This window comes from Hippopotamus amphibius, chromosome 16 (assembly GCF_030028045.1).
Source record: "Hippopotamus amphibius kiboko isolate mHipAmp2 chromosome 16, mHipAmp2.hap2, whole genome shotgun sequence".
In the NCBI taxonomy this organism is placed as follows: domain Eukaryota; kingdom Metazoa; phylum Chordata; class Mammalia; order Artiodactyla; family Hippopotamidae; genus Hippopotamus; species Hippopotamus amphibius.
The window spans coordinates 47122054-47391397 of NC_080201.1; the positions used below are offsets into that span (position 1 = coordinate 47122054).

Below are 269344 nucleotides of genomic sequence, written 5' to 3' on the forward strand. Positions count from 1 at the left end.
ATTTGCTCCTCTTTTTCCAGATATTGAAAGTGGAAGCTGACGTCATTAGAGATGGTTTGCTATAGATTGAATGTTTGTGTCTTCCCAAAATTCATGTTTGAAGCATAATCCCCAATGTAATGGTACTTAGATGTACAGCCTTTGGAATGTGATTACGCCATGAGGGCAGGTACAAATTATTGGATGCAAGATAGGCTTGAGGATGTATTGTATAACAGGGAATATAGCCAATATTTTGTAATAACTGTAAATGGAAAGTAACCTTTTGAATTGTTTAAAAAATTTTTTTTAATTTTTAAAAAGACCATATCCTTGATCATAAAACTAACTTTAACAAATTCAAAGAATTTAAGTCATATAAAGCAAACCATACAAAATCATATTATCTGACTGTGGTATGCAGAACTCTAATGTGCCCACCCACCCAACCACAAAAAAAATTCCTGCCCCTGGTGCACAATCCTATATAATATCTGAGACTGTGAACATGATGGGATATCACTCCTGTGATTATATGGTACAGTTGACCTTAAGAAAGGAAGATTATCTGGGTGGGCCTAACCTAACCTAAACACATGATGAGGCTTTTTTTTGGCTTTTTTTTTAATTTTATTTTTTTTGATGAGGCATTTAAATGTGGGTCTAGAGGTCAGAGACAGAGGAAGTCAGACACAAAGTATGAGAGTGATTTTGAGGGGGATTCTCTGTTCAGGGCTTTGAAGATGAACAGGACCACAGGGCAGGAATGCAGGTGTACTTTAGAAACTGAGACTAGATCCTGGCCGCTAGCCAGCAAGGAAGAGAATGGCCTCAGTCCTCAACCACAGGGAACTGAATTCCGCCCTGTGAGCCTGGAAGAGTATCCAGAGCTCCAGATGAGAACACATTTCCACAGACACTGATTTCAGCCTTGTGAGAACCTGAGCAGGGAACTCGCACACCTTTCCTGGATTTCTCACCCTCAGAGCTATGAGCCAACATATGGCTGTTGCTTTAAGCCACTAAGTGTATGTCGATTTGTCACAAAGAAGTAAAAAACTAATGTGCTGACCACAATAAAAGTAATCTAGAAATAAATAACAAAAAGATAACAGGAAAATCTCCAAACATTTGGGAAATAAGTCGTGGAAGTCAAAATAATTCATGAATCAAGGGAAATTAGAAAATGTTTTTAACTGATTAAAAATGAAGTACAGAACATATCATAAATATGTGGATGCAGCCAAAGCACTGCTTAAAGGAAACATACCACCTCAGACGCTTGTCTTATAAAATAAGACGTCTCAAATTAACAATCAAAGATAATGTAAATCTATCAAACATGTAGAACATAGGAGAAAATATTTCTGACAGTGGGTTAGGCAAAGCACGTCCCTAAAAGAAAAAGAAAAAAAAAATATACTCTATCAATATTAAAAACTTTTGCTCTGCAAATGTCAGAAAATAAAAAGATAAATGAAAGACCCAAACATATTAATGGCAAATCACATATCTGACCGAGGGCTAGTATCCGATACACATAAATAATCCTCTAAACTGCAGTAAAAATATCTCCCAGCACTGATCAATCACCTGAGAGATTGGGAAAGACCTGCACTCCTTTAGACCAATCAGCAGCCGGGCTAGTGTTGGCTTCCCCACCCCAACACGTAACTTCCAATCAGCCAATAGGAGAAGATACGGGATAAGAGGTGGGCCCTGCGTGGTCTCCATGGCAATCCCTGGCTGGTTGGCGTGTGCGAGAGGCTCCATGTAGCCAGATGCGGATGCCCTAATGGGGGTGTTTGAGGGGGCAGGGAGGGAATTTATGGGGGGACAGGGTGGGAGGAAGAGAGCTAGCATGGGCTGAAGGGAATGAGGGCACAAAAAGTGTTTCATGAGGGGAGGAGAGGGTGTTTTAGGTATTTAAATGGAGCACGGGTCTAGGAGGACAGGAAGGCTGCTGTCCTAGGTGTACAGGGAGTTCGCGGGGTCAGGAAGCTGATTTCAGAGGCAGAGAGAGCTGTTAGGAGGAACAGGGCGGGTCTTTATAAGGGGACGGGGAGAGGCTATGAGTGGACAAGGAGAGGACTTAGAGTTTATAGTTGCTCAAAGAAGGTCTTACAGGAGCCAAATGACAGGTTATGGGAGATGTGGATGGGGGGAGGATAGCAATAAGGGTAGCAGCAGAACCATGAAAGCTTCATAGAGACAAAGTGAGGAATATTATAAATGGGACAAGGAGAGAGCCACTAAGGTCATTAGAAGCTTTTATAAGTTGAGAATTTTACATGGGCACAATGAAGGCTTTACACAGGAAAAGTTAAAGTGTTGAGTGAGGGTTTTTTTGTTAGGCTGGTTAACAGGAACAAAGAGAAGGTTGCTTGGGGGATGATGAGGGTGTTCTAGGAGCCAAGTGCTATGGTGGTCAGCTGAGTTTTCAGGGAGGCCAAATGAGAGTCACCAGAGTCAGTAAATGATTTTGTGGGGACGGTGGCAGGGGCCACCTGAGACATGCTTAGGGATCTGAACGGCAATTAGAAGACATGAAGGAGCGTACAGGAGACAGGGAAAGGATTACAGAGAACCGAGAGGGATTACTAGGGCATGGGGGAGGAGTACGGGGCTGGGAGTTCTAGAGGACAGAGAGGTATTAAAGGGAATGGGGTTAGAGGGAACATGGTGGGAGTCGGTGAGAGTGATAGAGGTGTCAGTGTAGATTTTACAGGAGCCAGGGAAGGTGAAAGGGAAGAGGTCAGAGGGGATGTTAGAATCTGGAAGCCATACTGAGCCATAACCCACTTCCTACTCCCAGGCATTTGAAATTTTGCGTACCAAGCCCCCCAATGACCATATGTGCCTGTCCATTTTGGCCTTCATCCTGTGTTTCCCCATAGGCATTGTAGCACTGATCTTCTCTATCCAGGTAGGAGTCTGGGTCATGCCCATCCTTACCTCCCCTCACTCTCCATCCTGGCCTTAACGCTGACTCAAATTCTTCCTTGTTTCCTGCTTATGGGTTTAGGTCCCCACCCTGTGCTCATACAGTCCTATGGCTCACCCCTCCCCTCGTACAATAACCTTTTTAAGCCCGCCTGTTCCTGTTCTGTCTCTCCCCTCAAATCAGACAAGGCACAGCAACAAATGGAACAACCGAGCCATGGCAGCCGAGACCTCCCACCAAGTCTTCTACGTCGCAGTCCTGGGGGTGGTTATGGGAAGCGTCAGCATACTCATCGTCTTGCTTTTCTGCATGACGGACTTATTTTCTCGGTAACCTCCTCTCCAGTTCATGAAAAAACAATACACCAAATATATCTAAAACCGTCACTTACCTTGGTTCTAAGTATCCATTTGGACCAAATGAGACCCCTGCCACTCAATGTCTGGTGTGCCAAGTGTTACCAGCCTGAGCCAGCACCTGGAGGTGGTTGACGGGGGAAGGAAGGGATAGCTCAGTAAAGCCACTGGACCAGAGCTCAAGACCCACCCTGGGACTCTGCCAAGATGTGGACCATGGGAGACAGGGTAGGGCACTGATCCCCCAGGGCAGCCCCCCATTCTGTCCACATTCATGTGTCCATGCCATAAATCTGTTTATGTTGACCAAGAGCCTGGCATGTGCTGCCCGGCTCTGGGGACATAGCAGTCACCACTTAAGTGCCACTCCCACCCCCTGAGAGCTTATAAGCCAGGGTCTAAGACAGATGTATCTCCAGACAATGACAGAATAGAGTGGCCCAATCTCTAATGGGGGAAACCTAGGAAGGTAGGTTATAAGAAGCCAGACCTTATCTGGGGTATTGTAGTCTACCAGAAAAGTAAGGAGTCAGCAACTGTCAGTGAACTAGTTGGAATTTGGGATTTTGATTGTAGAGAGCTTCTATAACAGGTGTGGATTGCCTTCTCTCCCCTCTACCCACCAAGTTTGAGATTTCTTCATCATTCAACAAATTCTGAGCACTTATGAGGTACCAGGCAGTGCACTAGGAACTAGAATCACAACAGAGCAACATAAATAGGATCCCTTTCTGATAGACCTTACATCCAGTAAGCTTCCCCACACTCTAGCTGGGAGGAAAATCATAAACAAATAGACCTCTAAATAAATACGAAGGTGAGTCAAAAATTATCTGCACTCCGGTTATATTAAAATTTCTGTTGGCCACACAGCCAGAGGGCAGATAATTTTTGACTCACCCTCATAATTACAGAGAATGGTGAATATTCTTGGGAAAAAGAAAACAGAATAATAAGCTACAGCAGCGCTAGCACTGGTCTACCATTATTAACAGTCTGCAACAAGATAAGTGCAGAAACTGCCGGTAGGTGCTTTAAAACTTACCGCAATGTGACATTGCTAGGACATCCAAGTATTTGAAATAGACTTGTCTTGTCAAACAGGGTATAGACCAAAAGGATCCGTCCACAGCAGATCGGGAGACATCAAAAAACAGGTCCTACTACACAACCACAAATAGTTTGAGAGGCACTGGGCTAGAGAGCAAAAGTCTAGAAGGTGTATTGTTTAGGGTCATGCTAGTGGCTGAAACAAATAAACCCCACCATTTAGTAGTTCACAAAATAGGAGTTTATTTCTCACTCACAGAACCTGCCAATGTGGGCAAGAGATCCAGGCTCCTTCCACGTGGTGATTCCACCATCTCCTAACAAATCGAGATCCTTTGAGTCCAGGAAGACGATGAGAATGGAAAACCCCCACATATTTCTTAAAAGCCTTAACTTGAAAGTGAACACTTGTGCACTGCTGGTGGAATGTAAGTTTGTAGAGCCACTATGGAAAACAGGATGGAAACTCCTCAAAAGGTTAAAAATAGAACTACCATATGAATCAGAAATCTCACTGCTGGGTGTACATCCAAAGGAAATAAAATTACTGTGTAAAAGAGATATCTGGACTCCCGCATTCAATGCAGCGTTATTCATAATAGCCAAGATATGGAAACAACCTAAGTGTTCATAACAGATTAAGGGGTAAAGAGGATTTGGTATCTACATACAAAGGGATATTATGAAGCTGTGAGAAATATGAAATCCTGCCATTTGCAATAATGTGAATGAAACGATGGCATTATGCTAAGTGAAATAAGCCTGAGGAAAACAAGTACTGTATGATATCCCTTATTTGTGGAATCTAAAACAGCCAAACTCATAAGAACAGAAAGTGGAATGGTGGTTGCCAGGGACTGGGGGTGGGGGAGATAGGGACAGGCTGGTAAAAGGGTAAAAACTTTCAGTTATAAGATGAATAAGGTCTGAGGATCTAGTGTATAACATGGTGAGTGTGATTAACAATACTGTATTGTATACTTAAAATTTGCTAAGAGGCTAGATCTTAAGCATTCTCACCAAAAACAAAGACAAAAACAAAGGTGAGATGATGTTATTAACTTGACTGTGGTAATAATTTCCCCAGTGCTACATATACCAAATCACCATATTAGACACTTTAGAATACATTACAATTTTTTGTCAATTGTACCTCAATAAAGCAGGGTAAAAAAAAAATTTAATCAAGTTTTGGCCCTAAACTACTATCAAGTTTGCTCTCAGTCCATTGGACAGAACAAATCTCTCAGCAGCAACTGAATGCAGGGGCCTCTGGGAAACGTAGTCCCAGACTGGGCAGCCAGTGGACACCTTTCTAAGATGTTCCTTGAGCCGAGACACAGAAGCCAAAGTGTGAGAGCTGTTTCAAGAACTGGGAGAACAGAGTTCCCACAGAGTGGGAAGAGCAAGTGGAAAAGTCCATAAGCTGGAATGAGCTTGGCGATTCAAGGAACAAAAAGGAGGCCAAGGTGGCAATAGGTAATGTCACACATCTCCCACTCTCTAAAATAGGTGGGGTTCTCTCCTCCTGGTAAGAATTCTTGCAGCTGCTTATCAAAGATGTCCCCCATTTCCACCTCTCCTGAAGACGAAACTCAACACTGGTTCTCACAGATCTGCTCACAAGAATATTTTACAGACATACAGCTGCCCACCTGTAGGACCTCCCAACCCCCTCCACGCCTGGCTCTGTGTTGGGTGATGCTGGGGACACAGACAGACCCCATCCCGGCCCTCAGGAAATCCACAGTCCAGTGGGGAAGGCAGACTCACCACCAGACAGGGCTATTGTGCACCTATTGTTGTGCCAGGCACAGTGGGCATATTACTGAACAAAGCAAACCAAAAAAATCCTACCTCGTGGATCTCACATTCTGGTGGGGTGTGAAAGATAATTAACATAGTAAGTAGTAAAATATTAAGAGTCCTGTGGGAAGAAATCAAGCAGAATAAGAACGATTGGAAGTATCAGAGATGAGTAAGGGGCTGTAGTTTTTTTTGTTCCTTTCTGGGGTTTTTTAATAAATTTATTTATTTATTTATTGGCTGTGTTGGGCCTTCATTGCTGCGCACGGGCTTTCCCTAGTTGTGGTGAGCAGGGGCTACTCTTTATTGCAGTGCGCCCACTTCTCATTGTGGTGGCTTCTCTTGTTGCAGAGCACCGGCTTCAGTAGTTGCGGCACATGAGCTCAGTAGTTGTGGCTCGTGGGCTCTAGAGTGCATGCTCACTAGTTGTGGCAAATGGGCTTAGTTGTGCTGCTGCATGTGGGATCTTCCCAGGCCAGGGCTCAAACCTGTGTCTCCTGCTTTGGCAGGTGGATTCTTAACCACTGTGCCACCAGGGAAGCCCGCTGTAGTTTTAAATAGGAAGGTAGGCAATGCTCCAATGCAGACCTGACTTTTAATCTAAGTCTTGTAGGACTTAGGTGATGAAACTAGGCAAATATCTAGGTAAAGAGTGTCCCTGGCAGATGGAACCGCTAGTTCAAAGGCCTGGAGGGAGGAACATGTCTGATGTTTCTGAGATATAGTAAGGAAGTCACTGTAGCTGAAGTGCAGTAAGCAAGGCAAGGAATGGCTAGAGATGAAATCAGGGAGGTAATGGAAAGTAAGATAGAAGAGAGCTTACTTTACTCTGAGTGACATGAACAAACTTTGAACAGATGAGTGATATGAGATGACTCTGGTGTTAACTGGCTCTCTGTAACTCTGGAGGGGAGCAGACTGTGGAGAAAAGCGACAGCAGGGAGACTGCTGTGAAAGTCCAGTTGGGAGGTGATGGAATATCAGGCCAGAGTAGGGGAAGTGGAAAAGAAAAAGCCTTGATGAATTTTAAAGGTAGAGTAAACAGGAATTACTGATACATAATGTGAGTATAAGAGAAAAAGAGGGATTTGGGGCCTCAGGAGCTGGAAGGACAGAGCTGCCCTCGTCTGAGCTGGAGAAGGAGGTGAGAAACAAGTCTGGGAGGTATAGTGTAGTGGTCATTATAAATTTGGGAAGTCATATTCTGGCTCAGCGATTGGTTCAGCAGTGGGCATGTAACCCTGCCTGAGCCAATAAGACAAATAAATGGTTTATAGAGCTTATAGAAGCAGCCTGTCTCTTCCATGTTAGCCCCTAAAACCACATCTTTCTCTCTCGCCTCACAGGGGCAGGGTAAGCCATGCTACAACCGCATGAAAAAGCCTGAGGCTGCTAGGATGAAGGAGGGGCCAAGGAAGAAGCAAGTACTCGGAAGTGGAGGAGCAGGAAACCGGGTTCTGCTCATCAGGCTCATGGTCATCACTGTCATCCTCCTCCTCTTCCTCCTCCTCCTCCTCCTCCTCATAGCCACTGAGCAGTCCACTGTGTCAATCATGGTTCAAGGAGCTCGTCCTTATTATCTTATTTAAATCCCACAACAACACTGAAAAGGAGGTATTATTATTGTCCCCAATTCATAAATGAGGCAACTGAGGCCAGAAAGATTAAGACCTGCCCAAGATCACCCAGCCTGTAGGTGGTGGCATCAGGATTCAAACCCAGTCAGTCACACTGCAGAACCTTTGCTTATAACAACTGCCTTCTGGTGTTTGAGCTGCTGGATCACACCTCACCTGAATCAGGATGAGCCAGTACACATTTAAAAAGCATGTAAACCAAGATAGTTCTTGTTTGGGGGGCACCACTTTGAGTTGAGTTTTCAGACATTTGTCATCAAAAAGAGGCTTAGATGTGACAGTCCAGAGGAGGTTATCCAACCAACCAGTTGGGGGGTCAGGTGGGAGGTTAGAGAAGGCTTCCCTGGGAGGGCACATCTAAGTTAAAACCTAAGGACAGGGACTTTCCTGGTGATCCAGTGATAAAGAATCTGCCTTGCAATGCAGGGGACACTGGTTCATTCTCTAGTCAGGGAACTAAGATCCCACACACTGTGGGGCAACTAAGCCCTCACGCCACAACTAGAGAGAGAAATCCCACACACCACAATTAGAGAGAAGCCCGCATGCCGCCACTAAGACCCGATACAGCCAAAAATAAATAAATAAATAAATAAATAAATAAATAAATTGTTAAAAATGCAACTTCTTATTAAAAAAAAAAACCTAAGGATGAAGGAGAGGGGTCCAAGATAGAAGCATAGGAAGGCTCTGAACCCATCTCCTCCCTTGGACATACCAAACCCACACCTACGAATAGAGAAATTCCTCCTAAAGAAGACCTGAGGGCTGATTAAACAGCTTCTGCACATAGAAGGACCACATAGAAACAGATAGGAAAGACAGAGACATGGTATCCATGGGAACCCCACACCTGACATGGCAACTGGCAGTAAGGAGGGATATCACTGAAGGGCCTGAGTGCAGACTCACCCATCCTGGGACACAAAAGAAAAGAAAAGAGAAGAGAAGAAAAGAAAAGAACTGGCATTTAAAAGGGCACTTAAACCATGCAGGAAGGAAATCCAGTTACTAACCTTAGAGTATCTGCCAAATGGGTAAGGAACTGCTGGAACTCTCTCCAGGACTGAAGGTGCCAGCAAGTGCCACTGTTTGGTCCCCCAGGACTCCCCCCTCAGCCTGTGCCTGCTCCAGCTCCAGCTGTCCTGCCAAGGCTCCTACAGCATGACACACCCCAAGACTGCCCAGCCCATATGTGCTCCAGTTCCAGCTGTTCACCAAGGAGACCTTGGCACAACATGCTCCAGGGTTTCTTCTGGCCCACGCTAGCCTCTAGTTATCTGCCAAGGACACCAGAACAGAGGGCCCTGAGACTAAGCCCAGCCCATGCCCACTTCTGCTTCAGCAGGCCTGCCAAAACCACCTAGCACAGGCAGTCTACACAGGGGATGCTCCCCCACAAGGCCAGTCCTTCCAAACTGAGAGAGGAGCTGGTTCGTTTAATTCGTAGAAACAAACACAGAAAATCAAAGAAAATGAGGAGACAGAGGACTAGGTTCAAAAACAAAAAACAAACAAACAAAAAAAAAACAAGATAAAACCCCAGGGGAAAAAACCCTAATGAAATGGAGATAAGTAATTTAACCAATAAAGACTTAAAAGCAACAGTCATAAAGATGCTTACTGAACTCAGGAGAAGAATGGATGAACTCAGTGAGAACTTCAACAAAGAGTTAGAAAATATAAGAAAAAAATGGACTTCTCTGGTGGTCCAGTGGTTAAGACTCTGCGCTCCCAGTGCAGGGGGTCTGGGTTTGATCCCTGGCTAGCAAACTAGATGCCACATGCTGCAACTAAAAAGATTCCACACGCCACAACTAAAGATCCTGCACATCACAGTGAAGATCCCGCAGGCGGCAACAAAGAACCCACGTGCCACAACTAAGACCCGGCACAGCCAAATAAATAATTTTTAAAAAATCAGAGCTGAAAGATACAATAACTGAAATGAAAAATACACTAGAACAGGGGTCCCCAACCCCCAGTCCGCAGACCGCTATTGGTCTGCAGCCTGTTAGGAACCGGGCTGCACAGCAGGAGGTGAGCCATGGGAGAGCAAACTAATCTCCATCTGCCATTCCCCACTGCTTGCATTACCTCATGGACCATTGTCTTCCACAAAAACGGTCCCTGGTGCCAAAAAGGTTGGGGACCGCTGCACTAGAGGGAATCAACAGCAGATCAGATGATACAGAACAGATAAGTGATCTGGAAGATAGAATAGTGGAAATCACCCAATCAGAACAGCAAAAAGAAAAAAAAATTTTAATGAGGATATTTTAAGGACTTCTGGGACAATATCAAGCTTATTAACATTCATATTATAGGGGTCCCAGGAGGATAAGAGAGAGAGAGAAAGGGACAGAAAAGTTATTTGAAGAAATAAGAGCCAAAAATTATTTTAACCTGGGGAAGGAAACAGACATCCAAGTCCACGAATCATAGAGACTCCTAAACAAGATGAGCCCAATGAGAGCCACATCAAGACATAACTAAAATGGCAAAAGTTAAAGATAAAGAGAGACAATTTTTTTTTAAATGCCATTTAAAATCATATCGAAAGGGCTTCCCTGGTAGCACAGTGGTTAAGAATCCACCTACCAATGCAGGGGACACAGGTTTGATCCCTGGTCTGGGAAGATACCACATGCCTTGGAGCAACTAAGCCCATGCGCCACAACTACTGAGCCTGCGGTCTAGGGCCCACAAGCCACAACAAATGAGCCCATACTCCACAACTACTGAAGCCCGCGAACCTAGAGCCTGTGCTCCCCAACAAGAGAAGCCATCTCCATGAGAAGCTCGCGCACAGCAACGAAGAGTAGCCCCCACTCACCGCAACTGGAGAAAGCCCACATACAGCAACAAAGAGCCAACGCAGCCAGTAATAATTAATTAATTAATTAATTTTAAAAAATAAAAAAAACAGCATGGTACTGGCAGAATAAAACAGACTCATATCAATGGAACAAAATAGTCCAGAGATAAACCCATACTCACATGGTCAATTGATCTACAACAAAGTAGGCAAGAATATACAATGGGGAAAAGACAGTCTCTTCAATAATGGTGTTGGGGAAATTGGACAGCTACATGCAAAAAAATGAAACTGACCACTTTCTTATACCATATTTAAAAACAAACTCCAAATGGATTAAAGAATTAAATGTAAGACCTGAAATTATAAAACTCCTGGAAGAAAACATAGACAGTATGCTCTTGATATCAGTCTTAACAGTATTTTTTTTTGATCTGTCTCCCCAGGCAAGGGAAACAAAAGCAAAAATAAACAAATGGGACTACATCAAACTAAAAAGCTTGGCACAGCAAAGGAAACCATCAACAAAACAAAAAGGCCAACTACCAAATGAGAGAAGATATCTGCAAACGATGCATCCGATAAGGGGTCGATAATCAAAATATACAAATAACTCATACAACTCAACATTAAAAAAACAAACAACCCGGGCTTCCTAGGTGGCGCAGTGGTTAAGAATCTGCCTGCCAATGCAGGGGACACGGGTTCAATCCCTGCTCCAGGAAGATCCCACATTCCAAGGAGCAACTAAGCCCGTGTGCCACAACTATTGAGCCCATGTGCTGCAACTACTGAAGCCCATGAGCCTAGAACCCGTGCTCCACAACAAGAGAAGCCACAGAAATGAGGAGCCCGCGCACCACAACAAAGAGTAGCCCCCACTCACTGCAACTAAAAGAAAGCCCGCGCACAGCAAAAAAGACGCAACACAGCCAATTAAATAAATAAATAAATAAATTTATAAAAACAAACAAACAAACAACCCAATTTTTAAAATGTGTCAAGGACCTGAATAGACATTTTCCCAAAGACACACAGATCCAACAGGCACTCAAAGCAATGCTCAACATCAGGGAAATGCAAACCAAAACCACAATGAGATACCATCTCACACCTGCCAGAATGCCTATTATCAGAAAGACAACAAACAAGTGCTGGCAAGGATGTGGAAAAGGGAACCCTTGTGCACTGCTGATGCAAATATAAATGGGTAAAGCCACTAGGGAAAACAGTATGGAGGTTCCTCACAAATTTAAAAATACAACTACCATATGATCCAACAATTCCAGTTCCGGGTATTTATCTGAAGAAAATGAAAACACTAATTCAAAAAGATACACGTATCCCTATTTTCACTGAAGCACTATTTACAAATAGCCAGGATATGGAAGCAACCTACGTATCCATCCATAGAAAAACAAAGAAGATAAAGGAAATGTAATGCGCGCGCACACACACACACATACACACACACACACACACACACACACACACGAATACTACTCAGCTATAAGAAATGAATTCCTGGGGACTTCCCTGGTGGTACAGTAGTTAAGAATCCACCTGCCAATGCAAGGGACATGGGTTTGATCCCTGCTCTGGGAAGATCCCACATGTCACAGAGCAACTAAGCCCATGTGCCACAACTACTGAAGCCTGCGCACCTAGAACCCATGATCGGCAACAAGAGAAGCCACTGCAATGAGAAGTCCGTGCAAAGAAGAGTAGCCCCCACTCACCACAACTAGAGAAAGCCCGCGTTCAGCAACGAAGACCCAACACAGTCAAAAATAAATAATAAAAATAAATTAATTTTAAAAAAATGAATTTCTGCCATTGCAGCAACATAGATGAACCTGCAAGGTATTACGCTAAGTGAAAGAAATCAGACAGAGAAAAACAAATACTGTATGATTTCATTTATACGTGAAATTTTAAAAACAAATGAACAAACAAAACAAAACAGAAATAGATTCATAGATACAGAGAACAAAATGGTGGTCCCCAGTGGGAGGGGGGTTGGGGGATAAATGAAATATGTGAAGGTGATTAAGATATACTAACTTCCTGCTATAAAATAAATAAATGCTGGGGATGTAACGTGTCGCATGTGGTATCTGGCAAATAATATTGTAACAACTTTGTATGGTGAAAGACCGTAACTGGACTTACTGTGATGATCATTTCATAATGTATAAAAATATCAAATCATTATGTTGTATACCTGAAACTAACATAATAGTGTATGTTAATTATAATTCACGTTATACATAAATAAATAAAGGATGAGGAGAAAGTAGCTTTTGAAGATAAGAAAGAAGCGTAATTGAGTTGGGGGCACAGCAGGAATAAAAGCTCAGATGTGGGAGGGAAGGAGGGAGTCTTGACCGGTACTGTCCCAAAGAGAACCCTGCTTTCCTTTCTGGAAAGGTCTTAACCCAGGGCTGAGTTCCCTTCATTCAGCCTGATCATCACCCCCACCAACCCCCTGCAATGCTTCAGTCCTATCATCCCCTGCCCTGGTTCCATGCCCTGGCCTCAGTCTCCTCCTTGTATCAGGGTTCAATCAGAGAGGCTGAACCACTAGGGGAGATATACTAGATGATAGATGATAGATAGATAGATAGATAGATAGATAGATAGATAGATAGATAGATAGACAGATAGACAGACAGATAGATGATAGATGATGATGATGATGATAGATAGATGATAGATGATGATGATAGATAGATTGATGATAGATAGATAGATAGATAGATAGATAGATAGATAGATAGATAGATAGATGATAGGTAGATGATAGATAGATAGAGATAGATAGGTAGATAGATAGTAGATAGATAGATGATAGATGATTGATAGATAGATGATAGATAGATAGATAGATAGATAGATAGATAGATAGATAGATAGATAGATAAAAGAGATTTGACCTTATGCAATTGGTGGAGTCACTAAGCAGTCCTTAATACTGTTGTCTTAGTGTCTGATGCTGGCACTGGAAGTGCACAGGACAGGCGGTTGTTAGGAAGGGAAGACAGATGTAAAATGAGGGGAAGCTAGGACAAGTTGGAACAAGCTTGCCTCTGATCTTATTGGTATAAGCTTCCACAGGAGAAACTGGAGCTAAACACACACATGGCAAAGGAGTTGGAGAAGTTGAAGGAAGAGCCAGGAGAAGGTGAAACAATTGCTGGCCTGGCTGCTGCCCTGTGCAAACACGATGAGAACCAGGAGCCAGCCAGTGACAACCTGTGTGATCTACAAAATGGCAGCTGCTTCACTTCTGCCCTCCAAATCTTCCCCAAGAATCTCTCCTGGCCCATCCAAATTAGACAAAGACGGTAATTCTAGGATTTAGTTCATTCAGCCTAGTCAAGCTGACACATTACAAAGCCACCTCACAGAGAGGGAGGAGAGTGGGGAGAAGAGTGTTAGTGGTTGCTGGGGAGGTGGTCACATGACCAGCTCTGCTCTCTCTTAGGTATCTTGAAAGAACGTGTCTAATAATCCTAGGTGGCTGTTTTTAGAGTTGGAGGGGAAACCGCTGGTAGTTATCTTTTATTTGGCTTTAATTTTTTTTTCCAAAACATACACAACCCTTTTATATATAATTATGTAGCTTGAGTCAAGGTACATCTGATTAACTCATTAGGTTATGGTTATAGATATTCATTAAATAATATTCCAGCTGTCAGCCAATTCTTTTAATAGACTTTATTTTTTGTGAGCAGTTTTATGCTTAGAGAAAAACCAGGCAAAAAATAAAGTTCCCATCCACATCCCCTCCATCCACACACATTTTCCTCTATTATTATCATCTGGCAGGAGTATGGTACATTTGTTACAATTGATGATCAACAGTGAAACATTATTCCTAACTAGAATCCATACCTTACATTAGGGGTCACTCTGTGTTGTACAGCTCTATGGCTTTTTACAAATGCATAATATGATGTACCCACCATTACAGTATCATAAAAAATAGTTTCACTCACTTAAAAAAGCTCCCTCTGTGTTTCACCTTTTCATCCTTACCCCTCACATCATGACCCCCTGGCAACTACCGGCCTTTTTATTGATCTCTATAGTTTTGCCTTTTCCACTATGCCACATAGTTGTAATCATACAGTATATGGCCTTTTCAAAATGTCTTCCAAAGCGGCTTTATCATTTTGCATTCCCACCAGCAATGAATGAGATTTCCTATTGCTCCACATCCTCAACAGCATTTGGTATTGTCCTTGTTTTGGATTTTAGACATTCTATTAGGTATGTAGAGGTATCCCATTATTGTTTTAATTTGCAGCTCCCTGATGACTTATGAAGTTGAACAACTTTTCATATGCTTATTCGCATTTATCTGTATATCTTCTTTGGTGAGACATCTGTTCATAATTTTTGTCCATTTTTAAATTGGATTATTTATTTTTTTATGGTTGAGCTTTTTTTTCTTAATTTATTTATTTATTGGCTGTGTTGGGTCTTCATTGCTGTACGCGGGCTTTCTCTAGTTGTGGCGAGCGGGGGCTACTCTTCGTTGTGGTGCGCAGGCTCCTCATTACCGTGGCTTCTCTTGTTGTGGAGCACAGGCTCTAGGCACATGGGCTTCAGTAGTTGCAGCATATGGGCTCAATAGTTGTGGCTCACGGGCTTAGTTGTTCCGTGGCATGTGGCATCTTCCTGGAGCAGGGATCGAACCCATGTCCCCTGCATTGACAGGAGGATTCTTAACCACTGCGCCACCTAGGAAGTCCTATGGTTGAGCTTCAAGAGCTCTTTGTATATTTTGGGTTCGTGTCAATAATCAGATATGTTTGGCAAATATTTTCTCCCAGTCTGTGACTTTTTTCATTCCTTTCCCAGCCAATACTTTCTAATACCCCTTGAAAGTCTCAGAGACCCATGGCAAACATGCTGTCTAATTGATTTTTTTAATAGCAAACAACCTACAAAAGTTGGAAGGGTGGAGATGTTTGAGAGAAATGGAAACTTGAGAAATCAGGATCATGGAGTAGCAGTCACTAATCTTTCTTCCAGGAAGCCCATCTGGATTACATCAGCCCCTAGCACCCTCTTCTGCATCTCAGCCCTTATGAAGCATTTGAAGCTGAACCCAGCTTCTTCCTGAAATCTGTGATCTCAGTGGTGACCTCATGGTCCCCCTGTCCCTGGAGCAGAGACTCAGCTGACCCTTGGATGTCCCCCTGACTCCTCACACCCATAGAGTTCTACATTGGTATCAGCATCTCCCCTAAAGCTGCCCCTTCTCTCACCTCCCCATTTCAAGGTCTGTTTTACCTAATCCCCAGCCTAAAGCTCTGGATCTCACCCCTCCACAGCAGTCAACCTCGCATGACCCACCCACTCAGTCTCCTCTCCACTCCACAGCACTACAGTGGTCCAGCACTGTCCTCAACCCCCTCCTCCCTGTGGGTTCCCAGCTTTAGTCTCATCCCACCACCTTTCCCCTCATTTGTTTACTCAACTATTTAGAGAATCAGGCTTTGTACTGGACACTGAGGACAGTGATGAACAAGGCAATTGTGGAGACAACATCCACACGAACGAACCTGAATGTGAGTGGCACGGTGGAATTAAGAAAATTCACACAGGAGTATAGGAAAGCATGGGGTCAGGGGACTCAAGACCCAGTCAGTCAAGAGCCCCGAGCACTGATTCCCATAGCATATTTATTGAGAAAGATCAAAAGCATTCTAGCAGAGACCAAATTATAAAACAAAATAATGATTAACACAAGGCATAAGATTTTAGAAGAGCCAAAACAGAACGCCTTGTGTATATTATGACTGCTAGGGAGGATAGCTAAGCTTTAACCCGGAGCCGGCGCCACCAGGCTACGTGACTGCCTTATCTCAGTCGGTTTTCCTTTGAGATTGGTTCTGCTTTCAGAACACGTTTGCAGTCACGCAGCCGTCATGCGCCCTCCGCAGGTTTCTCCAAGTTACTGTCCTCTGCGTCCTCTCTGGTTCCCCACAGGCAATCATATTGAATGAAAGGTCCCTGAATGTTGCCATTTCTCAGGGCCATGTCTGAGGCTGAGTGGGCTCTCCACGACTCCCGCCCTAGTATCCAGTGCTTTCTGGAGCACTCCACAGACCTCGCACACTCCTTGTGTCCCAAATTGACCCACCCCTGCTGCTTATGTTCTACCATCCCTACCTGGTGATGCGTCTATGTCCCTCACTGAACTGTGAGCTCCAGCAGCAGGAGACTGGGGCTGTCTCAGCCACTGGAGTGTCCCCAGCACAGGGTCAGCTCACGAATGTTACGGAATGGTAAGGACGAACGAATACCTAGAAGAAAGCATGCCAGGGAGATAATATGGTCACGCCATCTGCCCTCTATCCCTCACTCAGAGCTGACAGCCTGTTTCTGAAAACAAACAGCAGTAAATTTGGCATCTCCTCGCCTGATTCTCATCCTCCTAGGATGAAAGCCCCATTTTGTCAAGAAAATGAAGGGAGGCATTGGGGACCTTTTGCCTCTTAGGGAACAGACAGTAGTAGGAAGGAGGACACAGAAGGCCAGCGGGCCCCACCGTTTCTCCACGCCCTTTTCCTTCCTCGCTCAAAGGGATCAAACCCTCAGGTATGAGCGATGTCGGCCGGCTCTGAGACCTTGCAGAGCCGGAAAGCCCTCGCCTGCCTGACGATCGATGGCGTCACTTCCGGCGCACTGGTGGCGTCAGAGGCGGGCGCGGCACTTGAAGAAGGGACGGGAGGCGGCGGCAGAGAAGCGGTCATGGAGTTAGCCCAGCAAGCGCGGGAACTGGGATGCTGGGCGGCGGAAGAGATGGAGGCGCCCGTGGCTGCCCGGGCCCCGGAGTCGACGCTGCGCAGGTGAGGGCCACTCTGGGAGTGAGGACTCCCCACCCTGGAGATAGAGTCTCCGGAAGTGAGAACCACATCTTCACCTAAGAGGCGCCATCCTCCCCTTCCCGCTCTGTCCCAGTGAGAATAGCCCTTGAGGGCGCCCCCGGCCCCCGAGTAGTAAATCCAGGTAGAGGATCCTGAATTGAGTGGGGACGTGCCGGCGGTGACTCCCACACTCCCACCCCTATCTTGTGAAGCTGCCCAGAGTGGGGTCCCTTGCACCAGTGGGGATCCTCTATGAGTTAGTAATACAGCCCCCTTCCGGGTGTGGAAATTAGATCTCCAGGGTAAAGCTGTCCCTGCAGCACTTCACCACCCACCTCCCAGCCCAGCCCAGCCAAGCAAGTGGGAACATTACGGAGTCAGCAAAGACCGCCCTATTGAAGGAGCGATGACCCACATTTGATAATGAGAGAGCCCTTCCTGGCAGTATAGCCCTCACGCCCACCTCTGGAAGTGACTGGAGATAACCCTCTCCCAGGAGAAGGGGAGCACTCCACCAAGGAATGAGAATACCCCAACACCCAGTGAGAAGCCCACCCTCTCAGTGACTGAGAACTCCCCAGAAGGGAGTACCTTACCCCCAAAAGTGTGGACCCTCCCTCCCCCCGAGAGGTGAGAATTCCCTGGTAATAGACCTTATCCCCCACCACCCTGCGAATGATGCTTCTCCACCCTGTGTGATGTCCCAAGCATCCCCTTACATGCTCTTCCCACAGGCTGTGTCTGGGCCAGGGGGCCGACATCTGGGCCTACATCTTGCGGCATGTGCACAGCCAGAGGTGAGCCTGGCTGCATGAGGGAAGCTGTGGCAGGGGCAGGGACCCAGGCGGGTCCCACAATAACTCCCCTTCCTCCTACCTCTCCACTATAGGAATGTTAAGAAGATCCGGGGAAATCTGCTCTGGTAACTGGTCCTCAAAGCTGTCCTTTCCTGTCTTCCCCAGCCCCATCCAGCCATGTCCCTGCCCACAGCCTCACACCTCCCATCTGCCCCTGGAAGTCCCTGTCATCCTCTAACTCTAGCCTCATTTCCTCAGGTATGGCCACCAGGACAGTCCAGAGGTGAGAAGCATGTGCTGCAAGATTTTATTTCATCCAAAAAGAGAACTTTTAGACCTTCTGCTGTAGCCCCAGCCTCATGCTGGGTGATGCTAGCATCACTGTGTCACAAGACAGCCCTGATCTCTGCACTCTCAGGGCTTACAGTCCAGGGGAGAGAAGGCATGAGCTGTGGTTGGGGGGACATGGATATGGGGCATCAGAGCTGGTGAGGTTGTGAGAGAAGAGACTGGTTTGGGAGAGATACTGAGGCCAGTATGAGGCCCAATGTGTGCATGGTGCCCAGGTGATATCTTGGGGGTAGGCTTACAGGAGACCTCCAGACTCCCAGGTGTGGGGCTCAGTGGGGAGATGGGGAATGGGACAGAGACAGAAAACAGGGTGGGAGGATAGGTGAGGCAATCCCAGGAGGAAGGGGGGCGGACAGGATAGTACCCTAGTGCTCTTCTGGCCCTAGAGGTGCAGGCACCAAAACTGCCTAGGGAAAACCCTCTGCCACCTACCTGGGCAAGTGAAAGACTGCTGCTCCACACAGGGCAGTCCGGCCAGGCCGAGCCCCAGCCAGACTATGCATCTGAACCTATACCTGATTCCACCAGGCCCGTCGGAAGTTGGAGCTGGAAGCCACTGTTGCCCGCCTGCGGGCCGAGATCCTGGAGTTAGACCAGAACCTGGAGCTGATGGAGCGAGAGACTGAGGCTCAGGGTGACCCATGGGGCTGGACAGATGGGCAGCAGAATGGGGTTAGGGAAAGTACTGATGGCCACCCCGTTTCTCTCACAGACATGGCCATGGAGCAGGCCCTACAGAGCATGCAAGACACCCAGCGTCGTGCTCTCCTCCTCCGGGCCCAAGCCGGGGCCATGCGAAGACAGCAGCGTGGGCTCCAAGATCCCATGCAGCGGCTGCAGAATCAGCTCAAGCGCTTGCAGGACATAGAAAGGTGGGCCTCAGATGTCCAGGGAGCAGCCCTCACCAGGCTGGGTGGACAGACATTCTTAAAGACCCAGTGCTCTGCCCTGAGCTCTTGGGTTCCAGAATTCTGAGCTCCACTCCTTAGGATTTAATGTCCATGAGGCCAGGAAGTTTTGTCACCTCAGCCACCTGTATTTCCAGTGCCTAGAATGATGCCAGCTGTATATCTAGAACACCAGCACTGAGGGAAAAACAGTAAACAAGGGACTGTCCTGCCTTCATGGAGCTCACGCTGTGATGCAGAGGAGACAGGTGGTAAACTAGAAAACAGACAAACCATCTAATCGTAGGTAGAGATGAGCACTGTGAAGAAAAGGTGATATGATAGAAAGGAAGAGGGAGATGTTACTCTAGGTATGATGGTCAGAGAAGGCCTCTCTGAGGTCTTTGAGATGGGGGAGGAATTTCCATGGAGAGAAACAGCAGGAGCAGAGCCCTGGGCTTGGCATGTGGGAAGAACAGCCAACAGGCCAGTTCAGCTTAAGTTTCGGAGGCAAGAGGGAGAGCAGGAGGAGGTGGGCTGGAGAGGTGGACAGAGTGCCATGGAGGCATTGGAATTTTATTCTCAGGCTGGGTCCATGCCCTGGCCTAACCGCTTACAGCTGTGTGACTTTGGGCAAAGTATTTAACTTCTTTGTGCCTCAGTTTCTAAGTTCTGTAGAATGGGGATAATATTAATACCTACTCTACAGGGTAGGTATGATAATTAAGTGAGTTAAATCATGCGGAGTGCTTAGAAGAGTTCTAATACCCATTGTTGTTATTCTGAGTGTGATGCGGACACATCACATTGTTTTCAAGGGTTTTGAGCAAAACAGTGACATGATCTGTCTGAGGTTTTAACAGGATCGACTGCTGGGTGGAGAGCAGACTGCAGGGAGCAAGAGCAGGGAGACCGATGAGGAGGTTAATGCAGTCATCCAGCCAGGAAATGACTGGTCTAAATGGGGGGTTGGCCTCTGGGATCCAGGCTCAGTGATCCCTGTGACTAGCTTTGCTGACAGCAAGAGGGGACACCGACATCTGTGCAGTCAGCTCCCTCCTCCCCAACTGCACTCCTCTCCAGGAAAGCCAATGTGGATATAAACTTTGGACCCTTGACATCAGCAGCCCTGGGACTGGAACCTGTGGTCCTGGTAAGAATCCTGGGCCATGGGGGAAAAGGTGGGGAGTCTGGGGTTAGATGGACCTCTGGGCCCTCCTCATGCTACACTCTCTTCTTCCCAGAGCGATGTCCGAACAGCCTGCAGCCTCCGGACCCAGTTCCTGCAGAAGCTCCTGATTCCTCAGGCCAAGGGAGGCAGCATTCCGTGAGTATCCCTCAACCCCCAGAGAACCTGGGTTTTGATGGTAGTTACCTGTTATATTTGGGCTTCTGGGCTCTGTTAGCCCAGGCCCTGCCCTGATAGGGCTCCCAGGCTGGGAAGAGAGGGAAACAGACCATCATAGACAGTAACAACCCAGCAGTTAGGGCTGTCAGAGGGTGGGGAGGCCCGAGAGGCTCTGGGTCCCCAAAGGAAACGCTTTACCCAGCGAAGGAGGCAGAGAGGACGGGTTCTCTGGCAAGGAGGATAAACGGTTGAGACGGTGTTCCAGGTAAACAGCACACGTGAAAGGGCCCAAGGCCAACAAGTTGTTATTAAGCGGGGAACTCAAGTCTAGCAGGCATAGAGGAACCTGGTTTCTGATCCTTAAAATGGGGACAATGACAGTCCCTACCGTATAGAGTGGTGGTGATCATTAGAGGGTGAATTGATGTGTCCTGTAACATTCTCTGTCCCCTTCCCCAACTCCACAGAACCTCTCAAGATGACTACTTTGGAACTTCCTACCAGCAGTGGCTTAGCTCAGTGGAGGTGAGGGGGACTCTGCCCCATGATGAAACCTCAGGGTGCCGGGACCTAACTCTTGATCCCTAGCCCTTCCCCATGGAGTCCCAGCTCGCAGCCCTGCCTCCATCCTGCCCTGACTTCACCCCTCTCCCCACCAGACACTGCTGACAAACCACCCTCCAGGCCACGTCCTGGCTGCCTTGGAGCATCTGGCTGCAGAGCGGGAGGCAGAGATCCAGTCCCTGTGCAGTCTGGATGGGCTCCAAGATACAGAGATAGTCAGGTGTGGTGTGGATGCTCCCACAGTCAGAGCAGGCTGGGTGGCTGGGTAAACTGGGACAGGTCAGGACCAAGCATGGTGACCTGCTGATCGGGGTGGAACTGAAACCCGGTAACCAATCTGGCAGGTAGGCTGACACTGGTTACCCCCAAGGGCCCGGGCAAGGGGACAGGGCTTCTCCCTCTGCAGCTTGGCCCCTATTCTCAGGTCCCAGGCACCAGACCAGTCCAACTCCGGCCAGGCCCTGCCGTCCATGGTGCATCTCATCCAGGTGACCCCCCAGGACCCTTCCCAGGCCTCCATCCCCTTCCCAACCTAAGACTCACTCGATCCCCTCCCCCCAGGGACCACGCCCACCCTGACTTTGTGCCTTGGTCTAGGAGGGCTGGCGGTCTGTGGGTGTGCTGGTCACTCAGCGGGGCCCCCTCCTGAAGGAGCATCAGATCCTGACCCAGCGCCTCCAGGGCCTGATGGAGGAGGTGGAGAGATGTACCCTGGGATCCAGCGAGAGGTGAGGGGTCTCCATGGGCAGAGGTCTCTAGGCCATCTCTCTCCCAGGGGTCTTGGGATATTGGACATTTTCTGCACCTGTGGCTCCTGTTTCTGCCTGCCTGCTTGCTCTCCTGGTTAGTCTCCCTGTGCTATGGCTCCTTGTGCATCCTTGCAGATCTGATCTCCCTTCTCCACCGTGAGTCTTAGTCACCTTCCTTCCCCTTTGCTCTTCTCTACTTGTGCTCCAGGCAGGCATTGGTGCTGGGGCTCCGGGGCTGTGCCCTGCTGGCAGAACTCAAGGCCCTGCGTGCCATGAGCCAGGAGCTGGAGGAGTCTGCTGGGCGGCGGCAGCTTCTGCTCCAGGAACTACAGGCCAAACAGCAACGAATTCTGCACTGGCGCCAATTGGTGGTGAGAGGTGGGACTCCAGGAGAAGTGGCAGGGCCTGGTGGAGGGCTAGAGTGAGGCTGAGACCCTTAAGATCCAGAACTGGGCCTTCTGGTGACGGGAGGGGGCCAGGGTGAGAATCCCAAGAGGAATCAGGGCCTGTGCAAAGGGGTGAGCAGGGGCAGAGGCTGGGAGGTGAGAAGGAAAAGCAGCCCATCTCCGTGGCCTCTTGGTTGCCTAGGAGGAGACACAGGAACAGGTCCGCCTGCTCATCAAGGGCAACTCAGCCAGCAAGACGCGCCTGTGCCAGAGCCCTGGGGAGGTGAGATGGGAGTTGGGGCAAATTCTGAATAGGGCTGCGCCTCCTAGGGAGGGGGCTAAGTAGCCTCACACTGCCCTTCCCATCCCCTTCCTTCCCCACAGGTGCTAGCTTTGGTTCAGCGAAAAGTGGTCCCCACATCTGAGGCAGTGGCACCACAGAGCCGGGAGCTGCTTCGGTGTCTGGAGGAGGAAGCCCAGCATCTGCCCCACCTCCTGCTGGGCACCCTGCTACGGCACAGCCCTGGAGGGTGAGACTGGGCAGTCACCACATCCCCTCCCACAGATGACGGTCACTCCCTGACCCACTCCAAGAAAACAATCCCAGTCCCCCCAGTGTTCCCACGCTGCCAGACTTCACCCTCAGGCCCTCAACCCCATTCTGAGATCCTAGTCCTCAGATTAGGGCCTCCAAGTTCCTGGGCCTCCTGAGCCCAGCTCTCAGTCCCCAGAGCCTCTGGAAGCCAAGCCTCTCTGTAAGTGCCCCACCCAACCTGGACTTTCCCCCGCAGGTTGCAGCCCCTCCCTACGGTCCTGCCTTCCATTCACCAGCTGCATCCTGCATCCCCACGAGGCCCCAGCCTCATAGCACTGAGCCACACGCTAGGGCTGCCCGCAGGGAAGGTGAGTGCCTGTCTTTTAGGACCTGTCTTCCCACCCCTACCCCTACCCCAGGTGACTGTCCTTTTCCCTTCCTCCAGGCTCCAGAGCTGCTCCTCCCAAAGGCTGCCTCTCTCCGCCAGGACCTCCTGTTCCTCCAGGACCAGCGAAGTCTCCGATGCTGGTATCTGCTCCACATGAAGACCAGCCTGCCGCCAGGACCATCCACCCAGGGTAGGCCTGCCTTGCTTCCTTATGCAGCATCCTAGCCCGTTCCCAGGACCATCAGCCTCCAGAAGAAATCACAAACACCCGCTGCTTACACAGGTGTGCTGAGTGCTTTGAGCTCGCTAGTTTCATCTGCACAGCAGCCAAGGGGTTCTCTCTGTTTTACAGAGGAGGGAACTGAGAAGCAGAGGGCTTGGTAACTGCCTAGACAGCCAAGCTGGGATTTGAATCCAGGCCGTCTCACATGGGTCTGTGTTGCTAACCACTAGGCGACACTACTCATCGAACTGCCAGATACTCTTCCATCACTAAACAGTAGAATACTTGAGTAGTTAAAACTGGAGTGTGTGGTTAAATTTCCTGGATTCTCTTCTCAGCCCCACCTCTTCCTCGCTGCATGATCTCCCTCTGCCTCAGTTTCCTCCTCAGTGAAATAAGCATAATCATCATACCTTACAGAGTTGCTGGGAAGACTCAGTCAGGTAACCCAAACAGGGTACTGAGCTGTGCCTGGCTGCAGTAAGCACTCTGTGTATCTGGTGTGATTGCAGTCACCGTTGTCTGCGCATGTGCAGTCTATTCCAGTCCTTACCAGTTTACAGAGAGGAAACTAAAACTCCGAGAAGTCATTTATTCCTGGATTCACTCAGCAAGCACTCGCTGGGTACGTGCCAAGTGCTGGCCCCGAGAGCTCAAGGCGGAGAGAGGCGAGAGCTGTCCAGCCCCAGGGTGTCCCAGTGGTAGAAGCAAAGAATCAAAAGAGAAATAGATGGAATAGGTGGCTTGATGAGAAGTGAATCAGGGTACCATCAGCAAAGCAGGAAGAGACCACTTTCAGGCCTTTGAGTTTTGGGCTCCTTGCCGCGCCCCCTCTCCATTGGGCAGGGAGCATTGTGAAGGAACAGCAGAAACAGCCCAGGACACAGCACAGCATCGTCCTGCCTCATGGGCATCACGAACCTTTAACACATCTATAACTGAAACTGAGTTCCCTCTAATATGAAAAGCAATTCCGTTTTTCTCCCTCCTGGTTTCCTTCCCTCAATCAATCACCCCACCATCCTCGTGCAGGTGCTAACGCAGGAGTCATCCTTAATTCTTCCCAGTCCTCTGAACCCCCACCTTCAGTCTGTCAGCAAGCCCTATGGGTCCCATCTCCAGAGTGCCCCCATCTGCCCCACTAGCCTGTGGCTCAGATGATTCCACCTGACCCCAGGAGTACGTGACCAAAGGGCAAGTGTCGTGCCTGAGGTCACAAGGCCAGGAAGAGATTCAGGCCCAAGGGGTCTGACCACACTGCTGATCTGCCCTTACTCTGGGCTGTGCCTGTTCTGGGTCCGTGGAGAGTAACTAGACCAGACAGAGTCTCCAGGGGAAAACACCGCTGGAGTGAAGAGCTGCAGCAGTCTGAGGAGGAAGCCTGGAGTGAGGCGTGCTCGGGAGGGCTTCCAGGAGAAACGATGGTGTCTCCAGTGGGCCTGGGGGATAGGTCAGGTTTGGCTGAGGGGTCGTGAGCAGAGGCCACATGATGCACCCCTCAAGTACTAGGCTGAGAGCTTGGGCTCTGTCTTGGGGCTCTAGGGAGCCTTGGAGGATTCCAAGCAAGAGAGGGAAAGGATCAGGTTTGGGCTGTGAGATCACTCTGGCTGCCATGTGAAGGATGGACCAGTAAGAGGCTGAGGTTTGGGCCCCAGGAGGGAGGCTGGGGAATGAGTAGGGAAGCAGAGAGGATACTGAGGAATGGGCCATGGAGATTGAAGGGCTATCAGGGGAACGGAGAAAGGCATTCAGAATGAGGCCTGGGGTATGGTGGGCTTGCACCTGATAAGAGGACCTGGTTTAGGAGAGATGCTGAGGTGAAGATTAGGTGATTGGAGACTTGGTGACCCACTGGTTGCTAGGCACCAGGGAGCCAGAGGATTCAGTGTTGTCCTCTGGGTTTCTAACCTGCAGAGCTGCTGCAGATCCGGGCATCCCAGGAAAAGGAGCAGAAGGAGAATGTGGGGCACGCTCTGAAGCGGCTGGAGAACCTACTGAAACAAGCACTGAAGCGAATCCCCGAGCTGCAGGGAGCTGTGGGGGACTGGTGAGAGGGAGGCATGAGGAGGTGGAGGCTGAACTGTGCAGAATAGGCAGAACTTAGACCAGGGCTGGGGTGGGGCTGATGACAAGCAGGCCGTGGTGTTGAGGGGAGGCCAGTGAAGGTCTGGAGGTCCAGGCCTTCCCTCTTACACCATCCCTTTCTCCAGGTGGGAGCAGCCGGGACAAGCCGCCCTCTCCGGGGAGCTCTGCCAAGGCCTGTCCCTGCCCCAGTGGCAGCTGCGCTGGGTCCAGGCCCAAGGCGCCCTGCAGCAGCTGTGCAGATGAAGAGGTGGCTCACAAAGAAGTCAAGAGCTTCGCGTTTGTTCACCCCACTTCACTTCCCTTAGTAAGACTTCTGGAAGAAAGCATTGCCTGGATGTGTCAGCCCATCGTCTCTACCCACACTTGCTGTCCCACTTCACAGGCTGTTCTGTTGTGCCTCTCAATTGCCTTGCCCCTTTCCTATCCCACTAAAGCCAAGAGAACAGGGTACTGTGGACCCCACCCTACCTGAAACTCATCATCACTTTTACCCTCAGCAAAAAGTAATCAAGCACCTGTTCTAAACACTGAGGATCCAGCACTGAAAAAAATGGACAGAAGTCCCAGCCTTCAGGGAGTTGTCGCTCTAGGACAGGAGAACAGACCGCTGACAAAATAAGTGAGCAAAATATTTAGTATGTGGAAGAACTGCTATGGAAAAAAAGGGGTTGTAGAGGTGCGATTTTTAAACAGAGGGCTACAAAGCAAAGGTGACGCTCTGTAAAGGTAGTGAGAAGGAAGCACACGGGTATTGGGAGGGCTTGCAGAGGGGAAGACTACAGCACGTGCAAAGGCCGTGTTGTGAGTTCAAATGTGTTGGTGTGAGGGCTGAGGAAGCAGTTAGCTGGTGGAAGAGGGGAACGTTTAAGAGATGAGATTGCCTTCTAGTTTTTATACAGTTTCTCTTATAAATGTAAAAGTTAAATCTCCGAGCCATTTGGAATTTATCCAAATCGATTCAGTTTTGTCTTATTTTAAATATATCTCACTAGCACTTACTAAAATTCTCATTCAGAGCTGTGGTTGCCTCTGAAGGAGGGGTGGGTGGCAGGGATCAACCAAGGAGAAGACAAAACTTTCTAGAGTTGGAAATATATTGGATATTGAAGGTGGTGGGGATTACACGGGTATATAGATTTGTCAGAACTAATCTAGCTTCACTGATTAGATCAATGCATTTCACTGTGAATTATCTTCAATTGATACAGTAAAACTTTACCTACCTAAACTTTATAAAGTAGTTTTAGGTGATTTGAGAGGCCACCTTTTCATACACTAAATTTCCATGGTTAACTGGGGTGTATGTGGGTTCTCTCCAAGCCCATTGCCTGACTCTTATGTGCCACCCCACAGTGTACAGTTATCAAGGCTGTGTAATTACGTCTTAGTACCTGAAAGGGCTGATTGCCATCTTGCTCTTATTTTTCAGTGTGCCCCTGTTCTTGCTGTGTTTTTCTCTCAAATGAAATGAACTTTATACCCACTTTGCCTGGCTACAGAAGAAATACAAACATAGATGGGAGTTTTATTGGGGTGGCAGTTAGGTCACAAGTTAGGGATACTTGACATCTTTGAGATTTTAAACCTGGTTTTCCACCTTCCTTCCCATAACTCCTCTCTTGGCCTCCACAGCGCCCTCACTCTCCCGATTCTCCTCCTATCCCTGGCGACTCTTTCCCAGTCTTTATGCGTTTGCCTTCCTATGTGTCTCCTTAATGTCCCCCCTGCTTTTCCTTCTCTTCATCTCAGCTCCCAGCCCCCTGCCTACTGAACATGGGCGTCCTTATCCCCATCCTTGCTTAATTTTTCTCCTAACACACATCTTCTAACATACACTGTTTTACTTTATCTTTTATTGCCCTCCTCAAACAAAATGTGAGCTCCATGAAGGTGAATTCCTCTATAAACTAGAGATTGAACAAACTTCCCTAAATATGATTTGAAATCCAGATGCATAAGGGGAAATACTGACCAAAAAAAAAAAGCTTTTACATGGTTAAAAAAAAAAAAAGGCACAGTAAGAAGAAATGACAAATTGGGGGGAGATATTTGCAGTTTATACCATAAAAGGGTGTGTGTGTAGTGTCACAGTGGAAAAGAAAAATTCCAAGTCCATAGAAAAATGGGCAAAATATATGAATGGGCGATTTCCAGAAAATATGCTCAAACTCAATAAGAGAAAAGCAAATTAATACCCCACTTTGATACATTTCCACCTATCATACTGGGAAAGAGGAAACCCATAATTTTGGCAGCTCCCCCTGGCGGCAAGGCTGTGGGAACAGCACTCTGATACATCAGTGGATGTGCAATATGGAACACCTGTGGGATAATCTCCAGCAAAACTCAGCATTTATTCCTTGCCCGAACAATGCTACTTATAGGAATCTACCCCACAGACATACTGGGTGAAATAAAAGTTGTGGGACCTTGCACAAAACAACTAAATCATATTCTTCAGAAGGTCAATGGGGGTACAGTAGGGACTATTTTAGATTAAAAGAGACATGACAACTAAATGCAGTGCAAAATCTTGATTGAATCACAGTTGGGGGGGCAGTTAAGTTTTTCTTAAGTGTTTGAGATTGAAAGTACATTTTTGAGTCAACTGGGGAAATTTGAATATGGGAAATCGGTATGGTTAGGTGGAAGAATGTTCTTAGAGAATGTGTGTTGAAGTATTACGGATGACGTCTGCAGCTTACTTTCAAATAGTCTTATTGTTCATAATAATACTGATTTTTTTTTTTTGTAAAATATATAGTTTAAAATTTTGAGACCCAACATCATATATTTTGAAATTATAAGACTAAAGCAAATAAGTAGCTATGCTAATGTTACTGGGGACTAAGTTTTTAATGCCAATGAAAAGAGATACAAATATAAGATCAAACAAGTAACACCCTGTAATCTTTCATTTGAACTAGAAATATCAGAATGAACTCATGGGGTTTTCCCTTTCTAAAAAAAAAATATATATATATAATATATATAAAATACATAATTATATATATACACACACATATATATATAATTTCCCTAGCTTAGTCCACAGAAAATCTCTTCATACGACAACCCAGTAACAATGAGCCACCCTAGTGCCCAGGTTGTAGTCTCTAAATACCATTTCTGACTCAAAGGAACCACGTATCCTTGGGGAAATAGCTGATTCTAGGTCTGGGGCAGGAAATGTGCAAAATGAGTATGAAGCATTTTGTGCCAGAGGACAAGGAAGTCCTCCAGAACTACTGGGATTGAGTCAAAAGGACTCAGGAGTCAGTATGAAGGACTTGCCACTGGCTAAAGATGGGACATTTTGAGCAGCAAGTAGAATGATTGCAGTGACTTAAAGCACATAAATATGTTTGAAAATGTAAGTTCATATTGATATTCATACACACATACTTCATTGGTCACCTTTGAAGGGTGCTAGTAACCAACTCATTTCTAACCCCCTCTCCCCCATAAAATAGGGAAAGAATCAAGCATTTTCTGTCTTCTTTTCTGTATGTGAACAAGTAACCCAATTCCTGATAAGGAGGAAGTTTATAAAAGTCACTAATAATTTCAGAGAGAATGAAAAAATTCAAAAACCAGTATCTTCCATATGTTAATGAAGTAATAGATACAGGTAATGATGATCAAGTGCTGCTAAAACTATTAATGGAAAGGTTGTCTGAGCTTTTTTAAATGGATGGAACAGGATGACACTGCTAATCAATCTTGGCATCACCAAAGGAGGACAACCAGATACCATGTGCTCCTGATGGGACACAGTAAGATTACCTCTTAAGTATTCTACCAAATTAAACCTAAATCTAATCAAGCTTCTGTCACTTCAATAAATAAGAAAGGGAGAGGGGGCAGTGAGGAACAAGTGAAACAACGTAATTAGTTAAACCCAAAATGTGAGACATACTATAGGACAATTGATCGGTTTCTTCAACAAATAGAAGGCAAAAAAAAAAAAGGGTGGGGGGAGGAAGAGAAAGGAAAGAGGGAAGGAGGAAGAAAAAGAAGAAATTTTCAGGTTAAAAAAAAAAGGCTTTGAAAAGATTTTAAAAGCTGGAACAATCTGAGCAACAAAATAACTCTTTAGTTTGAATAATAACTGAAAGCATAAGATATCCAAGTCCATACTGATACAAATGATTTAATAATGAAATAAAGGGGGTAGAGTAATCCCTTGTGCAGAAGAATTCCAAATAACTTATGTAGATATCCCACTCTCAAGGAGGTGGAGCTTAACTCCACCCCTTAAGTATGGGCTGTGCATAGTAACTTCCAAAGAGTGTGAAAAGTGAGTTTTTTTAAAGTAACTTTATAGTAAAGAAATCTGACAAGTGCTACCTCAGGAGATCAAAGTTAATAATAATTCATGTTGATAGTATGCACCCTTGATATACAGTGAAAACTGCACTTTACCTCTGTAGTCTTCCCCCCTCCAAAAAAAATAACCCCAGCCTAATGTTGAGAAAAACATCAAACAGATCCAAAATGAGGAACATTGTACAAAATACGTGACCAGTACTCCTCAAAACTATCAAAGTCATGAAAAAGAGAAATTGTCACTGGCAAGAAGAGCCTAAGGAAACATGACAACTAAATATGTGTTGTCCTGAATGGAATGCTTAAACAGAAAAGAGATTAGGTAAACACCAGGAAAACTGAATAAAGTATGGACTTGAGTTAATTTTTTAAGGCATCCTATTCTCTTCTTAAAACACCTCTAGCACAGAAGCAAACAAAGTATATTATCAAAGCACTCATTTATGCTGATTCAAACTGGAACTTTAAGAAACCAAGGCAAGCAATAAAATTAAGTTTTAACGGGGGCGGGCAGACCGACCAACCAACCAAATGAAATGTGTGGACCTTACCTGGATCCTGATTTTACAATAATACTATTGTATAAAGACATTATGAGGCAGGGAAAATTGAACGCAGCCTGGGTGTTAGAGAATACTAAGACATTTTCTTGGGTATGAAAACGCTGGTTTTGTTTTTTTTTTTTTTTTTCTTACAAATACTCCTTATCTGTTAGACATCATGAAGCAATTATGGGTGAATTGATATATGTCTGGAATTTGCTATAATGTAAGGCAAAAAAGTATATATGTAGACAAAACAAGAAGGGTTGAATATTAGTAATTGTTGAGAGGTACATAGATGTTCTTTATGTTATTCTCTCTACTGTTGTGTATTTTTGAAAATATTCATAAAACATTTTGAGGGACTAAAAAATCAAAGGAGAGATCAGCTGTGTCCCAAGAAAGCACACATACCAAAACTATACACGTGACCTTCTGAGTTGACCTATTTGACTGCTGTCTCTTGGCCTTTCCGTGAACTATTCCGCCTACCCAGAATCTCTCTCATTTTCATCTAGCAGAAGTCTTCAGGTTCACCTCCTCCAGGAAGCCTGGGTCAAGCGCCTCATCCGAGCTTCCCACATCACGTCCCTGGCTTTTCTGGGGCTCACTGTCTGGTAGCGTGTCGGTCTACCCCGGAGTGGGCGACCACGGCCCCCAGCTGTCTCCAGCCTCGCCCTGCCCTGGGGTGATTCGGATTTCAGTGTGTTTTAAAACTTCCGAAACGGGCCTCGCGGTGGCAGCGGAGGGACCTCCGAACTTTCCTGTGTCCTTAAAGGTCAAGTTTCCACTTTAGGGATGGGGCCAACTGACTTTACAGCACTCTTACAAGGCTGCGTTCCTCCGTGAAGGCGTGGCAGTCTCTCTCGGCTGCACTCTCAGAGACCCAGGTTCTTCCGTAGACTCGTTTTCCTGCACTCTGATTGGCCTATATTCCTCCTTGGGCGGGCCCCTCGGGTGTGGCCAGGTTCTCATTGGCCCTCGCTCCAAAGACGAGCCCCGTTGGCGCATGATGTCTAGTACCGGCGCCAGTCGCTTTCGCTGATACGTCATCCGCGGGCGCCCGCCCTGACGAAGCCAGGGAGTACACAGCGGAACCGGCGGAGACGGCTGAGCTGAGGCGGTAGTAGCGACAACAGCGACGGCAGCAGCGATGGCCGGGGCGGGGCCAGCCCCGGGACTCCCGGGTGCAGGAGGACCTGTGGTCCCGGGCCCTGGTGCCGGCATCCCGGGCAAGAGCGGCGAGGAGCGCTTGAAGGAGATGGAGGCGGAGATGGCCCTGTAAGGCCCGCGACAGGGCGCGATAAAGGCCGTCCCACAGCCAAAGCCGTCGAGCCCTGGAGCCTCCAGGCCACGATGGGCCTGACATATGGCTCTGTCTTGGGGGAAATGGGACTTTGGGGATTGTGGGGGCGAGAGTAAGAAGGAGAGGTTGGCAGGGGTGAAGGTGCGGTCGCAATATACCCAGTGTTCCAGAATTGGTGCAAAGTCCTGAGCTGTGGTGTCTGTCCTGCCCGCCCCCAGGTTTGAGCAGGAAGTTCTGGGGGCTCCGGTAACGGGAATCCCAACTGCTGTGCCTACGGTGCCCACCGTCCCCACGGTAGAAGCAATGCAAGTCCCAGCCGCTCCTGTGATCCGCCCAATTATCGCGACCAACACATACCAGCAGGTACGGCTGAACTAAGACATGTAATAGAGCACGATGCCTCGAACAGTGTTCGTATACAGAGAGCTATTGACATGTTGGTTTGTTGATTAATTCGTGTGACAAATATTTTAGGTGCCGGGCACTGAGGACACAGTAATGACTAAAACAAAAAATATTTCTGCCCTTGGGGAGCTTTTATTCTAGATGATGTTGGCCAGTAGAACTTTCTGCAATGATGGGAATGTTCTGTATTTATTTAAAATTCATATTAAAGTTACATAGTTCCTCAGTCTCATGAGTCACATTCAAGTGCTCCGCAGCTAACTATGTATGACTAGTGGAGAGAGAGACTACTAAAAAGAGAAAAAGTAAATGAAACTTACACATTCTCTCAACGAATAATTTTCAGCTGCCTTTTCTGCACTAGGCACTATTCTATACACTAGGCATATAGCAGAGAACAAAACAGAAAAACAGTCACTAGTTTTTTGAAATTTACATTTTACTACAGAGAGACAGGTCAGAGTAGAGTAAGAAGAGCAGAGGTCTCTCAGCACAGTCAGGGAAGGTCTTTCTGAGGAGGTGACATTTAAGCAAAGATATAAAGGGCTTGATGGGGGGAACCATGCAGATACCTGGGGGAAGAGTATTCCCAGCAGACAGAACTGCCAGTGCAAAGGCCATGAGGTAGGTGCATACCTGACATGTTCAGGGACCAGCAGGGAGAACAGTGGGGCTAGAATGGAGTGAGCAAGGGAAAGCATGGAAGGAGATGAGGACAGAGAGGTGATAGAGACAGATCTAGTAGGACCTTGTGGGTCACCATAAGGACCTTCGTTTTTACTCTGAGATGGGAAGCAGTTGAAGGATTTTGAGCAGTGGGGTGATATGTTCCAACTTAGATGTCACCAGGGTCACTCTGGATGTGTTCAGAAGACAGACCATAGGGGGCCAGGGCAGAATCAAGGAGTCTGAGGAAGAGGCTACTAAAATACTCTAGGCCAGAGATAATGGTGGCTTGGACCAGGGTAGTGGCACGAGAGACAAGGAGGACAAGCTGGACATAATTTCAGATAGTGCTAAGTGCTTTGGGGAAGGTGAAGCAGGATGATGAGAGAAGTTGCAACTGGGAGGGACTAAGGACACCTTCAGCTAGTGTGATCCTAAAAGCGTCTCTGAGAAGTGATGTTTTAGCTGAGACCTAAAGTTTGACAGATAACCACACAGTGTGAAGAATGAAACCCTTGGCCTCCCAGGTCAGCCTGCCAGGTCAGCTTGGAGGTACTGAATCAGGCCTCTCACCCCAACCTCCTCTCCAACAGGTCCAACAGACTCTGGAAGCCCGAGCAGCCGCTGCAGCCACCGTGGTTCCTCCCATGGTGGGTGGCCCACCTTTTGTGGGCCCAGGTAAGTAAGGAGTGGTGGAGTGAGAGAGGCAGGGTGGTGAAAAGGGATGCCTGGGATTCTCCTCCAACCATCCTCATCTCTCTCCTTCCAACAGTTGGCTTTGGCCCTGGTGATCGGAGTCACCTGGACAGTCCAGAGGCTCGAGAAGCCATGTTCCTGCGGCGAGCAGGTAGGTCTGGGGCCAGGAACTCCCACATTTCACCAAGCACTCTTCTTTTGACTATTTCACCCTCTCCATTTCATCCCCATGATGTTGTCATCTTTCTAAAGCATAAATCTGATCGTGTACTTCGTTAGTTTGGCCTTGGTAAGGCTTGATCGTTGCAAACTAACCCCCTTCCTGTCACTCCTAATCCCTGTCCTTTGCTGTGTTTCTTCATAGCATTCATGCTTTGTAACAGGTTGTACAATTTACGTATTTAGTATGGTTGTCGTCGTTTGTTTTCTCTAAGATGTAAGGTCCATGCTGCCTAGTAAGCATCACATGCTCTCTGTTGATGGCATGAATAAACCATCAAACAAGCACCTGTGCTCCTCATCTGGCAGTCAAGACCCTACATTACCTGGCCCCTTGCAGAGAGAGATCCCCATTTCATCCCCAGGAGCCCCAAACATTGCTGGGATGTACCAGCAAGGCTCTTGCTGAGGTCCTTTCTCGCCACTGCTCATTGTTGCCCACCTTTCATCTTCCAAAACCGATCAACTAAACAAAAATCAAGCTACCTAAAATCAACTAAAATCTGTCCTGTCCATAGGTCACTCATTCTTACTTTGTGTTGTTGAGGTGACCTTTATACACAGTCAATTTTTGTGACATTATTTCCTTGTGTGTATGAAAAGGATGTGTGTTCTGTGAAGTTCTGCTGTAATCTCCATTAGATCAAACTTGTTCATTGTGTTACTTAAATCTTGTTACACTTTTTTGATGGTTCTGATCAAAATGCAAATCTGACCTAGTCACCCTGCCTGGCCACACCCAACCCTGCTGTGGATCCCCGGTGCCCTCCAGAGGACATCCGCAGTTCAGCCAACAGGACTGCGCTTGGATGCCTTCTGACCTCTTGACCATTCACTTATGATGCTTTCCAACTCCTGACTTCCTCTGTTACAATTACACTAAACCTCAAAGTGAAAATGTTTTATTTATAAATGTTCTCCTAGACATTAATATTTCCACACTCAGCCTTTGCCTGACCAACTCTTCACTATCCTTTGGGTCTCAGCTCACAAGTCCCTTTCTCCAGGAAGCCTTCTCGAGTCCCCCTGGCATAGCTCTTCTGAGCTCCCACTGTTTCTTGGGCTCCCCACTCCCAGCCTGATCACCCTGCCTGGGCTTTCCCCCATCCCCGCCCTGGTCACTCTGATTTTGGGTCTATTCTCTCTTGCTCTGGACCAGGAACTCCCTAAGAGCCCTTGGTCTGTAGGTGTGTCCCTAGCATGGCCCAGGACAGGGCCAGGCCCAGAGAAGATCAACAGTGGTAAGTTTTTGCTGAATGAACAAATGAAAAGACCCCTGCATCTCCCAGAAGGCTCCCCAGGCTCTTCTCTAGGATTCCTTGGGTACTGAGAGTACCCACGTGCACAAACCTTGCCCCAAGTGCCCCAGGCCCTCTTGACACACACCCCCATCTCTCCCACAGCTGTGGCCCCCCAGAGGGCCCCTATTCTGCGTCCAGCCTTCGTCCCTCACGTGCTACAGAGAGCAGGTGAGGGGGTCAGGGTCATCATCCTTGCTCAAAACTGCTCCCCAAGCCCTCCAACACCCCCACTAACACCCTGACAGATTCTGTTCTTTCTTCTGCAGCAGCTGGTCCCCGCCCTATGGCCCTGCGGCCCCCTCACCAGGCCCTCGTGGGCCCCCCTCTGCCTGGGCCCCCTGGACCCCCTATGATGCTGCCACCAATGGCTCGGGCCCCAGGGCCCCCCTTGGGCTCCATGGCTGCTCTGAGACCTCCTCTGGTGAGTGTGGACAAGGAACCCGAGGGGTGCAGTGGGCAGGGAGACCCGCATCCTGGCCTGATGGCCTGTGTCTACCAAGTCTGCCTTTCCCTTGGCTTTTCTTGTCTCTGACTTCTCACTTTCTGACTTTGTCTCTGTCTCTGTCTTTCCATATATCTTTCTGTGGCTGTATCTTTATGCTTTTTTCTTTTTGTGAGGAAACTATAGAGAGGAAAGTTATAGGCGTATTTCTCTCTCTGTATCTCTGTTTTTCCTTTGATTGTCCCTCTCTGTTTTTCTGTTTTGATGTCTTTTTTTGTCCCTGTGTCTGTCTCTCTGCCGTGTTTCTCTATTCCTGTGTTTGTCTCTAACTAGAGCCTTCTTTCCCTGAGGGGGGCTCTCTGGCTCCCCAGGCCCTTGCTCTGTTGTACAGGATGGGGTGGGAATGAGGTCTGAGCCTGTGATCTGGCCCCCCTCATGCCCTCCTTTTGCCTACAGGAAGAGCCAGCAACACCCCGAGAGCTGGGCCTAGGCCTGGGGTTGGGCCTGAAAGAGAAGGAAGAGGCTGTGGTGGCGGCAGCGGCCGGGCTGGAGGAGGCCAGCGCAGCAGTGGCTGTGGGAGCAGGAGGCGCCCCAGCTGGCCCTGCAGTCATTGGGCCCAGCCTGCCGCTGGCCCTGGCCATGCCTCTGCCTGAGCCTGAGCCCCTGCCCCTGCCGCTGGAGGTTGTGCGAGGCCTGCTGCCCCCGCTGCGCATTCCTGAGCTTCTGTCCCTGCGTCCAAGACCCCGGCCCCCTCGGCCTGAACCACCCCCTGGCCTCATGGCTCTTGAGGTGAGCAGGGAGCAGAGCAGTGGGGGGACAGAAAGGGCTGGTTGGGCAGACAGGAGCCCATCGGCTTCCGCACACAGCACCTCATGTAATCTATCCGTGGAGGTAGGAGGGACCCAGGAAGTTGGAGGGGTTGGGAGGCATGGGGAAGGGGGAGGTAGACACACACCTGACACCCAGAAGCACAGACCAGGGGGCAAAGGAAAGTGGGAGAGCGTGAAGGGGGCAGATGGGTCCAGCAGATTCCAACATCAGGTCCTTTGCACCCCATCCCTTTCCTCTGAAGGTCCCAGAGCCTCTGAGTGAGGACAAGAAGAAAGGAAAGCCAGAGAAGCTGAAACGCTGCATTCGCACAGCAGCTGGGAGCAGCTGGGAGGACCCCAGCCTGCTGGAGTGGGATGCAGGTAAGTGGGCTCGAGTGTGGCATCTGTGCTGCTCAGCCAAGGGAAGGGGACCTGGGTAAGTCCACACCTCTCTGCAGGGCAGCACTGTTGTTAGCCCGCCTCATGGAGAGCCAGACTGTGGCTCTGGGGAGCAGGCCCTCATCTAGCCACTGAGCAGAACTTGGTGGAGGGGACTGGTGCCTAGGACCTTCTGGCCTCTGTTTCATTCGTGAGGGGCCTCGCTTGCTAAAGGTGCAAGAGCATTCTTTTTTCTCCTAACCTTTTATGAAAAATTTTAAATACTGATTGCACAGTTAGCAACTGTATGTCTCCCACCTGGATTCAGCAATGAACATTTTGCCGTATTCACTTTAACCCTCCATGTATATGCATGTTTTTTTGGGTTTTGCTCAGTCATTTGAAGTAAATTATAACTGAAATTCTCACTTCACTCCTAAATACCTCAGTATTCATCTCCTAAGAAAAGCAATATTTTCTTTCACATCATTACATGATTAACACATCTAAGAAAATTAACAATAATTCTGTGGTATCTCATATTCTGTTTATGTTCAGATTTTCCCAGTTGTACCCAAACTGTATTATAGCTGTTTTTCCCCTGAACCAGGATATATGCAGTTTTGTGTCACTTGATTATTATCTTTTAATGAGAATTGTCTCCCTCCCACTGCTTTGTCTTACGTATAATAGTTTTTTGAAGTGTTCAGACCAGTTGGTTTGTAGAAGGTCCCACCCTCTAAATTTGTCAGATTATTTCTGCCTGGGGAGACCTAACTTGTTCTCACAGAGTGTCCTCAGTCACCACGCCAGCTGTGGGGCAACCACAGTGGTAGCCAAGGAAAGGGGCCCAGCTCACACAGAAACTCATGTACTCTATTCCTGGCAGTAGGAGGGACCCAGGAAATTGGAGGGGTTGGGAGGACATGGGGAAGAGGGAGGCGCACACATACCTGACACTCAGGCCCAGCCAGGGTGTGGAGTGGCAGGAATGGCAGCTGAAGTTGGCCTTGGAGAAGAATCAGGCAGTGTGTTCAGGTTTCAGGGAGTCAAGGGGGGATTAGAGTGGGCTTCGTAGAGGAAGCAGAGCTGAGGAACGATGGAGTCTGTGGTACTGAGGTGCCATTATGGGAGCCAGTGGGTGTCCAGGGCCCAAGGAATGTCCATGGGGAGGTGTTCAGGAGACCAAAGGATGCTGGGGGCTCGGAGGACAGGCCAGGGCTGGGATGACGAAGCTAGGGGCTTCATCGTGGGAATGGGTGAGCTGGCCCTGGGGTGGGGCAGGGCAGTGCAGTTAGTTAAAAGGGAGGACTCTGGAGCGAGATGCCTGAGTTCTTGTCCCAGCTCTGCCGCTTCCTGATTAGCTTGGGGCAGGTGACTTGACCTCCCTGTGCCCTGGTTTAGAGGGTTGTTGAGAATGCCAGATGTGTTAAAACCTCATAGGTGCTTAGCAGAGAGCCTAGCACAGGGTAAATACTGTATAGGCATTGGCTGTTGTGACTATGAGGGCCCCAGGCAGTGACTGCGGGGATTCAGAGGAAGAGGGCTTGGGGGGATGCTTCCAGAGAAGGTAGGGTCATTTAAATAAGACAGACACTGGGCCAGACATCTGTATCCTCTTACCTCCTCTCTCCCAACCCTAGATGACTTCCGGATCTTCTGTGGGGATCTGGGCAATGAGGTGAACGATGACATCTTGGCACGAGCCTTCAGCCGCTTCCCATCCTTCCTTAAGGCTAAGGTGATCCGTGATAAGCGCACGGGCAAGACCAAGGGCTACGGCTTCGTCAGCTTTAAGGACCCAAGCGACTATGTGCGCGCCATGCGTGAGATGAATGGTGGGTGCAGCCTTCCCTAGGGTCAGGGGGCACGGCAGGCGTCTGGCCTGAGCCTGACCCCAGGCCTGACCATGAACCCTCCATTCCCACAGGGAAGTATGTGGGCTCACGCCCCATCAAGCTGCGCAAGAGCATGTGGAAGGACCGGAACCTGGACGTGGTGCGCAAGAAGCAGAAGGAGAAGAAGAAATTGGGCCTGAGATAGGGTCTGTGGCCAGGCACCCGCTCCCACCTGGCCGGGCGCTGGCTTCTCCCCACAGTTCTTTGGAAAACCCTCAACTATCCACCCACCCGTCCTCCCCAAAACCAGTTTCAATAAATTTACGTTCATTTCCATCCCTGGCTAGGCTTGGAAGCACTCTTTGGGGAGCAGGGCTTAGCATCTCCTACCCTGGGAATATAGTGGGGAGCCTTGAAAGTTTACGCAGACAAGCATGCAGATGGGTGTTTTTCAGTCCCTGCTACGTGCCCGTTACATCTTCTTGAAACCTATTAAGTGCATGTTGAGTGCAGCTCATTCCACAGAGGAGGAAGTAGAGGCTTAGGGCAAGGCCAAAGCCAAGTGGAAGCTCAAACCTGTGGTCTTCTGACTCTACCCTGTGTTCTCAGCACCAAGGTAGGGGTCTTCTGGGCCCTGTCCTTCTGGAGCTCACAGCCTTCCAGGCTTTCATCCATTCAGCAAACTCTCATCAAGGGCCTGGACAGTGCTGGGGACACAATGGTGACTTAAACAGTCCCAGGCCCTGTTCCCTGCAAGCTCATGGTCCCGTGGCAGAAGATAGGGCCATAGCCAGACAGTGACAGCCCAGAGTGAACAGGGTTGGGATGGGGAGCCATCCCTGGGAATCAGGGAGGGCTTCCTGAAGGCACTGGCCACCTCTGAGACTGTCTCGTTCTCTTCCTGTCGTTCTCTCTCCTAATCTCTGCGGTTGTCAACCTCTAGGTCTCTGAGACTGTTTTCCAGTTTCTTCACTATGCCAAAACCCAGCCGACCTCTGCTCTATTTCTTTGAGTGTTTCTCTGTGTCTCTTTCTGTTTCTCTGTGAGTGCCCCTCTGTTTCTTACCTCTTTCGAAATGTCTGTATCTCGGAGTCTCTCTTCTCTCTTTGCATCTATAAGTCTCTTCCCAACTCCTGTTTCCCAGCTCCACGCTTGTCAGAAGAAGTGTCCATGCAGGACCTTGAATGCCAAACTGAGAGCTTAGACTTTACCCTGAAAGCAGCAGCCGACTTTGAGAAGCTGAGACAACGTTCAAGCAGGGGACTAGCATCACAGATTTGCACTTTAGAAAAACCTGGGGTTATGGAAAGAGGTTGGAGCAGGGACCAGGCAAAGAAGAGAAATGGCATGGGAGGGGATGAGGGGGCACAGCCATCAGAACCCTGGACTGGGGGGGGGCGGGGGGGGGCGGGGAGAAACAATGCCAAGGCTTCTCAGGGAAGCCGCCCAGGAGAGGTGTCAAATTTCTTTGGTTCCTGTCTTCCTCCCTTACTGCCCCTTCTGACGTCACATTTTCCAGTCTGGTCAGAGGGGTGAGGGCCTCCCTTCAATGGCAGGAAGTGCCCTTCAGCCCCCTGCCACCTGGACTGGACCACCCAGCTCCAGAACCCTTAAACCCCTTCCCCACATCACTAACCCTCCCTACTCCTGACCCTCTTCTATTCACTGCAGGCAAGGGAGGAGATGGGAAGAGGAATGATTCCAGAGAGGAGGGGTTTTTTTTTGTTGTTTATGTGTATATATATTTTTTTTTATTTGGCTGCGCTGGGTCTTAGTTGTGGCATGTGGGATAGTTCCCTGACCAGGGACTGAACCCGGGCCTCCTGCATTGGGAGCCTGGAGTCTTAGCCACTGGACCACCAGGGAAGTCCCAAAAGGAGGGTTTTAAATGTGTGCATTTAAGTCAAGAGGGGAGAGAGAAAAAGATCAATGGGGTTGAGAGAGATAAACAGAGATGGAGGAGTTGTAGTGAGAAGAAACAGAGATGGGGTGGGAGACAGGAAGAGGAAGAGAACTGTGGGTCAGAGGCAGTATAATGAGAAGGCAGATGGGTAAAAAACCCAGAGAGGGAGAGATGGAAACAGACAGATGAGATAGGAACACTTAAAGACAGGTGGGGAGAGACTGAGACATTCGAAGAGACTTGGGGCCATTTCCTGGCGGTCCAGTGGTTAGGACTCCACGCTTTCACTGCTGAGGGTGCAGGTTCAATCCCCGGTCAGAGAACTAAGATCCCGCAAGCCATGAGGTGCGGCCAAAAGAGAAAAAAAAAAGGAGTTACTGGAGTCGGGCCTGGTACAACAGAGACCCAGAGTCAGGGACACCAACCCAGGGCAGAGAGACATGGAGAGACTGATACATACAGACAGGAGAGAGGCCAGCTTCAGGGAGAGGAGGCCCCAGGCCTGGTGGGGCACAGCAGGTGGAGACCCCTGGGTTAGATGGATGGAGGGACTGGTGATGCCTGAGGGCTCTGTGGTTCAACCAATGCTGGGTCCATTTCCAGGACCCCCGCAACCACCCACTGTGACTGAGTAAGTAGCTCTTCCTCTTGAGGCCCAGCTTTCCTTGTGTAACATAGAAGAACAGTGCCCCCCCAAACTCCTCCCACCCCCATAATGGCAAGTGGTTAATGATCGAACTGGTTGAATATTGGAAACAGCCCATATTAAAGAAGTTACTTTTAATGGTAAATATTTACTTCTCAGTGTTGCAGGATGGGTACGAGCACAGGCTCTGAAGCCAAGAGGGTTTGGGTTGCCAGATTTAGGAAATAAAAATACAGGGCAGCTAGTTAAATTTGAACTTAACAAATAATTTTTTAATATGTGTGTCCCAAATATTGCATGTGTGTATGTATATGTTGCGAGTATACACGGTTTGTTTTTTTTGCTGAATCATTGGAAACAAATTACAGACATAACACTCCACCCCTCAGTATCTCAGTGTTCCTTATAGAGAACGCTTTCATATCATAATACCATTATCACATCTACGAAAATGACTAATTCTATATCTCATATTCAGTTCATATTCAAATTTCCCCATTTGTCCTGAACTATTATAGCAGGGAAGGGCATGGATTCTGGAGATGAAGAAAAGTGGGAGGAATCCCTCCTCAATTTCCCCTTTCATAAAATCAGGATAATACTAGTACCAATCCTCATAGGAGGATTAGACAAAGGCCTACAGCACAGTTAGTGGCATGCAATGAGCCCCCAATAAATGTTAGCTATTATTATCACTGTCAATGTTTATATTGTTGTTACTATCCTGGGAAGCAGCCCCAGGACTCCTCCTCAAAGCCCTCAGAAGGGGAGAACGGCCTGGTGGAGGACCCCAGGTCAATCTACCCCCACCGTCTTCCTCCACAGGCCCCCTGCGGATTGTGACGTCTGTCCACCAGGGGTCTGGCCGGAAATCCCCCTTCCTGTTGCAGATAAGCCTGGCACAGCCCAGCTGACCCCAGGCCCTCCTCCCCCACCACCTCCCATGTCGCAGGATCAAGTCCCCAAGCCCCCGCCCCACCCCGGTCACCCCAGAAACACCCCTCTGCACCCCAGTCTCACCCAGCCCGCTGTTTCCCAAGCTCCTGTTCAAGTCCAAGCCGCCCCTGTAGCAGGACAGCCGTCCCTGGGGGCAGGGGAGAGTGGGGCAGGGGTGACACAGCTTGGCCCCGCCTCAGCCCCTGCAACTCGACCCCTGCTGCAACCCCCAGCTCTGACGTCTTGGAAAATTCCCCCCTGCCCAGGCCCCCAGGGGAGGGGGTGCATAGTATGAAATGGGGCTGAGACCCCCGGCTGGGGGCAGAGGGACCTGCCAGAGGTGAGCTCTGAACTGGGGACTGGAAGTCTGAGTGTGTGGGTGCCTGGGGGCCCTCACTCCTGGTCTGAGGGAAAAGGACACTGGAGGCCAAGAATCCAGGGTCCTGGGGAAGGAGGGAGCAGAGGCCTGGACTTCTCTGTCTGAAGGAAGCAAGGGATGGGGCCCAGACTCCAGGGTCCCTAAATGTCACCAGCTCACCCTGTGCCCTTTTTTTTTTCCTGACCCAGAACATTCACAAGGAGCACCCATGGATTTGTGGAACTGTGATGAAACATCACCACAGGAAGTGCCCCTGGGGAACAGGCTGTCAGGGCTGGGTAGGCTGCTGGGGCTGAGACAATGTGTGTGGGGAAGGGGGCTCAGGTGGGGGCTGCCACTGACCCTGACGGGGCTCTCACCTTATTGCCTGCAGACGGAGCTGAACTCGACTTCTATTTCCCTGAACTGGCACTCCAAGGGGACACGCTGACAGTGGAGACATGCTGGAAAGGTGGCTGCGGGCTGGGGCCCCTGGGTGCTGGGCAAGAAGGTGAGGGGCTGGGCTCCTAGGTCTGAAGGAGGAAGGGGGCGTGCCTGGACTCCTGGGGTTGAACCGGGAGAGGGGTGTGGGCTTGAACTCCAGAGGCTGAAGGAGGAGGGGGCCAGCAGCGTCCTGAGTCCTGGGTCTGAGTGAGTAGGGGCTGGGAGTCATAACGCTCAGTCCCTGACAAATAGAGACCACTGGGCTGAGTGGCTGAGGGGTCTCGAGGCACTGTGCACACCATTCCCTAAACCCTGCTACGGCTTTATCCCTCGCAGGGCTCCCACAGCCGGACTGGGGCTCCTCCTCACCGCTCCCAGACGCTCCATGGGGGGCCGGTGAGTGGGGGGGGGGGCGGGGGGAGGGACTGGGGTCCTCCACTGTGACTAGTGGTTTAGACTCCCCGATCTTTGAGGGGGAACGGGGCTAGGACGGGGGACGCCTGTGTCCTTAAGGTGCCATGGCCTAGATCCGGGAGTCTGGGGCCCCAGGAGCCAGGGCTGAGAGCTTCGACTCCTAGAACCCCCGAGGGGGCCGGGGATCGGGACACCTGGGCTCCTCTCACTTGGGGTCCGTTCGTCCTCACAGAACCCGCCCCTCAGGCCCTTGCGTGGTCGGGAGACTGGACAGACCCCCCGTGCACCGGCGCGGTCCCTTGGAGCCGCGTCCCTCAGACCCTGGGCGCCGCCCCCTGGGCTGGCTCTGATGGGGCAGCCGGCCAGAACTGCGCCCCCTCCGCGGGACGTGCCAGCTCGTGGTCGCACGCCCGGGTCGCCGCCGGCTCCGCCAGCTGGGACTATTCTGTTGGCCCCGACGGCGCCACCTGCTGGGGCAAGAGCCTCGGCGGGGGGCCGCGCGCCGACTCCGCTGTTTCGTGGGGCGGGCCTGCGGGCTCGGACTATACCACCTTCTGGGACTCGGGGCTGCACACGGATCGCACGACCTCGTCGAAGGCGTACCCGAGTTCAGATCTCACCACTTCCTCTGAACCGAGCCAGCAGTCGGACCGCGCAGCCTTGGCTCGTTGCCCCAAAACTAACCACCGAGGTGAGGTCCGCGAGACTTGGTCCCGACAGAGCCAGGCGCCAAAGGGGGCGGGACCCGGGAAACCGGCGGGGCTCCAGAGAGGAGGGGGTTAGGGTTAGGATTAGGGTCCCCAGGGAGGAGAGGACTAAGACACGGGTACTCTCCTAGGGAGCAAGGGACGAGGACCTAGGCTCCTGTATTAGGTAAGAGAAAAGAGATGAGGATCTGGAAGCCTGGGTCTCCGAGACGGGGCAGCCAAACTCCTACATCTCTGACATGGGGACTCCGGATGCCTGGGTCCCCAAGGCCAACTCTTAGGTCCCTTAGATGGAGGAATATGGACTCGTTGGTCCCCGAGGAGGAGGGGATCCGGACTCCTGGGTCATCGAAGAGACAGGATCTGGGGCCAGGAAACCTGGGTGTTCACTTGCCTCCACCCTGCAGGTCCCATTCAGCTGTGGCAGTTCCTCCTGGAGCTGCTCCACGACGGGGCGCGGAGCAGCTGCATCCGCTGGACGGGCAATAGCCGCGAGTTCCAACTGTGCGACCCCAAAGAGGTGGGGCAGCGTCTCAGCCTCGCCAAGTCCCGCCCGAGTCTCCCCGTGTTTAACTCAGCCCCACCAGTACTTTGCCTAGAGCTAGGCCCCGCCCCCAGCCTCTCTCCGCTTCTCAACCCTGCTCGGCCAGGCCTAACCCCTGTGCTGACAGACCAGAACCCCGCCCCCGCCCCACCCATCCATGGTCAAGCCCCTCCCTCTCCCGCCCTCTGCGGCCCTCTCAGACTAAGCCCGGCCTCCGCCCTAGGTGGCGCGGCTGTGGGGCGAGCGCAAGAGGAAGCCCGGCATGAATTACGAGAAGCTGAGCCGAGGTCTGCGCTACTACTACCGCCGCGACATCGTGCGCAAGAGCGGGGGGCGCAAGTACACCTACCGCTTCGGGGGCCGCGTGCCTGGCCTAACCTATCCCGACTGCATGGAGGGCGGACAGGGAGCAGCGACTCAATAAAAATATACGGTCAAGCATCGTTGTGCATCCTTCCCACGGATACTGACTACATCTGCTAGGGGGCCTGTGCGCACCCACCCCATCCACATCGCCCCCATAGCCCAGTGTGATCCCAAGACACGCCGTGACCAGAATAGACCCAGAGACTTAGGGGACCTACTGTGTGCTCACTGTGTGATGGGACATGCAGAGGAATCAAACAGTCCCCACTGGGCCTGCCTACTGTGTGCCTGCCCTGTGCTGGGACTTGCACAGCAATCAGACCTGATCACTAACTTTCGAGTTTACCTACCTTCCCCCTTTGAAAAGAGGACTCAGGCTCCAAAAAGGGCTTCCTGTGTGACCTCCCAGTGCTAGGGACCATCAAGGAATTAGACCTAGTGCTTGCCCCCAAAACCACCTATTCTCTTTCCCTACTCCAAGCTAGGGGCCATTGAACTCAGACCCCAAGGAGAGCCTACCCTGTTCTAGGAACCACTGAGCCCCTAAGGAGAGCCTACTGTGTGGCCCTCTTGTGGGCCATGCTGGGGACTCAGCAGTGACCAAGACAACCCTGGACCTAGCCCACAGAAAGCTCACAGTCCAGTGGGGAGACAGACCCATAACCAGCCAGGGACAGCCTAGAGTGGTCAAGGCTGGGATGGGGAAACTCTAGGGGATAGAGGGGGCCCAAAAAGAGGAACCCCGGCCCTAGGCTGAGGTGGGGGGTGGGGTGGTCAGGGAAAACTTCCTGGAGAAGAAAATAGCTGATTGGAAAAGTCAGGTAGGCAAAGAATGTTCCAGTCAGAAGAAACAGAGTAATCAAAGGCCTAGAGGTAGATCTCACAGCACTGTTCAATGAACTAAAACCTCAGCATGGCTGGAGAGGGGACCACGGCTCTGTTCACAAAGGTCCAGGAGGAACTGCCTTTGTGGGCCATAGTAAGGGGCCTGGACTTTATCCTGGGGGGATAGGGGGACCAGGAAGGGATTTAAGCAGGGAAGGGATTTGGGCTTTAGGAAGATCTCATTGAGGGGGGTGAATGCAGGCATGTAAACATGCAGTTCCACAAATAATTACAACGCTGATGAACACAGAATGCCTAAGAGGCCCCCAACCCAGTTAGGCCTGGACACTGCACCTAGCATAGTAGGTGAGAAGCTTTGGAGACCATTTCATAGCTTCTTCTTCCAGTCCCCAAAGCCCTCTTTACTCACACAAGAAATTCACTCATTCCACAAATATTTATAGAGTACCTATACTATGTGCCAGAAACTGTTTTAAGTGCTAGAGATACAATGGTGAATGAGACAAAAATTGCTCCTTTATGATGCTCCTACTATGTATTGAGGGAGACAAAAAAGAGATAAGTAATAAAAGGAAGGATATAGTATGTCAGAGGATAAGTGATTTGGAAAAATAAAGTAGGGAAGAAACTGACAAGATAACAGTTTTAAATATTTGGGCTGAGAAGGACTCAGTGATAAGGTGACATTTAACAAAGACCTGCAGCACATAATGGAGGGAGCCAGCTGCAGGAAGAGCACTCCAGGCCAAGGGGACAGTAAGTGCAAAGGCCCTTGGGGGAAGCCAGCCTGCATGTTTAAGGAACTGCTAAGAAGGCCATTGTGGCTGGAGCTGCAGCAGTTAGGAGAAGGAGATAAGGGTACAAAGGGGGCCAAACCGTGTAGGTCATTTGTAAGGACTTTGTCAGCGTAAGCATTCAATAAATAATTTTTGCACGAATAAGAGCATTTCCGCTAGGATATTTTTCCCAGGTCCACTCTCCAGCCAGCCCCAGGACACAGAACTCCTTTCCTCTGGTAAAGACAGGGAGGTGACCAGGTGGCGGCCGTAGCTCGGAACAGCCATAGATCCGAGGGGCTCCAAGTGCCACGGAAGCCCACGATTGGGCCGGGAGTGAGGATGCACAGGTATTCAGCCCAGTAGGAAGGTTGGAGTTCGCGCGCATGGGCGTGGCCTGAAAGGCTTCAGGGACGGCGCTCTAGCCGTGCGGAAGACTCCCCTGTGCTCTGCCTGAAACCCGCTTCCGGCCCGCCTTAATTCCGTTTCCGGTTCGACGCTGGCGTCTTTGCTGAGGGTCACATTGAGCTTCCAGCGGCTCCGGGGGCGTCTTTAGGTGAGTGTGGAGGGCTCGGGCGCCTGGAACCCCAGCCTGGGGAAATGAGGAGCTCGACCCTTGCTTCCCGGAGAACGAGATGAGGTTTCCGGCCGGCGGCGGCCGACCTCCCGGGGGGGCCCTGGGGTTCTGTTCAGTTAGTAATCGTAGCTGACGATTATGTAGTCCTTCCCCGATGCCAGGAACATCCCAAGCGATTCATATTGATTCATTTAATCCTCCCTCCAACCCTATGAGACAGGGCCTGTGCTTATCCCTTTTTGACTGGAAGGCAACTGAGGATTAGATATTATTCAGTTTAGCCACCGACTACGATTTGGACTAAGTAGTTTGGACTGCAGTGCTCTTAATCACCAGGCCGCAGGGGTCCCTCCCCGCATCACCCCCGATCCCCGAGGCTTGCCTAGGCCGCAGCCTGGCCCCTCCTCTCCCATGGACGTTGGAGGGGCTGCAGCGTCATCCCCAGCCCCCCCTTTCTCCCGAAAGCGGATGGAGATCGCTTCCAAAACAACTCTTCCGACCGCGTCTGTGTCTCAGCGACTGGTGTTCACATCCCCCCGCTCCCGGAAAAACTACTCCAGTGTCCCAGATCCTTACCACTACCTGGGTCGCATGAATTTATTACTGGTCTGCTTACTTCTGTGTAACCCCACGACTCCTCGAGTAATCTGGAATAGAGGCAGTTTCTTTCAGATTCCCTGATGAAAACAGTGTGTCACCTCATAAGAGAAATTATAGCACAGGTTTTTAATCCTGGGTCCACAGAAAGGATAGAATTCAAGGGATGCTAGTACCTGAATGGGGGGAAATTTACGTCTGTATTTTTGCTAGTTTCTAATTGATATGTAGCATTTCCTTCAGCTAGGAATGAAGGCAATAGCCGTAGCCGGCATCGTCTGTGACTTTGTCAGCAATCAAAATCACAGGTCATCTTATAGCCAATTATGGTTGCAGATTTCACAGCATATCATTTTCAGGCATGATTATTTTGAAATGGTGGTGGTTAATAAATCCTCAGCTACATGTAAGTGGTTTTCTTTGTGATCCGATGCAATTTTTAAATGCATTTAAACATATTCTGAGAAATGGTTCATTAGACCTCTGAGGAGTTCATGGCACCAATAGAGATTAAGAACCTCTGCAGTGACAGAAAGCAGACTGGTGGTTGCCAGGGACTAGAGGGAGGGGGAAGTAGAGAGTGAAGGCTTGTGTACAGGGTCTCCTGTAGAATGAAAATGTTTTGCAAGTAGATAGATGTGGTGGTTGTGCAACACTGTGAATGTACTAAATGTCTCTGAATTATTAACTTTAAAAGAGTTAATTTTCATGCCATATTTTGGGGCTGCTCTTGCTTTCTGAGATGGCCCACATTCTGTTTGTGAAGTGTGTTTCTCCCAGGGCTGCTGTCACTTTCCCAGATGACTCCATGCCCTGGGGCTGCTCTCACCTTTTGAGATAGACCACATTCTGTCTATGGAATGTATATCTCTCTAAATAAACTCACTTTCACTTTAAAATGAGATAAAAATAAAATGGTTAATTAAAAAAGAGAAAGAAAAAAGCACCTCTGCAGTGTCGATTGTTGGTGATGGAGTGCGGCTGCACCGCGTGTGTGGGATATGACCTTGGGAAGTCGCTTAAACACCCTGGCTCTTGTCTGTGAAGCAGTGATAGTAATAGTTCCTGCCTTTTACAGTGGCTGTAGGAATAAAGCTTCCTTGCCTATAGTAAGTACTCGGTGAATGTCAACCAGTGTTATTTTGGGACAAATAAGACTTGATTTTATCAAGGAGTTGACTCCCCCACACACCCTAATGTGACTTCCACACTTAATGTGTTCTTGCTCTGCCCTTCATCTCTGTATGTATGTTGAAACGGAGGGGGTGTTGGCTTGTTCACGCTCAGTCCATTCTTCTGTGTCAGACCTCCATTGGGCCTGGGTGGGCTGACAGCCCCATGCCCAGGCCCCCTAGAACTCCTGCCAGCATCCATTCCCTTTGCCTCCAGGAGTCAGCACTATGGCAGAAGACATTAAGACCAAAATCAAGAACTACCAGACTGCTCCTTTTGACAGCCGCTTCCCCAACCAGAACCAGACCAGGAACTGCTGGCAGAACTACCTGGGTAAGCAGGACATGGTGGGGGGGGCAATGTTGACCTTCCCCTGGTCCCACACCCCAAGTCGATTACCTCTTGCCTCCTCCCAGAAGACCTGTGCATCCCAGGCCTCTTCTCTTTCATTCTGAACATCCTACCTCGCAGGGCTCATGCCCCTCATTACCACCTTCATTCAAGATCTGGCCCAGGGTCACAAACTTTGCTTCCCACAACGATTTTTTTCCCCTCCAAGAGATGTCTGTGTGTGTGTGTGTGTATGTATGGAATGTAACATACATACAGGAAGTACCTAAAACATAATATACAGCTAAATGAATAATTCTAAAGTGAATCCCCCATGTAACTGTAATCTGGATAGAAAACTTGGTACTGCCAGCACTCTGAGCTCCCCTGCCTACTGCACGCCGTGCCTTGAAAACAACACTCTGCTCTCCCCGGTAGAGATGTAACCCCACAGACTTAGGGCAGTCACATTTTGGTTTTATTACCACTTTCAGGTTTGCCTCTGTGAACTTTTTTTTTTTAATTATTTCTTTATGGTTGCGTTGGCTCTTAGTTGCGGCACAGAGGATCTTTTGTTGTGGTGCGTGGGCTCTTTGTTGCAGCCCCCAGGCTTCTCTCTAGTTGTGGTACGGGGCTTCTCTCTAGTTGTGGTACGGGGCTTCTCCCTAGCTATGGCACGCAGACTTAGTTGCCCCGTGGAATGTGGGATCTTAGTTCCCTGGCCAGGGATCGAACCCGCGTCCCCTGCATTGGAAGGCGGATTCTCAACTACTGGACCACCAGGGAAGTCCCTCTTTGTCAACTTTATCATACTGTATGTGTGGACTCCTAGGTGGCACAGTAGGTAGGAATCCGCCTGCCAATGCAGGGGACACAGGTTCGATCCCTGCCCCAGAAAGATACCACATGCCGTGGAGCAACTGGGCCCGTGCACTGCAACTGTAGAGCCTGTGCTCTGGAGCCTGTGAGCCGCAACTGTTGAGCCCATGTGCCGCAACTATTGAAGCCTACACGCCTATGTGCTGCAGCTACTGAGGCCCATGCGCCTAGAGCCTGTGCTCTGCAACAAGAGAGGCCACCGCAATGAGAGGCCCATGCACCGCAACGGGGAGTAGCCCTCACTCGCTGCAACTAGAGAAAGCCTGTGTGCAGTAATGGAGACCCAACACAGCCAATTAAATAAATAAATACATACATTTATTTTAAAAAATTAAAAAATAATAAAGTAAAAAAAAAATATGTGTTGTCTTATGTTTGGATTTCTTCATTCAACAGTTTTGAAGATTCATTCATGCTGTAGCATGCATTTTGCTCCTTTTTATTGCTGAACAGTTTTCCACATTTTATTCATGGACACTTGTGATTTCCAGTTTGGGGCGCTTATGAATAATGCTGCCGTTATAAGTATAATTTGACGTCCGTGAGCATGCTTTTCTCTCTAGGGAGTGTGCCCAGGAGTGTAATACTTGCAGTAATTTTTCAATTAATTTCCTACTATTAAACACCAGATTATCATCTCCTGTCTTCCTCTCCAGGATGCCAGCATTTTAGCATCAAGACCATCTTCCCCTTCCCTTGCCCTGATTTTGGACTTCCATAATCCCCATACATGCCTCTCAGGTTGCCTTATCATTCCTGATCCCAGAATTTTCAAGTTGAACAGTTCTTTAGGGGTTGCAAAATCAGGCTAGTGAGGTGTGTCTAGCCCTTTTTAGTACTACACTTGTAAGGGTATGCTTTCTTTGTGAAACATGGGGGTTGGTGGGGTATTTGCGTAACTGGTTGTGAAGGAAAAAGTATTTCTGTGAGTTTTGATCAAAAATGTATTCCAGCCCTTTGTCTGGACTAACCCTGATCCCCTTTCTTCGCAGACTTCCACCGCTGTGAGAAGGCAATGACTGCTAAAGGGGGTGACGTCTCTGTGTGCGAATGGTACCGGCGTGTGTACAAGTCCCTCTGCCCCATATCCTGGGTATGTGCCTCCTCCTGGGATGCTGGGGTGGGGGTGGGGTCTTAGCAGAGAGGTGTGTGGTGACTTGGTGGGAGCTCATCTGTGAGAGGCAGAGGGAGGACAAGGCGTCACACTGGCCATGGTTGTGGCCTTTTCTTCATACCAGAATCGCCTCCCTTTCCTCCTTTAACCAGTATTCTGAACCAGCCAGGCTCTCAGCCAAGGCAACCAGATCCATCTCGCCCAGGCACTCTACAGATAAATGCCCTGTCCCTGTGGAGCTCACCATCTTTTGGAATCCTGTCGTTTTTTTCATATGAACATTTCCAGATATACAGTAAAGTAGAGAGAATAATTCAGTGACCCCCAAAATATACCCAACACCCAAACTGAATAGTTACAAGATTTTTCCACATTTCCTCTATCTGTCCCTTTTCTTTTCTTTCCTTTGCTGACATATTCTGAAGCAAATCCCAGACATGTCATTTCATCTCTACCTACTTCAGGATGCATCTCGAAAAAATAGGGATGCAATAAGGCAGTCCTTTTAGGCCTGATCTGACCAGACCTGTTGTTACTATTTTTAATATTCTCTGCCATGCCCTTTTTTTTTTTTGGCTGTGCCATGCAGCATATAAGATCTTAGTTCTCTGACCAGGGATCAAACCCGTGCCCCCTGAAGTGGAAGCACAGAGTCTTAACCACTGGACTGCCAGGGAGGTCTCCATATGCCCTTTTTTTCTTTTCTTTTTTGTTTTTAATAAAATATTACTCTATTTCATCAAGTCAAAGATCCCATTGACTACAAGAAACACTGAGAGATGTTTAAATCTTTTTTTTCTTTTCTTTTTTTTTTCCCTGAAAATGGATGCAGCAAGCATGCTGCTTTCAGAGATGTTAAAATGAAAATATCATGTGTCTTAAAGTCAGAATAGGATATTAAAAAACTAATAGTGCTCATTTTAAAAAACAAAACAAATGTGTGAGTAGTACAGTAAAATAAAAAGAAGTCCACTTGTGCTCCCCAGCCCCCCTCCGCTGAGGTAACTACTGTTAACCGATTCCTTTTTCTCTCTATACGTTTATCATACATAAGTCTGTGGAACTGTCTGTGTTTGGATGGGTCATACTCTGTACTCTGTTCTGTGACTTGCTTTGACTTCTCAGTGTGTCTTGGAACCTTTTTTTATGATGATGCATATAGATCCGCCTCATTTGTTTTAATAACTTACAAATGCTTTTATTTAACTGGTCCCCATTTGATGGAGATTATGTTCTAATTTTTCAGTATCCTAAACATTCTTGAAGTACGTCTTCGGGGCTTGTTTCTCGAGAGCAGCTTGCCTTAATGCACTCTTCCTCAGCTTGCCTGGTCTGCCTCCCACCTCTCTGGCCACACCCTCTCAAGTGTCTTTGGGTACCCTCTTTCCTCCCAGGATTTCTCCTTGTCCCCACGTGATCTTGGGTAACATGACATTGTGATCCCATAACATCCGCCCTACAGCCTCAGGGCCTGCTTTGGGTGTGTGCTGGACCAGGTGTTAAAAAGCGTACTTCCAGTCTCCGGGACCTGGGTCTGCTCTTACCTAGGGAGCATCAGATTGTGTGGTTCCTCCCGTTGGGTGCCTGCTGTGTCTGCCTCCTTAGGGCTGGATACGAACATACTCTCTATACCCAGCAGCCCTGGCTTCTTTATTTGCAGAAATTTGGTGAAGTAATACTAAGTGTTTTGTTGCTGTTGTTTGTTTTTATTTTTTTTTTATAAGCAGTATAACCACTTCACAGAAAGTTAAGAAATAGAGGAAGGGGGAAAAATTGTTCCTTATCCTCCTGACCTGGCTGATAATATTGTAACCTCTTCCAGGTGTTTCCTGTGTATTTTTAAAAATTAGCCTCTAATCCCAGTATGTATATTTGGTGAGTAGTGGGGTTGGGAGTCCAGTGCTTTTCCTATATGAGCATTTAAAACATTTTTTCCAATCTTTTATTTTCCAATTTTAAAAAATCTTCAGTTCCTCCATGAAAAATACGGTGGCTTTTTGTAAATCTTCAAAATGAGAGATTTTTTGTAATGTAGAAACTGAAAAACTCCTAAGTCACCCCCTTCTGAATCCAAAGGTAACTTTCCTTAGTAATTTGGTATAAATCTTCCACTTCTTTTTCTGTGTGCTAGTGTGTGTGTAGGTGTAGGTATATGTTTAATACTTTTTTAGTATTGCTGTGAATCATACTCTAGACACTCTTTACCCTTGGCTTTTTTATTTGCATTGTTTACCTGACGTGAAGTCAGTACAGCCTGCTCAATTATTGGGTAACCATTGTCTTTAAGAGTTAAAAAATACTCCCTTCCCCTTAGCTGGACTCCGTCTTTTTTCACTATTTTAAATAACACTGCAGTGTACATTTCCATTGGAGGAAGTGTTTTGCCTTCTATTTGAATGATTTCTTAAGTTTCCTTTCCATGAAGTGGGATTATTGGGCAAAGACTAATTTGCCAAAGGATCAGACCAGCCTGATCCTTTAATTTAAAAGGGGTGGGGAGTGGTAGATTGTTCTAAGTGTTGGTGGTTCTGTAGGTTGGTCCAGTCACTTTTAAGGTTAATCCTGAGACAGGATCTCTCAAAATGAAAAAAATCATACTCTAGATATGGCAGTTTCACGTCTACACATCCTGTAAAAATGTTTATGTACAAGGAGATCCACCGCAGAGTTGTTTGTAATGGGGAACATTCAGAAACGAGTTAAATAAGTGATGGTGTATCATCTTGATCTACGTGACAGAATACAGAAAGAGTTCTAAGACTGGTGGAAATAGCAAGTTGCAGGACAGTCTGTATAGCATGGCCCAGTTTAAGTACAAAGTATTTGTGATGGGCGGTGTATGTGTGTGTAAATAAAATAAGCAGTTACTATGGGCCAGCTACTTTGTAAGTGCTTTATATCATATAAGGGCAAGCATGCTGAAAAAAGAGATAGGTGCTATTATCGGTATCCTTATTTTATAGAACTGGAAACTGAGGCCCTGAGATGTTGGGTAATTAGCCTGAGGAAATTACAGCTAGGAAGTGATGGAGCAGGGATTGAGATTGTCTTCCTTATCCATGCGTTTATCCTCTGCCTCTAATATATAGCATATACATGTGACTGTGTGTCTGTGTAGAAAAATGAATGTGCTTCTGACGGCCTGAAGGAAGGTACACGAGTTGCAGAGTGTTACTTCTCAATAGTGTTAACAGCTTGATAGGGGCCTTTCCATCATTTTGTATATGCGTGCATCCATCTGTGAGCTGTAGTAGAATCACACTCAGTATCCAGTTTGGACCTTTATGCACTTGACTGTGTATCTTGGAGAGCCATTCCTGCTGGAGCATAGATAGCCTCATTTTTTTATTTCCACAGTTGCCTAGTATTCCTTCTTTCTTTTGTTCTGACAAACATTATTCAGTGTTGACTCTGGGGTTCCTGAAGCAGGGCCCAGCCACACTCTGGAAGCTCTGTACACACATCTCCCCATGGACAGCTCTGCAGCGAGTCTGCCTGATATTCCTCCTCCCCTCGTCCCCTCAGTGGGTCAGCTCATGTCAGCTCACTCAGGACAGTGATTCTTGTCCCTCTGGGTCACTACTGGTTCCCTGGCTCCTGGAACAGTTGCCAGTACTGGCACATAGCGGGTACTGGAGTTACTTGTTGACTGAACAGGTGGGCACAGTGAGGAAGACAAAGAAGTCCATCCATCTGGTTTCCCTGTGGAGGAAGGGAGTAACACTGGCTGTCTTTCCACAGGTGGCAGCCTGGGACGACCGCCGGGCAGAAGGCACGTTTCCTGGGAAGATCTGAACTGGCTTAACCCCACCTCCTCTGTCCTCCATCCTTCTCCCCAGGGTGGTGAAGGGGGACCTGGGTACATGGTGATCCCCACCCTGGGATCGTGAATCATGGCTTAAGTGATAATAAATACTCGTTGGAAAAGTGTAAGACTGTGTATGTGTCAAAGAGCTGGATGATGGGGCCAGAAGCTGAGGGACTGAATTTTTTTTTTCTTTTAGTAAACTTTGACCACCTCTTCTTTACCAGACAATAGTGAGCAATTATACAAAATAATCTCAAGTTCCTGTATGTGCTAAACTTTATCTGTACGTTCTTTATTATCTGTACAATTTTGAAAAACTTATCTTTTGAACCATATGAAAATAGGATAATAAAAACTCCTGTGCACCCATCACCTAGCTTAAACAATTATCAGCAAATGACTGGGGACTTCCCTGGCGGCGCAGTGGTTAAGAATCCGCCTGCCAATGCAGGGGACACGGGATCGAGCCCTGATCCAGGAAGATCCCACATGCCACAGAGCTAAGCCAGTGAGCCACAACTACTGAGCCCTAGAGCCTGCAAGCCACAGCTACTGAGCCCACATGCCACAATCATTGAAGCCTGTGTGCCTAGAGCCTGTGCTCCACAGCAAGAGAAGCCACCACAATGAGAAACCCTCACACCACAACAAAGAGTAGCCCCCACTCGCCGCAACTAGAGAAAGCCCAAGTGCAGCAACAAAGACCCAGTGCAGCCAAAAATAAATAAAATAAATAAAATTTAAAAAAACCAAAAAAAAACAAGTGACCAGTTTCATGTCTAACTGCTCCCCTCTACCTCTAGGTAGTTTTTTTGTTTTTTTTTTTAATTTAATTTAATTTTCTTTATTTCTGCCACACCATGTGGTTTGTGGGATCTTAGTTCCTCAGCCGAGGAGTGAACCTGCACCCTCTGCTTTGAAAGGTGAAGTCTGAGCCACTGGACCGCCAGGGAAGTTCCCCCACTCCCTAGGTAATTTTAAAGCAAATACTGGAGATCATATTTTATCCAGAAATATGTAAGTATGTGTATTTCTTCAAGATACAGGTTTATTTTTAACAATCATACCATAATTACATCTAAAAATTAAAACAGTTCTTTTTTTAACTTTTATTTATTTGTTGGCTGCGTTGGGTCTTCATTGATACATTCAGGCTTTCTTTAGTTGTGGTGAGCAGGGGCTACTCTTTATTGCAGTGCACGGGCTTATCATTGTGGTGGCTTCTCTTGTGGAGCACAGGCTCTAGGCTCACAGGCTTCAGTAGTTGTGGCTTGCGGGTTCAGTAGTTGTGGCGCACAGGCTTAGTTGCTCTGAGGCATGTGGGATCTTTCCAGATCAGGGATTGAACCCACGTCCCCTGCATTGGCAGGCAGATTCTTAACCACTGCACCACCAGGGAAGTCTCAACAATAAGTTCTTTTTTTTTTTTTAATTAATTAATTAATTTATTTTATTGGCTGTGTTGGGTCTTTCTTGCTGTGCATGGGCTCTCTTTTAGTTGCGGTGAGTGGGGACCACTCTTCGTTGTGGTGCGCGGGCTCCTCATCACCTTGGTTTCTCCTGCTGCGGAGCACAGTCTCTAGGCATGTGGGCTTCAGTAGTTGCAGCACATGGGCTCAATAGTTGTGGCTCACGGGCTCTAAAGCTCAGGCTCAATAGTTGTGGCACATGGGCTTAGTTGCTCCACGGCATGTGGGATCTTCCTGGAGCAGGGATCGAACCCGTGTCCCCTGCATTGGCAGGCGGATTCCTAACCACTGTGCCACCTCGGAAGCCCAACAATAAGTTCTTAATAGCAGCTAATAAAAAGTCTTCTGTGCAATATCTAATTTCTCCCTATTTTCTAGGCCTCCTCTTACCATGTTGATCATGGTGATGATTGGAAGTCATTTAAGTAGGCTACGTTAAGAAACGTTCTTTCTTGATGTCCCCAAAGGAATTGCCACACAAACACAGTACAAAATATCATCCGCTGCAAACCTGTCAACAGGGAACTCCTGACACTGACCAGCTGGAGCACCGTGTTGTGGCCAAATTGCTGTTTCCTCAAGACTGCTCACATGGTTGTGTGACAGACTTATCTGAAGTATGTTCAGAAGAGCAGAGAGAAGATTCTTGTATTGAGAAAGAATGGCCCTAGGGAGGGCTCTCCTGAAATGGCTGCCCTTGAGGAGGGGGCGCTGTAAACAGGAGCCTAGTGCATGCATAGGGACTTTGAGGGACTGTAGAAGCTTCTGGCATGTGTCAGGAATAGCAAAGAACTTAAACGTAGTGAAAATTTCAAATAAAACAGGAAGTTCAGTGAAAAATCAAGATGTAGGACTTCCTTTGACTCCAGTCACCCAGTTCTGCCCAGAGACTGCTACCATTAGCAGTTACGGAGATAGCCCATACATCTAGAAGCATTTCTAAATATCTGTTGTGTCCGTATTTCATTTGTTAAGGAATTGATAACAGTTCTTCCATTTCTTCTATGATCTCCCACGGTTCATTTGCTTTTGTAGTTCCTACGCCACTGGCCTCTTCATTGTGACGGGAGCCCTGTGAGCTAATGGGAAGGTCAACACACCAGGCTGGCTGCAACCTCAAGGCCTGTGCACCTGCTGCTTGCTCTGTCTGTAACGCTTAGCCACAGGGCTCACTCCCTCCTGCGTTCAGCTCTTCCCCAAATACAACGTAGTGAGCCCTTCCCTGGCCACTCAACCTACCAATTCAACTCCACACACAGGGAATTCCCTGGTGGTCCAGTGGTTAGGACTCCGTGCTTTCACTGCCAAAGGCACAGCCAAAAACCTAAACTCTACACATATTTTATCCCTTGATAATTATCTTCCCACCACTAGAATGTAATTTCCACGAGGGCAGGGATTTTTTAAAAATATATACAGTCCCTCTTTCAACATTTTTATTATGAAAATTTCCAAGCATACAGAAAGTGGACAAATAGTACAATAATTGCCCTTATACCCACCACCTAGTTTTAACAGTTTTAACATTATGTCGTATCTACTTTGTAAATGTGTACATTTAATTTTTTACTGAATTCATTTAAAAGCGCTTTCCAAATATCACTTCTAAGTACTTAAGCATGTATCTAAAAAATGACATTTCTTTATACCATCATCACTCCTAAGAAAAACTGACACGAATTCCCTGTCTCATATTCATATTTCCCAAGTTGTACCCCCAAAGGCTTTACTATTTAGTTAATTTTTATACCAGGATCCAATCAAGGTTCACCTTCTGCATTTGATTTTTCAGGTCTCTAGTTTTTAAATTCTAGAATAGCCCCATCCCCACTTCACCCACTCTTGTAAGAATGGAATTTCTTTTTAAATTTTTATTGGGGTATAGTGATTTACAGTGTTGTGTTAGTTTCAGGTGTACACAAAGTGATATACACATATATCTACTCTTAGATTCTTTTCCCACATAGGCCTTTACAGAGGGTTGAGTAGAGTTCCCTGTGCTATACAGTAGATCCTTATTCGTTATCTATTTTGTATATATTAGTGTGTATATGTTAGGAGAATGGAATTTTTTAAGAGGTCAAGCCAGCTGTCTTGTAGAATGTTCCCCACTCTGGATTTGCCTGGTTGTTTCCTCTTCCACTCTTCTACCATCTGTAGTTCTTATAAACTGGAAGTTAGCTCTCAAGGCTTGATTAGATGCAGACTAAGTATTTGTTGCAAGGATGCTTCCTGTCTGTATCTTCCTTATTGCTTCCCATCAGGAGGTACCTGATGCCAGATTGCCCCGTTAGTGGGGGCCACTAGCTGTCTCCTCTGGAAAGATCTGGCAGATGACCTGTGGGGTGATCTGTGGGGGACAGTTCCACCACAACAATCTTGCACATCTCCACGTGAGCCACGTAGGCAATACTTAACTGTGGTCTGACCCAAACCACAGCAGAAGCCCTGGTGATTCCTCCTGAAACAAAAGGAGATAAGCAGGCTTGCAAGGAGCTGCCATGGGGCGTTTTCTCACCTGCCTGCCTCACATACAGAGACTGCTACAAGGCCATTTTTCACCCAGCTCCCTTGTTTCAGTTGAGTACAGGACTTTCCATCTCACTCCTTAGGGTATAGCTGCAGGCTGTGAAACTCCTCTGAAGCTACCCCACTGGGCACCTTACCTGTCTTATGGCAGGCCTTCCAACAACTGAATAAGCCATGTATGATTATGCCCCCTACTTTACAAGTGAGGAAACTGACACTTCTATTCCCCTGCCAGTCCATGTGGCTGAGGTTTTGGTGCAGGGAACAGAAAGCTTTCAAGGCATACTAAGTAGGAAGGGATTTGATATGAGGAATTTGGTACAATAAAACTGTGTGATGATATGAATTTGGATATAGTGTCACACCCTCAGTGTGTTCAACTCAGCATAACTCCACATAGAAGGAGCATACCTCAACATAATAAAGGCCAAATGTGACAAGCCCATAGTGAACATCATACTGAATGGTGAAAGGTTGAAAGCTTTTCCTCTAAGATCAGAAACAAGACAAGGGTGCTCACTCTCACGGCTCCTGTTAACATAGTACTGGAAGTCCCAGCCAAAGCAATTAGTCAAGAAAAAGAAAAGCCATTCAAATCAGAAAGAAGTAAAATAGTCTGTCTTAGAGGCTTCAGTAGTTGTGCACAGGCTCAGTTGCTCTGTGGCACGTGGGATCCTCCCAGACCAGGGATCAAACCCTTGTCCCCTGCAATGGCAGGCAGATTCTTAACCACTGCACCACCAGGGAAGTCCTGACAGAAATATCTTGATCAGCACTGTATTCCCAGCATTGCCCCTCACAGGGCTGGGCGTGAGAAAATTCAGTATCTGCATCAGACTCTTAATGCCTAGTTCAGGCCTGATGGTACTTGGTGCTCAATAAATCTGAGAAAGAAATAAAAAGGCCTTTTGACAACGCCACCGTAGTGCTTTCCTCCTTGCTTCACCACCTCACACCACATGCTAGTCTTCCCTGACTTTTCTCTCTCCCCCTCCCTTCCTCTCTCCTCCTCAAGCCACATTTTACACTGGCCCCACCCAGCTCTGAAGCTTCCTTTTCTTGGGTGTGATGTCCACCTCTCACACCCCTACCTGTGAATTTCAGGCCCTCCCTTGCTCAGCTGACCCAAAGAAGCATCTGAGATTCCAGCCTTTCTTTATTACCTTGGCACCCAAACTTGAGGTTTCAGAGTGTTGCTAAGTCTGCATACCTCTGGAGCTGCCATTGATGGCATTTTTCTATATCCTCTTTGATAAAATGAATTCATTGGGAAAGGAAACATTAACCTATGATGTATTCTTGCAAAGAAATGGATGAAGTAGAGCCACATATGGGATGGATAAATCTCAAAAGGTGGAAAAAATCAATTGCGTGTACCATAAGATACAATTTATGTGAAGTTTACTAAAATATCTAAAACTATTCTATATGTTGTTGATGAATATATATGCATATATATTAAAAATATGAAAGTGCGCATAGGAGAAGAAAACCAAAATGCTAACAAATATTTGAAAAGATGCTCAAAATTATCAGCAATAAAAGAAGCGAGAATTGAAATAACAGCGGGTATCACTTTACACTGAATTACTCTTGTCAAAAACTAGAAAGCTGAGTCATATATCAAGTGTGGGTGCTGAGGAAAGGACACAAGAACCCTCAGAAATTGTTGGCTGGAGTGTGAAAGGAGACAACCATTGTGGAAAGCAAACTGCCACATACATATCCAGGACCCAGCAATTCTGCTCCCTAAGAAATAAACACAAATCTCTACCGGGCCAAGCATGAGGGTATTCATTGCAGCATTAAATTTACCAGCAGGAGTGGTGGGAGTGAGGGAGTAACTGGAAGTAGCCTGACTGCCCTCTCTGGGGAGGAGACAGTAAACTGTGGAGGATACAGACCAGAGGTGTCTCAAGCAACCATCTAAAGCCATGGACTCAATGTGCCCAGAGTAACATGGATGGAGCTTAGTAAAACTAGTGCTCAGCAAGAAAAGTAAGAATAGGATGAGCTATTTAACACAATCGTGGATATGTCAGTTAGAAAAGACATGTGCAGGAGACAATGGTACCCATTTTACAAGAACCCAGTCAACAAAAAAGATATATATGAACATATTAGAATGTTTGCCAGTCAGGAAGGGGGTGCCAAAAGAGACTGGGATACAGAGATATGAGGAAATATATTAAATTTAAATCAAGAGACATATGTGGGAGGGGAAGAACTATAAACTGAGGGTGTGGGATTAACGCAATCCAGGACACCTGTGATCTGAAAAGGAGGACAAGGGAAGGGATGTGGAGGAGGATGAGTCCCAAATTTAGTAGCGAAGTTGTCTCTGGGGCGGGATCAGGTGACTTCAAATGCCATCTGCAATGTATGCACCTTAAAAAAATAATCTGCAGTAAATACAGAAAATACTTAAATTTGACAAAGCTGGGAGGTAAGGATGTAGGTGTAGGTTACATTATCTCTACGTTTTCTTGTATACTTGAAATATTTTATAATAAAAAAGTTTGAGAAAACTTTCCTTTCACCACTGCCCATGGAAAACAAAACATCTTAACAATAAATACAATGAAAATATGTTACTATTAAAATCTAGTGTGGACTTCCCTGGTGGTGCAATGTTTAAGACTCTGCCCGCTGATGCAGGGACTTCAGTTCGATCCCTGGTCCAGGAAGATCCCACATGCCCAGGGGCAACTAAGCCCGTGTGCCACAACTACTGAGCCTGTGCTCTAGAGCCCGTGAGCCACAACTATTGAGCCCATGTGCCACAACTACTGAAGCCTGTGCGTAGACCCCGTGCTCTGCAACAAGAGAAGCCACCGCAATGAGAAGCCCATGCACCGCAAGGAAGAGTAGCCCCTGCTCACCGCAACTAGAGAAAGCCTGCACCCAGCAACAAGACCCAACACAGCCATAAATAAATAAATAAATTAAGTAAGTAAGTAAATGTGACTTTAAAAAAAAACACCACTTTTAACACATCGAATATGTTTCTTTTGAAAGTATCTACCCTCTTCAGAAGGCATTGGAATAAAAAAATACAGAAAAGCACATTTATCATGAAGGTACCTCTCGATAAATTTTCAGTCTGAACACCCTTGTGTAACCAGCATCCAAATCAAGAAAGAGAAGCCTCTTCTTGTTTCCCCCAGTCTGATGCTCCCAAAGGTAACCACTCCCTGACTTTTATCATTCTAGATTGGTCCTGCCTGTTCTAGAACATCCTATCTAGAATCATACAGTGGTAGTCTTTGTTTGGCTGCGTTGGGTCTTTGTTGCTGTGCGAGGGCTTTCTCTAGCTGCAGCCAGCGGGAGTTACTCTTGGTTGAGGTGCCCGCTTCTCATTGCGGTGACTTCTTTTGTTGCGGAACACGGGCTCTAGGCGCGTGGGCTTCAGTAGCTGCAGCACACGGGACCTAGAGCACTCAGGCTTCAGTAGTTGTGGCGAACGGGCTTAATTGCTCGGAGGCATGTGGGGTCTTCCTAGACCAGGGATTGAACCCGTGTCCCCTGCATTGACAGGCGGATTCTTAACCACTGTGCCACCTGGGAAGTTCAGTGGTAGTCTTTTGAGCATGGCTTTTTTCACTTAGTATAATGTTTTTGAGATTCATCCCTGTGGCTGCATGTATCCATAGTTCGTTCCCTTTTGTTGCTGATAGTATCCACTGTATGCATGGACTTATCCATCCTCCTGTTAAGGGGCACTTGGGTGGTTTCCAGGGTGGGGCTGCTATGAATACACTCACAGCATTTGGTAGATGGAAGTGGGGGAATTCCCAGGGACAAATGGCCAGATCATAGTGTAGGCGTTATGTCATCTTTAGGAGATCTTGGCATTGTAATTTTTATCATCAATCTTCTGAGCATCTGAGTAATTAGCACTTCACATTTTATTGTTTTGAAGACTAGCTGATATAACAGTAAGAAAGAATAGTGAAAATTCAAGTTTGACATCAAAATACACTGGGTTCTGGTTTCAGAACAAAATGAATCCCTTTTATGACAGGGGAAATATTAATGTCCCCATTGTTGATAACTTTTTGATTTTACTAGATATTTTATATAACTTCCAACTACTTATAGTTATCAATATTTTGAAAATAAAAATATTTGATATTATTAGCATGATCCTATTATTTTGCAAATTATTTTAGCTAAAACTTATAATGTATTTGACAGATTATATACATTATTATTTCAATGTTCTCATTAGTCCTTAATATTGATGTAAATCAACAGAGAAAATCTATTTTAAATGTATAGTGGATTGAATAAAAATCAAATTATCCATTTTAATCAGAAAACATCTCATGTGTCTTATTTTTTAAGAGATTTTTTTATTTTATTTTATTTATTTATTTATTATTCTTTGGGGGGTACACCAAGTTCAATCATCTGTTTTTATACACATATCCCCATATTCCCTCCCTCGTCATGTGTCTTATTACCAAACCAGTATCTTGACAATGGAATTTTAAGTTCCATTTGTTTGCCCATTTCTCACACACTGGGGGAGCCAAAGCCAAGAGAGAAAACCCAGCAAATGCCCTAGCTCTCAGGGTTGAGAAGTTCTGGCAACGCACGGGGCCCAGGTGACGATTTTCGCCTGCGGAATCAGCCTTTTGCCACTAGGGGGTGCCATCGGAGAGACCATGGGCCTCCCCGGAGCGCCTCTGGTGAGGCGCCCCCGCCCGCTGCACACCCGGCCGGAAGACACCCTCTGCAGACATCCCCACCCTCAGTTCCCACCGCTGCCCAGGAAAGTGGTCTGATGGTACCCATTCTACAGATGCGCAAATGCACACGCCAGGTGGCGCGGCACGGAGTAGGCGGAACTGGAATTTGAACCTAGGGCTCTTCGGTTCCCCAGACTGAAGACATTTCCACCCACGATTCCTCCTCGCTGTGACCCTGCTTTGTCCGCGCGTGTGTGGTGATGGGGGTTGGGGGGCTCCCACCAAGCCCATTCAGCGTGCCCCTCCCTTTTGCTTGCACACTCGTCGTCTCCCCGCTCGCTCGTTGAACACACATATCAAAATCCCGTCACACACGCATCTCCTTCCATCCTCCCCCTCAGCCCAGGGCCGGGCATCAGCGCCCTGAGCATCCCTTCCACTTGCCTCATCTCCTCCCACCTCCCTGCCTCGTCCAGCTGCCCTCGCCTGCTGGGCTCCCAGCCTTGGAGAGATGGAGCCGCCGGCAGAGGAGGCATTTCTGGGGTTCCGGACTCGCGTGTGGGTTTGACCTGGATCTCTCCCTCCTCCCGGGAAGGCCCTAGTCCTGAGGAGAGACATCAGATGGTGCACTGGCCCTCCCCAGCCCGCCCCCCCCCCCCACCACCATGACAGATTGGGAACCAGAGGCCGCTGCACATCACCCTGCCCACGTGGCCGGATATTAGCACGATCTGGAATTTCAGGTCTATAAGTCACTTGGGGGGTGGGGGGTGGAAGTGGGGGGAGGGGGCTCATAAAACTGCTCTCCCATACTGGTCTGCCCACTTGACCTCCTGTCCCCTCCTCCAGATACCCTCCCCCCTTCCAGGAAACTGGCCCAAGGAGGGGCCTGGGCAGATATAGGGAGCCACTGTGGGAGGGGCTTGCCAGAGAGGCTTCAGGCGGAGAAGGTAAGGAGGGGGCTCTGGGGCTCTGGTCCGGCAGGAGGAGCTGGGGAGGTCAGAGGCTCAGGGAGGGCCAGCCTTGCCCCACCCAAACCTTGGTTTCCTCTTTTTTTTTTTTTTTTTTTTGACCTCACTGCACTGCTTGCAGGATCTTGGTTCCCCAACCAGGGATCAAATCCATGTCCCCTGCAGTGGGAGCACAGAGTCCTAACATCCATGTCCCTGAACCTCCAGGGACTTCCCTCCTCTTCTGTAAAATAACCCACTGCTGGTGTTGCAGGAGGCTGGGCGCACTTGCTACCAGCTTGGGCCCAGCAGGGATCTGGGAGCAGCCCCTGGCAGCTGGGGTGTAGAATGGGGGCAATGGGTCTGGCAGGGCCCTCCCTCCTCTCCCAGCCGCTGCCTGACCTCATCCCCGCTCGCATGTCCCAGGCAGGACTATGGCTTCTGCAGCAGCAGCAGCAACGACAGAGAAGGGGTCTCCAGTCGTGGTGGGTCTGCTGGTCGTGGGCAACATCGTTATTCTGGTGAGACATTCCCTGGTGCTGGGAGCCCAGTGGGCGGGTGAGGAGGAGGGGGCCGTCCTGAACCTGAGAGTGGGGCGGCTGAGGGCCCAGCACTCACCTAGTGGCCAGTGCCGCCTGGCTCTCAAGTCAGAACAGCCCCAGTTCGAATCCCAGCTCTGCCTCTCCCCAGCTGTGTGACCTTGAGCGAGCCACTTTACTTCTTCTCTGTGCCTGTTTCCCCATCTATAGATTATGTCCTCACTGTGGGCCTTGTTGTGTGGATTAATCCATGTATGGCTCTCAGCCCAGAAAAAGTGCTTGACAAGTGCCAGCTATCATCATTAACATAATTATGGGCATAAAGTGCCTGCGTGGTGCACAGGAGTCCCATAGTAGCGAATAATGCATGTCCTTTAATTATGTGATACCTGTACATGACTCTGGAGCCAGACAGCCTGGGTTCAGATCCCAGCTCTGTCACTTTCTATGGTGGGATCTGGGGACAGTGAGGTAACCTCTCTGGGCCTCAGTGTTCTCATCTGTAAGACGGAAAGAAGGTAGGAAAGCTGAGGCAATAAAGTGAGTTACTGGATTTGAGCTTAGGCCAGAGTTTGCCACACGTGGTTGCTATCTGTATTGGCCATAATGGCGGTAGTGCAGGACAGCTGGTAACAACGATGATTATTACACAGAAAGCAGTTTCAAGGACCAGTGCACACAGTAAGTGCTCTGTGAACACTGGTTTGGCTGTTGGCAAAGGTATGCACTGAGCAGGGTCTTTCGCCTTGTTCCCCATCCCAGTAGGTAACCAGATTTTTATTTTCCCCAGTATTTCTTTAAGCAAATCCAAGCAAATAGGAACCTACATACCTATTTTCTCCCCTTTTTTGCCCCAAACATAGCTCATTCTACATCCTGCTCCGTGCCTCCCATTTCCTCCTGCTCACGATGTCTGTCCACATGAGTTCTCAGACAGCCTCCCTGCCCTTTCCCACAACTGCCCAGCCCTCCATTGTGTGGCATCCTGGCTGCTTTACCCGCGGTGCTGCAGGGAATAACCTTGGGGGTGGGTGATTTTCCTGCATGGGCAGGAGTATCTGGAGGATTGATTCCTGCAAGTGGAATTGCTGGACCAAAGGGTTGATGCATTTGTATTTGTTCTGGCCATGGCCAGACTCCCCTCCTCAGGGAATAGCAGCGGGCTCCAGGAGAGGCAGGCTGACCCAGCATCTCCTCCGTGCCAGCCATGAACCCCAGGCTTTTCATGTAACGTCTCCTTGTATCCTTGAAGCCACTGGCAGCTGTGGTGTGGGTGGGGTGCAGGGGCCTGGCTCAGTCCTCCTTTCCCTCACGGCCTCCTGCCCAGCTTCATCCCTGCTCAGGGAAGGTGACATCTTTGCCACTGTTATTGCTTTACCAAGAGGGTAGTGGAGGCTCAGAGTGGAGAAGGCACTTGCTCACGGAGACTCATGCAGCTGGGGCTGCCCCTGCGCAGGCCTTGCTAACTGGCTGCTCTGTCCAGCTGTCAGGCCTGGCCCTATTTGCCGAAACGGTATGGGTGACCGCCGACCAGTACCGTGTGTACCCACTGATGGGCGTCTCCGGCAAGGATGACGTCTTCGCCGGTGCCTGGATCGCCATCTTCTGCGGCTTCTCCTTCTTCGTGGTGGCCAGCTTTGGTGTGGGTGCAGCGCTCTGCCGCCGCCGGTCCATGATCCTCACGGTGAGGCCCCAGGAGGAAGGGATGGGGACAGCTGGGCACAAAGGTCATCCTCACAGAGTCATAATAACAACCACACAGTTGCACAGCCACTAGTGTTGCGTTCCACGTGGCACCACACTTGGGCCTCATGGCAAGCGTGCCATTTAATCTGCCCATAACCTAACAACCTAGGCTCAGCTCTCATCCTCATTTTACAGAGAAAACTGGGGCACAGGGGAGGCAGGGAAAGAAACTCTGTATGGGAGGGTGGCTCTTTTTTTTTTTTGAATAATTTTTTTTATTTATTTGTTTGTTTATTTATTGGCTGCATTGGGTCTTTGTTGCTACTCACGGGCTTTCTCTAGTTGCAGCGAGCAGGGGCTACTCTTTGTTGTGGTGCTTGGGCTTCTCACTGCAGCGGCTTCTCTTGTTGCAGAGCATGGGCTCTAGGCACATGGGCTTCAGTAGTTGCAGCACGCCAGCTCAGCAGTTGTGGCTCTCAGGCTCCAGATCTCAGGCTCAGTAGTTGTGGCTCACAGGCTTAGTTGCTCTGAGACATGTGGGATCCTCCCAGACCAGGGATCGAACCCATATCCCCCTGCGTTGGCAGGTGGATTCCTAACCACTGCGCAACCAGGGAGGTCCCCAGGAGGGTGGCTGTTGAGTAGCAGGACTGGGATTTGAACCTCAGCTGGTGCTCACTACATTCTACACACTTTACACAGATTAGTTCATTTGGTCCTCACAGCCCACCGTGAGGCACCATCAGCATCTTCATCATCAACATCATCACAAGCCCATTTGACAGAGTTGAAACTGAGGCTCAGAGAAGTGAATCCACTTATCCAGGGTGGTACAGCCAGTGAGGGACAGAGCCAGGATTTAAACCTGAGCACTTCAGTGCTTGAACCTAGGCTCTTAATCTCTGCCCAGAGCAGTAACCCACACTCCCCGAGTACCTCTCACATGCCTGACACTAGGTTAAACAGTTTAGAAAATGAGCTCCTTCAATCCTCCCAGAAGCCCTCTGAAGTTAGTGCTTCTCTACCCATTTACCAGATGAGGAAACTGATGTTCAAAGAGGCCCACAGCTCAGATGATAGGGAGAGCAGGGATTCCAATCCCAGCCCCACTGACACAGAGCCAACACTGGACTTCCCCCCCGAAGTTGAGGGCCTTTTGGGTTCCCAGGAGCAGCTACTTATCCAATCCACAAACGTTTATTGAGCAAGAACCATGTGCCAAACCCTGAGCTAGGCACTGTGCTATTTAGTGAACAGACCAGGAAAGCCCTTGCCGTGGGGGAGGATGCTCTGATGGGGGAGACAGTGACCTGCGAAGGGAGAGCTGGAGCTGGGGGAGGCAAAAGGGAGATCTTGCAGGCAGAGAAAGCGAAGATCCAGCGGGGGAGGGGGGGCACAGGACACACACGACATGTAAGGGAGTGAGCCGCATGTGTATCTGAGGAAGAACATTTCAGGTGGAAGAAACAGCAAGGGCAAAGGCTCTGAAGCCAAAGGGGACAGGAGTCCAGTGTGGCTGGAGCCAAGTGGGGGTGGGGGTGAGTGAGAGGAACCGAGGGCTGACGTGGGGGGGCCGGGGGATAACGGGAGGGGGCGGGGGGGATAACAGCAAGGGGTGGGCATGGCGATGAGGGGAGAGAGGGAAGGTGGGCCTGTGAGGTGGACCTGCGGGCCTTGGTAAGGACTTTGGCTTCAATATGAAAAACATGGAGGCATGGAAAGGTTCTTTTCCTTTTCTTTCCTTTCCTTCTTTTTTTCTTTCTTTCCTGCATTTAGTTCTCTGGCAGAACAATTTAACCAAAGTCCTAAAAGTTCACCCAGCTAGTAAAAGAAAAAATGTCTGTGTCTGTCTCCCCTATTAGTTTGTCATTAATTAAGACACAGGATTCTTTTTTAAATTATCATGGGAAATTTCAAACAGACTAGAGTGAATGGCATGATGAACCCTGTGTACCTATCACCTGGTTTCGACAATATCGCCCACACGTCCTCCCCTCTACCCCCACCCTCTGCCTGCCCACATTTTTCTTTCCTGGGGTATTTTGAAGCACATTCCAGACACCCAGTCACGTCCCTGTAAATACTTGTGTGCACATTTCTCTGAGCGATAAGGATGTGGTTTTAAAGCCGCCAGGCATGTTAGGCCACATCATCTCATCTGGGCAGTGGAGCTGGCACATCCACACCCTGCCTCCTGTTGCTTTAAGGAGGAGGGGAGGGGACAGCTGAGGATCAGAAAAATCATTTTCATTAAACACCAATCAAAGCGCTTTTTCAGGTGTTTGTTTGTTTGTTTTTTGCACAACCACCATACCGCAGGCACATCCTGCAAAATTCACCCCAGTCCTTTCCTATCTATCTTCCAATATCCAATCTGTGTTCAGATATCCCTGGTTGTCTCAGGAATGTCTTTATTTTTTTCTTTTCTACAGTAGACATTCATTTCACTGCACCAAGCCAACAGTTAACTTTCCGGAATACCTTAACATATTTTTGTTGATTTCATCTCCCTGTAACATTTTATTTTAAAAAATTTCAAACATACAGAAAGGGCGAAAGACTTGCACAGCGAACACCTGTATGTCCACCACGTGGATGTTTCCATTCACGCTGTCCTATACTTTTTTAAAAAATTGCATCTCTGGGAATTCCTCGGTGGTCCAGTGGTTAGGACTCAGCACTTTTGCTGCTGGGGCCCAGGGTCCATCCCTGGTCAGGGCGTGGCCAAAAAAAAAAAAAAGAAAGAAAGAAAAGGAGAGAATTGCATTTCTACCCATGGACCCATCCCTTGAGAGATGTGACCGCACAGGCTTTGTCCTAACAGGGCCGTCCCTCTGACCCTCCCTCCGTCTCTCCGCAGTACCTGGTGCTGATGCTCATCATCTACATCTTTGAGTGCGCCTCCTGCATCACGTCCTACACCCACCGGGACTATGTGAGCTGGGCAGAGGCCAGGGGAGGGGCATGACTTCCAGGGGGAGTTTGGTGCGGGTCTTGGGCCAGGAGTGGGGGGTCGAGCTCTCTCCCCACTCAGCCCCGCTGGACCCTGTTCTTCCCGGCCCTCCACAGATGGTGTCCAACCCATCCCTGATCACCAAGCAGATGCTGACCTTCTACAGCGCAAACTCGGACCAGGGCCGGGAACTGACCCGCCTCTGGGATCGCATCATGACTGAGGTAGGCGAGGGTAGGCAGGGTGGGTGGGGAAGGCTGGAAGGCCTGGGGCTCTGACCGCAGAGGTAGTTAGGGCTCCTATCATGCCCACTGGTAGACGGTATCCACTCACGTGGTTCTTATGAGGGAGGGGCTCTGGTCGTTGCCATTTTCCAGATGAAAACCAGCCCAAAAGAGGGGCAGTCACTTACCCAGGGTCATGTGGTTGGTAAGGGGCAGAGCTGGGATCCAAATCTGGCAGCCTAGATCCAGAGCCCCTGCTCTTAACCATCGCACATGCTGTCTTAATAATAACAACAGTAATAATAATAACAGGATGGTGGTGCAGTGGTTAGGACTCTGTGCTTCCACTGCAGGGGGCACAGGTTTGATCCCTGGTCGGGGAACTAAAGTGTGGCAGCGGCCAAAAAAAAAAAAAGAAGAAGAACAATAACAAACATTAAAGAGCACTATGTTTTGTGTAGCACTGTTCAAAGGACTTTCAAGCTTATTTAATCATTACAACTAGTCCATAAGGGAGATCAGCTCTTTAGCAATGAGAAAACCAAGGCAGGAGGCTGAGGGCTTGCAGAGGTAACACAGCTGGTAGGTCACAGAATCACAAGGACTCAAAGCCAGGCTGCCAGGTGGCAAAAGCCACATCCTTAATTAAACTCAACATGATACAGCAGTACAAGAGGACAATATCGAGGACCCAGGGGAAACTGAGGTCCCAGTTTGGTTCAAGTCATGCAGCTAGCCAGGATTAGAACCCATGTGTGAAGGAATCTATGTGTTCATCATTTGGGAGTCACACATTAAACACCCACAGGGGCCAGGAGAAGCCAGAAATCTGCCTTTTGGTGTCATTTACCTCAGGTTTTGTTGGCAGCTAATTTTTAAAAAAGGTGTTTTTTTTCCCCCAATGAGAATTTTTTTTTTCCAAAATATTTTAAAAATAAATCATGAGTGTGGCTTTGATCCAAATCCCCCATCAGCCTCAGGGTGCTGGAACAAGTATCTTCTGCTCCTTGCTCACACACAGACACTGGCACCCCTCTTCAAGGCCAAGGACCTAGCGAAGTTGGGCCTCAGCTGGGGCACGGGCCAACCTTGTCCTTCCTTGCTGTGTGACCTCAGGGGAGCAGCTGTCCTCTCTGAGCTGGAGCCCGCCTGATCCCTGCCTCTCTCTCCAGCAAGAGTGCTGTGGCACGTCGGGCCCCATGGACTGGGTGAACTTCACATCAGCCTTCCGGGCCACCACCCCAGAGGTGGTGTTCCCCTGGCCCCCGCTGTGCTGTCGACGGACTGGCAACTTCATCCCCCTCAATGAAGAAGGCTGCCGCCTGGGCGACTTGGACTACCTGTTCACCAAGGTAGTCCTACCTGTGTCTCCTCCCCGCTGCTGGGTCTGTTATAATTATCCCATTTTACAGATGACGAACCTCGCTAGTGAGGGATGGAGTTGGGATGTGATTTCAGGCAGTCAGGCCCCAACCAGGTGCTTTAACTCCTGCAAGGGGAGTGCAGAGGCAGAGAGAGAAACCAGAGGAGGAGATCTGGTCCCAGTGGGCCCCCTGGCTGCCCTTGGCTGCCTGGGGCCCCTTCAGCGGCATGTCTTAGATCAGGTGTCACGGAGAGGGGAGCCTGTATCCAAACCATCACCACCACCAGAGTCGAACAGCCATTCTTCGAGCCCCGGCTCTGTGCAGAGGGCTCACATGAATCCTCTCACAGAATCACCACAGCTGCTTCCAGAGGGCAGTGCTGTCAAGATGGCCATTTCACAGATGGCAAAACTGAGGCTCAGAGAGTCAGAATGATAGCTAGGCCCTGTAGCCAACAAACAGCAGAGCTGGCCCCCAACTCCATCCTGCCTGACTTCAGGGCACACACCTTGAGCCTTTGTTCTTGGCCACTTCCAAGATGGGCCAAGCAGGGGTCTCCATGAAGGCAACAGGGTGTGGGACCCTGGCCCCACTCAGCCTCACCTCCAAATGAGGAGGTGTCAGAACTCGACTGGTCCTAAAGGCATATTTCAAACCCTTGGAACTTGGGGGCAGCATGGAAAGTCGACCCCAAACAAAATCACCCTCAGACTGTCGTAGCCACCAGGGGGGCAGCACCTGCTTGTGCAGGGCCTGAGTTAGCGTCACATCCCTGGCTCCCAGAAACCACCCTGGGAGGGAGACACTGCCATGATCCCCGGGGTGAGAAACCCACTTCCTCGGTGGTCCCATGAGTAAGAAAACCAAGGCTCAAGGCAAGACGTGACCTTCCCAAGGGCGCACAGTGACTCTTGCTTTCAGCAGCCCCCCTGGGCATTTTCTCAGACCCCCATTTTCTCCCTGCCCAGGGCTGCTTCGAACACATCGGCCATGCCATCAACAGCTACACGTGGGGCATCTCATGGTTTGGATTTGCCATCCTGATGTGGACGGTGAGCGGCGGGAGCCTACGGGCTGGGCGGGATGTGGGTGTGGGGCTGGAGCACCCCTCACCTGACTGCCTCCTCTCCAGCTCCCTGTGATGCTGATGGCCATGTATTTCTACACCACGTTGTGAGGAACAAGAAGGGACGTCCACGTGCACACCTCGGCCTCCCCCCTTCCCGCTCCTGCTTCCTCTGGCTGAGATGGCCGCCTCACCTCTCCCGGTCCCGTCTCCCCCACCCTTCCCTCTCTCCACTCCAAAGATGTTTTGCCAGGTTTCTGAGCCCTGCTGGGAGTTGGAACGCCCTGAAACCCCTGGACATGTATGCACGGACACTTAGCCCTTAACCCCATTTCATTTGGCTGATTTCTGGCCCATCTTTCAGTGTCAACTTAAAGTCCTGTCCAGGGAGGCCCTTCCCTGATCTCACCACCCCATTCACGGATGCCTCTCTTGTAGCTCCCTGAACTCCTCCTTCATGGTGGATGTCATCATCCTCACTGAATAGTTTGTGACTGTCTATTTAAGCTCTAGTAGACTGGGCCTGCCATGAGGGGAGGGACGAGTTCTGTTATGGTGGCTTTAATATCCCCAGCATCGCCCGGCAGGAGCTGAACACGGATATTCAATAAATACTGCTTGAATTAGTTAATTTGTTTTCTTCTGAGGCCAAAGCGAATGAACAAGAACTCTTCCAATGGAAGTAGCAGAAACCCAACTGGCACTGACTGAAACGTAAAATGGAATGCATTGGCTCATGTAACTGAATCAGTAAGGCTGGCTTCAGGCATATCTGGATCCAGGGGTTCAATCTAGGAGGAAACCTGCTTCATGCTCAGGCAGGATTTTTCTGGCGACACCAGACTTACATCTTTATAGCCAGGTAACACAGCAGCGAGAAAGGGCCTCATTCCCAATAACTTTTGCCAGGATCAGGGATTAAATCTCACTGACTTGGTTTAGGTTCTAGACCCACCCTTCGACTGGGGATGGGCAGGCACTCTGGATTAACACTCCCGCTAAGGATGCATTCAGGGGTGGTTTTGGGAAAGGGGGTTGTTTATCAAAGGAAAATCAGAGTGCAGGGCTGCTGGGCCAGTACAGGTGACAGACATCCTCCTACTGGGGACTAAAGCTTCCAGCAAGCTCTCTAAGGGGTGCATGAGAGCAAACAGTTTAAGAATCTCATCATTGCTCTTTTGTCCTCAATGAAGCAGGCCCATGCTCTGGCCATTTGACAGCAATTAGGCCCTGAGAGGAGAGTTTGGCTTCCTTTCCCATCAAATGAGGTTTCTCAGGGTCCTCATTTACTCCACTGGTCTGCAGATGGCCTGCAAATGCTGAATTCTGATGTCAGCTTTTGAAAATATACTTTAAAAAAATCTGTAATGGTCAAATCTATCAGGGTGAAAAATTGGAAACAACCTAATGTCCATCAGCAGGGGATGGGTTGTACAACTCATGTTATATCCTTGGACTGGAATTCTCTGTGGCTTCAAAAAAAGGATAGATCTATGTGAGCTGATATAAAAAGATGTCATAATGGTACAAATAATTAGAAAGCAGACATAGTTGCTCATTACAGTAACCTAAATGAACATCAGTAGGGGACTGGTTAAGTTAGCTCTGCTATGTCTATACTCTAGAATACCACACACAGTAGTAAAAAATAATGTTTTAACATGAAAAAATCTCCAAGAAATGCAAGTAGAAACACTTGCAAACCACATACAGTACTTTTATCCTTGTAAATACATACGCAGGGTAGGTCTTTTCTTTTTAAAGAAATGGGCCAAGGTTTTTTAAATAATTTTTAAAAGAATAGGGAAAATATTTTAAAAAATCAAAAATCATTTGTAACTCTTCCACTTAAAAGGCTATAAAAATTTACAAATGGAAGTGTCTGTCCCATATTCCATGTCCCAGTAAACTTCCCCCCATATCTTGTCCAACCCTGTAGATAATTGCTATTAATACATAAGTGTCCTTTCTGGCTTTTCAAAAGTTTATATCGACATATCTATGTATACTTATATTAGCACACACACTCACACACATTCACTAGAATAATGCTGTAAATATTGCTTTACAACTTGTTTCCTTCACTTAACTGTATACTCTGGTCATCTTGCATGTCAGTATACGTGAATTCACCTCTGTTTTTTTTTAACTGTTGCAACGTATTCCAGAGTATAGATGTGTCATCAGTCATCATGCTCTGTTGTAAATAAACAAGGCAAGGAGCAGAACGATAGGCACAAGTGATTTCATTTTATAGAAATTATATACACATATTTCTCATGAAGGATTCCTTTGAGAAGGGGTATGGGATGGAAGGCCGAAAAGAAGAGGAATTTTCACACCATATATATCTTTTTAATGTCTGAAAAAATGTTTGTAAAGATAATCTATTACTTTTCAAAACCAAAAACTAATAAAGGGGTTTCTAAGATACTAAACAATGTACGGCTTTGCTTTTCAAGCCAGAATTTTTTAAAACACCATGTAGATGTTACACGTACTATATTTTAACACACAAGAGTCCCTTCAGGTTAACTGGCCTAACAGGCTTTTCTGCAGACCCTGGAATGAAACTTCTCCCCCATCCTTGAGCATATATTTGACCATGTTGTAAACATGTCAAGGAAAGGGGGGGATTTCGTCCCAATCTACTATTAAATTCAGGTATGTCTTCAGGAGCAAGTTCACAGTGACCTAGCCCATGACTCAGATTCTCTGAGAAAGGCAAACAGGCAGTACTGGTTTCTCACTACCCACCACCACACTCTGAGCCTCCATGTGCCTCTCTATAAAATGGGGTTCTAGCAGTTCCTACCTCATAGCATAGGGTCCAATACATTCTAAGCGTTCCGGAACCCTTTAGACCTCTTTATTATGAATCAGGAATTTTCTAAATCCTGTGTAATCAGAATCAAATGCAGAAATAAACTGCTGGATAAGGCTGCTACTGTGTCTGGTGAGCCCCAATTTCAAAGGTTTGAGGCTCCACCACCTCCGATGTACAGTAGCTGATACATCGAAGTTACTCACATATTTGTGCTTTAAAAAGTCAAAGCATACTTGAAAATGCCTGGTGCTTTTGCTGAGAGATGTTCAACCCATGGGCTCAGCATATGTTAGAGTTAATATAATGCTTTTTGCCTGAGGGTCCTTCAAGAATGTTTGTGGAGTTAGCGGAGATTGATATGCATAAAATCGATTTTTTTCCTTAAAAGTCACACTGCAAAAGAATATTTCATATCATGGAGAATAGCTGAAAAGTTATTAAGTGAAAAATGGAGAGTATGATTACTTTTCTGATAAAAATATAAATATATGTGTGTTTGCGTTAAAATTGTTAAACAGTCTCCCACAAGTTCACCTTGGTTATTACGGAAGAGGAGACACTTGAGGGGGATTTTCATTTTATTCCTTGGGCATTTGGGTATTTTCCAAATATTCTATAATGACTCTTGCTTTTGTCCTCCAACAAAAATAAATATTGAGAGCGCCTTTCTACTTACTAGACAGGATGCTCCCTAATTCATGGCTTGCTGAATAAAACCAATTAGATCTTCAAATTTACTCAGTTGATTTTTCTTAACACTCCTACTTAGAGCTACTCCAATCACACAACCACAGCCTCCTGCGGACAGATACTCCTCTCTGGCCAACTATCTCACATTGGCTATTGCAATTTAACAATGGAGCTCAAATTTGCCTGGTTGAATGGGATGTGATCCATTTCCAATAGACAGTTCCTGAAGCAAAAGAAGTGGGTGTCCCTCTGTAGGCCTTTCTGTTTCAAGTAAGATCCAGATAAGTGACTGGCAAAGAAAACTTAATGTCAGCTCACCACTGAGCAATCTCAGGGAGACCAGAGCTGGGAAAACCAGACACCAGCCCACCCCACCCCCAACCCCCACTGCAGAAAACAAGCTGTTCTTGTTGTTTCACTTCTGGTAGTAACCTGTATAAATAAAATAGATGAATGATAGATGGATGGATGGATGAACGGATAATGATTGATAATTTTTTTAAAGAAGAAAAAAAAGAAGGAAATATTAATAAAAACTTCATGAGATGTGTATTGAGAAAAGAATTACATTTGCAAACTTTACCTGAGCAGTTAAGACAGGTCAGGCCTTGTCAGATGCTGGGGTCTTGGAGTTAAGCTGGTCTCTGAGCAGCAGGTAGGAGACCTCCACCTCTGTCCCACATCTGCCACTCCCCTCTCTGGCTTCCTCTGGCCACGTATCTGCTCAGCCGGAATGGCAGCAATGTGGCCTGGCCAAGGCTGGCCTCAGCTGGCAGGACGAGTTTGTCTGCCCTAGCCCCTCCACTCAGAGGCCCACTCTTGTGCGTGAGAGAGGAGCAAAGAGTTGAGGGCCAGGTGAGGCTCCCAGGATCACCCAAGAGGGAGGCAGCCATTCTATGCCTATTCCCACTGCACCCCTATGGGACCATATCTGTCCAGAGCTGGATCCGGCCTCTAAACCTCCAGAGCTGGATCTGGCCTCTAACCCTCAATGGCTCCCCAGTGCCCTCAGCACAAAGTGAGGGCTCCTTGCTACTTCCCCAGGCTTATCTCTCCCTCCTGTCCACCCCTCCACCTTTTTTATTTTACATTTTTGGCTGTGCCACAGCTTGCAGGATCTTAGTTCCCCAACCAGGGATCAAACGTGTGCCCCCCGCAGTGGAAGCGCAGAGTCCGAACCACTGGACTGTCAAGGAATTCTCCCCTCCAGTTCCACTGAGCCAGACTCTCACCTCTGGAGATCATGGGGAGAATAAACTAATTTTATGTAGCAATCAAGCTGGCACACACCTCTGACTACATACACTGTTGCTCACACTCCTTCCATGAGAGCAAGTTGACTTATTTACTAAAATGTAAAACCCCTTTGACCCACCTGATTCCACCTCTGAGAATCTATCCTGTGTATACACTCCCAATTGTGTGCAAAGACCCACATACAAGGGAACAGAAAAGCATTAATTGAGAAACAGCCTAAATCACATCAGAACTATACAACTCATTTTTTCACGCCATAGAATGCTACGCAGCTAAGTTTAAAGGGAGCTACATTTATATTTGCTGATATGAAATCATCCTAGATTGAACATCATAGATTGTTCATTGAGAAAAATGCAAAGTGCAAAACTGAATATATGCTAAACGCAATGTGATATCTTAGATTGGATCCTGAAAAGACAGTGGAAAAATTAGTGCAATCCAAATAAAGTCCAGAGTTTAGTTAATAGTCCTATACTAGTGTTAATTCCTTGGCTTCGTAAAATGGTATCATGGCTATTCTAAATTCCAATGTGTATCATTTGGCACAAGTTTACACCTTGTCAGTAGAGGGCGCTGGAGGGACATGGCAGAAGTTAGAGGTTCTCCAGGTTCCAGTGCTTCCTTCTTGTTCCTACTGAGCTGTGACCAGCAGGTGGCTGTGGCTCTTCTCCACATCTTCCTCGCCACCTTCATGAACACAGCTTAGGGACGCACCACTTAACCCAAGTAAGAAACCTATTGAAAACACGAAATAGAATTATGATTTCTCATTGTCTTTTCAGATGGTCTGTAAATGGAAATAGAAAGATGCAAAACAGCAAAAATGGTCTTTTTGAAGAACATTTCCAGTCCTGCTGGAAAAAAATGATCAAAAGATCCTGGCACTTGATCCCTGGCATTAAAATTCATCTCATAAAAATGTATCCCTGGTGGCACAGTGGTTAAGAATCCGCCTGGTCCGGGAAGATCCCACATGCCTCTAAGCAACTAAGCCCATGTGCCACAACTACTGAGCCCGTGCACCACAACTACTAAGGCTGTGCTCTATAGCCCAGCGAGCCACAACTATTGAGCCCATGTGCCACAGCTACTGAAGCTCACATTCCTAGAGCCTGTGCTCTAGAAAAGAAGCCACCACAATAAGAAGCCCGTGCACCGCAACGAAGAATAGCCCATGCTCACCACAACTAGAGAAAACCCGCGCACAGCAACAAAGCCCCAATGCAGCCAAAAATTTAAAAATAAATAAATAATTTTTAAAAATATATTCCATAAAATTGAGGGATTGAGTGAACAAGTCTAGAAACTGAAGAGATTTTTCAACTTTCAAGATGTAGACCCAGAGCCAAAGCAAGTGATATTTGTTGCCTAGAAACCACTCTAGTCCAGGGTATATTGGTTAATTTTGTTAACCACACCAAAACACAGTGGCTTAAAATAATGATTATTTTTTAGCTCCTGATTCTATGGGACCATTTGGGCTGGATCAGTCAACCAGGCAGTTCTGTTTTTCTCGCTGGGCTTACCCATGCAGCTGTAGTCAGCTAATAGGGTGGCTAGGGGTTGATTGGTCTAAGGTGGCCTCCTTCACATGTATGGCTGGCTGGAATTTGGGATAGGTAGATGGGGTGAGAGCTCTGACTGGGCCATGTGTCTGAAGAAGGCCCGCCCAGGTGTATTCTCATGGTGGTGCTTGCAGTGTTCCCAAAGCAGCAAGAGAAGATGAGTCCCAAAGTGCGTAAGCAGTTTTCAAGTCTCTGCTTTTGCCACATGGGCTATTGTCCCATTGGGCAAAGCAAATCAACACAAAAGCCAAATTTAGTGTGGGAGGTATGCAGAAGGGAGGAGAATTATGGAAGCTATTTTAACAATCTACCAGCATGATAAAAGGGTGCCAGCAGTCCCCAGCAGGTGTATCAAATGCCTTTATTTGAGAGTATTCCACAGTTGTGATCTCCTCAAACAGCCTACAGTTCCCAGAGGAAGCTAATGGGAAATAGTTAATGCCAACAGTAGCCTGCACCTTGGACCATTCCTCCAGTAATCAAACAGTTGTCCTATGAATAAGTGCCTTTTTCTGAATTTCAGATGTCACAGAAGATTAAGGAGCCAATGTTTTGACTAAATTCATGTTTCAAAACCCAAGCAGGAGATTTATTAAAGACATCAAGTTTCCCTTAGGTATCTTTCAGATGACCTCCTCAGATGCCATGGGCACTGGAATGGAAATAAATAAAATATAAAAGGTAAAAAGCTGGGCATTCCCTGGTAGTTCAGTGGTTAGGACTCCTCGCTCTCACTGCCAAGGGCCCAGGTTCAATCCCTGGTTGGGGGACTAAGATTTCACAAGCCAGGCAGTGTGGGGGGGAAAAAAAGGTAAAAAGCTAAGAAAGTGGCCTTTTTGGAGTTCCATTTTGGTACAGTTGGACACATAATTAAAAGAAGGTCCCTAGTAGTCAAGTACCTCTTGCTGTACCTAAGATCAAGTTGTCAAGGATGTCTCATCTCACCATTCCTTTTCAATATGATACTGGAAGTCCTAGCTAATGGAATAAGACAAGAAAAGGAAATAAAAGGTACAGATTGAGAAGGAAGAAATAAAACTGTCTTTGTTTGCAGCTGACATAGTCTATGTAAAAAATCTAAAAGAATTGACCAAAAACACCTCCTGGAACTAATAAGCAATTATAGCAAAGTTGTAGGATACAAGGTTAATATACAAAAGATCAACTTGCTAGTCCAAGGATTACATCCTTTTTTTTTTTTTCCTTTTTAAGAAAGTTGTACATTTCTTTTCTTTCCTTTCTTTTTTTTTTAATTTGGCTGCATCATGTCTTAGTTGCTGCACATGGGATCCTTGTTGATGGCATGTGGGATCTTTCCTTGTGGCACTGGGGCTTCTCTCTAGTTGTGGCATGTGCTCCAGAGCGTGTGGGCTTCTCTAATTGTGGCTCATGGGCTCCAGAGCACGTGGGCTCAGTAGTTGCAGCACACAGGCTCTCTAGTTGTGGTGTGCGGGCTTAGTTGCCCTGCAGCATGTAGGATCTTAGTTCCCCGACCAGGGATCAAACCCGCATCCCCTGCATTGGAAGGCAGATTCTTAACCACTGAACCACCAAGGAAGTTCCAAGCATTACATCTATTGATCACATTCCTGCCTGATGGCAACTGAGATATCACCAAGAATTACAGAGGATTGGTCTAGAAATAACAGGTGCGATCACTGACACTTTTTGAAGATTTGCAATCATAAGCACAAGTGCTGTTCCTTATTAGACTTTCCTGAACGTCTTCAAGAAAGTGATTATCAATCAAATCAAAATAGGTGAGTTTATTGTACATTTCCATGCCATGGCACCAAACCTTTTATTCAGCAAAGGCAAATTTTCTGATCAGGAAGGAGTGAGGTTAACAGACACTGTGAATCATATCTTATGCCTTTTTACTTAACTATCAAGATATTTTGTGGGTAAAAGCCCTATTTTGATTATAGATACTTGTATTTAGGATGTTTACCATCCTCATCCTCAAGCCGAGTGAGTGATAAAACCCCAATCAATTTTAATCTTCTAAAAAATTTTCTTTAAAACACAGGCATGCCTCAGAGATATTGCAGGTTCAGTTCCGGACCACCACAATAAAGTGAATATTGCAGTAAATCATGTCACCAGAATTTTTTGGTTTCCTGGCATATATAAAAGTTATATTTACACTATACTGTCATCTATTCCGTGTACAATAGCATTATGGATAAAAATACAATGTATATACCTTAATTTACAAATACCTTATTGCAAAAAAATGCTAACCATCACTTGAGCCTTCAGCTAGATGTAATCATTTTGCTGATGGGAGGGAGTTGCCTTGTTGTTGATTGCTGCTGACTGATAGTTGCTGAAGGTTGGAATGACTGTGGCAATTTATTAAAATAAGACAATGACATTTGCTACATCAATTGACTCTTCCTTTCATGAACAATTTCTCTGTAGCATGCAATGCTGTTTAATAGCATTTTACCTACAGTAAAATTTCTTTCAAAATTGGAGTCAATCCTCTCAAACCTTGCTGCTGCTTTATCAACTAAGTTTATGTAATATTCTAAATCTTTCTCCTTTCAACAATCTTCGGAGTATCTTCACCAGAAGCAGATTCCATCTCAAGAAACACTTTATTTGCTCCTCCATAAGAATCAACTCCTCATCAGTGAAAAGGTTACCATGAGATTGTTGTGATTCCATCACCTTTTCAGGCTGCACTTCTAATTCTAGTTCTCTTGCTATTTCCACCACATCTGCAGTTACTTCCTCTACTGAAGTCTTGAATCTGTCAAAGTCACCCATAAGAGTTGGAATCAACTTCTTCCAAACTCCTGTTAACGTTGATATTTTGACCTCATCCCATGAATCACCATGTTCTTACTGGCATCTAGAACAGCAAATCCTTTCCGGAAGGTTTTCAATTTACTTAGCCCAGGTCTATCGGGAGAATCATATCTATAGAAGCATAGCCTTACAAAATATATTTTTTAAATAGTAATAGTTGAAAATCGAAATGTTCCTTGGTCCATGGGCTACAGAATGGATGTTGTGTTAGCAGGCATAAAAACGTTAATCTCATTGTACATCTCCATCAGAGCTCTTGGATGACCAGGTACATTGTCAATGAGCAGTAATATTTTGAAAGGAATCTTTTTTTCTGAAAGAGTAGGTCTCAACGGTGGGCTTAAAATATTCAGTAAACCATGTAAACAGATGTGCTGTCATCCAGGCTTTGTTGTTCCATTTCCAGAGCACAGGCTGAGTAGACTTAACATAATTGTTAAGGCATTTAGTGTTTTCAGAATGGTGAATGAGCATTGGCTTCAACTTAAAGTACCAGCTGCATTAGCCCCTAACAAGAGAGTCAGCCTGTCCTCTGAAATTTTGAAGCCGAACATTGACTTCTCCTCTCTAGCTATGAAAGTCCTAGATGGCATCTTCTTCCAATAGAAAGCTGTTTCATCTACATTGAAAATCTGTTTAGTGTAGCCACCTTCATTCATTATCTTAGCTAGATCTTCTGCATTACTTGCTGCTTCACCAGCACTTTTATATTATGAAGAGGGCTTCTTTCCTTAAACCTCATGAACCAATCTCTGCTAGCTTCAGACTTTCCTGCTGCAGCTTCCTCACCTCTCTCAGCTTTCATAGAACTGAAGAGAGTTAGGGATTTGCTCTGGTTTAGGTTTTGGCTGAAGGGAATGCTGTAGCTGGTTTGATCTTCTATCCAGACCACTAAAAATTTCTCCATATCAACCAAAAAGCTGTTTCACTTCCTTATCATTCATGTGTCCACTGGAGTAGTACTTTTAATTTCCTTTAAGAACTTTTCCTTTGCATCGACAACTTGGTTAACTATTTGGCACAAGAGGCCCAGCTTTTGGCCTGTCTCGGCTTTGAACATGCCTTTCTCACTAAGCTTAATCATTTCTAGCTTTTGATTTAAAATGTGTGATTCTTTCACTTGAACATTTAGAGGGCATTGTACGGTTGTTAATTGGCCTAATGTCAATATCGTTGTATTTCAGGGAATCAGGAGGTCCTAGGAAAGGGAGAGAGAAGAGAGAATGGCTGATTAGTGGAGAAGTTAGACCACATACAATATTTATTGATTTAGTTCGCTGTCTTGTATGGGCACAGTTTGGGGCACCCCAAAACAATTAAAATAGTAACATCAACTATCACTGATCACAGGACTTTGCTGGTGGTGCAGTGGTTAAGACTCTGCGCTTGCAATGCAGGGGGCCCGGGTTCGATTCCTGGTCAGGGAACTAGATCCCACATGCATGCCACAACTAAGAAGCCTGCCTGCTGCAACTAAGGAGCCCATGTGCCACAACTAAAGGAGCCTGCCTCCTGCAACTAAGACCCGGAGCAACCAAAATAAAATAAATAAATAAAATTCTTTAAAAATCACTGATCACAAATCACACAAAAATATAATAATGAAAAAGCTTGAAATATTGCAAGAATTACCCAAATATGATACAGAAACATGAAGTGAACAAATGCTGTTGGAAAAATGGTTCTAATAGACTTGCTCAATGCAGGGTTGCCTCAAACCTTCAATTTGTAAAAAATGCAGTGTTTGTGAAGCGCAATAAAACAAGGTACCATTAATGCTGTTAATGCTCTCCTTACTGTTAATGCTATTGATTGGTGCTAAAAAAAATTTTAAGGCATTTTCAAAGTATTTCACAAAGTGTGTCATTTAAAAAGCATACAGATGGTTTGCAAGGCAGAAATAGAGACACAGATGTAGAGAACAAACATAAGGACACCAAGGGGGGAAGGTGGGGGGGTTGGGGTGGGATGAATTGGGAGATTGGGATTGCCATATATACATTGCTAATAAGAAAAAAAAATCAAATTGTACACTTTAAATATATGTAGTTTACTGTATGTCAATTATATCTCAATGAAAGTCCTTTAAAAATTAAAAAAAAAGCATACAAATGGTTTGCAAGGCATAAATAGAGACACAGACGTAGAGAACAAACATATGGACACAAGGGGGGAAAGCAGGGGGATTGGGTGGGATGAACTGGGAGATTGGGAGTACCATATATACATTAATATGTATAAAACAGATGACTAATAAAAATATCAAATTGTACACTTTAAATATGTGCAGTTTATTGTATGTTAATTATATCTCAATAAAACTCTTTCAAAGAAAAAAATTAAAAGCATACATTATTACTACATAAAACCAACTATGTGTATACCTTTTCCCCCTAGTAAAGTGTGTTTGTATATTTCCCCTTCTCAAAAGATTTTTGTCTCAAAAGCTTTCATTAAGTAGACCTTGTTCACAGAGAAAAACATTTAAAAGAAAAAAAAACTAAAGGAGTATTGATGAAATAAGAAAGGCAAAATGTTGATAGCTATTGCATCTAGGTGATAAGCACATAGAAGTTCATCAAACTAGTCTCTGTTAAAAAATAGACCCTTCCTTCTGTGATCTTGCATGGCTCTTAGGAGAATGCCAGCACCCTTGATCATGGCCTGCTAAGCCAGGGTCTGCCAACCACACCAGGCCTCACTCTACCCTGCTTCCCCTGTGCCTCCTTGCTCTGCTCTCTCTGCTCCAGAGGCACTGGACCTCTGGGCCCCGTTTCCTCCCACCCCAGAGCTCTGGAACCTAGTTTCCTACTGCCTGGAAGCCTCTCCTCTCTCCCTAGTTTGGTTAGTGAGTACTCATCCTTCAGATCTGAGCACAAACATCTCTTCCTCCAGGAAGCCTTTCTTGAAAACACTGGCCAGATCAGAGTTTTACTTTCTTAATTTATCTTGTGGTTTTCCTTCAGAGCATTTAGCACAATTTTAATTTTACTTGTAATTCATAACAATTGCCCACATTTAATGAGCACTTATTCTTTGCCAGGGGCTGTCCTAAGGACTTCAAGGGTATCTGCTCATTTGATTCTCTCAAGGCACAGAGAGTGGAAGAAACTTGCTCAAGGTCACATAGTTGGTAAATGACAGAAGCAGGACCTAAACTGTCAGTCTGACTCCAGAGCTGACATCGTAAGCATTCTGCTCTGCTCCCTCCACATGAAGTTAATAATATGCACCTCCCCTCCCAGACCCTGTAATCCCTCTGTGGCAGATATTTAGTGTTATAGACTGAATTGTCTATATATTCAAACTTCCCAAATTCATGTGTTGAAGCCCTAACCCTCAATGTAACTGTATGTGAAGACAGGGCCTTTAAGGAGTGAATTAAGTCAAATGAGGTCCTAAGAGCAAGGACCTCATCCAATAGGACGAATGTCCTTCTGTCTTGGTCTGTTTGGGTTGCTATAACAGAAAACCATAGACTGAGTAGATTATAAACAGCAAAAACCTATTGCTCGCAGTTCTGGAGGCTGGGCAGTCCAAGAGAAGGCACTGGCAGATTTGGTAATCTGGTAAGGGCCTGCTTTCTGGTTTATAAATGGCTGTCTTCTCACTGTAAAATCACATGGTGGAAGGGGCAAGGGAGCTCTCTCTGAAGGCTTTTATAGGGGCATTAATCCCATTCATGAGGGCTCCACCCTTATGACCTAAATACCTCCAAAGGCCTTATCTCCAAATATCCTCACATTGAGGATTATATTTTAACATATGAATCTGATGGGGGGGGGAGGGGCAGGGGGGAGGGGGAGCAAAAACATTCAGTTTGTGGCACCTTATAAGAAAAGGAAGAGACACCAGTAGTGTTCATGCAGAGAGGAAAGGCCATGTGAGGACACAGTGAGAAGGCAGCTATCTGCAAGCCAAGGAAAGAGGCCTCAGGAGAAACCAATGCAGCTGGCACCTTGAGTTTGAACTTCCAATCTCCAGTTTGTATTGTTTAAGCCACCCAGCCTGTGGTATTTTGTTATGGCAGCCCTAGCAGACTAATACATTTGGTCTCTTCTTGTTTGCCGTTATATGCTTTGGACTAAGCACCATGCCTAGCACATAGAAGGTCCTCCAAAAATATGTACTTAGGTGTCACCATCTTCTCTGAAAAGTCTTCCCTCACCCTTCTCCCTCCCCCAGCCCTGGCTTAAGTGCCCCTTCTGGACTTCAGTTGCTACACTTTCCACTTGGTTCTGGAAGGATATGTTTTAAGGTCTAATTCCTTTCTATAAGGTTAAATCTTTTAAAGATTTTGAAGCGGCTAAGTCATCCCCGGGCTTGGCACAGATGGCATATGCTCTCGGAGTTTAATAAATATTTGAGTGAATGTAAGTCTCCTGACCCCTACACATGAGCCTGGTTCAAGACGACCTGAGTACTAAGCTTCATCTCTAAATCCCTGTGCTCGGACTCTGAGCCTCAAAAGTAATCACAGCCTTGGGTTTCTCCAGAAATCAAAGCTTGGGTAAAGTCCATTGTGCTCTGAAAAGTACAGGGTCGTTTTGATGCCCGTTATGAGCACTTGTGCAGTTGGGCTAAGCTCTTGCTGTACCTCAGACATACTAAGTTCACTCCTGTCTCAGGGCCTTTGCACTTGCTACCTCTTCAGGGAACACACTTCCCCCAGGCTTTCCCAGTACAAATATCCAGCCTTAATTTTCAGTGTCTACACCAGTCAAGGCAAGTGATGTTGATTGCAAGGAAATAACTCAGTTTCAGGACACTGGGGAAGAGAAGAGAAGCCACTGTTCTATTAGTTCATTTAAAATCCCCTTGACAGTCCTGGGAGGTATTTATTATCATTATCCCCACTTTACAGATGAGGAAATTGAGGTCAAGAGAGGTTAAGTAACCTGCCAAAAGTCTCACAACTAGCAAGTAGCAAGGCCAGGACATGAATCCACGTAGATTGGGTCCAGTGTCCAGCTTCTTAACCACAAGTCTCTCTGCTTCTCAACATATATTAAAGTGTAGTTAACATAGGACCTGGCATGGGGTAGTGTTCCATAAGCCATAGTTATTTCTCTACTCCTCTCTGACAGCTGACTCTTCAAATCTTATAATCCAAACTCCAGAATGAAGCCAACATCCCTTCCGACTCCATCTTGCCAGAACTCAGGGTCCCTCACTCCACCTTCTCGTGCCTACACACGCTAGGTAGCTGCAATCAAGGGCTTTCGTGTAAGGCTCTCTGGGTTCCAATCCAGGCTCCACCATTCACCAGCTCTGTAAACACAGAAATGTTACATCCCTCCCTGGGTCTCAGTTTCCTCACCTGTAAAATGGGGACAATAACAATTCCTATATCCTAGAATTATTATAAGGATTCAGTGAGATGATACATGCAGAATGCTTTCCACCTCACCTGGATCATAAAAAGTGTTCAATAAATTGTAGCAATCATGATTAAGGCTTCTCAGTGAGAAGCCCCCAAAGGTTCTGAGGCTGTGAAACACTCTCCCAACCACCTTTAGGGCCAAAGTTGGTACCAGATGACCTCATTGCTTGCAGACAAGGCTAGCTGGGTGAGAGAACTTCTCACCTGACCCAACACAGGATCTACCAGACACGTACTTCCTGGAGGCAATGTGGTTCAGGGAGTGATCTCTAGGGTCTGATTGACCTGAGTCTGAATTTTAGCTTTGATTTCTCCTCAGGGTCTCAGTTTCTTCATTTGTCAAATGGGAAGGGAGAAGTGTGAGGAGTGATTAAGAATGTGGGGTTTGGATTCAGAAGATTAGGTATCATTCATTCTATTCCTTGCTCAGCCATGGACCAGCTATGTGAGCTGGGTGTCTTCACCTCCATGAGCCTCTGCTGTCTGTTTTAATGGGTGTTGTCATCATTCCTTTTCCTTGAGTGGCTATGGGGATTCCCCAGTACCATGTGTGCCCACGCTCTGGACACTGTAGCTGTTAGGATGAGAGATAGTGTATACCAGCGGTTAGGAGCTTAGACTCTGGAGTCAAACTGCAACAGGCCTAATTCAAATTCTAGCTCTAACAATTATTCCTAGTGAGATCTTAGGGAAATCAAGTTCTTCTGTCAGCCTCTATGTTCTTATCTGTGAAGTGAGAAAAAGAACAGTAATTATCTGATAGAGCTTGTTATGAGGATTCAATCAGATGATGCACGTAAAAGAGTTAAAACTGGCCTAGCCCAGTGCCAATGGCCAAAAAGTGGCAAAGATATTGTGATGCTGATTTTTAAAATATCCTTTTCTAGAATGCAAATGCATTTGCTCCAAAGTCTGAGAAGCTGAAAATGTATGCTGAGTGCTGAGCCTTCAGGATGGGATTCAAGTCTTAAAACAAAACAAAACAAAACAAAACAAAACAAAACCTCATTTATAGATGAAGTAAACCAAGGTCAATGTGACCACATCTGACCCCATTTCACATCTACAAGATCAATCCTACTTAATCGTAGTGTAGCTCGGATGTTGGACTCTCACCAGAACAAGGTCCCAGCAATGCCCATAACTCACTGTGGAACCTGAGACAGGTGATTTCACCCCTGACCCTCAGCGTTTAACCCGGCTAATAATAGACTTCCTCATAGAGCTGTTTAGAAGGATTCAATGAGATGATGCACAAGGCGTGGTACCTGGAAAGACCTCAGTAAGCCGGAGCTGTAGTTACTACTACGACAGCGCCTGTCCTTCCCCTACTATTTGTAGAGGGAGCTCCCGCGTGCCCAGCACTTGCCTTAGGCGGTCTCGATTCCCACCGTCCCAAACTCCTCTGAGCCACGCCCTCCTCACCAGGGCCCCTTCCAGATCCTCCCCCAATCCTACTCCCCATCCCCATTTCCCCACTAGCCGTGGCGAAGGAGACGCCTGACAACGCCTGCCAGAACCCAGAAGCTGAACAGAAGCCAATCGACAGAATTCTAAACGCCGCCCGAAACCGTTGGGCGGGGCTCCCTCCTCCCGGCCCCCTGACCAATCAAAGGCGCAGAAGCAAGCCTCGCGACCAATCGGAAGTGGAAGCGGTGGAGCAATGCACGCCTCCTTAAAGCGCCCTCGCGCCTGATTGGATGTGTCCAGGCTAAGCCGCTTAGGAGTGGGGCCCGCAGATTGACCGTGCAATGGCAGCGGCGCTGGTGGAAGAGGAGAGGCACTCGGCCAGCCACAGATTGGCACGGTGTGTCAGCACCAAAGCCCTGCCTAGTCAGAAAGCCTGCCGGCCGGGTTCTAACCCCGGGCCAGTTAATGGCCGGGGCTGCGTAAGGGGCCATTCTCTTTACGGTGTGGTGGGGGCTGGTACACCAAGGACGCAGTTAATCCCGACTCGGTTGACAGTTGAGGCGTCAATGAGTATTTGAAGAGCGAGCATCTAGGCCAATGAGGGGGTCAAGGCACTGCCCTCTCTTGTGTCTTCTCTGTCCTCTGTCCGGGTGGGGCAGGGTGCGTTCCGCAGCCAATGAATCCGGGTGGGATAGGGTAAGAAGCGGGAAAAGGGAGCTGCCCGCTGGCACCCAAAGCCTGGCTGGCTTCCTATCCAATCACACTCCTCCACAGATTGTAAGAGGTTGAGAGAAAGGTGAAAGGATTTGCAACGAGAGCTACTCAGGATGGCAAGAAAGAAGCAAGAAAGCAGTGGTACCCCCTGCGCACTTGAGGAGGGAGCCTCCAAAGCTATGCGGGGGAAGGAGGTTCAGGATCCAGTCTCTTCATAGCGAGGGTGGGACAGAGCAATCTCCACAGCCAGAAAGCATTGAGGACCGGCTGGTGGATGAGACCTCAGCCTCAGAGGCCTGAAGCCTCAGTCCGCGGACCCATCAGACTTAAGGCCCTGTCCCTTCGCAGCGCCAGCCAGGTGGGCGAGCGAGCTCGGCTCCGCAGCCAATCAGCGGAGGCCTCGAGGCAGAAGCGGAGACCTGGTGGCAGGGGCCGGGGGAGGTGAGGGCGGCGGGGGGAGTGGAACTGTCCTAGGTGCCTCCCAGGCTGTTGAGACGGCTCAGCTGGCGGGAGCCAGGAAAGAGGGGGCGGCCAGCACTGAGGCTAATGGGCGCCTGCCTCGGGATCCGGGCACGACCAGCGAGCTGTGCACGCGACCGGGCCTCGAGCTGTCAGCCTCGCGCCGCTCCACTTTCCAACGGCCACTCGGGCTTGTACCTGCCTGAGTGTATGTGAGGCTGAGTGGTGAGAGGAACAGGGCTTGAGTCGGTGAGTGCCATGGGTTTTCTCACTTTTCTTCGGGCTTGGGCCTGGCCCGGGCAAAGCTGAGGTATGGGGGCTGGAGTGGTCGCGGTGAGGATGAGGATGGGGAAGGGAGGGCTGAGGGCTTTAGGCTCTGGATACTCCCTCTGCCCTGGAGAGACTGGAAATGGGCCTCCTGGGCACCGTTGGCCCACCTGGGCAGAGACCAGGCCAGCATGTCCTATGAATTGGTCCATGGTCCCTGAGACAGCCTGATTTTAAACTGTGTTGTGGGACAGTTGGAAGCACTTGGAGCTCTGTGTGGGGTCATTGGCCATGAGGTGTGGCCTCTGAACTGTGAGCGGTTGTTTGGGGTCTCTGGACTGAGCCTGGATCTGGTGGCTGGAGAGGTCTGTGACTCTCCAGAGGTTACTGGGGGTTGTTGGCCAAGAAATGAAACTAGTGAGCACTTGAGAGGTTTTCTGGAGTCTTTGGATCCAGGCTGGTCTGAGAGTGAGTGTTGATAAAGTCGAAAGCCCAACGGGAAGCTGTCAAGAGTCATTGCATCCAGGCTCTGTTGGGACTATGTGGCTGTAAGGCTTTGGCGGGGTGGTCTCTGGATTTCGGATTGGGGTGCTCATAGAAGATTTTCCAGTACTGGGTCCAGGTTGGACAATGTGGCCAGGAGGTTAGGCCCGTGGTCTTCTGGAGGTTCTGGAGGGTTGGGGGGGGGGGTTGTCTCTGAATCCCAGCGGGTTGTTTGCCCTTCATGAAGTGTTATTGCTTTGTGGTCATTCCAAACAGAATCAGGATTGAGTTGTGTCTGGAGCCTTTTAGTCCTTGTCCTCATTTGTTCCCCAAACTGTTTCTGGTCACTCCCAGCAGATAATCAGGCTCTAAATGTGGGGCAGGTGTTTGGGGAAGATGAATGTTGTACTGGAGCACAGGAGGAGGTGTGTAAGATATCTTGCTCTTTAGGAAATCACCCAGGTTGTGTTTACTGAAGATCTTTTTATACTTATGGGGCAGGATGTTGATATCTGATTTCATGCAGTTGTTCAAGCTCTACATGGTATTAAAGCTTTCAGGGTTCTTTCATGTACACTCAGAGTTCTGAAACCAAGGGTGGGGGTGCAAGGGGGTAGTCTCTGAGTGGATCACAAGGGTCTATGAGCTCCCGGAAATCATCAGAAAAACAGTATGTGTGTCATTGTTGGGGGTGGGGGCAAAGGCAGCCACAAGGATAAAGAGAGAAGCCTGTCCAGGAATGAGTTACAAAGCAATCTGTGACTCTCTTGTCATTCAAATGCAAAATGGTATGAGAATCTACAATTTTCTGATGTAAAGAGTTGATTCCATGACTTACAATTTTGAAAAGGATAGTGATGCCCCGAGAGGTCAAGAACCACTAGAGTAAAGCAGGCTCCCATATGATTTATGGGGCTTAGGCAAGACTAGAAATGGAGATTTCCCCCCTTCTCCCCGTATCTTGGTATTGGCGCACACTAGGTATCTCACATACTAGCCTGCATGTCCAAGCTTGGTCTACATGCCCCTCCCACCCAATCAGGGCCGCATAATTACATCAGTCACATAGCCCACTCTGAAGAGTATAGACCTGGGGCTCAGGCCTAAGTCCAGGAAGTAGGCCATTTGGGCCAGGAGGTCCAGGGTTCTGAGTTCCCAGAGCATGGTCTACAGTCGAGGGGCATAGGTTCCAGGTGGGTACTTCCTAGATACCCTTGGACTCCTCAGCCCACGGAGGTGGGAGAGGGGAGAACACAACTAGAGGTCAGAGTAGGGCCCTCTGTCTGGATTTGAGGTAATATGGATGTTCAATACTGATCTTAAAAATAGTCTCTGTGAAAAATTTGAGGGTCTCAGAAGAGTTAGCCCCATGTTAGGACTGAAGAAAAAGGCTGTCCACTGTGAGGATGCAGTGGAACCTAAGTTGTTTTTACTTCTTGTCTCATTCTTTTGCCACTTAATCCACAAAAGGTGTGCTATGATAGGGTCTCTATGACCTAGATTCAGCTCACCTGCCTATTACTGTATCCAGATCTTGGGTTATGTAGAACGTAGTTTTAAGGAAAGAAACTCATTTACTCTGTGGTGTCTCTTCTCTGGTATGTGTTGGATGTACTTAATTAAAAAGAGTAAACATTTGAAAGTTTAAGGTTTGAATAATTGGTTTTAATCTACGTAAAATGCTGTGGGGAGTTTAACCACCTTAATTTGTGGAAAGCAATGTATTCCTGGGAAGAGTGGAAAGTTCATAGAAATTTTCTAAATTGAATCTTGTTTAACCTGGCTTTGGGAGTACTCAATATTTAATATGTGAGACAAAGGGAGAATATTTTTCATAAAACAAATAATCATCCCTCTAATTGGCATATTCTGATGGTTTAGTTTTAATTATAATATTTACTATACTTATACTGCTGTGTTGACATTTTTACATCCAGCTGGATTGTGCCTGAAGGGGCTTATGGTCAAGTCTATCAGTAAGAATAAAAGATAACAGATTTCAAACTTCATTTAGTAACATGAGTATTAGAAAGGACCGAGAGGCAAAAATTATACCTCCTTTTCCCACGTACTTCTCTACCAATTATATCCAACCTAACCTCTCCCACCTACTTCACCCTCTCCCAGGATGCAGGCTTGTGTCCTCATAACCTGTGGTTTCCTGGCTCCACCCCAGAGAGACAACTGCAGGAGATTCCTGCTGAGTCAGCCTGGGAAGTGGAAGGTGGGCAAGGTTTCTGAGACTGGGGAGGAGAGTCCTTTCAAGAAGAGAAGCGCGGACTTTCCTGGTGGTCCACTGGTTAAGACTCTGTGCTTTCAATGCAGGGGGCATGGGTTCGATCCCTGGTTGGGGAAGTTCCACATGCCATGCAGCCCCCCCCCCCAAAAAAAAAAAAAGAGAGAGAGAGAGAAACAGTTAGCAGTGTCCCTCTTCCAAGTCAAAGTGCTATTTGCTTCCACTTCTGCTGTGCAGTTGAGAATGTCAAGAATGTAGGGAGGAAGAAGCACTGAGGTATAGACGGCCCTAGAGATATCTCTAAGGAGGCAGTCTCTAAAGGGATATCCTTAGGTGGAGGTAGACACCAAGTGGGTGGAAAGATGGGGTTTCCCAATCTTGGGGGCTTTTGTTCGCTGAATTGGGATCCCCTTGCCCCTTCCCCTCCCTTTTAGGTTTCTTGAAAGCCCATCGGCACTCCCTGTCAACTTCATTTGGATGAGAGGATGCTGCCCTTTAAGCACAGCCTCCAACTCTTTTGAACTTCAATGGGCAAACCAGCAGTGGGGGAGCTGAGTCACAGGCACATGATGTAGGCCTGGGAGGTGAGGGGACCCCACTCCACTGGCTGATGACGTAATCTTCCAGACCCCTATTACCTACACTTGTGGTTTCTCCTTCATGGCCTCCCCCAATTATTCCATATCCTCAGGGAGTGTGTATTTCTGTGTTGGAGGAAGGATGTTTCCCTCTGTGTGTGTATGTGTATATATATATATGTCAGGGGTTGGTGCTTTTCTGTGTCCAAGTCAAGTGTCTTTTATACGGGTATCTAATGAGTCCCTGGGTGTGGTGGTGTGAGGCGTTAGAAAGCTCAGAAATGGAAAATACTTAACGACCAGAGTAGCAAATGAATACAGCTTGCCCATTTGCATTTTCCCTTTCACTCTGACTCATCTTCCCCTCTCCCCACACTATTATTGCCCCTCCACTAGCCCCACCCATTGGCACACCCTGTCTGATCTAGGAAGGATTAACATCTGTTTGCAGCCAAGCTAGAAGGAGAGGTAGAGGGAAAGCATGTTAGGTCTGGAGAGAGAGTAGAAGGATGGTCTGAACATTTGGGGTCCTGGAGCCAAAAGGTGAAACAGGAGTTTTAGAGACATAATATTTTAGTCTGGGGGGGAGAGGGGGGACCAGAATCTAAGAGAGAAGCCTAGGGGGAAGCAGACTGTCTTGTCGCCAGAGCAGCCTAGCAGTGCCCGACTTGTTAATCTTCCAGTTATTTATCAGGCACACATGCCAGGCACTTATCATAAGCAATTTAGCAACACTTGTTCTAGGAATGAAATATTTGCCACGGGACAAGGAATAATGAAATAATAAGAAACAGAAAAAGAAATGTAACTCTCAGACCTCATCTTTTCCCCAGGTTAAGGAGTGCTAAAGTGTGAAAAGAGGGGAAATCTCTGAGGACCTTCACCCTCTGGGCAGGAAGTCAAAGAAACCTCGGAGTCCTGATTTCAGAGAAATGTCATTTGTCATCAACCCAAGAAAAGGAGTTTTTCTCTTCGAAGACCACCGCAGGTCCTTCCTGGGGTTGCCCCCATCAGAGCCTGATGGGAGGATCTGAGTCACTCACACACCCAGTCCCCAGTGCTGGCCCAGATGACAGGGGTCATTCCTACAGAGCAGTTGAGGCTTCCTGGTACCAAGTCAGAGAGAGGGAGGAGGAGGCATGCTTTTGGCCCTCCTTCCCTCTCTCCTTAGAATCCAGGTGTTTCAGTTCTTTTTACTTTTGAGGTAGTAGAAAGAGCTTCCAGCTGCTAGAGCTCTACTGACACCTCTACAGAACTATTTGAATGATGCTATGTACCGAGAAACGACTTTCACATACATCGTGTCATTTCATCTTCACCCCACCTCCAAATGAGGTAAGCAGAGGTTATCCCTATTTCATGGATGAGTTCACTGAGACTCAGAGAGGTGACTCAACTAGTAAATGGCAGAGATGAGACTCAAACGCAGGTCTGATTATCCCAAAGTTCTTATTGCTGCAGATGCACTTCTTTAACTCTAGAAGTTCACAAATGAAATGAGACAGGAGGTTAGAAGGCAGAATGCCTGGGTTCTGAAAGGAGAGGAGTGGTCTCTCCTGGAGGGGTGAAGCACAGCCAGGGGTATAAAACCACACCCCTTGGGGGACTATGGCAGACTTGATACTTGGGACACCCAATGGAAGACTGTGAGGTCAGGGGCGGGGCTAGCTCCAGGGTGGGGGGGCCCAGGAGCCCCAACAGCAGTTCAGAGCATGCGGTGTCCAGGAGGAAGCTACAACCGGTGAGTGGTTGCTTCCCCCGAGCTGAGACTTTCCTCCCATTACACCCCTCTTTCTGTCCACTTCCTGCCAGCCTGTAGCCCTCTCCATGAAGTGTCCAAGTAGTAATCTTCCCTCCTATGGGGTCCATACTCACGGTGAGCCCACACCTAGGAATATGCCTGGTGGGCACTGGGGCACTTAGGTCTGTCTCTTTGTATCTGGGTTCCCAGTTCTCTTCTTAAAAGCTAATGTGGTGGTTTTGATGTGTGGTAAACTTCTGCCTTGTTGGGTTCTGTCTTTCTATTCTTCACTCTTGGCTTATGAAAAACAAAATTGAACCATCTCCTTATTCCTAATCTTGAGAGGAAATAGCCTCTCCCTCTATAGTTCCCATTTCCCTTTCTCCCGCTTCCTCTGGGGTCAAAGCCTTCTCCAAAGTCTCTCCATCCCTGGGTGAGGAGCCTGCTCTCCTGCGGCTTCTAACCTGTTCTCTTATCTCACTGCATGGGAGTCTTTGGTCTCTTCCAGTTCCTTCTCTGAGGATGGATTCTAGAATTTTCGTCCTCAGGGAGATGATCAACTGATGCTTTAGAACCTGCCCTGCTGCAGTTACGACCCCTGTCTTGCTGCCCTTTCTTCCTCTCGGGACCCTCAGCTCCACACGATGGGCTTGCAGGGGGAGGACATGCTAGCGTTCTAAACTCTCCCATGAAGCTGTGTCCATACCTAACTTCCAGGGCTGTCTGGGTTTTGTGGTGATCTTCTTGTCTGGAATGAGGAGAGCCTGACCTACTCAGAGGTCTTTCCCTGCAGAGGAGCTTGGAGAAGCAGAAGTAGCAGTGTTTGCTATCCTTTAAGTCAGACATTGCCAACTGTCTGGTTGAATCCATCTATACTAATCTTAAGTCTGCTACTTGAGATAGTTCTTAATTGTCTGGTCCTTGCTCTTTAAGTCCTGAATTTGGTCTAGTTTCCATTTTCCCACACCCCCAACCCCACCCCGGCCCCTGCTATGATTCTGGATAAGCTCAGGTCCTCTCTTGGGTCAGTTTATCTGCTCCATTCAGGGCAGAGAGCTCTGATTCAGAACAAGCAACTCACTCTTTCTCCCCTCACCTCCACAGGCTTGAGAATATGCTGTTCCTCCCTCCCTTTTTCACCATGGACCCTACACTGTGGCCTTTCTCTAAGAACCTCTGAGATTGATACCCAGGCAAGGCACAATGCCCCTGTCCCCAGCAAGACTGCCTAGTCCCTATGGCTCTGACCGGCTGGTACGGCTAGCTGCCAGGCTCCGGCCAGCACTGTGTGATACCCTGATCACAGTAGGGAGCTGGGAGTTCCCTGCCCACAGCCTGGTGCTGGCAGGTGTGAGCCAGCAGCTGGGTCGCAGGGGGCGCTGGGCTCTGGTGAAAGGCATCAGCCCTTCCACCTTTGCCCAACTTCTGCACTTTGTTTATGGGGAGAGTCTAGAGCTGCAACCTGGAGAACTGGGGCCCCTTGAGGAAGCAGCCAGAGTGTTGGGGGTGCAGTCCCTGGAAGAGGCATGCATGAGGGCTCGAAGGGATAAGGCCAGAGAAGAGCTGGGTCCAAGGCGGAAGGAACAACAGAAAGAGCCAGAGAAACCCACAAGGGATTCTATGAGAGGAGTGGGGGGCTTTGGAGAGAAGCAGAGACCAGAGAAGTTTGTTAGAGCTGATGGGAAAGAACAGGAGACATTACACAGGCACAGGGCACCAAGAGAGAGCCCTGAGATGGCAGACGCAACTCTGGAGGGTCAAGGGGAGGAGATGAGACCAAAAGAGAAACTCAACCAATCCCTTGTTGGCCATCGGGGAGTAGATGGGAAGCAAGAAGTGATCATGTGGGTGAGGGACAGTCCAGGGGGCTCTGAGGAAAGTCTGCGGGAGTTCCCTGGCCCCCTTCCCCCACCAGGTTCCCTCCAAACCGGCATCACCACTAGGCCCTGGTGGGCTGAGGCCCCTTGGTTGGGGGAGGGCCAGCCTGCCCTGTGGAGCATCCTGCTGTTGCCGCCCAGATATGGCACTCCCTTCTCCCATAGCACCCCCATGGCTGGAGCCTGGCAGGAGGTCTGGCCTCAGGACCAGAGGTGAGTTGAAGGGCCTAAGGAAGACCTCCGGCTGGGAGGGAGTGGCTCAGGAAAGGCAGCAGTGATGGGTGGAAGGGCGCCACATCTCTTATCTCTACTATACATTTCCTGAGCTAGGACTAGGACAAGAAGCTCCCACCACAGGGAAAGCCAAAGCTCAGCCCCTGAGAAGGACTCATGACACCTCCCTCCCCAGAAAGGGATTGGCCAGGATCCCAGGTGTAGCCAAGGCTGTAACTCTTCCCTATCCCACTTGTAGGATCCCACTGTCCCTGAACCCCCACAAAGGCCTCTGGAGCCAGAACCAGTTGGCCTCCTCCAGTCCCACCTCAGGTAAGCCTCTCAGTGCCCTGCACGCACCCTGTAACATGGTCTCTCGGCTGGGGCTGAGGCTGGGGCTCCAAGAGTCCAGCCTGAGTGGGGCCCCTGTTTCACTTTGCTCCTCCAGGTTCCCTCCCCCAGGGCCCCACACAGCTCAGCCCTGGGGATATGGAAGAGTCTGATCAGAAGCACACAGGTGAGTAGGGTGGGAGCGCTTTTTGCCTCAGCCCCACTGTAGCCCCTGATGTCTTGCCTGCGTGTTCAGCGATACAGCTCTGGGATTCCCAGCCCCGCCCTCCTTTGCCTTTTCTCCCCACAGGTGAACTTGCAACCTGTGTGGGTCACGTGGGCACAACAAGCCACCCATCTCGCCAACACCTTCCTCCACCCCCTCCTGCCCGGTCTCGGCCCTATTCTTGTCCTGTCTGTGGAAAGAGGTTTTCACTCAAACATCAAATGGAGACGCACTACCGTGTCCACACAGGTATGGGCGTTCTGCCCTGTGTGAATTGCCTGCTTCCTTCCAAATTCCAGCGGCCCCGCTCCTAAGTCCCTCTCTGAGTGCCTGGCTCCAGCGCAACAACCTTGCCCAGCTGCCCCAATCTACCCCTAGGCCAGCCTTCGCTCCCTTCTTCTTTCCTTCATGGGCCTTCCCCTCCACTTGCCCTAGGAGAGAAGCCCTTTTCCTGTAGCCTCTGTCCCCAGCGCTCCCGGGACTTCTCAGCCATGACCAAGCACCTGCGGACGCACGGGGCCGCACCCTACCGCTGCCCTCTGTGCCAGGCCGGCTGCCCCAGCCTGGCCTCCATGCAGGCGCACATGCGCGGCCACTCGCCCAGCCAGCTCCCGCCGGGATGGACCATTCGCTCCACCTTCCTCTACTCCTCCTCCTCCTCGAGGCCGTCTCGGGCCTCGACCTCTCCCTGTAGGCCCCGTTCCTCCACCACTTGACGAGGTGTAGCTTCCTTGGCTTCAGCCAAGCGTACAATTAAAGAGTGAAAGCCGGCGGGCCGGCTAGGCTTCTGACCCCGCACCGCGGCTACGGCAGCCTAGCAAACTCGGCTCCAAGAAGCACCGCAGGAAGGGCGCCGAGAGCCCTCTCCCAGATGACCGCGGGCCACAGAAGCCTGGGCCAGCGAGCCCGTGTGGGGTGAGGGCAGTGTGGTTTGCACGAGTGAAGGTTAACTGCGCGGGGACTGGCGACTCATCACCAAAATAAAGTTTCCTGTGCCCTCCTCTGGGGACCAGACAGCCGAGTCCAGACTTCAGTTTGCGCGCGGGGGACAAGCCTTGCCCCTAGTCCTGTAGCGGCCCCTGGTGGTTCAGCTCCGCGGCCACCTCCTCCGTCTCCCGGGGCTCCCAGTCCTCCCACGGGGGCAGCGGGCCGCGAGGACTCGGTGTCCAGGCCGACTTAGCAGCAAGCCCTGTGGGGGAGGCTGCGAGAACCCGTTACTCGCCCCTTCCATAGGAAGCAACTGCGCGCGGAGTCTGAGTCTGGGCCCCCCGGCCCGGGGCTCGAGAAGAACGCGTGCTCCGCCCTGCTTTCGGCCACCCGCCTCCTTTCCTAGAGCACAAGAGCTGAAAGGCCGCGGCCTCGCCGGCATCTTCCTTCCAGGCTGTACGGAACTGCTGCCGGGTCGAGCTCCTAACTGAGAGTAATCTTTTGCAGCCGCCCCTTACCCAACCCACGCCTCCTGCAGTCGCGAACTTCATTTCCCAGGGTCTCTGGGGTTCCCAGGGCCAGAGGCCCACTGCACTCTGGGAGTGGTAGTTCATACGGGCCGCTGGCCTCGGCAAGAACAATAGGAGGAGTCTGGGGCAAGAACCACATCTCCCGGCTGCCCGGGAGGTGGCTGTCTGGATCGGGTCAGGACCCCATAGTCCCAGCTCTCGCGGCCCTAGCTGGCGGCGGAAGGAGCGTGGCGCTAGAACTACATTTCCCGGGGGCCCCTTCGCCTCACCCTCACCCGCCGCGTCGCGGGGTCTGTGCTCTTCAGGTGCGGTCTAAGGGTGACGGCCGGCGGGCCTCGGACTCCCGCTCCCGTGGTGCCCCGCGCGTGGCCGGCCCAGCCCCCGGCTCCCGCCGACCCCGCGGCGGCGCCGGTTGTTGTCGTGAGCCGCAGCCGCCCCGCCCCTCCTCTGCTCCCCTCCCCCCGGCCCTGCGTACGGGCCGCCCCTCCCCCCGCCTCCCCGGCCCCTCTCACGGTGCCAAGATGGCGGCGGCGGCGGGCGGCGGCAGTTGCCCCGGGCCTGGCTCCGCGCGGGGCCGCTTCCCGGGCCGGCCGCGGGGCTCCGGCGGGGGCGGGGGCCGCGGCGGACGGGGCAGCGGAGCCGAAAGAGTGCGGGTAGCTCTGCGGCGCGGCGGCGGCGCGGCGGGGCCGGGCGGAGCCGAGCCCGGGGAGGACACGGCCCTGCTCCGTTTGCTGGGGCTCCGCCGGGGCCTGCGCCGGCTCCGCCGCCTGTGGGCCGGCCCGCGCATTCAGCGGGGCCGGGGCCGGGGCCGGGGCCGGGGCTGGGGTCCGAGTCGGGGCTGCCTGCTGCGGGAGGAGAGCAGTGACGGGGAGTCCGACGATGAGGTGAGGCAGTCGGAGGCGTCCCCAGCGCCGGGCGGGGCGGAGGCCGGGGCTTCCAGGGGTCTGGGTCGCCCCGAGGGGTGGCGTGGGGGAAGCGGGGTCCTCAGGGCTTCTGAGGAGGGAAAGAGCCCTGGAGATAGGCATGGGAGGAGGTAGGCTGCACGGACCTGTCGGTGGAAAAGGCCTCTGAAAGTGGATAGAGAAGCCCGGGCTGCAGCTGGGCACTTGGGCCTGAGGCAGGTCCTGCTGAAGTGTCCTGGGCTGATCCTTCTTGATAGTTGGCAAAGCCAGGGCAGGAGAGGTTTGGGCTAGGAGACTGTGGGGACTGCATGCCCGACCAGTGGTGGTTGACAGCAGCAGCGTGGCTTGAGTGGACCCAGGCTAGGGCTCTCAGGGCTGCCCCGCCCGGCCTCATAATCTCCGACACATCCCTGATTTCACCAGTGCCCCAGTTCTTCTGATTTTACGTGGAGAGAGGGTAGAATGGTGAGGGGCTTCCTCTTGGGGACACAGGTTGAAGAGAAGTGGAGTGTAGGGTGAGACTGGACACTTTAGCAGGTCTGAGTTCAATTCAGGATTTATCACCAGTCTCTCAGAAAAGGCAGGACGGTGTGGGTTGTATTGCTTAGGACAGTTTGTAGCCGCCTGAGGACTCAAGGCAGATCATAATGTGATAAACCACTTGATACACACACAGACACCCGCAGCTTGGGTGCCCCAATTCCCATTTTCATTCAGAAAGAAACTACAGCCTGAGATGGTACAGAGGTTCCACTTTTTTCTGAGTTGGAGGATGAGGGAATCTGAGGGTAGTGCCTACTGCCTGACCTGAGAAGACCCTGTTCTGTTCCTTTTGGGCCAGTGAACCACTGATGGCTGTGCTGGTGTGGTCTAGAACTGGGGATGCAGGTTCAAAATACGCTCCGCCTCCATCCCTAGGAAGAGATTGTGTTTTCTTTTTCCCTTACTTTCCAGTCTTTTTAGTTCTTTTGTAAATAGAGATATGTTAAGGGGGAAGCTGGGGATATTCCTCAATACCTGAGTCTCAGGTGAAACGAGGGCTTTGGCACTGACTGCTGTTTCTCCCCTCCACCCCTGGTCCCCTAAATCAGGAGTTTCAGGGTTTTCATTCAGATGAAGATGTGGCCCCCAGTTCCCTGCGCTCTGCGCTCCGATCCCAGCGAGGTGAGTGATGGGGAAACTCTACCTCTGTAGCTTTACAGGAATGTTATTCTTACTTTTCGTGTCAGCTCTCCCTGCTCAACTAGTCTCCATCAGTTACCAAGTGTGTTCTGTGTTCAAAGCCCAAGCTAGGCTGGGCTGTGGGGGAAACAGACAAGTAAGACTTAGTCCCTGCCCTCCTGGAGTTTTCCTCAGTCTGCAGGGCTAGCTTGACCCATCTCCCCACACCTATTCTCCTTTTAGGTCGAGCCCCCCGAGGTCGGGGCCGCAAGCATAAGACGACCCCCCTTCCGCCTCCTCGCCTAGCAGATGTGGCTTCTACCCCCCCAAAGACTCCTGCCCGGAAACGGGGTGAGGAGGGCACAGAACGGATGGTGCAGGCACTGACTGAACTTCTCCGGCGGGCCCAGGCACCCCCAGCCCCCCGGAGCCGGGCATGTGAGTCCTCCACCCCCCGTCGGTCTCGGGGGCGGCCCCCAGGACGGCCAGCAGGCCCCTGCAGGAAGAAGCAACAAGCAGTAGTGGTGGCAGAAGCAGCTGTGACAATCCCCAAACCTGAGCCCCCACCTCCTGTTGTTCCAGTAAAACAGCGAACTGGCAGCTGGAAGTGCAAGGAGGGGCCCGGCCCAGGACCTGGTACCCCCAAGCGTGGAGGACAGTCTGGGCGAGGAGGCCGTGGCGGCCGAGGCCGAGGCCGCGGCGGGCTTCCCCTCGTGATCAAGTTTGTTTCAAAGGCCAAAAAAGTGAAGATGGAACAGTTGTCCTTGGGACTTGAATCAGGTCAGGGTCAAGGTCAACATGAGGAAAGCTGGCAGGATGCCCCTCAAGGAAGAGTTGGATCTGGACAGGGGGAGGGCCCCTGCTGGAGGAAGGAGCAGAAGCTGGAGGAGGAGGGAGAGGAGGAGAAAGAAGAGAAAGACGAAGAGGAAGAGAAGGAAGAGAAAGCTGTAGTCAAGGAAGAGATGGTGCTAGCCGAGGAAAAGGAAGAGGCAAAGCTGCCATCACCGCCCCTGACTCCTCCAGCCCCTCCACCTCCTCCTTCCCTCCCACCCCCCTCAGCGTCTCCTCCATCCCCACTTTGCCCTCCACCACCCCCAGTGTCTCCTCCACCCCCACCATCCCCTCCACCACCTCCTGCCCCAGAGGAGCAGGAGGAATCTCCTCCTCCCGTGGTCCCAGCTACGTGCTCCAGGAAGAGGGGCCGGCCCCCCCTAACTCCCAGCCAGCGGGCAGAGCGGGAAGCTGCTCGGGCAGGGCCAGAGAGCGCCTCGCCTCCCGCCCCGGCCCCCAGCGCCACCACAGGAGGCCCCCTGGAAGACAGCCCCACTGTGGCCCCCAAAAGTGCCACCTTTCTGAAGAACATCCGGCAGTTTATCATGCCTGTGGTGAGTGCCCGCTCCTCCCGTGTCATCAAGACACCCCGGCGATTCATGGATGAAGACCCCCCCAGGCCCCTGAAGTTGGAGGTCTCACCTACTCTACGGCCTCCCGTTGCCACCTCCCCACTCACCCCCCAGGAACCAGCACCAGCCCCCTCTCCACCGCGTGCCCCAACTCCTCCACCTACCCCAGCCCCACTCCCTGAGAAGAGACGCTCCATCCTAAGGGAACCCACGTTTCGCTGGACCTCATTGACCCGGGAACTGCCCCCTCCTCCCCCTGCTCCTCCGCCGGCCCCACCCCCACTTCCTGCCCCTGTCATTCCATCCCGGAGGCCCCTGCTCCTTCGGGCCCCTCAGTTTACCCCAAGTGAAGCCCACCTGAAGATCTACGAATCGGTGCTTACTACTCCTCCTCTTGGGGCCCCTGAAGCCCCTGAGCCAGAGCCTCCTCCCGCCGATGACTCTCCAGCTGAGCCTGAAACGCGGGCAGTGGGCCGCACAAACCACCTCAGCTTGCCTCGATTTGCCCCCGTGGTCGCCACTCCTGTTAAGGCCGAGGTGCCCCCTTCTGGAGCTCCAGCTCCGGTCAGTGGGCAGCAGCCTCAGGCTCAGCTGCAGCAGCCCCTGCAGGCCTTGCAGACCCAGCTGCTGCCCCCAGCACTACCACCACAGCAGTCCCAAGTACAGCCACAGTTGCAGCTGCAGCTGCCACCATCACCGCAGCAGCCGCCACCACTGGAAAAGGCCCGGATTGCAGGCCTGGGTTCCTTACCACTGTCCGGGGTGGAGGAAAAAATGTTCAGCCTCCTCAAGAGAGCCAAGGTGCAGCTAATCAAGATCGACCAGCAGCAGCAGCAGAAGGTGGCATCTCTGATGCCGGTGAGCACGATGCTTGGACCAGGCCCCTGCACCCAGTCACCCAGCCTCAATTCTCTGCAACCCCTTAACCTTCTTGCCTCCCTAGAAACCCTCCAGCATTGCAGGGAACCCTCAGAGCCAGTCCTTCCTCTGTCCCCCAGCTTCCCGTGTTCCTTCCCTGGCCCCATCCCTCCCCAGTGCTAGTCTTCTGGCCCCATTTTTCCTCACTCTCCAGCCTCTGATCCTGTTTATCCCCCCCTGCAGCCGAGCCCTGGAGGGCAGATGGAGGAGGTCGTGGGGACTGTCAAGCAGATCCCAGATAGAGGTTCTGTCAAGTCTGAAGATGAATCAGTGGAAACTAAGAGAGAGAGACCATCGGTACGGACTGGGAAGAAGCCCCTCTGAAGAAGGCTGGCTGCAGGGCACAAGGGGCAGCTTTCCACATATATTCCTGGTTTCTCCTCCCCCAGGGCCCCGAGTCCCCTGTGCAAGGCCCCCGCATCAAACACGTCTGCCGTCATGCTGCTGTGGCCTTGGGTCAGGCCCGGGCCATGGTGCCCGAAGATGTCCCCCGCCTCAGTGCTCTCCCTCTCCGAGATCGGCAGGACCTTGCCACGGAGGGTAGGGGCAGGGAAATTCAACAGCTGTGTCAAGTTTGGGGGCGAGGGAAGGTATCAAGAACCTGGGAAAATGGTAGTTGAGTCGAGTGCTTGGGGCCAGATGGCAGGTGGGTTGGAGTGCTAGGTCTTAGAGCTGATTTGGGAGCACCTGGAACCTGAGCACTGTGGGAAGGTGGGGACCAGAGGGCCTGTTGAGTGGGATCTAGGGGAGGTCAGGGAAATGAGGTAGGACTCCTGGTGGCTTTGTGGCTCCATCCCCACCTCTCCGCTGCACTAGATACGTCATCAGCATCTGAGACTGAGAGCGTCCCATCTCGGTCCCGGCGGGGAAAGGTGGAGTCAGCAGGGCCCGGGGGAGACTCAGAGCCTGCGGGGTCTGGAGGGACTCTAGCACATGCACCCCGGCGCTCACTGCCCTCCCATCATGGCAAGAAGATGAGGATGGCACGGTGTGGACACTGTCGGGGCTGTCTGCGTGTGCAGGACTGTGGGTCCTGTGTCAACTGCCTGGACAAGCCCAAGTTTGGGGGCCCCAACACCAAGAAGCAGTGCTGTGTGTGAGTAGCTGGGGTGCAGCCTCCATTCCCACCCATGGTTGTCAGTCACCCAGGCCTCCTGCCCCAGCAGAGCAGTGGGATTGGCATCCTTGTGGAGAGCTTCCTCTCTTCCCCCAGACCACCAGTCCCCTACCCTGGTGACGTGCTGCTCCCCTCCCCAGATACCGAAAGTGTGACAAGATAGAGGCTCGGAAGATGGAGCGGCTGGCCAAAAAAGGTAACAAGGTTTGAGGAGCATTTCTTTACACAGTCTTACTGAGATTTGTGGTATGAAGGAAACCATGTGTTCTTTGCTCTCCTCTCCTTCATCTTTGCAGTCCACCACCTTTGTCTTTTCCATCGTGTGCTTTTGTATCTCTCCTGTACTTGTCTTCTTCTGCCCCACATTTTTCTGGCTTTTCTCCATCCCAGTGTCCCATGTCCCTGGCTGAGCTCAGATCCTACTAAGTCCCCTGTTCCCACAGGCCGGACGATAGTGAAGACGCTGTTGCCCTGGGATTCCGATGAATCTCCTGAGGCCTCCCCTGGTCCTCCAGGCCCACGCCGGGGGGCGGGAGCTGGGGGGCCCCGGGAGGAGGTGGTGGCCCCCCAAGGGCCCGAGGAGCAGGACTCCCTCCTACTGCAGCGCAAGTCAGCCCGGCGCTGCGTCAAACAGCGACCCTCCTATGATATCTTCGAGGACTCGGATGACTCAGAGCCCGGGGCTCCCCCTGCTCCTCGGCGTCGGACCCCCCGAGAGAATGGTGTGAATTGTTTGTTACTTCTTCTGTCAGAAAGTCCTATGTCTTTTGTGTGGAAGGGTCAGGAGTCCCTGGTTTATCAGTCTTAGGGAAAGTGGCTGAGTGTAGAGAAGAGGGTGGTTTTAGTGGACAGGGAGAACAGGTACAGGAGGTTTTCAGTAGCATATTCAATAGGACCCAAGACATCCTAATGGACCTTGGTTAGTTAAAGAAGGCCCTGGGGATCCAGGTACATTTGGGGGTTGTAGAGGAGGGGGCGTGGGGCAGAGAAGAGGGGGAACCTCACTGCTCACGTGTCCTGCCTAGAGCTGCCAGTGCCAGAACCAGAGGAGCAGAGCCGGCCTCGCAAACCCACCCTGCAGCCTGTGTTGCAGCTCAAGGCCCGAAGGCGCCTGGACAAGGTCAGCATAGCCCCACACCAGGAACCCCGAGTCCTGTGGAAGGCATGGCTCCATCCCAAGGAGCTTCCTGGCAAGTCAGGGTAACAGGCTCACCTGAGTGCCGTGGTGTGTCTATGCCAGAGGACAAGCCCTGAGGGGGTTAAGCCGGCCTGTCCTTCTGGAAGGCCAAGTGGGGTCTGGGCAAAAGGCAGGATTGGGTAGTCTGGAGGAGAGGGCGGTGAGGAAAGAAGTTGGTAAAGGGTGGGGCTGGCAGCTCTCTGAGCACCACCATCCTCCCTAGGATGCTTTGGCTCCTGGCCCTTTTGCCTCTTTTCCCAATGGCTGGACTGGAAAACAAAAGTCCCCTGATGGCGTGCACCGGGTTCGTGTGGATTTTAAGGTATGGCATTGAGGGGGAGGGGGGTGGGTTCTGTGGTTGAAAGAAATGTGTTGATTATGAGTGAGAAACCAGGGCTTTAAGGTTGGATCTGGCTTGTGTTCCTGGCTACTCTCTGATCTCGTGTCTCCTCTTCTCTCAGGAGGATTGTGATCTGGAGAACGTGTGGCTGATGGGTGGCCTGAGCGTACTCACCTCCGTGCCTGGGGGACCACCGATGGTGTGCTTGCTGTGTGCCAGCAAAGGCCTGCATGAGGTTTGATGCCTGCCTTTTTCCTACAGGGCCCCCCCCCCCCCCCCTCAAGTTTCCATTAGCCCTTAGTGCCTGGTGTCTTGAGCCCTCTCAACAGGGTCACATTCCCTGGCCTTCTGGCCTCACACTCTGCCCATCATTCACTCTCCCCACCCGTAGCTGGTGTTCTGCCAAGTCTGCTGTGACCCTTTCCATCCATTCTGCCTGGAGGAGGCCGAGCGGCCCCTGCCCCAACATCATGACACTTGGTGCTGCCGCCGCTGCAAGTTCTGCCATGTCTGTGGGCGAAAAGGCCGGGGATCCAAGGTTTGGGCACAAGAGCCATGGCAGTGGAGGTGTGGAGGAGAAGGGGTGTCTCTGTGCCAGTATGTTCTGCCATTGTTGTCTTTCTTCAACATCCAACAGCACCTCCTGGAGTGTGAGCGCTGCCGCCATGCTTACCACCCAGCCTGCCTGGGGCCCAGCTACCCAACCCGGGCCACACGCAAACGGCGCCACTGGGTGAGAGATGAGGCTCCCACCCCTTACTTTGGAGTTCTAATTAATGGTGCACACCACCCCCAGACTTACTCTAGGCCAGGCCTCTCAGGAAGGGGGGCGGTCCTTTCGAAAGTTTGATAAACATCACGTGTCCTTTTCAAGAATTTCACAAACACAAGATTTATATGCAGAATTTGTATGTAATGGTTTTACGGACTGATGGGTTCCATAATGCCAGGCTCACAGTCCCCTGCTGTAGCCTAACTGCTTCCCATCTCACTCTTCCGATCTCCCCACTTCACCTGTCTCCTGCCTTGCTTCTTTTCATCTTCCTTCCTCCTCCTCTTCACCTCTCCTGCACACCTTTTCTCCTGTTACCCATCCTTCCTCATCTGTCTCCTGCTTTCTGTCCACTCCTTTGCCCATCCCCCCTTTGCACTGCTTCAGCCTGGTATCTGGCTCTCCCCCTAACGTTGCTCTGCTCCCCCAGATCTGCTCAGCCTGCGTGCGCTGTAAGAGCTGTGGGGCGACTCCAGGCAAGAACTGGGACGTCGAGTGGTCGGGAGATTACAGCCTCTGCCCCAGGTGCACCCAGCTCTATGAGAAAGGTGGGGATCTGGCAGCGGACCAGGGCCCTGGGGGCCACCGGGGAGTGGGCCAGGTTCTAGACAAGCAGTTGGAACAAATGTTCTTTCCTAGTGGCTTTCTACTCTCTTCTGACTATGGAACCTTTCCTTCCATTCAGACTATTTTTCCGTAGAAGGCCATCTAGTACATAAAAGAGAGGGACACAGCCCCTCTGGGGGCAGTGGGAGTGGAGGACCTGGAGCCCACCCTTGTGGTGGTCCCTGAGATACTTCCTGGATCCTCAAGTTTCCACTGACCTCTTTGAAGACCTGGGCTTCCTCATTTACTCAGGCAGCATGTTCAGCAAAGCTCTTTCCTTTGTGAGGCCTTGGGGCTGCAGAGTGAGACAAGCAACCTTATTCTCAGCCCGCTTTTGGGGATGGTAGGGACCCACAACAGGGCATGAGGGAGGCAGCTCGTGCAGCAGTCGAGGGATAGCTGGCGTCCAGACAGGGACTCTGAGGGGCAGCTGGTGGCACCAGCCGCTCTGACTTGCCTCTTTTTCCCTCTCGTTCCAGGAAACTACTGCCCAATCTGCACTCGCTGCTATGAGGACAACGACTACGAGAGCAAGATGATGCAGTGCGCACAGTGTGACCACTGGGTGCACGCCAAGTGCGAGGGGCTCTCGGGTGAGTGGGCGGAGTACCTGGGGTGTGGCCTCAGTCCTGTGGGGCTCCCTGATCTGCCCTCTACCACAGGCCCTCAGGGGACAGGGCGAAATGTTCTTGGTGACCTGGGGGCTGCTGAGAGCCCGCACATCCTCCTAAACCATTTTTTTCTTTCCTGTTCTGGCTGTTCTAGATGAAGACTATGAGATCCTCTCGGGGCTGCCAGACTCGGTGCTGTACACCTGTGGGCCGTGTGCTGGGGCCACGCACCCCCGCTGGCGAGAGGCCCTGAGTGGGGCCTTGCAGGGGGGCCTTCGCCAGGTGCTCCAGGGCCTGCTGAGCTCCAAGGTGGCAGGCCCCCTGCTGCTGTGCACCCAGGTCTGGGGGCCCAGGCAGCAGGACGGGGTGGGGCCAGGCCCAGCACCAGCCCTGCTGACTTCCCCTCTTTGCAGTGTGGGCAGGATGGAAAGCAGCTGCACCCAGGGCCCTGCGATCTGCACGCAGTGAGCCAGCGTTTTGAGGAAGGCCACTACAAGTCCGTGGTGAGTGGGATACTGAGAGGAACCGATGGGTGCCAGGAGGAGAGGACTGGGGTGGGGGCTCGGGTCCTAACAAACCCCCTTACAGCACAGCTTCATGGAGGACATGGTGGGCATCCTAATGAGGCACTCGGAAGAAGGAGAGATGCCGGAGCGCCGGGCTGGAGGCCAGACCAAGGGGCTCCTGCTGAAGGTGAGCTCTTTGGGGGATGCCTGGAGAGGGTCTCGCATGATGGTGGGGAGGAGAAAGTGGGTCCTTCAGACCCTGCCCTTGCCAGCTCTGCTGAGGAAGCCAGTTCTTCTCGTCTTCTTAACCCCTCCCCAGCTGCTAGAGTCTGCGTTCGGCTGGTTCGACGCCCATGACCCCAAGTACTGGCGACGGAGTACCCGGCTGCCCAAGTGAGCAAGGCTGGGTAGCAGGAGGGGAACCAGGGAGTGAGGGCAAAGGCCAGGGCACCTGGGAGTCCAGGGTCAAGCGGGACTGAGAGTAGATGAGGAGCAGGATTAGGGTCTGGAGGACGGGGGAGCCAGGCTGAGGGGCCCCGGTGGTTCCTGATGAGCGAAGGCTCAGACTGTAGGTAGCTCTTCCCTTGGCTCTGCTCTATGCAGGGTGGTGTTGGGGACAGCAGTGGGCAAGTTGGGGGGTTGGGCAGGCGCTGATGACCCAGAGAGGGCACTGATGGGGAGGGGCAGGGGCTGGGGGAGTCCAGAGGAGGCATGTGCCTAGGAGCTTAGGCCTGAGGCTTCCCAGAAAGATGACATCCGAGCTGAGAAGTGGAGGAAAAGTTTTCCAGGCATGAGGAACAGTATTTCATGTGCCAAAGGTGGTGTGAGAGGGCCTGGCTTGTTTGGGAGACTAAGAGTAATTCCATATAGAGGGAGGACAAAAGGGTGTCCTGGCGTGTTCAGGCTGATATTGTGGGTGGGCCCAGTGCAGCCGCCCCAGTAGAGGTGTCAGAGGCTGACCCTGCGTGTCCACAGCGGAGTCCTTCCCAATGCCGTGTTGCCCCCATCCCTGGACCATGTCTACGCTCAGTGGAGGCAGCAGGAACCAGAGACCCCAGAATCAGGGCAGCCTCCAGGGGATCCCTCAACAGGTACTGGGAAATCGGGGCTGGAAGCTAGATCCCCTAGTTGGCAGGCCAGGCTCCAGGTCTTCATTCTTGGACTTTCCTTCCCACACCCCTTCCAGCTCTCCAGGGCAAGGATGCAGCTGCTTTCTCACACCTGGAGGACCCCCGTCAGTGTGCGCTCTGCCTCAAATATGGGGATGCGGACTCCAAGGTGAGGGCCACTGCATGAAGCCCCAGGTTGTGGAGTTTGGTCTCTGGGGCCTCCCCTCATGCCACGTCTCCTCTGTCCTCAGGAGGCGGGGCGACTCCTGTACATCGGGCAGAATGAGTGGACACACGTCAACTGTGCCATCTGGTCAGCCGAAGTGTTTGAAGAAAACGACGGCTCCCTCAAGAACGTGCACGCTGCTGTGGCTCGAGGGAGGCAGATGGTGAGGGCAGGGGCCTGGAGAGATGGGCAGTCCTCGGGGTCCCGGGTGGGACTCCTCTCCAGTAGGAGACAGCTCTTGTGTCACAGCCTCTGCCATAGCTTGTCCTTTCACTGCTGGTCCTAGCCACCTTTTCTGGTTGTCCCAGGACTCTGGTGCTGCAGTAACAGCAACGCTTCCTATTTGTGCTCTCTGGCCTGGGACACTTTCTGTTGGTTAAACCTGTGCTGGATGCTTTCCATAAAGTGTGGCATTTAGCTCGTACTACATCCCTGTGAGGTGAGGTGTTGCCTGCATTAGAATCCCCCCGCACCAGTGTGGAACCTGAGCCAGATATTGTAGAATGTCTCCAGCTCACCCTCAGGAAGAAGGGTGATAGGCCTACCGCAGAGGGCAGATGTGAGGGTTAAATGAAATAAAACAGGTTTGGGTTAGAACAGGGGGAGGAAGCTGGTAAATGCAGCTCAGCCTTAGCTCTTGTTTTTCTTTCTACTGCAACTTTGTTTCAAAAAATCTGAACTAGTTTTGATGTGCACCTGGCCCTGAATGCTGCTAGGTGGTGTTTGGTGAGTCCCTTTGCTGTGTGAGGTGCTGGGCTAGGCAGGGCCCCAAACAGAGCCTCAAGGACAACAATGCTGAGTGTCAGACCCACGCCCCGGGCACTGGCTTCCCTCCTTAGCAGCCCCTTCCACCCACAGCGCTGTGAGCTCTGCCTGAAGCCTGGAGCCACGGTGGGCTGCTGCCTTTCCTCCTGCCTCAGCAACTTCCACTTCATGTGCGCCCGGGCCAGTTACTGCATCTTCCAGGATGACAAGAAAGTTTTCTGCCAGAAACACACAGACCTGCTGGATGGCAAGGTGGGCCGGCACCTTGGGGGAGACAGTTCCCCACTACTCTTTCTGCCTCTTCCACTCAGGGACCTCCATAGCCCCTCAGGCCTGGCCCCAGCTGCCTCTCAGTGTCTCTTCCTTGTTCCTTGACCCCCCCCCCCCACCCCCAGTCCTTTAGTCAAGCCCCTGACTGACCAGTCTCTGCCTCCAGAGCCTTCCCTTGCATCCCCCTCACCCCACACCCATCCAGCAACCACATTTGCCACCCACCTCACAGGAGATCGTGACCCCTGACGGTTTTGATGTTCTCCGCCGAGTCTACGTGGACTTTGAGGGCATCAACTTCAAGCGGAAGTTTTTGACAGGGCTTGAACCTGATGCCATCAATGTGCTCATTGGTAAGCAGCTTGTTCTCTACCCTGGTCTTCCGGACCCTGCTTGGGCCCACCCTTCTGACCTCTGCTCTGCACCACAGGCTCCATCCGAATTGACTCCTTGGGCACTCTCTCTGACCTCTCAGACTGCGAGGGACGGCTCTTCCCCGTTGGCTACCAGTGAGCAGCCCAGGGGCACCGGTGGGGCTGGGGGCCTCCAGGACTGGATCCTATTTCCCAAGCTGTCCTGACCCTCTTGTCCCACACGCCACCCCTCAGGTGCTCCCGTCTGTACTGGAGCACGGTAGATGCTCGGCGGCGCTGCTGGTATCGGTGCCGAATTCTGGAGTATCGGCCGTGGGGCCCAAGGGAAGAGCCGGTTCACCTGGAGGCGGCAGAGGAGAACCAGACCATTGTGCACAGCCCCGCCCCTTCCTCAGGTACAGCCTTGGCACTCCCTCCTTTTCTTCTCTGAGTGCTGCCTTCCGCAGACGGTTACTCACCAACCCTTGTTCTCCATGTGCCCTAAGGAAACCCCAGCATGCTTGCCATTGTTTCACTTGTAATGGCAGTGGAACCTCAGTGGCTGTGCAGTGTGCGGGGTGTGCTCAGCATTTCAAGGGACGTGAGGGGAGGGCACGATGCTAGCTGCTTGGAAGTGCAGGGGTGGCAACTTCTGGACAAATCTAGGGATCATTTATGGCCACCTGACTTGGGGCTACGTGCTCATGTAATGCTCCCCACAGTCCTTTGAGAAAGGTATAAGTTCCACTGTACAACTCAAAGAGGGCAGTCACTCTCCATGGTGACGTAGTGGTAGAGCCAGGGTTCAAACCTAGAACTCTACTCATTTCCCAGACTGGCACCCTCACATCCATGCTAGCACTGGGAGATGTAACTGAGGGCTGGATGGCACGAAACAGAAGGGGCTTGGAGATCGGTAGAGGAAGAGGTCCTTGTGGGTTGAATGGAGGGAGGAAGAGATTTGGGTGGTGCTTGTGGGTAAGGTGTTTGTTCTGGGTTGGAGCGTGACATGGAGTAGATAGGGGAAGAGGGTACAGCCATCCTGGCTGGAGACAAGGGAGTGTTGGGAGGAGGTGGCAGAGATCAGCTTGCACAGACTGGGGGGAGCTAGGTAATGGGGAGCCGCAAGCACCAGGATGAAGTGGATGCGTTTGATGTGGCGGGGTGTGCAGAGCAGGTAAGAAAGCGGTAGGACTAGCCGTGCTGGAGAGGGGGGCAGTGCCCTGCGTGGGGCCTGAATCGGAGAGAGCAGTAGGCAGCCAGGAAGTGGGGAGATGGCAAAGGGTGGCTGAGGAGGAGTCACAAAGGAATTCTGACCCAGGCGTGTGTGGAGGGTTTGCAGAAGCCACAGAGGGGTTTCGGACCTGGGTGATGACTGGGACTCATGTGCCTTGTGCCCAGGTCAGGGGCCAGGCAGAGAAGGTGCAGTTGGCTCAAAAGAACGTAGGGTGTGTGGGGGGAGGTTTTCACAGAGCTGCGGCCACGCGTGATGCCATTCTCTTGCCTCTTCAGCGCCCCCAGTTCATGTGGACCCCCCACCAGATGCAGATGCCCTTCTCCCTAGAGCTCCTGAGCACCACTCACCTGTTCAGAACCAGGACCCCCTACTTCGGCCGGATCCAAGCAGCGCCCCTCCTCTAGCCCCCCGCTCCTTCTCAGGGGCTCGAATCAAAGTGCCCAACTACTCACCATCCCGGAGGCCCTTGGGGGGTGTCTCCTTTGGACCCCTGCCCTCCCCTGGTGCGTACCTGGGAGTGTCTGGGAGAGGGGTGGGCCAGGGTGAGGCAGGAGCTCCTGGCTGACACTGACCCTTCCCCCTACAGGAAGTCCATCTTCTCTGACCCACCACATCCCTACGGTGGGAGACCTGGACTTCCCAGCTCCCCCCAGACGCTCCCGTCGTCCCAGCCCCTTGGCTTCCAGGCTGCCACCATCACGGCGGGCCTCTCCTCCTCTCAAAACCTCTCCTCAGCTCAGGGTGCCCCCTCCTACCTCAGTCATTAGAGCCCTCACACCTACCTCAGGGGAGCTGGCTCCCCCTGGCCGGGCCCCATCTCCTCCACCACCCCCTGAAGACCTGGGCCCAGACTTTGAGGACATGGAGGTGGTATCAGGACTGAGTGCTGCTGACCTGGACTTTGCGGCCAGCCTGCTGGGGACTGAGCCCTTCCAGGAAGAGATTGTGGCTGCAGGGGCAGTGGGGAGCAGCCACGGGGGCCCAGGGGACAGCTCAGAGGAGGAGGCCAGCCCCACCCCCCGCTACGTCCACTTCCCTGTGACTGTGGTATCTGGCCCTGCCCTGGCCCCTGGAGCCCTCCCTGGAGCCCCCCGCATTGAACAGCTGGACGGAGTGGATGATGGCACCGACAGCGAGGCCGAGGCCGTCCAGCAGCCTCGGGGCCAGGGGACTCCTCCTTCAGGGCCAGGAGCAGGCCGGGCTGGGGTCGTCGGGGCTGCAGGGGACAGGGCCCGACCTCCCGAGGACTTACCCTCAGAAATCGTGGATTTTGTGTTGAAGAACCTAGGGGGCCCTGGGGAGGGGGGTGCTGGGCCCAGAGAGGAGCCACTCCCCCCAGCACCTCCCCTGGCCAATGGCAGCCAGCCCCCTCAGGGCCTACCCCCTAGCCCAGCTGACCCCACCCGGACGTTTGCCTGGCTCCCCGGGGCCCCAGGGGTCCGGGTATTGAGCCTGGGCCCCGCCCCTGAGCCCCCCAAACCTGCCACATCCAAGATCATCCTTGTCAACAAGCTGGGGCAAGTGTTTGTAAAGATGGCGGGGGAGGGTGAACCTGTCTCACCCCCAGTGAAGCAACCACCTCTGCCCCCTCCCATCCCCCCCACGGCCCCCACTTCCTGGACTCTGCCCCCAGGACCCCTGCTGGGTGTGCTGCCTGTGGTAGGGGTGGTCCGTCCCGCCCCTCCCCCACCCCCCCCTCCATTGACGCTGGTGTTGAGCAGTGGGCCCCCCAGCCCGCCCCGCCAGGCCATCCGCGTGAAGAGGGTGTCTACCTTCTCTGGCCGTTCCCCACCCGCGCCTCCTCCAAGCAAGACTCCCCGGCTGGAGGAAGATGGAGAGTCCTTGGAGGATCCCCCCCCGGGTCCAGGACTTTGTGGCACTGGGTGAGTGCGCATGCCCAGACTGCGGAGTGGGAGAAAGGTGGGAAGGGGAAGGCAGCTCTGCCTTCTCACAGTCCACCCCCCACCAGGTTGAGCCGAGTGAGGATGAAAACGCCCACCGTGCGTGGAGTTCTTGACCTGGATGATCCTGGGGAGCCCACTGAGGGGGAAAGCCCAAGGTGAGTGGCCAGCCTCTTTTCTCCCTGGAGGCTCTGGGACCTCTGTCCCTTCCTCCTTCTGACAGGTGTCTCCTTACAGACTCCTCCAGGATCGGTCCCCTCTGCTGCCACTTCCAGAAGGCGGTCCTCCCCGGGCCCCCGATGGTCCCCCTGACCTGCTGCTTGAGTCCCAGTGGCACCACTACTCAGGTAGGGACCAGCCTTTCCTCTCACTGCCTCCTACCCTGTGCTTGCCTCAGCCCAGTAACTGACAGATAGAGAATTGGTCCACTTTTTAAAAAAAAACACACTGGGTGTTGCACATTGCACACCCACATAGGTACAAGCCTCAGGTTTGCTGCTGGAGTTACAGAGACACCCTGGGGAGCTTACAGCCTGTGGCGGAAACAGACACATACCTGTCCGGTGTGCCTAAGAGCCCAAGGGAGGGCTTCAGGGCCTAGTGTGCCAGGGTCAGATCCAGAGAGGTTGGAGGCCACATAGGACCCAGTGGAAGGGCAAGAACCATAGGAAGGAGATCAGAGGAGGGTGGTGTCCCAGAGGCTCAGGGAAGGGAATAGTCTAGAGTCCCAGCTGGCATGGGGGGTGTAGGATTGGTGTATTGTCTGGGCAGGTGGCACAGGGTAGGGAGGATGTTGTGTCAGAGTCCAGAACTGAAGACAGTGTTTGATGGGGAAGCCAGAGCAGCACCCAGATGCCTTGCAGAAAAGCCCAGTTAAGAGTCTGGGGAAGGGTGGGGCAGCAGCTTAGGGGGGTTTGGTATGAGGGCGAAGGGGACTCGTGGATGGAAATGGAGGTGGGAGGAGACATGGTGGTCAGGTTTGAATAAGAGACCTCTGAAAGGGAGAGAAGGACATGAGGAAGATGTACAGGCATACTTTGTTTTATTGCTCTTTGCTTTATCACATTTTTAACAAATTGAAGATTTGTGAAAACCCTATATGAAGCAAGTCTGTCAGCGTCATTTTTACAACAATATTTGCTCACTTCATGTCTGTGTGTCACACTTTGGTGATTTTTGTAATACTTAAAACTTTTTCATTATTTGTTACGGTGATCTGTGATCGGTGATCTTTGCTGTTACTATTGTAAAAAGATTACAACTCGGTGAAGGCTTATGTGATGTTTAGCATTTTTTTGGTAATGAAGTGTTTTTTAATTAAGGTATGTACATTCTTTTTTTAGACATATGCGGTTGTGTACTTAATAGATTACAGTATAGTATAAACATAACTTTTATATGTTTTGGGAAACCAAAAGATTTGTGTGACTTTATTGCAACATTCGCTCTGTTGCAGTGGTGTGGAATTGAACCTGCAGTATCTCCAAGTTATGCCTGTGCTTGTAGAGATACGAGACATCAGTATGCAGGATGAGGGCACTCGGAGCAGTTTTGGTTGATGGTCTTGGGAAGCTGGAAGGGCAGTGCTCTGTTGGTTGTGGAGGGCAGTGGGGGAGAGAGGAGGCTACAGCCAAGTAAGCTGCTCACTGAGCAGCCTGAGGCTCAGGATTTCTTGTGGCCCCCATCCCGTCCAAGGTGTGTGGATTTTCTCATGTAGAGCTCAGCTGCTGAGTGTGGAAGTGGAATGAAGTAGACTGAGACTGTTTAACTGAAACGCTACTTACCGGGGTCAGAGATGGCCTGAAAATATGGCAGTGACCATGACAGAGGATCCCTGCCCATAGGAACCAGACCACATTTTGCTAGAGGAAATAGATGCGTAATTAACAAGCACATTCTAGCTTAGAATGAGCACTTTGAGAAAGAAGACGTTGAGAGTGTGCCTGGGCGAGGCCTCTGTAAGTTGTGTTCAGGGAACAGAATGGAAGTGAGGATGGGGAAAGGCGGAAGAAGTCAGAGGTGGACCCTAGGGCACTGGGAGGCCTGGAGATGATATGGGTCACACAGCAAGGGTTAGGTTTAGAGTCTTGCTTAGGCCCCGGAAGGCATATGGACAGATTGGCCCAGAGAAGTTACCTGGAGAGAAAGAATGGCCGTGTGAGTCCTGCCCCTCCTAAAGTGTGCTCCACTCAAGTGTATGTCCCCCACCCCACTCAACCCAGGTACAGTGGGCAGGCCTCAGTCCACATCCTGCTTGAGCGAGTAGCAACATTTGGTGTGCTGATCCCTCCCTCCTTGAAGCATTTCCTTTCCTGGTTTCCAGAACCCCAGCCCTTTCCTCATCTCTCATTGTGCCTCCTCATTGCCTTAGCCTGTCAACTTTGGTGTGTCCTAGGGCCATGGCCTTGACTTCTCTATCTCCACTCCCTCCCAAGTGCTCTTGTCCTGGCTCTAAATCCCATCTCTAATTCTGATAGCCCCCAAATCGCTAGCCAGGCTCCTATCTCCTGCTGCCTGTTTGCCATCTCCACAAGCAAGTTGAAAGGGGAGGTTTTCTAAGAGGAATCTCAGGCTCGACATGTCCCAAACTGAGTTCTCAACCTTCACCCTAAGCTCATTTCTCCCTCACCTTCGCCATCTCCGTCAGTGGCAGTTTTATCCTTCCAATTGTTTAGGCTCCACACCTCAGAGTTGTCCTTGACCCCTCCTCTTTCTCTCGCATCCACATCACCTGTGTCAGCTAGTCCTGTCCTAGCTTTAAAATTTTTAGCCCCTGAGAAGTCACTCATAGTGTACATATACTTGATTCTATGAGTATGGGCCTTTTTTATAATGCATTGGTATTCTTTACAGAAATGTGCTACACATAAAAAAAAAAAAAAAAAACCATGCAAAACACAATAGTTCTGCAGTATTTTAAATTTTGTGTGAGATACAGAAGAATGATGGGTAGATGGGCATTTTTGGTAGACTGAGTTTGAGTGAGCCATGAGCATATCCTGCAGAAAAGGGACTCCAGGCCCTTTAGAAAAAATAATATCCATTCTGTAGGGTTCACTGAGCAAATACTGCAGGAGGAAGGCCATTAGAGCCAGTAAATGTGCTTATACCCAGGGAGGAAGGAAGGGCAGAGGGGAACCAGGGGCTCTTGAGTCCAGGAGGGGTGACCCTCACCAACTCTGATCTGCCCCTTGGGACTAGGTGAGGCTTCAAGCTCTGAGGAAGAGCCTCCATCCCCAGAGGACAAAGAGAACCAGGCCCCTAAACGAGCTGGCCCACATCTGCGTTTCGAGATCAGCAGTGAGGATGGGTTCAGCGTGGAGGCAGAGAGCTTGGAGGGTGAGTTTGGGAGTAGCACTGACAGGGAGGGAAGGTGTCCCATAGAACACCATCCTGACAGCTCTGGCCCTGCCCTCTCCCCAGGGGCGTGGAGAACTCTGATTGAGAAGGTGCAAGAGGCCCGAGGGCATGCCCGGCTCAGACATCTCTCTTTCAGTGGTAACTGAGGGGGTCCACAGGGATGCTGGGGGCTGGGATGACTCCCTGTTGACAGGATGGACCTCCAACATGACTTATGTGTCCTCACTTTTGACTTTCCCCAGGAATGAGTGGGGCAAGGCTCCTGGGCATCCACCACGATGCTGTCATCTTCCTGGCAGAGCAACTGCCTGGAGCTCAGCGCTGCCAGCACTATAAGTTCCGCTACCATCAGCAGGGAGAGGGCCAGGAGGAGCCACCCCTGAATCCCCATGGGGCAGCCCGTGCTGAGGTCTATCTCCGGTGAGAGGTCTGGGGTGTGATGCCTGGATCGGGGTAGCCCTATAGGAGTTCTCAAGGGTGGGAATTAAGTCTGTACAGATTAGAAACTGAGGTTTGAGGAGAAGACACTACGCCACTCCAAAAGTTATTTCTAGAGTTCACATCAGAAGAATGAACCTCATCTATTTCCCTTTTGCTGTGTCTTCAATAGTAGCAGTATTCTTCCTACCCTACCAGCAGCAGGCCGAGGCCAAAGAATAGATGGGTAGCATCTTCTTGAAAGAATGGCTGTGAACCTTCCCTTCTTTCCTCCCTCCCACCTGCAGGAAGTGCACCTTTGACATGTTCAATTTCCTGGCCTCCCAGCACCGGGTGCTCCCTGAGGGAGCCACCTGTGATGAGGAAGAGGATGAGGTGCAGCTCAGGTCAACCAGGTATGGAGGGCAGGCCAGGGTGCTGGGGGTGACCTGGAGGGGTCCAAAAAAAGACAGTCGGGAAGAGAGGTCATTCCTGGGTGCTAGTACTAGCCTGTGTGACACTGCCATCCCCCACCAGACGCGCCACCAGTCTGGAGCTGCCCATGGCCATGCGCTTTCGCCACCTCAAGAAGACATCCAAAGAGGCTGTGGGTGTCTACAGGTCAGTGGGGTTGGGGGGAGGATGCCCCTTGGGTGGACGGACAGGTGCCCTAGTGTGGGGCTGCCTTGGTTCTGTCCCCCTGCCCCCTGACCCCCCCTTTGCCCATCTGACCCTGCAGATCTGCCATCCATGGGCGGGGCCTGTTCTGTAAACGCAACATCGATGCTGGCGAGATGGTCATTGAGTACTCTGGTATTGTCATTCGCTCTGTGCTGACTGACAAGCGGGAGAAGTTCTATGATGGGAAGGTAGGCTCTGCCAAGCCATGGGAATGAGGTGGGTTAAACAGAGTGGTCCATGGGAACAGAGCCCTTCACTGCCCCACCCTATCCCTGTAGGGCATTGGGTGCTACATGTTCCGCATGGATGACTTTGACGTGGTGGATGCCACCATGCATGGCAATGCCGCCCGCTTCATCAACCACTCGTGTGAGCCCAATTGCTTCTCTCGAGTCATCCACGTGGAGGGTCAGAAGCACATCGTCATCTTTGCCCTGCGCCGCATCCTGCGTGGTGAGGAGCTCACCTATGACTACAAGTTCCCCATTGAGGATGCCAGCAACAAGCTGCCCTGCAACTGTGGCGCCAAGCGCTGCCGTCGGTTCCTTAACTGAAGCTGTGGCTGCCTGCCACGCCCCCACCGCCATCTTGCCCCTAGCTTGGGGGCTCCCTCATCCCTCCCAGAGCATTTCACCCTCACCCTCATGTTCAGGGTGGATGTGGGCATGCAGGTGGCAAGGGCCCTGCCTCCACGCCTCCAGCCCACCCAGCAATCGCCCCCTTCTTGCCCTGGGGGCTCAGGATGTAGATATTGTACAAAGGTTTCTAAATCCCTTCTTTTCTATGCACTTTTTTATTTAAGAGGGTGGGATCCCAGGTGGGAACCCCCCACAATAAAGTCTGTCAATGTTTGGAGAGATGGTCTTCCATTTGTATGGTGCTGGGGGCAGGTAGGTGCTTCTCTTTCTGTGTGCCCCACACTCATCCTGAGCCAGGGAAGCCCATCAGCCTGAACAGGTAGGTGAGAGGGCATTGTTCAGAATTAGAAGTAAATTGTGGGCATCTCTTGAGGATCAGAGCATAAATGTAATAACTATTCCAAGTTAGAACTCAGTTGGGTCCCTGTAGATGAACTCTCCCAGGGGTAGCAGGGCCATTTCTCAGAGGGAACCCTGTTGCCCGGAGGTAACCCACATCTGGTCTTGTGTGTGGTGGGATTGGCCCATTCCCTCGGTGGGGAGGGGAATGAGAGGATGTCTGTCGGGTTTTGGCCCAATTAAGACTATTTTTAAGAGGACCCGTAATGAGGCCCAGAGACAGCAGGCACTTATTTCAATGGAAACTTTATTGAGTATATGCCAGGCAAGCCCCAGATCAGCCAAGTTTGGACAGCACCCGCAGTGCATCTGCCCGTCCTATCTGGGCCAGGTGTGTGCCAAGCTGGCCCAGAGAAGCAGAGGGCTCCTTTGCCACCACCATCTCGATCAGCGCTCGCAGAGGTGAGCGACTGGGCCGCAGTGAGTAGGCAAACGTGGACCAGGCAGCAGGCAGTCCATATCTTGCAGCCAGGTGTCGAGTGCTGCCACGGGCTATCCCCCCACCTGGCCCAGGCTCAGGATCCAGCAGCACAATCAGCTCCTCCAGCACCTCCAGCTCATCCAGGAGGCGAGAAAGGGGCTGTGATTCCAGACTCAACAGCTCTGGGAGAAAAAGGGAGGCATGAGGGAGGAGGAAGCACAAGCTGCCAGCCTACCTCCCCCCTCCTTGGTGTATCCTCAACTAACCTCTTCCTAGGAGTAGAGGCAGAGAGACCTCCTTGCATGAGTCCCCTGCCTCTGAGGCCTCCAGGGAGCCTGGGGAGGATGAGTGCAAGGAGAAGAGGGTGTGGGCGTTGAGGTCGTTGCAAACCAAGCCAGGATAGGGGTGTTGGACCGCTTTCCCCTGGTGGTGGTGACAGCGGTGCCTTTGCAGGGCGAGCAGGAGGATTATTGCTGAGGTCACGAGCAGAACCAGCACCAGGGACAGGGTAAAATTCAAACTCGGCCAGGCCTGCTGAGGCACTTTGTGCTCAGATGTCCATGGGAGACTGAGAATCGGCGGTGTGCTGGGTTTCTGGGAGCTAAGGACGCTCAGTTTTCCAGGTGGCAGGGGGCAGGGCTCCTTGCTAGGCACCGGCTTCTGGAAATAGGGGATTGGAATAAGGTGGGATGCATGTCCTACTCCTGCTTCCCCAGCACAAACTTTCCATCCTTAAATCCCTCAATGGGGCCACATCCCTGCCTGATCCAGCTCTCCCACCCACCACCCCAACTCCTTTAACCCCTGATAACTACTATGCCCCATCCCTATCCTCTTCAGTTGGGTTACACCCCTTCCCTTCATACAGACCCCGCCCACCTGATCCCAAGCCACGCCTCCAGTCCCCGTCCCCGTCCCCGTCCGGCAAGCTGCACTTTGCCCCTCCGGAACCCAATCAGCACCTCTCTGCAGCGCTGCCGGGTTCCACCGCGGCTCCCCAAGGAAGTGGGGACCGTTGCTCCGCCGCCACAAGGGCTACATAACTCCGAGCTGTTGGGGTTGCACTGCCCTGAAGGACACTCTTTGAAGGGGTGCGTTACGTGATTGCCAGCATCATCAAGCCCGCAGTTTTCGGAAAACTCGTAGTCTGGTGGGAGACAGCATCTCACCTGAAACCACCAAGCCTGCCTCCTCTGCTGTAGCGACGTCCTTTCCCCTTTGTCCTATCCCCGCAGTCCCCGCCCCTTGCACTGTGCTCACCCAACCTATCAGCGGACATGCCCACCTCTCTATCCCCGCCCCTCCCCCCCCACTAGTCCTGCCAGTCTCCCAACCTTCTCTACACAGGCCCCGCCCCTTTCATTTCCCCGCCCACCTCTTCCTCACCATCCGGTTCCCGCTTAACGGGCCACACCCCTTCACCATGACCCTCTCAACCCACACTATCTTTACAGGCAGGCACAGCCACCCCATCCCCACCTTCTCTACGTAGAGCACAACATTCCTACCCCGAAGCAAGCCCCACGGGTCATACCCCACAGACCTCGCCCCTTCCCCACTCCCTATCACCCCTAACTCCGCCTGAACAGATGCAAACGCCCAGTCCCCGCTCCTTACCCGAACAGGGTGGCGGCCCGAAGCGCTGCAGACAGCTGCCGCAGCACAGGTTGTCAGGGTTCCAGTACTCGAGGCGGCTGCAGTGCTGAGAGGCCTCCCTCGGAGCCGCCTGGGCCAGGAGCAGCAAGGCAGTCAGGAGGAGGCGTAGGGGCCCCATCCGGGCGGAGCCTGCAGTCTGGGGGGCCATGACCACAGGACTTCCTGCCACAGCACCACTGCCGCACTTGCCAGGAAACCGGGGCAGAAGAAGGAAGCAGTGGATGTGGGGGCATAGGATCTGCAGTCCCCCTTCAGAAACCAGGAATCTACCCCCCAGCCCTCAGTCCAGCTCCTGGTCAGTTATCAGAGAGGCCACAAGGCCTCAAGATGGCTAGAGTGAGGACTCTGGAGCTGGACTGTGTAGATTTATATCCCACCTCTGCCATCTTCCTGCTCTCTCTTTCCCCATCTATAAAATGGGATAACATTAGTTCCTGTCTCATAGGGTTATTGTGGGGAAGTAAAACCATTTCTGGAAGTAAAGCATTTAGGACACCTAGCACCCAGCATAGAGTAAGCTTAAGTATTAGGTACTTCCTACTCCCATCTTAGAGGAGTGAGCAGGTAGGACGCAGCCCTTACCCACTGGAGACTCCCGTCCAACTCCCAGCAATCTTACCTTAGCTCCTAACCCCAATCTCCTCCAGACTGGGAATCTTCCAACCTGCCACAACCAAGCATCTCCCCCTTGAGAATCCTCAGACGGATATGAAGTTTCCAGCACAAAGGCAGCCCCACCCAACCAGTTCCACTTGGGGGTTTCTAGGACCCTGGGCATGCTGCTTTGCCACCTGTTGTTGGAAGTTCCTTGGCTGAGGTTGTGGCCAGAGCCCAGCCCTGCTTCCCCTTTTCATCAGCAGATGTGGGGGTGGAAGGAAACCAGCCCACAGCCAGGCTCAAGCTGACAACAAAGCTCTAAACCCTCAATACAGAACTTTATTAGGGGAGGGGCAGTAGAAGGTCCCTGTGTTGAAGGCATTACAACATGGAGACCCGGAGCCTGGAGAAGATGGCACTGGGGAATTAAGGGAGCTTTGAGGAGGGGTCCTGGCCAGGAACATCTGTGCCTGCCAGGGGTGGAGGACAAGGGGGTCAGGGTCTCAGAAACGGCCATGCCGGTGATCTGGGGACCGTCGTCGATTTCTTTCTCTGGGACGGTGGCCAGTATGGGACCTTGGGGGTGACCTGGGGACAGGAGACAGGAGGGTTAGAGCCATAGGGAAAGGTGTGCAGATCCCCCAGGTCTGCCTCTCTGCTCTGGGATAAGGCATGGCAGTTGATGAAGTATACAGAGTTCCTAGGAGTGGCCTCAGGATAGGTGCATAGGGGCTGATCTCAAGATTGGAGACCCAAGATGGACTTGGGTTTGGGGTTCAGGCTGGTTTGGGGGTTGGGACTTAGGTGCTGGTCTTCAGATGGGGCTGAGGGCTAGTCTTAGGGTACAAAAGATGTGAGACACTTATTGGGGCATAGAATCAGATTCATCTCAGGGTATAGGGGCCTTGGGATATGAGAAGTCTTGGCAGGCTGGTCCTGAGGTACCTGCGCCTGGGTCCCCGCCCATAGAGCTGCCGCCGGAGGTTGCGGGAGATGGGTCGCAGGTGCATGAAATTGCAGAAACCACCGCGGGTACATTCCCTGGGTAAAGGATGGATGGATGGATGGATAGGGCCATTGTCACTGACAGCCCCCTCAACACACACACAGAAGTCTGGGACTCCAGGTGCCCATCCCACCCCTGTGCCACCATACCCCATCTCATACTGCCGACAGCACGACTCCCGGAAGTCAGTGACTGGAGACAGCTCAGCATGCACAGCCTGCCCGTTGAACCAGCGGTTATTGAGTTCAGCCACTGCCCGTTCTGCATCCTCCTCGCGCCGAAACTGAGGGAAAGTCAGTCACGGTCAGCAATCAAACTCAGAAATCTTCAGGGGATTAGCTAGCAGCTGAGGGGCTGGACTGGATTTAGTGATGGACCTCAAGCTGGGAGGCTTCAGTGGTGGTCGCTAGGCATTGAAATGCCTCCACCTCTAGGTTCTAATGGGGGGACAGCAGGCACCTTGACATAAACATTGCCCACGAGGTGATCCCCCAGGTTGTCGCACACATTCATCTCTTCAATCTCCCCGTACTTTTCCTGCAGTTCCGTGAACACTTCCTGTGGAAGATCAGGAGAAACTCAGCTGAGCTCCTGGCCCACAGGAAACTCAACCCACCCCTGCCAACCCTCACCTCGAAGAAGTTATCATAGTGTTCTTGCACCTCCACGTCGCTCACGTGACCTGGAGGAGGGGGCAGGGTGGAATCAGTGGCTGGCCTGCTGGGGGCTGTCCGCCTTGCCCCCAAGACAGGTCCCTCACTCACAGTGCGATCCGTCTGCGGTTTGAGCGGTGTTCTGCGGATTCCGGTACAGGTTGAGCAGCACTATGGTCTGAACAGAATTTAAAAGGGGCCGGGCCTGAGCTCAGAGGGCGGGGCTACATGCAAAGGGGTGGGGTGTGAAGGCTGTGGGCGGAACCTGGCACTAGAGAAAAAGCAAAAGCATCGTGAGTGTACAAGCAACGCTTGCCCCTCAGAAAACCAGAAAAGGGGGGTACCTAGCAGTGAGGGACAGCCCAGGGGTGTGGTCTGTACGTACGGGGGCGGGGCCAAGTTCCTGGGAGAAGGGCCTGCAGGTTGGGGAAGGAACCTGGCAGCGCTCCAACAAGAAAAAAGCCGGGCGGTAGGGTTGGCCCTAGAAATCCGGAAAAGGTGGGACCTCGTGATGATGGACAACAGAAGGAGACAGGCCGGGAGGCGTTAACCCCACAGGCTCCGTGCCGGGTCTCACCTGGCTAAAAGTCGGTTTGTTGTGAAGCCGGGAGCACCGGTCCCCGTGCCGGCAGGCCCCGATCTTAAAGTAAAAAGAGCAGTTAACCCTGGAAGAGGTGCAAAGACAGAGGTGAACCGAGGGCCGGGGAGCCGGACAGCCCAGAAACACCGCCCCACGCCGCCCAGCCACCAGGGAACCAAGTGCCTCGTCCCCGGCCCCCCGAGGGGCCACTCCCTGCGCCCATTCTCACTTGTCCTTCTCAGTCCCGAATATAGAAGCTAAATATTCAGCCATTTTTACCCGAACCCTCCAACTCTGTCTGCTGTTTACGTCACTTCCGTTGCTTAAGAGCATTGGGAAGTGTAGTTCGTTGCCTCCGGACACTCAGGACCTCCCTAGTGCGCTTGCGTGCTGGAGGCTAAGCACACTCCCCACGGACTCACCGCGGCAGTTCCCTGAGAGCGCATGCGTGCAGCTTTGCCGCACCAAAAAAGACTACAAACTCCAGAGATGCTTGCGGCATCTCGCGCAAAAGTCCGTAGTTGAAAGTGACAAAGGGGTCCAAACCGGAGGAAGTAAGACTCCGCTGGTGAGTAGGAGGTCGTTTCCGCACCCCAATAAACATAAAGAGCGTCTCAACCCAGTTAGCTTGTTGGTGGGGGCAGGGGTGCCCTTCTTTCAGAAAACCCACCCTTCGATTTCTCTCCCTTTTGTCGTATAGGGGCGTGGTTGTTTGTGATCCTTCCATCTGTCACTTAGGGTCGGAGCTTGGGTCTTGCCCCGCAGACCCACGGAAGACCCGGCCCTAGCGCAACTATGAACTTGGAGCGGGTGTCCAACGAGGAGAAGTTGAACCTGTGCCGGAAGTACTACCTGGGTAAGGGCCTAGGGTCCCCGGAGAAGAGAGGGGACGGGACTATAGCGCCTGAGAGAAGAGGGTCTGGGGGCCTGGTTCTTGGGTCTAGAGGATGAAGTGGCTGGGGATGCCGACTCCTGGGTCCCAAGAGAGGAACCTGGGTCCTGAGAAAGGAAGAGACTGGGGCCTCAATTTCTGGGTCCCAAGAGAAGAGGGGAGTTGGGGGCCTGGGTTCCTGGTCCTGCCAAAAAGGGTCAGATTCCTGGATCCCAGGGAGGAGTCAAGATTCTTGAGTCCCTGATAGCAGAGATGTGCATTTGAATTTGGGTACAGGAGAGGAGCTTCCAAATTGGTCATCTAGGTGGTTGATGAGAGGATCCTCATTGCCTTAAATCTCAGTTTGTTTTTTACTCTTTAGGTGGGTTTGCTTTCCTGCCTTTTCTCTGGTTGGTCAATATCTTCTGGTTCTTCCGAGAGGCCTTCCTTGTCCCGGCATACACAGAGCAGAGCCAAATCAAAGGCTGTGAGTACAGGGCACAAATGAAGGGAGGCCATCAGGTATGGGGAGGGGGACTCGGGTAGCCTTGGTGGGAGGGAACGATGGAGGTTCCAGAATTCTGGGACTCTGTGGAAGAGAAGAGAGGGCCGGTCCTGGAGAGACCAGAGAGCAGGTGGAGGCCAACCTTCTCCCTCCTGTTCTCTCTTACAGATGTCTGGCGCTCAGCTGTGGGCTTCCTCTTCTGGGTGATTGTACTCACCACCTGGATCACTATCTTCCAGATCTACCGGCCACGTTGGGGCGCCCTTGGGGACTACCTTTCCTTCACCATACCTCTGGGTACCCCCTGACAGCTTCTTCTGCACAGGCCTGAGGACTAGGATGGGCTCCTCTACTCCAAGCCCACTCTCAAGCCCCTAAGTCTTGTTCCTATCTCCTATGTTCTCTGCTGACACGCCCCCAATAAAGGACCCTAATTCTCAACAATGACTTCCTGGAATCTTTTGGAGGTTGAAGCATAAAAAGATTATTAATTTCAGAAACATTTATTGATTGCTTACTTTGTGCTAGGCTTAGTGCTTTATACATGACATGCATTAGTTCACTGTATACTACTCATAACTGTCAAAAGCAGGAACTTTCTTGCTTGGGAACCCTATTTTACAGATTTGGAAACAAGAAAGGAATAATACTTCCATTACTAGGGACTGTTATCCTGTACTGGTAGTATGTGAATTTGAAAACATTACTTCCCCACTCGCCGTCACTGTTCTCATCCGAAGTGTGGATCACAATGCTACCCCCTATAATTTTTATCTGTGCCAAGGCACATGTGGTAAATGGAAGTTTCCCATTTTCTGAAGGAGGTTGTCTGCAGCGATAGAAATGTATTCAAGAGCTTTATTAGAGAAGGTTTCCTTCTTCTTCTACCATCTTATTTAAAATTTCAAGGACTTCCCTCGTGGTGCGGTGGTTAAGAATCCACCTGCCAATACAGGGGACACGGGTCTGATCTCTGGTCCAGAAAGATCCCACATGCCACGGAGCAACTAAGCCCATGTGCCATAACTCCTGAGCCTGCGCTCTAGAGCCACAACAATTGAGCCCACATACCACAACTACTGTAGCCCGCACACCTAAAGCCCATGTTCTGCAACAAGAGAAGCTGCCACAATGAGAAGCCCGCACACTGCAACCAAGAGTAGACCCCACTCACCACAACTAGAGAAAGCCCATGTGCAGCCACGAAGACCCAATGTAGCCAATAAATAAATATTTTAAAAAATAACAAAAAAAATAAAATAAAATTTCAATCCCCACCTTAGTACTCCCCATGTCTCTTTCAAGGCTTATCCTTTCTCCTATTACATTTCATTTAAAATGTTCTACTTGTTTATAGTTTATCTTCCATCCCCTAAACTACAAGCTCATCAGGGCAAGGATTTTTGTCCGTTTTGTTCACTGCGGTGTTCCCAGTACCTAGAAGAGTACCTGGCACAGGTACTTAATGTTTGCTAAGTGAATGAGGCTGCACCTGAGAAGAGATTAACAGGTTGCTGGCACCGAGTGAGTGCCTAGTAAGCGGGAACCCAGCCTAACCCCAGGCTTGGTTTCCCTCCCACGGTTAAATAACTCCCGTTCAATAGCTAAACTGGTGTTACCCAAAGTTTCTAATACTGTAAGTTCCAAGCAGCCTCGCGATGCTCTGATCCTTGGTCTCCCACTGTGCCTCGCGCGGCGCAGGCGCCGTTACTTCGGCTGAGTCTTGGGAGCTAGAACTACACCTCCCAGGAAGCGCCCTGGGATGTTGTTGGTTTGTTTCCGGAAACCGGGCCCCAGAAAGGTGGGACTTAGAGCTGGGAGCCGACAGCGGCAGCTGTCAATTGGCCAGGGTAAAAGATTGACGGTTGCATTGACTAATGGGAACAAGGGACTGCCGAAGGGGCACGCCCACATAAGGGGACCTGGAGGCGGTGGCGGCATCCGCGCCCGTCGCGGCCGGACACTGCCCAGGGCGGAGGACTGGCTACACACGAAGCTTACCTTTGACCTCTCCCCGTCTGCCTCCGGCCTTGACTTCTGACCCTAGGCTCTTTTGGGCTCCTCTGTCCCAGCTAGCCAGACCCCAGACCCCAACCATGTTCCCGGTGAAGGTGAAAGTGGAGAAATCAGGTGAGGACCCCGAGGTCGGGGGCCTGTAGGGGAGCACCGGACTGATCAGGGTGTGGGAGTCCCTATAGACAGAATTATCGCCATGAGGCGGACTACGCGGCTTCTCCCCGGAGCCCACCTGACTATCGCTGTCAGGCATCGAGCGGTTCCTGCCGCGCTGATACCCTCCCAGTCTGTGTTCAGGATAGCTTTGAGATTGAATGGTGGTGGCTCAGGCAGTGTGGTGCGATAAGACATGGGGATCCCGAGCCGTGTGACTCTAAGAAGGACTCTTTTCTTGGCTCTGCCTCTGTTTTGCCATCTCTCACAGTGGTCATGAGTCAAGCATTGTGCTGAGCGCCTGAAGTACAGGAAAGCTTTTAATTCTCGCAGTCACTGTACCCCAGTAATCCTAGGAAGTGGGAAATGGGGTAGATGGGGAAACTGAAGCTGAGAGAGAGGAAGTCATTTTGGGTTGGGCCCAAGCTTGATGGGAACCCAGGACTGGCATGTTAAGGGTGGTGGGAGAGGCGTGGAATCCAGACGAAAAAAATAATAGTAAAATGACATGAGATGTTAAATGTTATAAGTTAATAAAACAAAACAGAAGAAGGTAAGGATATCAGGAGTGAGGGAAGGTGAGGGAGAGAGCGATGAGGATAAGTGAGGGTGCAGTGGATCTGACAAAGGAAATAGCTTTGAAACAGCAGAGAGGTGAGAGTCTGGAGTGTTCAAGGGCCAGCAGGGAGGCCATTATGGCTGGAGCAAAGCGAGTGAGGTAGAGAGTGTGAGGAGATAGAGGGCAAAGAGGTATGAGGAGGAGGGCAGATCTTGTGGGCCCAGGTTATGACTTTGCCTTTTGCTCTGAGGGAGATGGGGAGCCAAGGGAGTGTTTTGAACCAAGGAGGGAGTTTTACAAGACGGCCCCACAAAATGCCAAAAAGTGCCCAGAAAATCGTGGGTGGAAAAGTGAAGGGAGTCTGAACCACAAAATGATGGTGGTGAGGAAGGAGTAGGCAGGGTCATGGAGGCCTGTGAACACCAGGCTGACGCGCTCAGACTCTGCCCCCTGGGGGGCACTGCAGAGTTCTAAGCAGGGAAGGATCAGGGTCAGGTTTAGTTTTACGAAGATTCCCCTGGCCACCTTATGGAGAGTGGATCAGATGGGGAGACCAAGGCTTGGAGCCCAGGGGGAGGAAGGGAAAAGGACCTGGGTGGGCAGACTAGGGAGGTGGGAGGGAGGGGAGACACTCAGGAGGGCCAATCGGACAGACCATAGAGTGGGTGGAGGAGGGAGAGAAATGACCGTGTTGAGGCCCAGGGAGGGACTGGGGGATGGCGGGGATACTCCTGAGATGGGGGTCCAGGAAAAGGGATAAATTTAGAGAGACACTGGGGCCAGTGTGGGACCCAGTAGGTGGAAGGAGCCTGGGGGATGTCCAGGGGGAAGTGTCCAGGAATCTGTGGGATCCCAAGATCTGAGGTTCAGGAGAGAAACAGGGACTAGAGAAAGAGATGTGGGCATGAGCGATACCTTGGCTTCTACCCAAGGCTCTTTGCTAGAATCTCAGCTGCCCCCGGCCCCCCATCCCCACCCCATCTCTCCTCTGAGTAACATCTCCTGGTTTCTTCAGGAAGTCTCAGGGCTGGCAAAGCATGTCCCCAAGTGTCCTTCTAGGCTCTGAGCACTGGGTCAGAGCTCCTGCTGGTTGGAAGAGAAAAGCAAACACTCCACAAGAGTGAGAGGAGAATATTCATAACATCATCGCCTCCTTAAGTTCCATGATTAAGAGAGGCAAACACACAGGCTGACAGAGCCAGGCAGGGGCTGCGGCAGGCAGGAAGTTGGGCCCACAAGTTAGGTCACACTTGAGCACGTGGGTCAGCCGTGGAAGCCGGAGCTCTTGCTTATACTTCAGTAGTCTCTGCCCGCTGTACCCTCCCAGCGTGCCTGGGCCCAGCCGAAGGATTGGATATGCATGCCCTTCTCTGGCCTGGTGGCTGCTCACCTGCCTTGGGCCTGGGAAGTGACTCCTGCTCGGTACCCTCTTCCTCAGAGTTGGAGATGGCCAAGGCCCGCAACCAACTGGATGCTGTTCTGCAGTGTCTGCTGGAGAAGAGTCACATGGACAGGTTGGGACCTGGCCCCGCATGAGGTCTTAGGGAGTTGGGGTCCTGGCAAGTTGGACCCTCTGGCCCTGGGTGGGACCTCCGAGGCTGGCTTAGGGAGGAAGGGGCCCAATGGATGAGGCCACTGGGTGCCTTCCCACCATGGACCCTTGGAACCCTGAGCCTCCAGTTCTCTTCTGCTACCAGGGAGCGTCTGGATGAGGAAGCTGGGAAGACCCCCTCAGATACCCACAACAAGTAAGTTTTATTGATGGGATCTGTGTCTGAGGGTTTGTGGTGGATAACTTCTTTCGTTATCCAAGCCCTGACCACCCTGCCCCAGGCTTTCTCCACCACAGTCCTAACCACTCTCCACGTACAAAGGCCCTTGGGCAGCAGCAGCTTAGGTGCCCTAATGATGCCACCTCAAGCCCCCGGGAGGGGGAGGGGGGGAGGACCCAAGGCCTAAGGGGTTGGTGGGGTCTATATAAAGTGCTATTTTTGTTTTATTTTTGACCGTGCCCTGCAGCATGCGGGATCCTAGTTCTCTAACCAGGGATCTAACCCGTGCCCCCTCCATTGGGAGCATGGAGTCTTAACCACAGGACCACCAGGGAAGTCCCAAGTGGGGTCTATATGAGCTTGATCACAGTACCCCCAGGGTGCCCTTTGGGGGGCTTTGAGCAGGTATTCGTTCAAGGGTAAGCCTGCTGACGCCCTGTCTCTCCCCACAGGGACTGCTCCATCACGGCCTCTGGCAAACGGTAAGGTGGCAGGGGCCCCAGCTGGCTGATGAGAGGTCACCAGTCCCTGCCCCGGTCCTGATGTTCTCCCTCCCCATACAGGCCATCCGCCCGATTCCCCCACCAGCGGAGGAAGAAGAGGAGGGAGATGGATGAGGGGCTGACAGAGGGAGGGCCACAGCGATCCAGTGAGTAGGCGATGGCCCTAGAGGGCAGGCAGTGGTGGGGGGCTGCGTGAGGAAATTCATACCCCTCCCACTCTCACCACCCTAGACACGTACGTGATCAAGCTGTTTGACCGGAGCGTGGACTTGGCTCAGTTCAGTGAGAACACACCGCTGTATCCGATCTGCCGAGCCTGGATGCGCAACAGCCCCACAGTGCGCGAGCGTGAACGCTCACCCAGCTCACCGCTGCCCCCACTGCCTGAGGATGAGGAGGTGGGATGGGTGGTGGGCCCCTGCCGAGCAGCCAGGGAGGGTAGTGGATAGACAGGCACAGGTCTCTGTGTCCCTCGAGTGACTCCTGGATCCCATGAGGCACACAGATAGGAACCCTTAGGCCGGGGGAATGGTTGGAGTGCCCTAGAGCAGACAGACATAGCTATCTGGTCTGGGATGGAGAGGGGACAGGGTTCCCCTGGTCAAATAGATGTGACCTCCAAGATCAGTGGTCCCAAGAGCTGGGTGACTGGGCAGGAGTCCTTAGTGCCAACAGGTATAGCCACCTGGCCTAGGTGAGCAGATGGGAAACCCTTGGACTGTGAGTGGAGGTCTCCATAGATGGAGGTCTCTGTGCTGGGCAGGAGTGGTTGAGGGTCCCTGGGTTGGACAGGAGAAAACAGGGATCCTTGGAACGGACAGATGTGACTCCTGAGTACAGGTCCCTGGTGAGACCCTTATGTCTTTTGTTACTGGAAAAGGCAGGAGGTGTGAAATGTGTGCCCCTGACCCTCTTCTCTGACTCTCTTGGGCCTGGTGTGGGGTCCTTGTATCCCCAGGGTTCAGAGGTCACCAACAGTAAGAGTCGTGACGTGTATAAGCTACCTCCACCCACAGCTCCCGGGCCACCTGGAGACACCTGCAGATCCCGAATTCCATCCCCACTGCAGCCTGAGACCCAAGGTACCCCCGATGATGAGGTGGGTATGCAAGGCTGGCCTGGGGCAATGGGGCAGGTGTTGTGGGGCTTGGGCACGGCCACCCAGCCTGGCCTCTCTGTCCACAGCCCTCTGAGCCTGAGCCCTCACCCTCCACACTCATCTACCGAAACATGCAGCGCTGGAAACGCATCCGCCAGAGGTGAGCATCCCCCAGCCTGCTTGTTCCCCATGGCCTCTGCTCCAGCTGCTGAGTTCTCCCTCTGCCTTCCCTCCACTCCCACCACAGGTGGAAGGAGGCATCCCATCGGAACCAGCTTCGTTACTCAGAAAGCATGAAGATCCTACGGGAGATGTATGAGCGACAGTGATGTTCCCCTGTCCCACCCCCACCCCAATAAACATTCCTCTCCTCCACACTGGCCTCTGCTTTCTCCAGCCCATCCTTCCTGGATCAGACATAAAACAGTTGGCACAGCTCTAGCACATTTATTGGGGGAGTCAGGGGATGGGGCATCAGGGAATTTGAGGAGGAAGATTGTGGGGAATCAAAGAAAGTGGCTGCTTGGTTGGGTCTTGGAGAATAAGGGGAGGGGTGTGGATGGTGGATTTGTGGTTGGAGACTTGGGGGTCAAGACAGAGTGACGGGTGGGGAGGTTCTGGTTAGACCTGGGGATTGGGGCCTAGGATGTCTGTGCAGAGTCTGGGGAGATAGGGTGTGTGTCTTTACAGTTTGAGGTTGAGGGTCTTGGTTGGTCTAGAATAGGTGTACAAGGGTGGGGGTCAGAAAAGGGGTTTAAGAGTCTGGGGGTGGCTGGCTGAGGTTTCAGGTTAGAAGATGGATTGAGGGGAGAGGGTGAGGAGAAGTGGACTATCTAGTTGGAATGAGGGGAAGGATCCAGAATCTTGGGGACCAGGCCAGGATGGTCCAGGGTGGGAGGTCTGTGCAGATTCTGGGACTTTTGAGGGGAAGAGGGGGTTATGTTTGAGTGGGCTAGGGTGGCAACAGGACTGTCTGCACCATAATCTTGGTGGGGGGGATTGAAACGGGGTGTGGAGATGTTTTCCTAGAGAAGTCAGAAGGTAATAGGGAGTTTGTGGAGTGGGGTTGTATGCCAAACGGGGTCAGCGGGAATGGGAGACCGAAGGCTGAGGGATTGTTCTTGTACAGTCTTATAGCTAGAGAGGTGTCCGGAGGTTTGAAAACAGGAGAGGACTGTGAGAGCGGAGGTGTCAGTGGAAAGGTCTAGGTTATCAGGGCTGAGTCTAGATTGGAAGGTTCAAGGCAGACCCGAGATTGGGTGGGCGGGTAGTCTTGGCGCGCTGTCGGGACATCTGGCTGGGCGGAGTCAGGTCGGCTTTAAAAGGAGGGGCCTGAGGCGGCTCCCAGGGTTCAGGCGTGCCCTGACCCCTACTTGGCCGCAGCCCCTGGCGGCGACGGCAGTGGGGCCTGGGCCGGCGCAGGTGCGGCCTGGATGGAAAGGACGCCCTCAGGGGACAGCGCGGACGTCACGGCCGCAGGGTCCACGCCAGGCGGCAAGCGGTAGCGACGGTGGAACTCGCGCGCGATGTATCCGTGCTCATCCTGCAGGGAGAGAGGCTTGAGCGGCTCTGCCTGTTTCTTGTGGATACCCCGCCCCTCCAGCCTGCGGATCCCGCCTACTTGTTCTGGCCCCGCCCTCGCCAGCGGGCTCACCGGGCGCTCCTCGTGGCGCGCATGCACCTCCACGTGGTCGCCAACCACCTTGACGGCGATTTCCTCCGGCGAGAAGTGCTTCACATCCAGCAGCACTGAGAAATGCCCGGGTTCGGTCGATACCTGCGCACATCCCTATGGTCATCGGGCCGGGCAAGGCTCCCAGGACCCAGCACGGCCCCTCCCCTCGGTTCCCTGTTGGTTCCGGTGCTGCAGCTGATCCTGGCCCCCGGAACTGGGACGTTCCCTTTCCTACTCGTAGCCGTAGCCACAGAGGACCTCTTCACCCAGAATAACTGGGATCATCCCTCCCTTTGTAGACACTAGGATACCCCTCTCATCCAGAGTGATGAGGCCCCCTGTCCTCTCCCGCAGTGTCAGCAACCCTTAAGTCAGCGTGTCCTTCTGGACACTGACTCGTCAGCCCCCTTCCCCTCAGAGCCCCTGGGGCCCTTACTGCTCCACCCCCGCCAGAAATCGCCAAGATGCCTCCTCCCCCAGTCTCCAGAGTCCTCTTTCTACCCTCCCACTCGAGTCACGGGATTGCTTGAGCCTTCAGCAGTTCTAGTACTCCTCCCCCACTTCTGAGTGCCAGAACCCCCTTTCTCAAGTCGCAGGACCCTCCCTCCCCTCTACCTCTCCGGGAGATATACAGTCATCACACACAGTCTCCAGACTGTCTGCTTCAAGAATAACAAAGCATCCCCTCCCTTCGGGAGGCACTTGGGAGCCCCACGCCCTTCAGAATGACTGGGCTCCCCCTTTTCCCCAGACTCACTGGGTCCCCAGCCTCCTTCAGAATTACCAAGACTCCCCTCAGAGTGGCCGCCCCTACCCTGTTAGTGACCCAGCCCTCATACTCCTCTCGGAGCTGAGACCCTCCTCAGACCGACGGAGACCTCCCACCCCTTTCAGTAATCTGACCTCCCAGAATCCCTACTGGGGAACTCCGGAAGCCCCTCTGAGTGGCTGGACTGGATGCCGGCCAAGGGACATTCCTTCACCCCTCTGAGGGTGACCGGGGACCCCAGCCTTGGAAGTAGTCGGTTACCGCCCCTCCCCCAGGCCTGGCACCTGGGCGGTAGGCAGCGCCACGCTGGGTGCGCGCAGGTAGTAGGGGGCCAGCGCGGCGGGGCAGAGCGCAGCCAGCTCGGCCTCCAGCAGCCCCTCGCCGAAGCGCTGGTCGAAGAGGCGCCCGGGAGCCGAAAGCCCGGGCAACGGGGCCGAGGCGCGGCGCAGCCAAGACGGCTGCACAGGCACCGGGATCTCCATCCTGCTCCGCCGCCGCCCGAGGCTCCGCAGTGCCCCAGCGGGCGCCGCCGCTGCTTTATAGTACGCCCTGTGTCCGCCCCTCGGCGGGCCGCCCGGGGACATTGGGACTGCGGCCAGAACCGGCCATTAATAGAGCCTTATTTAGACAGCCCAACAATGACTTGGCCATTTATTAAGCGCCTGCTGGATGCCAGGGAGGTATCATTCCCGAACTTTCCGAAAGGAAAACTAAAGCTAAGGAGGCGGGGCCCTGCCAGAATGGGGTGCAGGCGTGGCGTTTGGGACCCACGGCCTGAGAAACCCACCAAAGAATTCCCAGTCCCTTTAATCCACCCCCACCCCGGGGGCGCTCTGAGCATGACGCAGATGGCGTTTTAGGAGCAGATTCCTGCAGTAGCTGGGCCAGGCTGTCAGGAGGACACAGAACAGACCCTATTCCCATCTCAGCAGGGCCCTGGGCCCAGCCCCACAGCAAGCCGGGCCTAATTCTGTGCGTCTGACTCAGCCTCGGGTGCGCAGGGCAGCGGGGTCTGCCAGGTAAGGAGCGGCCAGGGGGCGCGGGCAAGAACAGTACAGGCTGGCCCCCCGGGGGCCGCGCGCCGGGGCCCGAAATAGCTCATTCTGATCCTGCCACCTCGGCCAGGAGCCCAGGCCTGGCACTTGGCGCAACCAGCTGCTCCTGGAGCAAGTCAGAAGTAGTTAGATGACCGGGAGGGACTGGTAAGCTGCTGGACTGATGGAGGGACGGCGGTTAAAGAGGGGATAGACTCTCTGACTGCCCCGCAACAGGAAAAAACCGTAGTTACACTGGAATCTGGATGAGACTTACGCAGCAAGGGGGGGAGTGGTTAGAATACACGACTGCAGGAAAGCGAGAGTACATTGGAACCCCTCCTAAACGCGAGCCCAGATTCACTTCCTTTCCATTGGTTCACGGGCTTGCCAATTACTGCAGCTCACTACGGTTCTCCAATCAAACATGCTCTCTCATTCACGTTACAGCCAATTGTGAGACACCTCCCTTTGACCACTGTCCAATTACTTTTATTTTCCTCTCTATCATTGGTCGCCTTGGAGGCCGCTCTCTTCCCGCGCCTGCAGTCCCAGAGAGGGGCGGGGCTGATAGGGCATTGCTAAGCTACAAAGATGCGCTCTGGGTGAGTCCGGTGACAGAGCAGAGCAGGCGGAATCGGCGAGGAGGCTGCGGGATAGACCGCAGGTGAGGCCGATCCCTCTTCCAGGGATCACAGGAGGCCTGGGAAGGACCAAGGGTGAGAGCAACACAGCCTAGGATCAGGTTTGCTAGGGTCTGGCGTCTCTAGTTCTCAACCGTACTGGAACTACAACTCCCAAGATGCTCCACAGCCTTAAGCGGCTCCTGCCTCGGACTTCACCATCCCGGGGGTTCCATCGCGTCTTATGTTCCGCTCTCTAAGGGCTTTTTTTCCTCTAAGGATGTCCAAAGTCATCTTGGGAATTAAGATTCTTAATTTTGAATTTGCCCCAAGACTCCTATGGGTGTTATTTTTTAACTTTCTTGCTTAGGCGGAGCCCAGTGACTATAGGGATTGTAATCCGCCTACCCCTCTCTTCTTAGTGTCCCGAGGACTTATGGGAAATGTACAGTGACAGGGTTTAGCCTTGGCTCTTAACCTGAGCTCCACTTCAAAGTCACCTGGGACACTGCCAAAAAGATGTATGTAGATGCCCAACCCCCTTCCAGATATTATGATTCTTTTGGTCTGGGTGAGGATCACGCATCTGTATTTTTAAAAGACTCCTCCTGGATTGGATCCACGGTTAAGAATCACCATCCAACAGTTCCTGGATTCTTCTCTTTTGAGACTGCTCCAAGAGCTGGTGAGAATCGTGCCTCCAAAGCATTATCTTGGATGTGCAGTGGTGCTTCATGGGAATTATAACCCATCTCTTCCAAGAATCCATGGGAATCGTAGTGTGGTTCTGTCCTCTTACCATTCTCCTATTCACCCCACCTCACCCTCCCGCCGCCCCCAGCAGGGCTGCAGTGACCATGCTCTGCCTGCCACCCCCCCCCCTTGCAGCTTGCCAGTTTTCTCCACCCAAGACTACTTTTGGGGACCCCCCGAGGTCGAAGCCACTACTGGCCATCCCGAAGCCAGACCTGGCTACCCCAAGGTGAGGACACCCCCCAGAGAGTGCTGTGTTCCAGCCCAGTAGCATGGGAGTGACGGCTAGAGGGAAGGAAGATGTGATGAGAGATGGGGGTAAGAGATTAAAAGACAGTCCCTTCTCTCTTCCCCATAGCCATGCCCTTATCCTGTCCTCTAGCACCTAAATTCCTCATCACAGCCCCAATCACTCTCAGTGGTTGCTATTGTGGGATGTGTTTCCTCCCCTCTGGACTTCATATGTGTCTTCGTTCCCCTACAGGGATGACCCCTTAGTCTCACTTTTTCTTCTCTTCACCTCCCCTATCTTAGACCCTGAGGCCATCCAGATCCCAGAGATCCAGGCTCCCAGAAGCTCCCAGGGCTCTGACCACAGATCCCAACTCCCCTGAGCTGTTTGAGGAGTCCTGGCCATTCAGCTCAGGGACACCTTCCCCACCCAGCACCACTGAGGGACAGATGGGAGCCTCCCCACCACCCACTATGACAGACAGCAGGGACTCTGTGGTGGCCAAGTAAGTATCAGTAGCCCTGGGGGAAAAGAAGGGTTTGGATCAGTGGGAGGGGGCAGACATCCTATAATAATCATCACAGCTAGAGCGACACTTTTAGAACTACACTTCATGCATGTTAGCAAGTGCTCTAGAGCTAGGTTCAAATCCAAGCTTTGTTACTAACTCTCTATATGATCCTGGCCTCAGTTTCTTCATCTGTAAATTGGGGGTACTAATAGCACATATGCTCTAGGACTGTTTTAAGTTTTCAATGAGTTACTGTCTGTACAGCATCTATAACAATGCCTGTCACATAATGGGCACTTGGATTTGTAGAATCCAAGTTCAGCTGCTACAACAAAGAGTGCCAAATTAATTGTGGCTTAAACAAGAGAGTACTTATTTCTCCCTCACCTAACAATCCAGGCAAAAGCAACCAGGGCTGATATGGCAGCCCCTAATTGAGATGTCAGAGACACAGTTTCCTTCTTTCTTGTCATTCTCCCTTCCCTAGGCTGTTACCCTTTCCTTTGTGGCCCATAATTGGCTCCCAGCCACCACTTTCCAGAATCACATCTCCTCATACCTATTGGTCAAGAACACAGTTACATGGCCATAAAGCTACAAGGGCACCTGGTAAATGTATTTATAGAAGAGTGGCTATGTGCCCAGGATTATGTCATCTTATATAATATTGCATTACTGGGGGACTTCCCTCGTGATCCAATGGTTAAGACTCCACACTCCCAATGCAGGGGGCATGGGTTCGATCCGTGGTTGGGGAACTAAGATCCCACATGCCACTCAGCATGGTCAAAAAAAAACCATTGCATTACTGTATAAGGGAAGAGAGCAGATGTTGAAGGACAACTGCCAGGTGCTGCTATGGTGCTAGGTAAACATTGGCTAGTGTGATTATTATTATTGTTAAATATTTGGCTTTCCTCAGCCCACCTACCTCCCAATTCTCTGATGCTCGCAGGTACATAAACCGGTTCCGACAGGCTCAGCCCACAAGCCGAGAGGAACGCCAGTCTGCAGGCCCAACCCCAGCTGACTTTTGGTGGCTGCAGCCTGAATCTCCAGACCCAAGCATTCAACTTGCAGCAGGTACCTACTTCAGTCTCATCTACTCCTGGCCTATAACCTCTCCTGAGCGATACCCCCAGCAGTCACTCCTCCTGGCCCCCTCTAAATCAATTGGGGCTTCTCAACAGGAGCCAGTGAACCAGAAGGAAGACACAGCACAGCAGTCCTGACTCATGCCAAGGCAGCCAGTGCATCACAGGCTAAGGCTGTGGCCCCACTTCAGGAAATAAAGCAGGTGACATCCCCATCTACTCCTCCCCCTATGTGCCTGAAATGATAGCACCAGCCCTGGGATAGAATTAGAGTCAACCCCCAATTCAAGGAAATGTAAACAAAAAAGAGAGGCTTTATTGGCTAATGAAATCAAGAAATCCAAAAGTATCTGCTTTCAGGCATAGCTGAATCTAGGTGTTTGAACCATATTGAGAGGAACTCGACTCTCATGGCTCTCTGTTCCTGTTTGTTTGGCTCAATCTCAGGTAGGCTTTCCCCTCAAAATAGCTAAAATGGCCCCATTAACTCTAATTCTAATGTACTTGATTACTCCACTGGAAACAGAAGGTTTTTCCAATAGCTCCATCCAAAGCCCCAGGGTTTATTCTCATTCGCTCATCTTTGAGTCAATCACTGTGAACCAGACGACGGAACACTGTGACTAGCCAGGCCTGATCAGGAAGGTAGGGTCAACTCTTCTTCTATAACAATGATTGCACTGAGGGATATGCATCCTCAGAGGAAAACCTGGTCTCTCTTCCCTAAGGGAGAGGAGCAGATTCTAAGCTAACGTGTGAGGGTACCAGGTGCAATATAGACCTGCATCTAGGCCCTCTGTCTAGAGCCCCTTACTGCATAGCCTTTGGGATGGAGGCTGGCCTCTGACCCCTCTCACCTCACAGAGCCTCAACACATGGAACTCATCCCTGCTGGACTTGGAGACACTGAGCTTGCAAAGCAGAGCTGCCAGGCTGCTCAAACGCAGGTGCCTCCCCCGCCCCTTCGTCCTCCCCACTCCTACCTCTCCAGGCCCAGGCCACTGTCTCTGAGACCTCCATTGCCTCACTTCTGCCTTCTCCCTACAGCAAGGCCTCCATCTCCTCCTCCTCCTCCCTCAGCCCCAGCGATGCCGGCAGCTCCTCATTCCCTGTCAGCTCTGATGGCCTCTCTCCCTTCTCCATGACCTTCACTCCTGACTCCAGCAAGGACTCTGACCCCAAGGCACAAGGTAAGTTCTGGGAGACAAGGATGAGGGCAGTCTGGGTACAAATCTTAGCCTTTCAACTTACTAGCTTTGTGACCTTGGGCTTCTGTGGACCTTGTTTCCTCAACTGTAAAACAAGGATAATAATTGTGCTCCTTTGCAGTGGGTGTTGTGAGGATTAAATGAGTTGTGACTACATGGAGCCCTTAGCACGGCTTTGTTAACATTAGCTGTCATGAGTATGCAGGTTCTCTCTCTGCATCCTGTCTGCAGCTCTGAACATGAGGCCCCAAAATCAGAAGGCTTTTTTTGCAAGTTTGGCACCACAGTTGATTTGCCAGCAAAATTTGACCTGAACTATATGCAGGATATTTTTAGGTCTATCTCATTTAGGGTGAATAGTCATACTTTTTTTTTTTTATTCATACTTTTTTAAATTGAGGTATGGTTGATTTACAATATTATGTTAGTTCAGGTGTACAACATAGTAATTCAAAAATTTAATAGATTATACTTCATTTAAAGTTATTATAAAATACTGGCTACATTCCCTGCACTCCACAATATATTTTTGTAGCTTATTTATTTTATACATGGTAGTTTGTACCTCTTATCCCCTATCCCTATCCTGCCCCCCTCCCCACTTCCCTCTCCCTGCTGGTAACCACTAGTTTGTTCCCTATATCTGTGAGTCAGTTTCTGTTTTGTTATAATCCTTCATTTGTTTTATTCTTTCAATTCTACGTATAAGTGATAACATATGGTATTCATCTTTGTCTGCCTGACTTATTTCACTATGCATAATACTTTCCAGGTCCATCCATGTTGTTGCAAATGGCAGAATTGCATTTATTTTAATGGATGAGTAGTATTCCATTGTGTATATACACCACATCTTCTTTATTCCTTCATCTGTTAATGGACATTTAGGTTGCTTCCATATGTTGACTATTGTAAATAATGCTGCTATGAACATTGGGGTGCATGTATCTTTTCCTATTACTGTTTTCATTTTCTTCAGATATATACCGAGGAGTGGAATTGGTAGATCATATGGTAGTTCTATTTTTAGTTTTTTGAGGAATCTTCTTACTGTTTTCCACAGTGACTGCACCAGTTTCCATTCACATAAACAGTGTACAAGGGTTCCTTTTTCTCCACATCTTTAGCAACTTTTTTTTTAGCATCTTTTAATGTGCTTGTTGGCCATCTGTATGTCGTCTTTGGAAAAAGGTCTATTCAGGTCTTCTGCCCATCTTTTTTTTTTTTTTTTATAGTTGTGGCACATGGGCTTAGTTGTTCCATGGCATGTGGAATCTTCCCATGGCAGGGCTTGAACCCGTATCCCCTGCATTGGCAGGCGGATTCTTTACCACTGCGCCACCTAGGAAGTCCTGCCCATCTTTTAATAGGGTTGCTTGGTGGGTTTTTTTTGATGTTGAGTTGTATGAGCTGTTAATATATTTTGGCTATTAATCCCTTATCAGTCATATTGTTTGCAAATATTTTCTCCCATTCAGTAAGTTATCTTTTTGTTTTGTTGATGGTTTCCTTTGCTGTACAAAACCTTTTAAGTTCAGTAAGGTCCCATTTATTTATTTTTGCTTTTGTTTCCTTCACTTTAGGAGACAGATCTACAAAAATATTGCTATGATTTATGTCAGAGTGTTCTATGCCTATGTTTTCTTCTAGGAGTTTTATGGCTTCAGGTGTTACATTTAGGTCTTTAATCCATTTTGAGTTTATTTTTGTATATAGTGGAAGAAAATGTCCTTTTCTTTCTTTCCTTCTTTCTTTCTTTCTGGCTGCACCAGGTCTTAGTTGCAGCACACAGGATCTTCACTGAGGCATGGAAGATCTCTTAGTTGCAGCATGTGGGCTTGTAGTTGAGACATGCCAGCTTCTTAGTTGCGGCATGCAGACTCTTAGTTGTCGCATGCATCTGGGATTTAGTTCCCTGACCAGGGATCAAACCCGGGCCTCTCGCATTGGGAGCGCAGAGTCTTACCCACTGGACCACCAGGGAAGCCCCAGGAGAAAATATGCTAATCTCATTCTTTTACATGTAGCTATCCAGTTTTCCCACCACCACTTATTGAAGAAACTGTCTTTTCCCCATTGTATATTCTTGCCTCCTTTGTTGTAGATTAATTGACCATAACTGTGTGGATTTATTTCTGGGCTCTCTGTTCTATTCCATCGATGTATGTTGTCTGTTTTTGTGCCAGTACCATACTGTTTTGATTACAGTAGCTTTGCAGTATAGTCTGAAGTCGAGGAGTAAATATTCATACTTCTTTCTATGGGTGTATAACATTGAACCATATGAAATTTTTGTCTTTGTAAGTGAGAAATGGTTGAATAATGGCAATTTCATATCATTAAACTAAATACCAATGTGTTTGAACCTGGTGTACTGATCCAGACCCCTGTCAACACTATACATACCATGCAACTTTGCTTAAACATGCAAACTGTTGAACTCTCAAATTTCTGCCACCAAGATTTCAGAAATTTGATTAAGGACCTGGGTTACTATTACTGTCATTATTGTTGTTACTATTTTTTTTTTAATGAGAAATTGTTCCTTTTTTATATATTTATTTCTTTTTTTTTGGCACACGGGCTTAGTTGCTCCACGGCATGTGGGATCTTCCTGGAGCTGGGATCGAACCCATGACCTCTGCATTGGTAGGCGGATTCTTAACCACTGCGCCACCTAGGAAGCCCTATATTTATTTCTTTATTTATTTGGTTGCACCAGATCTTAGTTGCAGCAGGCGGGCTCCTTAGTTGCGACATGTGAACTCTCAGCTGCGGCATGCATGTGGGATCTAGTTCCCCAACCAGGGATCAAATCGAGGCCCCCTGCATTGGGAACACAGATTCTTAACCACTGTGCTACCAGGGAAGTCCCTTTGTTGTTATTATTACTCTGTGCCCAGGTCCTGGGATGCAGTGGTGCACAGGACAGATGCTCTGTATGACTCATGGGACTCCCATGAGTGGAGACAGGCAAGAACAGAAAACAGAGTGGTGTTTTTCCATGCTGTGTGATCCTGCCCAAGTACGCCCCTTTCTGATTCTTTGTTCCTTCTAAGCTTCTTTTTTTAACTCACTTCTTTTTTTTTCAATTATTTATTTTAATTAATTAATTACTTAATTATTGGCTGCAATGGGTCTTTGTTGCTGTGCATGAGCTTTCTCTCGTTGCAGTGAGTGGGGGCTGCTCTTTGTTGCAGTGCGCAGGCTTCTCAGTGTGGTGGCTTCTCTTGCTGCAGAGCACGGGCTCTAGGCACTTGGGCTTTAGTAGTTGTGGCTCACAGGCTGTAGAGCGAAGACTCAGTAGTTATGGTGCACAGGGTTTAGTTGCTCCATGGCATGTGAGATCTTCCTGGCCCAGGGATTGAACCTGTGTTCCCTGCATTGGCAGGCAGATTCTTAACTGCTGCGCCACCAGGGAAGTCCCTCACTTCTCCTTGATCCTCAGTTTTCTCATCTGTAAAATGGGGATAAAACTACTACTTACTTCATGAGTTGTTTTGCAGATTAAATGTATTCTTCTTTAATGTAACAAACATTGAATATCTGTTGTGTATGAAGCCTGTGAGCAGAAATGGGGATTCCTTAGTGAACCAAACATACATGGTCCCACCTTCATGGTCCTCACAGGATAGTGAGTGTGGGGCAGAGAATAGCTACATAACTCCACAAACAAATGTGAAATATAAGCAGAAATGAGGGCCATGCAGGAGAGAATTGTGATGCTGGGGTGTCAGAGATGGCCTTCCTGGAAGAGGTGCTATCTAAGTGGAGACCTGAATGATGAAGTTGGGAGCAGCAGCTCTCTAGCCTGTACAAAGGACCTGAGGTGGGAGGGAACATGATACAGACAATGAACTAGAAAAGGCGAGAGCTAGAGATAAGAGCAGTGTGGGATAAGGTGGAAGAGATTGGCAGGTGTCAGATTACATGGGGCTGTGTAGGCATGTGAAGCATTTGGTCATGATCTACTGGGGAGCCACAGGAGGGTTCTGAGCAAGGAGGGGATGACATCGTTATTGGGTGTTGACAGACTCCCTGTGGCTGCTATCCACACCTACTGGGAGACAGACTCTGGTAGTTTGGCTTGGGCCAGAGCCTGAGGAGCAGAGTAGAGGGAAGAAGGGGCCAGGTTTGGAAGTAGAATCACAGGATATAGAAGGGAGGGGAGGAGAGGTCCCGGATGATGCCCCCACACCCTGCCCCTTCTCTGTGCAGTTTTGAATAGGGTAGCCACGGACAGCCTCACTAAAAAGGTGATGCTCGAGCAGATACCTGAACGACTTGGAGTGAACCCTGTGGATACATGAGCAAAGAGCCTTGTAGGCAGAGGGAATCGTAAATGCAAAGACTTTCGCTTTTTACCAGGAGTGAGGTGCAGCCTAGGGAAGATTCTAACCCAGGAGGGCCCTGATCTGACTCAGGTGTTCACAGGCTTCCTCTGGCTGGGGGGGGGGGGGGGGGGGCAGTTTGGGAGGATAGGAGAGAAGGAAAACTAAGGAGGAAGTTGCTGTGGGGTTGGCAGGTGAGGGCAGTAAAGTGGAGAGAAGTGGGCAGATTCTGGAGGATGTGCCTTGGTCAGGATCTGCTATAACCACCATGTCTAGAACAGTGCCTGGCACATAGTAAGAGCTCAATAAATATTTGTTGATGAATGAGGAATTGAATGACAGGTTGAGAAGCCTCTGAGGGCTCTCTTCTCTGATTCTGCCCCTTTCCCCACTTCCCAATCTGCTGGGGAGTTAGGACATTATCTGGAGAGCCTGTCTGAATAACCTTCTGGTACAGTCAAAGAGTGTGTGCTAGGCTGTTCTTGCTCATCACCCCAGGCCCGGCCTTACCCCTCTTCCCTCTGCTTACTCCACAGCAACCCCAGCACCTGCCCCCATCCCTACTCCAGCCCCAGTCTCCTCCCGGGCACCCCTGCGGCCAGAGGATGACATTCTATACCAGTGGCGTCAGCGACGGAAGCTTGAGCAGGCTCGAGGAAGCCAGGGTGATGGAACCTGGGTACTGCCTCAGACCCCTGCCCTCACCACTAAGGTGAGATGAGGGAGGGAGGAGACTGAGGGGGCTGGAGTGGGGATCCTAAGGGAAGTTGGAGGAAGGGGGAGGCTGAGAGGGACTGAGGACCCTCTACCCTTTCTCTCCCTCTCAGGCCTCTGTTCCCATCTGTCTACAGACCTCTCCTGCCCCTGCGGAGACCGTTGGTTCCCTGGGAATCCAGCCTAACTGCATCCCACTTTGGGGCAGTGTGGCTCCACCTGGTACCCTGGAAGCCTTCCGCTTGGAGAGGCCTCCTATTGCCCCAGGGTTCTCTCCACATATCTTTTGGGGCCCCAGTCCCCATGGATTCTTCTGGGCCCCGCAGCCTGGTCCCTGGGTATCTCTTGGGGCCACCCCTCCCACACTTCCGGCCTCCACCCCAGCGCCCCCAGCCTCCAGTCCTGCACCTCCAGCCTCAACTCCTGTGCCCCCTGCCTCCATTCCTGCGCCTCCAGCCTCAACCCCTGCGCCGGCTGCCTCCACTCCCACGCCCCCTGCCGTCCCCCAGGGCCCGCCCACCCCTGCACCAAACAGCCCAGCTGACCTCGAGAGGCAGAGCTGCAAGCCTCGGAGAAACAGAGCCCAATGCCGGGAGTCTGCAGGGCGAGTCAGGGCAGCGGACGAGGGCCCTGGCCCGCCGCTCAGAGGCGTGGTAGGCCAAGTAGTGACGGCCCGGCTGTTTCCAGACAGCCTGGAGGAAACGCCCCCTCGCCTTGAGGGCCCATCACCACCTGAGGCTGAACCTCAGAAAGTCAAGGCCACACAACCTCAAACCAAGACTCTGTCCCCTCGTTCAGATGTCACGGCCCGTCTATCTGAATCACCGTGTCCACAGGCAGAGACCCCCCCAGGTCGGTCTGAGGCTGAGTCTCGGAATGTCAAGGCCATGCTCCCCCTAGCGGGATCGGTGCCTAGGAAAGACAAAGACACTCCCTGGGCTGAAGTCAGGTGTAAGCAGCCCGAGGTCCGGCCCCCTCCAGCTGAGGAGGCGGCCACTTGTGTTAAGGCCCCGCCCCGTCTGTTCAAGGAGGGGTCTCTTGAGGTTGTGGCCACGCCTTCATCCGCTGATGGCCACGCCCCCTCAGAGGACCTGCTCTCCCAGGCTGCCAGACTTCTGCAGGCTGCGGAAGGTGAGCAGATGCGCATCGGTGCGCGTGGCTGCCCAGATCTGGATGGCAATCCAGTACGCTACGAATCTGGCCTCGTGAATCTCGCTCTTTTCCCCCCAGACTCCGACGGCAGCGAGTTCCAGGACGACCCTATACTGCAGGTGCTAAGGGTTCAAAGGGCGGAGCTGCAGCGGCAGAAAAGGTGACCATTGCCAGGATTTAAGACACCCGGCCTCTGAATCCTCTGAGACCGCCGTTTGGTGGCCACCTCTCTTGAGCCCCTTTCCCAGAAGATACACAGCCCCAGACCCCAATCCTGAGCAAATATCTCAGCCTCTACTCCCCTGTCCTTTTTCCAGGAAAGTGGATGCCCTAATATCCCTCCAGCTGGGCCACACTGATGACCGAGGGTCTTGGTCTCCTCCAGCCAGGTCGCCTCCTGGGTCCCCAACGATGTGGCTGAGGAGGGAAGGAGACTCTCTTGAGGCCAGACGACTTTGAATTGTACAGATTCTATTTTTCCTAATAAATTTTTTTTCAGGTTACTCGTCTCTGAGAAAGAAGTTGTTTTGGAAAGGCCAAGGGTCATGCTAATTTAGAGAAATAGCTCCCTGTGCCCCTCTTCCGCCACACACACCCTAGCTCTGCCCTGCCCCACCTCACCCTAGTTTCTGACCACTGATGCAAATTCTCTTCTGGTTTTGTCCTCCTTGAGGTCAGGAGAGGGGTTCTGGGCAAGACTGGAACTCACCTTATCTGACTCTCAATGCAGGAGTAGATCCTCCTGTCTCAAATGAGACCAAAGGAACTGACTTCTCAGTATGAAGCTTGTAGAGTCATCAGAGTGTTGGACAATGGTCAGGCCTCGGGCCACATCCTGCCTGACCCAGCAGCAGCATTTGGTGTGCTGATCTCCACCTGCTCCTTGAAGCATTTCCTTTCCTGGCTTCCAGAGCCCCGGCCCTCTCCTCACCTCTCTGGTTGTGCCTCCTCATTGTGCCCCACGCCTGTCACTTTGGTGTGTCCCAGGGCCCTGGCCTTGACTTTTCTATCTACAGTCAATCCCAGGTGCTGTCATCTGGCTTCATGGCTCTAAACCCATCTCTTTTCTGATAGTCCCCAGATTTCTATCTTCAGCCTAGAACCTCAGATTCCTGTACCTTGCTACTTGCTCATCATCCGCACAGAAAGGTCTAAGAGATGTCTCAAACTCCACAGGTCTTAATCTTCCCCCTAAACCTGCTCCTCCCTGGCTCTCAACTCCATCCTTCTACCTGCTCAGGTCAGAAGCCTCATAGCTGTCATTGACTCCTCTCGTTCCCTCACACCCACAGTCAGTTGAACAGCAAGTTCTGTCGTCGCTACCTTTAAAATCTCTCCAGAAGGGGTGGGATAGGGAGGGTGGGAGGGAGAATCAAGAGGGAAGGGATATGGGGATATATGTATACGTAGAGCTGATTCTCTTTGTTGTACAGCAGAAACTAACACATTGTAAAGCAGTTATACTCCAATAAAGATGTATTAAAATTTTTAATAAAATAGGCTCAAAATTTACTCAAGGTAAAACTGAGCACAAATGGTTAAAAACAAAACAAAACAAAACAGTCTCCAGAATCTAACCCCTCCTTTCTCTCCCTTCCACTGCCCCACCCAAGTCTAGGCTATCATCACCTGTCTGGACTATTGAAAACCCAACTGTTTTGTCTGTGAATTCTTTGACACATTTTCCATCAAAAATAGAGCTTATGTCCCTTCTCGAAACTGTGTAGAACTTTGTGACTGCCTCCACAAATAGATTGCAGAGGAGGCGATATTACTTTAACTTTCTAAATTGGATTAGAAAAAATGATATAATTGCCACCTGGTTTTCTCGCAATCTCTCTTCTCTCTCCTCTCTCTCTCTGTCTCTGTCTCTGTCTCTGTCTTTGTCTCTCTCTCTCTCTCCCCTTCCCTCTTTCTCTCTCCTTTTCAATTCCTGAGATGCCATATAAAAAATCCAGTTGCCATCCTGGGTAAGGACTTTATTACAAAGATGTATGCAGTTGTCAAAATTCAGTGAATTTGTGAATTTCATTGTATGTAAAAGTTACCTCAAAAGAAAAATAAATATTGAAGTCCAGTGAAAGATACACATGCTAACATATTTAAGGGACAATATACAATGTCTTTATTTTGAAATGCATCCAAAAATTAGGTTAACGGATGAATAGAGTAATAGGTAGATGTGAGATAAAGCAAATATATTAAAAAGTTAATAGTAGGATCTACGTGGTGGATGTATGGGTGTAAAACTGTTTGGCTTTGCTGTATGTTGGAAAATTTTTATAATGCTGAAGAATATATGATCGGGATTATTTTGATGTTTGTATTTACAAAAGGAGAAGGTAGATTTCTGTAAAAAGTAGCTTCTGTATGTCACAGACATGGTAAATATTTGTTTTCAGTCTTTTTGAACAAACCATACATTTAAATAAAATCAAAAGAAGGAAATAGCTGTTTAGATATAAGGAGAAAAAAGATGTTTATAGTAGCAGAATCTGATCTAGTTGGGGAGGGGTGAGTGGGACCTAGAAGTTTTCCTGAGGATGTTACATTTGAGCTGAGACAGGTAGGAATTAATAATTAACAAAGGGCCATCCTAATTACTATTTTTGGGTTACAAGCCACTCCCAAAACTTAGTGGCATAAAACAATCATTTTATGCTCATGGATTCTGTGAGTCAGAAATTTGGACAGGGCACAGTTGGGGACAGATTGTCTCTGCTCCATGATGTCTAAAGGTTCAGCTGGGAAGACAAATGTGGCTTGACAGCTGTGGGTGGACTCTCTGGAGCCTCTTCACTCCCAAGCCTGGCATCAGGGCTCAGGTGACTTTAAGCCAGAACTATGGACCGTAGTGCCTACACAAGGTCTCTCCATGTGGCTTAGGCTTCCTCAAAGCACGACTACCTGAGCAGAGTTGTGCTTCTCACATGATGCCTCAAGGCTCCAGAGCCAGTCATTCCAGTGGACAAGGAGGAAACTGTGTTGCCCTTTACTACATAGCCTTGGAAATCACTTAGTGTCAATTCCTATTCATTACTATTTTCAATTGGTTGAAGTTGTCACAATCCTGCCCAGATTCAAGGGGGAGGGAAGATAGACTCTACCTTTTCATGAGAGGAGTGGGAAAGAATTTGCAATTGTGCAAATTGGGGGCAGGGGGCGGGGAGGCAGAGTACTCCAAGCAGAGGGAACTTCATGTGGGAAATCCCTGTTATGGAAGTGAGGTCAGCAAGTTCAATAAATTGAAATAAGTAGCTATAAATTGACCCCTCCGTCAGCTCTCCCTTTCCCCAAACTCTGCTTAATCTTTATCCATAGAACGTATCTCTTTCTAATACTCTATATTTCAAAATACTTACTTTGTAAACTGTCTTTTCCCACTAGCTTTTGAGCTTCATGTGGGCAGGGTATATTTTCCCCTGTTTTGGTTACTGATATATCCACAAATTAAGTGATCAGAGTTTTTGAGTGAATGAATGGGTGAATCAAGGATGTACCTTCCAGGATCTTGTTGAGGGCATGACCAATGGCAAGTTCTCTTGGAAGGGGAGTTTGTTACAGAGTGTTTTCTGAGCCTCGGTCAACAGAGGGAACAATTGGAATTGGCTTTGTGGGAGGCGTGGTCATATTCTGGCATGCAGGCTAAATTTATTCTTAGGAAAAAGGAGTCAAGGTTGGAGGCCAGCCTGTAAGAAGCAGTAGAGAAGGAGGCAAGGAAAATGTCCAGTGGGTAGGGGGAGGCTAAGTCGCAGAGTGCCTAGGGTTATGTCCCAGGCAGGGCATCAAAGCCAGTTGACAAACATCCATGGGCCAGTGTTCTTAGTATTCCGTGGGCAGGGGCGGGGTCAGGACTGACAAAGTGGGCTCAGAGGATGGAAACTTTGAAGAGCTGTTTAGGGGATGGAGAAAAGCTTGAGGCCAATTAAGAGTGTCAGAGGAGCGGTCACTGACAGTGGACTAAGGGAAGGGTCCTCTGCTTGGTGTTAGAAATGTTAGAAGCAAAGAATAAGAACCTGGGGGTGTGTCTAGGAGGTGAATGACGGCCAATGAAAAGCAGGCATGGGCGTGGCGCTGTCAAACTTCGCGGGGCGGGACCGAAGAGACCAAGCCAGAAATGGGACCCCAGCCGAAGCCAATGAAAAGCCGCCAGGTGGGCGGGGCGTCGTCCTAAGGCCAAGGGTGGAGCCAATGAGAAGCTGTGCTGCGTCCCCCCCCCCCCTTGCCCCCGCCCCTGTGGAGCGCGCGCGCCGGAGCCACGGGCAGCCGTTAGGGGCGGGGCCTGCAGCCGCCCGCGCGCGGCTCGCGCCCTCCCCTTTGTGTCGCCATGGCGGCGGCATCGGCGACGAGAACGACGAGCGAGGGGTCCAGCGCGGCCGGCGCCTGAGGAGGCTACGCGACCATGGTGGTGAGGCGCCCACGCGGCCGTCAGTCTGTCGGCGAAATCAGTCTGTCGGCGCGCGGCCACGCCCCGCGCGCCCCGCCCCCGGCCCCGCCCGAGCCCGAGGCCTGCGCCGCCCCTCACCCCTCATCGCGGTCCCTCTGGTACCCTGGCCTGGTCTTGGACCCGAACCCTTACCTCGGCCCCGCCCCCTCAGCGCGCATCCCCCTTCCACGCCCTGGATGGGGTTGACAGTGGCCGAGACTTAGACTTGAGAGAAAAAAGGGCTGGTGCAGGGAAGGACCCCGCACCCTCCAAGTGGCCCCCGAAGGGCCCTGCTGAGGCTCTCTGGGTCCTTCACCACCCTGTATCCCAGAGCCATCCTGAGCGCCCTCATCCCAGCCTCCACCCCTCCCTGGCCTAGACCCCTCCTCCTACCGTCAGCCCCTTTCTTATTCTTGAGCCCCACCCCCACCCGGCTCCATCCTCAGCCTCACCCTTTTCTTCTCATCTTTCTCACCCCATCCCAGTCCCTCTCAACCAACCCACCCTTACCCCCCATCAGCCTGAACATTTACTTCAGCCTCTCCAGCTGCTCCCCTCCTCCTTACTCCACCCCAATGCCAAGTGTGCATTGTACCCCCATATGATCCTTGGGTCCTCTCCATCTTCTTGTCCTCATCCACCCTCCCCCACGGTCTCCCTCTCCCACCATACTGCTCCTGCTCATTCATCCATTCACTCCCTTATTCGCTCACTTAACATTCATTGAGACCTCTGTGTAGCCCCTTTGCTCCAGGCACAGTGAAACTGAGATCCCATCCTGCCTTGGCAAGCTGCATGGGCTGGAGGGGGACCGACCCAAGGGTGAGACCCAGAGGATGAAGTCGGGGTTGTAGGGATATGAAGGAGGGAGAGGCTAGAGCCCAGACTAAGGAATCCTCATCTGGCAGATGGTTAATTTATTCATCAGATTTTACCCAGCCCCTGCTGTGTGACTGAGCTGGCACTGGGCATTGGGACCCAGGGAGGAATCAGGCACAGCCCTACCTGTGAGGAATTCCGTGCCCAGCTCTGTGCTGAGCAACGCTGGGGGACTAGAGACTCAGCCCCAGTCCAATAGGGGAGATGGACTTGTCACCAGACAGGGACATCTCAAAGTGCTCAGGGCTGGAATGAGGGAAGCTCAGGCAACATCATCAAGCCTGGGATGAGGGAGGCTCAGGGGATGCAGGAGTCCAGAAGAGGGGCCTGACACAACCTGAAGGGTCAGGGAGAACTGAGAGGAGGGAACATGAGAGTTGAGACCTGAGGGATAAGTGAAAGCATGGGGAAAGGATGGAGAAGAGTGTTCCATGCAGTGGGAACAGCCTTTGCAAAGCCCTAGAGGGAAATGAGAAGATGGTGCTTTTGTTGGGCTCTTAGAAGTTTGAGAGCTCTGAGAGTGGATGCAATGGGAAGAGATGAGGCTGGAGAGGTAAACAGAGACCAGAGTATCTAGACTTTATCTTAAGGACAACAGGGAGCCATGCCCTGTGGAGAGACAGAGGCAGATTTGTGTTTCATGAAAGTTATACCGGCTCTTGCTGTCAAGAAGCTGGCAGGAAGGGAGAAGTGGAAGCAAGAAGACTGATAAGATGGGAGCTGTGATTGTCCCGACGTCGATGAAAGGCGTGGAGAGGCACATATGGGAGACGACTATACTCTGCTGGGGCTACAGGAGGGTTTTAAACAGGGAGAGATGGTACCAGTCTGCTCTGTCCCTGACTCACCCTTGGCCCCTGCTCTTCCAGCCCCCCACCCCAGACCACACACGAAGAAGCAGACCTACCCTCAGCCTGGCCTTCACCTCCCCTGACCTACCCCTCTACTCCACGCTCAGGGCAGTGTGTAGAGCAATTCGGGCCTGCAGGGCCAGGCTGACAGATAACAATGCTCCCGTTGTCTCTCTGCTCCCATCTCTGGGGGCCTCTGATTCTTCTTTCTGCTCTACAGGCTCGTAGCACTGACAGCCTGGATGGCCCAGGGGAAGGCTCAGTGCAGCCCCTGCCCCCGGCTGGGGGGCCCAGTGTGAAGGGGAAGGCTGGGAAGAGGTGAGAGGTGAGGGAGAGGCTCAACTTAGGAGGGGAGCCAAGCACAGGAGCCGCTAGTGATCTGTCACCTGTCCCCCAGGCTCTCGGCTCCTCGAGGTCCCTTTCCCCGGCTGGCTGACTGTGCCCATTTCCACTATGAGAACGTTGACTTCGGCCACATTCAGGTATGGTGGCTGCACCCAGGTGGGTAGGCAAGATCCCACACAACCCTGAAGCAGTATCAGCCACTTTTCCCCTGAAACCTACCCCTGGGACTGGCTGCTCAGTGGCAGGAGCTGCAGGGCAGAAGGGGAGAGCTGTTCATTCATTCAATTGTCCCTTTTTGCATTCAGCAACAACATTTGTCAGGTGTATGCTTTGTGCCAGGACCCTGTACTCTGACTGAGACATCACCAGGCCCTGCCTTTGGGGAGATCCTAGAGGGGGACAGAGACCCATCCTTAGATAATGCCAATCCGGAGAGGTCAGGACTGGAACAAAAAACGAGACCCTCACCTGGACCTTTGTTTCCCTCCACAGCTCCTGCTGTCTCCAGAGCGTGAAGGTCCCAGCTTCTCTGGAGAGAATGAACTGGTGTTTGGGGTGCAGGTGACCTGTCAGGTGAAGCCAGCCACCCCTGCCTCTCTTCTAGCCAGGAGAACTGGTTGCCATGGTCCTCAGCTCAGTGTAATGGAACCAGTGCTCCCTCCTGTCCTCCCCACTCCCACAGGGCCGTTCCTGGCCAGTTCTCCGCAGTTATGATGACTTCCGTTCCCTGGATGCCCACCTCCACCGATGCATATTTGACCGGAGGTTTTCCTGCCTCCCAGAGCTTCCCCCACCCCCGGAGGGTGCCAGGGCTGCCCAGGTAAACTGCTTGTTGTCCCAGGCCCTACCTCAGCCAAGGTGTGTCAGTGGTGTGTGAAACCATCGACACAGGGGAACAGATAAATATTTAATCACTGTTACAGCCCGAGTCCCTGCCAGTCAGAGGCCTTAGAACTGCAGCAGGGTTCTGGAGACTCCCTTTAGTTGTAGGATCATGGGGCATTCCAGGGGGTTCCGTGGAAGGATCAGAATGACCAGACCGATGAGGGCACACAGGGGCTCAGTGTAGCCTATTTACCAACGGATATGATGGTACTTCAGTACTTAACAGCAAGGCAGCACCCACGCATTCAGGCCCCGCCAGAGGCGAGCAAGGGCAGTGCAGGAGGGCAGTGGGCTCTCTTGGGCGGGGTGTTCTCACAAAGCCCACTCTGACAACCTGCCCCCAGATGCTGGTGCCGCTGCTGCTGCAGTACCTGGAGACCCTGTCGGGGCTGGTGGACAGTAACCTCAACTGTGGGCCTGTGCTCACCTGGATGGAGGTGGGCCTGGGCAGGGGGGCTTGCAGTTGGGAGTGAGTGAGGGATGTCTGAGGAGCAAGAACCAGCCTGGGAGGGTGTGTGGGCACAGGAAAGAAACGAGCTGGAGTGGAGGAGGCACTGGTATTTCAGTGTCTGTGTGGGTGCTTGCCTGTGAGAGAGAACGTGCGCGCGCGCAGGTGTTGGGCTGTGGGGATGTGAGAATTTCAAGGTATGTTGATATATTGGTTAGAAATAGGTTTGGCTGTAGCTCACAGAACGCCAGGCTAATAGTGGCTTAAGGCAGCAGGTCTGGGGGTAGCAGGTGTACAGTGTCTGCTGTGGAGGGTGAGGGTGCAGGGGTGTATCAGGAAGACTCCAGGCAGAGGAGTCCCGGGACATGGAAAGGGCTTTGTTTGGAAGGGGCAAGAATGTAGGTGTTTGACCAATAGCTCTGAGTGACAGGGGCTTTCGGGTGGGGGACAGGTGGTGGCCTCCATCCGGCATGGAGGAACCTTCTCTGTCTTTATTATCGCCTTCTTCTTCTGGCCTCTCCCTGCCACGTTCCCCTCCGTCTCAGCTGGACAACCACGGCCGGCGACTGCTCCTCAGTGAGGAGGCCTCACTCAATATCCCTGCGGTGGCTGCTGCCCACGTGGTGAAACGGTACACAGCCCAGGCGCCAGATGAGCTGTCCTTCGAGGTGAGGCTGTGGGGGAGCAGACTCCAGCTGGGCTCCCCACTTCCCCTGTGTCTTCTGACCCTCCCTCCTCACACCCGCCCACTCCCAGGTGGGAGACATTGTCTCAGTGATCGACATGCCGCCCACGGAGGATCGGAGCTGGTGGCGGGGCAAGCGGGGCTTCCAGGTGAGCCTGGCTTGGGGTGGACAGGTGGGGTCGGGGCACCGCGCCAGCTCAGGTGGCCCAGTCACTGACCCCAAACTCTCCTCAGGTTGGTTTCTTTCCCAGCGAGTGTGTGGAGCTGTTCACAGAGCGGCCGGCTCCAGGACTAAAGGGGGGTGAGTGTTCTGGGCCAAGTGGGGAGGCCCTCCTGCGTCCTTTGCCTGCCATCCATCCTTTCCACCCATTGTTCGCCCCACAGATGCCGACGGTCCCCCGTGTGGTGTTCCAGCTCCCCAGGGTATCTCCTCTCTGACCTCAGGTAATGCAAACTAGGGGCCAGCCCCATGCCCCCTGCCCCACCAGATCCGGGGCTGCACTGACCCCGTGTGACCTGCCCTTACCTCCACAGCTGTGCCCCGGCCGCGTGGGAAGCTGGCCGGCCTCCTCCGCACCTTCATGCGTTCCCGCCCTTCCCGGCAGCGGCTGCGCCAGCGGGGCATCCTGCGGCAGAGGGTGTTCGGCTGTGACCTTGGGGAGCACCTCAGTAACTCAGGCCAGGATGGTGAGGGCCAGGCCCAAATGCCCTGCCCACCCCTCCCGCCCAAGCCGCGACCTGCCCAGCCCTGACCCCTCTGCTTTCTCCCAGTGCCCCAGGTGCTTCGCTGCTGCTCTGAGTTTATTGAGGCCCACGGGGTGGTGGATGGAATCTATAGGCTCTCGGGTGTGTCATCCAACATCCAGAGGCTACGGTGAGGACCCCCCACCAACCCCTGCCCTCCGCAAACATTTATTAAGCATCATCTCTATTCCACGCCCCGTGCCATGTGCTGGGGACACAGAGTTATCAGGAGTTAGAAGGGCATAGGGTGAGGTTGGCCCAGGGGTGGGGGCAGGGGGGCTTCCTTGAGGAAGTGACACCCCTGCTGAGGTCTGAAAGTTGAGAGCAGAACGAGCACCAGAAGCAGAGGAGTCAGCCTTCACTGAGCACCTGCCACGTGCCAAGCACTAGGCACTGGGGACGCAGTGGTGAAGGAGACAACCAGAGACTCCTGCCCTCATGGGGTCCACGTAATGGAGGGAGAGACAAACAAGGAAATGAGAGCTCTTACAATAGGTGACAAGTGGTACAGTGTAAAGAAGACGGGGTAAGGAAGATCATAATAAGAAGTCAGGGAGCGGTACTGCGGTCTTAAATAGGGTGGGCAGAGAAGGCCTGGGGCCTGGGCAGAGCTCGCTGTGGAGGAGGTGAGGAGGCGTGGAGGAGGAGGTGAGGCAGTGAGTCACGTGGTTTTCCACAGTGGAGGGAGCAGCCAGCACGAGGGGAAAGCAGCAGGAGGTGACGTCTGAGAAGTGATGAGGGGCAGAGCGCGCGGGGCCTTTTTGACGACTGTTAGGATTTGGGCTTTTACTGGGAGTAAGAGGGCAACCACAGAAGGGGTTCTGAGCCGAGGAGGGGCAAGCAGGCACCATGAAGTGAGAGCGTGGAGCCTGGGGCAGTGAGAGATGAGGCAGAGGTCAGGTGCGTGGAGCTTTTACCTGAGAGGGTGGGACACCACCAGGTTGTGAGCAGGGGCCCCTGGGACTTCAGCTGCAATTTCCAATGGCCTCTTGGAGCCAGGAAAATGGCACAACTTTGTGGACAGGGCACCATCACACTCTGGAGGCAGAGAGCCTTAGGTAGCTACAAGCGGGGCATCTCCCACGCGAGCCTCAGAGTCCTCCTCTGTAAATGGGACATCCTTGTCTTTGGCACGCAGGGTTGCTGGGGAGAAGGGGGCTCAGTGAAGTTCTGCCTCTGAAGAGCCCAGCGCAGGAAGAGGGTTGCATCCACCTGTGGACACTTCAGGGGGCGGGGGAAGGACACGACCAGGTGGGCAGCTCTGACCTGAATCTTCCTCCTCCTTGACCTGATGGCCTCAGGCATGAGTTTGACAGTGAGAGGATCCCTGAACTGTCGGGCCCCGCCTTCCTGCAAGACATCCACAGTGTGTCCTCCCTCTGCAAGCTCTACTTCCGAGAGCTGCCGAACCCCTTGCTCACATACCAGCTCTACGGGAAGTTCAGCGTGAGTAAGGGTGCTGGCAAGGTTGGGGGGTGCTGGGAGGCATCCGGCCCAGCCCCCCTCACGCCTGTGCACAATCTCAGGAAGCCATGTCTGTGCCTGGGGAGGAGGAACGCCTGGTGCGGGTCCACGATGTCATCCAGCAGCTGCCCCCACCGCACTACAGGTAAACCAGGAGGGGCAAGGAAGAGCTGTGGTGGGCTCCCAAGGGAGTTGAGGCTCAGGTGCCCCCTCCGCTCCCACCCCCAGGACCCTGGAATATCTGCTGAGGCACTTGGCCCGCATGGCAAGACACAGTGCCAACACCAGCATGCATGCCCGCAACCTGGCCATCGTTTGGGCACCCAATCTGCTACGGTAAGCTCACCAGTCTGCCCCCTAGCTCCCTCCCACGGGCCAGGCCTCAAGTCTCCCTACCCCACCCCAGGAACCCGCCCAGCTTTTGTTCTCTTGTTCATTTCACCCTACACATACTTCTTAAGTGTTGGGTGCCCGTATGCCAGCCCCTGTCCTCAGCACCGGGGACATGGCAGTGAGCAGGGACCTGTGCTCTGGGCTCACATTCTCATGTGGGAGATGCTGGTGAACCATTACAAGAAACACGCAGAGCACTGTCTGATGGTGATGAGTGGCAAGGAGAAAGATTACAAAGTGGGGAAGGGAGATCTGCAGGGCCATGGCATTAGAAATTTTTAGTGTCAGGGAAGGCTTCAGGAAGAAGTCTTCCATGGCCAGCAGCAGGGTAAGCCCCAGAGGATTTGATGATGACCAAGACAGGCAAGCTGTCTATCCTGGAGGAGTTCAGTTCTGCTTGGGAAACAGATAAGTAAGTAAATAAAATAGATGGTACATCAGATTGTGGGTATAAGAACTATGGGGGAAAATAAACAAGAACAGACCTGAAATATAGAGGTTTACAATTTCAAATAAAGTGGATGGTGAAGACTCCATTGAGAAGGTAACATATGAATCAATACCTGCCGGAGGTGAGGGAGGGACCCATGTGGATATCTGAGGAGGAGAAAACCAGACAGAGGGAATAGCAAGTGCAAAGGTCTTGGGGCTGGGTCAGGGCCTAGTGTTTTGGAGGAGCAGAGAGGTGACGGGGGAACAGGTAGGGGAGTGACTTATGGGTTGTGAGTCCTAGTGAGGACCTCGGCTTTTCCCAGGAGTGAGATGCAGCCAGAGGAGGGCTCTGAGCCAGGAGGACCCTGATCTGACTCAGGGGTTCACAGGCTCCCTCTGGCTGTGTGTGCAGAGCAGACTGTAGGGGGTGGGATGGGAGCAGGGAAACCAAGGAGGAGGCTGTGTGAAGGTCCAGGAGGGAGAGGGTGGAGGCTGGGCCAGGGTGGGGGAGTAGGGGAGCAGAGTTTAGATTCTGGATAGATTCTGTGGGTAGAGCCCACAGCGTCTGCTGAGATTGGATGTGGGTGTGAGGGAAAGAGAGGTCAAGGACAATCCCAGGGTCTTTGGCCTGAGCCACTAGAACTGCACTGACTGAGGTGGGAAAGGCAGGGAGGGAGCAGGTTTGGGGAAAGGTTGAGAATCCAGTTCTAGTTTGATGAGGTCAGAGACATTGCGTGACAGTCATTGCTTCCATGGCTCCCTGCTTGGCCTGGCCAGAACACACCAGCTGGGGCTTGAGGCACCCGGCCACCCTTCCCCTCCTCCCATCCAGGTCCATGGAGCTGGAGTCAGTGGGGCTGGGGGGGGCAGCAGCCTTCCGGGAGGTGCGGGTGCAGTCGGTGGTGGTGGAATTCCTGCTCACCCACGTGGACGTCCTGTTCAGCGACACTTTCACCTCTGCCGGCCTTGACCCTGCAGGTATGCCCGTCCCACCCCTGATGTCCTGACTACTGCCCCCTCATTGTCAGGGCTGCAGCGGGAGGGCAGGTGGGCTCCCAGCCCCATCCCTATCCCACTGAAGCCGGACCTCCCTTCTGGCTCCTTGAGGACCCCGCCCCGGCCTCTCCCTCCCCTCCCGCCCCTTCTCATTTCAGCTCCTACGCTCAGGATCCCCACTTCTTGGCCCGGACATCGTTCTTCCTTCACCCCTTGTAGTTCCTGGGGGCGCTTGGGGCCATGGGTCCACCTGGGAGGAGGTGGGAGGTCCCCAGACTTGATCCCGCCCCGGCCCCACCCAGACTCCCTGCCCTGCCCCGGACCCCAGCCCAGTCAGGATTCAGCACGTCGGAGGGCCCTCTGGCCCGAGGTAACTGAAGCCAGAGCCGCTGTCCTCGCTGGCTGCTGGGAGCTGCCTCCTCATCAGCTCGTTCCGCCTCACTCCTCCTCCTCACCTGCCTGCTGCCCACCCATTCCCGCCTGATCCACCCTGGCCCCCTGCCTTGCCAGCCCGGGTGGGCACGCTGCGGGGCCGGGGCTTGGGCTGTAGCGCTTGGCTTTGCCTGTGGCCTTGAATGGCCCCAGAGCTGATGGCTGCCCCCTCTCCCGACTCCCCAGGCCGCTGCCTCCTCCCCAGGCCCAAGTCCCTTGCGGGCAGTGGCCCCTCCACTCGCCTGCTGACACTGGAAGAAGCCCAGGCTCGCACCCAGGGCCGGCTGGGGACACCCACCAAGCCCACAACTTCCAAGGCCCCAGCTTCACCTGTGGAAAGGTGAGTGGGATGCCCAGGAGGGGAGGGCCCAGCCTGGGAGCCCCAGCTCCTCAGCCTGCCTCCTGTGTCTCACCCAAACTCCAGGAGGAAAGGGGAGAGAGGCGAGAAACAGCGGAAGCCTGGGGGTAGCAGCTGGAAGACCTTCTTTGCACTGGGCCGCGGCCCCAGCATCCCCCGAAAGAAGCCTCTGCCCTGGCTAGGGGGCACCCGTGCCCGACCACAGCCTTCAGGTCACAGGCCGGGCAATTGGCTTGGTGGTTGGAGAGGCACTGTGAAGTGCCCCCCATGACCCTTCTTCCTCTCCCTGCAGGCAGCCGACCTGACACTGTCACACTGAGGTCTGCCAAGAGTGAGGAGTCTCTGTCATCGCAGGCCAGCGGGGCTGGTGAGCATGGGGTGGCCCCTGTCTGTGCCCAGGTGGAGCTGGGAGGGACTGGGGCCCTGAGCTGGCCTCCAAGTGGTGTACTCAGATTTGGGGGTCTTGGGGTGTTTTTCGTTTTTAATCTGGACCTTGGGTACAATAAGTGGGATGAAGCTTCACCCTTGGTTCATGATGCACTGTGATCACTGGTCCATGCAGGGTCCTTTCAAACAGCCTTTAATTCACCCCTTTTGAAAAAAAAATTAAATAGTATAATGAATACGCATGAACCCACTGGCCAGAACTGAAAGAGCCCCACCACGTTAGCTGCAAGCTCCTCCCCTCCCACCTGCTACCTCCCCACCGCAGGCAGCCTCTAAATTTGATAGTCACCACCCCCTCGCTTTTACAGTTTTATCTCGTACAGTAACGTACTGCAACGTTCCAATTTGTTTTGAAACTTTAATTAAAGGGTGTCATTAAAAAGGGGTATCGCGCTGTATGTGGATTTGCTCACCACTGCATTACAGGCTGCTGTCCACGCTGCTGAGTGTAGCTCAGGCTCCTTCCTCTCCAGCACTCTCTAGTGTGGGTTCCATGTGTGGGTTTCCCCTCAGGAGTTGCTTGTCCATCTCCCTCCCGATGGACCTGGGGGCTCCGATGAGCGTGCCCAGGAGTGGGGGTGCATACTGTACGGTATACTCACATCCAGCCGCACAAGACGAGGCCCAAGTATTTCCCAGATGTGGTCGCCCAGGCTGTCCTTCCAGCCACTGTGTGGGAGATCCTGTTGGTCTCACGCTTACAGCCTGTGGGGTTGTCAGACTTCATTCTTGCCTTTGGGTCTGGAATGATTCTCTTCGTGGACTTGCCATTTATTTCCTTTATCACCTGTGAGTCTGAACAGCTCTCCCTGGATTCGCAGCCATTGTGACCCTGCCCAGGGATGGGGTTTCCCCAACGTACTGGGTGGTGTGTCCTGTTCTCGCTAATGTATATGGGTATGTAAAGTTCTGACCCCTGACCCCTAACTACCTCTTCCTCCCCCCTCCCCCGCCCCGGGCCACTGCCCTTCCAGGCCTCCAGAGGCTGCACAGACTTCGGCGACCCCACTCCAGCAGTGATGCTTTCCCTGTGGGCCCGGCACCTGCTGGCTCCTGCGAGAGCCTCTCATCCTCCTCATCCTCCGAGTCCTCCTCCGAGTCCTCTGAGTCCTCCTCCTCCGAGTCCTCAGCAGCTGGCCTGGGGCCACTCTCCGGTTCCCCCTCACACCGAACCTCAGCCTGGCTAGATGATGGTGACGAGCTGGACTTCAGCCCACCCCGCTGCCTGGAGGGGCTCCGGGGGCTTGACTTTGATCCCCTTACCTTTCGCTGCAGCAGCCCCACCCCAGGGGACCCTGCACCTCCCGCCAGCCCGGCCCCCCCGGCCCCCGCCTCTGCCTTTCCACCCAGGGCGACCCCCCAGGCCCTCTCGCCCCGTGGGCCCACCAGCCCTGCCTCACCCACTGCCCTGGACATCTCAGAGCCCCTGGCTGTATCGGTGCCACCCGCTGTCCTGGAGCTGCTGGGGGCCGGGGGAACACCTGCCTCGGCCACACCGATGCCAGCCCTCAGCCCCAGCCCAGGCCTGCGCCCCCATCTCATCCCCCTGCTGCTGCGTGGAGCTGAGGCCCAGCTGAGCGACACCTGCCAACGGGAGATCTGCAGCAAGCTGGCACTGCCTGGTCCCCGGGGAGCCCAAGGCCAGCACGGTGAGCTGTGTGCAGCCCGCCCTGCCCCTCTCAGCCCCGAGGCTGCACCCAAGGCCCTGCTGACTCCTCTCTCTTCCCATTCCTAGGTCCTGGTGTGGATTCGCTGCTGCTGCCTCCACCCCTGTCCCTCTTGCGCCCTGGGGGGGCCCCGCCCCCACCTCCCAAAAACCCAGCGCGCCTCATGGCCCTGGCCCTGGCTGAGCGGGCTCAGCAGGTGGCCCAGAGACAGAGCCAGCAGGAGCAGGGGAGCACCCCACCTGCTCCCCACTCCCCTTTTCACCGCTCACTGTCCCTGGAGGTGGGCGGTGAGCCCCCAGGGACCTCAGGGAGTGGGCCACCCCCCCACTCCCTAGCCCACCCAGGGGTCTGGGCTCCGGGACCCCCACCCTCCCTACCGAGGCAACAGAGTGACGGGAGCCTGGTGAGGAGCCAGCGGCCCACAGGGACCTCAAGGAGGGGACCCAGGGGCCTTTCCCAGGTCAGTGCCCAGCTCATGACGGGTGGGGGCTGCAGGGACACGCCAGAGACAGCAGCCCACTTCCTGTGTTCTGTCCCCCCACAGGTTCCTACCCCTGGCTTCTTCTCCTCAGCCCCCCGGGAGTGCCTGCCACCCTTCCTCGGGGTCCCCAAACCAGGCCTGTACCCCCTCGGCTCCCCATCCTTCCAGTCCAGCTCCTCGGCCCCAGTCTGGAGGAGCCCCCTGGGTCACCCTGCACCACTGGACAGAGGAGAGAACCTGTACTATGAGATCGAGGCGGGCGAGGGGTCCCCCTACTCTGGTCCCACCCGGTCCTGGAGTCCCTTGCGCTCCATGCCCCCAGATAGGCTCAATGCCTCATATGGCATGCTTGGCCAATCACCACCACTCCATAGGTCTCCCGACTTCCTGCTCAGTTACCCACCACCCCCCTCCTGCTTTCCCCATGACCACTTTGGCTACTCAGCCCCCCAACACCCTGCCCAGCGCCCCACCCGACCTGAGCCGCTCTATGTCAACCTAGCTCTAGGGCCCAGGGGTCCCTCTCCCACCTCTTCCAGCTCCTCCTCCCCTCCGGCCCACCCCCGAAGCCGCTCTGATCCTGGACCCCCAGCCCCTCGCCTCCCCCAGAAACAGCGGGCCCCCTGGGGCCACCACACCCCTCACAGGGTGCCTGGGCCCTGGGGCCCCCCGGACCCTCTCCCTTACAGGGCAGCCCCACCAGCCTACGGGAGGGGGGCAGAGCACCACCGAGGCTCCTTGTACAGGAATGCGGGGCAAGGAAGGGAGGGGGCTGGTCCCCCACCCCCCTACCCCACTCCCAGCTGGTCCTTCCACTCTGAGGGCCAGACCCGAAGCTACTGCTGAGCCAGAGCTGGGAGAGACCTTCCTTCTTTCTCTTCCCTTTCGCTGATCTTGGTCCAACCTAATCCCTTGTTTTGTATTTTCTTGAGCTTCTGACCCCTATCCCAGGTTTCTAACTTTGTAACTTGCCTCTGATGTGGGTCCCTAACCTGTTATCATAGCTTACCTACCCTGGGCTGACGGGCATGCCCATCCCCCCACCATCCTGGGGGCTCTCGCACAAATCTGAGAGGGTTAGGCTGACTCTCTGTCCTCCCTTTCCCTCCAGGAGTCCCCAGCATGTCCTGTCCTGTGCACAGAGGGTGGGGGGACAGCTCCTGCCATCTTCCCCTACATACCCCACTAAACCATTTGACAAAACTAATGAATAAAAATGGTGGACATGTGGCTGCTAGTGTCATGCTGGGGCCAGGCTCAGTGAATAAAGAGGCAGTGACAGATAGGTTGCTTTCTCATTTTATCATTTCAGCCCGTGCTAAGTGGGGAATCACTCCTGAGAAGCTCTGAGGGGTGAGATCAGCAGAGCAGGGGCCATGGGCACCCTAACAATTTGTGTCAGGAATGGGATTGAGCCTGGGCCTGTCTTCAAGCTGGCATCCCCCTTGCAGCTCTGCTATGATCTCCTCCAGCAGATCCATCCTGGGGGGGGGGGGGGGGGGGGAGGTGGGGTAGGGGTGGACTGAAGGTTACCTCAGGGATGAGGAAGGGGCCTGGGGCCCTCCCACCAGTGCCCCACTTCTCACTTCTGCAGGCTGGAGAAGAGACTTCCTCTGATCAGCTCAGGGCTGGGCGCCTGCAGGAGTAAAAGACTAGAGCTGCCACCCAGTGACCACGGAGCTCAGGATGGGCCTGGGAGGGGCGGGGTGGGGCAGGGGCTGGATTCAGGGTCCTCTGCTTCACCTGCCCTCGTTGCCTTCCCTGCCAGCAGCCTCCAGAGTGTGGAAAGCCTCCCTGTGGGTCAGTAGGCAGGGGGTGGGCTCACAGGGCTGGGGGTCCAGCAGGGCAGCCCTGTGTGTGCCACCGCAGCCCCTGCAGGGCTTGGATCTTGGCTGAGAACTTCCTCTCAAACTGCTCCTCAGAGCTCTGAGTCCCCAGCAGGGAGGCTGAGTCCCGAAGGCTGGAGTATAGGGCAGGGCCCTGAGGGAAGCAGGGTTGGTCAGGGGTCATAGGTCAGCGAGGGGACAGTTGGGGGTCCCAGGGGGTCCCTGGTGAGAGGAGAGGCAGCCAGGGAAATTGGGGTTGGTGACAGCTTGGGGGAGGGGTCACAGGTGAGCAAATGGACAGTCGTGCAGGGCTCAGGGTATCCATACTGTTGATCTGGGCTCCAGGCAGCAGTCCAGGCTGACCCTGGCTGTGGGGCTATGCCCTGGGCAGAGGCCAGGGCTGGGACTTGGGCTGCTGCCTAGAGTCAAGCTGCTGCCCGAGTCGCAGGCTGCACCCCTCTGGACTCTGCTGTGGCCTGGGACCTGCAGAGAGCGATAACAGAGCTGGCACGTGTTGCCCAGTGCCTCACAGCTCCCTTGCTCCTCCACATGCCTGTCCTGGCTCCTACCTGGGATGCGGAGGGGCCTAGGGACATCGCAGGGGGCACAGGCCTGGGTGTAGTCTTGGCTCTGGGAGCCAGCTCATGGTATAGTGTTTCTGGGGGGACAGACCAGTTGGTTGGAACAGGGTGGGGGGCACAGCTGAGCTGTGCTCAGCACCTGCTACCATGGCCTCCTTGCCCTCTAACCTGGTGGAGACCCCTGGGGTGGAGGGCACAGTATGGTCCAATCCATTGGAGAGCTCACCTCAGAGACTGAGTCCTGTGGAGAGGAGGCTGGCTGTGGGACACGTGCCCTACCTGAGGTTCCACGGCTGCCACCCACCCCTGCCTTACCTGTCCTATACCTGGGCCACGGCCTCCCGCAGCAGGTATCGTGTACTCTGCAGGCTGCCCCAGCGGTCAGCAGGCCCTAGGCCCAGCCCAGCCCGAACCAGGGCCTGGTAGGGGGCTGGCACCAGGGGGTCCAGGGCTGGGCTTTCACCCGCCTCCAGTTTAGCCTTCACCTCAGGCCCTTCTCTTCCAGCCCAGGGCAGCTCTCCTGTGAGGAAGCATGATGAGGGGACCCAAACGGCTGGAGGGGGAGGCCTCAGTGGGGAAGGGGGCGGGGTCACTCACTGACCAGTGAAGACCTCCTGGGCCAGGATGCAGAAGCTGTAGAGGTCTGAGGTGGCGGCAGGCATGTCACCACAGATGAGCTCAAGCGGCAGCCACGGGTACAGTTCGGGAGGCGGGGGCAGCCCTGGGCCTGGGCCTCCCCAGGGGTAGCCCTGCTGTGGCCTGTGGAGGCCGAGGGACCCGGTGAATCCGTGGCCGCCAGCCAGGGACGCAGGCACAGACAAGCGAGGCAGCACTCACCTGGGCCGCAGACAGCGTTGGTGCAGTGGGCGCCCGTGCTCCAGGCTGCCCACCTTGGCCAGGCCTGGCCGCACCAGCTGCACAGCATGGGAGCTGAGGCCGCCGTGAGCACGCCGGCGGGCCTGCAGGAACAGCAGGGCCTCCAGCACCTGCAGCAGCAGGTGGCCGGGCAGCAGGCCTGGTACAGGGTGGGGGTGGGGGCGGGGCTCCCCCTCTCTTGGCCCCCGTGGGTGCAGCACCACATGCAGGGAGCCCAGCCACACAGGTTCGAAGAGAAGGCACAGCCCCGACAGGTCCGCCGAGGGGCTCAGTGCCATCAGCAGCAACAGGTTGGGGTGGTGCAGGGTGCTGGGCGGGAGGAAAGTAGGCCCCCACCCACATGGGGCAGGGCGCTGCTCTCAGGCACAGATCACCTCGCACCGGGGGCTGACAGCCTGCCTCAGCCACCGGACAGAGACGAAACTGAGACCCGGGTCACACAGCCTGGCAATGGTCGAGCCGGCACCCAGTCTGTACCCCGTCCGTGGTCCCCTTCCCTACACCCACCTCCTCTCCGAGGCCGATAAGACAGCACACAGAACTGGGTACCCACTTTCCCGTGGGGTGGGGGGTGGTCTCTCCAGCAGGAGGGCTCCATGCCAAGTGCTAGCCTAGAGGTGGAGACTGCAGCCGCGGCCACTGCCACATTCCCTGGTCTTGTCTTTGAAACACTTGGATCGGGAGGGCGGGCAGGAGACTGCGCTGAGGGACTGGGCTGGCCTGGCGGGATGGCTGGGGGGATGTACCTGCATTGCTGAAGGTCAGCCAACAGCACGTCAGGCTGGGCTCCAGGTGCCTTCAGCTGCCGCACGGTCACTGGGTGGCCCCTCCACAGGAGGCTGGAGACATGGGGATGGGGAGAGAGCATGGGTCTGAAACAAGGGGGTTTTCCTTGTGAGGGGAGTGGGAGAGCTGGACTCTCCCCCGAGCTCTGCTGGACAGCCAGGCAGGGGTGTGGGAGGGGGCTCGCTCTCACTTGGCCATGAGGGTGTGGGAGCTGCTCTCGTAGGTGCGGTCGGGCTCGCCCTGGGCTGGCAGCAGCTCCTTGGGGTCCGCGAGGGGTACACCTGTTACCAGCCCCAGTGGCCACAGGCTGCTCAGCTGGGGTTGGGGAGCGGGACCATGAGGCGGGAAGAGGATGGGGTGGTCCCCACTCCCTCCAGCATCTCCCGCTTACCTGGCCAAACCCTAAGGCTGGGATTTGGGGGGTTCTCCTGATCTGCTCCAGCCTCAGTGCCCTGGGGTAAAGGGCCATCTGAGAGTAAGTCCAGGGTAGCTGGGAGTGGTGGGTGGGCAGGCTTCAGGATGTGGACCATTACCTGTCCGCCTGCACCAGCCGCAGACCACCACACAGGCTGTGTCCAGAGCTGGCCTGCAACTGGCCCAGGGATGCAGTGGGTGCCAACTCACTGTCATGCACCAGTGCTGATATGTGGGCACGGCACAGCTGTAACAGCTCCAGCACCTGAGGGGGGAGGCAGGGCATGTGGGGTGAGGCAGGGTGGGGTGCCGGCCCTGATGCCCTCACCCCACCCCAGCCACAGCTCACCTCCCAGCTCTGCTTGGCACCACCTTGCTCCGCCCAGTCCCGAGGGGTGCGACCCTGCTGGTCATGCAGACGCAGGTCACCCCCGGCCTGCAGCAGGTGCAGCATCACCAGGCTGCGGCCCGAGAAGGCACCCGCATGCACAGGTGTGCTGCCATCCAGGCAGCGGCTGCAGCAGAACAAGGAGAACAGGAATGGCTTAGGAAAGGGACGGAACAGGGACAGGAGGTGGCAGGATGGGAGCCCTGAGGGGTAAAGGGTCACTCTGATCATGGGAGTTGGATATCAGGGCTGGGGGCTCACTTGGGGACACACTGGCGTCTTTGAGAGGGTGAGAGGATCGCGGTGAGCACAGGAGGCACAGAAGAATGGGAATAGTCATTGGAGGACACGAAGGGGTTAACTGAGAGAACAAGGTGAGGGGTGGTCATGGGAAGGTCACCAGGCGATGGAATGGGGTCTGAGGGAAAGAAGCCTCTGGGGGAGACAGCCCTGGCTCTCAGGCTCTCTGGGGCTCAGACTCAGGGCGTTGGGAGTGTGGGGGCATTGCCACCTGTCCACTCACTGGTTGGGGTTGGCACCAAAGGCCAGCAGGAGCTGCACAGCAGAGCTGTGGCCCAGCAGTGCAGCAAGGAAGAGCGCCGTCTGCCCAGCAGAGTTCTCACCATCCACCTGGACAACTGAGGGGCAGCGAGGCTTAGGACTGTCCCTGCCCCTTACTCCAGGGGCAGAGGTCCAGGCAACACCTTTCCCAATTCCCAGCCCCCATAGTCCCCCCCGACTGGGTGATCCTTGACTCCAGGTTCCTTCTCTATGTCCTGGAACCCCCACCTCCCAGCCGCTCAGGACTCTGCCTCAGAATCTATCTCAACACAATCCTCACCATTAAGTCCACAGAATTGGGACAGGGTGGCATCTATCTGCCATGCCAATATCCATCCTCCATCCCAAAGGTGTCAAAATCACACAAAGGTACCCAGGGGCCAGGAGGAAGTGGACTTCATGGGCACTTGGGCTTACTGGAGCCTGGCGCACTGTCTAGGGCAGGCAGACTCCTCCCAGCTCTAATTCACTGTATGAATACAGGTCCCATGTGGTCAGCACCAAATTCAAGAAAAGCAAACTCTCTAGGATTTTATCAGGAAATCTCTCAAGATTATTTGTGAACGCTGCATTTAAGAGCTGAATGCAGGTAATAACCTCCTCTGGATTCAGCCTCCGTGTCCTTGCCAATCCCCTACCCACCATCATCCTGCTCAGATCCCCCTCCCAATCTATCAGGACTCAAGCCCTGTTCCTCTGCATCCATCATCCCTGAGTTCCTGTTCCTCCAGATCCTACCCCATTTACCCAGGGAGGGCAAATGCATGGTGTCTTTGTCCTTGCATTCCTATGTAGTTGGCGGACACAGCTAATTACTCATGTACTTGGTCCAACACAGCTTGGTCTCTGCCGATAAATCCCTCCAAATGTGGTCCTTCAGGAACCTCTGAATATCATATTTACTGCATCCTATTTTACTGAATAGCCTACCATCTTTTGCAATGGAATCCTAACTGGTTTCCTGCATTTGTCTTGCCCTGCAGAGGGATCATCTTAAAACACAAATCATTTCATGATATAGATAATCATTACGATAATCACTTTATTTCATGTATAATTTCATAAAAGCTGTTCCAAAACAGAAAAATAGAAAAAGAGGGCAAAGCTCATTTTATGAAGTTAGCATGACCTTAACTCCAAAACCAGATGAGAGTTTCCAGAACCAGAAAAGAAGTTATATATAAATTTATGATCATATATGCAAAGCCCCTAAATAAAGTAATAGGGGTAACCCAATCAATTTATTCCCAGAAAGCAAGGATGAGTCAACGAAAGAATATCAATGTAACAAAACATTCATAAAACCACCTCAGAAAACTAAGAATAGATGACAACTTTCTTACTTGATAAAAATTATAAACCCAAACCCAAGAGCAAGCATGGTACTTAATGCAGAAACATAGGGTCTTCTTTTTAATATCAAGAACAAGGAAAGAAACACCTATTGACACAAGGTTTGGGAGTTCTGGCCAACACCTTAAGACAGGAAAAGAGATTGGAGTTTAAAGACTGAATAGCTGAGACCAAACTATCACTGTCTGCAGATAACAGAAAAGTAAAAGAACCAACACACAATGACAACTATTAAGCAGGTTCAGAAAGTGGCCGGATACACAATCAATTTACAAAAATCAATGGAAAGCAGAAACTGTAAATCTGATAGTGTTAATTTCCTGTCTACAACTCCAATGGTTTCCAATTACACGCAGAACAAAATCCAACAAAATTCACACCTCTCTTAAGGCCCTTTATTGTCTGTACCTGCTGCCTCTTCAGCTTCAGTTCTCTCCCTGAGTCCCCTTGCTCCCTGCTGCTACTTACACATACACAGTCTGTTTTGACTTCAGGGCCTTTGCACTGGCTGTTCCACCTTTCTGAAGTGCCCTTCCCCCAGCTGTTTGCATATTGGCTCTTATACTATGGGACCCAAGCATCACCCCACTCGAAAGGCCATCCTTTCCAGGGTGTCTACCTCATTCTCATCACTCTCATAATTCTCATAATAGAGTTCATTCACAATGACCCAGAAGGTCACGTTCATCCCTAAATCCCCAACAAAGACAACAGAGCCTTGGCACATGATAGGTGCCTGATACACAACTGTTGACTGGCCAACTGAAGTCACACCCTCCATTCTGCCCCCTGATCTTGTCCCCCCACCCCCCCAGGAAGTTCCAGCAGCCAAACTCTCACCTCTCCGCAGGAGTCGGGTGAGGCCCCAGTTTGGGCCCCGGGCCACAGCCAGGCGATGCAGACGGCCCACCTGGCCTTCTGGATCCCGAACGGAGCCCAGCTCCACGGGGAAGCAAGAACACAATGAGGGCATCTGTGGGCTCTGGACTCAGTCAGCTCCTGGCCAGGGATCAGCTAGCAGGTCTCACGAGGGCAGGAAGAAGTGAAGGATTAGACCTCTGAGAACAATAAAGACAGAGCTGGCTGGGGGTCCATGGGGCGGGCAGTCTGAGAAAGAAAGGCGATTTGGGAGGGGTCTGATTTGGAGAGAGGCGCCTGAATGAGAAATGGGGTGGGCTCTGGGACAGCTGCAGACACGAAGGTCAGGGATCCAAGGGAACCTGGAAGTAAAGAGGGTCTGAGGAAATCTGAGGGCCGGGCGCTCCGGCTGGGAGAAGGGGTGTAAGGACTACGGGGATAGGATCTGAGCCTGGGAAAGGCGTCTGGGGGCTTAGGAAGAGGGTCTTAAGACTACCTAGGGGAAAAGTAGCTGGGAGAGGCGGGCGGGTTGGGACCACCTTCATTACAGGCTGCCGGCGGTATCATGGCGACCCGGAACCCCCCTCCCCAAGAATATGAAAGTGATGATGATTCTTACGAAGTGTTGGATTTAACTGAGTATGCAAGAAGACACCACTGGTGGAATCGAGTGTTTGGCCACAGTTCCGGACCTATGGTAGAAAAATACTCAGTAGCCACCCAGATTGTAATGGGTGGAGTGAGTGGCTGGTGTGCAGGATTTTTGTTTCAGAAAGTTGGAAAACTTGCAGCAACTGCAGTAGGTGGTGGCTTTCTTCTCCTTCAGATTGCCAGTCACAGTGGCTATGTGCAGATTGACTGGAAGAGAGTTGAAAAAGATGTAAACAAAGCAAAAAGACAGATTAAGAAATGAGCAAATAAGGCAGCACCTGAAATCAACAATATAATAGAAGAAACAACAGAATTTGTCAAGCAGAACATTGTGATATCCAGTGGATTTGTGGGAGGCTTTTTGCTAGGCCTTGCGTCTTAAGGATGTGAATGTTCTATCACGGTGGAGTCACCTCTGAGGAGAGAAATGGTGGTGACAAGATGGTCTCAACATTACCCACTGACAGATTCTCCAGGATGACAAGAAACAACTAGCTGGACAATACCAAACTCACTGCTTAGCATTTTGCCATCTGAAATGTGGCAGACTAGTATCTGCTATAAAACAACCTGTATGGTATGTGTATAATAGTATTCCAGAGCAAAACATGGCTTTCATTATTTTTAAAAAATTTGCATTTGTTTAAAATTTGCCTGTAAAACACTACCATTGAATATAGACATTCAGAGAGAAAAAATCCGTTGGATATATCCCCCAGTGAAATATTACCATCATTTTATTTAAATAGGATGTTCTCCATTGTGCTTTTTAGTATAGTGCTAATAATTAAAAACTTTGTATTATAGCTTCAACAGCAGGGCTGACTTTTTTTTAAAGATATGTTTGCAATAAACTGAAGAACTGTAATGCCCTTTTGTGGAAGGATTTACAAATAATAGAATTATTAAAGATAGTAAATAAATTAAAAAAAAAAAAAAGACTACCTAGGGGCTGGAGGAAGAGGGGTCTGAGGGGTGAGACCTGAGAGGGGGTGGAGTCTAAGGGCAGTGAGGGGGTTGTCCAATGGAGGAGGACAGTCTGAGGGCAGGGTCTGCAGGCTTGAGAAGGGTTCGGAGGGCAGTGGCTGGGGTCTGCCGGCCGGGAGAGGGTCTGAGGGTTGGGGGCATGGGCTGAGGTTTAGGGAAGCGTGTGTGTGCTAGGATGGGGTCTGTGGATTAGAAGAAGGGGTGGAGGGAAGGAAGGGGTCTGAGGATGGTATCTGTGGGCTGGGGAAGGGTGTGCGGGATGAAGACAGGGTCTGATAAAGGGGTGGGGTCTGAGGGCGTAGGAGGGGTGGGAAGGAAGGGGAGGGGAGGTCTGAGGGTGGGGGGGGTCTGTGGGCTGGGTAAGGGGTCTGGTGGAGAGCTGAGGGCCCAGTCCCCGCAGCTTTGCACCTACCGTTGGGCTCCGACAGAGATCACCACCTGACTGCCACGCGACCCGGTGCACTAGTTGTGGCGAGCTGGGCGGGAATCCTAGGCGCATGCGCACCAGTGGGCTCTGGCCACCTTTGCGCTTGCGCAGTAGCCTGCCTCCCCTGCGCGCTGTACCTGCGGCCCTGAGGTGACTCAGTAGAAGAGAGGGCAGTGTCCACCCCAGAGATATTAGTGGCTCCGTACATGTTACCGCCTTCTTGTTTGGGATGGCGGGCCCTTCACGATCCCAGTTCTCGGCTGTCTTCCCATGCTTCTCACCCACCCCCACGGGGCGGTTTCCTCTCTCTATCCCTGTTGCATCCTCTCTTCTTTGCCCCACACCTGGCGTTCCACAGTGTCTTGGACACCTCTCCCTGGATGTCCCCTGGGACCCTACACCCACTGGGTCCCAAAATGACCTCAGTATCTCTCCCAAACTTCATTTCCTCCCAAATCCCCATCTTAGAATTGGCCCCACTGTCTCCTCTTTAAGCCAGAGCCCTGGGCCTCGCCCTGAATGTCTCCTTCAAATCCAGCCTATCAGCTCCATGGCCCCTCCACTCAGTCTCCTGATTGCTCTTTCCGCCAGCCCCCTCCTCCCTTCCCCACAGCCCGCCCTGCTCCCCCCACCTGCCGGGATTCCCCACCCCAGCTTCCTCTGGGCTCTCAGGCAAAGAGCCCAGGGTCCACCTGCAATAAGGCAGCCAGGGGATTCTTACTAAACCCCGGTGTGACTCTGTCCCTCCCCCGCTTCAAACCCTGCTCACTCCCCAGTGCCCTTGGGACAGAGTCGATGCCCTACAGTGTGGTATCTAAGACTTCATCATCTGGACCCCCACCCTCGATCCTTGTCTCCCCACTCCCCAGTCTCCCCGACTCCCCACATGCCCTTGACTTTGAATGCTCTTATCAGTAACCACTTGGTCATTCTTATGAATTCTCCGGGACGCCCTCTTGATTACCAGGTGTTGTCTCCTCTGGCCTCCCACAGCCTCTAGGCCTTCCCCAGGTTGCCCTGATACTCCGCCTGGGCTCTCCCATCACAGCCTTGACCACCCTGGGCTGTCATTATCTGAAAATGGGTCTGTCTACCCCCAGTGGACTAAGAGCCCTGTGAGGCCTGCCCTGGGGTTCTGTTTGTCACTGTTTGTGTCCCCAGCACGGTTCACCTCAGAGCCTAGCTCAGAAGGAGACTCAGTAAATGCTTATTAAATGAGGCTCTTCTCTCTGTCCCTCCCTGGATGTATGGCCTTAGCCTAGCCTCCAGATTTCAGTGCCTCAGTGTCTGCTCTTCATCTCTGCTCTTCACCTGGATGTCCACTGGAGTAAGGAAAATTCCCACATCAGCCTCTAACCGGCTGAGTAGAGCTGACCCCAGACCCATCGCAGGATAGGCTGCCTCAGGGTCGGGGTAGGGGGTGAGGTGGGGGTGCTCTTTAGTCTCTGATCATCTTCAGATGACTCTGAGCCTCAGAGCCCCCTAGCTTGGGCTGGCTGAGGTCGCGGTGAGCCCTTTCCCAGAGAGGCGGCTTCAGTGCAGGGCAGCTGCCTGGGCAGCAGCTCAGGACCTTTATTGACCATTTGAGCCCTGGGGGTGCTAATGGGGTACCCTCAGTCCCCGCCCCAGCAGCCTCCTCCAGAGTTCTTGGCTAAGCAGCTCCCGTTCCCTGCGGACACCCTGCAGCACACTTCGGTTCTCCTGGGCCCTCCGGATCAGGTAGGGGATCACCTCCTCCAGGGAGCCATAGGGGATGGACTTGTACACGGCATAGCCGGCCTGCCCTGGAGAGAGAGTATTGGCAGGGTGTGGGCTCCTATTTGGGGAGAGGCTCCCCCAGGCCCCATCTGGAACAGAGACTTGCACTTCTGAGAACATGGCAGACTAGGTGAGTTGGACAAAACCTCCCGCTGAAAAAACTAAAAATCCTGAGTAAACATTTTTTAAAAACCTTCTCAAAGTTATTAAAATGCTGCCAAGAGAATAAGGAATTTACTAATCCAAGAATTAAAAGAAAGTAAGAACCCAGAGAAGGAAGGGCTACACACGAAACATTTCTATCCTGAAGGCAAAACTGAGCTGCTATTTAATGACTTCAGAGTGGAGAGGGTATGGAAAAGCCATACCCAAAGCCTGACCAGGGTAAGAGCTATAAAGGAGAACTTGCCCAAATTAAGTTGGAACTCCGAAATCTAGACACTCAGAGTAAGAGTTAACAAGAAGGCGACCCTCCTACCCTCCCCCACTTCCAGGGAATGGCCTTGACCATAAGCAGAGCAAGGAAGAAAATAGAGAAATCTATCCCTGAGAGGTTGTGGCCATGGGCTAGTCCCCTAAAATATTTGCAGCCCCAATTTGCATCCCTGGGATATCTCAAGCTGTGAATTTAGGGTACAATGATTTTGCACCTGGCAGAAGACAACGTAAATCTTCTGGTCTCAGGCCCTGGGGAACAGCACAGTAAAGATGACAGAGTACACAGGAAACAAGATATCATGATCAAGAACTGACAAAAACAACAGACAGCAGACACAGGGACATAGGCCTGCAAGGCCTTCAGATATGGGACAGATCTGTCTGGAAGTCTGGAAGAGTCTGGCACTGGGCCGGCTGCAGGCTCTGGATGGGAGCCTGGCCAGGCATTGTCTGGGAATGGGAGAAGGGGACCTGGTTGGGAGGGAATGAGGCCTGGGGCTGGCTGGCTGGGACGTGGGAGTGGGGTGGGGGAGGGACGGATAGTTCACATACCCAGTGCCAAGGAGACATGGTCACACATCCCCAGAAGTTGTCCAAAACAGACAGGCCCATCCAGAGGAATGCCCAGCTCCCACATGCTACAGAAAAGGCCACAGCATCAATCCAGACAGTGGCTGAATCCAGAGCTGAAAGTCTGCTGTGACGCACTCATACGGCTGTTCTACTTATTCAAATATTGAAGTACTTCCAAACTCACTGATAAATAACCGCTGCCCTGGGCCCCCTGAAGGATCCGCAGTGAGTCCCAGCTCCTTCTCTGGAACCCTCGGACCTCCCCATGCCCCAGCAAATAAGGGGCGATGCCTCATTCAGCTGGGGCCTATGGGACCTACAGGTGTAGCAGGGGTTACATGTTTGGAATATCCTCCCCCAGATCCCCTTTGAATCTGCTGGCCCACACTCTCCCTCCCCTTGTTCCACATCCACCATCCTTTGGGCACCTGTTTCCCACTCCCCTACTTCATACCGCTTGGTTGCCTGGCGAACAGAGTCCTCATTGTGGGAAGCCACCATGAGTTGGCACATGTGGCCACGATGGGACACTTGGGTCAGTATCAGCTCCAGACAGTGGCTGTAACTGAAGGGAGGTGTAGGCTCAGCTTATGGCACCTAGTAAGTGAGGGTTAGGCTGCAGGGACTGGGGATTTCTGTCCTTGGGAGCTGGGGTGCCTAAAGGCCAGGACCCTGAAGTCAGGAAGTACCTGCATCCTACCTGCCTCAGCTGCGAGGGACATCCCCTCTCTAAGGCTTTTTCTTCTCTTTAACAACGCACGTTTACCTAACAGTGTTGTTGTGAGGATGGAGTGAGATAAGGGGGACAAAAAGTCATTTGGCACAATGGCAGTCTCACAGCGAAGGGCCACATCACACGAGATGACATTTATCCGAGGTCGTTCATGCAGCATTGTCTACAGTGTCTGCTTACACAAGTGTCTGTAAGTGGGGGACTGACTAAATGAACCCCCAGAGGATAGTGGAGTGCCCCTATGGGGGCAGGGAGACCCCATGATTAGATGGGGATGTAGGTGGAAGTGAGATGTGTGGGTGTGTTCATTTTCATATCATTTTGATTTTTGAATCATGTGAATGTACTATTTATTCAAAATCTCTATTAAAACATTAATGGTACTATGCTGGAGAAGATGTGGAGAAATGGAAACCCTCCCACCATGCTGGTGTGAATCTGAAATGCTACAGCCACTTTGGAAAACCATCTGGCAGTCCCTCAACATGTTAAACGTGGAGGGACCATATGACCCAGCGATTCCAGTTCTAGAGAACTGAAATTTTAAGAGAATTAAAATGTACTTTTACACAAAAACGTGTACATGAATGTTCGTAGCAGCACTCTTCACAGCTGACAAAAAGTGGAAACAATCCAAATATCCATCAGCTGATGAATGGATAAATCACACGTGGTCTCTCCATACGATGGAGTGTTATTCAAGCATAACAAGGAATGAAGCACTGATACGTGCCACAACATGGTTGCAGCTTGAAAACATTAGGCTGAGTGAAAGAAGCCAGGGACAGAAGGTCACGTGTGATTTCATTAATATGAAATGTCCAGAATAGACAAATCCATGGAGACAGAGAGTGGATTAGCGGTTGTCAGGGGCTAAGGGGAGGGAGGAATGGGGAGAGACTGCTCATGGGTATGGGGTTTCTTTTTGAGGTGATGAAAATGCTCTGGAATTAAATAGTGATGCACAGTCTTATGAATATACTAAAAGCCACTGAATTGTACACTTTAAAATAGCAAATTTTATGGTATGTGAATTACACCTCAGTAAAAAAAAAAAAAGAAAAGAAAAGGTGCCAAATGATGAAGCCTATGGGACACAAACGTGCCTAGGAGCCTTCATGGGCCTTGGATGCAAGCTTAGCCTTTGCACCTCAGCCACTTGCTCCGGGAGCTTGGTAAGTCCCTGTGGCTCTACAGACCTCCTCCTTGTTCTGCTGTGGAGTGGAGTGAGGCTTTGAAAGCTCCACGAGGACAGGCCTGGGGGCCATGTTTGTTGCAACTGCAACTGGGGTCCAACACCGGTCCTAATCTAAACCAGGCAGTGAGCAAGTATGTATAGAAAGAATAAATTCTTTCCTCTCAGGGCCATGGGAAGGTAGCCCAAGGAGCTCACCCACATTTTGCCCATAATTTGAGGTGGGTCAGAATGAGTGTCCTAGAGCCAGTCTGCCAAGGCTCAAATCTTGGCCCTACCGCTCACTAGCTGTGCGACCTCGGGTAAGTGATCCCACCTCTCTGTGCCTCGGTTTCATCCTCTGTGAAATGGGGATGACAATAATAATATCCACTGCTTGGGGTTGTTTATTCATTCATTCAACAGATCTGTACCAAGCACCCACCCTGCAGCAGCTGCAATTTTAAGCACTGGGGGATCAGCAGTGAACAAATCAGAATGCCCTGTCCTCCTGGGCCCACACTCTCTGTGGGGGAGACAGACAATGAGAAACTGAATGTGAAACCTCAGCGGCCAACAAGTGCTGGGAGAAAAATAAATCCAAGAGGAGAGTGGGTGTGGAGTGTTCTAGTTTTTGATAGGGAGGACAGGAAGGTCCCCTGAGAAGGTACCAACAAATAAAGACCTAAGGAGGAGAGGGACTGATCCACACCACTGTCTGGAGGGAGAAGGTTCTGGGCAGTGGGAACAGGAGTGCAAAGGCCCTGGGGGTCATCCAGGAGGCCAGCGTGACTGGAGTGAAGTGAGTGAGGGGACAGGATTGCAGGCGGCTGCAAGGATCTGGGGTTTATTGAGGGTGCACTGGGAGTCACGGGAGGATTTTGAACTGAGGAGGGACAAGATTTGACGCAGATATTAACAGGTTCCCTCTGGCAGCAAGTTGGGACAGAATGGGGAGGGGGGACAGGGGAGGGAGCAGGAAGCCCAAGGAGGAGGCTGCTGTTCAGGTGGGAAGTGAAGTCCTGGACCGGGGAGAGGGAGTGATGTGTAGACACTCAGAAGAGCTCAGTACCATGGGGAGTGAGTGGTTAGATGCTAATGAAAGGTTAGATGCTAATATTACTCATCTCAGAGGCTGGCCTGCCCTGGTCCCACCTCTGACTGGTAGCCTCGTAGTCAGGCTGAGTGGGGTCTTCGGTCCCCTGGAGCCGGGCCAACTCTCTCTCCTTGTCCAGATACGCCCCTCGTACCAACTTCACCCCGAAGGCCAGGCCAGCCCTGTCTGCGGCCTCAGCATCCTGCTTCAGCCGCTCGTAGGTGTCCTGGCAGAGCACACAGGCAGCTTCCCGTCAAGGCACTGGGACCCTGGCCTGCAGTCCCCTCCCTCCGACTCTGCCTCATGCGTGCCCCGAGGGCACCACACACCTTCAGATAGGCCTGGTAAGTGTTCCAAACCCAGGGCCCACCTTCCCTGGGGCTGTTCCAGCGTGTGGCCAGGGCAGCCACCAGCAGAGAGAGTGCAGGGTTCAAGCAGGTGTACTCAGCATCCACCAGGAGCCTCACGTGCTGGGCCCGGGCGTGCTGAGGGAGAGAGACACTGTGGTCGGGCCCCCAGAGGTGACCCGCAAGCAGGTGCAGCAGCGCCAGACCGCGGCGGAAAGTTACCTGTACCACCCGATGCAAGCGGCTCAGGGAGGCCTGCAGATGCTGGGTTTGCTCGGCGTTGAGGCAGGAGATCTGGAGGTCCTGGCAGGCAGCAGGGAGGCAAGACCAACTCAGGGCTACTGGAGTCTTCCAGAGCCGAAGTCTCCTTCCCCCAACCAGCAGGAAGGGAAAAAAATGTTTAAAAAATTGTTAGAAATCTGAAAAGTATCTGTATCACTTAGAAACTATTTATTGAGGTATGATACAGTGGTTGAGAGCCCAGAATCTGACTTTGAATCCTGGCTCCACCACTTACTGTGTGGCCTTGAATAAATCATATAACCTCTCTGGGCCTCAGTGTTCTCCTCTGTAAAATGGGGGTGATAATAGTATCTCTACCTCATGGAGTTGCTATGTGGATAAAAATGGGTTAATATGTGAGATGTGCCTGGACATAAACAGGACAGAACAGTGCCGGCATATGATAAGGGCTCAGTACACATTATTACTGTTATAATAATAGGTGGTTTCAAATACTATCTTATTTATTTAATCTTCACAATGATCCTAGTTGGCAGATGTTATTCCAAGCTCCATTTTCCAGTGGGAGAGTGACGTGACTTGGAATTAGCATCTAGAAAGTGCTTGGAACAGTACCTCGCTCACGATAAGAGCCGTAAGTGTTCCCTCACATTCGTCTGTTGGGACCTCAATTTCCTCAGCAAACTTCCAAGGCCACAATGCAACTCACAAGGCCCCACCCTCTGCCTGGCTTACTGCTCTCCAAACTCACTGGCCTCCCTGCTAGTCTTTGAACTTGTCAGGTACCTTCCCACCTCAGAGCCTTTGCTCTGGCTGTTCCTTCTGCCTGGAACACTTTTCCCCCCGTTTTGTCCACTTACTTCACTCCAACCTCTCCATGGGGTCTTTATTTCAATGCCACCTTCTCTCAGAGGTTTTCTCTGGTTTGAGTTTGCAGCTTCCTTTCTCCCCTTCCTCAGCCTTTTTTTTCCCTACAGTACTTATTTATACTTGTTACATGTCGACTTTGGGTTTTTGTTTTTTGTGGGTTTTTTTTAAGCTCTTTATTGGGATATAACTGTTTTACACTGTTGTGCCAGTTTTCGCTGTACAATAAAGTGAATCAGCTGTATGTATACATATATCCCCATACCCCCTCCTTCCCATGACTCCTTCCCACCCTCCCTAACCCATCCCTCTAAGTTCTCACCCATCATCGAGTTGATCTCCCTGTGTCATGCAGCAGCTTCCCACTAGCTATTTTACATCTGGTAGTATATATACATCAATGTTACTCTTTCACTTCATCCCAGCTTCCCCTTTGCACACTGCTCCCCTCACCCCGGTGTCCTCAAGTTCATTCTCTATATCTGCATCTTTATTCTTGCCCTGTCTCTAGGTTCATCAGTACTATTTTGGGGTTTTAAAAAAATAATTAAACATGTATTGCACTTTTTTTCACACACTTATGGGTAGAGTGAAGAGAGGGCAATGTTTCTCTGTCCCTGCTCCACACTCCCCATCTGAATCCAAGATCACTTGATTGGAAGGAACAGTAAACAGAAACCTTTGAAAAGAGCTCAAGTGAAAAGGCCGTGTACTAATACAGGGAATCTCCTGGAACCCAATTTCGAATGGACCTACTTTATCTGTATTAATTAATTTGATCCCCTAAAACAATTAAGTAAATATTATTTCCAAATTTCAGACAAGGAACCTGAGACCCAGAGGGCTACTAGAACCTACTACTTTAAAAAGAATGGGTTCCTTGGCTTGGAACCCTGGAGCCTCCTCCCCGCCACGTGACCGGCGGCCCCACCAGCCCCGCCTCAGCTTTGGTTTCCACCGGCGAGTGTCCCTTTCCCCTCCTGGACTAGCAAGTAAGTGCCTCGAGGGCAGGGATTTTGTTGGCCTTGGTCATCACCCCCACCTCTGGCACAGCACCCGGAAAGTGGCAGATGTTCAACGTTTCGGGAATTGTTACACGTGTGACGTGGAAATAACGGTCCCTCATTCACGGTCTTACGGGGATTCAAGGGTGACTGTGAGCTGCGGGTGACTCAGGGAGTCCAGCTGGGTTCAAAGACATTGCGAAGTTAAAGAAAGAGGAACAAGCGGAATTTCGAGCTCCTTACAGCCCACGGGATGGATATAGATCCCATCCTTGGGGAGACGACTCTCTCCAGCAAGAGGGAAGAGGGAGAGGCACCTGCCCCATCCTTCTCCCCAGTCAGAGAATTGTCTCCCCACGCAGGGTATCATCACAGCGGAGATCTGGGCTGTGAGCAGCTGGCGGAGCCGCCACCCTCCCAGAGGGCTGACACGGTGCCAGGTGCTAATTCAGGTCCTCATTTACCCTTCACCACCCTCTGAGGTAGGGACTAACGTCATTTCCATTCTACAGAGGGGGAAATAGAGGTGAAGGCACAGAGAGGTGAAGCCATTCGTCTAAAATCACACAGCTTGAGCTGGGATTTAAATCTCAGCATCTGGGACTTCCCTGGTGGCACACTGGCTTAGAATCTGCCTGCCAATGCAGGGGACGTGGGTTCAAGCCCTGGTCCGGGAAGATCCCACATGCCACGGAGCAACTAAGCCCGTGCACCACAACTACTAAGCCTGTGCTCTAGAGCCCGCGAGCCATGACTCTTGAGCCCATATGCCACAACTACCGAAGCCCACGCGCTAAGGGCCCGTGCTCCACAGCAAGAGAAACCACCGCAATGAGAAGCCTGGGCACCGCAATGAAGAGTAGCCCCCACTTGCTGCAACTAGAGAAAGCCCGCGCGCAGCAACCAAGACCCAACACAGCCATAAATAAATAAATAAATAAATAAATAAATAAATAAATAAATAACAGAGTCAGGCAGAGTAAAACCTAACAAAGATGAATGAGCCGGCAGAGATGGAAAAGGAACGCCAGGTCTGATGGTGTTGGGGAATCCAAGGAAAGCTAGTGACACAGAAGGAGGAGAGCCCCTCTGTCATCATGCAGGGGCATTAGTCCTTAAAACCACCCTGGGAAGAAATTACTGTCACTGTCCTCACGTGAGCAAACTGAAGTTCATGAAGAGGTAAAACTCATTACATTCCAAAGCTAATCCTTTGATGCACCAGGTCCTACTTCTATGTGTTCTGTGACACATTTAAAAAATTACAAATTAAAAAAAGAAACAGCAGGTCCCAGGAAGCATTATTTGGAGGTGGATTGAGACTCAGAGGCCACCGGGGTGTCCATCCCAGGCGAGGTAAACCAAGTAAACCAAGGTAAAGCGGCAATGAAAAACAATGGATTAGATGTACACAGAGATGCTTGGAGGGCTCTTAAAATCAGAGTGCTCAGTGGAAAAAATAAGAAACACAGTGAGATAGATAACATAATGTTACTTGTGTATGTTTAAAACTATACCCTCCTGCCCAGATTGATGGAGAAGGGCACAAGGGAACTTCCTGCAGTGATGGAAATGTTCTATACCTGGATAGGGATTTGAATTACACAGGTGTGTATTTATCAAAGCTCATCAAAGGGTCTATTTACAATGTATCCATTTCACTGTATATAAATTTTACCTGAAAAGAAATAATTACTGAGCTCTAATTGGTGATATGTGTTCTGAAGCATTTGGGGGAGAAGTGTACTGATGTCTGCAACTTACTTTGAAGTGCATCAAAAAAAAAAAGATAGACTGATGGATGGATAGAAGGATAGATGTGATTTAAAGCCAGTATAGGCTTCCCTGGTAGCACAGTGGGTAAGAATCCGCCTGCCAATGCAGGGTACACGGGCTAGATCCCTGGTCCAGGAAGATCCCACATACCGCAGAGCAACTAAGCCCATGTGCCACAACTACTGAGCCTGCACTCTAGAGCCCGTGAGCCACAACAAGAGAAGCCACCACAATGAGAAGCCTGTGCACTGCAAGGAAGAGTGGCCCCTGCTCCCCCCAACTAGAGAAAGCCCACACGCAGTAACGAAGAGCCAACACAGCCAATAAGTAAAAATTTTAAAATTTAAAAAAGAAAATAAAGCCAGTATAGTTAAATGTTAACGGCGGCAGGTATACGGGTGTTCACTGTAAAATTCTTTCAACTTTTCTGTATGTTTGAAAATTTTCATAATAAAGTGTTGGAAAGATATGCCCCCAAATAACATATACATGGCAAAACAAAATCATCGTAACAAAGAGATACATGTTATACAGGATGGAGTGGTTGCCGATGGCGGGGAAGGTAGAAATAAGACACGGAAATAAAGAATACATGAAAGAACAAATGAGGGAATGAATGAACCAGAACCCCACTGGTCTAGTCATAGCTCCCAGCTCGTCGGCACACACTAGCATGGCTGAGTTGACTGATAAAACATTGGTTACTTTCTTCTAGTTGGTAAACAGCTGCTGTCTCTCTCTCTCCTCTGAGAGCTCCCAGCCCCCTGCTCCCAGCCCTAGAATCCCCAGGTGACCCATATTCCATGTATTCCAGCCACGCCCCGGGCTGTAGCCACATTTATTCTGATCCTTCTAAGCCTGGGAAGTAGAGGTAGTTAAACATGTTGAACATTCCGCTTGCGGAGGCCTGCTGCCTCCAAGTCCAGGGGCCTCTGCTCCCCCCACGTTTCCCACCAAGCATTCGATCTCCCCCAGCCTGAGGTCCTTACCCGCCCAGAGTCCATGGCTTCTGCCAGTCTCTCGGGGCTCAGCTCCAAGGAACCCCCCGGCCTTCGGACCCACGACGTTAGCTCTTTCTGGAATGGGGTGGTGGGTGGGGTGGTGAGGGGAACCTGATGGGCAGCCACCCCTCCCCTCCCACCCTGCCCATCCCTTACACAGAGCCGAGTGCTCATGAGCGCCGTGATCTTCAGCTGCATGAGGATGCTTCCAGTCGGGCCAGGCGTCTCCAGGAGGCCTCGTGACAGATCCACGCATCGCAGCATAGCGCCAAGGTTCCCCTCATACCAGGCCTCACTGCCCAGCCAGCAGGCGTCAGGGTTTGGAGCCCACTAACCCCCTTCTTGCCAGCCTCCCGGCCTCCCTGGGCCCTTGCCCCCTACTCACCCAGTCTTGACTGCTGAGTCTGGCTCCTCCTCAGTGGGCACTGCCAGCAGAGGACAGAGGCCTAGGGTCTGGAGCTGTTGGACACAGCCCCTCACCTCCTCTGTGGTCTCACCAGCCACAAACTGCCCGTAGATAGATGCTCGGAGAAGCGCGCCCGAGAGCCGGGAGCCCAGGAGTCGCTGAGACCAGGCTTGGAGCTGGGGTGACAGAGAACAAGGGCTCAGAGCCTGGCCCCAGGAACCCCCTGGGCCAGTCCCTGGCGACATTGCTCACCGTCAGGCCGTGGGTAACCAGGGGGGGCCAGGCACACAGCCGCAGCACCAGCAAAGCCCGGGTCAGTTCTCCCATGCCTTTGAGATGGAAGGCCCCACCATCAAAGCTTAGGGGCTGCCAGCCTCCAGAGGAGCGGCCAGCTTGGGAGCAGATCACACGACAGGACCGGAGCATCAGGAATCCTTCGCCACTTCCACACCAGGCCAGGGGGCTTTGGAGGCAGCTGGTCTACTGAGGGCCCCTTGCCCAGCCAGAGGCAGTGACTGATTAACCAGACAGTAGCCAGGGAAAGGCAAATCTTTAGGACCACAGGCTCCTGAGGGGCAATTAATTATTAACTTATGGGGACATAGTTCAGAATAATAGGGACAGGAGAGGAAACCCCCCCAAGCAGCTCCCAATGACCCTCAGAATGATAGCTCACAATATTAGATGCCAGTGGGTGTTAAGTGAGAGTGTGGGCTCTGGGAGCAAGGCAGTGTGGCTTTGTGATCTTGGGAAAGTTATTAACCTCTCTTGTTGCAATTGCTTCATCTTAAAATGGGAGAGAGTGTAGTGCCATTGAATAAATTTGGAAATGCACATAACCTTTAACCTATCTGTTCCATATTAAGTATATATCCTAGAGAACTTGAACATGGGCATCAGGAAACATGTACAGGAAGAAATGTTCACAGCAGCATAGTCTGTAATAGCCCCAAATGGGAACTACCCAAATTTCTATCAACTGGAGAATGGATAAATATGTTATGGTATATTTATCAAACAGAATACTATACAGCAATGAAAAAGGAATAAATTTCACATACATACAGCCATGTGGATAAATCTCACACACATGTTGCATGAAAGAAACCAGACACCAAACAGCCAAACAGGACATGCTGTCTTATTCTATTCAATAAACCTGAAAGCAGGAATAATGAAATGGCAATATAGTGTGGGGATACATACTTGGGTGGTCAAACTATAGAGAAAAGACAAGCAAGGAAATTATCATCACAAAAGTCAGAAAGATGGTCACCTCAAGGGATCAGAGGAGTTGTAACTGGGTAGGGGCTCATCGGGGTATTTATGGCCTTTTTTCTTAACCTGATAATGATTCACAGTTGTTCACATCATAAGTATTTTTTAAAGCCATACATTTATATTTTATACTCCTGAAGGTACAATACATTTCACAATAAAATAAAAGTAAGAAATTAATCATAGGGACTTCCCTGGTGGCGCAGTGGTTAAGAATCTGCCTGCCAATGCAGGGGACACGGGTTCAATCCCTGGTCCAGGAAGATCCCACATGCCATGGAGCAACTAAGCCCGCGTGCCACAACTACTGAGCCTATGCTCTAGAGCCCGCCAGCCACAATTATTGAGTCCATGTGCCACAGCTACTGAAGCCCATGCACCTAGAGCCTGTGCAAGAGAAGCCATCACAATGAGAAGACCGTGCACCACAACAAAGAGTAGCCCCCACTTGCCACAACCAGAGAAAGCCCGCACACAGCAACAAAGACCCAACACAGCCAATAAGTAAATAAAAAAATAAATTTAAATTTTAAAAAAGAAATTAATCATAGTATCAGCCTCAAGGAGTGGTTATGAGGATCCAGTGAGCTCATGGACACACACAGCCTGGTATACAATATGTGCTCAATACATACTGGCTGTGATCATTAAGTTCTGTGTATGTACAACCTCATTGGTGCCTGTGCCCCTGATGAGGCATATGCCATTAATCACCCCTGTGTTTAGGGATCCCCCAAACCACCTTAGGCTCACTGAGTCGCTGGAGGGACTCATAGAACTCAGAAAAGCTCTTTTATTCAGGGTTATGATTTATTACAGCAAAAGGATACAGATTAAAAATAGCAAAGGGAAGAAGCCCATAGGTCCTAGACACACCAAGACAAGATTCTCATTGTCCTTTCCCAGTGGAGCCTAGTGAATGGTGCTCAATTCTGTCAGCAAAAAAAGTGAAAACAGGACTTCCCTGGTGGTGCCGTGATTAAGAATCCACCTGCCAATGCAGGGGACACAGTTTCCATCCCTGGTCCGGGAAGATCGCACATGCTGCAGAGCAGCTAAGCCCATGTGCCACAACTGCTGAAGCCCACGAGCCTAGAGCCTGTGGTTCACAACAAGAGAAGCCACCACAATGAGAAGCCCGTGCACCGCAACAAAGAGTAGCACCCCCCTCTCCCCACTAGCCGCAACTAGGGAAAGCCCATGCGCAGCAATGAAGAACCAACACAGCCAATAAATAAATAAATAAACGAATTTATTAAAAAAAAAAAAAAGCGAAAACACACATGGAGTACTGACACTCATCTGAACTGTGCTGTCCAGACTTTTTATTGGAGGTCAGTCACATGGGCATGGTTGACCTCCCACGTGACTGACCTTAGTCTCCAGCCCCTCTAGGGGTCAGGCTTATACTGCATGGCCCAAGGACCCCAGGTAACCAAAGATATTCCTAACAAGCAGGATATTCCAAGGGATTAGAGGTTACCTCCCAGGATCTGGACAAAATTAATCATTTAATGTACAAACTCCAATTCACAGATAGTAAAAGTGGAACCTCAGAGAGGTAAAGATACCTGTCTGAAGTCACACAGCCAGTGGTCAAGCATGGATTTAACGTCCTTGTCCCCTAAACCTCAGGACTTAACATGTTTAACCACCCCTTTTTACAGTCTTTTCTTCAGTACCCAATTCACAGAATCGAGGAACAAGGGTCAGACCATAAATCCAGAAAATCCTGAGTTAAAAAGTCTTTAAACTTCTTTTTATTACATGCACTGTTCATATTTTAAAATTAAAATAATACAAAAAGAAATAGAGTGAAACAGTCTTTCTCCAACTCCTCAATTTCAGTCACTCAATTTCATACCTCTAAGGCAACAGGGTATCCTCGCAGAGGATAGTTTGTGCATAGAAATGCACGTATTCACTCCTTTTTATTACATAAATGAGAAAATATTACTTGTCCCTTTGCACGGTGATTTTTTTTTTAACTTAATGTATTTTGAGGGATTATTTCCTCCTCAGTACATATAGCTATGTCTCAAATTTGAAAGATTTTATGTTATTTCTTTCTTTAATCTTTAATAGATTTCACCAGTGAAGCCATCTGGGCCTGGAGCTTTCTTTGTGGGAAGGATTTTAATAATAAGTTGAATTTCTTTAATAAATATATTTTCGATTGCATCTTGGGTTAGCTCTCATACATTGTTTTTCAAGGAACTGGCGTTTCATCTACACTGTCAAAGCCCTTGGCACAAAGTTGTCAAAATATTCTGTTTATATTCTTTTAATGGTGATAGAATTTGTAGTGATAACCTCTCTTCCAATCTTGATATTAGTAATTTCTGTTCTCTCTTTTTTTCTTCATCAATCTAACAGGGGATTTTATCAATCTTGTTGATTTTTTCAAACTTTGGCTTCGTTCATTTTCTCTATAGTTTGCTGATCTGCCTCATTTTTAACATTTGCAGATTGTTGTGTTGAATGGATTTCCGTCATCGATAATTTCTTCACTTTCCCTGACATTTTATCATGAAAATTTGCAAACAAAGTTTAAAGTTGTCTTCTAGAATGTCCTACATATTGTATGTGCCTGATTATCATGTCATTGTGATGTCATTTAATGAGTTCCTTTATCTTCTGTATTTCCTGTAAACCAGAGTTTGGGTCTAAAGTCATAATTTTTTAAATTTTTGTTTTGTAGTTGATTTACAAAGTTGTGTTAATTTCTGCTGTACAGCAAAGTGATTCACTGATAGATAGATAGATAGATAGATAGATAGATAGATAGATAGATAGATTCTTTTTCGTATTCCTTTCCATTATGGTTTATCACAGGATATTGAATATAGTTCCCTGTGCTATACAATAGGACTTTGCTGTTTATCCATTCTGTATATAGTAGTTTGCATCTGCTAATCCCAGACTCCCAATCCATCCCTTCCCCACCCCTTGGCAACCACAAGTCTGTTCTCTATGTCTGTAAGTCTCTTTCTGTTTCATAGATAAGTTCATTTGTGTCATATTTTCGATTCCACACGTAAGGGATATCATATGGTATTCGGCTTTCTCTTTCTGACTTACTTCACTCAGTATGACAATCTCTAGCTCCATCCATGTTGCTGCAAATGGCATTATTTCATTCTTTTTATGGCTGAGTAGTATTCCCTTATATATATGTACCACATCTTCTTTATTCAGTCATCTGTTGATGGACATTGAGGTTGTTTCCACATGGATAAGATCAACTTCTTGAGTCAGTGCTGATCTGGCAAGAAGTAAAGGAGGCTGCAAAAATCACTCCCTCAAAAAAGTCATGATCTGACAGGGGATAAAGTAGGGGGCAGCTGGGAGAGGTAGAATTGCTCTAAGAGTGGTTACTGACAGCAGTATTGCTGATCAAGATGATATGGTGTTGCGTTCATCACTCCAGGAGAGGCAGTGCCAAGATCTCCCCCTCTCTGATGAGAGGTTCTCATGACAAAATTAGTTATCCAGGCATGGTTGATGTTTTCCAAGGATATTTATGCTGCTGGGTAGGCAGGCAGGCCCCGATTGCTCTTTAATCAAGTACAAGGAGATATATAGCAGCGGGAAAACTCAGTTCTAGGTGGGAAAAGCACCTTAGTGGCATTTGGAGAAGATATATTTTATTTCTCAGCTGGCAGATCTTACTCCCCTCCCCCGCCCCCCGATTGTTTGTTCTTAAGGAAGCAGATGAACTGCTTGCATTAGGGATCTCAAAGGCTAATGGTGAGAGAGGGAGATTATTGAAGGGAGAACTAATTTGCTCCTTTCTCAAATTAAGCATAGGCAAGCCACACTTACACTGAACTAGGGATGTGTGTGATTGTTTTCTATTTCTGTAGAGGAGGAAGCAAGCTCACTCCCTGACCTCTGACAATGTGTTAACCAATCAGAAGAATTTAGTTCTTCTCCCACAATAGAGATGTGGGGAGTGAATTTGGGTGTGGTGATGAGATTATTATCAGTCTGATGTTGATATTTACAAATGTGAAAAGTACACACTGTCCCAGGATGGGGCCATCCAGGACTAGGGGTGAGTTCTTTAGGGTTATTGAGCATGAGGGATGAGAAACGGGAAATCTCATCAGTAGTTAACCTTGAGGTCTGTCCTAAAAGAGAAACTAAATCACTCTAAAACAATGAAGTTCCAGCCCAGTTAAAAAAAAAAAATCACCAAGCACACAAGAAAGTAAGCCACCATGAGTGAGGGTTAGCAGAAGCAAATTCTCCAGTTATCAACTGCTGCAAAATAAACTACTCCTTTAAAAAAATAGCAACAATTTATTTTGCTTACAATTTTGCAATTTGGGCAGTTCAGTTGTTTCTGTTCCATGTAGTATGAACAGGGTTGGCTCAACTTGGGACAGGAGGATGCACTCTCAAGATACTGTACTCACGTGTGACAACTTGGTGCTGGCTGTTGGCTGGAGATTCAGTCAAGTCTGTGGGCTGGGGGGGCCTCAGTTCCTCTCCATAGGATGCTTGGATTTCTTTGCAGCATGGTGGTGGAGTTCTTAGAGTGAGCATCCTAAAGAAACTAGGAAGAACTTGTATTGCCTTTTATGACTTAGCCTTAGAAATCACAATGTCATTTCTGCCATAGTCATAAACTTGCCCTGTGTCAAGTCACATTGGAAAGAGTAAATCTTGTTTTGGCCATATTCGGGAAAATACAATATACCACATGAAACAAAATATTCAACCATGCAAGAATTTCAGATATTGGAATTGTCAAAATCAGACTATAAACTAGACCTTTGTAAAATATCTAAAGAAATAAAATATACAATCACAAATATAAGCAAGCAACAAGAGAGTAACAGGAATGAAAACGTGGATTTGAAAAATAAAACAAAAGATGAAACTTTTAGAGATTAAAAATATAATAAATGTAATTCTTACAAAAAAATTAAAATAGTACATTAGACATAGCTGAAGACAGAATTTTTGAACTGAAAGATTTATCAGAGGAAATTACACAACACAAAGAAAGACATGGAGATATGAAAGAGAGATTAAGGTACATCAAATATCTAATAAAAGACCAAAAAGCAGACAATAGAATGGAGGAACAGCAATCTTTGAAGAAATAATGGCTGAGAATTTTCTAGAACTGATGAAAAACATGAATCTACAGTTCCAAGAAGCAAGTATCTCCTAAACAAGATAAATAAAAATAAATTCAGTCCTAAATACATCAAAACAAAATCACACAACACTGAAGACCACCAGAACTACTATTTACCTCTGCATCCTCCAGAGTATAGCATGGACTAGATGCCCCACAAATTCTTACTGAATAAAATGCACGGACATACCAGAACAAGATCACAGACAATTTAAAGGCAATGAGGCAGAAACAACCATAGAGGAGAAAAGCGTTTCTTCTTAACTACCTGAAACACAAAACTAGGATTGGTAGAAAGTAAAGTTGAAAATAAGGGGTGGCGGCGGAGGTGGGGGGGAGGTGCTGGGTGGGGAATCTTGAGTGCCTGGCAGAACAGGCAGAACACAACAGGCTGCTCAACAGTAGCCGCAGAGGGTTGGTGTTTGTTTGTTTGTTTCTGCATTTGGGTCTTTGTTGCTGCCCTCAGGCTTTTCTCTAGTTGTGGTGAGTGGAAGCTACTCTTCTGTTGTGGTGCGCAGGCTTCTCATTGCCTTGGCTTCTCCTGTTGCAGAGCATGGGCTCTAGGCACATGGGCTTCAGTAGTTGCAGCACATGGGCTCAGTAGTTGTAGCACATGGGCTTAGTTGCTCCGCAGCATGTGGGATCTTCCTGGCTCAGGGATCCAACTCGTGTCCCCTGCATCGGCAGGCGGATTCTTAACCACTGAGCCACCAGGGAAGTCCATGGAAGGTTCTTAAGTGAAGTTTCCAAATGGTCCTTCTGTGGATGACCGCCCACTTTGTGGTGAGAGTGAAAGGGTCTTCAATACTAGCTCAGAGGCATGGCCGAGTACTACAGCGGGAAAACAGTGGTGGGGGTCAAACTCCTCTCATTGGTTCTGACTGGGTCACCCCTAAAGCCAATCACTGGGCTTGGAAAATAAGACACTCTGGTTGGCCAGTTCCAAGGGCTATGCCTATTGGTGGAGCCTCAGGTAGAGTGGGCTACATACAAAGCACAAAGGATATCTGAAGTAGGGGACTAGGCACTGATGCTTCCCAAGAGAAGATTGCATGTCACCAGGAAAACGGTGAATGAACTCTGGAGGACAGAACAACTGAGTTTATGAGTAATTCTGACTGTTCCAGGAGACAATACATAAAAAGAACTTAGAAAAGGGATTGCCATGTGGAAACAGCTCATAAATGCTGTCTGTCCGTTGTTGTTTCAACTATTCAGTGGCTTCCCATCACACATAGGATAAAGGTGATAACGCTGTAAGATGACCTTCGCGAAATATCTTTGCCCATCTCGCCAGCCTCAATTCCTGCCTCTCCCTGCCTTGACAGTTATTCTTCAGCGACAATTTTAAGAAAATCCCTCCCCACACTGTGCTCCTATGGTCCCCTATGCCTTGATGCCCTACGCAGCTACTTAGCGTTTAATATTGGGGCTCAGTGACCACTTAACATGCAGAAGACACTCCCACCACCACCACCACCATCACCACCACCACCACCGGTAAGTTTCTATCTCCAGCACAGACCCGTCCTCTGAGCTCCCAATACACAACCAATCTTCTGGTAGATTGGTTCTTCTCAAACGGGGCGGTACCGCCCCCTGGTGGGAGTTTGGAAATTTGAGCAAATGTTTTTGGTCGCCACATTGACTGGAGGGCACTACAGACATTCAGGGGCGTGTTGGATACGGCTTCCGCGTCCTGAACAACTTGAAAACATGGTTAAAGGCATTCATATGGGTAAAAAGAAAACTTTACAGTTATCTGAAATGAATATCACACAAATACACATGTATGAAAAATTTTGGTATGGTTTAAAATACGTGAACTCCTTTTCTGAAATGCAACTATACAGTATATAGAGTGACAACTATAATTTATTTGTTCAGAACAGTACCAAGGGATGTTAGCCATATCAGAAAATTATAATTCCAACCATAATGCCATCTATGAGATATAATGTAAAAAATGTAATGATGTATAACACACGTAATGTGCCCATATCACAAGTATTCAGTGCGATACATTTTCAGAAAATGATTGTAACAGGGAAGAGCTAAACCAGACTCCGTGTTCAGTCTGTTTCTTTGACTTTAACCTTTGCTTTTTGCTGCTTTTGTTATTATAATCCTACATGATGGCCTGCCTCAGGGAACCCTGCCCCTCTGCCTGAATGTTAAACTAAAGTGCCTCTGTTCAGCTTGCAGGCAGGCAATCTACCCTGCCCACCTGTGAATGGCTGCTAGAAAGGAGAAATTAACACATCCCCTCACAGAGGCTGGTCATTCCCCGAGATGTTTTGCAAGACTGATGGCCCTTTTACTTTACTTCCCTTCTGCCTCTCCCTCTCTATTCTACCTTTTAACTTTACTTCCTCACTGCCTCTCCCTCTCTGATTCTATAAAAGAAACTGGCATCCAGACCCCAATAAGATGATTTTTCAGAGACGATAGTCTGCCACCTTCTCAGTTTGCCAGCTTTCCAAATAAAGTCATATTCCTTGCCCCAACACATTGCCTCCAGCTCATTGGCGAGCAGAGTGATCTTGGACTTGGTAATGACAACACCTGTGTAACTAGCACCCAGGTCAGGGAGTAAAATTATCAGTCCCCTAGAAACCCTCCTTGTGTCCCTTTCCCATCACTGTCTCCCTCTCCCCCACAGGTAACCACTCGTCACAAATCAGTTTTGACTGTTTTTAACTTTAAAGAGATGATTTCATACAGTATGTTCTCTTTTGGGTCCAACTTTTAATTCAATATTGTGTTTATGTGATTCATTCATGTTGATCTGTAGTTCATTTAACCTCATTGCCATAGTATCCCTTGGATGAATATACAGTTTAGTTATTGTAGAGGCTCGAGCACCGGTTGGAAAAGAATTTTCAGACTCAAGGCAGAATGAAAGGAAGATAGAGTTTATTAGAGAGAAGGGACGCTGTAAAGACAGCGGGATGCCTTCCTGGCAGACCAGCGAGAGCCGACCCTTTCGTGGGCTTGCAGCCAATTTTTATACCCTCAAGATGAAGAAAATTCCTGCTAGGAAAATGGCATTAATCAATTGGTCAGTACCCCATAAGGCAAAGGCTGTCATTAGGTGATTGGTCAGGTTGCTAAAAAAGTTGGATACTTTACCTAGTAAGGAGTTGGGGGGGTGGCGCTCTATTCAGCCAAGGTCTTGGGGTGGGGAGGGACTTTTCAGCCAAGGTCAAGAGAGCCCTTGCTGACAGCTGCTATTGGACTCAGTCCAGGGGCTTCTTTTGTTCTGCATCTTTGACATAGGGCTCCATAGTTATCTATTCTCCTTTGATGGACACTTGAGTTGTCTGGTAGCAATGAACTTTCTAGTTCATGTCTTTTTGTCCACATTTATAAGCATCTCTACTGAGTGTATACCTGGGTGTATAATTATAGGGTTGTAGGGTATGCATGTGTTCAGAATTAGTAGATACAGCCAAACAGTTTGGCAAAATTGTTGTATAAATTTACACTCCCATGAGCACATGGTTTTTCCTGACCATTTTTATTTAGTTTTGTTTTTCTTTTTCCTTTTTGGACCTACGCACACCGAATGAATTAACCATTATCTTGGTTCATGATGCATTGCAGTCCATGCAAAGTCCCTTCTCTGATAATGAGAAATCTGGCTATCATTAATACATTTATTTCTTTGATCAATCCCTCTGTATTTAACTGATTTCCCATTGCTGCTGCTACCCTTGTTCTGGGTACTGGCCCTTTTCATTACCCCAGGGCTCTAACAGCCTGCACTGGGCAGCACTCTCATTGTGCTTGGGCTCTGACACCTTACCTTGGGGCTGTCATGGCTTCCCACCCAGCACATGCACATGCGCACGTGCGCACACACATATACACGCGCGTGCACACACACACACGCGGGCGCATACACAGTCATGAGGTCTTCAAGATTGCTTTAGCCTCACAAAATACCATTAGGACTGAAAGCTCTTACTTTTTTTCTTTCTCTTACTTTATTTTTAATCCTTCCTTTTCATAGTTACATTGTCTTTTTCATTCATAACCTTAATGACTTTCTTTTCTATGTAATCAGATTTGTATATTTTGTTAGTTTCAGAGACCGTAGTGTTGGCTTTTTAAACAAGAATCTCTATTTTACATTTTTTCATTAATTTATTCTTATTTAATTTTCTTATTCCTTCTACTTTCTTTGGGTTTATTCTATGGTTCATTGTCTGGTTTCTTAAGGTAGTCACTTCATGACTTTGGAGCCTTTTCCTTTTCTAGTATAAGTATTTAAGGGTATAAATTTCCCCCCAAACTCTGCTTTTGATGCCTCCCACAGGTTTTGAAAGGTAGTATTTCCGTTTTCTTCCAATTCTAGATAGTCTTCATTTCTCCTATGATTTCCTTTTTTAAACCCAACTTGAGCCAATCCGATTTGGTCTGTCTGAGATTTGGAATAAAGGCACTACATTTCAGAATCAGGCAGGTGTGTGGTGCTCTAGAACTGGGGCAGTCTATTCCTGGACAAGCAGTAATTATGGACAAAGAGGGAAGCTAGATATCTACAAGAAGAGAAAGGAGGAAATCTTCTGAGGGATGCAGACAAAAGATGATGTGACCAATGAAAGATAAAAAGAACTGGATAGATTCGCACAACGTATGAGACCCAGTTATACTTCCTAGTCTTTTCCTCTATGACATTGTCACACACCTTTACAATGCACTTTTAAAAAATTTTAACTTTTATTTTGATGTAATATCATGCCTACAGAAAAGTTCTAAGAAGGAAACAAAGAATTCCAATACAGAATACCTCATTCCCCAAATGTCAACATTTTACCTTTGTTTTATCCTTTTCTATCTCTGTGTATAAACACATATTTTTTTCTCATTTGTTTCAGAGCAAATTGAAGACACAATAACCTTTTACCCTAAACGATTAAGTGCACATTTCCTAAGAACAAGGCATTCTCTTATACAACCACAGGATTAACATTGACACAATATTAATATCTAATCTACAATACTTATTCGGTTTTGTCAGTTGTCCCCATAATACCCTTTAGAGAAAATATGTGTTGCCCTCAGTTGTCACATCTCTTTAGTCTCCTTTAAGCTGAAACAATTCAGTCTTCTTTTGTGTCATATGACCTTAACATATATGAAATTACAGGCCAGCTATTTCATAGACTATCCTTCAGTTTCAATGTCTCCCACATGATTAGATTCAGGTTACGCACTTTAGTCAAGAATATCATTGACCTACTGTTGTATCCTCAGTATTTCATATAGGCAGGCCCATGATGTCAATTTCTTTCATGTCTGATGATGTTAACTTTGATCACTTGGTAAAGTGACATCTGTTAGGCTTCCTCCACTATGAAATTACTATTTTTCCCTTAGTAAGTAATAAAATGAATGCTTTTTAGCTCTACAAATTTTGAGTGAGTTTCTCCCTCTTGCAAATTATTCATGTGTCAGTTTACTGAGGACCGCATCCAAATTGGCTTAAGGGAGAGAGTAATTTATGGTTGCAACTAACTGAAGACATCATTCAGATTTACCTAAGGGAAAGGGGAAATTCATAGTCCAGAAGTAGCTCTGACTTCAGGTATAGCTGGATCCAGGGGGTTGGCATAATTAGGAACTTGTCTTATTCAAAGATATCTATATAAATTAAGAGGGACTCAATTCTGGGCAGACAGAAGCAATAGATATCTGTTACATTGACTCAGACAATAGCAAAGAGGAAGTTAAAAGATCGTGAAGAGACCCAACCACAGGCTGGGGGTTCCTTTGAAGAGTCTTACCCAAGTGGTTTATGTGGTTCTGAGCAACCCAGGACCTGGATTATCCACATATCTTGTTCCCTGGCCATAATGGTTGGTTCAGGGATGGACATAAGACCCAAGCTGGGTTGACGAAAGGCAGTCCCAAGACTTTCCAGAACTATTGGCAAAAGATGTACTCTGGCTACTGAGCTTGTGGAATGCCAGCCTAGAATTGCAAGTGGTCATCTTTGTCTCCCAAATGAAAGGTCTACCTAAGAATGAAGTCAACACAGAAAAGAGCAAAGCCAAGAGATGCAGAGAGGTAGACCTGTCGTAGCTTTGTCTCAATAAATTCACATTTCCTCCTCAGCCAAAGTGGAAACAATGTTGTATGTTTCTTCTCCTTCTTCTCCTTCTTCTTCTTCTTCCTCTTCTTTTTTTGGGGGGAGGGGGCTTTGCAGGTTGGCTTGTGGGATCTTAGTTGCCCAACCAGGGATTGAACCTGCACCCTTGGCAGTGAAAGCACTGAGTCCTAACCACTGGACTGACAGGGAATACCCTGTAGGTTTCTTCTTCGAACAGGAAAAATACGCCATTAGAAAAATTCTACTCTTAGGAATGGAATCACTTTTTTAATTAAAGGGAAATCATTTGGCCCCTAACATATTTGTATTCAAGTGCTGTGCTGTAAAAACCTATTTTAGTCTATGCTGATAAAAAGTAGTATGTGGACAAGTATTTGTTTTTCTAAAATATTTATTTATTTATTTATTTATTTATTTATTTATTTATTTATTTATTTATTTGGCTGTGCCAGGTTTTAATTGCAGCATGTGGGATCTTCATTGCAGGATGCAAACTCTTAGTTGTGGCATGTGGGATCTAGTTCCCTGACCAGGGATCGAACCTGGGCCCTCTGCATTGGGAGCGTGGAGTCTTAGCTACTGGACCACCAGGGAAGTCCTTGGACAAGCATTTGAACTAAACAGTTTTGATAATATGATTAATAAAATAGAAGTGGAGGCCTAAAGAAAGATTATTCCTAACTATACTCTGTTCTCCATGGAAATAGACAACTTCTCAGTTATCTTTTCCTGCTTTTCAATACAAAAAATAAGAATTCTCTTGCTGGGCTTCTCTATTATAGTGCCTGTTTTTATTTTTTTATTTTAATATAGCTTTATTTATCAATATTTTATTTATTTATTTATTTACCTGCTTACTTACTTATGGTTGCATTGGGTCTTTGCTGTTGCCCACAGGCTTTCTCTGTTTGCTGTAAGCAGGGGCTACTCTTTGTTGTGGTGCACAGGCTTCTCATTGTGGTGGCTTCTCTTGTTGTGGAGCACGGGGGGGAGGCACACAGGCTTCAGTAGTTGTGGCACACAGGCTTAGTTGCTCTGTGTCATGTGGGATCTTCCCGGGCCAGGGCTCGAACCCATGTCCCCTGCATTGGCAGGCAGATTCTTAACCACTGCACCACCAGGGAAGTCCCTATAGTGCCTGTTTTTAAAGTCACCTTTGTTGAGATATAATTTATGTACCATAAAATGCACCCATCTTAAGTGTAGAGATTCAGTGAGTTTCGACAGATCTGTACTTTCATATATCTACCACCACAATCATCATATAGAACATTTCTATCACCCCCTCAAAAGTTTCTTCATACTCTTTTGTAGTCAATTCCTTCCCATGGTCCCAGGCAATCACTAATCTGGCTCTGTCACTGTAGATTAGCTTTGCCTGTTCTAGAATTTCTATAAGCAAAATCACAGAGTATGCATTATTTTATGTTCATCTTGTTTCAATAAAGTCTATTTTATTTTCTATAGAGTCTATTTATGTTTACATTGTGTCATAGTTTATACATCATGTTGTAGGTAACTGTGGAAAAGCATAAAACAAATAGGATATAATAATGGTTCATAAATTCCACTTAGCTGTTTCAGATGTAGCTGAACTCGAAATGAACTTAGTTTTTGATATGTCCTTTCCCACTTCTGAAATGTTTACTTTAAAAATCATAAGGACCCTCAGACTAGTTTTTCATTACTGAGATGTCTTTTACAATTCACTGTGTTCCTATGGAGAACCCTAAAGTCAATCCCAGGAGGAGCTTTGTTTATACTTTGACACCAGCTTAAACCATCTTCTGTCACGCACACCCCTCCACTTCCCCTCCTGAAAAAGTGCCACTCCCTTTGTGTCCAATGGAGCTCACTTAACAAGCCCAGCCTAGGCTGGAATAAAAAGGACAATTGGGATATTATGTCTTGCAGGTGTAGGAAAAGGGTGTTGAGAAGGCTCTCACACTAGCTGTCCCCTCAGCTCAAAGGGTAGAGCATCAGGTTCCATAGAGTCCAAATCTCTTGCCACCTGATCATAGATTCTTCTTGCATCCTCATACCTGTCCTCAGGCCAGCGAAGGTCACAGGAGCCCTGACAAGCAAAGGTGGAGTTAGAACCATAGAGAGGTGCTCTGTGGGTCAGCATTGCAGCTCTGGGGGATTCACTCTCCTGCTATACTTCACAGAAAAGAAAAATGTTTTAGCTTCTAATTATGGGGGCAATTCTAACATACACAAAGAGGAGATTATTATGAACCCTGTGAACCCATCACCTAGTTTCAAAAATATCAACCTTTGGTCAATCTTGATTTATTTATATCTCTACCTTCTCATCCCCCACCCCTACTAACTGGATTGTTTTTAAGCAAGTCCAAGATATCTCACGATTTCCTGTCAAAAAAAGTAATTTAAATGTCAGACATGAAATTTTTAGTCAGCACATGATATCAGCTATGGGAACTGTGGAATGTGAATCTTGATTCTCTCAGTCTAATGACTGTTCAAAACATTGCCTCATCAAAATAGAAGAGATGAAAGACCACGTAGGGTGGTCCTTACTGGGGATGTGCTTTGCCCTAGATTTGGGAGAAAATGGTTGTTTTTGATCAGTAAACTTTAGAGCAGACTTGCCCAGGGGCCAAATATGGCCCGCTGCATGTTTTTTTCTTATTGCTTAAGAATAGTTTTACATTTTTTAATTGCTGGGAAAATATCAAAAAAGAAGTGATACTTGTGACGTGTGAAAATTATATGAATTTCAAATTTCAGTATCCAAAAATAAAGTTTTATTGGAACTTAGCCACAATTGTTTGTTTATCTATTGTTTATGGCTGCTTTTATGGCAGAGTGAGTAGTTTCTAGAGAAACAGTATATCCTGCAAAGCCCAAAATATTTACTATCTGCCCTTTATAGAAATTGTACAGACTGCACCTGTGCTTTAGAGGGCACTGCGGTTCAGCACCATGGACAGCACCAAGCACTTTATTTCCACCTTGGTGGGGAGAATGGTGCTCCATCTGGACCACGTTACAGAGGGAAATCTTTGACCCGCTGTTGCCGGACCATAGTCAAGGCCACACAGAAAGTCAGGGGTTCTGCCGTATATCTCTTACTGTAATGCAGTAGGTGGGGCTTAGCCGGTGGTCAAGGTACCTGTCTGCTGTTTTTGCCTGCTCAGCCACCATCCTCACTTCCCTCTGGGCTCTCCATTCCCTCTTCCATTCTCAGCCCAGTGGATTGAGCGGGGTGGCCCCTACTCCCTGATACCATGGGTGGGCACTGATCCAAACTTGTGCAATTAGCATATTTTACACCCAGCTTCAGTGGTTCAGCAATGAGCATGAACCAAACTAAACCAGTAAGTGTCTGCGTTGGGGCTTTGGAGCTATTGAAAAAGAGGCATTCTCTTTTTTGAAGGTTTCTAATCTAACAGAATACAAACCTGAATTTTCTAGGGACATCTTCAGAGAGGAAATTCTGTGTGGGCCTGAAGACAATTCTATCCCTTGACTTTTCCTTTGAGTGGACCAAAAAATTATTTCTCTATATCTCTCTGCTTAACCAGTATAATGGAGTTGGCTAATTATCCAACCAAATACATACCTTCCTTCTTCCACAGTAACAAAAAATTGTAGTAGGGGCATATAGCTGCCAAATAGACTGCATTTCTCAGCCTCCTGTGCAGTTAGGTGTGACCACGGTCATATTCTCAGCAGTGGAATAAGAGCAGAATGTACCATTTCTGGGCCTGTACCATAAGTCAGGGTTGTACCTATACCATACTCTCTTTTCCCCTTTCCCACCAGATGAAACCCCCAGTGAACTGGCCCATCCATGTAAACGTGGTCAGTTTACTGGAGGATAGCAGAGGAACACAACAGAAAGAACTTGGGTTCCAGAATAACCTTGTGCTGCAGGGCCACTCACCTTTGACTGTTATGTGAAAAATAGACTGTTTTGTTTAGGCCACTGGATTATGGCCAAGGCCTCTTTGCTACAGTAGCTATCTTACCCTAACTAATACGAGCAGTAGGAGGTGGGTTTCTAGCACTAGCCAGGAAATATTTCTGCTGATACAAATCTCCTCACCATCTGTACTTCATCGTAGAGGGGTCCCCAGGCCCCAGATGGGGCATACAGTCTTTCCACCTCATCATACAGGTGCCCAGGAACAGCCATATTCTCCTCCTCAAGATGCATAAGACCTGGAATTGGAGTGGAAGGGAGGGGTGATCAGGGCACCAGTCCAAATGTCAGGGGGCATCTATGAGGGGGGCGGGACTTCCACTGTGCTCACCACTCACCTCGGGGATAAGACATCTCCTCCAGCATGGGGGGCAGCTGGGGGCTGAAGTCCCTCATGGAATGGTAATATGGCTCTACATCTGTTGTGCTAACCTGTCAGCACCCCCCCCCAAAAAAAAAAAAAAACAGATAGTCTTTTCCATCCTTTGACTCCACCATTCCAGGAAAGGGCAATGATTAACCTAAAGCTAACAGTGGAATTTTAGTCACTGTTAGTTCTCTGTTGGTGGGGTGTCAGGACCACCCCCACTCACCGTGGAGCTTCGAGTGTCCTGGTCTCCAGTCCACTGGCTCTCCTCATATTCATTCCTGACTCGGTCCTCCTCTGACCTTCCGAGATGGAGGCATGAGGGGCAGTTGGGTGTTGACCCTCTGGCAGCTGCCACCCTCAAACCTCCTCCCCAGAGTCTCCCTCACAGATAAATATTCCCACTTACCCTGCTTCTGTCTTCTCTGAGATGCCTGAGGGGAAAAGGGAGAAATGGGTCAGGGACACGCCCCTCAAGCCCACTTGGGCCTCGGATAACTTCAATATGCAGCAAACCCAGGGCTCCCATCGCCCTTGGGCCTCTGTCCCAGCAGGGGAAGGGTCCCTCCTCACCCTCAGCAAGACGCTTCAATCTCCGCTGCCAGAGGAATCCCCCGACACAGGAGGCATTAGAAAGCAGCAGGAGACCCCCAACAGCAAACAGAACAGGCAGCAGGGGCAGCTCTGAGGTTCCTGTGGGACGGAAGTAACCCCTCAGTGAGCCCAAAACAATTGGTTTTAGACCTCAGTTAGGTTCTCTGAAAAAGCCTGTTCCTGACCAACAAAGACCCTCCTCCTAGGGCAGGGAAGCAGATGACCAGGGGTTTCCATGTCCACTTCTTTTGCCACCCCAGGGCAGGTGGCTTTTTTCTCAAATCAAGCCATTAGCAGTGGGTCCTACCTTTGCCCAAGCCCCATGTATGGACTCTAGCAGGCACTTCAGCTCCTTCACTAGGCATTCAAGACCTTCTATGATCTGGCCTCTTCCCACATCTCCACTCTTGTCCACCAACTATTGAGCCTCCAGCCACACAAAACTAACCACTGGCTGTTTCCAGAATCACTGGGGCAAATCCATACCTCTAAGCCTTCAAATAGTCAAGTATCTGTCCTTAAATGTCTTTCTTCTCAAGCAAACTTCGATTCTCCCTTCAAACTCCATCTCAGATAACTTACTCTTTGCACAAACTTCCATCCCAGACAACACCAGAATCCTCTGCTATATCCCTGAGGACAAGACTAAGTCCCTCTCAGTAGACATCTGCTCAGCACTTCTGCTGACAGGACTCATTTTCCTTTGACGGTGGTTACTCCCTGCTCTCAGTCTGGATGGCTCCGCAGGACTCTGTGGAGAACACATGGCCCAACCTGGCCAATAAGGGCACCCATCCCTCTTCCCACAGTGATCGATTCAGGGACTGGCATTTGACCTAAGGTAGATTTTTGCAAGAGCATCTAGGACACTCTTCTGCTAGCTGCTAAGAAGTGTGGGATGCTAAGTGGCCCAGTGGTTAAGAATATGCCTGCCCAAGCAGAGGACACGGGTTTGATCCCTTCTCCAGGAAGATTCCCACATGCTGCGGAGCAACTAAGCCCATGTGCCACAATGACTGAGCCAGTGCTGTAGAGCCCTTGAGCCACAACTATTGAACCCGTGTGCCACAACTACTGAAGCCCACGTGCCTAGAGCCCATGCTCCACAACAAAAGAAGCCACCACAATGAGGAGCCTGTGCGTCACAATGAAGAGAAAGCCCGTGTGCAGCAACGAAGACCCAACATAGCCAATAAATAAATAAAATTAAAAAAAAAAAAAGCTGAAGGTGTGTGAGGACTTCTTTACCTTCTTAAGAGAAGAACCTGAGAAGGAAGTCATCAGAGTTGAAGGCAAAGTTGAGAGAGAGAGTGGGAAACTGATCCTTGGTGAAAATTTTGAGCACTTAAATCCAGCCACACTTAGAGTTTTCAATTTCATGGGCTAAGCAATTCTTTTTATTGTCAGCAATAGCTGAATTTCTGTCACTTGCAACCTTCTCAGGCTCTAAAGGGTATTATTTGCAAAACGGTCATAATTGTCTCCCTGTGTGCATGCTCTTGAGATTTCCCCTTCCACACTGACTCTAAGTTGAGCCATGTCACTTGCTTCAGCCAATAAGACAGAATCAGAAGCTTGAAAAGTGCCTGTGAATTGGGACTTGCCCCCTACTGGTGCTCTTGGGACTCCAGTGACCACCTCCCCGTGAACAAGCCGAGGAGACACATGCGGCCCAGTTATCTCCATTGTCCCAACCAACAGCCAGATTTTCAGACGAGTGAGGTGGGGGCCCTCCTAAACCAACCAGTCCCAGTGGAGCTGCTGCCTGACTATAGCCCAGACCAGAACTGTTCAGCCACTCATAAAATCACAAGAAATAATGTTTGTTGCTGTAAGTGCCCATGTTTAGGGTTGTCTGTTATGCAGCAAAAGCCAACTGACACAGGCTCTGCACAGAGCATGGAGTCAGCAAGTTCTTTCCGAATTAAACTGAATCAGGAAGAGAGAAAATTTATCACATCCAGATAAGAGGAAGAACTAAGGATATGCATGAGAGCCTACAAGGCAGAGTTAAGTCTTTTTTAAAAATTATTTATTTATTTATTTATTTATTTATTGGCTGCATTGGGTCTTACACAGGCTTTCTCTAGTTGTGGAGAGTGGGGGCTACTCTTCATTGTGGTGCGCAGGCTCCTCATTGCTATGGCTTCTCCTGTTGTGGAGCACAGGCTCTAGGCACGTGGGCTTCAGTAGTTGCAACACACGGGCTCAGTAGTTATGGCTCACGGGCTCTAGAGCGCAGGCTCAATAGCTGTGGCGCACGGGCTTAGTTGCTCTGCGGCATGTGGGATACTCCTGGAGGATTGAACCCATGCCCCTGCATTGGCAGGCAGATTCTTAACCACTGTGCCACCTAGGAAGTCCCCAGAGTTAAGTCTTAAAGGGCTATGGCCACAAGGCAGAGGAGGTGGGGTTAGAGACCAGAAAGTTTGTTCCAAGAGACAGAGGGGTGATTGGGGATTGAGGACTTGCCTGCAGGCTGCTCTGTGGGCAGCTGGTAGTCAGGTGCTCCAGAAGGTTGGTCTAGACCTGGCAGGTGGATATAGAGAATGCAAATTAACACCAACAATCTGAGATAAGCCATAAATATTTTTCAGTCTCCTATTAAGCTTTGCAACCCATTTTGAGACTCACAGGGATTAATTTATGACGTCTTAGGAATATTTCAAAGAGAATTGGCAATTGCTGATCGTAATGACAATGCTATTAATAATCATTCTAACACATGCTAATATGAAGGTGAGTCAAAAATTATTCACACTCCAGTTATATTAAAACTCCTATAAATTATACAGCCAGAGTGTGGATAATTTTTGACTTACCCTTGTAGTAATAATAATAATAATGCTAATAAGAAAAATAATAATAATAAATTATTGATGAGTGCTTTATGGTGTCGAAGGTTCTTTTAATCTGAATTGTCAATTTTGGGGATTAATCAAAAAAGATCATGGGTTCTCAGACTGCTTTAATAGAGGTATAAGTTCTAGAACAAGGGAGGTGAGTATAGTACTACTTTAGTGCTTAAAAGGAAAACTGGAATGAGGATGGGGGGAAAGAGGAGGGAAGATTGTAGGGATGGGAAAGAGTCCTTACTTCCATGAGGAAAAAGGCTGCTCTGTCAGGAAGGGAAACACAGAAAAAGGGAGCCTTCATGGGGCAGAGTAAACAGAAGGTGAGCGGGGGGAGGGGGCATTTCTTTAAATTAGCATCTACATAGCACTTACTTTGTACAGGGCGCTATTCTAAGAGCTTTAGATATATTGATTTATTTAATCCTCACAACTGTCTAAAATAGACCTTACTTTCAGAAACTGAGATACAGAGACTGGCGATATACCTTATCTTTAGAGACTGAGGCTCGAAGATTATACTGAGTCTTAAGTAACTTGTCTAAGGTCTCACATCTAGGAAGTTGCAGAGCTGGGACTTGAACTCAGGTTTGTCTGAACCAGGCTCTGTATGATTAGCCACTACACCATAGTGCTTATCAGAGTCAAAATGTTCTCAGTCATATTCAAGGAATTTATCCGTGTTATCAAAGTTGCGGAATTTATTGATATAAAGTTGTTCGTAATATTGATACTTCCTAATTTCCCCTTAATGTCTATAGGATAGGTGGTAATGTCCCCTTTTTCATTCCTGATGTTGGTTAAGGGTTGCCTTCTCTTTTTTGCCTTGATTGGCTTTATAAATGTTATTGATCTTTTCAAAGAATCAGCTTTTGTTTTCATTATTTTCCTGTATTGTTTTTTGATTTTCCAGTTCATCAATTTCTGCTCTTTATTATTTCCTTCCTTTTGTCCACTTTGGGTTTAATTTGCCTTTCTTTTTCTAGTTTCTTAAGATGGAAACTTAGTTTGAAGGCTTAAAAAAATCTAATATGAGCACTTAAAGCTAAAAATTGCTTGCTAAGCACTGCTTTAGCTGCATCCCACAATTTTCATATGTCTTCATTTTCATTCAACTCAAATTCTCTTCTAATTCCCTTGTGTCATTAATCACATTCAGGTAATATAGTTTAGTGGCAAAAACTAGTCTCTGGAATTCATCTGCCTGAGTTTAAATTTCATCTGTAGCTCCTTCTACCTGTGTGAGCTTTGACAAGTAGCTTAACTTCTTTGGGCCTCAGTTTCTCCATCTGCAAAAGGGGAATAATAGTATCGACTTCACTATACCACCCTCTAGGTCCTCTGAGGAATTCTGCAACCTGCCCAAGAATGTCCCTTCCCACCTGGGGTGGTGATCGAGATCTGGGACCCCTTGTCAGCTACTCCGCTGTCGCCCAGGGCATTCCTGGCCAGCAACCAGATCCTGTATCGTGTAGAAGGCTGCAGCCCCGTCAGTGTGAAGGTGGTGGCCTGGGGTGGTAGGACATCCATGTAGAGGAACCCTGGAGTCCCCAGGGCCTCATACCTGCATGAAAGGGAGGGTAGTCATTTAGGGAGGTGCCCCAGCCATATTGGCTGCCACCCCTTCCCTGCCATGACAGGGACCCACCTGATTTGGAAACTCTGTGGCAAGCCCCCATCAAAGCCAGGCTTCCACTCCAGCCCCACGGAGTATGGGGTCATGCTCATGACCTTCAATCCCAGTGGCGAATCAGGGCGGCCTTTGAGGTAAGGGATGGCGGACACAGTCAGAGGATACAGAAGGATTCTGGAAGATTCCTTCCCGATTTCCCATAAGCATGATTTTAAGTATACAGTGGGTTCTCATTATTCGCGGTGGTTGTTCTCTAAAGTTACTGTAAACACCCAATTAGCAAATACAAAACCATTGTTTCTAAGGGAAATGCAGGCTTAGATTCCCAAGACCCTCTAGTCCTCTAGTTACATTTCATCAACCAATTAATACATGATCGTGTATTGTGCATGTTTCTGCTTAAAGATGTCTTTAATATATCTCGTTGATTCATTAGCATTGAACTCAGAGCCAACGCTGCTATAAACTCACACCTGAACAAACCTTACCCAACACAAATATTTTCTCCAAGTGGCACATCACAGCCTTCTTGAGCTTGGGAACACCAGACAGCACTTTAGCGCTGTGCTTGGGGGCCATTTTATTTAGCAAAATCACTACCGAAAAGCACAAAGGTGCAAAAAATGAGAGCTATAAGAAGGCAGAGTGTCATCTTGCTCCATCTCAACTGAAAATGTACTCACTGGATGACTCAAATTTTTCACCCACTTTGTATGGTTCCCTGAATGTCTGAGAAAGCAGCATGAGTATTGACTTGGGGTTACAGATAAATTTTAGCAAGTAGGCAGATTTGCAAATACAGACTCCACAGATAATGAGGATTGACTGTATAATATATGTTTCTTGTAGTGGATTTTTGTAGCTATCTCATATCCATTCCCTTCATTTCTTCTGCTTACAGACCCTGACCATCCATTGGAGAACCACCTGCTCACACTCGCAGGCCACGTGCTTCTGATGGAAGTGACTCTACTCCTTGCAGGATGGACATGTGAGCAGGTCTGACCAACAAGAGAAACAATCAGGTTGTCTTCCTCTCACCACCTGATTAGATCAGGGACCGGCTGGGAGCCAAGTGGAGCCAATGGATCTTGATTCTAGTACTTTCATACCACTGTTAGGAAGGCTTACTTTCTTGTAAGTCTTTTTATAGGGGTCCGTTAGATGTCTCACCGACCATTATGAGAAGCCTTATAAGAAAGCCAACACAGAGAAAAGTAGCCCTGAGAGATGGAGAATTCTTGATGACAGCTGAACCTAGATTCAGTGACTCCTGAAGATCTACTTTTCAGTTACTTGGGCCAATAAGAAGGCCTCCTCCATTTTTTCCTTTGTTGTGGATTTCCCTAAAAATCCAGTCTCCATTGGGATTGGGGGGGGGGGGCAGGTAAAACCTCCATCCTCATTCATAAACACTTCTCAAGTTTCAGGAATACTGCCATTCTGGGACCAACCAGAGACTCGGGGACTGACCTAGGGCAGCACCCTCCCAACACCCTCCCATCTTACTGATGCTGACGAGTTGAATGTTGGTGTGGTCGGAGCCAAGGGGGTTGGTGGCTGTGCACGTGAAGAGGGCGTAATCCTGGGCTGCAGACACGTTGGCAATGGTCAGAAGGCTGCTGTGAACAGCGCCCTGGTGGTACGTGTGTTCTGTGTACCTGGAGAGGAGGAGTGGCAGGGATTCAGGTAGGGTGACTGGGATTGGGGTATCAAAGTTAGGGTTGGAGTGCTACCTGGTTGAGCCTGGGCTCACCTGGGATCCTGGAGATCCAGAGGGACCCCGTTTTTGGTCCAAGTGAAGATGATATTGGGGACACCTCGGGCACGACAGTGGAGGGTGGCAGAAGTAGTGCTGTCTCCAGCTGCAGCCACTTTAGTTAAGGGAGCAGGATGTTCCACGTAGGGGGCAACTAGAGGGGTTGGAGGTCAACATGAGGTTTATGGAAGGACACGACATGTGGGTTTAGTGGCAGGCCTTGGAGTTAGGGCTTTGGTTGTTACTCACATCTGACAACAAGACGGACCAGCCCTCGGGCTGGAGGTGCCACCCCATTGTCCACTATGCACTGGTAAGCACCAGCCTGGTTCAGCTTGGCATGGCGAATCCGAAGACGCCCTGTGGACCCCTTTGACATCTTCTCCATGTCTTCCAGACTCTGGTCCTCCTCCTCTTCTCCCTGGAGGCCCAAGACTCAGGAGATGGTCCCCAAGTCTGGCCCCAGATCCATTATCCCCCAAACTGGGTCCCCTCCATAGCCTCATTCTCCCAGCCACAATCACCCTTCCCAGCAAAGAAAAAATTCTCCCTGTTATCCACCCATTCACCTTCCATCCATTTATCCAACCATTCATGCGTGGATCCATCCATTCATCCACCAACCCAGCCACACACTCACCCATCCATTTATTCAACCATTCATGCTTGGAACCATCAATCCACTCATCCATTCATGTATTTAACCATCCACCTACCCATCGATTCATCCATTTATCCATACAACTATCAACCTCCCTTTCCATTCATTCATCCATTCACCCATTCATTCATCCAACCATTTGTCTTCCTTCTACCCCCACATGCACCCTTCCATCTCTCTACCTATCCACCCCATCTATTCACTTATATATGCACAAACCAATAAATATATACATCTGTTCGTCAGTTCATCTAGCTACCTATCTATCCATCTCTCCATCTAGCCACTGACCTGTGCACCTACCCATCCATCCATTTATCCATTATCCTTCCACAGACATATTTTCCACTGGTGGTGTATCTATCCATCCATCTACTCTCTGATCTAATCTAATCTAATCTAATCTAACCTACTCATTCGTTTTATTCAATCGTCTAATTGCCCATTTATTGATCCATTTATCCATTCATTCACTTGTCCATTTGTCCATCTGTTCTTCCATCCACTCATTCATCCATCCACCTATTCATCCCACCCATCTACCTATCCATCCATGTATTTACCCACCTGCCCACCCACTCACCTGGTTATCTATTTACTCATCCACCCCCCATCTGCCATTCAACAGTTAGTTCTTAGAGCATGCCCTGACAAGTACATAGTTATATAGGGTCATTTAGATGTGACCCCTCCTCCCAAGGAGCTCACAGTCAAGAAATCACATCCCCCAGCCCCTAATTCCATTTTCCAAAGGTCAGATCCTCACCAGCCTCTCCCAGTTGAACATCTCTGGAAGGATGGGATTGGCATCAACGGTGCAGACTATGTCCACAGAATCCCCAATATTCACCTCAGTGGGGTCTTGGAGAGTTCGGATTATGGGAGCATCTAGGGAAGGCAGGAGCTTGGAGAAGGCACTTGGGCCCAGACAGGCCATGGTGGAAGAGGGCCCCAGGTGGGAGAGGTGTCTTAGAGATACCCAGGAAAGTTATGGGTGTGATAAAGTCTGCCTTTGGAGTAAAGTCCTCAGGGTTAGTGAGGTTGTCCCCACCCTTTACTATGCCACTGTAGTGACGAGAATAGGTCTGGTGGACTTCCAGAATTGTGTGGAGGTGGGGCTTCCACAGTGGGCTTGGCTTCCTGATGGGAGTAGGTGGGCAGAGATTCTACATAAGGTATCTCCAGTGGGCAGGTTTCCCAAAGTGGGCATGGCTCCATCACAGTGGGAGCTCCCAGAGTGGGAGGCTTCCAGGATGGGTGAATATCCCTGAGTGGGCGGAGCTACCACAATGAGGAGACTCCACAGTGGGCAAGATTCCTCCGGTGGGTGTGGTTGCCATGGCCAGCTGGGCTCCCAGAGCTCCTTAGTTTCCAAGGGTGAAGGGGGGCTCACAGTGTACATCCAGCCTCACAAGAGCTTCAGCAGTGCCCTCTGAGTTCTGGCAGTGCAGCTGGTAGAGGCCATCGTCAGCGCGGGTCACATTCCACAGCTGCAGGGCTCCACCAGACAGGATACGATGCCGGGGGCCGCCAACTGGGGGAAGTCAGGGTGAGGGGCCTGCTATACCCTCGTGTCGCGCATTGCTGGAGACCTGCACCCCTCTCCATGGCCCCTCCCTGCACCTGGGCTGAGGCGATAGCCGCGGAAGGTCCAGTTGAAGGCCTCTGGGTCAGGGTTGGCAGACACGGATACGGGCAGCAGTGCCTCACCCTGCTCCACCGCGGTCACCACAAGCACCTGCTCCCCCAGGAACTCTGGAGGGTCTGCGGAGGAGGTGCCACCGAGAGTCAAGATTGTTAAGGTTCGGGTCCAGGGTGGATGTGAGATCAGGGTGCAGGCATAAAGGGTTAAAGTCGAGATCACGACTAGAATTTTAAGGTTGTGGACCAGGTAGCAATTACGTTCAGAGCTGAGATTGGAGTTAGGTTCAGAAGAGGCCAGAGTCAGATTTAAGGATGGAAAGGGCGTTCGGGATGGGGGTCACGGTCAGGAGTTAGAATAGAGGACAAACGGCAGGACAGAGGTTGGGCAGGATAGGAGTTGGTGCAGAGTTGGGTGTCAGGATAAAGGTCAGGAAAGTTTCAGGGTTTAGAATGGAAGTCAAAGACAGTATCAAGATGAAGACCCAAGTCGTATAGGGTCAGGAGGGAATCAAGAGGGATGCCAGGCCTGCGCACATACACAGCACGTTGAGGCGGTAGAAGGCGCTCACGGTTTCCCGTAGCTCGGTGCTGTGGGCACTGCAGGTCACGCGGTGGCCGTGGTCGCGAGATGACATTCTCAGAAGGACGCTCCTGGCAGCGGCGGAGCCTTTGAATGGAGCACTCGGGGGCGAGGCGGCCACGCCTTCCAGCCTGTGGACCGGGCAGGGAGTAGGACCAGAGCCAGAGTCTGGGTACTGGGTACCGGGTACTGAGTTGGGTACTGGGCTGGAGGGCAAGTAGGGCGGGGGCTGGATTCTGACTGTAAAGGAGCATGAAGAGAACCGGGAGGGCCACTCGCACTCTCACCTCTCCCCCTCCTTGTCCCACGACAAGTTGACCGGAGGGTTGCTGCTGACGCTGAGGCACGTCAAGTTTAAGGCATCCCCGGGGCGTAGCGCCGACGCGTTGGCCAGGATTGTCACATTAGTCGGAGGGACTTCGAGAACCGTTGGGAGGAGCGAGCCTCAGAGGTGAGGAGGCAGCCGGGCCTGCTTCGGCCAAGCCTTGACCCAGGCCCTGCCCAGCCCCGAGGGCGCCGGGCTCTGCAGCACCCACCCCTCCCCCAGCTGCCTCCCACCCGCACCCCAGCAGCCGCGGCTCCAGCGCAGTTCCCCTCCGCAGCCAAGCCCTCCCTCCCAGCCCGGCACTGCGCCTCCTCACACTGCACCACCAGCTGCGTGGACGCGCTGAGCTGGCCGGCTTTGCACGTGAACTTGGCCTGGTTGTCCGACGGACCCGTGACCAGCACTAGCTCTCGGGAGAAGGTGCTCCCGGACTTCTCCAGACTTCCCAGCTGCACCCGCCGCGGCTCCTGGGGCGGCCGCGGTTCGGTCACGGTGCGTGAGTCCTGAGGGCCAAGACTGACTGGGGGACCGCGGGTAGCCATGTCATCCCCCCGCGAGACGCCCCCATTGGGTCGGCTGCCAGCCCTCTGTGTGATGAGGAAAAGGCGCCCCCTTCTGCGGACACCGCCTAGGGTAGAGGAATGGGGACTGGAATTGAGCACGCCCCACCCGGAATCTCTGCCGCCTACTGGGCCCCCGGGGCCCCGAGATTATCCTGTCTGATCCGCCTCCAGCCCCAACCCTTACCTGTCCCCCCGCCCCTCCCCGCCTCCTCTGCTCTCTGGGGGACTGCAATTGTGGATGCCCTCGGCAGACCCTCAGCCCCACTCCTCAAAATTCATTCCAGCTATATTTACCAGACACCCTATGCCAGGAAATTCCCTTGGAATTCCCAAAGTTTTCCCAGAATTCCTTCATTTTTGACTATCCCTAGTTCTGTTTCTTCAAATCCCCACCTTCCTCAAAGATTTCCTTTGATCTTTCCCTTAATTTTATTGTCTGGTCACAGATTTCTGAATCCTTCCCCAGCATTCTCTTATTATCCTAGTCTTTTACTAGAATCCTTTGTTTTGCCCCAGTTCTTGGCACGTCCTCAAAATTCCATCCAATGAAATGGAATTCAATTTCATTCCTGTAATTCCTAGTCTTTCCTCAGGAATTTCCATGAGATTTGTAATTTCCCAAAATTCTCCCAGAATTCTGCCAGAGTTTTTCAATTTTAATGGAATTTCACTTTCTTACCCCCAAGTCCCAAGAACTCAATTTAACATTAATGGATTTTCAAATGTGCTGTAGGATTACTAGTCTTTCTCCCCAAATTTCTAGTCTTTGCCCCCTTTGCCCCATTTCACCTAAATATCAAGATTTCGCCAGAATTTCCTTTAATTTTAATGAAATTAATTGCCTTTCCTAATCCAGATCCAGAATTCTTTCTTTTATTCTAGAATTCTCACTGTTTTCCCAGAATTTCCTCAATTTTCCTAAGATTGCACTTAATTCTCATGGCGTTTGTCTTTTCAAATTCCCTGCCAAAACTCAAAATTTCCAATATTTTTCAAGAAATTCAGGTTTTCCAAGATTTCCCAAGAGGAGGAGAGAAGGGGCTTCATCTTTCCCCCACATTCCTGGCCACCCCACAACCCTTGCTTGGCACCAACCTTGTACCAGGTTAGGGAAGGGTCTGGGTTGCCTCCAATGGCCAAACACACCAGCCTCACCCGGGTTCCAGCCCGGAGGGGCTGCCTCTCTGGGGGGCCCTCGATCCACAGTTTCTGGGCAGGATCTGTGGAGAGAGCCAGAAGAGTGGCTTCTCTCTCTGGGCTGGAGCCTGAGGGAGGGGGTCTCTAAGGCATGGGACACTCCCCGGCAAGGGTGGAGGCTCACATTTCACATTCAGGGTGAGTGACTTCTTGAAGGTCTCCTTGGTGAAGGCCTCACTAAAGGCCTCACATGTGAGTGTCAGGCCATTGTCCTCCCGTCGCGCCAGGAATGTCAGGTTAGACATGGAGATGTGGCCACCATGCAGGCCCTGGCAGAGAGTGAGCTTCAGACTTGGGAAGTAGGGCACCCCTATGCATGGTACCAGTGACCTGGGTCCAACCCAGACCCCAGCAGGGACCTATGAATCATCTCCACCCTCTCCTCTGTTAGACCCAGGAGGCCCCGGGGCCCCAGTCCATGCTCCCCAGGGACCAAGGCATACAAGTTGCCAGACCCCTTCTCTCCCAGATCCAGGAGTTGTGCCCTCAGCTCCCTCCTCCCTCAGACCCAGGAGCCAGGCCCCCGCCTCACATCCATGACCGTCTCCTCTGTGGGCACCAGCTGCCGCCAGCCCAGCCACCATCGCAGTAGGACCCGTGGGCGACTGGACTTGGTGATGCAGGAGAGTGTCACGGGCTTGTTCTCAGACTGGGATGCAGATCCCAGGATGGTAATGGCACTGGGGGGAACTGCAGGGATGATGGCCGGAGGAGAGATACTAAGCTGGGCTGGACAGCTCAGAGATCAGTCCAGACAGACAGGAGACTGGGGACAGATGAGGAGGTCTTTGGCATGAGACAGGCATGATTTGGGGGTACAAACAGATGGTCCTCTGGGGTACAGACTGACAGATGGGCAGCTGGCACCAGAACTCACAAGTGACCTGCAGCGTGACCCCGCGTTCCTGGATCCCTGTAGATACGCTGTTGTAAGCCTCGCAGCTGAGTCTCGCCCCATGGTCCTCCGGCTGCACGATCATCACTAACAGGCTGCGGGCCACTGCCTGGGCGTGCTCTGTGCCCCATGCTGTGGACAGGGGCTGGCCATTCTGGAGACAGGGACAGGCCTGGGCCAGCTCAGGGCCAGCTCCTGGCCCCCACCCTTCCCCCCACCTCCATGCCTGCCTCTGCTCTCACCTTCAGCCACTGCAGTGTGGCTAGCGGATTCCCGCCTCGGGCGGTGCACAGCAGCTCCAAGCTCTGCCCTGCCCGCACGTGCCCCTCATCCAGACCTGGCCACTCAATGACAGGGGGTCCTGGGGGGACTGGGGAGAAGCAGTCACTCAGTGGGCCTGGGGAGCCCATCCATTCTTTCCAGGCCCCACAACCTGCCTCTGAGCCCCCATGTTTCCCCTTTGAGACCCTGAGCCTTCCATAATCCCTGTGCTCCCCAGGCCCCCCAGTTCCGGCTCCCCATCCCCAGTGCCAACAGCTGACCCAGTCCCCTACTTACACAGAACATTCATGGTGACTGAAGCCTTGATAGGGGTGTCCAAAGCTGGGCTGGACCCCTCACAGACCAGTAACTGCCCATTATCTGAGCTCTGGGGGGTCACCCTGGGGTGAGAAGTTGGGGTTCTGAAGTCAGAGTCATCATCTGAAATTTGGGGAGTCAAGGTGAAGAGGTGGGGATCCCGGGTCCCCACACCTGGTCTAAGTCTCTATGCTGATTTCCTTTAGCATCTAGAGTTCCATGGAAGAGATTTGGGGGTCAACAGCGAAAACTGAAGTCCCAGAGGCCCACACCTGGCCAAACCCTTTGTACTTGATACTCTGGAACTGGGATTCCATGAAGAAGTTTTAAAGTGTCAAGGTGAGGAACTGGGCCCCAGAGGTTCCTACCTGACCCAAGTTTCCATGCTTGAATCCCTAGGATATGGGGTTTTCGTGGAGAAATTTGGGGGTCAGGCTGAGGGGAGGGCACCCCAATTTCCATACCTTGCTGTGGCCTCTGTGGTGAAGAGTTTCTCCTGGGACCCCTCATTCACATTAGCAGAGATGTCAGAAACTGCTTGTCCACCTTGGGGTAACAAGAAGGCTGAAGAGGTGCCAGGTTTCCCCCAAAGTAGATCCTGGGGAGCGTGGCCTGGAAGTACTCAGGGTGGACATACAGCCCCCTCCCTCTCGGTTCTGAAGGAAAAGCATCATCTCCGTTCCCTTTGCACATTTGGGCCTCCCTGAATCCTGGAGTCCTCCCTCAGGACTGAGTCCTGGGTCTCTCCCCTCCCCTCCCCCTCCTTTTTTGGCTGCACCACCCAGTTTTGGGGGATCTTAGTTCCCTGACCAGGGATCAAACCCGTGCCCCCTGCAGTGAAAGTGTGAAGTCTTAACCACTGGACCGTCAGGGAATTCCCTCTCCCCTCCCCTCCGTGTTTTGCCCACCCCCACCACCTCAGCTTCCTGTTTCTGCACGAAAAGGACACCCGTATCTCTGTATCTCTGACTGGAGCCTCAGCCTCTTCACTGAGTCCCAGCCCAGCAGTCCCGAGAACTCCTAGGTGCCTTCACTGGATGTCCCCTCCCATCCACTGGGTCCTACACTGGCCTCAGCATCTCTCCAAGCCTGCCCCTGCATCCCAACTCAGGAGGACCCTGGGCAGGGCCACACCCCCTCCCCACTCCAGAAGCTTCACGCTGCCCCCACCAGTTCACCCACACTCACTCAGGAGGAAGGTGATGTCAGGTGCTGGCTTTGCGTCCCCAGACACACAGCTGACCGAGTACTCCTGCCCAGCTACCCACGTGACTGTGCTCCCTGCCTCGGGGGTCAGCTGAAGCACCTTGGGGGGCACTGGTGAGAAAGGGTCTGGGGTAAGCCCGAACCACTCAGAAGGATATGAGAATTTGGGCTTTGAGTTTCATTGCTCAAGAAGTGAGTTCTGCACCCTGAGTCTGAGGAAGGGTGGGGGAGTGGGGAATTAGGACCCTGGACTCTGGAGCCGGCGAAGGTAGAAGTCCAGACTCATGGGTCCTGGGGGTCTCTCACCCGTACCCAGGACAGAGAGGATCACTCTGGGCGAAACGAGCTCAGGGCCTGTCTCTGAGCGGCCGACCTGGCACTCATACTCTGCGTCGTCGCTGAGGTCACACATTTCAATATGCAGGTGGAATTCACCTGCAGGTAGGACCCAAGGTCAGGGCCGCAGTCAGACTTTGCTGGTGGTTCAGGATCTCAGGCTCTGGTCCCTTACCTTTCGCAGGGTCCCCTTCCAGGCGATACCGTGGGAAACTGGGGATCCGAGGATCGGGGCCTAGGAGCAGCCCATCTTTGGCCCACTGGACCGCGCTGCCAGGGGCGCTGACCCCACACCGCAGCTCAGCAGCAGCTCCCTCCACCACTGTCAAGTTTTCAGGCAGAGCCCAGAAGCCTCGGGGGGCCGAGGCAGGGATTGGCACCTGGGCCAGTCCTGGGAACACAGAGGTGTCAGCAGAAGAGGGCAGAAGGTCTATCTGGAGAATGTGAGTGGAAAATGAGGGCCACCTGGCTCTGGTCACAGGCCAGGATCCCACTCACCTGTTGTCAGCAGCCCCAAGAGGAGCAGCGGAGCCCTGATGGGGACGTTCAGGGCCATCCCAGGTCCTCGGCCTGAGGCTCCCACAGTGACCACTCCCTGCCTCCTGCGTCTGCCTCTGTCTTTCTCTGGGTCCCTCTCTACGTCTCCGTCTCTTGCTTTTCTCTTTGTTTCTCTTATTCTATTTTTCTTCTTCTCTTTCTCTGTTTTTCTCTCCTCCCAGGAGTCAGTCTCCACGCCCCACGCACTGTCTTTCTCTCTCTCTCTTCCTGCCCTAAGTCCCCTCCGATCTCCCTTCTGTATTCTCTTTGTCTCGCTCTCCTGGTCTAAGGTTCTCTCTCTCTCTTTCAGTCTCTGTCCCCTTCCCTGAGATCAGTTTCTATTCTCTTTCTTCTCCTGTACCACCCCCACCCCTGGTCTCCTCTCACCACTCATAGTCCCTCAAGGAGGACCACCTGCTGAGTCCGGCAGGCCTCAGGAGCCCAAGGGAGTGAGGATGCAGTCAGTGGCAGAGCTGGGTCCAGTTCTCAGTCTAATCTTGTCCTCACGCTGCTACCTCCCCCAGGCACCCTCCCAAGTCTCCAGCTTCACGCCTCTGCCCAACAGGCTCCTCCCGGCACAGCTGGAGCAAGAAATCCCCTGTCAGCACATAGCGGGCACATTCCTAAGTGCCTCCCCAGCCCCCATGACTCCAAGGGCCTGGCTTGGGCCAGGGGTAAGGGGCAGCAGGTCAGACTCAGGAGGTCCCAGCTCAGCATGGGGAGCAGAGAGCCAGGCCCAGCATTGGCAGTAAGACTCCCCGGCTCTTCCTAGCCTGCTACATGACCTTCAAGTCCCTTCCTTCCTTGAGTAGACATCCCTCTCTCAGGGATACCAGGGATCTCTGCTGAGGAGTGTGCAAGCATGTGTGTTGAGAGACTGGGAGAGTGCAGATATCTGTGCACACATGTGTGTGAAGTGCTTGTGAGTGTGTAAGCATGTGTGTGAGCCTGGGGAAGATGAGAGTGAACTGTGATCTGTGAAAGCTTGTACAGTGTGTGTGAGTGTGTAAATGTCTAAGGTGTAACTGTGCCAGGCAGTCAGAGTGGGTGAGAGTGAAAGGTAGGGTCCGAGACCGCCTGGCAAGGGCCTTGTGAGTTCACGAAGCTTCCCTCTGTCTAGTTCCCTCTGTCTAGTTCCCTCTCTCTCTTTCTGTCTCTTCTTTCCTTCTGGGGGGCTGTGTCTGTCTCTCTCCCTCCCTCAATCCATCTCGATTTATTTTCTTCTCTTTCTCCATCGCTTTGAGACACTCCTTCTCTGACTCAATGTCTTTTTCCCCCGCTCCCCCCTTTAGGTGGTTGCATGTCAGTCAGCCTTGCCTTTAACTCTCTCACTGTCTGTGCCTGTATGTGTATGTTTTTCTCTCTCTGTCTCTGCTCTCACCTCTATCTCTCCCCCACTCCATACTCTGTCTGGCACACACACCAGGAGCTCAATAAATATTTGTTCTCAGTCAGCCTTTGACTGTGCCTCTTTCTTTTATTTGTTTCTCCATCACTGAGTCCTCCTGATTGTCACATCTTTGAATTTTATAACCATATGCTGGTTGGCCTGCTCACTGCCCCCCCCCCCCCCCCGCCCCAGTGTGCGCATACACACCCACATGGGATAAGCTTCTTCTGCCCGCTTATCTCCTGCAGGAATTGGAACTGCTTGTTTTTTCTCTCTCTCCCCTCCACGACCCCCATCTGGTCCTTCTCCAGAAACAAGATGAGGCATCTGGCCTGAGCCCCCACGGCTCCATCCTTGATGCTCCCTCTAGTCTTTCTTCTTCCCTCCCGTTATTGACTCCTTGCCCTCCTCCCACATTCCCTCTTCCAACTGCCCCCATGCCTCCTGGGGAATGGGCTGGATGCAGAGCTGGAGGTTCTGTCACAGGGCCATCACCAGATGGTATCCCTCAGGGACAGGGCATAGAGCTGTCCGTTGCTGGGAACTTTAATTAGCACAAACCTTCCACCCTCCACCTTGGATGTTTTCCTTCTCTGGATGCTCCTGGGACCTCAGGCTCTCCATCTTTCCATGCCTGTGGCCCCAGAGAGCCAGGAAGGGGAAGTGATATCAGGTGTTTGGAAAAACAGCCTTACTACCTAACTTCCACCTCAAGACTTGGGAGTCCTGGCCCAAAGTTCATCCTATTTCAAAATCCAGGGGCTGGATCCCCAAAACAGAAGCCAAGAGTTCTAGAAGTCTGGGTCTGCAGGATCCACTCTCTCAGACTCAGGAGTCCAGGCCCCCTTCTTCCCAAGGACCTGGGAGTTCATGCCTCACATCCTCCCCCCACCCCCACCCTCCAAACACACACACAGGACTTAGGGCAGATGTTCACTGTCTGTTGATTTTCAAATCCTCCTGGGCCTGTGTGGGTGTGGGAGAGAGATTGGTGGTTAAATCCACTGACTCTAAAACTTAAGACCAGATTTTCTGACCCCAGGTCATCCTTTCCCAACTGCACTCTGCTGCAGGCAGGGGACCTAGTTGAGTTCCCAACTCCTCAGAAACTTGGAGTTCAGGCCATTAGCTTCTCAGTCCTCAGAGGTCTGAACTCCTAGTCTTAGAATCCTGGGGTCCATGCCCCTGCTATATAGGGACACAAGAATCTGAGCTCAGGAACAACGGAGTGTGGATCCCCAGTGCCTACAGGCTCAAGAATGTCAGACCCAGTGTCCCAGGTCCCCAGTACCCCCTCTGTCGGTTCAGGGTCCCACCCACCTGCCCGGCCAGCTGCGCAGCGCACCGCCGGTGGGCAGCGTGGGAACGCCCCAGCTGGGCGGCATGCAGCCGTCAGGACAAGCTGCGCGGTTCCCAGCCTCCCCGCCTGACTCAGCCCGGGCGCCGCCGCCTCCCAGCCGTCGCCTGGCAACCACGGCCGAGTGGGACGAGGGGGTGGTCCCGGACCGCAGGGTCCCGGGAAACGAGGGGCTGGGGGCCTGGATTCCTGGATCTTAGGACGTGCTATGGTTTGCAGTGTTAACAAGGCAGGCAGAGGAATATTTCGAGAAGGGATTTTGAGGTGGGGAGAGCTGAACCCCCTCTTCTCGGGGGGGTCTCAGCTGCCCCCCCAGGCAAACCCGGTGCCCGCTTGCTGACCCACCAGGCCCAGGGGAGCCCCGGGCCCCGCCTCCCCAGGGCGCGGAAACTAGCGGGTCCCCAGTGGTTCCCATTTATAGCTCCGTTTCCACTCAGCGCGGTCCCTCCAGGACCCGGGCTGAGCAAGTTTCTTCCACTCCCTCCCCTCCCTCCTCCTCACCGTCAGCCACCCCCCAACCCGGCAGGGTGCAGGTGTCCAACCCAGCCGGTACCCCCTCCTTCGACCCAGGTGTTCCAGCTCCCAGACCGAAAGGAGGCTGGGGTGTCCTGCGGCTAGGGGAACCCACCCCCCGCCACCCTGCGTGCACCCATTCATCCGTGTCTGGGCCGCGGGAGTTTCTCAATGGGAAGAGGGCGGGTCTCCCAGGGGGCGGGCCGGGGCGGGGCGAGTGGGATCTGGTCCTCCAGGGTCTCTCCGAGACCAAGCGCGCCGAACTGGCCTGCGTTTCAGAGCTGCGGGGCCTGTGGCGGAGCAGACTAGGGGAACTGCAGGCCAGAGACAGGGGGGCTTCTAGCCTGGAGCGAAGATTCGGGGAGCGAAAAGGACTCCAGGCCAGAGTGGTGGGAGGTGTGCTGCCGAGGAAGGAGCTGGCAGGGAAGCCAGTGCAACAGCAAGTCTGCTGGATTTTAGGGGACACACACTCAGGATGCTGGTCCCCGCACTCCTCGTCCTCTTCTTCTGCCTCAGAGGGCGTGCAGGTACTGCGAGGGGTGGGGGGCAGATAAATATAGGAAAGGGTTGTTTGCCAGTTGTCACTTTACTGGGGACCATGGGGCTGAGGGTTCAGACTCCTGGGTATGAGGGAGAAGAACTCTGGGAGCCTGGGCTTCTGGGTCTGAGGGCAGAGGGGATTGGGGACTGAATTCCCTCCTGAATGAGGGAGCTCTTGAAGGTGCTAAACTCTGCTCTGCTCCTCCGCCCCATTCTCCTAGGCTTGTCGCCCCACTTCCTGCAACAGCCAGAGGACCTGGTGGTACTGCTGGGGGGCGAGGCCCGGCTGCCCTGTGCCCTGGGTGCATATTGGGGGCTGGTTCAATGGACTAAGGATGGGCTGGCTCTAGGGGGCGAGAGAGACCTGCCAGGTGAGGCTGTCCTGTCTACTCAGGGAGGGACTGGCTCCAGGGTGGGGGTGCTGGGCTTGGGCTGTAACTGAAGTTTCTATTTTGATGTTTTCAAGTTTGGGAAATTAATGGGCTCAGGGAAACACTTGGGAGTCCTGAATCTTCAGCTTCTTCGGAGGTGACCCATAGGGTTTGGGAATTTTTATTTTTATTGTAAAATATTGCATAAGTGCAGTAAATTCTAAAATAGACACCCGTATAACCACTACCCAGGTCCATTACCAGCTCCCCAGAAGTCCTTATTCCCTTCCCCTATCACAACCCACTCCCTCCTCACCCAAGAAGTAGCATCTAATCTGACTTTTTTGGCAAGTGTGTTTTCTTGCTTTTTTCTTTTCTTTTCTTTTCTTTTCTTTTCTTTTCTTTTCTTTTCTTTTCTTTTCTTTTCTTTTCTGTATTTGTCACCCTCAAGTCTGCAGTGACTCTGGATCAGGAGAGGGTTAGTGTCTCTCTAGCCCAGCACCCACTTTTGGTAGTGTCTCTCCGGTGTGGGATGTCTGGGAAAGGAGGCCTGAGGCCAGGACCTCAGAACCGTGGTGTGACTGCCTCTGCTCTGACTCCAGGGTGGTCCCGGTACTGGATATCAGGGAATGCAGCCAGTGGCCAGCACAACCTCCACATTAAGCCCGTGGAGCTAGAAGATGAAGCATCATATGAATGTCAGGCTACACAAGCAGGCCTCCGGTCTCGACCAGCCCAATTACACGTGCTGGGTGAGGACCCAATCCACGTGTCCCTGGGGAGCCCAGGGAGACTGCCGGTGTTAGCTAGGAATATCAGAGTTTGGGGAGAACGGAGGAGTGGTTGGTTAGAGCTGGGAAGATCAGGGTCTCTGGGCCTAGGATCCAGCTCTGACCCAGATCCACTCTACAGTGCCTCCAGAACCCCCCCAGGTGCTGGGCGGCCCCTCTGTGTCTTTGGTTGCTGGGGTTCCTGCAAATCTGACCTGTCGGAGCCGTGGGGATGCCCGCCCCACCCCTGAGCTGCTGTGGTTCCGAGATGGGGTCCGGCTGGACGGGGCCACCTTCCGCCAGGTCAGGTCCAAGTCTCTGTGCCAGCCCTTGCTCATTTGGGGGAATTTGGGCATCCGCTTAGACCACAGGCTCATCCAGAGGAGAAAAGGGCATGGGAGGGCAGGAATTCAAGGCTTGGGATCCTTGGTATGTACTAAAGCCTAAGGACTCTAGGGCTACACTAGCTGGGTTCAAATCCTGGCTCAGCCCCTCATTAGTTGATTGATCTTAACCTCTCTGTCCCTCAGTTTACTTATCTGTAAAATGGAGTTAATAGTAGTATGCACCTCTAGGATAGTTGTGAGGATTAAATAAACTAATATTTATAAATGCCTAGAAGAGTGCCTGACATAAAGTAAGTACTACGTAAGGGTAGATGAAATCGTCACTATTATTCATAATCTACAGACCCTATTGAAGGAAGGAACCACTGGGTCAGCGGAGAGCATCTTATCTTTGACACCTTCCAGCCGTGATGATGGAGCCAGCTTCATTTGCCGGGCCCGGAGCCAGGCCCTGCCGGCAGGGAAGGACACAGCTATCACACTGAGCCTGCAGTGTGAGTGCAGTTGGACACTGGGTCTTGAGCCTGAGGTCCTTGGGGAAAGAGGGGTCTGGGGCCTGTCCTTCAGGTATGAGGAAGGAGGGGGCTGTGGACCTTGGGTCCCTGGGGTAATTGGAAAATGGAAGCCTAGACTCCTAGCTGAAAACGAAGACTCCTGGGGTGGAGGACCTGAGAACTGGACTGCTAGGTCATCCGTGGGGCTGTTCCATGTTCTTGCCCACCGCTTGATCATTGACTCACCTCTACAGACCCCCCCGTGGTGACTCTGTCTGCAGAACCGCAGACAGTGCAGGAGGGAGAGAAGGTCACTTTTCTATGCCAGGCCACAGCCCAGCCCCCTGTCACCGGCTATAGGTGAGGATGCAGATCATTTCTTTCCCCCGCCGGGAGCACGGGCCTGGGGAAGGACCGGGGCTAGGACATGAGTAGGTGTGTTTGAGTAGCAAGGACAACACTAACAGCCCACCACCTTCGCAGGTGGGCAAAGGGGGGCTCCCCGGTGCTCGGGGCGCGCGGGCCAATGTTGGAGGTAGTGGCGGACGCTTCTTTCCTGACTGCACCGGTGTCCTGCGAGGTCAGCAACGCGGTGGGTAGCGCCAACCGCAGCACCGCGCTGGATGTGCAGTGTGAGCCTGGGCGGGGCCGTGGGTGTGGCCAAAGTGGGGCGAGCAAAATGGGAGCGGGGGCTACGGTGAGGCGTGGCTAAGACCGGCTGCGGGAGGTTATGCGGCCGAAGTAGGATTTTGACGCAATTCGGCTGTACTGGATGGACCATTGCCAAAGTGGAGCAGGGGCGGGGCGAGAGCGGGGCCGGGGCTTGTGAGCCGCACGTGTGAGCTGAGTTGTGAACAAGGGGCTTAAACCCAGTGGGCCCTTGTGGGTGTCGTTTCTGAGTGGCTGATCCGGAGTCAGAAGTTGCAGCCTTCCCTGGTCATGTGACCCCTCGTCCGTCTCCTCCAGTCGGGCCGATTCTGCACGCAAAGCCGAAACCCTTGTCCGTGGACGTAGGGGAGGACGCCTCCTTCAGCTGTGTCTGGCGCGGGAATCCGCTTCCACGGGTAACCTGGACCCGCCGCGGGGACGCGCAGGTGAGGCCAGACCTGGGGCTTGTGGCCATGGCTGGCAGTAGATGGGGCTTCCTCCCATGGTCGTACCCTGACGCCCTTTCCCTATCCCAGGTGCTGGCCTCCGGGCCCACGCTGCGTCTTCCCGCGGTGGGGCCCGAGGATGCAGGGGACTACGTGTGCAGAGCTGAGCCGGGGCTCTCGGGCCTGGGGGGCGGCGCTGCGGAAGCTAGGTTGACCGTGAACGGTGAGAAAGCGGTGCTTCCTAGTGGGCCTGGCAGGTCCTGGGATAAGAAGTGGGCAGAGGGGGCGAGGGGGCGTGGCCTTGAGAAGGGGTGCTTAACAGATGGCGGGGGCCGGGGGATTGCAGCTTGACCTAGGGAAGGCAAACCTCAGCGGGGTTCGAAGTGAGAGGCGTGGCCTGCTTGGTTGGGATTAGTGGGGAGGGCCCAGGCCTGGCCCCGCCTGCTTGAGAACGAGCTTTGGGGAGGGCGGGGCGTCTCCTCTGATTGGTCCTCAATCTCCAAACCAGCTCCCCCTGTAGTGACGGCCCTGCCCTCTGCGCCCGCCTTCCTGAGGGGCCCCGCCCGCCTGCAGTGTCTAGTCTTCGCCTCCCCCGCTCCAGAAGCCGTGGTAAGGAAAGTCCCCACTCTCATGACCCATCCAGCGGTGCTTCCGGACCTCCTAGCCGGACTCCCAAAACTGCTGCGATTACCTCTGACTTTCCCGACACCTTACCTGCCTCTTCCCGTCCTCCTTAGTCTCCTCAGTGACCTTCCTCTCTTGTGCTCCAAGGTCTGGTCTTGGGATGAGGGCTTCCTGACGGCAGGGTCACGGGGTCGGTTCCTGGTGGAGACATTCCCAGCCCCAGAGGGCCGCGGGGGACAGGGTCCAGGCCTGATCTCTGTGCTACACATTTCGGGGACCCAGGAGTCCGACTTTAGCCGGGGCTTCAACTGCAGTGCCCGGAACCGGTTGGGCGAAGGAGGCACCCAGGTCAGCCTGGGACGTAGAGGTGAGACCCTGGGCCTGAAGGCCCCAAACCTGAATATTTCAAGCCTCCCAAATGCCACAATCCCCAAACAGAGGACCCTCAAATGCAGAGACCCCCCCCAAACCTTGGCAGCTTCAAAACTATGTGTCCATTGAATCCTGAGACCCCCAAACAATAATTTCCCTCAAATACAGAATTCTAAACTGAGAGATGTCTTACACTTAGGGGCTCCAAAGAAGGCAATCACCAAATATAGGCAAAGTAAAAATATGCTCAAACTCCAAGACTCCCTAAAGCCAGGGAGTTTAAACTTGTGAAATCACAAGTTCATGAGCCCTTAAACCCAGGGACCCCAAGCTAGGGGACTGCAAAACTTGGAATCCCCAAACTTGGTGATCTTCAAACCCAGAGATCCCCTTCCAAAACCCTGAGCCCTGTTCCCCAGTTCCTGCTCAGTCTTCTGCTCAGCCTTCCCAGGAACCCTCTCTTCTTCCCACAGACTTGCTGCCCACTGTGCGGATTGTGGCTGGAGTGGCCACCGTGGCCATGACTCTCCTTATGGTCATCACTGGGGTGGCCCTCTGCTGCTGGCACCACAGCAAGGGTCAGTACACACACAAGCCCTGCTCGCTGCCTGGCCTGGTCTTGGGACCTGGTCCCAGTCCTGCCTCTCTAGACCCTCACTGGGCTTGGCGTACATTCAGGACCTGATTCCCCACTCAAGCTCTAACTCCATCTCCTCAGGGCCACACACCCCTTACCCTTCTAGGCCAGGGTTTTCTCTTTGGTTCCCAACCTCCTGACCTGATTTGCCCCAGTCCTCTCTCTTCCGGTCTCCACAAACCGTGACCCAGCCGCATCACTTACCTCTGCCCCTACCCCCAATGTCCCTGGCCTCAGCCTCTTTCTCCAAGCAAAAGAACCTGGTGCGAATCCCAGGGAGCAGCGATGGCTCCAGTTCGAGGGGTCCTGAGGAGGAGACAGGCAGCGGCAAGGACCAGGTAGGATGCCAGGGTCCCCAGACCTGACTCTACCTCAAGACCCAAATAATAACCCAGTCCCAGTTGTGATCCCAGTCCCAGCTGAGCCCCCAAAACCCAAATAGAGCTCTAGTCCCAACAGCAACCCCCAGATCCAAATATGCCCCTGTCCAATTATTCCCTAGACCCACTATGTCCCTAGGGCTCCTTGTTGTCCTGAGTCCAGACCCCAGCTCCCAGGTGCCCTTGGTCCCTCCTGCCTGGCCTCAGATGTTCAACTGAGGGTCTCTGGGGCCTAGCACTGTGGCCAGAGGCTCCTCTGCACTCCCTTTCACTAAGCTCTCAACCCCAGGGCCCCGTCGTGCACACGAACCACAGTGACCTGGTGCTGGATGAGGAGGAAGCTCTGGAGACCAAGGTGAGTGTTGAGAGGAGGGGGTCTCCCTTCACTGTGTCTCCAACTCTCTCCTCACTTCCATTCCCTCCTTCTTCATTCCGTTGCCCCCAGAGCTGGCACCTAGCCCCTTCCACCCACTTCTTGCTGCCTCCTGGGCTGTCTCACCCACCTCCACAGTCTCAGTTTGCTCACCTGCTGACTATGCCAACACATCTGCCCCAGCTTTGGCCTCCATCTTGAGCCCCAAAAGGTTTCCCCATTACAGTCCTGTTTCAGGCCTTCTAGATGCCTCTCCCTGGTTGCTTCACCCAGGCCCCTTCTACCTACCAGGTTCCCCACTGGCCTCACATTTCCCCAAACTTGTCCCTCCTTTGGGGCCCCATCTCTTTTGGGACCCACTGACCCCAATCCCCAATCCAGAGCCCTTTTCTCTCTTCTCTGTATGTAGCACATGCTATTCTCTTGACCTGAAAACACTCCTACCTTTCTTCACATACCTACCTAATTCTCTCCATCATTCCTCTGGTCTCAACACAAACATTTCTTGTTCCAGAAAGCTCATGCTTCCCTCCTCACAGCCCTGATCATTCTGTCTGTGTTTCACCTCACAGCCATGACCACTGTGAGCTAGGCTTCCCCATCACAATCTAAAGATTCCCCCATCACTGTCCCAGTCATTGCCTGGACTTCCTCCATCACAACCCTGACCCTTCTTGACTCTATCTGGTGACTCATCATTTTTCCTTGGGCCTGGGATCTCCATGAGGGCAGGGCTAGGTCAGTCCTAGTGAGAAATGTCTCCAGCAGCAGCACAAGTCATAACACAATCAAAGTCTCAGGACTGTTGGGAAAATGAATGAATGAATGTCTTGATCTCAATTTCTCTCTCTTGTTCCCTCTGCATCTCTTTCCACACCGCTGCTCCTCAGCAGGCCTATATCCCACTGTCTCTGCCTTTGTCTGCTCACCTCCTTCTGTCCCTTCATCTCTTGTCACTGTTTTTCTGTCTCACTTTGTCCTTCTACCAGTCTGTATGTCTCTGGGTCTCTGACTGCTCCTGTTTCTATCTTTTCATCTCTCCCTAGGTCTGGCTCTATCTCAGTGTGTCTCTCCATCAGTGACCCCCACCCTTCTATACCCTTACATACTTTACCATGTCCCATTTTGTCCCCTCAGGACCCAACCAATGGTTACTACAAGGTCCGAGGAGTCAGTGTGAGCCTGAGCCTTGGAGAAGCCCCTGGAGGAGGTCTCTTCCTACCACCCTCTTCCCCTCTCGGACCTCCAGGGACCCCTACCTTTTATGACTTCAACCCACATGTTGGCATGGTCCCCCCCTGCAGGCTATATAGAGCCCGGGCAGGTTATCTGACCACACCCCATCCTCGAGCTTTTGCCAGCTACATCAAACCCACATCCTTTGTACCCCCAGATCTGGCCCCCAGCACACCCCCCTTCCCATATTCTGCCTTCTCCACACCCAGCCATCCACGTCTCCAGACTCATGTGTGACATGTCTCCAACTGAAGAGTCCTGGGGTCTTCAACTTGCCATAATGGATTGTCCTGATTTCTGAGGAACCAGAATAAGTTGGCGACCTTACTCTCCCAAAATTGAACATTGAGGGGAGGGAAAGATCATTGCCATTGTCTGGGTTATTGATATACAGTAAGCTCAGCCAAAGGGGATGTCCCAAGTGGGAGCAAGAAGGCCACTGTGCCTGCCTCTTCCCCTGCGTAAGAGAGATTCAAGGTGGCACATGGACCCTTTGCAGAGGGATGGGGGACAGGGGGTGATGTGAGTTAGGGGCAGAGAAGGAAGTTGTTTCCAAACACTGAAAGAAGATATTTCAAGATGACCCCCTGCATTAAGAAGAAAGGCAACACAAGGCAGATTAAGATGAAGAACCTGTCCTGGCTGTCCCCGAGGGGCTCTTTGCTTCACCCGTGGAATTGCAGCCAAACTGGCCATTCACCCCTGGGAATCCAAGATGGCCACTATCTTCATTCTTTCCACCTTGCTTAAAGGCCATGGAAGAACCGAACCCAAGGAGTAAGGATAGGGTGAGAGCTGTTGTGGTGGGGGGTGAAGGGGTGGTGTTGGAATCTGGGAATGAGAATATTTATGTTTAATTAAAAAATGTTGTGACGTGAGTGTCTTAGAGATTCTCCTGGCATTATAACTGTCTATCAAGGAAGGGGTCCATTGAACCTGCCCCAAGGCCCTTCTTCTTACCCTAGACTATAAAGTGACTGCAGAAAAAGAACATGAGCCACCCCCCACCCTTTGCTATGCACTGAGCACTCAAGGCTTTTTTAAGATACATCTACACAAACATACGTGCACAGATGCACACACATGACAGGACTGCCCCGTCAGCTTGGGGAAGACAATTCTGCACTGCATTTTGAGGAGACAGAGAAATGAGCCCTGAAGGGGAGGCAGCGAAGGAGAGGCTAGGGGTGGGAAAATAGAAATGCCCTGATCCTTAGAGCAGGGATGGAGGTCGACTCTTATCTTGAGGTGCTGGGTACCTGCCTCAGCTCATCCTGAAAGAAAGGTTCACGGATCCTTATTTAGCAATTAAAGGTCTAGGTGACTGGGACTCCTGGGAAGCAGAGCAGAAGGCCTAGACTTGTGGGTCTAGGGAGAAAGGGCTGAGGGCTTAGTCTCTGGTCTTGAGAGAGAAGGTACCTGGGACCCAGACTCCTGGATCTGAAGGAAAAGAGGACTGGGTCTCAACTGTTGTGTTCTTGACTGGGGAAATTTTGGAGGCCTGCATTCCTGGGACCTCAAGAGAGGATTTTGGGGTGGGGGCGGTTCTCCGATGCTGGCATCCCTGCAAGAGAAGGGAAATGATTTGTGAGTGTCTGGGTTCGAGGGAGGGAAAAACTGGAGGTGAGGGTCTTGAGGGAGAATTCAAAAATCCACAACCACGAAGCCCGTGACCCAGGCTCCTGGCTAGGCCCTTGCATGGGAGGGGACGCCTGGACTCTCAAGGGGGCGGGGGTCTGGCGCAGGCTCCCACCCGGGGTTTCCAAGCTGCTGGGCTGCGAGCAGAGCCGCCAAGCTATTGTCCTGGCCAGGAAGGCGGGGCCGGCGCGGGGCGGGGCTGGCGGCGCCGGCGCAGCCCGGGGGCGGCGGGAGGCGGCGGCGGCGGCCGTGGCGCTGGGAGCTCCTGTCACCGCTGGGGCCGGGCCGGGCCGGGCCGGGCCGGGCGGAAGTGCTCGGGACGTGAGGGCGCGAGGGCCGGGACATGGGACCCGCCAGCCCCGCCGCTCGCGGTCCGGGCCCGCTGCCGTTGTTGCTGCCACTATTTCTGCTGCTTCTGCGCGCGCAACTCGCCGTCGGGAACCTGGCCGGTGGGAGCCCCAGCGCAGCCGAGGTGAGGCCCGGCCGGGTCCAAGGGGATGGGGGAAGGGGCGGGACCGGGCCCCTGGACCCCGATGCCGACAGGTCCAGAGCAGAAAGCGTAGTCTTTCCAGCCAGGTGGCCGGCTCCTAGGCGCCACTAACGGCACTAGGCATTCAGAAACTCTTAAGTCCAGTCCCCATCTCCCTCATCATCTGTCGTCTCAGCCCCCGCCAGACCCCAGCATAGGCACTAGCTTTTCCAGAGCCCCTGGGCCCAGAAGTTCAGCCCCCTCAGACCCTCTCGACCTAGGTGACTCAGCCCCATACCCTTCCCATCCGAACAGGAGCCACCAGGCAGCAAGGCACCTAGAGCCAAAAATCTGGGTCCCTTGCATCCTCTGGACCCATGTGAGGGCTCCCGCAAGGCTCCCAGACCTAGAAGTCTAGGCCCCCAGCCACCGCCCCCCAACCCGTGATGTAGCTCTCCATCCCTCAAGGATTTGGTGTCCAGGCCTGTAGGGCCCTGAAGCCAGGCCCTGTGGTCTTTGCACCCGAGAATGCGAGCGTGAGCTAGGAATGGAGGGAGGAGGGCTCAGAACGCCTGGGTTCTGGCCTCCTCCCCCGCCATTCAAGTTTAACCCTTTCAGCTCTACTTTGGCTGTGCTGAAGCGAGGGCGGAGCCTGTCTCCGCGGCAACGAGGCCGCGAGAATCCGGGGGGACCCGGGTCGCCATAGCAACGGCAGAGCTTGGGCGCCCCCGCCCTGTGGGAGCTGTTTCCCGGGGAACCGAACCTCTCCGGAGGCGGCGCGCGGGTGCTTGGTGGAGGGGGCTGGTGCTGGGGGTGTGCACATCTGGGTCCTAGGGAGCAAAGGACCAAGAGACTCACATGCCAGCGTCCCCCGTGCCTTCGCTGACCCCTCGCCCCCACCCCCAGGCCCCAGGGTATGCACAGGTGGCTGGACTATGCGGGCGCCCAACCCTTCACCGGGACCTGCGCACCGGCCGCTGGGAACCAGACCAACAGCTCTCACGACGCTGTCTCCGGGACCCGCAACGCGTGCTGGAGTACTGCAGACAGGTAGGCGGGACCTCCTGGGAGCGGCGTGGCCAGCAAGAAAGCGGATCCAACTTGGGGCCGGGTCGCCCATAAGAAGCTAGTCGTGCAGGGAGATGAGGAATCCAAGGTGGCACGGGAAACTAGGGGACGTGGCTAACAAAGAGGATAAGTTAGGATAGGACAGGACCTGTTTTTGAGAAACTAGGTCAGGAAAGGGGAACGGTGCAAAGACTGCCCGCTGAGGAAAGTGTCCAGGAAAGAGACGGAGTTTAGCGATAATGTGGTGGACTCCTTAAAGGGTAGGTGTAGGTGGGCGTGACCAAAGGAGAGGCGGGGCTAAAACAAAAAATCCTTTGGACAGGCAGGACTGGGAGAGGGGTGGAACTCAATGGGAGAGTGGAAAACTAGGAGGCGTGGCTATGAAAAGCAGGATTAACACAAAGAGAAGGGATGCTTACTGAGAGGCCGGAGAGAGAGGCGAGGCTTAAAGAAGGGTAGAATCTATGGGGAGATGAACCTGATTGGGGGAAGGGGCAGAGGCGACTAGAAGAGAGGTGGGCTTAGAGGGATTGAGCTTTTGGGCAATGGAGGGACCTTTGTAAAGAAACTGGACAGGCAAGGGGGCGGAGCCTAAGGATGGCGTGGCTTTTTAAGGAGAAATACTAGGGGGCATGGCCAATGGGCTTGAGGGGCTTAGATATCTAAGACCTGTCCTACAGAGAAGCAGGGCCTAGGGAGGAGAGGTCCTTATGAATATTAGAGCCTTAAAGAGGGACATGGCCAGTGCAGAAGCTCACCTGGTAGGGGCGGGGCTGTGGGTTGATCGCCCCCACCCGGTGCCCGCAGATGTACCCGGAGCTGCAGATTGCACGTGTGGAACAGGCGACGCAGGCCATCCCCATGGAGCAATGGTGCGGGGATGCCTGGGGTGGCAGCTGTGCCCACCCCCACCACCAGGTTGTGCCTTTCCGATGCCTGCGTGAGTCACAGGCTGGGGGAGGGGAACGGAAAGGGGTGGGGGCTGGGTCTCCAAGGGGTGAGATTCTGGCCCTGGTTTCAGGCTCACATTAGGGAGCTGGATGCCTGGGTCCAGAGTGGGACAGAGAAGCCTCTGAGGATAAAAGATCTGGATTCTGAGGAGGGAAGGGCTAGTGGCTGTGGGAGTGTCTCACACTGATGCCCCCCCATTTGCCAGCTGGTGAATTTGTGAGTGAGGCTCTGCTGGTGCCTGAAGGCTGCAGGTTCTTGCACCAGGAGCGCATGGACCAGTGCGAGAGTTCAACGCGGAGGCATCAGGAGGCACAGGAGGTCAGGACCCAGCCCACTCATCCTCCCCGCCACCACCACCCCCAAACCCAGGAATCCAGTCCCCTAACACCCTCCTCCTCCAGAACCCAAGAGTCTGGGCCTCAGCCCTCTCTTTCCAATGGGACAGAACCAGGAATCCAGGCTCCCCGCCCAATCAGCCCCCAAGACTCAGGCATCCAGGCTCCCCCTCTACCCTCTCTCTCGCCCCACAGTCCTGGCATCTGGGCTCTTCCCGCAGGCCTGCAGCTCCCTGGGCCTCATCCTGCATGGCTCGGGCATGCTTTTGCCCTGTGGTGCGGATCGGTTCCGAGGCGTGGAGTATGTGTGCTGCCCGCTTCCAGCGACCCCCAACCCGTCTGGGACAGCAGCTGGGTGAGTGGGAGGGAACCCTCCATGCCCAACCCAAGGCTCCTGAGGCAGGAGATGGAAGCCTGGGAGCCAAGGCCCAGGTTCTTATTGCCTTGGGTCTTCTGCTCCCTCAGTGACCCTTCCACCCGGTCCTGGCCCCCCGGGGGCAGCGTTGAGGGGGTTGAGGATGAGGAAGAGGAGGAGCCCTTCCTACAGCCCGTGGATGATTACTTTGTGGAGCCCCCCAGGGCTGAAGAGGAGGAAAGAGTCCCACCCGCAAGCTCCCGTGCCCCTGCAGAGGTCAGCACAGGTGAGGCAGTTTCTGAACCCCTAGTCCCCTCCACCCTGGAGGGAGGATGAGTTAGGGGCATCTTTGGGAGGGACCTGTGGAGGAGAAGCCCTGTTGGGGGAAATGGGAGGGATGGGAATGGCTTTGGATAAAGCAGAGGTGGAAGGGCCAGCCTGTGAGGAATGCAAAGAGTGAGCGTTGTTTGAGGGTACGCGGAAGTAGAGGAGTCATTTGGTAGGTCGGAAGGATTACTTGGGGGAAAGCTTGGAGGATCATGTAATGGATGCCTCAGCGTTACAAGAACAGGCCCAGTTCAGAACTACATCGCACAGGACTCCGGGCAGCGGCTGTGGCTGAAGTCAACACGTGAGGGTCTCCAGGGCGCTCTAAGGAGATGCAGTTCTCTGGGAAGGGAAGGTGACCTGGAGCTGGGCTTCTGGCTGACCCCCTGGCTCCTGGCCTTGCAGTGACTCCCACCCCAAGGCCCACAGATGGCGTGGACGTGTACTTCGGCATGCCTGGAGAAGCCAGTGAGCATGAGGGCTTCCTGCGGGCCAGGATGGATCTGGAGGCACGCAGGATGCGCCAAATTAACGAGGTGATGGTCCTGGGGGCCCTGGGATTCCCCATAGCACAGAGCTCCTAAATACCAGCAAATTCCTCAGGGACACAGTGAGACTACCTCTAAAGACTCGGCAAGCCCCCCTTAACCCCCAGCCCTCAACACCACCCCTGAGATGACCCGGGATCCCTGACCCATCTAGAACCCCACTGAGAGGCCACCGGATTCTGTGGAAACTCTGATGCATGGTACTCTTCCATTTTAAATTCCTTCTGAATCTTCCCTCTCTTGGGAATCCAAGAGGCAGCGGGACTTAAGGGATCTGGAAACTCTGAAGAAGGATGGGAGTGAGGGGGGTTGATTCTAGGATCCTGAAGCTCCCCTTGTCCCCAGGTGATGCGTGAGTGGGCCATGGCGGACAACCAGTCCAAGAACCTGCCTAAAGCCGACAGACAGGCCCTGAATGAGGTAAGACTGCCTCGGACGTATCCTACTCAGGCCCGTCCACTACCTGGGGCCTACGGGGTCTCGGCCTGGCTCAGGCTTTGTCCGGCCTCATCCGGTTTCGCCCCTTCCTACCTGCGTGGGCCTCTGCTGGTCCCACCCCTACACTTGGCTCCGCCCCTCTTGGCCTACATCCAACTGGACTTTGCTCTCCTCCTCCTCGCACTGGCCATGTTTTGCCCGGTCTGAACTTGATCCTAACCTCTGAGGGCTGGCCCTGGAGGCCTCTCCCAAGCTGGGCCCCTGCAGACAGAACCAGGTCCTTGTCTTTGATGCTCGGCCCTGCCCCCCGACTCTGGCCGTGCCCCTCTAACATCGCGTGTACTCAGTCCCTCCTCAGGAGGCCCAGCCTCACGCCTCTCTGACCCACCTCTCTCAGCCTCACCTTGACACAGCCCTAACCCATGTAGACCCCACCCAGCTTAGCCCCATGCCCTGACGCTCGCTCCCACCCTGCTCCGTCTTATTTAGTTCCAGCCTGTCTCCAGTGGGCCCTGCCCAGACCTAAGCCCTACCTTTCCTGCAATACTTGGTCTCTCTCACCTTAACACGGGCTAGCTCTGTTCCTAGATTGTTCCCACCCCCATACAGTGTACACCTTCAACTGGGCTCCCAGCAGAGCCAGTGCTGCCCCCACTCTACCTGGCCCTGGAGCCCCAGCCCCCCCAGCCGGTCTCCTGTCATCTAGTCCCACCCCAGGTTGACTCTGCCCAGGCCTGGATCCACAGCACCTCCCCCCACCCCCACTTGGCCGTGTAGCCCTACCTTTCCGGACTGCCTGTGACTGGGGTTTCACCCAGCTACGCCTCTCCTGACCCTGTGCCCACCCCCTCGCCAGCACTTTCAGTCCATTCTGCAGACCCTGGAGGAGCAGGTGTCCGGTGAGCGACAGCGCCTGGTGGAGACCCATGCCACCCGAGTCATCGCTCTTATCAACGACCAGCGCCGGGCTGCCTTGGAAGGTTTCCTGGCGGCGCTGCAGGGGGATCCGCCTCAGGTGCGGGAGCCGTGGGGGCAGAGGGCAGAGGGGGGAAGGGCGGGGCAGGCCCAGGCAGTCTTCATGCCTTCCACAGCCAGAGCGTGTCCTGCTGGCCCTGCGGCGCTACCTGCGGGCGGAGCAGAAGGAACAAAGGCACACGCTGAGGCACTACCAGCACGTGGCTGCCGTGGACCCCGAGAAGGCCCAGCAGATGCGCTTCCAGGTGCTCAGACTCTTCCAGCTCCCAAATATTCTGCTAGCCCTCAGACCCCGGCCTCCTGGACCTCATCCCTCAGACTCTTCTCTTGCCCCTCAGACCCTCTTTCTGTCCCTTGGACCTCCTTCCTATCCCCGGAACCCCTACCCCTCTGTGCTTGGAACAGATCCCTACTTCCTGACCCTAGAACACTGCCTCCCCCACCCCCTGAGCCTTTGACCTCTTTCTTGTCCCTTGAATTCCCACTTCCTGTCCCTTGGATTCTTCCTTCCTTTCCTGGAATTGAACCTCCCTGAACCCTGTTCCTGTCCCTCAACACTCCTTTTTCCCGAACCCTACCTGTTCTCCCTGGAACCCTTGTTTTGTGCCTTCAGATCCTAATTCCTGTTTCTTGGATGTTCTCTTCCTGTCCAAGAAGACTCCATTCTATGCTCTCGAACTCCAAGTCTTGTCCTTAAACCACATCATTTCTATATGACCCTCCAGTTGTACTTCCTTCTCTAGAACCCCCTTAAGCCTCACTTCCTATTCCCCAGACCCTACTCTCTGCCCCTCCTACCCACTTACCTCCATTTCCTATCTTCTCTGCCATATTCCTTGTGCCCTATACTTACCTTGTCTCCTGTATTCCACTTTTCCTAGCAACTACTCCTCTTCCTTCTTCCTTATTTCCTTTCCCGAGGCTCTCACATCCTGTCTTCTGTACATCTTTTCCTTCTCCTTCTCCAATTTCCTTCTTCCCGATTCCTGGCCTTTGTACCCTACATCCTGTCCATTGTGTGTGCTGCTGTCCCGTGGACCCTCTTGACCTTCCTCCTTCACCCTGCCTCCGTTTCCCCATCTCTAGCCTGCACTGCTCAGTTCATCCTTCACCCTCACGCCCCGACAGGTGCAGACCCATCTTCACGTAATCGAGGAAAGGATGAATCAGAGCCTGGGGCTGCTTGACCAGAACCCCCGCCTGGCTCAGGAGCTGCGGCCCCAGATCCGTGAGTGCTGGTTCCTGACCCCCGACCCTGCCATTTCAGCCGTCTATCCTATGGAACAAGCTCCAAAATTTAGTGGCTTAAATCAACCATTTTTCTTTCTTTCTTCCTCTCTTTCTCTCTTTCTCTCTTTCTTTCTTTTTCTTTCTTTCTTTCTTTCTTTCTTTCTTTCTTTCTTTTTCTTTCTTTCTTTCTTTCTTTCCTTCCTTCCTTCCTTCCTTCCTTCCTTCCTTCCTTCCTTCCTTCCTTCTTTCCTTCCTTTCCTTCCTTCCTTCCTTCCTTCCTTTCTTTCTTTCTTTCTTTCTTTCTTTCTTTCTTTCTTTCTTTCTTTCTTTCTCTGTCTCTCTCTCTCTCTCTCTCTCTCTCTGTCTCTATATATATATATTTCTTTTCAAGCATTTGGAAAACCAAGGTTTATTCCAGTCTTTCTTTAAAAGTGGTCCATAGTCTTTTACAGACATTCATTAGCATCACTTGAAAAGTTTGTTAAACATGCAAGTTTAGGGACCTCACCCCACACCTATTAAATCAGAATCTTTTGAGACATGGATGGAAAATTTGCATTTCACAACTTCTTTGATTAATTCAAGTGCGCACAGAGGATAGGGCATCTTCATCCTCTGACTATAGGACAGCATGTCCTGGGTATTATAGTTGTATTAAATCAACATGTTCACTGCTCAAGATTCTGCTGTCTGGTCTGGGTTCTGCTGGGTGCTCCTTCTGCCGGTCTTGCCGGTAGTCACGCACGTCGCTACATTTGGCTAGCAGGTCAGCTAGGGGCTAGGACTCTGGCACAAACGAGCCTCTCTCCCTCTCCATGTAGGCTCAGGGCCTCTCTTCTCCATGGAGCCCCTCCACGTGGTCTCTCCAGCAGGAGACCTTGACTTCCTACATGGTGGTTCAGGACTCCCCAAAGCAGGAACGTGGAAACTGCCAGGTCTTCTTAAGGCTTGGGCCCACCTTCTGTTGGTTAGAGCAAGTCACAAACCCAGGCCAGATTCAAGCTGGGGGCCTGCACAAGAGCACAAAGACCAGAAAGTGTAACCCACCAGAGCCCCCAGATCTGTTGAGACGTCCTCCTGGCTGCCCCGCACCTAACCCTGATTCTCCTGCTCTTTAAGGAGGCTGTTCTCTTGAACGTCAACCTCCATCCTCCAACATGCAGCTCCCCACTTCCCCAGATCACACGTAGGGCTCCCCCGATCTCTCTACCGTTAGGGTGCCATCCATTCACGCAGTTTTGTTTTGCGGATCCCTGTGTTCACAACCTCACCCCCTTTCTGCACGTTCCCCTCAGAGGAACTCCTCCACTCTGAACACCTGGGCCCCAGTGAATTGGAAGCCCCTGCCCCAGCGGGCAGCAGTGAGGACAAGGGTGGGCTGCAGCCCCTGGACTCCAAGGATGGTGAGTTAACCCAAAGAGACATAATCCCGGGCTGGGGGACAGGCCCCCAACCTCGATTCTAATCCCCTAAAGTCTGGGGGTGTCTTAGCCACCACAGTGAGTGGTAGCGGGTGGGAAGGAATGTCTGAGGGTGTGGAGGCCTCTGCAGGATCTTTGATCCTCCTTCCTCGGCCCCTGGGAGGGGGTTCCCCCACACTTTCTCCAGTGATGCTCTCCTCTCTTCACTGTTCCGCCTGTCTTGCCTCCTCTGGCTGCCAGCAGACACCCCGATGGCCCTTCCAAAAGGTGAGTGTCTCACAGAGCAGCCCCCAGCCACCAAATCCCTCTGAGCCCTTGAGCCCAGCATGGAAAAGGGCCCACACACTGGGAACCTCAGGCCTCCTGGGGTGGGGTCTGGTACCCCTTCCAAACCCTTCCCCAGGAGGGGGTATTACCATTCTGGACTCTCAGGATTGAGATAGGATTTGGGGGGTAGGGTCCACAGAACAAGCTGCTGCATCCTCTGGGAAAGAGAAGATGTCCCCCCTGGAGCAGTATGAACGAAAGGTAAGTTAGTTGAACCTGAGGGCACCTGAGGGAGGATGGGAGAGGGGGCCTGGACTCCTAGGTCTGAAGGAGGAGGGTGCCAGGGGTTTGGATTCCTTGGCCTCAGAGGGAAGAAGGGACTGAGGACATGGACTTTAGGGTCCTAGGGAAGAAGAGGGCTGGGGGATGCCCTCCTGGGGCCCAGGGGAGGAGGAGGCTGGGATCCAGACTCCTGGGTCCCTGACACCTCCTGCTCCCCCAGGTGAATGTGTCTGTTCCAAGGGGTTTTCCTTTCCACTCATCGGAGATCCAGAGAGATGAGCTGGTAAGAGGAGGACTAGTCTGGGTACTTAGGGGGAGAGGTCAGAGGTCAGTGGCTAGGCTGTGACTCCCAAAGCCACACAGGGCCCTGGTGAGCCTCCAAGATGACCCCAGCCCCCTCTCCTCCCCCTGCAGGCACCAGCTGGCACAGGTGTGTCCCGAGAGGCCGTGTCCGGTCTGCTGATCGTGGGAGCGGGTGGGGGCTCCCTGATCGTCCTCTCCATGCTGCTCTTGCGCAGGAAGAAGCCCTACGGGGCTATCAGCCACGGCGTGGTGGAGGTGAGCACGGAGACCTGGAATGGAGAGGCGGGGCTCTGAGATCTGCCGCCAGGTCCCCATGGTCCGCTCTCCCTCCCCTGCCCCTGCTGCAGGTGGACCCCATGCTGACCCTGGAGGAGCAGCAGCTGCGTGAACTGCAGCGTCACGGCTATGAAAACCCCACCTACCGCTTCCTGGAGGAACGACCCTGAATCAGCCCCCTTCGTCCCTTCGGCTGAGCCCAGACCTTCCCTTTTCCTGGAGCCCCAGAATCCCAACTCCCAGCCCGGGGGAGGGGGTCTTGAAAAAGTTCATTTCACACCCTTTGTGAGGGGGCTGGAAAGTCTTATTTCCCCTTTCCAATTCCAAATTCCACCCCTAAGAAACCCCCAGGTATTCCCAGCTGCCTCCTTGCTTGGGACCTCCTCACTTTAATTTATTTTGTATATTAATGTATTGTTCCTTGAGGTGACCACTAGTTGGCCCCACTGTCTGTTGTTCCCTGGAATTCACCCTCCCACGTGTCCCCCACTAATATCCCAATAAAGTCCTCTTCCCCACCAAGCCATCCTCTGTCTCTGTTGGGGAATCAGGGTGTCATCAGCTCTGGACACTGGTGTGCAACCCCGCCCAGACCTCCTTCACCTCTTTAAACTGTAGGAGAGATCTTTAAATCTGGGCGGGGCCTTGGGGAGGGGCGGGGCCTTGGGAGGGGCGGGGCCAGAGATCTAGGCTATCCTCTCCACGCCCACCCAGGAGCTTTCCGTGGTACTGAACGGGCCGCCACTTCTAGGCCTGTATCAGCTGGGTTCCAGGGTGGACTCCAAGGACGCTGGGCTCTAGCAAGTCTTCCCTGTCTCCCACTCGCCCTCATACACAATCACATACAACATCCACCCCCAACCTGTGAGCCCGATAAGGGACAGGGAATCTTGAACCGGTCTTCCCATTCCTGAGTCTTACGCCCTTCTTGGGGCAGCGATAGGAATCCCCCCTGGGGTGTGGAAATCCAACCATGTGTACCAGAGAGGGTTATGTGGTGTCTGCAAGCGTATCCCGTTTTGTGACATGTTGGAGTTGTCGCTCCACATATACTGTTACCTGTCTCAAGAGGGTTGTTATGAAGATTAAAAGGAGTATTATTTGTTGGGACATTGGAATTGTTTGAATAAATTCTAAAATGACATGGCAGCAAACACTCAGATGACACCCTGTGGCAAGCACTGCTCCAAGGGCTTTACATGCATTGGCACACTTAGTCATTACTACCCCATGAAGTAGGTACTACCACTATCCTCATTTATAGGTTAGGAAATGGAGGCAAAGAGAAGTTACATCACATTCCCAAGGTCACCATCTAGGAAGGGTCGGAGCTAGGAATTCAAACCAGGAAACCTGGCTCCAATGCCTATACTCTTGGCCATTTTGCTAACCTCCTGCCTAATAATTCATGGCTGTCCCATATGGTGTTCGGGTTGCTTGCTGCAAAATTTCAAGTGGTACCATTCATCTCCTAGACACTGTAGATTTGCATTTTTACCACAACCTCCCAGCAGATGGCAGTAATGTGCCATGTTCTAATGTCAGGAAAGCACTATTTTCTGACAGATGGCTAAGGGAGGGAGCATTATTTCTAATTCTCCCAAAGGACCAATGAGCTCACAGCAACGAGCTCTACATAAAATATACATGTAAATGTAGGTCATGTATATTAAATATAGACGTGGTAGGTACTGGGAGGAAGATGCCTACATGATGCAAGTTGGATACAATGCCACAGCTTTATTAAGAGCCTAGTTTGCAACATCATTTTGATACTGGCTTTACTATCAGGTATACCCAGCCCACTCTAGCACAAGTCTATAACTAGCACTAGCAGCAGGGGAAAAACCGCCTTTGTATTTTAACAGCCAAGGGTGATTAACAGGCTAACAATGGCTAAGGCGCTCCGAGCAGGTGGGATAGAAAATGAAAGGCCATTTTGCTCCATATGCTCAGAGCAAGGCTCCTTAATAATATTTGCATTTTAATGGCAATAGAGTAATTAGTTTAAAAACTGTTTTTATTGAAATTCCAGCAGGAGAAAAAACTTTACTATTGCTTATTTGATGCTCTTGTGCCCCTAAGTCACTCTTCTTTTCCCATTGAAAACAACTTAATTCTTCTTTTAGTAAAGCAAAGCTTCTTAGAGACATGTTATCATGTTAGTGGAGGGGTGTGTGTGTTTGTGTTGATACACACCTTATATGTCAACAGAATCTAAGATGCCATCAAAAATAAGAAATATCATTATTTTATGTACCACAAAGGAAAAATACGCAGACATTAAACTATGCCACATAATTGACTGTAAGATGAATTCCAATTAAGGTCTTCCTAGAATTGATGAAATACAACATACTCCGATGAATTTTTCATGGGTCAGTTGCCACTGTGCGAGTACACACAGAAGAGCACACGCATGCTGGTCCAAGGCAGCTGATACGGGAGACTTGTGCTGGCACCACCAATAACTCCATCTCCCAATATTCTTGTCCTAGTGTAGTACCCTTCTCCCCACTGAGGTTGGGCTTGGCCACGTGACTGACTTTGACCAATGGGATGTCGGCAGGCATGATGCAGGCAGAGGAGTGACCAAAGCAAGATAGCAGAACCGCCCAGCTCAGCCTAGCCCAGATTGCAAAATCATGAACAAAAATGTGGTGGTTATTTTAAGCCTTAAGTTTTGGGGTAGGACTTCCCTGGTGGCGCAGTGATTAAGAATCCACCTGCCGATGCAGGGGACACAGGTTCGATCCCTGGTCTGGGAAGTTTCCACATGTCATGGAGCAACTAAGCCCATGCGCCACAACTACTGAGCCTGTGTGCTGCAACTACTGAAGCCCACGCACCTAGAGCCCGTGCACCACAACAAGAGTAGCTCCTGCTTGCCACAACCAAAGAAAGCCTGCGAGCAGCAACGAAGACCCAACACAGCCAAAAATAAACAAACAAACAAAGTTTCAGGGTAGAGACACTGGCACACACCCTGAAGTGTGCTCTGTTTGCTGTCTGTGAGGCTCCAAGTGGGGGCTACCGTGGGTCAGAGGGCTTTCTGGAGTGGTAAGATTGAGATAGAGGACAGAGCAGAGGCTGTGGGGCAGGTGTGACAATGGGCATTGTGGAGGTCTGTATTTAGTTTGGATTTCTCCAGAAGCAGAGGCTGAGGCAAGGATGTGAGGACAAGATTACCTGGAAGGGGTGGAGAACATACGTGGGGGAGGCAGGAAGTGACACAGAAAAGGGAAAACTGCCAACAAAGGGTATGTTATCAAGCCAGACCCACCGTGGAGAACTGGAGCTTTGTTCCATTGGGGAACTTTGAGAGCCCATGTAGAACATGTACTTCCCAGTTACCCCCACAGAGGCGGGGGACCTGGGGCATTTACGTGCTGTCTCCTTTTGTCAGTCACTGTTGGAGTGGGGAGTGGCGTGAACCTCCTGACACTAAAGTCTTGCCACTCTCATACCCAGGGCAACGCGGGAACGAGTGGTCTGAGATCACCCACAGGCAGAGTCACGTGCTGGCCCTGGCAGTCAGACCACCAGATGTTGACAGGGTGAGGGTAACAGGATATATGGACTTGGCACCTTCAGTGTCTGCTACAACACCCCACCCAGACACATTCACCCAAACACATTCACCCAAACACAGCTTCCCTGCACCAATGATTACAGATTAGACAGTAACTGTTCTAGTCCAAATTGAGTTTAATCAACAGTTTCAGATTAGGCAGCGATTCACTGGAAATACTGAGGTCTGGGACAGGGCCCTGGTTGAGTTCCGACTTAAAAAGCAGTAGGACCTAGGGGACTCTAATCGAGGAGAGTCCTTCCTATGTCTCAGGGTTAAGGACCTGAGGGGTGGGTCCTGGGGAGGTTGGGGGGTCATCTTAGGAACTTACTGGGACGGTACCGGAAGCTGTTTGAGGGTACCCCAAGTACCATGTGGGGAGTTATATCTGGGGTTCCAGACGTAAAGTGAGTTAGGGGAAGGGACCCCAAAAAGATCCTGGTGGGGGAAGGGTTGGGGGTCCAGGGTGTTTCACAGAAACAATCAAGGGGCCTCGATTTCACAGAAATCATCAAGGGGGCTCCTTGTGGGCGGGTGAGGGGTATCATACCACCCCAAATATTGGGGACTGTTTACCCCCCAGCAGCCATTTTGGGGTTTTAATGTAAGACCCCAATGGCAGGACATTATCCACATACATTATCATGCATCTGCAACATTAGCATACGCTGGTTGTCCCACAGGACGGTGGGGACTGGAAAATCAGTCCAGGTTCTGGGTTTGAGTCCTAAGAGGACAGGCCTGGGGGCGCCACACGGCTCCTCTTCAATAGCTGCCGGAGCTGTGGGCAAGACAAGATGGGGGAGAAGTTTGAGCGGCTGCAAGGAGGGGTGGGGCAGGCACACCCTGTGAGGTTGGGGGTGACAGAGAATTGAGTGGGGTCAGCTGGGTTTGAAGGTTCTGAGTCAGCATGTGGGGGTTGGGGGTGAAGGCTCGTTCACACAGTGAATCAAGGCCCCTGAGCAGAGGTGCTGCTGGCTGGGGGTTCCCACCTGGGGATGACCCTTGACGACTGGGAGTCAAAGGGGAGAAGCGAGGGGTCAGAAGTCCCACTCTGAGGTCAGGACTAAACGTCAGAGGGCTGGAGGTCATACTTGGGGATCAAAGGTCACACCTTGAGGTCAGGATTCAGGGTTGAAAGTAGTCATACTCTGAGGTCAGGGTTGAAATAGAGGTCGGGAGAGTCACTAATATCAGGCAGGTGAGCAAACACTGAGGTCCAGAGTTACTTTTTTTGGCCGTGCTGCATGGCCTGTGGGATCTTAGTTTCCCAACCATGGATCAAGCCTGTGCCCCTTGCAGCGGGAGCGAGGCATCTTAACCACTGGACCACCAGGGAAGTCCTTCAAGGTCACATTTTGAAGTCAGGGTTGGATAAGGGTCAAGGTCACCTTCTAAGGTTACAAGCCACCCTCTAAAGTCAGGAATGGATGGGGTCAGGGGTTCACCCTGCAGTCGGGGCGGACTCAGTGCTCACCCCCTCGGGGCCCGGCCCAGGCCGTAGCAGGTGGACAGGCTGCTCATTCTCCAGGTTGCGCAGTGTTGGATCTGCCCCAGCTGCCAGCAGACGCCTCACAATGGCCTCCTGGGCTGGCCCAGGGGGCAGGGCGGCCGCCATGTGGAGGGCTGTGTTCCCATGGGCCTGGGGACAGTGAGGGAAGGACTGCTAAGGACACAGACCCAGCTGGCCTGGGCCCTCAACATCACACTTCACATTCTGTCACATCCATGTCCCACATGCCCCCTCCCACATCCCAGAAGCCCCCCCCCACAGCCGCAATCCACATACCGCTCTATGCCCTACACCTGCCCCTGTCCATGTCCTATACATTGGCCCCGCCACCGCCACAGCCCACAGGACTCCCAAAGTCCCACTGCCCCCTCTCTGCCATGTCTCACCCAAGCTGCACATTCCAGCCTAGGACCTACCTTCATGTTGACAAAGGCCCGCAGGTCTCCCCGCGGCAGTGCCAGCAGCAGCTGAACCAGGGTGGGGTTGGCGGCCTGCACAGCCAAGTGCAGGACTGTCTTGTTGCTCTTGATCTCCTGTGGGGAGGGGAATGGCAGAGGTCAGGCCAGTCCTCACACCCAAGCCTCCACCCATGGAACCCAAGAGCCTTTAGAGACCCTGTCTCTCTTTTGCAAGCACCCAGGAGTGCCTTATACAATTGTATACATTGTGCACTCTACAGGAATACCAGATTTAAGGCGGTACCAGCAGATCACACGCATCACCGAACTGTACATTTATTAAGACAATTTTCCAGCCCAAGTATCTTTGAGAAAAAGACTCCTTTTCTATTCCTCCAAAGGAGCTCTCTGGACTAGCAGCTGCCCTGGCCAGCCCACATTCTAGTAAACACAGTAAAATGCACCCACATCCCACCTGGACTGTACTTTATCTACAAGGATGGGAACTGAGCATCATGAACCAGTGGACTGCCTTAGCCTGTATCTACTTCCATGTTGAATTATTCTCTTCATATTCTGAAGCAAATAAAGACATTTCCCACAATGAAACTTTATTATGTGCCTTTAAGGAATCTGTAATAATAATCAACATTAAAAATTGTGTGTTTAGACACAGAAAACGAACTTATGGTTACGGAGGGAAGGGGATGGGGAGGATAAGTTAGGAGTTTGGGATTAGCAGATACAAACTACTACATGTAAAAGAGATAAACAAAAACGTCTTACTGTATAGCACAGGGAACTAGATTCAATATCCTATAATAACCCATAACCGAAAAGAATATGAAAAAGAATATGCGTATGTGTACAACTGAATCACTCTGCTGTATACCAGAAACTAACATAACATTGTAAATTAACTGTATGTCAATTTTTTTTTAATTAAAAACAACCCAGTTGGCTCATCAAATAAATTATGAAGAGAAAACAAAGAGATGGAGGGGAAGCTCTGAATTAAGAGCTTAAAGGACATATGACCACAATGTGTGGACATTATTTGGATCCCAGTTTTGTTTTGTTTTGTTTTGTTTTTTAAAGGAAAAAATTAATGTATGTCATTTTAGAGCCAAATAAAAATTTGAACACGGGATATTTGATATTATGAGATTTTAATTTTTTAAGGTGGAATAATGGTACTGAGCTTAACAAGAGTTCTTACCTTTTAAAGATAAATATTTACGGGTAAAATTATAAGCTTGGATTTGCTTAAGAATAATACAGGAAAGTGGAGAAGTGGATGGGATAGGACTGGCTATGAGTTGCTGGTTATTTATGTTGGGTATGTGGAGTTCAGTAGTCTATTTTCTGTACTTTATGTTCAAAGTTCTTTTTTTTTCTTCTTTTGGCTGTACTATGTGGCATGCGGGATCTTAGTTCCCCAACCAGGGATCTAACCTGTGTTCCCTGCCTTGTAAGCACGGGGACCACCCAGGAAGTCCCCAAAGTTAACTAAAATTTAAAAAATCCAAACAACGAGTAATTGTTTAGCTCTCTCAGCCAGTCTTTGAAGAAGCTATTGTCAGGAAGGAGGAGAATATAATTATTAACAGCTGGATTCTGGGGTCAGGCCACCTGGGCTCGAATCCCCTCTCTGACACTCACAAGGTATAAGATTTTTCAGTCTCGAGCCTCAGTTTCCTCATCAGTAAAAGAGAGAAAATAATAATGGTACACACATCAAAGTGTGTTTGTGAGGATTCAATTAGCTAACCCATGAAACTTAGTGCTTGATGAACATAAGCTAAAATCAGTAATGTTATTCCCTGTTGACAACTGGGGCACAGAGAAGTGAAGTAACATGTTCAAGGTCACACAGCGGGGAAGAGGCAAGTCAGCATTTGTTCAGAGCCCCTGGACATCTGGGAGCCCCCATCCCACATACCCTCCCAGGGGCCAGCTGCCCACTGCCCAGCTCACCTGGCTGGTGTGGTCAGCACCCATGTGCAGCAACATCCTGACGCAAGCCAGCCTGTCTTGGGCCTGGGTGCTCAGTGCTGGGGGATATAGGTCGGGTGGGTGCATAGCAACGTTGAGGGCCAGGATGGCTGTGTGGAGGGGGGTGAGGCCTGCAAAGTAGAGACAGTGAGGACTACATCTGGAGCACCCACCCCAGCCAGCCCCACCAGCCACACCCACCCAACTTACCCTCGAAGTCTCTGGCTTCTACGTCAACTCGAACCCCTGAGTTAATCACAGCCTGGGAGGAGGAGGAGACAGAGCTGGATTAGGGTCTCCCCAGGCCTTCTAGCCCTGAAAGCCAGGATCTAGGCAATCAGTTCATCCCATTCATCCCACCTGCCAGATGGACTTACCGAGAGAACTCTTGGGAGCCCATATGTAGCGGCCACGTGTAAGACAGAACGTCCTTGATGGTCAGTGGCGTTGGGTTCCGCTCCCAGGTTCAGCAGATCCTCCACAATCAGGGGCTGGTTGGCAGCAGCAGCCACCAGAAGAGGGGTCTGCAAGTGTCCGAAAAGATCAGTTGGGGCCCCCAGCCCCCTCCCCTCTGAAAACCAGGAATCCAGGCCCCCAGACCCTCTGCCCTCAGATCCAGGAGTCCAAGCGCCTACCCCTCACCTTGCCCTTATGCTCTCGAACGTCCAGCTGTCTGTACACTTGGAGCACCTCAGCTGCAGCATAGGCTAACCAGCGCAATCCCCGAGCCGCAAACAGGTGCAGGAGCCTGATAGGTGGGAGGCAGCAATGAGCACCACGCCCCAGCTGAGCAGGGAGCCTGCAGACCCCACTCCTCTATACTCACGTGTCTCCCTCCTCATCCTGGGCCAACAGCTTCTGTGGCCCCAAAGCCAGCACATGAGCACGGGCAGTGTCCAGGGATGGTCCGGTGACCACAGAAGGCAACTGTGGGGGTACTGACGGAAGTCCAGAACCTCTCCAGGATCCTGCCTGTGGCAGGGAAGGTTCTGCATAGAGCCGAGTATCCAGGGGGTCCTGAAGGGCACAGGCGGTGGGGAGAACCAGTCAGCTGACAATCCCCTTTCTACCATACACATATACATACAGAGCACCAGGCAGAGTGGCTGAGCGTCCCATCTGCGCCAAGTAACCTTGGACCTTTGGGTCTCAGTTTTGCCCATCTGAGGAATGGGATCCTAACCCAGCCCCAGACATTTCCAAAGCTGCATAAGGGAAACTGAAACTCTTAGGGGCCCTTCTGCATCCAGTTCCCATTCTGTATCTCACCTCCATCCCCAGGGGAAATGAACACGGCCTCCCTGGGTCCGAGTGTGAGTAGAAGTCAGAAGTCAGGAAACCTTCAGCAGCAGATGTGTAAGAGTAGGGGCTGTCCGTGTAGGCAGCATGCGTGTTGGGGTCCCAGTCTGCAAAGCCTGTGGGGGGCGCCAGGCTGCCAAGCCCAGAACCCACAGTCTCCTGGTGTGCTGGGAAGTGAGTATGGCCTGTGTGTGAGAGGAGGAGCAGAGGCAGGCCCGGTTACCAGAGTTAGGGAAGTCACAGCCCAGACTGGCCCTGTGTGAGGGCCTGGACTCTCCCAAGGTACTGAAAGCTAGTACTGCTGGGGCACCAAGGGGCTGGAGGCTTGGACTTTGGGGACCTAAATGACTAGGACACTGAGGGGTTGAGGGCCTAGACTCTAGGCTGGGAGCCTGGGCCCCTGAAGGGCTGTGTGCATACCCTACTGGGCTCCAGAGGATCTGGGAGATCAAACTTCTGCCAGGTCTCAGCAAGAATGAGGGCCTAACTCCTAAGTTCCCCAAAGTTCTAAGAGTTGGGATGTTTGAGTCCTGGAGGGGAGCTGGGGCTGGGAGCTGACAGAACCAGGTGAGTTTCCAGACTTACCAGTTTCACCCTCATTCACCGATGGGGTCAGGGGCTGGGCCAGGGGAGGTGGAAACTGTCCCTGTAAAGGCACAAGCAAAAAAAGAAAGGGTGAATGGACCGGGCAGATGCCTCAATGCCCATTCCCCACCTACGGGGCATCTAAGTCAGGACTACATCTCTCATCAGCCCTGAGAGCCCAGCAAGGCAGCAAGTTCTTGCCCAGCGGGACATGGCCTCATGGGAGTCCTAGTTTTCAGGGCTTCATGGGCCTCACCGGTAGCCCACCAGCGTCAGGCTGCTGCTGGCGGCGCCTTTGTTCTTCTAGGAGCTTCTTCACCGTCTGTGATGGGCAGTGGCTGCGCTCATTCCGGCTCACTGCGGGGGGGAGGCGGGAGGGAAGTTATCAGGGGTCCTTAAGTCACCCGAGTGCGCGGGGGAGTGGATCTCAGCGCCCTCCTCGCCCTCCCGCGCGGAAAAACTGGCACACTGATGTCGCCTGAGGACTCCAAAGCCAATCTAAGATTTCGGGTGCGGCCCCGCCTCCGCCGTTTCCTTCCTTTTGCTCCGCACTTTCCCCTCTGACCCAACTTTCCACCAGCGTCGTGGAAACTGAGGAAGGGGGTGGAGGGCGCCCTCTGCAGCCGCCCCTCCCTCTGCCTGCCACTTCCGTGAAAAATCCTACCCCACCCCACCCCACCCCCAGATCTCCCAGTCCTGAGGGATTCGGGGCATCGCCGGGCATCACTCCGCAGAGACTCACAGCCAGGTTCCCAGGATCTCTCTGCTCTAGAAGCTGCCCTGATACTCTTTCCTCGGGAAACCAGGCATCCGAGTCCCCAGCCCCTCTCCCTGAGGGCCCACGAAGTCAGTAGCCCCCTAGCTCATCAGGGATCCAAAGGTCCAGGCCCCACCCCACGGGAGTCTGGGAGACTCTCATCCCCTTCCCCAGGACCCAGGAGTCCGGGCGCTCAGCCTACTCCCCCACCAGGACCTGGGAGTCCCAGTTTCCAGACTCCTTGTTCGCACAACGCAAGAAGGCCAGGCTCTCAACCCTCACCCTTCCTAGGCCTCAGCCCTTACCCTTCCGAGCCCGGTTCCGGCAGAGGAAGGGTTAAGCGCCGGTGGGCGGGCTCGGAAACAGCCCAGACGCGACGCGCTGACGTCACGGCGCTCGCGCAAGGGAATCTTCCACCTCCCTCTTCCTCTCCGCCCCGCCGCCCAGGTGTCCGGCTCTGAGAAGCGATGCTTGGCCAAGCGTGGCGCTCGTGGAATCTCCGCACATGGGGAATTCCTGCTCAGCCCGGGGACCCAGGCCGGGTGGGGACTCGGGAAATCCCAGGGTGGGGGCAGTGTCACGGCCAGAGTGCATCCCCGCGGCCAGGCCCCCGGACCTTGCCCACCCAGGCTTTGGCTGATTTCACACAACGACCCCAAAGACTCGATCCAGCCTCTTTCTCTAGAGCATGGAGTCCGGGTCGCCAGCCCCCTCCTCCCAGGACCCAGGCAGGGTCGGGGCTCCCAGCGCTTTCACCCCCGGGACCTAGGATTCCGGATCCCCAGTCCTTTACACGCCATCTTGCCCCCCGCCCCCCGGGACTCAGGAGTCCAGAATCTCAGCCGCTCCGGCATCACGACCCAAGAGTCTGGGCCCTCTGCCCCCTCCAAACACCGGGTACCCTCACTCTCAGCTTGATGCTTGACCCCTCACTCTTGATGCTCCAGCTGCATCCCTCAGAGCCTCAAGAGTCCGTTCCCTGGCCCATCTCTTAGGGGCCCAGCGGGTCTCCCCTCCCCCCAACCCCCCACTCCATTACCTCGGGGATTCCGTGGTGCGGATTGCGGGCCCCCAGGGCCCCGGCCTCGGCGCTGCGCCAGCCTCGCTGTTTCCCCGCGGAGCCGCCGCCGGGTCCCCGATCTTGTGTCGGGTCCCCCCGCGAGTTTTTAAACTGAGGTTCTAGCACCGCCCAGACCTGGGCAGGGCCCCGCCCACAAGCCTGGGAGTCCCCGTGTCGCGCTCGAGCAAACTTGGTGTCCAAATGGGAGGGGCTGACTTTGAGAGCCCAACTCTTAAGTCTCCCCGGAAACAGAGACTGGGAACCCCATCTTTGGTCTGAGGGATAAGGGGCCTGGGGGAGCGCACTCCTGAAGGAGGAGGGAACTGGGGACCTGGACTTCCTCCAAGGGGGTGTTGGAGGCCTTGACTCCTAGGCCCTGGGCTGGCAGAAGATCAGGGCGGGGGGACTGGGTCCTAAGGGAGAAGGGGGATGGGATTCTGGACTCCCTGGTCTCGAGGGAGGAAAGGTCTGTAGGTAAGAATGATATAGGTGAAAAAAAAAAATGATATAGGTGGACTCAAATTTCCCCCCTTCCTCACATCACCTTTTTCGGAGGCCAGTTTTCATTTATTCATTTGTCATTAAAACTAATTACTGCAAGGGAGGCACTTTGCTGGGTGCTGTGGTATAGCTGTGAACTAAGCAGGCAGGAATTCCCAGCCCTCAAGCAGACTGACATTCCAGTGGGAGGCTCACTCTCACCCATCTTGGTGACCATGTAAATCATATTTCTCCCCTGCCTTCAAGACTCTGCTCTCCTGGTTCTCCTCCCTCACTTGCCGCTCCTTCTGTTTTACTGGCTGTCTCCTCCTCTTCACTGGTTCTTGGTGTTGGGAGGAGGTGGTGTTGCTCCTCTGTCTGTACTCACTTCCTTGATGATCTCATCCAGTCTCATGGCTTTAAATACCATCCATAAGCCATCAGTCCCCAGACTTACATTTCCAGACCAGCCTTAACCCCTGAACTCAAAGAGGCAGCTGTGGTCATTCAACTTCTCCACAGGGAGATCTGTCAGGCATTTCCAACTCAGTTTGCCCAAACCTTGGCACTTTCCCCCCCTAAACCTGCTCCCCTCCTTCTCCATCCTGTCAAAGGATGCTCTGTCTTCTCAGTTTCTTAGGCCAGAAGTTTTGGTCATCCTGGACCCCTCTCTCTCATACACACCCGTATCCATTCCGTTAGTAAGTTTTGTTGGCTCTACCTTCAAAACCTTTCCAGAGTCTCCCCAGTGTTCACACCCTGGTCTACTTGTCATGTCCCACCTGGACAATCATAGCAGCCTCCCTGGTCTCTCTGACCCTCCCCGCCCACCCCTCCCCCCTTGCCCCCCGCCCAGTTTGTCCTTAAAGGCAGTCAGAATGATCCATCATCTCTCCCCCTCCCACACACACAGGAAGCAGGTGGCTTTGCCACCAGCAGAGTGACATCCGCTATTGCTGCCTCTCTACTCCCCTGTTGTTCTCAGAACTTCTCTGGACCAAAGCCCTTTGACAGACCCCTTCCAGCCCCCAGCCCACCATGGTCCCTCCAGGCAACATCCTGTTCCTGCTTTTGCTCCCAGGTGAAGTCAGTGGTTGTGGAGGGTGTTAGGCAGATTTTTGTGAAAGGGGCAGTTTGCGCTGGCATCTGAAGGGAGGGGTGCTGAGGGCGGGTCCTTCTCCCAGTGCCCTCACCCTTCCAGAGGTAAACTGGGCCTGGTTCTTTGGGGAGGGAAGCTGAGTTTACATGGCTGCTTTTCATCCCCTTCTGACTGCTGGGTCTCTGCCTTTACTTCTGCTTTCCTGTCTCTCTCTGTGTCTCTGGGTGCTCCTCTCCCATTTGGTCCCTTTCTCATTTGATCTCTCCTCTCTCTGGAGTGGAGGTTACTTCTCAGGACATCCCCTTTCCCTGCAACCTGTTTTGAGAACCACCTCACCCCACTGATCTACCTTCCCTCTCCTTCCACAGTGGCTGCAGCCCAGATGACCTCAGGTGAGAAATCAACACCCCCTCCCCTTTGTGGCGCTACTTCAGGTCCAGCTTTCATCCCTAAAGTGTGGCCTGTGGGTCCCGGATTTCACCTCTCATCCCCGAATCGGAGCCTCCAGTGGATCTGCAGCCTTCTCTGAGTCCCCGTCTCACTGTCCTCATCACCAAATTGAAGGCCCAGGGACTCGGCAACCCCCCAGCCTGTCTTCAGGAGTACTCACTATGCCCAAAGCACAGTCCTGGGAGCCCTGGAACACCCCCGGCCTCTCTCTGGAGCTCCATCTCCCCTCTCATTCCCCAGGGAATCTGGGACACCCACGCCCAAAGGGAATTCTTCTGCCCCAGGTGCCCAGAGCCCAGCCCCGAGTGTCTGGAACCCCCTTCAGCCACCTTCTGTCTTGGCCTCCACCCTTCAGGTTCCTGTTCCGGATGTGGGCCCCTCTCCCTGCCGCTCCTGGCAGGCCTCGTGGCCGCAGATGCAGTTGTGTCACTGCTAATCGTTGTGGTGGTGTTTGTGTGTGCGCGCCTACGCAGCAGGCCCACCCAAGGTGAGGGCAGGGATAGAGCTGGGCCTGAAGAGGCATGGTGTCCCTAGGGAGGGGGTCCCCAGGGCGGGGGCCCCCGGGCAAGCCCTCGAGGTTCTGGGGAAACCCTGGGGGCGGTGTTTAGGGGAAATCCTGAGGAAACCCCTGAGGCAGGGGGTCCCCAAGGAGGTGGAGATGTGGGTGGAAGGTGGGTGGTCAGGCCTCGTGCTTTCTCTCCCCACCCCCAGAAGATGGCAAAATCTACATCAACATGCCTGGCAGGGGCTGACTCCCCAGGAACTGCGACCTTTGGCTTCTGACTTTGTCAGCTTGGATTGTGTATGGCGGCCCAGGAAATCCACCCCTCTTTTGGGCCAGAATAAAGCAATTGAAATACTTCTTGTTCTAATTCTTTCTCACACAACCCAGGTTCCCCAAAGGCTCCCTCTCATTTAGCTGTTCCTGGGTCCTTGATCTCCCCAGAACCCCACATATCCCCATCCCATCAGCCCAGGGATCTGGAATAACTCAACATTGTGTGCTCCATGTTTATTTGGGGGCAGTAGTGGGGAGAGGTCTGATGTCTCATGGAGGACACTCTGTGGATCTGTATCTTGGTGGGTGTAGGAATAGGGTGCTGTGCAGGCATCAGGAATGGTTGGATCCAGGCATCAGGTTGCTGACTGCCCTGGTTTGGGCTCATTTGTAATACGGTCTCTGTGTGTTGAGGTCGCTGTAGACATCTGTCCTCTGGCCTTGGAGCTCCTAAAGGGATGGACAGGGTGTGGTCCATCCGTGAAAGGGGTCCACCCAATAAATTGAAAATAAAATCTAGCCTTTTCCCATGCTGCAAGGCCCCTGGCAGCTTCTTCAACCTTGTAGCCATGAAAGAGATCTGGATTTTATTCAAGTGCATTCAATGTTCCCCTGTCTCCTCCACTTCATCATTATGCCCCAGCCAAGGGGCCTTTGTGTGTGCTGTGCTCTCTGCCTGAAACACTGGTCCCCTAGATATTCCCATGGGTGGTTCCTTCTCCCCCTTCAAGTCTCAGTTCATGTCACTTTCTCAAAGAGGCATTTCTTGATTTCCCCATCTATAGTTTCTTCCTCCCACATCCCATCACTGTCACATCAATCTACTTTATTTCCTTCATGATGCCTCCTCAAATGATCTTATTCATTAATGTGCTTCAAGTCTATCTCCCCAACTAGGATGTAAGCTCTGCTGTTGTGTCTCCAGTCCCTAGCATACATAGGCCCTCAACAAATTCCACCAAAGGAATGAATAAATTGGGGCTTTGCCCTAAAATTTCATTGCCCCCCAGTAACTGGAAAGCTCCTTCAGTCTTCTTGACCTCACAGAGCCAAACTTGAGATTCTTATACTTTAAAAAGAGACTTTTTATCGACAAGTGAGGCAAAGCAAAGCTGGTTGCAGACAAGTGAAATAGATTTCACATTGCGGGGTTCACAGTGGGGGTGGGGTGGGGGTCTATGGCCCCAAGATGCAGGTCTCAGATAGAACCCTTGAAATCATAAACAAATGCCCACTCTAGAGTTCATCTTTCTGGAGAAGGTCTGTTTGACTTCCATTAGATTCCCAGAGGAGCTCATGACCCCCTAAAGGGTTAAGAATGACATTGACAGGAGGTGGGAGATGATGGAAAGATGACATCTGCATCATGGTTCTTAAGAAGGGTTTCAAGGACACTTGCACTGCCTGTAGACTATATGCACAATTTTGTATTTTTTGTGTGGATATTTCTGAGGAGTCTCTGGCTTTTGTCAGTTTCTCAAAAGGATGCAGGGTGAATTATATCCTCTGCCCTTATGAGGACTTCTCTGAGAAATCAGCCTGTCCTGAACTGGGCTTTTCCAGAACAATTCAGAGCCTGCCTTCTGGCTGAGACGAAACCATCCCTGTATTTCCCCTCCACATATTTTGAGCTGAGCATCTGGTTGATCACTGAAAGCAGTTTGGGGTGCTTTGTCCTCAAATACTTGAGGAGCTTCTAAGAAAGTGGGCTTTAGAGTCTAGGTTCTGCAGGGACTGAGGGAGGGGTATTTTGGACAGACACCCACAGGGCAGGAGTGAGGTGTGAGAAAGAGAAGCCAGTTTCCTCACCTGATAAGGCGACTCTGTCTCAGTGATATGCTGTTTCCGGGTCACTGCTGGGGGGTAGGGGGAGCAGCAGAGTTCAGAGATGGGGTGAGAATTGAGACCATTTTGTTGCAAAAGCAGCCCCTCCATCACCTCCTTTTGGGTGGACCGTGACTTGGGAGCTTATCCCTCCCCACCAGGCGAGTTCTCAGAGGGTCTCAGGCCATCCCCGGCCAGCCCCACTCACCCTCCGCGGACCCTCGCCCCCGAGGGACCAGCCGACCCAGGGAGTACACAGCCAGGGCGATGAGGAGAGTCAGCACCAAGTCCCCCAGCACGATCCCCGCCAGTATGCCGGGGCTCACGGAGGAGCAGTTGCAGTCTGGGAATGTATGTGACACAGGAGTCAGGGGAGATCAGTGAGAGATGGGAAGTGGGAGGTGGTGTCAGTTATCAGGGGGGTGGTATGGAAGAGACTGGGGAAGGGGCAGAGATGGGGTGGTCTCAGGGAGGTAGGGAGGGGGATTGCAGGGTCTAGGCCTACCTGTACGGGCCTGAACGAGGCTGAGACCTGAGGAGAGAAAAAGAAGGTAAACTGAGACACAGGGCTGTAACTAGGGGGTGGGCAAAGAAGCTGGGGAGGGTGGGTCCTGACAGCCAGCAGGCGCGGGTGGAGAGCAACGTCTGGCGGGACCTGTGGGCCAGCATCAAGGCCACCGGACTGTGTTACTTCTACGTCGACTTGTTCTGTTGCGAAACCCTTAGAGTCCCCTCCCTCTGCTTCTCCCAGAGGCCAGATCTTGGGGCAGGGGGCCTACAGGCTCTGGGAGAGACCCATAGGGTTTGGGGGGCTGGGGATCTGCTCCGGTCCCCCCCCCCACCCCAGTTCTCTCTTTCTGCCCTGTTCCCTGCCCTGCCCGTAGCTGAGCTCAGGAGCTGCTGAAGCCCCCAACTCACCACACACAGTCAGAAGGAGAGACAGGAGCCTGTTGGAGGGTCCAAGGTCCCCCATGATGCAGGCGACGCTGCTGGACACCACAGTCCAAGGCGGGTGGGATGCTGCGTAGTGTCCAACCAAGTAAAGGAGGAAGTCTGAGGTGGGTGGTGGCAAGAGGGAGGAGGGGACGATGGGGGAGGAGGAACAGAGACTGATAACACCAGAAAGAGTCAGGCCCAGACACCCCAGGGGCCATGCTGCAGCTCCAATGGCTCAGACGAAGGACAAAGGGTATGTATGTCAACTCAATCTCCATCCTCAGGCAGGGGTCGGACATCATAATAACAGGAGGATCTGTAGCTGACTGTGATTGAAGCTATCTATCTCTGCCTCTTCCTGGCTGGACAGCCTTGAGCAAGTCACTCAACCTCTCTGGGCCTCAGTTTCCTCACCTGTAAAACGTGGAGTAAAATAATACCTACTTTGTAGGGTGTTGTGGGGATCAAATGAATTAATATATCTAGAACGGGGTCTGACCCTTGTCAGCTTTTTATAAGCACTAGTTATGATTATTTGACAATCAGAAACGTGTAATGTTCATAGGATATTAAAAGAGAACCATCAGGGTACAGGTACTAACGACATGCAGGCACCCTGTCCCAAGTGTTAATGCATTTAACCCCCAAGAACACCCTTCTGAGGTAGATGCTCTTATCTTCATTTTACAGAAAGATAAAGACACTTGGACTTCCTAGGTGGCGCAGTGGTTAAGAATTCGCCTCCCAATGCTGGGGACACGGGTTCAATCCCTGCTCCAGGAAGATCCCACATGCTGCAGAGCAATTAAGCCCACGTGCCGCAACTATTGAGACCCATGTGCCGCAACTACTGAAGCCCATGCGGCTAGAGCCCATGCTCCACCATAAGAGAAGCCACTGCAATGATGAGCCCGTGCACCACAACGAAGAGCAGCCCCGCCGCTCGCCGCAACTAGAGAAAGCCCGTGTGCAGCAACAAAGACCCAACGCAGCCAATAAATAAATAAGTCTATTTAAAAAAAAAGAAGAAGAAGAAAGATAAAGGCACTTGCCCAAGGTGACACAGCAAATAAATGTGGAAATTAAACCCAGGACCCAAAGACAGATATCCGACTCTTAGAGAGAAAGAAAAAAGAACCAGGATGGAGGATAGGGGAAGAGAAAGTGGGGGCAAGGCAGAGAAAGAGGGAGAGGAACAGGCAGTGACACACGTGCACGCAACACAGACCCAGGACTGGTGCTTTGGGGTGAGGCAAGTGGGGGACAGCGTGGTGACGCTGGGCTAGGCCCAGCTGCCCCCTCCAAATGAGGAAGTAGCTGGACGCGAGTACTGAGGGAGGCCAGGCAGGAGATGACAAGGACTTCTAACCCCAGCAGGAGATGAGCTGGTGCTGGGGAAGGAGGAACCTGAGGTTAGGGCGCTGGGGTGATGGCCCAGCAACAGGAAGCCCCCCTCCCCCGTCCAGGCAGCACACTCACAGATCCCTGGGCCTGGGCTCAGGAATAAAAAGGGGAAACTGGATGCTGGTCATGGGACAGGCGTCGAGTGGCCCACTGGGGTGGGGGTGGGGGGGATTTGGAGTCCGGAAGAAGGTCAGGGCCAAGTCCTAGGCAGCACTGGCTGCTAACGCCCCTACTGCCCAGGCCTGGCTGAGGCCCGTGGCAGAAGAATCCACACCCCCCTGTCACCACCACCACCACCAGGTCTGGAGTGAGCAGGTCCTGCAGGCCTTAGCGGCACACCAGGCGGCTCAAGGTGGCTGAAGCCCAGTGAGCTGGCCACAATCAGAGACCAGGGGAAGCTCTGAGCCAGGAGGGCCTTGACCTGACTCGGGGGTTCACAGGGTCCCTCTGGCTGGGTGTGGGGAGCAGACGCTGGGGCGGGAGCAGGGGGCCAGACTGCTGCAATGGTACAGTTTCCTGGGAGGATTTTGTGAGGTCTGTTAGAATCAGGCCTGCCTGGCACACGGTATACACTCAATACATGTTAATCATTTAACGACATCATTATTGTTACTGTTATTAATACTTCAAGTCTCCAGTCCTGGGCTCATCTTGAGAAAACGCCTCCCTCTACCTCTCAGCCTCAGCCTCCCAACCTGGTTCTTCCAACTCCAACCAGGCCCGGGCTGTCCCCAGTCTAACAGCCCCACACCCAGACACCACCCAGTCAGAACAGATGCGGCCACAGGGCTGGGTCAGAGTCCTGGGGCTCCCCTTTGCTTGCTGAGATCTGGGGAAGTCCAAGGTGTCCCAAGGGAACAGACTTGGGGTGGTGGCAGATATTTGCGGGATGTGGGGTAGATGCTCTTTACCAACCAGAAGTGAAGTATTCCAATGTTTTAGCCACAGGCACAACTGTACTGGTTCAGACTCCAATACGCCAGCCTGGGCTGGTCTGCGTTCCACTGGGTGAAGAGGCTGAAATGGAGGGCAGCACCCTCCTCCCAGCGCCAGACTCCAGGAAGCAGGGCTGCCCCCAACTCCCACGAGATCTGTAAAGTGTCTCAATCTCTCCTGGCAGCAGCCCAAGAACTGGGGAAGGTCAAGGCTGACTTTCCCAGAAAGCAAGTCTGTGACAAGCTTGCCTCTGCGGAAGCTACAGTCCCTCCCCACTCTCCCTGCTTCCACTTTTTCCCCCTACAGTCCATGTTCCCCACAGCAGCCAGAGAAAGCTTTCTGAAAAGTGAGACAAATAACCCACTTGTTTTAAATGGCTGAAAGATTTGAACAGACATGTCACAAAAGAAGAGATGTGACTGGCCAAATAGCATGTGAAAAAAGCGCTCAACATCATTAGTCATTAGGGAAATACAAACTAAAACCACAATGAAATGCCACTACATGCCCACTAGAATGACAAAAAAAAATTTTTTTTTAATATTTATTTATTTGGCTGCACTGGGTTTTAGTTGCGGCATGTGAGATATAGTTCCCCGACCAGGGATTGAACCTGGGCCTCGGGCATTGGGAGCACAGAGTCCCAACCACTGGACCATCAGGGAAGTCCCTAGAATGACAAAAATTAAAAACACTGACCCTACCAAGTGTCAGCAGAGTTGCGGAGAAATTGGAAATATAAAATAGAATCACCACCTTGAAAAAGAGCTAGGTAGTTTCTTATAAAGTTAAATAGTCACCTATGCATAGACCCAGCAATTCCACAAAAGAAGGCATTTACTCGATAGAAATAAAAACATATGTTCAAATAAAGACCTGCCCATCTCTATGCCCTCCCCTCCTATCTCTTTTCCCCTCACTTCCCCTACTCCAGCTACACTGGCCTTCTTGCTGTTTCTTGAATAAGTCAAGCTCATTCTCACCTCAGCGCCTTTGTACCTGCTATTTCCCTTGCCTAGGATGCTTTTCCAGAAGTCTTCGAATAATTGACCCTTTCTCATCCCCCGGGTGTCAGCCCAAATGCTACACTCTCACAGAAGCCTTCCCTGAACACCGCTGCTCAAGTTACCTCCCACCAATTTCATTTTCTTCCTGTATTTGTCATGCCTGAAATTCTGTGACTTACGTATTCCCTTTTCTACTGTCTGTCACTTCCTCTAGAATGGAAACTCTGTAAGAAGAGGGATCTTTCAGTCTCATTCTCCGTTGTGTCCCCAGCACGCATAGCAGATGTTCAATAAATAGTCTTTGGCTCTTGGCCCTGATGACTACCAGTGGTAACAGGTTGGATTAAACATGGCTCCTCATCTCTGCAGAAGTTTAAGAGTATTCCAGACATTCACACTATTTTTTCTTTCTCTTTTTTGGCTGCGTTAGGTCTTTGTTGCTGTGCGTGGGTTTTCTCTAGTTGCGGCGAATGGGGGCTACTCTTCTTTACAGTGCGCGGGTTTCTCAGTGCAGTGGCTTCTCTTGTTGCAGAGCTCTAGGTGTGTGGGCTTCAGTAGTTGTGGCACGTGGGCTCAGTAGTTATGGCTCTCGGCCTCTAGAGCATAGGCTCAGTAGTTGTGGCTCATGGGCTTAGTTGCATGTGGGATCTTCCTGGACCAGGGATTGAACCCATGTCCCCTTCATTGGCAGAAGGATACTTTACCAGTGTGCCACCAGGGAAGCTCAACCCGACATAGTTTCAAATGCCCTCCTTGAACTAGCTGAATTTAGAGGGTGAAGTTTGTGAAGATTTGGAGGTTAGTGCACACATGGTCTAAGGGAAAACCGAGCACCCAAACATCACAGGAAAGGGGGTGATGGAACTTTGGACAGTTGTGGATGGACACCAGGACTCTCTCTCCATAGCTTGGCTCTGCTTCTCTCTGGGCCAGCTTTGTTCAGCCCTCTATGTTCTTTATAGAACAGCAGTTTCTGCCATCAATAGCTTGCTCTTGCTGGTCCCTTGATTTAGATGATAGATAGATGATAGATTAGATAGATAGATAGATAGATAGATAGATAGATAGATAGATAGATAGATAGTAGATAGATGACAGATAGATATAGATAGATGCTAGATAGATGCTAGATAGATAGATAGATAGATAGACAGACAGATAGATGATAGATAGCTATAGCTATATGACAGGCTGGAACCTGGGACCCTTTGCGTCAGTGCCTGCAAAATACAAGAAACAGAGCATCAGAATACAAAGAAACTATAAGGGTCTAAAAATAACTGTGTACATGCGGGCAGTTGGGACAAACTACAAACAGTAAGATACAAAAAGACCAGAAACTCAACTACCACTTCTGAGGTGTCAGGAGCAAAAGCAGGGTACGGCATGTGATCCCTGCGCACAGCACCACCAAATGGGTGGACCTACCACCTAACCACCCCTCTGGCCGGGACCCATGAACCCACCTCTACCCTCACCCCATTTAAGTTACCAGCTCACCACCACCCCCAAGGAGCAGGCAAGGGGAAGTGTTACTTGTTTTCTCTCCCTCATGCTGAAGCACGAATCCCAGTAAAGTTTTGCCTGAATTTCTTATATGACCTCTTATCAATTTCTATTGATTAAGGAGTCCAAGAACCCTGGTCAGTTATATAGATATAAATATAGATACAGATATATAGATATAGGTAGATATATAGATATATAATATAGATGTAGATATATATCCTGGGAAAGGGCTAAGATTGGCTCAGGACAAATAACCTGCCCACCTCAAAACTGGGGTGGGGGGTGAAGTCTGTAAGAAAATGGCTTACAGACTTCATGAGAACACTGAAATGGAGCAGGAGGGAGGAACAGTCCCTAGAAGCAGCATGGAGGGGATGCTGTTGGTATCTCAACCATATTCCCTCAGCATTTACCATTTCCAAGCACACTACCCGGCTTCCAGCTGCCTGCACTATGACTATCTTCTCCAGGACTCTTTCTGGCTGCTGGGACCCATTCTGCCCCAGCTGGGAAGGGCCAGGGAGTTAAAGGTCCAGGGAGTAGCCCTCTACCAATAACCGATGGGAGTTGGTGGATAAATACCTCAGCTCCCTCACCCCTTGGGTGAACAACTCTAGACGGTTCTACAGTCTTCCAGGACTCCCCAGCAAGATTAAGCTCCAATTGCTCTAGATAGCACACCCTTCATTGGCTCACCCTCCCCTGTCTCCCTTCCCCACTCCCTGCTGGTGTTCTCTGAACTTCAAGTAAATGACTTGCACTTGAATCGTCTTTTCAGGGTCTGCTTCTGGTGGAAACCTACACTAAGACAAAGGGAGTTTCACTTCCAGGAGGAAAGAGGGGCACCAGGTCATCTGTACAACAAATGCCCATGACATCTCTCATACCTACACCTTTCTCAGAGACCTGCTGCTTCCACAGTTTGAAAGTGGGAATTACCTATGCCCACTCCCCAGCACTGGTCATTAAACTGTTACACCTGGCCCAAGAGTAGCAGACAGGGTTCTTTGTTGCATACCATAGAAGCCAAGGTAATTAGTTTAAACAGAAAAGGGGATGTGTTCAAGGATGTTAGGGAAACTGCTGAATCTCTAGGAGGGCCAGAGAATCATTCCTGGGGCTACACAAATTCTAATGCCACCCAGAATTTTCTGCTAAGACTTCTGATGTTCATATTAGAATCGATTTTACAGGTTGCCTCCTTCTCCTCACTCTCTTTCAAATCGAATCGTGATGTGAGGACCAAAATACTTACAGATGAAATATGATGTTTGGGATTTGTTACATAACAAGACAGGAGAGGGGAATAAGTGGCAAAGGATGGGCCATGGTCGGACAGCTGTTGGGAGTAGATATATCATTGAGGATTCCTCATACTTTTCTGTCTACTTTTCTGTCTTTTCAAAATTTTCCAAATTAAAAAGATTTTTTTTCAAATGTGGGTACATTTGATTGGTAGAGTACGGAACACATGCCCGCACCAGAGCTGCGAGGAAGGATGGGAAAGTGGGTTTCTGACTTCTAGACTGAGGAGGTTGAATTCATAAGGTAGGAAGTTCCTAAAAAGTTGAAATGATGTTCAGAAAGCTCTGGACACCTGGATAGAAAGCATGAAAATTGTCCAAAATACCAGGGGAACCAATCCATCGGCCTTCCTAGAAAAGATAATAGTTTGACTCTTGGGTCAAAATAAAATGGAAACCCACAATGAGATTCCACTACATCTATTAGAATGGCAAACAATAATAACAACAACATTGACAATATCTAGAGCTGCCAAAGATGTGAACAACTGGAACTCTTATGCATTGCTGATGGGAGTGCAAAATAGTACAGACACTTTAGAAAACAGTTCGGCTGTTTCTTATATGGCTAAACATATTCTGACCATATGACCCAACAATCCCCTTCCTAGGTTTTTACCCAAGAGAAGTGAAAATTTAAGTTCACATAAAAACCAGTATGAATAGTGGCTTTAGTTATAATTGACCCATATAAGAAACAACCCAAGTGTTCTTCAATAGATGAATGGATAAACAAACTGTGGTACATCCATACAATGGAATAATACTCTGCAATTAAAAGGAATAAACTAGTGGCTTCCCTGGTGGCCCTGGTGGCACAGTGGTTAAGAATCGGCTTGCCGACACAGGGGACATGGGTTCGAGCCCTGGGCTGGGAAGATCTCACATGCCGAGGGGCAACTAAGCCCATGCACCACAACTACTGAGCTTGCACTCTAGAGCCTGCGAGTCACAACTACTGAGCCCATGTGCTGCAACTACTGAAGGCCGCACACCTAGAGCCCGTGCTCCCCAATAAGAGAAGCCCTAGCACTGCAATGAAGAGTAGCCCCCACTCTCCACAACTAAAGAAAACCCGTGCGCAGCAATGAAGACCCAACAGCACCCAAAAATAAATAAATAAATAAATAATAAAATAAATCTTTTTAAAAAAATAAAAGGAATAAACTGTTAATACATGCAACAGCACAGACAAATCTGAAATGCATCATGCTAAGTGAAAGAAGCCAGGCTCAAAAGTCTACGTACATGATTCCTTTCATACAACATTCTGGAAAAGGCAAACTATAGGGGGAGAAATTATATTGGTGCCTGCCAAGGGCTGGAAGTGGAAGGAGTTGTTGACCACAAAGGGAAATGAGGGAAATCGGGGCATAATAGAATTCTGTATTTTCATTGTGGTGACAATTATATGGCTGTATGCATTTGACAAATTCATAGAACAATAAACTAAAAAGGGTGAATTTTACTCTATGTAAATTCTACCTGAATTTTAAAATTGTTTTAATGAAATGACAATTGTAAGCACCAAAGAAAGCAGTAGAGAGATCAGCAAACATTGTTTTCTCCCCTTCTTCTATTGAAACAGCATTTGGAATTGGGCATCTGGTCCCCTGGCCAAGACAATGTTTCTCAGTCTCTTTGCAACCAGGTGAGGCTTTGTAACCGTCTTCTGGCCCATGGAATGTGGGAAGAAACAAAGTGGGCAACTTCCAGATTGTGTTTTTTTCTGTTTTGAGGGTTTTTTGGGGCTGCTCAGTGTGGCATTCAGGATCTTAGTTCCCCAACCAGATATCAAGCCTATGCCCCCTGCACTGGGAGCATGAAGTCTTAATCACTGGACCTCCAGGGAAGTCCTCGGGTTGTGTTTCTAAAGGCAAAAGTGTGCCCTCCCTGTCTCTGTCCTTCCTTTTGGCTGGAATGTGGCCTTGACACTGGCCATGGGCACCCATCTTAGACCACAATGGCCAAGTTTTCATTCATAAAATGAAGGCCTTTTAAATATAATTAAAGCAGGGCTTGATAGATTTATCAATTGTGGTTCACCCATATCATAAATACAGTCATTACAAACGAATTAGAACTCTACAAGCTGATCTGAAGGGATTTTAACTGAGAAAAGCAAGATGCTGAGAAGTGAATCTAGCACTATTCCAAACAATGACCAGAAAGAATCCCTTATAAATATGCATATATATGTTTGCACATTTGAGCGATGGTGGAGAAAACTATGTAAGGATACACTTGGGCTGCTGACATTGGTAATACTGGTGACCTGGACCCGGATAGGAGATGTGGGAGGATAAGCACAAAACAAGGTTGAAAGTAAAGGAACTAGGACATCCCTGGTAGTCCAGTGGTTAAGACGTTGCCTTTCAATGAAGGGGGTGAGGGTTCGATCCCTGGTTGGGGAGCTAAGATCCCATGCCTGTGGCCAAAAAACCAAAACATAAAACAAAAGCAATATTGTAACAAATTCAATAAAGACTTTAAAAATGGTCCACATCAAAAGAAAAAAAAATCTGAAAAAAGAAAAAGTTTTCCTTCTAAGTTTGGAATGAAGAAAGATGCCTGTTGTCATCATTTCCATTCAATTTTGTCCTAGAGAACTTAACTCTGAAGTGAAGGAGGAAAATAAATAAAAATTTCTTGGCATGGTTATTAATAGATTGTATGATTCTGGCTAAAGAAAATTCAGAAGACTCTATAAACTAATTTATTAGACTTCATAACAGAATTTAGCTAAGTAACTGGATATAAAATCAATCTACAAAAATCAATTTTATTGCTATATACCATGCATAAACATAACAAAGGTGGAGAAATGTAACCATTTACATTAGTTCTATTACTGGCTATTTGGTCAAGTAGCCAGTAATAAATCTAGCAAATTATATGAAAAGTCTGTACATGGAAACTTTGTAAAAGATTTGTTAAAACATCTAGATAAATACTTTGGTGAAATGTTGCAGAAAATCGGTCCATTGAGAAACCAAGCACCACACTCAGAGGGCTGGAGAACTCAGGTTTATTAAGCCTGTGGCCCCAGACAAGCTAACTCTCCAAAGTTCTGGGCCCGGAGCTCAGGGTGAGCTTTACTTTTATAGGGGTCAGTGCACATGTTTACAGTTAGCATGGGCAGATTGGTTACTTGGTTTACAGAGCACAGAAGTTTCCAAACAGAAACTTACAAGAGCAGGTGCAGAAGGTTCCATTTTTAGCAAAACATCTTATGGTTACATTGGATTGCTAGGTCATCCTGTTTTTTTTTTTCCCTGCTGCAGCAAGCATATTTTACAAAAGCAAAACAAGCATGGAGTTATTTTTAGCTAAGTGCAAGTTTCTAATTTTCCTCTTCAATACCATGTCATTGGATTTGGATAGCAGTTTCCCCTGAATTTACCTATGTATTCAATCCATTCATAATCTAGACTCTAAAAGCTTTTTTTTCCCTGTGGAACTTGCAGCCAGATTCTAAATTTTATACTGAAATACAAAGAGCCAATTATAACAAAGACACTCTTAGAGGAGAACAATGTGAGAGGTCTTACCCTACCAGATATCAAGACTTATTGTAAAGCTGCTGAAGGAGTGAGTGGAAGTGGTCTAACCACTTTGGAAACAGTCTGGCATTGTTTTTCCCAGTGACTCAGAACTTCTGCCCCTCTATCTGTATCCTGGAGAGGCTGGTTAGATGGACACCAGGAACCTGTATAAACCTGTTCACAGCTGCCCTGTTTGCAAAGGCCTTCAGGGGAATCAACACAAATGTCCCTCATAGGAGAATGGGTACATACATTGTAGCACATTCACACAATGGGACACTATGTAATAAGAATAAACATCCTGCAGGCATAGAATAAACATAGTAGATACTAATACTTGCCACAACATGGATTTATCTCAGGAACAGAACGTTGGGTGAAAGAAAAAAGCCATATACAAAGAAGTACAAGCAATATGGTTCCTATTTACATAAAGTTTAAAAATAGTCAGGATTCGACTACAGTGTTTAGGAAGCACACATAGGTGGCAAAACTGTTAAAAGCAAGGAAGGGATTCTATCAAGTCAAAATGGTGGTAACCTATCAGAGAAGAGGAAGCTTTCCAAATAAAAAAGGACAGAACATTTTCCAGAACACATCCATGACCTCTTTTTTTTCTGTGGAGGTAGATGCCCGAGTGTTCACTCCGTGATTCATTATGCTGTGTATTTGCTTTTTGTTTGGGGGTTTTGTGGGCTTCTTGATAAGTGTTCTGTATGTCAACATAAATAAAATTTTAAAGATCTAATAATGCTTGCATGTTATGAAAATTTTGAAAAATATAGCAAAATACACAAAAGAAAAAAGAAAAAGAAACTTTACCTACACCTGAGAGGAAACCTCATTGCAATATTTTGCTATATTTCCTTCCTGTCATTTTACTGGGTATATTTTTATATTTCTGACCATATCATACATGCAAACTTGCATCCTGTCCATTTTTGCAAACAACTTGTATTAACCTGAAACAAGCAGCTATATTTCCTTTGACTGCTCATTCATGACCTGACCTCACCATTGTACATCTGCTCTTTGCCCTGGGAAGATACCAAAGAGATGACCCTCAGAATAAATTAGACACCAAAGCTAGGATTTTATTTCTCTAGTCACCTGAAGTTAGAAAAAGCTGTGGGCTGAGTCTCCATTTCCCTTTCCCCTTCTCACTGCCTGAAACATGGATGTGGTAGGAGCCACTTTGGACCACTCAGGCCAGGGCCCTCCCCTAGGAATGGGAGAGCCGTAGGTCAAGGCCGCCTGCATTCTGATCCCATAAAGCCTCCATACTTGACACCGTGAAGCCCTGGACTGTTTCTGTTTGGTCTACTGATGAGAGAGAATTAAAATTCTCCTCTGTTTAAGCTACTGTTATATTGAGTTCTGTCACGGATTCATATCCTACCTAACCTATATCCTACCTAAATGCTTATTATATGTGAGCAATTTCTCATGTTCCCCAAATCTCCTTAGAAATATCAGTCTTAATTGGTTCACAACATTGTATCCTGTGAAGTTACTGAATTTTTCATTCACTCATGCATTCATCCATTCATTCCACACATATTTGTTGAGTGCTTACTGGACCCCTGGGTGCTGGGTGATGGGTATGCAACGGTGAACAAAACTGCCTTCCTGGAGCTTACATCCTAGTGGAGGAAGACAGGTGATACACAAGGAAACAAATAAATAAATAAATAAGATAACCCTTCTTTACTTTCAGAGGCAGCATGTTCCCAAATGTGTAGCAGAGACTAATTGCTCACTAAAACTGCTCCCCTCTGCTCCTTTGCACACAGCTGGCCCACATTTCCCATCCTCCCTTGCAATCAGGTATGTGAGCCAATGGGCAAGTGAGCAGATGTGTGTCTGACCTCCAGGTGTGATCTCCAATACCTCCCACTTATAACCCTCACCTCTTTCAACATTTACTGATGGAGAGGACTAGGGGCAGGTTCAGGAGAGCTAAAGGCGCACAGAGCTGCCAGATGGGAGGAGCCTGAGCTCTCCAGTGAATGAGGAGCAGAGCTACCCCACTGACTGCATCACACTGTCCTATGAAAGAAAATAGGTTGTATCAAGCCACTGAGATTTGGGGATTCTTTGGTTAACAATTGCTAGTAATTTACCTTTCTTCACACACATGAAGAAAGGGCTCTGCTGGACTGTAAAAACGGCTCCAGTTTTTCACCCCTTCCTGTCTCCTTACCCTTTGCCACCTGACTGCAGAGCAACTTCCATCAAAGGGCGGAATCTATTTTCCCGCCCCTTGAATCTGAGTAGGTCTTGAGCCAATAGAACGAGACGGAAGAAATGGCATGATAGTTGCCAACAATTCTTGAAAAACGGAAAGTGAAGTCAGAAATAAATAAATACATTCAGGAAAAAATTGCCTAGGAGGTCCCCTCTTGTATAATTATCCTGGACTCTAGCATGTTGATGAAAATTCTTGCAGCTCACCTAACTTCATTCAAGCCAGCATTTCCCACATTTATTTTATCAAGGAGCCTTTATTTTTAAATACCAATTAATATCCCATGGATCTTTGCCAAATGCTAGTAGGACATAGTCAAATCATTTCCAGTTTGTTTTTATTTGTTTCGTTATTATTTAAAAAATGGTGTTATAAAAATCCTTGTAGTGAAATCTTTTCCACTTGCTGGATTCTTTCCAGAGGCTAAGTTCCTAGCAGTGTAAATGATGAATTAACAGATATGCGCATTTTTAGGCTTTGGACTCAGGCTGCCCAATCCTTCTCCGGAAGAGTCACTCCCATTCACATCCCAATCATGGTGAATGCGAAGCGGGTGTCTCATTTCCCTGAACTCTCCTCACCAAAGGGAACCACATTTCAAACATCCTTGCTGATTTGACAGGCAAAGGGATGGCTGGTAATATTTCAAGTGGTAAATTATTTGAATATTACTGGGAATAAACTTGGCTTTCATCTTTTTGTCTATTTGTATTTCTTCTTTGAATTGTCTTTTCATATTAATTACCCATCTTTCTTTTGGATATCGGCTTTTCCTGTTAATTCCACATTACTTTATTAATATCTTTATTACATTATGTTAACCACTTTTCTATCATACCTTTTACAAATATTTTTCTCTACTATTTGTTTAATTTCAATTTTAGTCATGCCATTTTTGAACATACAGGATATTCAACTTTTTATACAGGCAAACCCATCAATCTTTTCCTTTGTGATTTGTTCTCTCCTTTTTTTAAACAGGATTTTAAGTTATTTATTTAGGCCACAACGCGCGGCATGCGAGATCTTAGTTCCCCCATCAGGGATTGCCAGGGATTGAATCCACAGCCCCTGACGTGGGAGCCTGGAGTCTTAACTACTGGACTGCCAAGGAAGTCCCTGTGATTTGTTCTTTTACTTTAAAGTCCAGAAAGTCTTTCCCAACCCAGAGGTGATTAAAGATTTATTTCATCTTCAAGATTTTTATTGTATAATTTTCTTCCCACATTTTACTCTAGTCTACCTGGAATTTATTTTCATTTATGATGCAAAATGAGGCTCCAAATTGATATTCTCCCCCAATGGCTGAGACACAAACCCAACGGGTGTGACATTATGCTTCTGCTCTATGATACATTCTTGCTTTCTTTACTCTGTCTTTGGCCGATCGTGCGGGTACATTACCCAGGATGACTGCTCTTACACTGAAATCACACTTTATATTATACAAATTCCATGATTTTGTCTGTCTTGTCACCAGTGTATCCACAGCACTTAGAGCTTAGCACATGGCAGGATCGCAATAAATATCTGGTGAAAGAATAAATGAGTAAATGAATGAATGAGTGAGCAAATAAATGAATGCATACAATACGCCAATCCTGATCTGGGCAATGAGTGTATTTATGTTGGGAATAAAATTCTGCCCCTTCCTCTGTGAGGCCCTCAGGGGAATAGGAAATAGTTTACTCAGCGTGTACCAGGTAGCCATTGTTGCATAACAAAATTCCCCACAACTAATAGCTTAAAACAGCAACCATGTTATTATTTGCTCACTGTCCTGTGTTTTAAGAATTTGAATAGGACACAGTAGAGATGGTTTGTCTCTGCTCCACATAATGTCAGCTCTGGTTAGAACATCCAAGAGAAAAAAAAAAAAAACACACAAGAGGGCTTTTTCACTTGTGTGGTGCTTCAGGAAAACTCAGAGGGCTAAGGGATAACTAGAACAGCTGAACTGGGGGTCACATATCAGGGGCATTGATTCTCGCTGTTAGCTGGCTCCCTTAGGTCTCCACGTGGCCTTTCCATGTGGTCTTCCCAAACAAGGAGCTCAGAGCCCATGAGTACACAAAAGCAAAAACTGCCAATTCTAAGGCTTAGGCCTGAACTGGCCGGGGGTGACTCCTGTCATATTCTATTATATGAGTGTGAATAGGGAGGTATATCTCTTTGGGAATCTCAGTATAACTGACTTCCACAATCCATTAAACGGCTCCTTATTGGCCATTTACAAGGGCCAGGCAGGAAGCAGGTACAGTGGCAGGCCACACAGAGACAGGCTGCTGAAATGCAGTGAATGTAGGGGTCCAGGCCATTCCTGGGCCCTGAGGCAGGTACCTCTCCCAGTCTGAGAGAGGAAGTGGCTTCCAACAGAGGTAACCCCCGACATGTGTTTTAAAAATGAGGAGAGCACAGTCAGTCAAATGGAAGAGCATGAAATAAGGTACACAGGTGAGAAATCACTTAGAGATTGTCTTGGTGAATCCCTAAAGTCCAGAGGCAGAGAGGTGAGGTTGGGGCCAAATCAGTGTCTATTTAATGGGGAAAGATGGGGGCCCTGAATGCCACTGTAAGAAATCTAGCATTCATCTTGAAGAATAATGTTTCCCAGCCAGCAACTGGGTATCAGAATTAACTGAGTTTAGATATTCTGAGGTGTCTAAACAATATCTGGGAGGAGGGATGTCCAGCTGGTAACCATTCTATACATCAAGAGAGGGTCTGGGCTGCAAATAGGGCCTGGAATCATAGCACTGTAATTAGTCATCAAAGTCACCAGAATATAACAGAGAAGTTCATCTAAAGAGAATGTCTAGAGTCAGGACAGAAAAGGATTCATATCAGTGCCTCAAATAACACTCTTTGTAGCAAGATGTGGCCACCAATTCCTCACATCAAAAGGTGGGATCTCGGGACTTCCACGGTGATCTAGTGGCTAAGACTGCATGTTCTCAAAGCAGGGGGCCCAGGTTTGATCCCTGGTCAGGGAACTAGATCCCACATGATGCGACTAAAGATCCTGCATGCCGCAACTAAAGATCCTGAGTACCAAAACTAAGACCCAGCTCAGTCAAATAACTAAGTAAATAAAATTAAAAAAAATTTTTTTAAAGTGGAATCTGGACTTCCCTGGTGGCGCAGTGGTTAAGAATCCTCCTGCCAAGGCAGGGGATGCAGGTTTGAGCCCTGGTCCGGGAAGATCCCACATGCTGCGGAGCAACTAAGCCGGTGCGCCAGAACTACTGAGCCTGCGCTCTGGAGCCGAAAGCCACAACTATTGAGCCCGTGTGCCACAACTAATGAAGCCCGCATGCCTAGAACCCATGCTCCGCAACAAGAGAAGCCATTGCAATGAGAAGCCCACGCACCACAACAAAGAGTAGCCCCTGCTCACAACTACAGAAAGCCCGCACACAGCAACGAAGACCTGACATAGCCATAAATAAATAAATAAATAAAATTTTTTAAAAATAAATAATAA

The 269344-nt window shown here is 50.9% G+C and overlaps 21 protein-coding genes, 2 long non-coding RNA genes and 1 pseudogene across 72 annotated transcripts; 15 read left to right on the top strand and 9 right to left on the bottom strand.

Moving 5' to 3' along the window:
- Positions 1-3339: 3339 nt before the first annotated feature.
- LOC130838890 (uncharacterized) lies at positions 3340-17338 on the bottom strand. 2 transcript variants are annotated; one of them, XR_009049738.1, is made up of 3 exons: positions 17156-17338; positions 16777-16910; positions 3340-3400 (listed from the first exon to the last, which is right to left on the bottom strand). It is a non-coding gene; the product is annotated as an uncharacterized LOC130838890 (long non-coding RNA). The 2 variants fall into 2 exon arrangements; XR_009049739.1 differs by lacking the exon at positions 3340-3400 and adding an exon at positions 4417-4442.
- On the top strand, positions 17301-28748 carry HAUS5 (HAUS augmin like complex subunit 5). Of its 5 annotated transcripts, XM_057712317.1 has the most exons (19): positions 17301-17456; positions 18209-18271; positions 18364-18396; positions 18530-18554; positions 19151-19256; positions 19335-19494; positions 20593-20662; positions 20754-20836; positions 21325-21382; positions 21517-21641; positions 21846-21909; positions 22019-22149; positions 22379-22541; positions 22759-22839; positions 22941-23086; positions 23348-23459; positions 23537-23669; positions 25617-25749; positions 25913-26163. In XM_057712317.1, the coding sequence occupies exons 1-19, from the start codon at positions 17359-17361 to the stop codon at positions 26028-26030; spliced, it is 1902 nt and encodes a 633-aa protein (XP_057568300.1). In that variant the 5' UTR covers positions 17301-17358; the 3' UTR covers positions 26031-26163. The 5 variants fall into 5 exon arrangements, with proteins under 5 accessions (XP_057568300.1, XP_057568296.1, XP_057568299.1 ...); XM_057712313.1 differs by lacking the exon at positions 25617-25749 and having other exon boundaries at positions 25913-28748; XM_057712316.1 differs by having other exon boundaries at positions 19151-19494.
- Positions 28749-31705: 2957 nt separating this feature from the next.
- RBM42 (RNA binding motif protein 42) lies at positions 31706-39054 on the top strand. 3 transcript variants are annotated; one of them, XM_057712482.1, is made up of 10 exons: positions 31706-31939; positions 32183-32327; positions 33629-33713; positions 33808-33882; positions 35354-35419; positions 35497-35672; positions 36150-36482; positions 36766-36883; positions 38524-38718; positions 38811-39054. In XM_057712482.1, exons 1-10 carry the CDS (start codon positions 31812-31814, stop codon positions 38921-38923), a joined length of 1434 nt encoding a protein of 477 aa, XP_057568465.1. In that variant the 5' UTR covers positions 31706-31811; the 3' UTR covers positions 38924-39054. The 3 variants fall into 3 exon arrangements, with proteins under 3 accessions (XP_057568465.1, XP_057568466.1, XP_057568467.1); XM_057712483.1 differs by having other exon boundaries at positions 35518-35672; XM_057712484.1 differs by lacking the exon at positions 35354-35419 and having other exon boundaries at positions 35518-35672.
- A 3736-nt stretch (positions 39055-42790) lies between these two features.
- ETV2 (ETS variant transcription factor 2) lies at positions 42791-45101 on the top strand. 2 transcript variants are annotated; one of them, XM_057712535.1, is made up of 6 exons: positions 42791-42860; positions 42956-43072; positions 43342-43401; positions 43652-44110; positions 44534-44646; positions 44894-45101. In XM_057712535.1, the coding sequence occupies exons 1-6, from the start codon at positions 42791-42793 to the stop codon at positions 45092-45094; spliced, it is 1020 nt and encodes a 339-aa protein (XP_057568518.1). In that variant the 3' UTR covers positions 45095-45101. The 2 variants fall into 2 exon arrangements, with proteins under 2 accessions (XP_057568518.1, XP_057568519.1); XM_057712536.1 differs by having other exon boundaries at positions 42956-43032; positions 43320-43401.
- A 1981-nt stretch (positions 45102-47082) lies between these two features.
- Positions 47083-55261, top strand: LOC130838873 (cytochrome c oxidase subunit 6B1). Its single transcript, XM_057712604.1, has 4 exons — positions 47083-47214; positions 49222-49338; positions 51207-51307; positions 55070-55261. The coding sequence occupies exons 2-4, from the start codon at positions 49233-49235 to the stop codon at positions 55121-55123; spliced, it is 261 nt and encodes an 86-aa protein (XP_057568587.1). The 5' UTR covers positions 47083-47214; positions 49222-49232; the 3' UTR covers positions 55124-55261.
- A 9774-nt stretch (positions 55262-65035) lies between these two features.
- On the top strand, positions 65036-72721 carry UPK1A (uroplakin 1A). Its single transcript, XM_057712590.1, has 7 exons — positions 65036-65299; positions 66801-67001; positions 69864-69938; positions 70073-70180; positions 71353-71532; positions 72513-72596; positions 72677-72721. The coding sequence occupies exons 1-7, from the start codon at positions 65213-65215 to the stop codon at positions 72719-72721; spliced, it is 780 nt and encodes a 259-aa protein (XP_057568573.1). The 5' UTR covers positions 65036-65212.
- Positions 72722-95000: 22279 nt separating this feature from the next.
- ZBTB32 (zinc finger and BTB domain containing 32) lies at positions 95001-98698 on the top strand. Of its 3 annotated transcripts, XM_057712479.1 has the most exons (7): positions 95008-95040; positions 96145-96233; positions 96984-97130; positions 97390-97463; positions 97579-97647; positions 97771-97935; positions 98122-98698. In XM_057712479.1, exons 3-7 carry the CDS (start codon positions 97090-97092, stop codon positions 98400-98402), a joined length of 630 nt encoding a protein of 209 aa, XP_057568462.1. In that variant the 5' UTR covers positions 95008-95040; positions 96145-96233; positions 96984-97089; the 3' UTR covers positions 98403-98698. The 3 variants fall into 3 exon arrangements, with proteins under 3 accessions (XP_057568461.1, XP_057568462.1, XP_057568460.1); XM_057712478.1 differs by having other exon boundaries at positions 95001-95040; positions 96145-97130; XM_057712477.1 differs by lacking the exon at positions 95008-95040 and having other exon boundaries at positions 96173-97130; positions 97327-97463; positions 98122-98402.
- A 777-nt stretch (positions 98699-99475) lies between these two features.
- KMT2B (lysine methyltransferase 2B) lies at positions 99476-119830 on the top strand. 6 transcript variants are annotated; one of them, XM_057712288.1, is made up of 38 exons: positions 99476-100027; positions 101137-101209; positions 101450-101644; positions 101789-103467; positions 103711-103824; positions 103917-104067; positions 104344-104623; positions 104785-104840; positions 105088-105366; positions 105670-105764; positions 106045-106143; positions 106283-106396; positions 106553-106699; positions 106799-106894; positions 107364-107481; positions 108019-108132; positions 108305-108489; positions 108564-108653; positions 108739-108843; positions 108976-109049; positions 109632-109747; positions 109843-109934; positions 110017-110154; positions 110850-111008; positions 111259-111379; positions 111457-111535; positions 111635-111795; positions 112892-113119; positions 113203-114499; positions 114586-114675; positions 114755-114864; positions 117719-117856; positions 117941-118015; positions 118120-118297; positions 118603-118710; positions 118832-118915; positions 119034-119163; positions 119254-119830. In XM_057712288.1, the coding sequence occupies exons 1-38, from the start codon at positions 99665-99667 to the stop codon at positions 119527-119529; spliced, it is 8007 nt and encodes a 2668-aa protein (XP_057568271.1). In that variant the 5' UTR covers positions 99476-99664; the 3' UTR covers positions 119530-119830. The 6 variants fall into 6 exon arrangements, with proteins under 6 accessions (XP_057568271.1, XP_057568269.1, XP_057568270.1 ...); XM_057712286.1 differs by having other exon boundaries at positions 101450-103467; XM_057712287.1 differs by lacking the exon at positions 117941-118015 and having other exon boundaries at positions 101450-103467.
- Positions 119831-120251: 421 nt separating this feature from the next.
- On the bottom strand, positions 120252-122871 carry IGFLR1 (IGF like family receptor 1). Of its 3 annotated transcripts, none has more exons than XM_057712506.1 (5): positions 122709-122871; positions 122051-122273; positions 121396-121580; positions 120700-121090; positions 120252-120615 (listed from the first exon to the last, which is right to left on the bottom strand). In XM_057712506.1, exons 1-5 carry the CDS (start codon positions 122865-122867, stop codon positions 120290-120292), a joined length of 1284 nt encoding a protein of 427 aa, XP_057568489.1. In that variant the 5' UTR covers positions 122868-122871; the 3' UTR covers positions 120252-120289. The 3 variants fall into 3 exon arrangements, with proteins under 3 accessions (XP_057568489.1, XP_057568488.1, XP_057568490.1); XM_057712505.1 differs by having other exon boundaries at positions 120700-121093; XM_057712507.1 differs by having other exon boundaries at positions 120700-121093; positions 122051-122871.
- Positions 122872-123014: 143 nt separating this feature from the next.
- Positions 123015-125324, bottom strand: U2AF1L4 (U2 small nuclear RNA auxiliary factor 1 like 4). Of its 2 annotated transcripts, none has more exons than XM_057712567.1 (8): positions 125155-125324; positions 124923-125010; positions 124457-124523; positions 124325-124374; positions 124152-124250; positions 123842-123975; positions 123632-123727; positions 123015-123274 (listed from the first exon to the last, which is right to left on the bottom strand). In XM_057712567.1, the coding sequence occupies exons 1-8, from the start codon at positions 125256-125258 to the stop codon at positions 123190-123192; spliced, it is 723 nt and encodes a 240-aa protein (XP_057568550.1). In that variant the 5' UTR covers positions 125259-125324; the 3' UTR covers positions 123015-123189. The 2 variants fall into 2 exon arrangements, with proteins under 2 accessions (XP_057568550.1, XP_057568551.1); XM_057712568.1 differs by having other exon boundaries at positions 124355-124374; positions 125155-125205.
- Positions 125325-125339: 15 nt separating this feature from the next.
- Positions 125340-126746, top strand: PSENEN (presenilin enhancer, gamma-secretase subunit). 2 transcript variants are annotated; one of them, XM_057712596.1, is made up of 4 exons: positions 125340-125493; positions 125626-125781; positions 126179-126283; positions 126470-126746. In XM_057712596.1, exons 2-4 carry the CDS (start codon positions 125721-125723, stop codon positions 126607-126609), a joined length of 306 nt encoding a protein of 101 aa, XP_057568579.1. In that variant the 5' UTR covers positions 125340-125493; positions 125626-125720; the 3' UTR covers positions 126610-126746. The 2 variants fall into 2 exon arrangements, with proteins under 2 accessions (XP_057568579.1, XP_057568580.1); XM_057712597.1 differs by having other exon boundaries at positions 125398-125493; positions 125664-125781.
- A 1440-nt stretch (positions 126747-128186) lies between these two features.
- LIN37 (lin-37 DREAM MuvB core complex component) lies at positions 128187-132778 on the top strand. Of its 5 annotated transcripts, none has more exons than XM_057712559.1 (9): positions 128187-128431; positions 130468-130543; positions 130727-130777; positions 131254-131283; positions 131365-131450; positions 131536-131702; positions 132263-132403; positions 132490-132563; positions 132651-132778. In XM_057712559.1, exons 1-9 carry the CDS (start codon positions 128398-128400, stop codon positions 132730-132732), a joined length of 741 nt encoding a protein of 246 aa, XP_057568542.1. In that variant the 5' UTR covers positions 128187-128397; the 3' UTR covers positions 132733-132778. The 5 variants fall into 5 exon arrangements, with proteins under 5 accessions (XP_057568542.1, XP_057568546.1, XP_057568544.1 ...); XM_057712563.1 differs by having other exon boundaries at positions 128223-128431; positions 132321-132403; XM_057712561.1 differs by having other exon boundaries at positions 128223-128431; positions 132321-132386.
- Positions 132779-132833: 55 nt separating this feature from the next.
- Positions 132834-135444, bottom strand: HSPB6 (heat shock protein family B (small) member 6). 2 transcript variants are annotated; one of them, XM_057712576.1, is made up of 3 exons: positions 135132-135444; positions 134025-134180; positions 132834-133946 (listed from the first exon to the last, which is right to left on the bottom strand). In XM_057712576.1, the coding sequence occupies exons 1-3, from the start codon at positions 135429-135431 to the stop codon at positions 133773-133775; spliced, it is 630 nt and encodes a 209-aa protein (XP_057568559.1). In that variant the 5' UTR covers positions 135432-135444; the 3' UTR covers positions 132834-133772. The 2 variants fall into 2 exon arrangements, with proteins under 2 accessions (XP_057568559.1, XP_057568560.1); XM_057712577.1 differs by having other exon boundaries at positions 134058-134180; positions 135132-135427.
- A 5-nt stretch (positions 135445-135449) lies between these two features.
- On the top strand, positions 135450-147836 carry PROSER3 (proline and serine rich 3). Of its 14 annotated transcripts, none has more exons than XM_057712332.1 (13): positions 135450-135866; positions 136927-137189; positions 137393-137575; positions 137792-137994; positions 138956-139083; positions 139191-139297; positions 139959-140041; positions 140142-140284; positions 142892-142951; positions 145170-145345; positions 145461-146478; positions 146578-146659; positions 146817-147836. In XM_057712332.1, exons 3-13 carry the CDS (start codon positions 137570-137572, stop codon positions 146956-146958), a joined length of 2148 nt encoding a protein of 715 aa, XP_057568315.1. In that variant the 5' UTR covers positions 135450-135866; positions 136927-137189; positions 137393-137569; the 3' UTR covers positions 146959-147836. The 14 variants fall into 14 exon arrangements, with proteins under 14 accessions (XP_057568315.1, XP_057568323.1, XP_057568311.1 ...); XM_057712331.1 differs by lacking the exon at positions 135450-135866 and adding an exon at positions 136477-136626; XM_057712333.1 differs by lacking the exon at positions 135450-135866 and adding an exon at positions 136479-136626 and having other exon boundaries at positions 145485-146478.
- A 2986-nt stretch (positions 147837-150822) lies between these two features.
- Positions 150823-163848, top strand: ARHGAP33 (Rho GTPase activating protein 33). Of its 3 annotated transcripts, none has more exons than XM_057712298.1 (21): positions 150823-150907; positions 152876-152973; positions 153053-153137; positions 153493-153573; positions 153683-153820; positions 154230-154322; positions 154879-155001; positions 155090-155167; positions 155253-155319; positions 155403-155462; positions 155553-155705; positions 155790-155892; positions 157064-157208; positions 157289-157371; positions 157455-157562; positions 158884-159029; positions 159666-159819; positions 159904-160049; positions 160130-160204; positions 161259-161933; positions 162020-163668. In XM_057712298.1, exons 1-21 carry the CDS (start codon positions 150902-150904, stop codon positions 163276-163278), a joined length of 3876 nt encoding a protein of 1291 aa, XP_057568281.1. In that variant the 5' UTR covers positions 150823-150901; the 3' UTR covers positions 163279-163668. The 3 variants fall into 3 exon arrangements, with proteins under 3 accessions (XP_057568281.1, XP_057568283.1, XP_057568282.1); XM_057712300.1 differs by lacking the exon at positions 150823-150907 and adding an exon at positions 163745-163848 and having other exon boundaries at positions 152860-152973; positions 162020-162411; XM_057712299.1 differs by lacking the exon at positions 150823-150907 and having other exon boundaries at positions 152860-152973; positions 162020-162411; positions 162496-163668.
- A 932-nt stretch (positions 163849-164780) lies between these two features.
- On the bottom strand, positions 164781-165239 carry LOC130838886 (uncharacterized). Its single transcript, XR_009049733.1, has 3 exons — positions 165155-165239; positions 165008-165080; positions 164781-164916 (listed from the first exon to the last, which is right to left on the bottom strand). It is a non-coding gene; the product is annotated as an uncharacterized LOC130838886 (long non-coding RNA).
- Positions 165240-170175: 4936 nt separating this feature from the next.
- Positions 170176-171334, top strand: LOC130838859 (FUN14 domain-containing protein 1-like; annotated as a pseudogene).
- A 2350-nt stretch (positions 171335-173684) lies between these two features.
- PRODH2 (proline dehydrogenase 2) lies at positions 173685-184003 on the bottom strand. Its single transcript, XM_057712612.1, has 10 exons — positions 183809-184003; positions 183536-183732; positions 183307-183445; positions 183139-183225; positions 178482-178562; positions 178242-178397; positions 177972-178138; positions 175364-175474; positions 174889-174974; positions 173685-173924 (listed from the first exon to the last, which is right to left on the bottom strand). The coding sequence occupies exons 1-10, from the start codon at positions 183980-183982 to the stop codon at positions 173740-173742; spliced, it is 1383 nt and encodes a 460-aa protein (XP_057568595.1). The 5' UTR covers positions 183983-184003; the 3' UTR covers positions 173685-173739.
- Positions 184004-198046: 14043 nt separating this feature from the next.
- On the bottom strand, positions 198047-216244 carry NPHS1 (NPHS1 adhesion molecule, nephrin). The gene is made up of 29 exons (XM_057712301.1): positions 215743-216244; positions 215420-215635; positions 215221-215343; positions 214891-215019; positions 214167-214248; positions 213682-213785; positions 213366-213493; positions 213106-213277; positions 212761-212918; positions 212353-212497; positions 212127-212251; positions 210785-210971; positions 210431-210560; positions 210102-210274; positions 209543-209683; positions 209313-209453; positions 208686-208807; positions 207508-207679; positions 207256-207412; positions 207009-207160; positions 205515-205626; positions 205249-205430; positions 203487-203543; positions 200994-201113; positions 200830-200854; positions 200647-200722; positions 200392-200485; positions 200177-200292; positions 198047-198178 (listed from the first exon to the last, which is right to left on the bottom strand). Exons 1-29 carry the CDS (start codon positions 215798-215800, stop codon positions 198047-198049), a joined length of 3729 nt encoding a protein of 1242 aa, XP_057568284.1. The 5' UTR covers positions 215801-216244.
- Positions 216245-216425: 181 nt separating this feature from the next.
- Positions 216426-227147, top strand: KIRREL2 (kirre like nephrin family adhesion molecule 2). Its single transcript, XM_057710844.1, has 18 exons — positions 216426-216455; positions 218480-218652; positions 219501-219568; positions 219803-219952; positions 220555-220704; positions 220865-221025; positions 221413-221563; positions 221818-221923; positions 222047-222195; positions 222530-222657; positions 222748-222880; positions 223166-223266; positions 223429-223648; positions 224127-224229; positions 224520-224628; positions 224960-225025; positions 226181-226219; positions 226489-227147. Exons 1-18 carry the CDS (start codon positions 216426-216428, stop codon positions 226558-226560), a joined length of 2109 nt encoding a protein of 702 aa, XP_057566827.1. The 3' UTR covers positions 226561-227147.
- A 1010-nt stretch (positions 227148-228157) lies between these two features.
- On the top strand, positions 228158-237686 carry APLP1 (amyloid beta precursor like protein 1). Of its 9 annotated transcripts, none has more exons than XM_057712391.1 (17): positions 228158-228389; positions 229293-229436; positions 230262-230394; positions 230611-230723; positions 230962-231095; positions 231206-231381; positions 231828-231958; positions 232316-232390; positions 233265-233423; positions 233500-233628; positions 234512-234611; positions 235909-236016; positions 236275-236301; positions 236492-236562; positions 236804-236866; positions 236998-237141; positions 237234-237686. In XM_057712391.1, the coding sequence occupies exons 1-17, from the start codon at positions 228261-228263 to the stop codon at positions 237330-237332; spliced, it is 1935 nt and encodes a 644-aa protein (XP_057568374.1). In that variant the 5' UTR covers positions 228158-228260; the 3' UTR covers positions 237333-237686. The 9 variants fall into 9 exon arrangements, 6 of the variants coding, with proteins under 6 accessions (XP_057568374.1, XP_057568375.1, XP_057568377.1 ...); XM_057712392.1 differs by having other exon boundaries at positions 236278-236301; XR_009049718.1 differs by lacking the exon at positions 236804-236866 and having other exon boundaries at positions 236198-236301.
- A 3172-nt stretch (positions 237687-240858) lies between these two features.
- Positions 240859-247578, bottom strand: NFKBID (NFKB inhibitor delta). The gene is made up of 12 exons (XM_057712533.1): positions 247497-247578; positions 246780-246880; positions 246524-246584; positions 245909-246123; positions 245466-245656; positions 245282-245387; positions 245017-245163; positions 244850-244901; positions 244622-244770; positions 242663-242779; positions 242211-242375; positions 240859-241514 (listed from the first exon to the last, which is right to left on the bottom strand). The coding sequence occupies exons 4-12, from the start codon at positions 245912-245914 to the stop codon at positions 241461-241463; spliced, it is 987 nt and encodes a 328-aa protein (XP_057568516.1). The 5' UTR covers positions 245915-246123; positions 246524-246584; positions 246780-246880; positions 247497-247578; the 3' UTR covers positions 240859-241460.
- A 2171-nt stretch (positions 247579-249749) lies between these two features.
- Positions 249750-251229, top strand: HCST (hematopoietic cell signal transducer). 2 transcript variants are annotated; one of them, XM_057712608.1, is made up of 4 exons: positions 249750-249901; positions 250288-250311; positions 250725-250856; positions 251081-251229. In XM_057712608.1, the coding sequence occupies exons 1-4, from the start codon at positions 249859-249861 to the stop codon at positions 251119-251121; spliced, it is 240 nt and encodes a 79-aa protein (XP_057568591.1). In that variant the 5' UTR covers positions 249750-249858; the 3' UTR covers positions 251122-251229. The 2 variants fall into 2 exon arrangements, with proteins under 2 accessions (XP_057568591.1, XP_057568592.1); XM_057712609.1 differs by having other exon boundaries at positions 249774-249901; positions 251084-251229.
- A 141-nt stretch (positions 251230-251370) lies between these two features.
- On the bottom strand, positions 251371-254014 carry TYROBP (transmembrane immune signaling adaptor TYROBP). 2 transcript variants are annotated; one of them, XM_057712595.1, is made up of 5 exons: positions 253890-254014; positions 253477-253503; positions 253180-253314; positions 252957-253000; positions 251371-251597 (listed from the first exon to the last, which is right to left on the bottom strand). In XM_057712595.1, exons 1-5 carry the CDS (start codon positions 253942-253944, stop codon positions 251532-251534), a joined length of 327 nt encoding a protein of 108 aa, XP_057568578.1. In that variant the 5' UTR covers positions 253945-254014; the 3' UTR covers positions 251371-251531. The 2 variants fall into 2 exon arrangements, with proteins under 2 accessions (XP_057568578.1, XP_057568576.1); XM_057712593.1 differs by having other exon boundaries at positions 252957-253003.
- Between the last annotated feature and the right edge of the window lie 15330 nt (positions 254015-269344).

What these genes read in the sequence shown, in the direction of transcription:
- HAUS5 (XM_057712312.1), top strand. Translation starts at nt 17,359, where the DNA reads ATGGAGTTAGCCCAGCAAGCGCGGGAACTGGGATGCTGGGCGGCGGAA. An exon ending in GCCACCAGGACAGTCCAGAG is followed by an intron (nt 18,555 to 19,150) that starts GTGAGAAGCATG and finishes TGATTCCACCAG; the next exon opens with GCCCGTCGGAAGTTGGAGCT. An exon ending in AGTGGCTTAGCTCAGTGGAG is followed by an intron (nt 21,383 to 21,516) that starts GTGAGGGGGACT and finishes TCTCCCCACCAG; the next exon opens with ACACTGCTGACAAACCACCC.
- RBM42 (XM_057712482.1), top strand. Translation starts at nt 31,812, where the DNA reads ATGGCCGGGGCGGGGCCAGCCCCGGGACTCCCGGGTGCAGGAGGACCT. An exon ending in ATGGAGGCGGAGATGGCCCT is followed by an intron (nt 31,940 to 32,182) that starts GTAAGGCCCGCG and finishes GCCCGCCCCCAG; the next exon opens with GTTTGAGCAGGAAGTTCTGG. An exon ending in CCCACCTTTTGTGGGCCCAG is followed by an intron (nt 33,714 to 33,807) that starts GTAAGTAAGGAG and finishes TCCTTCCAACAG; the next exon opens with TTGGCTTTGGCCCTGGTGAT.
- ETV2 (XM_057712535.1), top strand. Translation starts at nt 42,791, where the DNA reads ATGGATTTGTGGAACTGTGATGAAACATCACCACAGGAAGTGCCCCTG. An exon ending in AGACGCTCCATGGGGGGCCG is followed by an intron (nt 43,402 to 43,651) that starts GTGAGTGGGGGG and finishes TCGTCCTCACAG; the next exon opens with AACCCGCCCCTCAGGCCCTT. An exon ending in CCCCAAAACTAACCACCGAG is followed by an intron (nt 44,111 to 44,533) that starts GTGAGGTCCGCG and finishes TCCACCCTGCAG; the next exon opens with GTCCCATTCAGCTGTGGCAG.
- LOC130838873 (XM_057712604.1), top strand. Translation starts at nt 49,233, where the DNA reads ATGGCAGAAGACATTAAGACCAAAATCAAGAACTACCAGACTGCTCCT. An exon ending in CTGCTGGCAGAACTACCTGG is followed by an intron (nt 49,339 to 51,206) that starts GTAAGCAGGACA and finishes CTTTCTTCGCAG; the next exon opens with ACTTCCACCGCTGTGAGAAG. An exon ending in CCCTCTGCCCCATATCCTGG is followed by an intron (nt 51,308 to 55,069) that starts GTATGTGCCTCC and finishes GTCTTTCCACAG; the next exon opens with GTGGCAGCCTGGGACGACCG.
- UPK1A (XM_057712590.1), top strand. Translation starts at nt 65,213, where the DNA reads ATGGCTTCTGCAGCAGCAGCAGCAACGACAGAGAAGGGGTCTCCAGTC. An exon ending in CCTACACCCACCGGGACTAT is followed by an intron (nt 69,939 to 70,072) that starts GTGAGCTGGGCA and finishes GGCCCTCCACAG; the next exon opens with ATGGTGTCCAACCCATCCCT. An exon ending in GGGATCGCATCATGACTGAG is followed by an intron (nt 70,181 to 71,352) that starts GTAGGCGAGGGT and finishes CTCTCTCTCCAG; the next exon opens with CAAGAGTGCTGTGGCACGTC.
- ZBTB32 (XM_057712477.1), top strand. Translation starts at nt 96,244, where the DNA reads ATGCCCCTGTCCCCAGCAAGACTGCCTAGTCCCTATGGCTCTGACCGG. An exon ending in GTCTGGCCTCAGGACCAGAG is followed by an intron (nt 97,131 to 97,326) that starts GTGAGTTGAAGG and finishes CTCCCTCCCCAG; the next exon opens with AAAGGGATTGGCCAGGATCC. An exon ending in CTCCTCCAGTCCCACCTCAG is followed by an intron (nt 97,464 to 97,578) that starts GTAAGCCTCTCA and finishes TTGCTCCTCCAG; the next exon opens with GTTCCCTCCCCCAGGGCCCC.
- KMT2B (XM_057712286.1), top strand. Translation starts at nt 99,665, where the DNA reads ATGGCGGCGGCGGCGGGCGGCGGCAGTTGCCCCGGGCCTGGCTCCGCG. An exon ending in TCGGACCCCCCGAGAGAATG is followed by an intron (nt 105,367 to 105,669) that starts GTGTGAATTGTT and finishes TGTCCTGCCTAG; the next exon opens with AGCTGCCAGTGCCAGAACCA. An exon ending in AGAAGTTCTATGATGGGAAG is followed by an intron (nt 119,164 to 119,253) that starts GTAGGCTCTGCC and finishes CTATCCCTGTAG; the next exon opens with GGCATTGGGTGCTACATGTT.
- IGFLR1 (XM_057712505.1), bottom strand. Translation starts at nt 122,867, where the DNA reads ATGCCCAGGGTCCTAGAAACCCCCAAGTGGAACTGGTTGGGTGGGGCT. An exon ending in GATTGGGGTTAGGAGCTAAG is followed by an intron (nt 122,274 to 122,708) that starts GTAAGATTGCTG and finishes TTTCCTGGCAAG; the next exon opens with TGCGGCAGTGGTGCTGTGGC. An exon ending in CGGGCCGCCACCCTGTTCGG is followed by an intron (nt 121,581 to 122,050) that starts GTAAGGAGCGGG and finishes GTCTCCCACCAG; the next exon opens with ACTACGAGTTTTCCGAAAAC.
- U2AF1L4 (XM_057712567.1), bottom strand. Translation starts at nt 125,258, where the DNA reads ATGCTCTTAAGCAACGGAAGTGACGTAAACAGCAGACAGAGTTGGAGG. An exon ending in ACTATGATAACTTCTTCGAG is followed by an intron (nt 124,251 to 124,324) that starts GTGAGGGTTGGC and finishes GATCTTCCACAG; the next exon opens with GAAGTGTTCACGGAACTGCA. An exon ending in TGTCGGCAGTATGAGATGGG is followed by an intron (nt 123,728 to 123,841) that starts GTATGGTGGCAC and finishes TCCTTTACCCAG; the next exon opens with GGAATGTACCCGCGGTGGTT.
- PSENEN (XM_057712596.1), top strand. Translation starts at nt 125,721, where the DNA reads ATGAACTTGGAGCGGGTGTCCAACGAGGAGAAGTTGAACCTGTGCCGG. An exon ending in GTGCCGGAAGTACTACCTGG is followed by an intron (nt 125,782 to 126,178) that starts GTAAGGGCCTAG and finishes TTTACTCTTTAG; the next exon opens with GTGGGTTTGCTTTCCTGCCT. An exon ending in GCAGAGCCAAATCAAAGGCT is followed by an intron (nt 126,284 to 126,469) that starts GTGAGTACAGGG and finishes TCTCTCTTACAG; the next exon opens with ATGTCTGGCGCTCAGCTGTG.
- LIN37 (XM_057712559.1), top strand. Translation starts at nt 128,398, where the DNA reads ATGTTCCCGGTGAAGGTGAAAGTGGAGAAATCAG. An exon ending in GAGAAGAGTCACATGGACAG is followed by an intron (nt 130,544 to 130,726) that starts GTTGGGACCTGG and finishes TTCTGCTACCAG; the next exon opens with GGAGCGTCTGGATGAGGAAG. An exon ending in GGGAGGGCCACAGCGATCCA is followed by an intron (nt 131,451 to 131,535) that starts GTGAGTAGGCGA and finishes TCACCACCCTAG; the next exon opens with ACACGTACGTGATCAAGCTG.
- HSPB6 (XM_057712576.1), bottom strand. Translation starts at nt 135,431, where the DNA reads ATGTCCCCGGGCGGCCCGCCGAGGGGCGGACACAGGGCGTACTATAAA. An exon ending in TGGCGCTGCCTACCGCCCAG is followed by an intron (nt 134,181 to 135,131) that starts GTGCCAGGCCTG and finishes GGATGTGCGCAG; the next exon opens with GTATCGACCGAACCCGGGCA. An exon ending in CGAGGGCGGGGCCAGAACAA is followed by an intron (nt 133,947 to 134,024) that starts GTAGGCGGGATC and finishes CTCTCCCTGCAG; the next exon opens with GATGAGCACGGATACATCGC.
- PROSER3 (XM_057712332.1), top strand. An exon ending in AGGGACTCTGTGGTGGCCAA is followed by an intron (nt 137,995 to 138,955) that starts GTAAGTATCAGT and finishes TGATGCTCGCAG; the next exon opens with GTACATAAACCGGTTCCGAC. An exon ending in CCCCTGCCCTCACCACTAAG is followed by an intron (nt 145,346 to 145,460) that starts GTGAGATGAGGG and finishes TCTCCCTCTCAG; the next exon opens with GCCTCTGTTCCCATCTGTCT.
- ARHGAP33 (XM_057712298.1), top strand. An exon ending in TTGACTTCGGCCACATTCAG is followed by an intron (nt 153,138 to 153,492) that starts GTATGGTGGCTG and finishes TTCCCTCCACAG; the next exon opens with CTCCTGCTGTCTCCAGAGCG. An exon ending in AGGGTGCCAGGGCTGCCCAG is followed by an intron (nt 153,821 to 154,229) that starts GTAAACTGCTTG and finishes ACCTGCCCCCAG; the next exon opens with ATGCTGGTGCCGCTGCTGCT.
- PRODH2 (XM_057712612.1), bottom strand. Translation starts at nt 183,982, where the DNA reads ATGCTCCGGTCCTGTCGTGTGATCTGCTCCCAAGCTGGCCGCTCCTCT. An exon ending in TGGTTACCCACGGCCTGACG is followed by an intron (nt 183,733 to 183,808) that starts GTGAGCAATGTC and finishes CTGTCACCCCAG; the next exon opens with CTCCAAGCCTGGTCTCAGCG. An exon ending in CCATGTCTCCTTGGCACTGG is followed by an intron (nt 173,925 to 174,888) that starts GTATGTGAACTA and finishes CTCTCTCTCCAG; the next exon opens with GGCAGGCCGGCTATGCCGTG.
- NPHS1 (XM_057712301.1), bottom strand. Translation starts at nt 215,800, where the DNA reads ATGGCCCTGAACGTCCCCATCAGGGCTCCGCTGCTCCTCTTGGGGCTG. An exon ending in GATCTCGATCACCACCCCAG is followed by an intron (nt 203,544 to 205,248) that starts GTGGGAAGGGAC and finishes TCCACCTGCCAG; the next exon opens with GTCTAGACCAACCTTCTGGA. An exon ending in GCCCACAGAGCAGCCTGCAG is followed by an intron (nt 201,114 to 203,486) that starts GCAAGTCCTCAA and finishes TCCGTCCCACAG; the next exon opens with GAACCTCAGAGCTGCCCCTG.
- KIRREL2 (XM_057710844.1), top strand. Translation starts at nt 216,426, where the DNA reads ATGACTCCAAGGGCCTGGCTTGGGCCAGGG. An exon ending in AGCTAGGTTGACCGTGAACG is followed by an intron (nt 222,881 to 223,165) that starts GTGAGAAAGCGG and finishes TCTCCAAACCAG; the next exon opens with CTCCCCCTGTAGTGACGGCC. An exon ending in GGTCAGCCTGGGACGTAGAG is followed by an intron (nt 223,649 to 224,126) that starts GTGAGACCCTGG and finishes TTCTTCCCACAG; the next exon opens with ACTTGCTGCCCACTGTGCGG.
- APLP1 (XM_057712391.1), top strand. Translation starts at nt 228,261, where the DNA reads ATGGGACCCGCCAGCCCCGCCGCTCGCGGTCCGGGCCCGCTGCCGTTG. An exon ending in TGGAGCAGTATGAACGAAAG is followed by an intron (nt 236,563 to 236,803) that starts GTAAGTTAGTTG and finishes CTGCTCCCCCAG; the next exon opens with GTGAATGTGTCTGTTCCAAG. An exon ending in AGATCCAGAGAGATGAGCTG is followed by an intron (nt 236,867 to 236,997) that starts GTAAGAGGAGGA and finishes CTCCCCCTGCAG; the next exon opens with GCACCAGCTGGCACAGGTGT.
- NFKBID (XM_057712533.1), bottom strand. An exon ending in AGAAGCCAGAGACTTCGAGG is followed by an intron (nt 244,771 to 244,849) that starts GTAAGTTGGGTG and finishes TCTACTTTGCAG; the next exon opens with GCCTCACCCCCCTCCACACA. An exon ending in CTGGGCCGGGCCCCGAGGGG is followed by an intron (nt 241,515 to 242,210) that starts GTGAGCACTGAG and finishes TCTTGCCCACAG; the next exon opens with CTCCGGCAGCTATTGAAGAG.
- HCST (XM_057712608.1), top strand. Translation starts at nt 249,859, where the DNA reads ATGGTCCCTCCAGGCAACATCCTGTTCCTGCTTTTGCTCCCAG. An exon ending in GTTCCTGCTTTTGCTCCCAG is followed by an intron (nt 249,902 to 250,287) that starts GTGAAGTCAGTG and finishes CTCCTTCCACAG; the next exon opens with TGGCTGCAGCCCAGATGACC. An exon ending in TGCAGCCCAGATGACCTCAG is followed by an intron (nt 250,312 to 250,724) that starts GTGAGAAATCAA and finishes TCCACCCTTCAG; the next exon opens with GTTCCTGTTCCGGATGTGGG.
- TYROBP (XM_057712593.1), bottom strand. Translation starts at nt 253,944, where the DNA reads ATGGGGGACCTTGGACCCTCCAACAGGCTCCTGTCTCTCCTTCTGACT. An exon ending in TCTCCTTCTGACTGTGTGTG is followed by an intron (nt 253,504 to 253,889) that starts GTGAGTTGGGGG and finishes TTCTCTCCTCAG; the next exon opens with GTCTCAGCCTCGTTCAGGCC. An exon ending in GGGGCGAGGGTCCGCGGAGG is followed by an intron (nt 253,004 to 253,179) that starts GTGAGTGGGGCT and finishes CCTACCCCCCAG; the next exon opens with CAGTGACCCGGAAACAGCAT.